The 288358-nt window shown below is 41.7% G+C and overlaps 12 protein-coding genes across 20 annotated transcripts; 7 read left to right on the forward strand and 5 right to left on the reverse strand.

Moving 5' to 3' along the window:
• Positions 1–10045: 10045 nt before the first annotated feature.
• On the reverse strand, positions 10046–38850 carry agtpbp1 (ATP/GTP binding carboxypeptidase 1). Of its 4 annotated transcripts, none has more exons than XM_041937719.1 (26): positions 38719–38850; positions 37256–37314; positions 35861–35991; positions 29797–29864; positions 29183–29246; positions 28642–28788; positions 28141–28272; positions 27883–27976; positions 27632–27669; positions 27113–27321; positions 26825–27002; positions 25552–25652; positions 24733–24849; positions 22934–23718; positions 22385–22468; positions 22042–22131; positions 21648–21796; positions 21346–21433; positions 20447–20591; positions 19933–20083; positions 19259–19439; positions 18909–19038; positions 18251–18382; positions 17202–17378; positions 15938–16089; positions 10046–12366 (listed from the first exon to the last, which is right to left on the reverse strand). In XM_041937719.1, the coding sequence occupies exons 2-26, from the start codon at positions 37285–37287 to the stop codon at positions 12189–12191; spliced, it is 3753 nt and encodes a 1250-aa protein (XP_041793653.1). In that variant the 5' UTR covers positions 37288–37314; positions 38719–38850; the 3' UTR covers positions 10046–12188. The 4 variants fall into 4 exon arrangements, 3 of the variants coding, with proteins under 3 accessions (XP_041793653.1, XP_041793652.1, XP_041793654.1); XM_041937718.1 differs by having other exon boundaries at positions 10046–12369; XM_041937720.1 differs by lacking the exons at positions 35861–35991; positions 37256–37314; positions 38719–38850 and adding an exon at positions 32210–32418 and having other exon boundaries at positions 10046–12369.
• A 218-nt stretch (positions 38851–39068) lies between these two features.
• Positions 39069–47580, forward strand: naa35 (N-alpha-acetyltransferase 35, NatC auxiliary subunit). Of its 2 annotated transcripts, none has more exons than XM_041936880.1 (23): positions 39069–39165; positions 40391–40519; positions 40629–40662; positions 40945–41059; positions 41225–41299; positions 41575–41742; positions 41888–41954; positions 42095–42138; positions 42249–42299; positions 42816–42899; positions 43431–43545; positions 43836–44014; positions 44262–44321; positions 44496–44602; positions 44781–44847; positions 45092–45190; positions 45411–45589; positions 45688–45824; positions 45944–46011; positions 46090–46230; positions 46379–46501; positions 46660–46740; positions 46944–47580. In XM_041936880.1, exons 2-23 carry the CDS (start codon positions 40399–40401, stop codon positions 47001–47003), a joined length of 2175 nt encoding a protein of 724 aa, XP_041792814.1. In that variant the 5' UTR covers positions 39069–39165; positions 40391–40398; the 3' UTR covers positions 47004–47580. The 2 variants fall into 2 exon arrangements, with proteins under 2 accessions (XP_041792814.1, XP_041792815.1); XM_041936881.1 differs by having other exon boundaries at positions 39111–39165; positions 40394–40519.
• Positions 47581–49250: 1670 nt separating this feature from the next.
• LOC121607211 (kallikrein-8-like) lies at positions 49251–50856 on the reverse strand. Its single transcript, XM_041937926.1, has 5 exons — positions 50770–50856; positions 50435–50597; positions 50023–50312; positions 49809–49945; positions 49251–49726 (listed from the first exon to the last, which is right to left on the reverse strand). The coding sequence occupies exons 1-5, from the start codon at positions 50807–50809 to the stop codon at positions 49577–49579; spliced, it is 780 nt and encodes a 259-aa protein (XP_041793860.1). The 5' UTR covers positions 50810–50856; the 3' UTR covers positions 49251–49576.
• Positions 50857–51725: 869 nt separating this feature from the next.
• golm1 (golgi membrane protein 1) lies at positions 51726–61182 on the reverse strand. The gene is made up of 11 exons (XM_041937145.1): positions 61014–61182; positions 59363–59504; positions 58006–58185; positions 57247–57301; positions 57020–57122; positions 56758–56881; positions 56457–56616; positions 56129–56356; positions 55644–55802; positions 55368–55461; positions 51726–54709 (listed from the first exon to the last, which is right to left on the reverse strand). The coding sequence occupies exons 2-10, from the start codon at positions 59489–59491 to the stop codon at positions 55370–55372; spliced, it is 1230 nt and encodes a 409-aa protein (XP_041793079.1). The 5' UTR covers positions 59492–59504; positions 61014–61182; the 3' UTR covers positions 51726–54709; positions 55368–55369.
• A 561-nt stretch (positions 61183–61743) lies between these two features.
• lmbrd2a (LMBR1 domain containing 2a) lies at positions 61744–71521 on the reverse strand. Of its 2 annotated transcripts, none has more exons than XM_041937341.1 (18): positions 71509–71521; positions 68553–68766; positions 68244–68353; positions 67777–67875; positions 67323–67490; positions 66945–67155; positions 66729–66803; positions 66490–66594; positions 66215–66398; positions 65610–65791; positions 65278–65411; positions 64971–65076; positions 64438–64535; positions 63734–63837; positions 63489–63535; positions 63241–63349; positions 62603–62696; positions 61744–62487 (listed from the first exon to the last, which is right to left on the reverse strand). In XM_041937341.1, the coding sequence occupies exons 2-18, from the start codon at positions 68724–68726 to the stop codon at positions 62424–62426; spliced, it is 2064 nt and encodes a 687-aa protein (XP_041793275.1). In that variant the 5' UTR covers positions 68727–68766; positions 71509–71521; the 3' UTR covers positions 61744–62423. The 2 variants fall into 2 exon arrangements, with proteins under 2 accessions (XP_041793275.1, XP_041793274.1); XM_041937340.1 differs by lacking the exon at positions 71509–71521 and adding an exon at positions 69434–69621.
• A 13232-nt stretch (positions 71522–84753) lies between these two features.
• On the forward strand, positions 84754–99179 carry slc1a3a (solute carrier family 1 member 3a). The gene is made up of 10 exons (XM_041936736.1): positions 84754–84882; positions 85364–85707; positions 86707–86844; positions 93195–93399; positions 93651–93693; positions 94378–94646; positions 94746–94979; positions 95080–95274; positions 96301–96435; positions 97192–99179. Exons 2-10 carry the CDS (start codon positions 85491–85493, stop codon positions 97397–97399), a joined length of 1644 nt encoding a protein of 547 aa, XP_041792670.1. The 5' UTR covers positions 84754–84882; positions 85364–85490; the 3' UTR covers positions 97400–99179.
• Positions 99180–101413: 2234 nt separating this feature from the next.
• On the forward strand, positions 101414–132130 carry nipbla (NIPBL cohesin loading factor a). 2 transcript variants are annotated; one of them, XM_041936808.1, is made up of 49 exons: positions 101414–101766; positions 103343–103414; positions 105131–105280; positions 105557–105722; positions 106797–106897; positions 107012–107123; positions 107417–107580; positions 110226–110374; positions 111273–111363; positions 111695–111916; positions 112114–112371; positions 112486–113237; positions 114990–115203; positions 115330–115506; positions 115786–115959; positions 116785–116946; positions 117080–117183; positions 117270–117356; positions 117627–117858; positions 118403–118554; positions 118666–118746; positions 118870–118970; positions 119454–119580; positions 119664–119746; positions 120289–120421; positions 121284–121427; positions 121544–121630; positions 122017–122237; positions 122390–122492; positions 122687–122785; positions 122919–123065; positions 124197–124331; positions 124475–124573; positions 124716–124769; positions 124864–124972; positions 125153–125283; positions 125545–125685; positions 125782–125875; positions 126122–126276; positions 126467–126557; positions 126831–127004; positions 127174–127364; positions 127715–127822; positions 128186–128386; positions 128944–129090; positions 129246–129628; positions 129735–129909; positions 130558–130755; positions 130847–132130. In XM_041936808.1, exons 3-49 carry the CDS (start codon positions 105217–105219, stop codon positions 131207–131209), a joined length of 7656 nt encoding a protein of 2551 aa, XP_041792742.1. In that variant the 5' UTR covers positions 101414–101766; positions 103343–103414; positions 105131–105216; the 3' UTR covers positions 131210–132130. The 2 variants fall into 2 exon arrangements, with proteins under 2 accessions (XP_041792742.1, XP_041792743.1); XM_041936809.1 differs by having other exon boundaries at positions 112486–112661.
• Positions 132131–132917: 787 nt separating this feature from the next.
• ndc80 (NDC80 kinetochore complex component) lies at positions 132918–140769 on the forward strand. The gene is made up of 17 exons (XM_041937543.1): positions 132918–132987; positions 133506–133601; positions 133979–134062; positions 135260–135386; positions 135749–135921; positions 136046–136148; positions 136297–136386; positions 136664–136757; positions 136916–137016; positions 137257–137401; positions 137966–138171; positions 138378–138527; positions 138768–138857; positions 138999–139091; positions 139357–139487; positions 139683–139785; positions 140179–140769. Exons 1-17 carry the CDS (start codon positions 132980–132982, stop codon positions 140305–140307), a joined length of 1923 nt encoding a protein of 640 aa, XP_041793477.1. The 5' UTR covers positions 132918–132979; the 3' UTR covers positions 140308–140769.
• A 19002-nt stretch (positions 140770–159771) lies between these two features.
• Positions 159772–161986, reverse strand: LOC121607140 (glial cell line-derived neurotrophic factor-like). Its single transcript, XM_041937831.1, has 2 exons — positions 161746–161986; positions 159772–160749 (listed from the first exon to the last, which is right to left on the reverse strand). Exons 1-2 carry the CDS (start codon positions 161978–161980, stop codon positions 160175–160177), a joined length of 810 nt encoding a protein of 269 aa, XP_041793765.1. The 5' UTR covers positions 161981–161986; the 3' UTR covers positions 159772–160174.
• A 7739-nt stretch (positions 161987–169725) lies between these two features.
• On the forward strand, positions 169726–192148 carry LOC121607063 (pikachurin). Its single transcript, XM_041937726.1, is given in 25 exon segments — positions 169726–169831; positions 174527–174636; positions 176712–176798; positions 177532–177558; positions 177852–177969; positions 178062–178197; positions 180545–180711; positions 183954–184066; positions 184228–184478; positions 184924–185231; positions 185346–185446; positions 185533–185633; positions 186704–186848; positions 187088–187277; positions 187661–187786; positions 188214–188457; positions 188567–188678; positions 189065–189181; positions 189372–189552; positions 189919–189942; positions 190151–190229; positions 190389–190532; positions 190914–190997; positions 191561–191664; positions 191784–192148. Coding segments are annotated over 25 exon segments (3327 nt in total). The 3' UTR covers positions 191936–192148.
• Positions 192149–205754: 13606 nt separating this feature from the next.
• On the forward strand, positions 205755–213303 carry opn4xb (opsin 4xb). Its single transcript, XM_041936785.1, has 9 exons — positions 205755–205921; positions 208393–208526; positions 208644–208847; positions 209154–209325; positions 209870–210031; positions 211185–211292; positions 211411–211582; positions 211954–212100; positions 212267–213303. Exons 1-9 carry the CDS (start codon positions 205755–205757, stop codon positions 212672–212674), a joined length of 1674 nt encoding a protein of 557 aa, XP_041792719.1. The 3' UTR covers positions 212675–213303.
• A 9345-nt stretch (positions 213304–222648) lies between these two features.
• Positions 222649–282220, forward strand: pdlim5a (PDZ and LIM domain 5a). Of its 3 annotated transcripts, XM_041937418.1 has the most exons (15): positions 222649–222759; positions 223241–223506; positions 237212–237363; positions 255141–255180; positions 259023–259048; positions 260074–260094; positions 260218–260235; positions 260683–260855; positions 261107–261143; positions 271172–271254; positions 274223–274424; positions 276453–276633; positions 278345–278465; positions 278587–278702; positions 279208–282220. In XM_041937418.1, the coding sequence occupies exons 2-15, from the start codon at positions 223408–223410 to the stop codon at positions 279295–279297; spliced, it is 1359 nt and encodes a 452-aa protein (XP_041793352.1). In that variant the 5' UTR covers positions 222649–222759; positions 223241–223407; the 3' UTR covers positions 279298–282220. The 3 variants fall into 3 exon arrangements, with proteins under 3 accessions (XP_041793352.1, XP_041793350.1, XP_041793351.1); XM_041937416.1 differs by lacking the exons at positions 259023–259048; positions 260074–260094; positions 260218–260235 and adding an exon at positions 255812–256233; XM_041937417.1 differs by lacking the exons at positions 222649–222759; positions 223241–223506; positions 259023–259048; positions 260074–260094; positions 260218–260235 and adding exons at positions 228640–228756; positions 255812–256233.
• The last annotated feature ends 6138 nt before the right edge of the window (positions 282221–288358 follow it).

Consider the following 288358-nt stretch of genomic DNA (forward strand, 5'->3'; position numbering starts at 1 on the left):
TGTTAAAAACAAAGAGGGTGCAGAATATTGACCAAGAAGCGTACAAATGTTCACAGTACAAATAATATACTGATTTGCATTACTGTAAAAATCATCGCTCCATGTCTATTGAATGGAGGGTAATAAGCAGCTGTTTGCTGACAAGTTTGACAGATAAATTACCCGTCCGCTTGTTCCACTGCCCAGAGTGGCCCAAAAAATGAGTCAATGCATATGTTAAGTAGCAGTTTCCTTTCTTTCTGAGAGTGAGATGAGAGATGATCAGTCTAATGTATTTGCATCATCATTGTATTTGCAAGTATTGAGCTGGAGCTAAGAGGTGATTAGCCAGGCTTAGCACATAATTCACATGTAATTTGTTTGTTTAATGCGCACAAAGATAAATGCAGCTACGTGCTTTAACTATTTCATGAGGGACATGAAATATGAAAATTTAGCTGCCTAAACTTCATGGCAGCTGCTTGCTTGCAAGAATTACAGTCGTTTTCATTCAACTGTAACTTCCCATAAAACCATTTTGTCCTTTTTGCATTTGTGTTTTATTAATAAGCTTTACAGGTGCTGGTAGATGATTTTTTATTTAACCTCGGAGAGAACCACGCTAACTGTTTCTCCATGCTTTCAGTCTTATGCTATACTAAGCAAATCGCCTCCTGGCTGCAGCTCTAACATTAGGTAATGCACAGACATGAGAGTGGTATCAATCTTCTCATCCCTCTCCAAAATATTAAACTAGTCCGATAATAATTTAGCACATTGGACAAATTAACAATAAATCTAACAAACCTGCTTTTTCTTTTCTCTATGCAACCAAGCCTTCAAGCTGGTGTGTGAGCGAAGTCAGTAAACCGTCATGCAGCTCTGCAGACGTTATTGTCAGGGTCATGTATTGTATTTCGTGTTCAGTGGAGCTTGTTGTATTGTACACACACTCTGATATACTGTGGCTCCTCTGAGTCTTTGCTCTTAACATACCAAAGAGCTTTGAAGCTGTTTCAGTCAGGAATTCGCTCCTCATCCCATCTATGCCTCCTGCATCGATAACAAGCAGTCAAGTAGCGGCTGCCTGCCTCAATCCTTAAATTACCTCCTAAATCTTGAAGGAGGGTCACACAACTGCTTTGTTTTTCAGCTGATGCGATTGGAAGCTACCTTGACAGTCACTCAGTCAACCCTCGGGGTCGCGCAGGAGGTCACATATTTTAGCCTTTGGAGGATTAAAGATATTTTGATTGACAGCTTGGTGGAGAAGACATAGCATTAGCAGAAATGATGTCACATGTGCACACTGTTTTAAGAGAAGCCCTGGAGGAAACCATAATTCACCCCCCCTATCTACAGCCACGTTAAATCCGAACACTTTGAAAGGGTGTTTTTGATTGATTGGACAGGTCAGGCATTAAATAAGCCTGTCTGTCACCTGTCACACACACCTGAATTCCCACGTTGCTGCTGAACTGTCGTTTCTTTCATCCGTCTCTCCTTTGATAATCATCTCTGTCAATTAAAGAGGGAGATATACGCCCATGCACACACAGACTGACTTTAAATCATTTTTATTGTTTGCACGTTTACATTCACACTAGATGCATACATGAAGGAAAGCGCCGCGGCCCTGAAAACGCATCGCATTGAAATTTAAGAAAAGATGCTTGCTTGTTAGAGTTAGTCTGCGAGTGTGGAATGAGCTTATTGTTGCCCCCTTGTGGCTTACAGGATGAAGACTGACGAGTAGTCTTCATCCTGGAAAACTGAGGTTGTGGTGCTTGCAGTTTGGCTTGTACCCTAGGTTAATGTGGCCAATGTCAGTATATGAAGTCCCATTATCTGTAGCAGAGAGAATGGAAAGGCTAGTTAGCTCTTATATTAGAAAATGGTTGGGTGCTCCCAGGTGCTTAAGCAATGTAGCTTTGTATGGGAAAGGAATGCTTCAGCTGCCAGTATCCAGTCTAACAGAGGAGTTTAAATGCACTAAGGTTAGGACAGAACTTTTATTATCTGGGAGTAAGGACATGTTAGTTAGCAATGTGGTTCCGAACCCTTCTGGGGGGAGGAAATGGAACCCAAGGGCAGCAGTGCAGGAGGCAGAGGCAGCTCTTAGGCATGCAGAAATAGTAGGAAATGTTCAATTTGGCCGGGGAGGCTTGGGGCTTGGCCCAGGCAAACCAGTGTGGAATAAAGCAGGTCTAAAGGAGAAAAGAAAGCTTGTAGTGGAACAGGTGCGTAGACAGGAGGAGTTGTTAAGAGGGGCAAAAGCAGTTGGTCAAGCCAAACAGGGACAATGGTTGAATTGGGAAGGTGTTGAGAAGAGGAAACTTAGTTGGAGGGACCTGTGGAATATGGAGGAAGGCCGTATTAAATTTCTGATAGGGGCGACATACGATGTGTTGCCAACCCCGCAGAACCTAAGTCTCTGGGTACAGGGCGATCAATCGTGCCCACTCTGCTCAGGTACAGCAAGTTTAAAGCACATTTTGTCAGGTTGTAGAATTAGCTTATCACAAGGCCGGTATACATGGCGGCATAATCAGGTGCTGAGAAGCTTAGCCACAGGCATTGAGGAGAGAAGGAAGCAGGTGAATTCTGGAAGTTCTAGAAAGGAGAGGTTAGATGTGCAGTTTGTTCGAGAGGGGGAGAAAAATAAAGCTGCTAAGTCAGGGAGAAAGCAGGTAGGTGGCTGCCTGGTAGGGGCTGATGATTGGCAAATGCAGGTCGACTTGGGAGGAAAGCTAGTTGTGCCCCAGGAAATAGTTTATAGTAATCTGAGGCCAGACATTGTCTTATGGTCCATGAGTAAAAAGAATGTGTATTTTATTGAGTTAACAGTCCCTTGGGAAAATTCAGTGGAGGCAGCTTATGAAAGGAAGAAGACTAAGTATGCAGATTTAAAGACAGAATCTGAGCAGAGGGGATGGAAGACCAGGGTCTGTCCGGTTGAAGTGGGGTGTAGAGGTTTTGTTGCAGGGTCAGCTGTTTCACTGTTGAGGGAGCTGGGAGTGCATGGGCAAAATTTAAGAAAGACAGTGAGGGAGATGTCAGATGAGGCTGCTAGGTCTAGTCAGTGGATATGGATCAGGAGAAATAATAGTAGTTGGGGGGTGAAATAGGGACAGTGAGGGAGGGGGGAGGGGGCAGAGGACATGCATGCCTAACCCGGCAAGAGAAGAGGTTAAAGTCTGAACAAGACACCTCTCCTCTGCTCTGCTTTCCCCGCCCCATCTTCTCGCGCTGCCAATAGGAAGAGAACCAGGAAGTTTAGATAAGGTGGGGGTGTGGCCAGCTAGAGTCTCTCTTTGGGACCATGCGGCCTGTTCAGGTGAGTTTGCGTGGTAAGACACAGAGTTGGCTTGTTTTTTGATCTTTTTGGTTGTTTTCCTGTTTTGTTTGCTTCTTGAAGGAAATGTTAGGGTTTGTTTTCCTGCTCTGTTTGCTTTTTGAAGGAAATGGTAGGGTTTGCTGCTTCTTGAAGGAAATGTTAGAAGAGGCTGTTAAATCTAGTCTGTGGTTTAGGCCTCCACCTTCAGCACCCTCTAAATTTTCCACCCCCTACCCGAACAAGGGTCTGTATCCAATCCCTACTTTCATCTTTTGACTCTACCTCTTTATTTTCCATCCCCTACCCGAACCAGGGTTTGTATTCCCACCCCGCTTTTTCTTGGTGCAGTTGGTGAGAGGCAGGGGTAGATGATGGTAGTGTGGCAATCAGCAGTTACATGTGGCATCTAGGCCTGTGGTAGCATTGTAGCAGCTAACAATAGCTAAAGCGGTGAGAGTACGATAGTATCTTAGCAGTTAGTATTGGTAGCTAGCAATTAACATTAACAGTATAGGTGAATCTAGCTTTATTGTCTTCTTCTGTTCCTCTTAGCAGGTAGCGGTTAGCACGTAACATTAGCTAAATGGTAGCATCGGAACTGTATTGTCTTCTTCTGTTCTTCCTAGCGGTTAGCACTAGCATTAGCAATAGTTAAATGGTAGCATCGGTACTGGCCACTACCTGGAGCATCTCTGGGTCAGTTGAACGTGGCGGTGCTGTTTGGATTGTGTAGGAGCAGTGTGAACTGGCACTAGGGGGGGGTGACTCTGGGACGCCGGAGTTCACTGCCTAACCTCCTGGAGGTGTAGTGGGACTAAGTAGGCGAAACACTGTTGAAGGGAGGTTTCCACCTGATGACCCCCTGAGACGTGTTAGGAATCACTGCTCTTTGGCAGGTATAGAGACAGATTAGAGCTCCAAGGTTCTTCACTGAGAATGAATCCTCTTTTTGAGCACAAGTATCTTGTGTTTAAATTAACTGCTAAATCTAAGCAAGCTAAGCAGCTTCCCTGAGTTGTCCTAATGGTGCAAAACGAAGCAAATGTCAATGGCGTGAGTTACTTGATGGCAACATCGTTTTTTAGTGTCGCCCGGAAACTTTTGTAACTGAGCTGTGTTTTGGTCTGTGCAACGTGAAGCTTTTTGTATTTGCTTGTGTTGTCTCTCTTTGCCCGTGTGTTTGCCTCTGCATTTGGTTTTGTTTTCTATATTTACAGTGCGCTTTGTCATGCTTCGTGTGTGTTGTCAGATTGGTGAGGATGTTTCCCTCTCATGTGTTTTCGTTTAGCGGCAGTGCATTGAGCTCTCAGGGCCACCGTAGTCCAAAAGAAAACATGTGGGTATATCGAGGGCGGGGACTGCTCCACTCATATCTATAGCAGAGGTACTTTAACTTACATATTAATTACACTCCTGAGAGAGTGTGTGTGCCAGTCTGTCTGTGTCTGTGTCTCTCTGGATCTATCATCAGCACTCACTCTCCGTTTCACCATGTTCATTAGTACCATGTGTGCTCTGCTGTCTCTACCCCGGCGTCCCATGAACCGACCGTGCTTTATGCTTTATGTTAAGTGTGTTTTGTGCATGCATGTGCAGTAAGTAACTGTGTTAACCTGAAGGTTATGGCTGTTGACCTTGCTGGCGTCCATCCATCGACGTCCCCAAGTCGCCCCGCTGTGTGGTCTGACTGGACGCTGACACAGGGCTACTAGAGCCTGCTGTCTCTTCGTCTTTCTTTTCTTTCACCGTGTCTCTCTCTCTTTGACAGGAAGCTGACACTAGAGAATGTAGCTGTCCCTTCCTTACTTCTCTCATTCTCAGCATCTTTTTCTTCCTGTTGTTTTCCACCGTCCCTTTTAGCCAACAAATTCTGCTTTGTGTGTAAATTGCATGCAGGTCTCCTGTTTGATGTCAGACTGGAAGGTTTCATTTGAAATAAATTAATCTGGGTTATGTAGAAGCGGGCTGAACTGCATTGTGTATCAGGCACTCTTGAGAAATTCCTTTTCACGCTTCCTGTCTGAACGCTTGAAAGCGAGGTGATCCTGAATGAGTCTGGATTTTATATTTCCAAGACATAAAGCCATAAAGAGCAACATGTTTTTTTCTTTTTCACAGCAGTTTATCGCTGAATCTGAATCTGATGCTCCAAACCAGTAGGGCTATTTGATGTGGAGGTGTGTGTGTGTGTGTGTGTGTCTCCAGAGTTCTGTCTATGGAGCAATATATACTTCTGTTTTTCCTGCTTTGTTGGCCAATGATAACCTGATACACCCCGGAGAGAGCTGTGGAAGTGTCAATGGGAGGAAGTGGAGGAAAAGAGGAAAAGGTTGAGACAGGAATGGAGTGGGAAGAGATGAGTAGTGCTGCATTTGGGCTGCAAGCAAAAAAATAAAAAATGAAAAAATCATATACAGATAAAATGATCAAATCAGTCTGATGTCCAGGTCCTTTGCTTGACTGTCAGAAGAAAATTATACAGGCGTCGTAGCTGCTCAGATGATGTCAGTGGGTCCGAGCCACTATCTCTGTGTCCAACCGCTGAGGACACAATGCTGCTCGTTATTCAATGCTTTTTAATTGGTTTCAAGTCTGCCTCGTTTGCATATGCATGCTAAGAGTGCATCTTATTGGAGGAGAGGTGGGAATGGAAATGGGCTGAAAAGCACCCGGAGAGAGAGGGAGAGAGGCAGAGAGTGTTGTATAAAGAACGGCTAAAAGGAGGAATGAATGAACAAACAAGTGAATAACAGACGGGATGTGAGTAAGTGCTTCTAGAAAAATCAGTCTCTCTGGTTACCACGGCAACGAGAGGTGCAAGTTGGCTCTGCTCCCTACATAACCAATTATGTCTGTGTGTGTGTGTGTGTGTGCATGTGTGTATCTACTATCTAGGGCTATTGATATGCAAAAGAGAAAAGTGGGTCCATGTGAGCCTCTGTGAAAAATGTTTGCAGGGCATTTGATTTTAACGTGGTGTGTTTGCATCTGTTATCTGTGTCAAGCTGTCTTCTGTCAGTTTATCACCAGCTGCAATTTCTGTCCTCTACATGCGCGCACACACACACACGGACGAGCAGCGAACAAAACCCCACCGTGTTGGCACTGTTGTGTTCATAGACTGTTTACAAAAAGCTGCACAGAGCACAATCAGATGTGGCTCCCTCTAGTGAGAGATGCTATCTATCAGCAGCTTTGGCATTGATTCACATGTAGCTGGATGAAGTAAAAGACTAAAAGAGAGCAGGATTGTATTGAGTCTTTTTGATCAGCCGTGTGCTGTCGAACGATTCCTCTCATGAGTGAAATCGTTCGGTTAAATGTTTAAGGGCCACTCCACCGATTTTGTTACAAACGGGGGTGTCTGGCTTGAAATGATTGGTGCATTTAGGAGGCTTGAAGGGTCTAATGAAGGACGTTGTTGAGTTGCATTAAAGGAACTGTCGTCCCTCGTCTTTTTTGGTAAAGGAGACGAAAATTCAGGATATCTCAGTGTCTGCTGTTTCGAGTTGGACGGTTCTATTTAAGAATCTCTCTCTTGTGACTCCAACATTACGGCTGTACAATACTTATTTGCAATATTGCAATACTAAACACCCTTTAACAACTATACAGGCAGAGCTATATTAAGAATAAGAGAGATAATCCTCTTTGCGTTGGTTTCCAGTTGATTTTCGAATTGATTTTCAGGTTTTATGTATTAGCACTTCATGGTCTGGCTCCAGAATACTGTACACAAGTCTGCTTTGTGTGCTTGTTACCCACATTCAACCTCAGATCCAGCTACAAACCTCACGCATTTTCCCAGTCAGGACCTCAAACTCTGCAACAGCCTCTCTGTTGAAATTCATCCGGTTACCTCTGAGACCCTTTTTATCTCTTACTAAAAACTTCATAACTTTTTTCACATATTTCCACATTGAGTAGGCTTTCTGTGCCCTGTCTCTTTGAACTCTTTTGAATTGATTGTTTTTAAAGTTGCTATTATTATTATTATCATCATTATCAGGAAAAGGCCACATATTGTAGGATTGGATAGAAAAAAAATCCAGTGGCTTGTGTGAGGCTGAAACTGTGTGCATGGGTTTGGATTTCATACCTTTAGTGGCACTATTTTAAACCCTTCAACCATCTTCAAAAGCACTTCTCTCTATCATAATGTGTTACAGCTTATACCGCTTAACTCTGTACCGAGGACTTCTGATGCTGAATTACAATGAGATCAAACACACACGCAATTTTTCCAGTCTTGTGTGCTGCTGTGACACGCAGCCTATACACACACGTCTTTGTCAGGCCGTTCTTTGTGGACTTGTACCTTTTCAGAGGAGCCATTCTGTCCCTCAGTGGGACCACCAGTGAGTTAGAGACGCAGCCAAGTCGGACACTGGCACTAATTGGCCACGCTATTAGAGGCCCGCAGAGCCACACTTAGACTACAGAAATAAGCTCGTCAGTGTGAGGATGGAGGCTGGGCACCGTGCCTGCGTGAATGCGTGAGACAGAGAGAGACGGAGGGGGAGAGATTTCTAATTAGGGGTCTCTGATGAACATGAGAAACATACAGAAGCAGTTTAAAAACCTTCCACCACCCTGCAACACACACACACACACATGCTTTCCGTCCTCTGACCAGAGCAGTTAATTGGTTGGTTGGTTGGTATTTGTGGTGGAGGTTGGAGGGTGTAGGGGTGGTCTTTTGTCTGATGCACTTCAGCTGCTCTGATTGACAGCAGGGACAGGAAGTGAGGGCGTGGGGCTTAGAGAGGAAAAGAGCTTTTCTCTCTACGCTGCCTTCCTCAGATTAACATTCTCCTCCACCTCTCCAGATTCCTCTCGTCCTCCTCTCTGCTTTTTTTCCTTCCACTCCTTTCACTCCCTCTCTCCTCTCTGCCATACTTTCCTCCTCCTCTCCATCCTTCTGTCCATTTATATCCATTTAGCATCACACAACACGTCTTTTTAAAAACATTTTTGCTGCCTTTTTGTCGCCTCGTTCATTTCCTCAGAAGCAAAGGATTAGGTTACTCGGGGCACTTTAGCAGCGGAGGAACATTGCTAAACAAATGCTTATACAACTGTGCCACTGACATGAAGTGACTGAGTATCTACTTACGCTCTATTAGCCCAGAAATAAATCAGCTCAAGCCCACCGCTGACTCCTCCTCCAGGTGTTGATAACTGGGGTGTTGCATGTTTCATAGGTTAATTGTCAGGATCATGTAGTTTTGTTCAAAACATGAAGACAGTTTTAGAGCTATTGACGGCCTCTGTGAAAAAATACAATCATTCTCCAGCCCTCAAAACTGAGTGAGAGCTGCTGCGCACTGAGAGGTTGACTGAGGACAAAGCATTACATCATCTTATGAAGCCTCTTCTTTCTAGATTTAACCGCCGCATTTGCCTGCAAACAGGACAATTATCTTTTAATAACCCTGAAAAATACACCTGCCTACAGACGACGGACAGAAAATACATACACACAATAGATAGATAGAGCGACAGATAGATAGAATTGTGTTCAACATGGATCGAGGATTAAATGGTTAAAAGAAAGAGATACAGTGGAAGATGTACAGCAAGAAAATCCTTAAATAATTGACAAGTTGCAGATCTGCTGCACAGATTCGTGAATGTGAAAGTTTTTCTCTGTGTTCTAGAGAAATGCAAACTCTACTGCTGACATCTCTAAGCACCAAATCCTTGTCTTCTGTCGGAGTAAGTGACTGCGTGCGATGAAGTATTAAAGGACTGGTTTGCATTTTTTCAAAACTCACACGCCCATACATACATTGAGCTATTTTGGTCTCTGTGATTCTTCGTCCTGTCCATATTGGCTGCAAAGAAATCAGCTTTATAAAGTGATTTCAATCTAAATGTAGCAGCTGTCAGTTACAGTGTTTTAGTGTCAAACTTCCTCTTTGTTTCCAGACACATCATTTCCTTGCTGAGCAGCCGTGGAGGGATAGCAGCACAATGACTGTGACGTTGGAAGAGACCCAGTTCATTTGTCTAACTCAAACAGCTGAAGCTTCACATTAGCTTCGGTTTTAGTGTGAAATAAATGTTTGCACAGAATGAGAACATCATTTACACTGAAAGGGCTGTGTTTCATGTGCACATGTGCATGTAAGCAGCGTGAACCTTTTCTTTGATTTGTAACCCTACCCCACCTTAAGCATACTAAACCCATAACATAAATAACTCACCCATCGTGCTGCTTATGCTTTATCTAAACATAACCATATACCCTGTGCACCAAAACTAAAAGCATTTGTAAATTATTATTTTCATGGTTCATTCGTCCCAGGTTGTTCTCAGCGGGTCACTGTAACGATTAGACAGCCTTACAATGGAGTGTATGGTACATGAAAACATGAGCTATCCTGTAAGTGAGTCCGGTTTAACACAATTATCTAAACCAACATCAACTATGAAAATAAGACCCAGTTGTTAAAAAACCCCACATTTTTCCTCCTTTATGTGTTTGGTTTGCTCTGCCAATCACAGCACTTCTCCCCATAACTCAGTTAGGATCCATTACAGTCACTTTACCAAGTTTGAGAGAAAGGTCTTCAGGAGGGCAAATGTTGAGTGAATTTAATCTTCATTCAGTCGAGTCTTAACAGAAAAAATAACGCAACCTCGCAGAGGCAGAGCGCATGATGTTTTGTACTCCAGCGTGCAGCTCAGAAAAATAAATAAAATAGAGCAGACAGTTTACCACATTCACATTTTATTTCCCATGTTCACTCTTAGCTTCAGTTTTCTGTGTTACAATCAACTTTAAATGAGTTGCTATCTCCGCTTGTTTACCTCAAAACAGACATAAAACAAAAGAAGCCCGGCATTGTGTTGATATAAACTGCTACACACAAACAGATATAACAGCACGCACAATCAGAGGGCACCATCATTCACACCCATGTCCATCACACACACACACACACACACACACACACACACACACACACACACACACACACACCCAGAACAAGGACCTCCCTGGATTTGCAAGATGTCCATGGGTAACATTTCAAAGAACGTAGAGCCAAGGGAAAGATAGAAACTGAGGGAATGAAAGAGGTTAGAGGGAAAGAGAGTGAGAAAATGACTGGGGGGAGTGAAGGAGAGTGAGAGGGGATAATCAAATTGAAAGAACAAACACACTGTAAGAGTATTAGCTGAGCTGAATAATGGAATAACTTAAAACTCTTGCATGCGCACACACACACACACACACACACACTCAAAATGCCTCATACAGTGTACATACAGGTTTGCATCCCAGAAACAACACGTAATAAATTACAAAATAAAAACAGAAAATAGCCATGCGCTAGCTGTACAAACGCAACAGAAATGTAGCTCATCTCCATAAACAAATGAAGAAATAATGCAGCACACTACTTTATACTCTCAATACAAAGCACCATCTGTTATGCATGGGTCTCTCCTAAGCAAGTCCACAAACATACACACAGGTTGGAGGAAAGGATAAAAAGGGAAAAAAAAAATCAAATTAAAATTCCAGTATAATTTCTTAAAACATCACAGCAACGCTACCATCCGCTCTGAGCTGAAGCTGAGTTCTGACAACTTCAAACTAATGAGGTGACTGAAGTTGAGGTTTGCAAACTGTGACATGTTGTAAAGTGATGTTTCACTCTCACTCACTTTGTTTTGTGTGTATAGTGTATATCCAAAGTGCAAAAGGGTTTTCTGCTCTCTGCAGCTCATGCGTCTTGTTCATTACTGCTTCGTCTAACGTTATAATACTGTCTATTATTAAAAACAATGAAAACACCAACAGTGCGTGTGGATATTTTACATTCCATCTTCACGTTTTTAACTCTGACCAAGAAACCTGTGTAAGTTGGTTTGTGGTGTGTGATTATATCTGCATTTCCCGTACTGTACAAGGTGCGTCTTGATAAAGACATGAACATTCTACATTTGAGTGATATAAATAGTTTCGCTTTTGGATAAAGCAAAGCAAACAGTGCATGATCAACCGGACCACCTGTGCTGTGGCCGATGGGGGGAGAGGAAGTGAGGTCACAACTCAAGTGTAGGTACATCTGAGAAGGTTTTTCCACATGAGACACTCTGGAAGATTAACCTGCAGATAAGCTATGATGTACAGAGCTGTTTGTCGTCCCTGCATCCCATTTAGACACCTTAGAGGAAGGAAGGAGGCAAGCAAGGAGGGCCCAAACCAACAAAAAGAGTAAAAAGTTAAAGTGCAGGGCGAGACTATAGAAAGGAAGGAAAAGGGAAATAAGAAGGCAGGTTGGCTGGATCTTTAAGCTGGTCAGTGGGGGAGATCCAGCTTCCCTAACTCACCAGGACACGGGGTCACAGGTGAGAGAGGTTTCAAAAACAGTACCTAGAGAAGCTCAATTACACTACCACAGCCTTGTCAGGTAGCTTCAGTGTAAGATCGGCTGTGAAAAATGAGCGAGCGGACGAGGGTTCAAGTTAAGGATCGGCGGTGCCTGTTGTTTGCTGCTCTGGCTAGCTATATGTGAATCTCAGAGGCTATATGGTGTCTGAGGTCAGGGGTTACAGTTCATGAAAGTTATAGTGTGACGTTGAAAGCTGACAACATTCATTGAAACCCATCCAAGTGAAAGGCAGGTGGAGTACGCACCGTTAGGAGCAACACAGTTGGGAAAAGAGCACCCGTGTGTCGGTAATGTAGCCTACTTACCATTGAAGTGACTGTATAATAGGGTCAAGTGTAAATCTAAGGTATCTATTTAACAATCAAAGTGAGAGGTGTGGGTTCTGACTAGTTTACCTTCAAATTTAGATCAGCTAGCAATCCCAGCAGCGGCTGGTTTTGAAGATGGAGATGAACTCCGCAGCGTTAGTCCCTGTTATTTGTCTCCGAGTCCGACAGGTGGTCGTGGTGATCGGGATTGTCGTGGACTTCGCCGCCGTGCTCATTTTCCGGCTCGGCGTCCTCATCGTTGCTCTCTGCGCTGTAGTCTATCGCCTCCAGAAAGGACGGCTCGTCCTCCTCCAACACATAGGTGGTGCAACTGCTGCTGGATGGCAGAAAACATATTTCTCTGTGAGGGGATGATGTGAATAAGTCCGTCACAGGGAAAACTCTGCAGCCACGTCAGCGTTTCAGGGCTTTGGAAAAGGCACACTGATGCCTTCGGGTATCAAAAATTCCATGCATTTCTGCATACCTTATTTTGAGAAACTATTCAATAAATGATAAACATTTTCTATTGCACTTCTTAAAAACACATACATATTTTCCCGCACATGCACTGTATGGCAAACAACTGTGACGTTACTGTTACTCTCCTTCACTCTGAGCTGAACTGAGAGTCACTAAGAGCTCTCTGATTTCAGAGTAAAACACCCAAGACAATGCATTTGAAATGGGTTTCATGGTCCTCGAAAATGCACTGCTGAGAAGCCCATTTCTTAAAAGCACAGAAAACAAAAAACAAACACAGTATGAGGCATTCATACAAAATGTGGGACTGGCAATAGGCCAGTTTACGTGGGTAAATGTTATCTTTGCTTTATGATGTTTAGTTGGAAAAACGGACATGGAGCCTGTGATCTTACAACTTAGCATTTCCACAATGTCTTTTCTCTTTTCAATCTGAATGCAGCTTAAGGAAGATTGCAACTGACATTCATTGCAAATTGTTGCAGATTCATTTTTTGTTAAAAGACTAATCGAGTAAAGGTTTCAGCTCAAACTGCAAACCTTTGCAACAACAGACACCAAATCTACTACAATACTACACACATTAAAATATATTTTAAAATGATAAGAGAATAGAAGCTGGAAACAAACAGTGCTTGAGTGCTCTGACTGGTGAAGGTAGTTTTTTTTTTTTCCTTTGGGTCTTAATGGTTAAATGGTTGCTGGTTCTTTGAGGTTTTAGTGGCTTTAGTGGGTTTTTAATGGTGTTAATGGTCTGAAATGTGATCCCAGGGAGACAGTCGATCAGGGGGCTCAGACAATGATCTCCCACCAAGCTCACCAGTGTGAGTGCAGGAGGGAGAGACAGAGGGAGAAACTGTGCGTCAGTATATGTACAGTAAATGTGTATGTGTGCAATAATGTGTGTGTGTGTGTGTGTGTGCCTGTGTAATGATGTGGACGGACAGAATATTGTCTAAACAGATAATGAGAGTTGTGAGTCAACCATTACAGGCCATTACAGAAAAACCAAACCCAATCTCTCATTTCTTTGGGTCACATTTTCCGTATTCACCATCTCGACACACAGTCCATCTTAATATACAGATCCATGTATGGACATTAAAAACCCCAATTACCATCATTCACATGTGGATAAGCCCCCACATCTCCAAACTCTCACGTACGTACATCTCTTTCTGTCTACCCTCACACAGAAACACACCCATGCCCGTATCCACCCATTTACTCAGTCCGAGACACCAAGTGATTTGCAGACGCCTCCCAATGGCCACAATATCATTGTTGTGATGACCTATTAAATGGTAAGTGGTACCACACCAAGCCCCATGCATAAAACCATAAACCCGGGACGGAGAGCGACCAATCCCAAAGGACGCTCGCGCAAACACACAAGCACCAGAACACTTTTGGAGTCCCTTAATGATCAGACACATAAATGATGAATGAATATATCAATATGAGAGTGGAGTAGGTTAGTAGCGGAGAGAGAGGCTGCGAGACAGAGGGAGGGAGAGAGAGGTGAGCATTAAGTGGTTTTGAGCTTAAAGCCACTCTTTCAAATGAACTGCTTTAACAAATCTGTGGCGCAGAGAAGGCTGACGTTTAAAAAAAGAAATTAAGATAACCTTGGTGGTCACAGCTTGGGTTTGGCCGAGTTTAATAATTTATTTGCGGCTTTGAACTGAGGTACAATCTAATCTGTGTGGACTTCATATTTCTGAATAGGGAATTTTAATAGAGTTGATCTGATGTACAGTAAAGCTACGTGGTCCCTTGTTAGGATGTACAAGAGCAGCGCCGGCTCATCTTTTGAAGCCATTTCTTGCTATATGGATGAAGGCTCAATAAATATTTGTGAGTCTGTATTTAAATTCTTTTAGAAATAAAACGTAATGTATCATATCTAACCCTTATGTTCTGTTTTGGGCACTACTAGTCCCTTTTTATAAGCTCAAAAAAACATACTCAACATTGGTTTATCAGCCTGATGATTCATGAGCAAGAACACTGAGTAGACGATTATGACTTTTAGACTTTTCCATTTAATGAGCTTTAATAAATTAAGAAAAAAAAACTATTTTATCAATTAATCACTGAATTGTTTAGCGAAGAAAATCGTGGAAAAAGTTTTTGGCAGTTTTCCAGAGCCCAATATGACATCTTCAAATGCCTTCTCTTATCCAAACAACAGTTTAAAACCCCAAAATATTCAATTTACAGTGAGATAAATCAGAGAAAAGCTGGAAATCCTCATATTGGAGAAGCTGCAACCAGAGAATGTTTGCCAATTTTCTGTGATAAATACCAAAACTGATTTATTTTCTGAGGAATGATTAACAGACTAATCTTTTAAGCACTAATTTGAAAAGGAAAAAAAGCTTGATTCTGCAGTTAATTAATTTTAAACACAGAGCACGCCAAACACTGGGGAAATAATAATAATGTTCCTTTGGCTGGTTTAGGACTCGTATAAACCAGAGAAACAAAAAGACCAGGTCATTAAGTTGTGAACTCCAAGACAATAAAGGATGAACGGGCTGATGAATCACTGCTGATGCTCTTGTACAAAGCAACCATGGAGGATGAAGAGGTATAGAGGAGGTGAGGACACATTGTTCTGGTTGGACGAGTGAAATCAGTGTCTTTCAGTCAGACATGTTCGCTGCTGCCGTCCCTTAAAGGCACCGGCACTTAAGGGAATGAGGACATGCTCTGACAGTGATCACTTCAACATTTTTCTTTCCTATTTTGTGCTAATATATTCCAGCTACTGCGACTGTGCAGGAAGGCGGTGTACTAGTTTGCATGTTCCACGTGCATTTAATCCACACGGTACCATCCTGCGCCATCGCCTGCTCACTGCGGCCCTGAAAAACCTCGCTGTGTAGGTGTAAATGGTTTTTATGGAGGGAGAAAAAAAGATCTTGTGGCTGTTTTACGCTCTCTTAGAGAAATAATGACACTGCTGACAATTATTCATACCCATTCCCCTCTCACTCCAGAGTTTTCATTATATTCATCACACGCTGATAGAATCTCAACGATGCTCACAGCAGCCGTGTACGAACGCAGGCCTTCATGTTTTCTTGAGGAGTGCTTCAGAGGAGATCCCGTGTGACAATCACACCGTTGAGTAGCGGTGCCGAGGGGGAACGTGTCTAGCAGTAAGGAGGGTGTTTTGTGCAGATGAAAAAAAAAGTGTGGTGGCTGCAGAAAACACTTTTAAAATCTCAGATATCTTGGGAAGGTTGAATGAAGACAATGCTGAGAAATAAAAATTCTGAAATCTGAAAAAACTAGTTTGTGACATCTGTAATGTTAGCCTGCCTTCTTCTTTCTATGAGATCACAGGCTTTAGTCCTCAACCGTGCATGGTTTGTTTGTGGGCTTCACTATCTCTACATGAACGCTTTACTAACCTGACCACTTTAGACTGCGTCCCCATGATGTCATTCTCCAAATCCAGCAGGTGTTGGTGGTTGTGGAGCCCCGTCAGCCTCTTCAGCCTCAGTAGGGCCACACAGAACTGAGCTCCCATCTCCTCCAGCTCTTTGGTGCCGATCTGAAGACCCTGCAGAGAACGTGCATATGCGAAACAAACCCATCACAATCACACAAACTGTCATGTACAGTATGTGCACAGTTCCAACATACAGCTGAATTCCAAAAATAATTTCAAAGGCCTAACAGAAATCTATTTTAAATGGCTGCTGTGGTGTTTTATAGCTGCTCTGGAGCCTGAGGATGGAGCCGTTGTCCATCTTCAAACGGCCCAATTCTCAATGCTGGAAAGCACTCGCCGAGGAAACTTTTCATGTGGAAACATGATAATATATTTCAGTTGCAGGAAGCACACATTCAGACGCATATGCACTCACACCTGCAACCCTAACAAAGTCTTCACAGCGCAGTGCCGTCATACAAGTAAATGAATACTCGCTCAGGGACAGACACGCGCACACACACAGCGCTTACCCCCGACTCAACCCAAAAACTTTCATGTTCCTTTCTCCCCAGAGCAGAGCTGGGAACATCTAAACTTGGCCACAGAAATATGCGGCCCAAGTTCAGCAGACATTAGTTCCTGCACATCTGGACAAACACTTCCACACAAACCAGTGGGGGTGTTAATCAGTGCCAAAATGGCATCTCTAGAGTGCCTCTTGATATGTAAGATGTTGACATTGGCAGAATTCACCAGGAAGGAAATCTGCTGAGATGGAGACAGAGAGAGAGAGAGAGAGACAGAGACAGAGAGAGAGAGTGAGTGCGAGTGAGAGAGAGAGAAAGAAGAAAGGGAGGCAAAGAGGTCAAAGGAAAAGAGGAGAAAAGACAGAGGTAAGGCAACGAAGTGGGGAAAAAAGGACTGCAGCACCACCTGGTGGAGATTTGGATATTTAGTGGTACCTCCCTCTCACTGACAGGGGGTGCATGCAAAAAAAAAATTGGACAATGTGATAAATCCAGATACTTTAGCCAAGCAATTAATTTTCTGCATAATTTAATTTTGTGTTAAGAGTTTGTCAGAAAAGAAAAAAGCTCTGAACAATTTCCCCTGCGTTCCCACACTGCAGCTTGTTAATTAGCATATATATGCAAACAATAAAATCTTCTGGGGTCCCTTGTTGCCAACCATGAACACAACCTCCCCGTCTTCAAACACACAAAAAAATACACTCTTACTTTATATTTGCCCTGGTCACAGCCACAGAGCGTGCTCTCCATGGTGTAGCTGCGCTGTACTCCGATCTCACGCCATACAACAACGCGGGCGGTTGACTCTTTGGAGCGCTCCACAACAAAACTACAGCTCGCCATGCTGAAGGCTGGGGCGATCTGGGACAGGATCTTAGGAAGCGCCTGGAAAAAAAAAAACAAGAAAATGTTTGAGACGTCGGAGTGTTTTTGCGTAGGTGAGTGCGTGTGAGTGCGTCGAGGGGGGCAGATGATAAAGTATACTTTACAGTAGGGACAAATAACTGTGTCCAACAAAGACGGGCTTATGTACAGAGCAGTTGCTTGGAAGCAGCAGTATTGACTATTGCAATCCAAAATGTTTGCTGTGGGCTTGTAGCCTGAAGCTACATGTCCACTAGGAAACTCTGTATTCAACTGGCTTCTTTATTAGCATTCTGCTCAGTGAGACATCGTACTGTTTCTTTCTGCGTGTGGGAATGCAGAGACAAACAGTCACCTGATCTTGACCTAACCAGAATGACTGGTGCATGGATGGATAGAATAAAATGCAAGGTGAATTAATAAAATGTGACTACGTTTGTCAGATAACAGCTGGTGTTGAACCACATTAAAATGCAAAAGATTAGGTATCATTTAAGATATAGATAAGGGACTTCAAAAGGAAAATCCATAGAAATGACAGGGGGGAAAGATAAACAGGAAGCAGGTAATTCAAAACAGGATTATGTAACAATACCTTGGGATATTTAGGAATGGGAAAGAGAGAAAGTGAACTGTAATAACTGTCAGTTTCAAACTAAACTGGCTTTTAAACTGAAAAAGTTAAAACTGAGAATTAATGCACTGGTATAAATATAAGCTGCATCTCTTTTCTGAGTCAATATTGATATAACTTTAAGGCGAATTAAGTTCAGTGCAATTATTATTCAGTGATGTGAGAACAGTAATCTGAAAGAACACAGAGAGGTAATGATGAGTGTTTGTTCATTTACTTTGGTGTGTGTGTGCGTGCATGTGTGTGTGTGTGTGTTCACCCTGTATGCAAGGTCCTCCTGTAAGTCACTGGACGTAGCGCTGATGCTGGACTGCCACACAGTCTCTTTCACGCTGCAGCCGTACATGAACACGTTCTTCTTTCTGGAATGACCATGGTAGTCGCAAAACACCTGTGTGTTGATGTGCATGCAAACGCACACGGACGCACACGCACATACAGGAAATAGAGGAAGGATTAAGAATGTGATTGCGCTGCATTTTTAATAAGACACAGTAAACATAAATTTATTTCTCTCTTTCCTTCTCCATTTAAAAAAACGTGTTTACGTAAGTGGCTATGTAACAGGACAGCGGCCTCACCTTGCTTTGTGCTGTAAAGTCATCACCCTTTGTGTAGTAAACAAATCTCCCATAAAAGCAATATCCCATTATATCTAACTTGCTGACACACAGTGTAGGACGGAGGCCAGTAGAGGCTGTTGTTTATGGCAACTGCATTCATGTGTTAGAAACTAATGTTGTGATTTGTTGATAAGAAACTCATTGGACATGCAGCCAAACAGTGTGCAGCTGAACAGTAGAAGTGGCACCACCATTAACAAAGAAGTTAGTCTTTATACTCCCTAAATAAAAGATGATGCAGCACCATGCAAAATTCCCCAAAGTTATTTAAGTCCACTTAATTAGAGGTCATACCAGTGGTGCCCTTTGTAAGTGTGCAAGGTACTGCAGCAGGCTCTTAGTGTGGTAGATCGTGGGGTGGAGCTCAGGATTGGGGTTCTGCCACTGGCGATTCAAATCCTCTCCACTCAGAGAACAACGATGACTACAGCAGAAGGGAGAACGCAGAGGAGGGGAAGGATACAGAGTGGAGGAGACGAGAGCAACAGCTAGAGAATCCTTCAAGGCAAGATTTTGTGTGTGTTAATATACATGAAGCTGTGACCAACATGCAGGCCCAGGTTCAGCAGACGTACGCCTCTTCGGTGTGTATACTTGAAAGCTGTGAATGCGCGTTCTTTTCTCTCTAGACTCATTTTACTCACTTTCCATTTATAACTCCATCAGGGTTGAGCATGGGGACTATCTTGAAGATGTAGGCCTCTCTCAGGCTGGTTGCAAGCGGGCTGGTGCCCATAAGGAACTCCAGCGTGCCCTTCATTACCCAGCTGGCGTTAGTCTCTCCAGGGTGTACTCTGGCCGACAGGAAGATCAATGGACGATTCCCTGAAGAGGGAGAGAGGGGGAGGGAGAGCATGGCACAAACGCAAAGAGAGGAAGATGGAATGAGAAAAAAAAAAGGAAAAGATTCTTCAATTTAAAGTTTTTCACAGCTGAGAAACAGCATCAGTGAACTACGGTGGACAGAAAACCTATTTGGGAAGAACTGGACAGCCTGATACTGGGGCTGTTCTCATGTAATAATATTCACTTTCATGTTCTTGAGCGTATTTGTGAGAGAGCAACATTTCCATCAGTTACTAGCAACTTTCTTAGAGGACATTTTGGAAAACTATCAAGCACGACGGATCACAAATCTTTGACAGTGGCCTGGAGAACTTTTAACTAAATTAGGACAGATTATGTGTGATCGTTTGTCTCCTTGTACATCTGTCTCTCTCATTCCAGATAGCGGACAGCTTTTCTGCTCTTCCACGATGAATGAAAATCCTGCAGCTGAGATCGTTCCACCGGCACACAGACCTACACTGATACTTACTGAACTGACAGATGTGATCATTGGCGTTGGACTCCGGCATGGCAGTGATGGTGACAAGGGGGCAGCTGTTTCCCCCCAGAGTTTCACAAAGGATGTCCTGTCTCAGGTAGATCTGAGGGGTCCTCAGAGCCTCCAGCTTGGACAGGTGCATCTGAGGGTACAATGACAGAACAACAAATTACAGTTTTTACATTTCACTTACCAACATTGTTATTTACAAGTTCTATTTAAGCCCCCACACCTCTTGGGTTCTGCACATTTTATGGTTTTAATGTTGCACTGGCTTCTTATTAGGCCATTTGAGATTAAGTGATTCATATTGGGTTTCTCTATTGTTGCTTGCCTCAAAACAATTCTGCAAAGTCACTGCAGATAAAGACATTAAAGAGGGAGGTGCAGCAGGGGTCACACTGGGGTTTGGGAGGAGAATATAGTAATAATTCCTGTGTCAGCACATACAAACACAACTAAATGCTAATGTTCTCCAGATTAAACAGTAGTAATGCAATGCTACCTTGAGAGTGGAGTATGTGTAGGGGTAATGATAGGCAAAGTAGCAGACATCATCCTTATGGCTGAAGCTTGTGCTGAAGGTCAGTGTATAATAGGATTTTCCTTTCTGACCACCAGCTGCAATGGAACTCCTCGCAAAATGATTCCTATAGAAAAGCAGGAACATTTTATGAGTAAATGTTGCACAACATAGGACCCATAACACATACACCCAATGGCCACTTTATTAGGTACTATCTATTGCAATTCAATTCAACAGCTCTGCCATAAATTCTACCCAGTTTATACTGTTCTGATTTTAGTGACATTGTGGGAAATGTGTAAATTCAATTATATGTTTATTATTGAGGTCAGAGTTGAAGGTGGGAGTTGCAATGCAGTGCATTATATTGAGAGGTGCTTCTAATATTATGCCTCCACTATGTAAATTTATGTAGATTGGTAAGGTAAAAACACCTCTATGAGAGTGTCAGCAAAAGCTGAACATTACAGGCATCATAAAAGTAGACTTCATCACAGACAGTTGCGTTAAACTGCATTAAACTGAACTGGTGTAATGGTGAGTGTATGTAACATCATACATGCACTACTTTCTGCATTTGTGGTGCAGTTTGTAGAGAAATGGTGTGTTAAAATGTTGCAGTAATAAGGACATTCATTCTAGCTCATAATAACTGTCAGTGTAGTAAGCTGTAAAGCAGTCTGGAGAATGCTTTATAGCTATATAAAATGTATACAGATATGAGACATTTAATACACTACAGTGCAGCAGGTGAAAGTATGCCAAAATATGTATGTAGTGTGAAGACTATGATCTTGCTCCATGTAACTGTACACTTTTTAAAAAGGTAGTTGTTTTTGCCTTTCCCGTCAATATATTTGCATTCCGAGTGTACCTACTTGTAGTAACAGATGTCTGTTCCTGTTCTGACCCAGCGAGGCCTGCCGCTGATCGCCTCCTGCACAGAGTACATCAGCACCTGCATGCCTGCACACACACAGACACACACAAGGTAAAAGGCACAAAAGTTAATAATGCCTGCTGTTGGATGCTAAAAAGAAACATGATGCCAGTTTGAGGTCTAATTCAAGGTAATAGTCACAAAAATTTACAGAACTTTTGTAGGTCAGAGTACTGACCTACAGAACTGTTGTAAAAACTGTTTGCTTTGTTTTTATCCTGATGCGGTCGTGTGTCTCACCGTAGTTGAACTGGCTGTTTGACTTCTCACAGTTGATGATGTTGAAGCGGTAGGTAGTTCCAACACGCATGCCGCTCACCTCAAAATAGAACCACTGGTGGTAGTGATTACTGTTGATGTCTGCATTCAGCACAAGGTCATACTCATATCTGCAGAAACACATCATAAACTGTAAATATGGACGCAAAAGTCATCAACAACACTGATGGAACACATCTTTTGCTTTTAATCTACTTTCTGTAAAGCTGAGGTAAGAAGCAGGTTGAACATAGTGAAAGCTGTCCACAGATTTAAATGTTATTAATGTGATAAAAGCTGATTTGATTAAAAGTGCACATCTCATTGTATACCTCTTACTCATTCGCCCGTAGCTGATGTGATAATAAATACTCACTTCCTAACTTGAACTGCCTTCCTGAGGTTGCCAGACTCAAACTGAGAGTTGAACTTCAGAGATTCTCCGTTGTCTTCAATCACAGGACAACTGAAACACAACAATATTTAGGAGGGACAAACAATGCTCGAGAAGTCATCATCTCTCTCAATATATGGATGATGAATTGAGCTAATCTGCTACGAGAAGGTTCCAGCTTTTAACATTAACAAAAAAAGGACAATCTGTGGCTTTTGTTACTGTGCATTTTAACAGAATCGCTGAAGCACCAGTGATGAACGTAGCTCATTTAGCCTGAGCGATGTAATGCTTTAACTTAGCGGACTGAGCAAGAGGAACTCACCTCGGAATGTCCAGGTCATAAACGACTTTATCCAGGATATCATTAGGATGAATCAACCTCTCGATGTCCTGGAATATCTTAGACCTGCAGGGTAAGGCCCACAACAAACTCGCAGTTAACACAATGGATAGCCAAACATGTTTTCCATTAAAAATTGTTTATTAATGACAACAAATGTGATAAGATATAATAAATGCCTTTTTCTGCTACCTTAACCTTCCATATAAAGCAGATTTACAAGTGGAAACCACTCTGGATTGCCATGCAAGACCTCAGAATATAACCACATGATTGTGTCTAACTTTTTCCAAATTGTGCTTCTAAATTTGACTCAACACTTTACTAAAAAATCACTTCTACTGTGATTCGTGGTTCACTATTATTCACTACTATTCTGAATCCAAAGTATTTGCTCAATCCTCTTTAAACTGGTGGGTTTTTACTCAATTCCTTTTACTTTTGTGTGCTTGTTGATATTGTGGTCCCACTTGGAAAGTACTGACATAATCACCCAGATTTTAACTCCAGATTTTCAGAAAAATGTCTCACCTCTGGACACCGTAAATTCTCTCCAGGAGGGGTTCCCTAAATGTTGGGGCTACATGGCCAAAGTAGTCTGGGTAAGCCACTTCAGCGTACTGGGGTACAGACTGTGTTCCCTTCACCATCTCCACGTAAATGTCAGGGTCATGCAGCGGGAGGAGCAGCGCCGTGTCTGGCACCTCTAGAACTGCTCCTTCTCCTCCCTCATCCTCAGTGCCCTCGGAGCCACAATCTGAACCCCAGTTACTGCCTCCTCCTCCCACACGGCGAGTAGCGATACCCCCCAAGAGCAGAGGAGACTGTATGTGTCTCGTGGCATTGACTGGGGATCCGTCCTGTTTGGCTCCCCTTCCTCCTCCCTCTTCCTCGTTCATAACTCCCTCCTCTTCCAGAGAGACACACTCCAGCACATGAGCTAGTTGCTGTTCTATCATCTGTCCTTGAGAAGGAGGCCTGGTGAGGGAGGACGACGTCGTATGCGTGTCGGGGGAAGGAATGTAGCCCTCCTCTTTTTTGTCTTGGTCCTTGGTGAGGTGGATGGTGTCCAGTTCTAGAGGAGTTAGAGGAGCAGGGGGAGTGTGAGTTGGCGCAGAAGGAGACAGCAGAGTGTTTTTTCCTTTGGTAGGAGTGCAATCCTCCTGAGAGCTCAGTACGGGGACGTGCTTCGGGGACAGGGCTTGAGCTGTGGGCACTATGATCGGCCGAGTGGATTGAGCTGAGGCCGATGAGGAGGAGAAGGATGATGATGAAGATGTGGTAGAGGCACTCTTTGAGCATTCAAAGTTATAACCCTGTAGGAACAAGATTTATTGATCAGAAAAAAATGTAACAATGTCATCCCAATTCCAAAAACGTTGGTACGCTGTGTAAAACACAAATAAACACAGAATCATCTGCAAACAAACTGTGTTTACTGACAACAGTTTAACGAAGTGTTCCTGAGCCCGTGTAGTAACATGATGCTATCACCTGTTACCAATCAACGTGCTGATATTTACAATTTATATTGATACAATTTACCTGTGATAGGTGCCAAACAGCTGGTTTTGGAGCATTACACAAATCTTTTGTTGCTCCTGCCCCAACTTGTTTGAAACATGTTGGTTAAGCATCAAATTCAGAAATTGACGAAGTTGATGAGGTAAAACGTTAAATATATTGAATATATTGTCTTTCAACTGAGTGTATGTCAAAAAGGATTAGCAACTCATCACATTCTATTTTGTTTCTGTTTTAAACAGCGTCCCAGCTTTTTTGGAATCAGAGGTTATATAATTAAGGATGTTTTATTAACACTGACAAGAGTAATAAGTTTGTCTCAGGGCTTCATCAGGCTCATAAAAATGTGCAGTGGGCCGAAAGTTTCAACAAAAGCAGGTTTTGGAGTAATTAACATACAAAAAAGTTTATAAGTCATCCAGAACAATATCAATAAACAGGAGCAACAAACACTGCAAATTATCAAACAAAATGAGAAAAAAATGGAAAAAAAAAGAAAAAAAAAATCAATTCAATGTAATTAAATGTAATAAAATGAAGAAAAAAATAGAGATCAATAATACTAGAATTTATAAAAAGAAAGACATAAAACGAAAAAGACACACAATTTCAGTTAAGAAATAGGGCAACTGATTGATTGATTGATGTCAGATGAAAAACCTGACGCCTGTTTTGCCTTATCTGACCATGTTGTAGACAAAGCACTGTATGTCTGTATTAATGTGCGAATTGAGCATGAATTTATGTAGGTTAAAATAGATGTTTTGTTTTTTTCCACCATGAAACCTCATCAATACAATACTGACCTGGAAGTCTTCGGAAAGCTCCAAGAAGAACCTCTCATAGACCCTCAACTCCTCAAAAGGACGTCCAGGGCTTTTTTTGGGATGTAGCTTGTTTAGGTCCGTCTCTATGTCGTCATTCTGATTAAAAAGACACAAAGGGAACAGCATTGATCTAAATGTTAAACTCTGTGCTATCTGGCTGCATCTAAGGCTTTTGGTCAAATCGGATGTAATCTGTGCATTATGGGATGGAGAAAACCACTAAAAGAAACTAAAACTAAAAGAACCACATCTTGTGAGACAAAAAGCAAAGTGGGAGTCTTGTACAAAGACCAACACCCACTTTTTTAGTGAAGCTGTTTCATTTTAGGGGGATTTGTGGTGCTTGGAAATTTTGAGTGCCTCTCTAGATTGCTTATTTACACTCTGTAACGGAAGAACGACGTTTGGAATAAATCAGTCCTCCTAATTGCATATCGGACATGGTTGACATGTTTGACATAGTGGGAGGAGAGTGTTTGGCACAGTCTGGTGAGTTATGACTGCCATCTGCTGGATATTTAGAGGAGTGCAACTGGACTGCATCAACAACAGCTGCACACAAAACTCTGTCCTCAAATATCAATAACGGTATGCTAATGTGATGATTCATGCACTGCAATTGTGATATCATATGTTCAGGAACTCAGACAACTGCTGCGTTTCACGAGGCTTAGAGAAGCTAAATCAAGATGTAAAAATGTTCCGGATGTCTCTACAACAACACTGTCAAACAGAAACAACATGCTAACAGTGAGTGACACTCGGTCTGTTGTCAGGTGAAATATGGCTGAGAATTACCGCAGAGAATTGATCCTTCTCATCCTCTTCATTCTCTGTATCGTTGTCTGTGTCTGCGTCCATCTCCTCGTTGTCGTCACTTTCGTCCACCACATCATCCACTGGGTGCACACACACACACACACACACACACACACACACACGCTTTTAGGTGACTGTCCACAGACATACCTTACAATTTCTTTCGCTCAAGGTGGGAGTTTTTTGAGTGGGAGAATTTTTTCCCAAAGTGTGTGTAAGGATGGCACACAACCAGTGGAGTGGTTGAACACAACTGACTTTGGTAATTGAGTCTCATTGCAATGACAGGAAGAGAGGAAATGTTGACAGAAGGATATGTGCAGCCATGATCCAGAGATGAGTGAGAGACTTCAGTAGACAGAAGAGATTTTGAGTTTGAGAAATATACTCAAACCCATCGAGCTGGTGATCTCACTGAAAAGTATGTAATAGCAGAGCTTGTTATGTTACACTGTTCTCCATGGTTGGGTTACTGACATCACTGACATGTTTTGGGGAATATAGATGAGTCATCATGACTTTAAGGCACTGACTGGGTTCTTGTTGCCACTTAGAGCTGCCAAAATGTGGTGCACGTCACTGTTTATTGAGTTCCTGTTTGCTTTTCCACTCTGCAGAGCATAAAAGGAGGAAATGAACTCAAATGAGTCAACATGTACATAATCAAGCAGATTCAAATAATCATAGTGCGACGTGAAAACTATTTTTTTTTTAGTGGACGTTTTATTTTAGATCAGATTAAGGCAAGAGCAAAGGAGCTCAAATAGTTCACTTGGCAGTCTGTGGACGCATGGAAACAAATTAGTTGAGTACAGTGCAAGTACTACTAGTGAGCAAGCAAGCACTAAGCAATGTGCACTAAGCATGTTTATTACATCTTCATTACTAATAAATGTCATGTGATAGTTTACTGAAATATGACATGAAGTGAATGAGAAAGCATTCTGAGGATGGAGTTGTGTCTTACGTACGTCTTACCCTTCTTTAAGGGCTTGTTGCAGAGCTGAGGAATCTTTCTTCCTGTAAGGCACATTGTGTGCAGCAGTGTCAAGAGTGTTGCCAGTAACCATTTAGTTGTTCCAGGGATATAATCATCATTTGTGTGCGTGTCTGTGTGGTATGTAGGCTTGAATTTGTGTTTGTCAGTACTGCATAATCCTCAATGAAACGCGTGCACACACTGTGATAAGCTGGGGCCCATTCTAGTGAAGTGTGTGTGTTTGTGAGTGTGTCCTGTGTCCTGTGTCCTCACCCCCAGGTGGCTGGCTGTACAGCTGTGCCACAGGCCCTGCAGCAGGTACGTGTGGCAGCTGGTAGTGGAAGGCTGATTTGATGGTGGGCAGAGGCAGGCGGTTCTTAGGAAAACACTTCCTCATAATGAGACTGGAAGTGTTGATCAGAGGATCCAGAGTCCGCACCGGGAGACACTCCTAACAAAAAACACACAGAGAGTCGAGAGTAGGTGAAACTGTGTGTGTGTGTGCGCGTATACAGTACATACCTGTTGCATGTTCGAACTGTATGTCTTTTTCTCACTCACAGTGGATGAGTTGTAGAGGATCCTCATGCCATCAGCTTCAATGAAAGCTTTCCTGCCAAGCTTGATGTTGGTGATGTTCCTGAGGCAGACCAGCAGCCCTTTGCGAATCAGCATGTGGCGATGCCGAGTGTCATTGCGATGCCAGTCCAGGTACAGAGCCAGCAAGACGGAGACGTGTCCGCCATCGACTGCCCGGCGGGCATTAGTTTCTGCACAGGGAAGTGGAAGAGGGAGGAGAGAAAGCACTGATAATTTGTACTTTACAACTGTGGGATGGGATGAAGGGAGGCAACGCAGAAGTAAAAAGGAAAGAAAAGCATAGAAAGAGGAATGTTGGCTGGCTGCAGGCTGAATGATCATTTACTGTGTTTGCTTCAGAGAATTAATCAAAGACAGGCAAAGGGTTAGTGACGATGGAGGTGGGAGAGACAGAAGGGAGCAATACTGCATGGACAAAAACACTAATTAAAGATGTCAACACTACCGAAGAAAGTCAATGCTACAAAGTCAATTACTCACTGGATTTAAGCAGTGCTCCCAGTGCATCCAGGGCAACTCTGTGGGTGTAGAAACAAGGCATATAGGTTACATGGTCAGCTGAACAAACATCAATATAAACTTTTTTTGTATAGCACATTTCAGACAAGAAATGCTCCTCAAACTGCTTTACACTGAATAAATGCACATACAAATAAATGCCTCTAGATGTCACTAGTTACTCGAACACAACATTCACTCTGACTCGATCAATCAATCGATCAGCCACTTACTTCAGCAGGCTGGTGTTCTTCTTGCTATATGGCGAGACGATTTTGAACATCAGTTCCACCACTCCGTTCTTGCCCAAAGAAATAGCATTCACCACTTTACGAATACAAACACATAAATGAGGACATATCAAGCAAAAGTAGAAAGAGGCATCAGAAACCACTGAATAGTTGACAGTGCCAGTATATTTCTTGGTTTGAATCAACTTGGACTCCATGAGAGAACGGCAACATTTTGAGGAGTGTGTTGAAATGACTTACAGTTACTGGAGTAAACCCTGAGAACCTGCAGGCAGGGAAGAAGCAGTTTGCTGTTCTGTAGGTTTTGTTTCATTAAGTTGACCGTGACATTCAGAGCTCCACTCAAACGCGCCCTCACTCCGAACTTTCTGTCTGAACACACAGAGGTTGAAAGGTCAGCGATTATGCAGAGAATAATCAGATTTTCAGTGTTTTCCTCCCTCTTGTTTTCTGCAAAATAATTAATAACAGTACAGTCTTAAGAGTATCCTGCACAGTAGCGCTACAGAGCACACACACATGGACACACATGCATGTACGCGAGCACAAGGGTGGTGTGAATCACCAATGGTTACAAGCTATTCCACTGATCTACAGATGGCCAAATCACAACTAAAATACATGGCATGACATTCTGGACACATGGACATATTCTGGACAAACATCAAAATGAGTTGCTCCCCTGATATGTATACTGGTGCACTGTGTGTTTGTTTGCGTTGAACTTCAAGCCTAACCAACCTTTTGGGCCAACCTTGGCCAGCAGTGAGTGAAGCTGCAGCATGAGTTCCTCACTGGGAGGCAACTCTTTACTGGCAGTGATCAGAATCTGGAATAATATCCCTGTTCCTCCTTTAGACACAAATACCCCCACCCTGCGACCTCTGCCTAAGACAGAAACAAACAGTGACACAGCATTAGATGCAATCAAATATGATTGATGATGGAATCAGGGCTAGAGGAAATCATTTCCTTAAGGTACTGTAGGCAAGAATTAATATGCAAACATTACTACACTATCAGTCCCAGCTAAATGTACAAGTTGCTGCTACTTTACAATGTGATTAAATTGACCCATGAATTGTTTATGCTTTTAAAATACGGTAAATACTTCTCACACCCATGAAAAACATTTTGGCTGTACCCCCAAATAATACACTTTCTAAATTAGAAATGTCAGTTTAATTGTCCACCAAGGCCAGCAAGAAACTAAATGTTATCGGCTCTCAAAATCAGGGCATGAACTGCTCATCGAATTAAAAAATAAATAAACTGTGCTCACCCACAGTCAGCAGCTCACTGAGAATGTACAGAATGTTCAGAGTGGTCTGGACATCCCGGGAGCTCTGTCGAAGATACACAGAACACTTGTTTAACAACACACAGGTACATATAGTGAATAAAATGTTTGCAATTACCTCGTCTTTCTCTAAGGGACAGACACTACTGATGTGCTCTGTCCTCTTTGTGCAGTTTAATCTCAAATCAAACATCTGCACCAGGCTTTCCCACAGCTGGTCATACAAATGCATGGATGCATTTCTTCAGCCTCTGCATGCAATGTTTTAAACAGCGAGCTTAATCTAGCAAAGCTCATCATGGATGTCTACTGGGTTTATGAAGAGTGTCTCAAAGGGAGGGGAAATAAACCTTCTTAAAGAAACAGTTTGACAATGTGGGAAATACAATTATTTGCTTTCTTGCTGGGAGTTAAAGGAGAAGATAGAGACCACTCTCATATCTGTGTGGTAAATGTGAAAGACTAGTAAGTGTTCGGTAGTCAAATTTAAAGGAAACCACTCTATCCATTTGTGCAAAAACATAAGTAAAAAACACAGAATAAGCTCAGTGTTCAATTTAAAGGTAATGTCCTGTTGTGTGGATGAGTGAGCTGACCTCCAGTGATGCCAGGATGACCTCCATGCCGCTGGAGCCTTTCGACATCACCTCTTTTCCGCTCTTCTCTGTGACACAGAACAAAATAAGGACGATCAGAAATGTGAAGATAAACATTTGAGAAAAACAACCGAGGGGCTTCTCATAACTGCACAGTGGAGGCTGCTGTTCCAAGTACAGCAGGTTGTCCTGTGTATGTTCGGTCGACCGTCAAAAACAAGTCACAATGTCACGGAGGATTTTCTTGGAACGTGTGAAGACAACTGTCCGGGATTATTTGTAGTTAAGATTCCGCCAATTTCATATCATGTCAAATATTACTGGCTTAGATTCTCTTTATTGGCTTAGATCCTCTTCTCACTTCTCATTTTACTTGTGTGATTTTCTTTTGTACACATTGTGTGAGCGTTGTTGGAGGGAGCCTGAGCTCAAGGATTTCAGGCCAACGACAGTTTCACTGTAAATGTTGCGCATATGACAAATAATACAGAACTTGAACTAGATTATGCACACGTGAGCATTACCTCTAAGAAACTGTCCAACAAGACAAGTCGTTTTGCTAATTGCCTTTTTTTTCCCTCTCTTTCTCCACCTCCCATCCTCTTTAAACCCCATGCTTGTCCTGTAATTTAGGAGCTGACAGATTCCAGACCTCTTTGAAGAGGCTCCCATGAGATGTCCTGTCCTGTCCTGTCCTGTCCTGTCTTGAACCAAATGCAAACTCTCCAAACACAAACACAGGACTGAGAGTACGTAATAAATACTGAAAATGACTTGAAACCAACACTTTACAGAGGAATATACATAAATAGGATTCACTAAAACAATGAATACATAAAATATTATAAAAGACGTCACTTTCATAATAACAATGCTGTCAGATTTCTTGTACAGAAGCATGTTGTGTTGGAAATGTTCACAACACAAACATCCATATCCACTTGGAGAGCTACATCACTTGGTGACAGTCTTACACAAGAGGGGTTCATGTGTCTGTCACTGATTAGGGACGCATCATAACAGCAGGCGATTATGGAAATGAAAGTGTCAAACATGCAGCTTTTATGATTGATGGTCTCTCACCAAAAAGCATGTGAAAGATAAATTATAGACCAGAAGCATAACTGATGTCTGTACTCACACGCGCTGTCCTCAGACTCACTTTTTACACATGCACAGCTGTGTGCATATCTCAGCATGTGAACACACAACACACGCGCACATGCATGCACACACATGCACTTTAGTGCCTTGGAGAGCGGTGTCCTTTTAAAACATTTCTGTCATGCCAGCCTTTTTAAAGCTCTTCAAAACAAAATGGCATTTCAACACTAATCCTCAAAAGCAAATCCACGAGGGGTTACACATAAGTAACCTGACACGCTGGATGGTTTGTTAGACAGAACCATCTGGGAAGCCGTCCATGGAAACTGTTTGGAAAAGGGCAGGCATTTTAAAAAGCTACTTGGCAGGTGATTGGATGAATCATCTGTCTATCATGGGCTAACTTCAGCCAATCAGATCAACGAACCATATGTTGTAGTAGGACTCTTGCCAAAGCCAGTTGGGACGAGGGCGAAAAAATCTTTTCCATCGAGAAAAGCCTTCAGTGGAAGTCTTTGCTCTTCTTTCAATGTAGATATACTCTCCAGTTCTGACAAAACCGATGCTATAGTGCATCTACACTAACCTAGGAGCCGCCATTGTTGTATTTGAACGAACACTCACGCTGTTGTCACATCTAACCCACGCCTGAATGTAGCTGCAGGGAGTTCCTCATAGGATGCTAATAGGTCCAAACGATTGTCGTGTGGCCACAAGCCTGGCAAGATGAATTCCTGAGTCGGGTGATCTCATGTTATCTCACGAATGCAGCTGCCTCGCAGGGTTAACAAATAACAGCAACACATACTAATAAAATAAAGTTTGCTGCATTTTTTTATCCATTTGCTGCATTTTGCAATTAGAATGATTTTATTTTGCCTGTAAAAACGTGCGTTCTAATAAGAATTAACCTTTAGGATGGCGCTCAAAGGCTAAATAGATAGCCAGCTAATCGTGATCTGCGCAACGACCTGCAGATGTTGTCCTTTAACTCAACACCCATCACTCACTGTATGTCTTTTCTAGTGACTGCAGTTATTAGTCAGCTAAGACTGACTGCTAATAGAACTGAACATAAACTGCCGAGGCTTCAGAGCGGTTGTCATAATCTCATTTCCCATACTCACCAGAGCAAAGTGTAATATTTTAAATATTTGTGCCCCTTGCCATCATAGATAAAAATATTGTCAAAATCTGTACATTGGAGGATTTTTAAGACCCTGACAGGCTACAGGTTACAAAGCTAACCTCAACCAATTAAAATACATGAAATACTTTTCGAGTACATTTGCACCATTCAGGACCCTACCTGGTTGGTCTGAGGAGACCGCGGATTGATAGTGTCTCCTGGAGTATTGGTACTCCATTTCATAACAAAGCCCTCAATGTTCACCAAAACTTCCAAAATCCCAGGTTCTCTGTCTGTGGACACTGCAGGTCTGCTGTGAACCTAAACGCTTAAGAGTCTGATACATGCAACATAAAGGGACTTTCTCTGTCCCTCTAAGGCTGGACATAAACTGCTCAACTGGTCCTCCAACTGTGCACCAGCACACTAAGCTTAGGGGCAGGACACTATAAACCTTGTAATCGGCACCTCCCCATGCACGCTACCAGAAACTAATCCACCAACTATAGGAAACTGACAACTGTATAGGATACCTCTCTTCACACGTCCTCTCCTCTTTCTCTTGCCCCCCCTTTTCTCCTACTCAGCACTGTGTGGAAAAGGAGAGCTGCCATACCATTAAATTAAAACAGCCAGTGAGTTTCTGACAGCAAGCGAGAGACATAAAAAGACAACTGCTGCCTCTAAGACTGAATTCAGTCTCCTCTAAACCAAGCCAAACTTCCTACGGTCTGTGGATCGCTTTTTATATCTTTTTTTATTTATCTTTTCATTAGATGTATGAGTTTCTGCTTACTCCACTTTCAACTGCTGGCTCTCCTCTCTCTCCATCATCCTCGTTTTTTCTCTGAGTATCTTCTGACTGCTTCTTAACCTCCAAAGACTCTGAACATGAGACAAAAGTACAGCAAAGTCCGTCCAGGGGGTGTATAGTTACTGTGAACAGGGTCACAGACCCCCTACTTCCCCCTAACCAACGTCACACTCAACACAACACACTCTACACATTTCAAGTTGAGGCTGCAGGTGGCATGTGAAAGACAGCCAAACAGTAGATGAGACTGGAACAGCTGATATATGATGATTGACGGGGTCACAGACAGAAGCCTTTCCACTGTGCCCATCAGTCATGATGGATTAACTATGAGTTTACTTTGAAGTTGGAGGAAGCAACAAATCATGGCCAGAGGAAAGATAAAATTCCAGAAAAATGAGAGGGAAGAAGTTCAAAGCAAGTTCAAAACATGCCAGCAGGCTCAAAATACTATGTAATGATTCAGCAGAATCCTTCACGCCACACTGTACCTCCACACAAAGACTAAGGCTTGACTCAAGTAACTACAAGTTGTCCAAGTTCAGAAATCCACACTGAAAATGCCACTAACTGAAACCTACTAGTTTCATAGCAACATCAATATAAGAGCTACAAACAAATATAGAGTTATATGGGTTACCATCCACATGGGGGAACAGTTTAAATCTCCAGTAATGTAGCTGGCTCCAGCAGAGGCCTGCAATGACACCATCCACTCACTGCTCCTTTCAGTCAGAAAGGAAAACCACACATTGGATCTTGATTAGGTATTAACTATTTCCATTATCAATTCATCATCAATATTTGCTTTTTATTGTTCAATTAAATGATTGATTGTAAATTGTTTAATAGTCTATGAAGAGTCCGTAAGCATGAAAAATGCAGATAACAATTTCCAAAAATTGCTTGCTTTGTACGACCGACAGTCAAAAATACAAAGATATTCAGATCACAATGATGTAAAACGGAGAAAAGCAACAAATCCTCACATTTGAGAAGTTGTAACCAGAGAATGCTTGATAAATGGAGTAACTATCAAAACTGCAGTACTTTTTGGCTGTTTAACATATGCATTCATGAACTAATTGTTCAAGCAACAGAGCAATGATGCCTGCATCAGAGATTTCCATTCATCCCAGGTCCTGAGAGAGGCAGACAGGCACCCTGCTCGCAGAGACACACTCATGTTTCAGTCTGGTCTCCACAGAGAGCCGGCACAATGCCTTCTACTGCACCTGTCAGATCTTCTTCTCCGCGCTCCTTTCCAAAGAGTAATCAGAGAGGCACTGCATCAATCCATCCACACTCTGACTACCGGTGCAGTAACCCATCTCTATTTACATAGCAACTACACTGAACACATTGTTAATACATTAATCAGCTCGACCTGACAAGCTAAAGCTTTGCATCAAGGTATTTTAAAGGGGAACTGCACAGATTTTACACATCAGAGTCTGTTTATAGGTGTTGGGGAGCACAAGTGCATATGCGAAAAAAGCTGTATTGAGCCTTTTGTGGCTCCAGAAGAAGCTGAGCAAAGTCTAATAAATGTCCTTAAGTGATGTGACTTCAGTCAGTGTTGGTTGGGGCTGAAGACTACAAGTTTGAAAATGAAATGAATGTGGGGGTGTGGAGTTAGAAAGGCATGAGCTTAGACCTGCGTGACAACTCCTCATCTCTGCTTTAGGCTAGCGGCTCAAGGCAACATTAGCCGCTACTAGAACACACCCAACACATCCCTGACTGAGCTGTTGTCCGTCAAGTTGCAGTGTGGGTAATGTCAACAGCAGGTTTTCACAAGAAAGAAAGAAGAATGTGTGCAATAAAAAGGACAATTTCTCTGTTTCTGCTGCATTTTGATACTTTTAAACTGTCGAAAAATGCTGTAGGAGTGCAATAATAAATAGGTTTAGTGCTGTCTTTTAAATGAACATGCACAACATCTTAGCCTATTGTAGGGCCCTGTGATTTCCGTGATGCAGAAGTGCAACTATATCGGCAGATTCAAGACCCAAATTCAATGAAGACTTTGTGGCTGTATGTGTGCAGTCAAATATGCTGTTGGAAAAAGATGAAAAAGCTTCATCCAATTCTGGTGAAGCATTGTAAACAGGAGGAGCGCTGCTCCAATGCAACAGTAGTCTCCTTCAGAGCCACTCATTCTGTGTGTTCAAGCTGCATATGAAGGCTGTCCTGCAGAAGATCTGTGTGATAAAAAATACTGCAATGTTGTGTTACATCATTTTCATTCATTGAATTTTGAATCTTTTGTTATTGAGTTGTTGACATTTCCATCATATGATTAGATTACTCTTTCTGATGACAAAATATGTTTAAATGACAGAATTAAGAAAACGTAGAACAGAAAATATGGAATTTGGGAGAAAAAAATGGAATCTGGAAAAAATTACATGGATTTTCCTGGTCCCAGAGATTCCACTGGGCACAGCGGCATTGTGCTCCAGTTGCGACGTAGTTTTGTTACGTCCTCCATGCGGTTTCAAACCCCACCGGGAGAGTTTCGGAAGTGTTTTGCCTGCCTCATTTTGTTGACTCAGATTTTGCTGATTTGGTCATTTTTCATTGAGACTTGCACTTCCACCGTTTTTAAGTGGGCTACATAGTTAAGATGTTTCGTTCTTTGTTTGTTTGAATTGTATTTAGTTGATATACGATAGGGAGTCTGCACAGGATGTTTATTTTGAAAATGTACCGGATTCTCTATGCCTTTCTTGTGTCGGACTTCCTGCCTGGCTCGATCTGCTCTGTGCAGGCTGTGTGTGGAACAGACACTTTTATAATAACATACTACAATGCATGAATATCATGCAGGTATGAGGCACTGTCAGCAATGCAATTTAAGGTCTCTTTACAGTGGCAAGTACCAAGAGCCACACCACTATACATGTATCAACCCTTGGTCTCTGTACATAAATACTTACAAAATTCTAGATTTTGTCTTTTCAGTTGTTTCAGTTTGAGTACAGAAGATGGCTTTTGCGTGTTTGCTCTCTCACCTTGTGTCTGTATGAGATGAAGTATCTTTGCAGTGACCTGTCTTGCCATTTCAACATCCCTCACCATGGCCTCTCCGTTCATCCTCTCCAGTTGGCCCAGGAGCATCAGCACCCTGGAGTTACTGGGAACACTGAAAACACAGACACAGACACACAAACACACAGACACACACACACACACGCACACACGCACACACACGCGTGTGCACGCACGCACGCACGCACGCACACACGCACACACACACACACACTTTTACCTTTAGGAAGACTGCATGCAACAGGATAATTTAATTTAAAAATGCATTCCTGTATGTGCGTCTGAAGAGAGGATAAATAAAGACAGACTGAAATATTTCATATTCAAGTCCATCTGGAAAGGGAAAAACTGCAGTTGCAAGCACAGAAAGTGGAAATCTGTGACAAAATTTCACTCCAAGTCTATGATTAGAAGAGAGGGATGGATCAGTTTTATAACACAAGTGAGTCAAAGTAACTGAGCACTGGGTCACACAATGTTCTTGTATGACCGCAGTGATTCAAATGAGTCTTGGGCATAACAGAGTAATAACCAACTCATATAGCACTTTCTGAACTATAGTGTAGTGCTAAAAGAGTTACAAAATTGCAATCCGTGATTAAAATACTAAGGCGGTCCCTTGGTGCTTCACTATTTCTGGGATAGTGACCCATCCCCCATTTATAACCTTAGCACAGTGGCGCTCAACTGGAAACACAAGGCTAGAGGTCAGTTGTTGGTACAGCAACGGCAAACATGGGAGACAGAATCAAAACTCTGATTGCACCCAGTGGAGCTGAGTTTCTCATATGTCCTTATAAAGACAGACAGAGACAGAGAGCCTGAGTGCTGAGACAGAGCAAGAAAAAAAATGGAAAAATGGAAAGAATGATGAAGAAAAGTTATGCAAGTACGGACAAAGGAAAACACTGCAGGAGAAGTAAAGCCTAAATAAACATTCTGCAAAAGTCAGAAAGATTAACTAGAAAATGAACAAATTAGAAATATGCAAACGTGATGAGGACAAATACACTGAAAGTTTTTCCAAGTCTGTTTCTGCTGCATTAATGATGAGTGTTGTTATTTTTAGTCATCATGACAAATGCATATGGAAGGGTTCAAGAGAGGCAAACTAATTATCTGCTGTGTTGCACAAACACACTCTTGTTCACCCATAGGCAGTGCAACAAGAAGACAAACAGCAAGGACAAACTCTGGAGCAAAGACAGTTAAAATGCAGAATAGTAAATGAGCAGGATCACTTCAGAGAGGGTAAAGGTAAGCACTCAGTGAGAGAGAGAGAGGGAATCTGTGGACAGATGATCATGACAGTGAGCAGCTTTCACACAGAAACACATGCACACATACAAGCAACTCACCCTTTCTCTGTGGCCATTTTGGGTTTGTTCATTTTTACAACATCAACATTTCATGTCGTCTGCAAGGGAAAGAAAACAGAGACCTCACTGGCAAAAAAGCATAAACATTGTGAGAAATCCTAGAAATGAGCATAATCAAACTTTGCCCCGTGTGCCAAAAGGGATCTGACTGAATTCCCTTTGAGGTGATCTCAGTCTCCAGTAAGCCCTGCAACCATGCCAAAACCACATGACGAGAAATCTACCTTGCCCATGCCTGTCACTGTGCTGATATGGCCATATGTTTTAACCCTGTAACAAACCAGTGACCTTTTCAGGGTGCACCTGCCTACCAGTGAGGGACAACCTGCAGCTGCAGATAGACAGCTCATATTGACTGTACAAGAATAGAGATACTATCAGATACACAGAATCTCCTGACTGATTTTACACAAAACAAATGGGGCTCCCATACATGCTGCACATCTTAAATGTCTTCAGACAAAAGACTTGAACACAAGGGGGGGGGGGGGGGGGTTGTTTTTTTTAAAAAAAGCAATGCTAGTGTTTAGCTGCATTAGACTGACAGACAATGGCCCAAAACTTATTTCAAAAAAGAAAAAAAAAACAACTTCATTCAGCAAAAATTCTGTCATCAATCAGTGTCTACAGAAACATCTCAGTGTATTGCATTTTCACAGGTCTCCCACGACTTTATGATGAGGACAGAGTGAATACAGGAGCATTTACGGTTTGAGATAAGATGAGTCATAAACAATGCGGTAAAATTCAAAGTGATAAGTCAATATCAGTGGTGCTAGACAGAGTGAGATTGTGCTTATAATAACAATCACATATTCAAAACAAAAACAAATAAATCACACAATGCAGCTATTAAAAAATAAGATTTTAAAGAAGCTGGCTGACCTCAGTCAGGTTTTTCCAAATCTTGCAGAGTCAGACTGTAAGAGTCCACCGCGTTTTCTTACTAGATCAGTGCAACCAGATGCACGCACCTGAGGGTCTGAGGTCATACACGCGTATGGGCTGAGGAGCATAGATTTAGCTATTGGTCAGATCATACGTTTGACAGCTGGTGCGCTGGCCTGGCCACAATAACCCCATAAGGCTGCCTTCTTCCATACACCAGAATCCACAATCCATTTACAAAACACGATATAATACTGTCACTCCCCCAGCCTGCGAGGAAATTTGGGTTGGTCATTGTCATTATGCTACTTTTAGCAATGTAAACAGCTAATGTTAGCCAACGCTATGTTACAAGATGCTAAGTCAGATAACCTAGCTGGGGCTGATGCCCGCTGCACCTGCTGAACTAGTCACTCATTAACGGCCGCCTGTCTGCGACAGCAGGCTAGCTAACAGGAATGTGCTAACAATAATGTTAAGTAAAGAGAACACAGACGATGTTAGCTAAAGCAATGTGCCTGTATAATACTAGCGACAAAGAAGATTTGACGAACCTGTATGCAACGGAACTGTTCGGGGAGGACCAATTCCAAGATAAGAGGGACTGCTACCGTGTCTCAACGCGTTGCCTGAAACGCCCTGATGATGTTGTGATGAGACGAGCCCCAACTGTCAGAGAGGCTGTCGTTGCACAACGCGAGAGTACGTCTCTCTGTGTGGTTTTAGGGAGAAGGGTACTGACTTAGAGTTATGACGAGGACGAAAGCTTCCGAATGAGCCAAGTGCATCATAACCTTCATCAAAATATAATATTAATACAGATTTATACATACACAGCATAATTTGTTTATTGTGGACTTAATCTCCGTCATGACATATAAGGACTACATTTCCCAGGTTGTCAGTGGCACATGCTGGCCTATGACGTTCAATTTATGCGCCAATCTTTACAGTCTTTGAAGAGATATTTAGTAGGTACATGGTTGATACATATTAATAAGGTATGTGTTGATTTGCAACGAAAATATGGCTTTTTGATAACATTATTTGTGTTTTGTGTACCTTGTGAAATCGAATAACCTGTTAAACTGATGATATTCCGGCTTCGTTTACAGGAAACATCCACTCTAAGCAACATTAGCTTGTTAGCACACGGTATTACAAGCTACTTTATCGTTGGTGATAGCTAGCTAACGTGCCCTATACATGTCATATCTTTTAGTACCATACAGTAACCTGTACTGCATTTAGTGTTTTTGTACGTTTTTGGTAAACAGTACAAAATAAGGTGGATTCAAATGAGCTGAAAGACTGTTACTCTAGTGTTTTGGCTTGTTTGTTCTTTACATGTAACTGTTAGCTAAGTTCTCTCTCTCTTAGTGAGATGTCTCCCAATGCCAGACTGAGGGGAATGCATAAATATCTAGTTTGACTTGTATTTATTTGCAGGTACAATCGATTTTAATTTCTTCAAATGACACCCGTGACTGGCTGCAGTTGTTTCTTCTCAGCTCAGTTACTAAATCTATCAAAATCTATCGCCGGATATCTGATAGATGTGCTGTGAACCTTATTATGTAAATGTACCTCCATAAATAGATTAAAGATGAATAAATCAGTCATACAGAGATCCCCCTTAGCCGTCACATGACATGTTCTTGGTTTTAAAGGCTGAGACTTTCCAGTGCTCTCATGGGTGCAATTTACACCTTTTTAGGCTCTAACTTAAGATTCTCGAGTCAGTTCACAGAGCATGATGTTAATCCTCTCATGTTTCCATAGATCATAATATACCATTTTTTCAGCTTTCCAACAGTAGAGGCAGTAGAGGAAGTATGAAAGTTAATGTGTAAAAGTGATGTTTTTGCATGCTGTTTAGATGCCATTGAAAAATGTCCAGTGGAGAAGGTGAAGGAATGTAGTAACTGATTGCATAAATATGAATGTAAAAACAGCCAACTGCTTAACACTTGCAATATTATGAGACCAGAAGCTCTTCAGTGGCTCAAGTCACTGTGACCTATTACTTTAGCCAATCATATAATGCTGGATTTTCACTTATGTCATAAAATGTTAAGTTGATATGATCTATTTTGCAATCAGACCAAAACCCACACTGTCATTAAATATTTTGACATTTACTGCTGGTTAACAAATGTTTGTGACTGCTGATAATTTGTAATATTCTGACCACTTTCTCTTGGTTCCCTTTGTGTTTCTCTTCAGTAGTTACCATGGTGATGAAGTCAGCAGTTGATGATGATGATGCTGGCTGGGGGCTGGGCATCCCAGAAAAGATGAAGAACAATGCCAACTGGGTTGACATTACACTTGAATTCAAGGGTGCATGTAAAGGTACAGGCTCTGCCGGTGATTGTTTGTGAGAGTCGCATGTGTTCAGCAATGAATGGACTGACGTGTTCCTCCTTTTCTGTTTCATTGTCCTCATCCCTTATTCATGCAGAGTTGAACCTTGGAGAGCTGCTTCATGACAAACTGTGAGTAAGACAAAAGGCTTTTTGCAGACTCACACTTTAAAGGGTCAGTTCGCTCAAATTACACACACAAAAAAAAATATTTCCACTAATCGCAAGGTGGTGTGAGTTAGCCTGCCAGCCAAAAAATGGATTAACACTTATTTCAAGAGTCAAGATACCTACATTACTCATTGGATCGTTCCGCAATATCATCATTAGTATTAGTCTTCAAAATCCAATGTTTGATAAATTTTTGTAAACACACATATAAAACAGACACTAAACGTTCTTCTGTGGTTGAAGGTTTGGACTGTTTGAGGCCATGTCAGCCATAGAGATGATGGATCCTAAGATGGATGCAGGAATGATTGGGAACCAAGTCAACAGGAAGGTGCTCAACTTTGAACAAGCTATAAAGGTACAGTACCACTGACACTGCTGCACAGTGAAAACAGTGAATTGTCAGGAATTGAGACAAAAAAATAATTTTCTTGATTGCATTGTCTAGTTTTATTTGTTTTTTGATATAAACATTATAATTAAGTTTTAAGTCATTTGTATTACTCTCTTCTGGTTGTTGTAGGAAGGTGCCATTAAGGTGAAAGACCTTAGTCTTCCTGAACTCATCGGGATCATAGACACATGTTTCTGCTGTTTGGTGAGTTTCACTTTCTCACACTGTACACATTGCAGGTTTTGTTTACAATATACTGTAAATCTAGAGGTTTGCATTTGACTGACCCATGTAGGGCAACTCTTGAGTAGCTCCCCTCCACACAGATGTCAGAAAGTGAGTCCAGAGTCAGTCAGTTACTGATCACTTTATCCATACTTAGATACTTTATAGCTGTTTATATACTGAATTATCACTGTGGTAAATCAATTTGGAGTGAAACCCAGTACACAAGTGTGCATGTTTGTGTGTATTCCTAGATCACATGGCTAGAGGGCCACTCCCTGGCGCAGACTGTGTTTACCTGTCTGTACGTCCATAACCCCGACCTGATTGAGGAGCCAGCCCTCAAAGCCTTTGCCCTGGGCATCCTGAAGGTGTGTGACATTGCACGAGAGAAAGTCAACAAGGCTGCTGTGTTCGAGGAGGTAAGCAACTTTCTTCTGTCTGTCTGTCTCTCTCTCTGTCTGTTTCTGTGTCTGTATGTGTGTGTGCATGTGTATGCCTGCGTATGCACGTGTGCGTCTGTGATATTATGTATTTCTATGTCTTAACGTCCATATTTGTCTCTAGGAGGATTTCCAGGCCATGACATATGGCTTCAAGATGGCCAATAATGTCACAGACCTGCGGGTGACAGGTACAAGTACTGTATTATCAAAGTTCAATAAATCTCCAGCTTCATGTTTATTGTGGATAGCTCAGGCCATTACAGATGAATAATGTTGGGGCAGAGGATAGTTGATGTCATCTCTCTCTCTCATTTGTTCTTCTTACCAGGTATGCTGAAAGATGTGGAGGATGAGTTGCAGAGGAAAGTTAAGGTATTAGTTCTTGGAAAGTTTAAGTCCAAATCTTTGAAATGTCTGTGAAATACTGCTGATACAAATGCTGAGTATTACATTGTTCATTTGTTTCTCTTCTACTGCTCCAGAGCACACGCAGTCGACAGGGTGAGCAGCGAAACCCGGAGGTTGAGCTGGAGGTACGTCAGGTCAAAACAAATTTATTTTAGTTAAAACCTTGTTTATGGAACAGCATGTACTGTGGACCAACTGAAAGCTAAACACAAGTTGTTTCTGACTCGTGGTTGCAGTTTTAACAACTGCAAGTATCAAATCAGACTGCAGAGCAGTACTCTTCTTTGATTAAGAATTATATCCTATTAAAATAACCTTGAACCCTCGTTCCCAGCCTCTGCCTGTTATAATTTGTTTTCCGTCTTTCTATCAGAGTGTGGGACTCATATGACCTTTTGAGACTCTACTCTGGAATTTCCAACTGTTACAGTAACAGCAATAATAATAACAAATGGAGGAAGAAAACGTCAGACCCAAAAATGGACTTTGTCTGGGTGGTCAAAAGTAAAAAAACCCTAAATTTCAGCCTTTGTAATGTCTTGTGCTCTGTAGAGCTTCAAAGACAAATTTGGGAATACTGGTATTAATAGCTTTGCATGTACCCGTGAGCCTGTTTTATGTTCTCATACTTTATTTTTCAGCATCAGCAGTGTTTGGCACTTTTCAACAGAATCAAATTCACACGCCTTTTACTGACTGCACTGATCACCTTTACCAAGAAAGAGGTAACACACATGCAAACAGACACAATCAGACACTGTAAATTACTCTCACATGGACTCTAAAATGTACTTCTGCCCAGCAGTAAAAAGAACTGTATTAAAGTATCTTGTGCTTTCTAAGGTCCAATGTGTAGCATTAAGAGGGATCGGTTGGCAGAAATGGAATATAATATTCATTATTATGTTTTTGTTGATGTATAATCATCTGAAAATAAGAATAGTGTTTTCATTACCTTAGAATAAGCTCTTTATATCTACAGAGGGAGCCGTGCCTCCTCCACGGAGTCCACCATGTTGCATTGCCATGTTTCTACAGTAGCCCAGAAAGGACATACACTTTGCACATTTTTCATGTTTATGGTGGCCATGGTAGGTTTTCCTACATGCTTAGAAAGCAGGGGTGAGTTGGTTGCAGTCTGCAATCTCACCACTAGATGTCACTAGATCCTGCACACTGGTCCTTAAAAGGCACCTAAATTGGTCATTTTCTTCATTTCTCTGAATGTTTTGTTTATGATCGTATCTTTTTATCAGACCAGTTCGGTGGGTGAGGCCCAGAAGCTTGTTGCTCAGGCAGCTGACCTCTTATCAGCCATTCATTCCAGTATTCAGCACGGCATCCAGTCACAGAATGACACTACTAAAGGAGGTAACACACACACACACACATTGAACATGCTTAGGATCCAGTTTGGAAATTAGTTCATGAAATATGATCACACATACCTGAAATTGTGCATACATTATAAACATTCTTGCTCTCCAGCCATCCAGTTAAGTAATAGTGCACACTAAATGTACCTCAACAAATTTCCACACACAGAGTTAAAGAAAACTTCAGTCACTCTGCTACATCTAGCCGAGACAGCCTCTTAGAGAAGATTACATTATAACTACGAAATGTGACCTGTCTTAACCTTGTTTCTGTGTACGCTGCAGACCACCCCATCATGATGGGCTTTGAGCCCCTAGTAAACCAGCGACTGCTACCACCAACCTTTCCTCGCTACGCCAAGATCATTAAAAGGGAGGACATGGTGGCCTACTTCGGCAAACTCATAGAACGCATCAAGACCGTCTGCGATGTGATCAACACCACCAACCTGCATGGCATACTGGTAAACACACATGTTCAGAAACTTTACATTCTGAACCAGTAGCCATAAATAAGCAGGTTTTGCTATTTCATTATGGTCATGCCCCCCCAAGCCCGGTGAAAAATATCATAATAGAAGTAAATGGTACATAATGTAGACTTGATGCACCAGTTTTAAGCGGTTTATCATCCTATACACACACATGCTTTCTAGAAAATACATTAGAAATTATAAAGGCATATGATTATTGTGTTTGTGCTTTTACCAGGACTTCTTCTGTGAGTTCAGTGAGCAGTCTCCCTGTGTGCTCTCCAGATCTCTTCTTCAGGTGAGTTAATCATTGCCATTTTGATTCTGAAAAGTCACCCCTTTTTCTCTGATGCCCACAGAGAGATTCCTAGACTTTATATACCTGTAACAATTAATAAATCTTTTAGATACTATCATGTAATCTCATCATTGCAAACAGTGAGAGCTAATCAGATTGTTTTCCTAAATCCAGACAACGTTCCTGATAGATAATAAGAAAGTGTTTGGGACCCACCTGATGCAGGACATGATTAAAGATGCTCTGAGATACTTCGTCAGCCCACCTGTCCTCTCCTACAAGTAAGTCTGATGTTGGTTTATTGACTAAACCATCAACATGTGAATCATTTAATGTCATTCAGTTTTTGAATTACAAAGTTGTTTAAGGGTTGATTTGGATCTTTTGTTTTTGACTTTGTGTGTAAACATAATATGCAAACTCTCTTGACTGCCTGCACATGCACCTGTCTCTCTGCAGGTGTTGTCTGTTTAACAACCACCAGGCCAAGGACTACATAGACTCCTTTGTTACACACTGCTCCAGGGTATGTTCCCTTTGCTATTCAAAATCATAGTCTATAACTCTGCTGCTTTCCTATACCTAACTCGCACAGTGGACTTCATGTGCTCATTTTACTTCAGCATTAGTCTGAAGTTATTTCAGTTCTGCTACTATTAGATTTCTTAATGTTTTAACACTGAACGTTTGGGCTAACCTTTCATCAGTGACATGAATAAGTAAGTGCTGAAACTGTGTGTTTATTTGTGTCTCATCGCTTCTCCCCGCAGCCATTCTGCAGTCTGATCCAGATCCACGGACATAACCGAGCTCGACAGAGAGACAAACTGGGTCACATTCTTGAAGAGTTTGCCACACTGCAGGATGAGGTGACCTGCAGCTGTTTCTCCTGTTCTATTCCTCCTTTTTCTTTTTGCTTCAATAAACACAACACCACTGTTTTTTTTTTTTTATTTTGCGCCACACAAGTTAGGTAGAGACACCGATAGGAAAGTTCTAGTTACATATTATTGAAACATTTGCACCTTATCTCGTTTTCATTTTATCATTTATAAACCAACTGCTGAATTCTTCTTTTGCATTCTGCAGGCGGAGAAGGTGGATGCAGCCCTGCACAGCCTGCTAATGAAACTTGAGCCTCAGCGACAGCATCTAGCATGTCTCGGCACCTGGATCCTCTACCATAACCTGAGGATCATGATCCAGTACCTGCTGAGCGGCTTTGAACTGGAGCTGTACAGCATGCACGAGTACTACTACATCTACTGGTGAGAGCAAACGCACAAACTCCCATTTTCAGGCACACACAATGAGGCGCGTTTTCCTGCGAATGAATATGTGTTTTGTTTTTTCTTCTGGGCTGCAGGTACCTGTCAGAGTTCCTGTACGCATGGCTGATGTCCACTCTGAGCAGAGCCGACTCCTCTCAGATGGCAGAGGAGCGGATTCTGGAGGAGCAGCTGAAAGGACGCAGCAGCAAAAAGACCAAGAAGAAGAAAAAAGGTACACTATCATCGGTGGCTCATATCATATTGACAAAATCTGCACAAATATGCCATTAAATGTGGAAGTGTGACCTCTCGCTAGGTGCTTGTCTCAAAGTGTTTGCGTTTCCTCTGCAGTTCGTCCTCTCAGCAAGGAAATTACCATGAGTCAAGCATACCAGAACATGTGTGCTGGCATGTACAAGGTAGGACGTCAGTACAGCTGTCTCCTTTTTTGACACACACGCTGCAGTATTGTGCATCCTCTCTGTCTCTCTCCTCAGACGATGGTAGCCTTGGATATGGACGGGAAGGTGCGGAAGCCCCAGTTTGAGTTGGACAGCGAGCAGGTTCGCTATGAGCATCGCTTCGCCCCCTTCAACAGTGTGGTCACACCCCCACCTGTGCACTACATCCAGTTCAAGGTACAGACTCTCCTCATTATTCTTGTCCTTCCTCCTCCACACTTCACACTTTTCCCTCATCATATTCCTGTCACCGCCTTTTATCTTTCCTTTTTGGAACTGACTTGCACTCCAATTTTTCTGCTCTCTCTGTCTTTGCCCTCTTCAGGAGATGTCTGATCTGAAGAAGTACAATCCTCCACCAGGCTCCGCTGACCTCTACCTGGCAGCCAGCAAACACTTCCAGCAGGCCAAGCTCATCCTAGAAAATGTGCCCAGCCCAGACCCTGAGGTCAGAAAATTGAACTATTGTAAAATAAATGCTAAATCCAATTTTATGTTAGAAAATCATCAGTCCATAACATATAAGTTAAATGATCTGTTTGCACACTAGTTTTTACCTTTTCTAGTGTTCTCAACTATCAATAACCAGTAAATGATTGATAACAGGTGAATCGTATACTGAAGGTGGCCAAGCCCAATATTGTAGTCATGAAGCTCCTGGCCGGAGGGCACAAGAAGGAGACCAAGGTAAGACGATAAAACATACTGTGGATGATCGTTTGGTTCTGTAGATACAGTTAGTACAAATGAGAACTTTTATGTAGTAAAAGTAAAAAATATAATGTGTAAAAGTTGTGCTAAAATAAGATTGTAAACCTGAAATGAGCGCTTTAAAAGTGGGGAATGCATATATGCATTAATTAATGAATGTCCCCTCTGTTAATCCCCAGGTGCTCCCAGAATTTGACTTCTCAGCTCACAAGTATTTTCCTGTGGTCAAGATTATCTGACCCTTGCTCTTCAGCGCGGGTTGACGCGAGTGTCATCATGAAGACCAGCCTGAACTGTGTGTGTGATTCACCTAACTGTAAAGTTGTGTAAAGGAGTGTTTGATACACCCCATTCTTTTTTTCACCTGAATGAAAGATGTGACACAAGAAACCAGACCAGAGATCTCACAGCTGGACCTAAATGAATGACAGTATCCACATCTGCATCTGTGTATGCTTGTTTGTGTGTGTTTGTGTGCACGTGAGAGTCCGACACAAGTGGAGGTGCTTTTGCGCAAAGAGCTGGCCGATGGAAATTTTTCTAAGCTGCCTCAAGAGCGGTCTTGTACAGCCCGATTCCAAAAAGGTTGGGATGCTGTGTAAAATGGAAATAAAAAGAAAATGCAATCATTTGCAAATGAACTGTGTTTACTGACAAAGGTTTTACAAAGTGTTCCCATGTAGCAACCAACTTTATCCAATCGTGTGTTCACAAAGTGGTGAACCTCGCTCCATCCTCACTTGTGAACCACTGAGCCTGTCCAGGATGCTCCTTTCATACCCAATCATGATACTATCACCTGTTACCAGTCAACCTGTTTACCTGTGGAATGATCCAAACAGGTGTTTTTGGAGCGTTCCACAACTTTCCCAGTCTTTTGTTGCTGCTGTCCCAACTTGTTTGAAACATGTTGGTGCATCAAATTCAGAATAAGCAGATATTTACAATCAGTGAAGCTGATGAGGTCAAACCTAATGTCTTTTTTCTGCTTTCAATTGAGTATATGTCAAAAAGGATAGCAAATTATTTATGTTAATGGTAGTCAAAGTATAGAAGAGTTTGAAAAGGGATCAACTCTGCAAAGCCATTGAAGTAATTTCTTGTTTTTCATACAATGTAAAAAGGGCTCAGTATATGTATTAAATATGGAAGCTGACATGCTGTTCTTCCTGTGAAGTAAAGCTTAAATACAGATGTCCTGAAAAAATGTTATCTTGACAGACAAATTAGACATGACACCGTTCAAAGGAATGCATGTGTGTTATTTCCATTCAACAATCTTTTATCTGTCTCAGTCCTCTGGGGTTCCACCTCTACAGTTCATCCAATTTCCATATAGATTGCAGGCTGTAAACCATCACTGTCTTTAGCTGCTCCTGTCCCAACCTGTTTGAAACGTGTTGCTGCATCAAATTCAGAATAAGCAAATAGTTATAAAAATCAATGAAGCTGATGAGGTCAAACATTAAATATGCTGTCTTTGTACTGTTTTCAGTTGATCATATGTTATAAAAGGATTAGCAAATGATCGTGCTCTGTTTTATTTATGTCTTACACAGTCCCAACTTTGAGTTGGGGTTGTAAAACAGCTGTAATGACAATGGGTGCATATCATTCAAACATAACTTAATATGCATTTATGTCGAGCCTGAAAAGACGACAGTATCTTGTCAAACTTTTAGGGTACCAGTTTTCCACTTCAGGGCTGTTTGATTTGAAGGATTGTATTGAACCGTCGGCACTGCTGCCTCAAACCAGCCCCAGCAAGTCCGGAGGACTGGACAGCTACAGCCATCACACATCTCAGATGACACAATAAAACACGTCTGTGCAGTGGGGTTAATATTCTGTCATTTGCTGAGAGGGAGCATTAAATGACAACAAATTTTGTCTAGATTTGTATATATGGAACAGGCGGGTAGATTTGCAACAGGAATTGGAGAGAAATGATCTGAAGGTCTGTGCGCTTACCAGTTACAACACACAGGTTCTTGTTTTGAAAAGCACCTGAAAAATAGTGATCACTCTCCCCTTGTTCTGTTCTCTAAATATATTTAGACATCTTAGTAAACTAAGCGACCTCATAAAGGGACTATAGACTTACATCTGCGGTTTAAATTTCTCTTTTCACAATATGTGTTTGATTCACACAATGAGGCTTTTTTGCTTTGCACTTTAAAATTGAATGCAGAAGTATTGAGACACTATTATTGTGTTGTAATAAATGTCTAAATTACCAGTGATCCAGGAGGGAAATTCAGGATTTTTGGTAACATAATCCTAAATTTAATCCTAAATAATTATTAACTTTAAACGGTGTATATCAGTGGTAGAGTACATGGAGAAAGTTGCTATGTTCTGTCTATGTTACATGACTGTGTCCATGTCTCGTTAAGTGAGAATATGACCAGAGTTTGAAGCTAGTCAAATATAATAGTAGACAGTCAAATGTACCGAAGAAAGACAACAGATAACACATGAAGAAGTCTGGGAGATCACATCTTTTTATTCATTCATTTAAATTTAAATAGAGCCCACAATCATATTTTTCAAAGAGAGCGATCTAAATAACACATTGGTCCAACATGCACTTGATTATAATTTGCTTTGCTTTCCTGAGTGAAAAAACTTTTTTTTAACTTATCCAGTGTAAAGTGCAAAACCAGTGCAACCATATTGGAACTGAATGCTTATGTTTGCATCTTTAACGTGAAATTAAGTTAACAAGGCAGGTGATTGTGATTAAAAGTGAAAAAAACATGAGATACTTAAAGTACATTTGTGATCTCTGTATTAACCTGAGGAGGTTTACTCAGGAATTTTCCTGCATGGTTTTATCAATCCACTCCCTGTAGTGACAGATATCCAGCATGACAGTCCTCTTGTCACAATCATCTACAGGGTTGTTGACAATAATCCCATATAAGAGACTGTTGTACTCCACAGCTGAGCCGGGATCGCCCTGCAGGAGAGAAAACAGAGGTGTGATCATTTCACATGCGTCGTTAGATAATAAAAAATATGAAATAAAACCATTTGCTCACAAAGCAGATGTCCACGCCGGGCTTAAAGGCACACATGGTGGTAGCTTCATCACTGTGGTATTTGCTGTCAGGTTTGTCGTTATCAGTACATGCGATAATATTTGTGCTGGCACACCCCAAGTGCCGTGGCTTTTTGCCTATTGAGAAAACAAAACAATGCATCAGAAAAGCGATTTCTTTTGTCAAAACATACATCTAGTGTCTCGTTGCTCACTTTTGATGTCGGCCTTCCTGGCTCCCCAGCCTCCAATCTCGACCTGCTGACTCGGCTCTGGTCTGGTGCACCCAACAGGAGGAAGCTTGATTTGGGGGAGTTTAGGAGACACATCCTCATTCAGTTTTATGAGCATGATGTCGTGGGACCGCTCTTCCTCATCTTTGAAGGTAAACTGTTGGGCGGTTTTAATGTCTTGCTTGTTTTCTTTGGGTGACGATTTGAAGAAAGACTTAAATTTTGAAAAAAACGACTTTTCCACGTTTAAGCCAAGCTTCAGAGTCACAAGCCTGCGAAACAAAAAAAAAATGCAAAATATTTTTTAAATGCAGTCAATGAATCAGTTTTGAATCACTCAGGTGAGAACACATCAGTACTGCATCATGTGGGAGACAGTCTGGATGTTTCTTACTGTTGCGCGCAGTGAGAAGCAGTGATGACCCAGCGGGTGTTGAGAAGTGAGCCTCCACACAAGTTGCCCCCCTGGACAGTCTCGATCTCCACATGGTACTGCCTGTCCGTGCCACAGGACTTACCCCCGATAACCCTCTTCTCAATGGCCCCTGATGCAGCACCTGAAAAATGAGTGAAAGTGACACACGTCAAGTTCAGGCTCATGAATGGAGCTGTAGCATCCTGTTAGATCTGCACTGACTTTTCTTTTCCTGGTGCTTCTATCAGACAATTACATGCAGGAATGAATACATATCTGAATGTATTTTAGTTGGAGATGGAAAAGAAACTCACCAGCGAGCACCAAAACGAGGACAACGCAGAGTGTCTTCATGGCTGCGTCTGATCTGGATCACTTCAGGTGACGGACTGCGTGATGCTTCGTCTTTTTAAGGGTAAGAATCAGATTTTGCACTTGTTTCTTATTGGCTGCCGCCATGGGCGAAGTTAATAAGTTACCTTATATGGAAATTGGTGGGTTACAGAGGTGGAAACCCAGAGAGATAAAAGATTTTTGAATGCAAACACCAGGCATGAACTCCTTCAAACTGGAAGAGCCACATCACAACACCTTTGTTTTAATAAAAATGTCTAAATTGTCTGTCAAGATAACATTTTTTCATGATATCTGTATTAAAGCTTTACTTCACAGTCAAGAACCACATGTCAGCTTCCATATTTACTACATATCTGTACTGAGCCCTTTTTACATTGTATGAAAAACAAGAAATTACTTCAGTGACTCCATGCTTTACAATTGAAATGTAAAAAGTATTTGCTGTTCATATATATATATATATTTACATGTATCCCTTTTCAAACTTCAATACTTTGACTAACATTAACATAAATATTTGTCCTTTTCGACAGAAACATAAACACCTGTTTGGATCATTCCACAGGTAAACAGGTTCTTAAAGCAGTATGATCAGGTCTGAAAGTGACACGGTGATCCTGTAGATCCTCGGTGTCGTGCCAGAATTGGTAACTCTTGGGAATATTGCTTTAACCCATGAAACAACTGACCGACAGTTGACTGGATCTGTACATGTAAAATACACGTGTGATTAAAGGCTTCATAACATAGTCACAAATGAAGATATCTATGCAAATGCTTAGCCAAATTCCATGAAGCGGTTAACAAGTCTCTTAAAGCTGTATGTGTCCAGCTGCTTTGCAGTACATTTCTAAAGCTCATCACAAATAATGGTTGGACCAAACAACAAAGCACACGTGAAACCATGTCTCGATAGTGGTAATAAAAACAAGTTTTATTCTCTATCATCATTAAAGCCTATGAATATTTAAACCTTTCACAAATTTGTTCAGCAGTTCAAAATAAAATACACATTTAAACATGAAATCAACAAAAAAGTGAATTAAATTTATAAAAATCATTTCAACGTCATTAACATTTTCTGTCCATGTTCCGAAAACAGGACGTTTTTTAATTTGTACATAGGCAGACAAAGATTTCTGACAAAACAAAGCAGTAGTTGTCCAAGCTTTGTGTTGTCAGACTACAAAACCAGCCACAAATAACAGCAACTTTGAAAATAAAATGACATAAAAAAAATGTCAGAAACAATATTTCTCCTGCAAGATCGACAAAAAGGGAAACAATCTGTCGTCAGCACTCAACACTCCTCACTCCTCCTGAAGTTAACGGATAATGCTTAGGAGGAGACATTATCTTAAATTTGAGCTGATAATATGAATTGCCACTGAAATGCTGTTTGCAATACGTTACAGACTCTTCATGGGCTCCAATATAAAAAAAACATGGACAACAGGATTTGTGGTTGAGCATTCTGTAAACCCACAAACTTACTTTAAATTCCTCCAAAGTTTCCAAGACATTAAACAACATGTTGATTTTACATGGAAACCTGTATAAAACAGTGTATTATTCCATCTTATTTTTACTTTTGGTAGAAAGCTAAAATTGTACCAAAAAAAGCAACTTTGTTTTGAATCATTCACTCAAATTATGCATGAAAAGGTTCTGATGACGATGTGTTTTTGTACCTCTAATGCGAACAACGGGGATGTTAGAGTTAGAGAAAAATACACAGAAAATGACAATGCTCCATATATGTACTGTATATACATTTTCTTTGAAGCTGATGTATGGGCTTTTTAAGTCAAAAGAGAAACTACAGGTCTTGTGCATTTTGTAATTGTAGAGACATTTAGCTAAGATTCAGCACACATTGGGAAACCTCAGGAACAGAAGCAGCTCAGCAGCTTCAGCCTTAGCTTGCACCAGTATAAAATGGACAGAAGACCTTTCAGTGATCAAACGTCAGTTGTCTCCTGCACACCTGTCTTTGTTCCAGACAGGTGCACAAGAGCTGAACTGTATATACAGTACAACACACTTTATCACCTCCTGTCATCACCCAGCTTCAGATTGGCAAATAATGGAAGATAACTTTCCACTACATGATTATGAATGTCAAACCTTTATGGAAATGATGGCAATTACAACTACAACTCACTGAGTGTTTAGTCAAAGTCACCACTTTTAAATAGAGCAGATTACCTGGAAAATAAAATAAATCATCTGTCCTGTATAAAACACAAGGCAACAAAAGATCCTGCCACAAAATTTCACTAACTTGTTATTTCCTATCTAAAATTAGTTCATGTTTGTGCTCACCCACACGATTTCCAGTCTAGTGCAGCTTTGGGTCAATGGACTCTTACATTTTAGCACAGCTACCGAATACTTCACATCTACTGGATCTGCAGGAACCCCACAGCACGACACACTGTTCCGGCTTCAAGGAAATATCCTTCACAACGTTACAGCAATTCTCAAAAATCTTCAGTTCATTCAATTCAGCAGGCCAGAGGCAGTAACCACAAAGTGATTTCACAAAACTTGGAGCAGGTCCAGTAAACATGTAAGACGGCTCTACGTCCGACCTCCACTGTGAAGCAACTAACTGACTGCAAGGGGGAACTGGTGTACACAGAATCAATAAGGCATGTGCCAAAAGAAAATAAGATGGTTGATCGGCAAATATTAACCTGGTGTTCCAAACTATCCCCTAATTATAATCTACAACTGTTTTTACGTCTTACTGATTGTAAATGTGACAGTTTATGATCTAAAATTACCGACTGATCAAAAATGTCATTTGATAATAAAGTGTGTTTAAAACCTGACTAAGTTACATCAGTATTTGATCCAGAAGATGAATTTGCCTGCTTGTTATATGGCATGTCTGTTCAGCCTACCTTACTTTGAAAATCATGTTTGGTTACCATGGGAATCAAGGAGTGTTTTGGTTTTCTTTGCCATATGACTGGGTTTAGCATAAGTGGACTCAGCAGTCTAACAAGACTCTCAGCACATTTCCTTCATTTGTTGCTGTTAGCCTACAGAAAGCCTCATTTGCATTCACTGACAGACGTTTTGGAGAGCAAACTGTCCTGTCCATCGGCCTAAAGTCAGCATCCTTTTTATGACAGGCTCTGTGCATGGGAAACTTAAGGCATTGTTTCGGATGATGTTGAATCTGTGAGAGAGAAGAGACCTGTGCTGCAGATCCCTCTGATGGGTGAGTTCTGTCATTGGGATCACTTACAGTAGATCATATTCACACCTCACAACCCTGTAAGGGTCTGCACATTATCATCACTTATATTGCACTCAAGTTCCAGTTACTACAGAGCAAACATAAACAACACATCTAATCGCATAAATAAAATCTAGCAATTTCCAGGCATATTGAGATGATCCATTTTTAAGCCAACTCGTGTAAACTGTTGAGATGAGGAGTACACAGTCACTGCAACAAAGTCACCTCAGGGCTATATGTATACAGTGAAACACATGAGAATGGAAATATGAGTACACACACTTAGCTGACAGTTGCATATTTCAGCCATTTTTTGTGGCTCTTCCACAATATTGTGCATTGGATATAGTTGTGAATATTCTTACTCTAACACAGAGAACCTGACGATCCCAACTGATGAAATATCTGAGAACATGTAATCAAATGAAATATACAAATGCAATTAAGATGACATAAGAGACATTCCAGGAAGCAAATGCTTAGGCAACCTACCCGACCGAATATCACGTCAACTCTGTCTTATAGAAATTTCCATCTGGGTTTGTTTTGTATCCTCTGTGTTTGGAGGGCTGCATTAACCTGTTCAGGTGTACAGGGGTCCTTCTTCCTAATGTGGTGTTCAGGCTCATTCTCCAACTCCAGCACTGCAAGAAAAAAAAAATCAATAGTAATATATACACAAGCATATCTGTGTTTATATTTTCTAATAATACAGCTGGGCAGTGCCTATAGCACTGACGAAAAGATCCAAAAAGCTGAATAACACTTCATTAAGACAACATAAATGCAATCAAGTTCAGTCAACTATAAAAACATTCCGAATGTCAGTAAAAGTTGCTGAATGGACAAAAAATTGAAAGTATTGACTGAAAATTGCTGTGATAGTCAAAAATGTGACTTGACAATAAATTGCTATTATTCTTCCTCATACTGTACGGCTGGTTTAGCGGCAGTTGGCTGCAGTTCAGATGAACCTGTGCTCACTGTGCAGACTCATCTTTGCACACAGCTGTTTTAAGCCCCTTAAAGTACCAGTTTGATTGAACTTGTTTGGAAGCACAGTGAAGATACTGAGACATTAGAGGAGAAAACATGGTGATTGAGGATTAAATGTTTTCAGTCTGCTGCCATGAAATAAACAATGACCGTTCTCAGAGATCAGCTTGATATTGAACTAATGTCTGAGCTACTTGTCTGACATTAAGTGATTTTTTTAGCTGTTACAATGCATGGCATGTTGAGAGAACAAGAAAGCCAGTGAATGTCAGTGAGGAAGACATCAGCGTTTGTTTCAGTGTATACCTTTAGACTTGAGCAAGTTCGGCTTGTTTGTCTGCTTCAAACTCGCCTTCATTCTCATCATCGCCATTATAGTCAGCCAGCTCCTGCTCCAAGTCTATCAGAAAGTACAGTGTGGTTATTAACATGGAGCACACACAAATCCCTTTTTAGCACAGTGCATTTATCCCTACCCCTCATTCAAATTTTTGGAGACTAAAAATGTACTCGGTCGTTGATGCTTTCTCTATATACACATACACTTACTTATTAGATCTGAATCTATGTGTACTCACATACCTATATTTTCAGGCCGTTTACTCTGCTGTTGTTTCTCCAGATCGACTCCACCCACCACTTGCTCGTCTGCATCATATTCCTCTGGCTCCTCAGTTTTCTGACCAATAGGATTCTCATCTTCCTTTCCCCGTCCAATCAGCATACCCTCCATCCCAGGGTCTGTCACCGGAGACCAAATTGTTGTTTTATTTTATAAAAAATTCACAACAGGAATGAGTAACTAGTTCACTGCTTTCGACATGGAAAACATTCTCTTAGCCTCTGTTAGCCCTCAAACCAATGGTAGCCAGTGTATTCGCTGGATGTCAGGGGGACATGGTGCTACTATGTGCCAAGTTGCCTCACTGTGTGTTGTGTCAACAAAACTGTGCAATTGAGGCAGCAGTAGAGTTGTTTTGTGCTTTTGTGCAGGCTCAAGCTATCAGATCAGTGAATGAAGCACTATATTGCAGATTGCTTCAACTACTAAAAGGTGAGGTCTCTACCTTCTGTGTGAGTGCCCTCTTCATGAGCATCCATCAGTTCCATGTCTTTCTCCTCAGTCAGATTATTCTTCACAAGTTTACTGGTCTCTGCCTCAATCTCCTCTGTCATGACAGTGCCCTCTGGTGGTAGCAAAGTGTCCTGCTTGACTGCAGCAGCTGAGGGAACAGACTGGGACTCTACTTCGGAGAGATCCTTCGCTGGCTCCAAGTCCACCTGGGCATCGGACCCTTTGAAAAAACAAGGCAGACAGCAAGGCCAATGTGAGCGTATAGAGATATACAAACACACTTAAGTAGCCTAACCCAGCAGAACATCAACAACTTTTACCTTTGTCCACGATGATGTCATTGGTCAAGAGTTCAGATGGTTCATTGTCTTTGGGCTGAGAGAGGCTTGGTGTGTGGCTTCCAACAGTTGATGACTTAGCTGCATTAGCCACCGTAATGACTGCTCCATCCTCTTTTAATGCTCCATTAACTGCATTTTCCTGCCGAGGAGTAAACATCATCATATGCCACATTACTTTATGCCATCAAAAGCTGCATGGACGACGACTGTAAAAGCAGGGAAGATCAAACTCAGTCAGTGCTATTAGCGGTTTGTTGGAAGCACATGAACGTCATCTTACCTGTGAGGAGACAGCTGGAGGAGAGACGAGCTTCTCCATTTTCTTCTGAACCTCAAGTTTAGCAGCTGCCACTCTCTCATCACACAACTCCTTCTGGGACAGGACCTGGGACTGACAATGGGTCCTACACATGTGTACAAACACACATACATGTTAACCAGAAATAACGGAAATATATTCTCTGGACTGAGGCAATTAATGATGGCAACAGAAGCTCATGTGCGTGTGATATATCTGAAGCTTACTACTTTCTTTTTCTTACATGTCATAAGTAAGTTTGTTGTTAAGGGTTTTGATGTTGCCTTGGCAACTCTGCAGCTCCTTCTGAAGCTTCCCCAGGTCATCATTTAGCTGGTTCAGCTGATCTACAGTACAGACACACACAAAAAAACATTAAGAAGAACTGAATAATATTATTTTTCCATGGAGCTCTGTGGGCTGTTAATGCAATTTTTGAGACAAAGAGGTTAAATGTCAACAGTTTGTCACCTTTGAGTTCCTGTATGGTTTTGGTACTGGAGGAAATGTTCTGCTGTAGTGCGCCCTAGAAGCAAAAACACAGCACTTCTCAATATGAGCTGTTGCTTTACAGTGCATGTTACATGTTTAAGTGACAGTTCACCCCAAAATCAAAATTAGACTTTTTTTTTCCTCTGTAGTGCATCTAGACTGTTTTGGTATGAGCTGCTGAGTCCTTCTCTCAAATACAGTGGAACTAGATGGCACTTGGCTTGTGTTGCTCAAAGTGGCAGTTGAGATCCATGAGGAAATATTTTCTTTCGACCAAAATACACCCAACAACTGTATCGCTGTGCAGAAGGAAGCGTCAGTTATGTCCTCATGGACGAGAGACTTGTGCCCATGACAGCGAGGGATGTAAACATTAACGGCGTCCTCCTCAACTGAGCTGTAACGTTAGGAAGCAGTATTGGTTACCTATAAACTAATCTCCACAAAATAGCAATGTCAGACGAGGGTTAGGGGAGTAGATGCATGCTCCCCTCTGCACAGTGATACGGTGGTCATGCCAAAACAACATAGATGGATAGACAGCACTACAGTGAAGAGGAAAAAAATCTATTTTAATTTTAGGGTGACCTGTCTCTTTAAGTGAGAACCACAACAGTAAGGAAGTCGAAGAAGTGTTTTCACTGCCCCCCAGTTCCACTGTGGTTATAGTTTACAGGCAGCAGTTTACTGTGCGGTTTGTCCCCATTGAACTCTTAACTCTCTGGTGTTAGTGTGCACCTTCTCTTGGCTGCAGGTGTTCTGAGATCCTTCCAGCTGTCTCTTGTAGAGGCTTTCTATGTGGCTTATCTGCTCCTTCTGTCTCTGGATCTCCTCCTGGAACTGATTCTTCTTCAACTCTGCTACTCCTCGCTCGGCTGCTCCACGCCGCACCTGGCCTTCCAACTCATACAGCTTAGTCTGTATCACACAAACAAAGAGGGTTAGCTCATTCAAGTGTGTCTCATAATATTGAGACAGAAGACGACACGGAATCTGACTGTGCAGTGAACACTGAAAAAACACTGAGCATTGACAGAAACTCAGATTATAATGACAAAATACAAAGCTAACTGGCTGTGTTTTGTTTTTCTTCTTAATGTCACTTAAACCCAAGACAATAAAAAACAGATCAGCACCAATGGCACAACTGTTTGTTCAAAAGAACCAAAATGTTTCATTGGCCCTTAAGTCTATTCCTGCTCCACAAAGCAAATAAGCAAGGTCCTGGGCTAAGTTGCTTGCTTATAGAAGACTTGCATTTTACTGTCTTTTAGAAAGGGAAATCACATAATTAGAGCTGGAATGATTAGTCAATCAAAAGAAAATTAATTGCCAAATATTTTGATAATGATTAGCTAGTTTCAGTCATTTTTCAAGCAAAAATGTCAAACATTTGCTGGTTCTAGCTTCCAAAATGTAAGGATGTGCTGCTTTTCTTTGTCATTCATGGTTGTTAATCAAGACCCTGTTTACACCTGGATTTAACGTGACATTAAATAGACAGAGCTAAATACAAATGTAAACGACCACCAGGACACATATTCCAATCACTCAAACCACTTGCCAAGGTGGCCTGAAACGCATGTCACCGCATGTCTTTTGAAGTGTAAACATGCCTCACCAATGCAGGGCGTCAGGTCTATTTGTTCTGGTGTCTATTTGCTGACATGGGACAGACACAGGCGTGAACAGCGATGTGTCTCGGCTGTCCGCTTGCGATGGGATCACCCAAGACGCCTGATAATGGCAGGTGCAAACAGGGTCGAAAAGTCTTTGGGTTTTGGACTTTATCTCACTTCTGCAGAAGCGAAGCTTGCATTTGCGTTGCAGATCTAACCCAACAAAGTTGCCTAATAATGACCTCTTTTTCATCATTATACAGCATGAGAACTGTAAACACATCAAGTTTAGGACAGCGCTGTAACCTAGAGGCTGACATTGCAAAAAAAAAACAAAAAAAAAAAACAGGGGGTTTGCACTGTCACTAGAAAACCACAGAAACACACACACACACACACACACATATATATATATATACACAAACACACACCCAAACACTCCCCCTCCCTAGAGAGAGAGAGAAATATTAACATACCTGTAGCTCCAGGTTGCGGGAGCTGGACACCCAGTAGTTAAAGCCCAGAACCAGGATACAGGCGATTAGAGCACCAATCATAAGAGGCGGTGATCTTCCTCCACGACGCCCGTTTCCCAGCCCACCCATAGCTGTCTACAAACTGGACACACAGACACCACAGTCAGGGTCTGCCCACTTTCCAATAATGCTATACAACACGTTTTAAACAATGTGTTTCAAAAAAGCATCTTCTGTCTGTGAGCCCTGAATTAAATGTACTATTTGAAACTGGTCAGCAGACACAATGCTAATTAAGGCTGATAACCTGGATACGGTCATTAAGGGAGTCTAGGGGTGTTTTGGTTTTTGCTGTTAGATTATTAATGTGTGAAAAACTCAATGCACTTCTGCTTGTATCAAGCTAATATCCAACCAAGCTGTGCAAAAACCCAGAAAAAAAATGTGTACAGGAAATGTTATCTGATCATACAGATGTCAGAGTATGTTTATCAATTTCATTAGAAATACTGTATACATGCAACTTTGTTTTCATGTGCAGAAATATTAAGACCACGTTTGTAAGTTGTATTGCCTTCTGCTCAACACTATGAAACAGCAGTTTGTCCCTTACAATGCTGACTCAATAAAAATGTCTGTGGGTTGCTGGGAAAGAACATTTTCCCAGAGATCCATCAGTGCAAAACACAACAGCTATTCGCCCATACCAAGATCCAAACTGGCACAGTATCATGTTGTCTGGCTGTTGCAGTGCAAGCTGTCCATGTAACTAATATGCCCAACCCTGCATTTCCGTGCTTGGATTCCTCCCATCATGCAAATGACCCAGGCAAGACCCAGGTGCAAAGAACTGTTGATTGCTAGCAAGTAACTTCGAATATTACTTAATGCAGATTTCTCAAGGACTAAAATCCAAGCAGACGCTGTGGTAGAATCATAAAACAGTGGCTACAAATCAAACACCACAACGAGATTACGTTGAATACAGCATTATCTATAATCAGTTGTGATTTACCTGAGGGGAATGAGACGTGTCGTATTAATCTGTCTTTAGCTAACTAATGATAATAATATTAATGTCGACGACTCCCAGTCAACCAGGATGGCCAGAGGGAGCAAACCTTAGCCCAAGATGACAAACAAGCACTTGCATACGACTAGAAAATCTTGGCGTCCACAACCAAAATCACAGCACAGGCCTAGCAGCAGGTTACACCTTAAACGTGCCAACTAGTAACCGGACTGAGTCTCTTCTTTCTAAGCTAACGAACTGTTAACATTGAACAGCTAGTCAAAAAGGTTAGTCGTATAATCGATCAGCTGTGTTCGGCTCAGGAATGAGCATGAACCGGTGTTAACAGTCATCACGCAGACTTTCTAGACATAACGTTATGTTACTATGTAATTTGTCAAAAACGGAAACAGCCAACCCGACAAAGAATGATCATTAACTCATTCACCATAATTAGTCGAATTTTATTATTCGAGCCCGTGCGAAAAGCAAACAGCGTTGCCACTCTACGTTGCCAGCTAACACTAGCGTCGTTAGCCACGTAACGTTAGCTTGTCGCCCACAGAATGGCTTGTCCTCACTGTCTGTTAGCTTAAGGTTAACAGCAAGCTAACGCCAGCAGCTACCCCATATACTTACCCGATAGTCTCGAAATAAATGTTGGGCCCAATATACGGAGTGATACTTGGTGATGTGTTTTACAATCTGGTCGCGTTCCTCTGGAAATTAACAGCGCATTACCGCTAGGGAGTTAGCTCGTATTCATGACTGCCAAACAGCACAGGCCCTCTGTGTTGTGAACGGGACAGTCAGGTGCCGCCTCTGGTTGCTGTAGGAAAAAATGTGTTTTGGGGTAGATATCGTTTTAGCGGTAAAATAAGTTAAACAAACATTTATCCCATACATTTAATATGCAAAGTGATTCTGTAAGGTTGATTTCAAAAGTAAAATTACATTATGGAATTTATGCTACAGTCGCTATTTTCAATTCAAAACTCGAATCATTTGATTGTTCGATCTGTCAACTATTACGGATCATATAGTTTACGAAGAACACGGGAAGGCAGCACGGGCAACCGTTCAACACATGCCAAACATTACTGATAATGGTAGGACTTTAATAATCAGATTAAAATAGAATCTAACAAATTTAACAACTTAATTTGTTAATTCAAGATTAATAAAAAAAACTGTTAAGTCATCTGTATCATAGCAAAAAAAAAATATTTGTCTTACTTGCAAGTTTTATGTACACTAGCTTTTGAAACATTTGCACCCCAACTGCTTTTTATATCATGAACATTTTATGATGCAAAAACTGAATATCTTATTATTGATTAATGAACATTGCATAAATGGGTAAAATGATTAGATTTTTAATGCATTATCGTGATACAGACACAATTACAAAACACAAACACCTGTTAGGAAACTGTCTGTAGACTACATTACATACAAACAAGTCATGTCATGCCAAACAGAAAGTATCCTGCAAGAAATAAGTTAGAGTGATGAGATTTTCACTTTGAATACATGAATTGGTTTTCATTTTGTTTTTGTTTCAGTCACAGTGAGGTATTTAATTAAAACTAAAAATATCAACGGTAAAATACTCAGATAACAATTATTTTTTCCCACACATATCATGTATGATTATCTTCAGTCACTGAAGGTCCGCCATCTCTTTCATCCTTCAATCTATGCTTGTAAAACACTATGGCTATACACTATAATATCAAAAATGCATTTGAAAAGGTTTGGCTTTGCACAGACAGGTTAAGGCTTTGGCTGAGTAACATCCCTTCACTGTTAGTGACTTCTTTCAGTGAATAATCCCGTCAAAGAAATCAGATGAGATACAGTATAAAACCCTCCACTGAGGGCTTATATTTCACTATAATCTATTTTCTGATTGTATATCCATATTTATTTCCTGAGATATTGCATAATCCTTTTCATTCAATTTCCTTCAAGAATATATTAATTTTTAGCATTTTTTCAATTTCAGCATGTTCTCGCTTTTTGCTTTGCCTTCATGTCCTCTGTCTATCACACATCGTCAAATATGCCCATCCGAGAAGGTGACAGAGACAGGTAATGTCCTCCTCTGGATCTACGGCGTCGAACACAGAGAGACAGAGTAAGAAATTAAGGAAACCTGTTTGTTGTAAGTTCTGTGATCCATATTGTTATTTATCTATTCATTTTGCAAAAAGAAACCAGCAAACCTTCTGTTTGGTGAACCTTCATCGCTGGACCTGTCATGCAGTAAGCTTCTCTGCTGTTCGTCCGTCTCTCCATCTCTTCTGGCGAATGTGATAACTGAGAAAGACACAGAGCAGGGTGTACTCAGTAAACGGAAAGCATGCAAAAATGTTCATGAATATAAGTGATCGTCATCCATGAAAGGTTAATTTGACTAGTGGAGAGAGGTGTGAATGTGTGAGGGGACAGAAATGGTACATGGGTTTTCATTATTAGTTTGCAGATTCTGCAGCAAAAACACAGAAAGATTTTTGACTATGCATGTAGGAGAACTCAGTGCCTTACACTGGAGCAAACTGAGAATACGTTGCTGTGGGAGCAGGTGGTGCATATTCCAAGTAAGCCAATCTAACTGTAGAGTCTGTAACTACCTTGAGTGGGTGGGGTGCTTTGTGGCAGGAATGCAGATGTTTAGTGAGTCAAGTGGTCAAATATCTCTAAGCACACTCATAAAACTAACACAAATTTGCATAAAATAAAATAAAATCAAGCAATGCACCCAAACACTGCTTGAAAAGCTGGTCACATCAGTTTCAGTAGCTGAGAGCGACACTGAAAAATATTTTATTCCCCGCTCCGAGGAGTTTTCTTTGATCCCTACCACTATTCTTGATCTCTGTGACAGGGCTGCTCTGGTTATCCTTCAACTCAGTGTAACCCACTCTGGTCCGCCCAGTAGCCCCATGGATTCCACACCGCTCCCTCCAGGCCTGAAACAGGAAGCAAAAAATACAATACCAGGCACACTTAACACAAACCAGTAGAACCAGTGAGCCAACGGGACTGGGAAGAGTTTCTTGGCTTCTTAGAAAATGGTTAGAGATTAATTGATGATCTGAATTTTCTAACCGATCTTTGATTTCCTCCATCCTCAGCTTTCTGTCTTCTTCTTCTTTCTACAAAAGTGAACATAATTATGACTTTCATTACAAACCTAATTTGTAGTGAGATATAAGAATTAAATAGTAAAAGTGAGCCAGTGAGAGTACCTGCTTCATGAAATAACTAACATTAAGTTTGCTAGAAATAATACAGGAGTCTGCATAATGGGGCTCATTTTTACCCAAAAGTTAGTTAATTTATGATGAAAATACCTCTTCTGATGAGCTCCCTGCCTTCATCCACCAGGTCAGAGGTCATGTCATCATCAGTAATGTACTGATGAAAGCCCAGGAGGTTCAAACAGCGAGAGCCCAGGCTACGTATAAACACACACACACAAACACACACACACACAATTACATACTGTTAAATGTGTATTTTTATGTACTACATAAGCAAGAAAATTCAACCAATAAAATGTTGTCAGGGCAGATTCCTTCCCCACAGACGTTCTGTGCAGTACTGATCTGTTATTCAACAACAGAGGGGGATTACATGGCCAGTATAGGCAAACTGGTGCATGAGTGTAATCCTACTTTCTCTTTGTGCTCCTACTTGATGCACATAAGGTAAAGGTAAAAAAGAAATGGAAAATACTATATTTTCAGAAAGTGGATACATACTAAGTGGGACATTTTACATTTGATAAATCTATCAGAACCACTCATGCACAAACTATATAACTATGACGCACTGATTCTAAAGGACCTAATCTAGTTAATCACTTAAACCGTGTTTGGTATTTCTGTACTGCAAATTCTTGTTAGTTATCGGGCTACATTTACACTGATACTGATACATCTGCAACAAGATAATATCAATCTAGCTCTAGCAAACCAACCAAAACAACACTTGAATGTAATCTTTCTATTCAGTTGATGACAGCATCTTAAATTGTTAGCAATTAATGGCTTACCTATAAAAAGTTGCAAAGCAGAGCAGCAAGACCAGCATGGGATAATAGATGTAGAAGCCATCAGATATGAAAGATAGCACACGCATAGAGCCCATGATCTGACAGAGGGACAGAAAGAGGGACATCGCTCCATTTAGTTTGAATCAAATTCATCTAACTAACTGAGTCAGTCATTAATCAGCTGGAGGAGGAGGTGAGGAGGGTGAGAGGGGTCAGAGGTGTTTTCTTTTTTTGCTGGTTTGATTGTGAGTTTGTGATAAAGTGATTCAGCCGATGGGAGGGGTATGCCGATAATCTTGGATGATTTACTGACTCTGCGCTGCAGGTCTGCGTGTGTGGCTGTCAGTGCTGCCGTACCTAACTCTTATGGACGAGGTGAGTACGATGTCAGTGACGGCTGTTTGAGCTGTCCTAGGAAACACAGTCTTTGATGGGCTTTTTTGGTGATGTGGTTTTGTGTGTGGATTAATATGTCTTTGTTAGTATGAATGTCTGCATATGTATTGGTTTGTGCATGTTTGTGTGGGACCCACAGAGGTGTAGGACGTCTGTATCCTGTCCTGATGTGAGATGGCGGAGTCCATGTGAATCAGGCCCAGAAAGTTGAGGCACAAAGGAGGAGTCAGACGACAAAACAACCTGCGAGGAAAAAAACAAAGAGGAGCAACCCGATATCACAATGCAAAGTAAGAACACCAGACTGAACTCTGCTTCCTCTTTTGAAACTGTTCCCTGTAACACAGTTTACTGCAAAAGTGAACAGGTGCTTCAGAACACGCTGCTTCTTACACCTGTGCTGTGCAATAAATATCTTGTATCGGGTCTTTATGAGGAACATACATGCCGCTGAACTGCAGGCTGTAAGCATCAGTCTGGTGATGTGGCACCAGGTAATAGTAGTTGAAAACTCGTATCCTGAACACTGTGGAGTAGACGCAGACACACAGGAAGAGGATGCTGACAAAGCACACCATCTGGTGGTGAGAAAGCAGAGAGAGGAGGCCGGTCAGCTATTTCACAGTTGGACGGACTAGATACACTAACAAATCAAACCTATAGATTTTTTGCAGGCTACGGGACTGTGTGTTTTGGTTTTTCATTTGGTGCATTCTTGCTTGATGGAGCTCTGGTTTGTTGTGCGTTTCTGCGTGCCTCGCTGAATACGTGCATACCTCGATGCAGATGTAGTTGTGTCGTTTTTCGGCCATCTGAACAAACACGGCGAAGAGGGACAGGACGGGGCTCGTGCTGAAGAAGGTGCACTCGGACCAGACGACTGCTGCTGAGAGGAGACACAGGAGGACTGCCAGCAGCCTGAAGGAACTCTGCCTGAACACACACTCCCAGTACCACTCTGAGAGGGAAGGACACACAAACACACACACAGAGACACACACAAATACTAGTATTAAGACTTTGCTTCTACGTGTATGGACTGTCTTTTCTATTTTAATACAGTGCACTAAACATTGTACTATTCTAAACAGAGTAAAGATTTGTGTTTTTGACTGAATTTCAGTGCAGGTTTTACAGAATAAGGGCCATAAGATATCATTTCTCTTTTCTTAAAAAGCTGGAGTACATCTTTCTATTGAAGCGGGCAGTTAAGGGTGTTTATCTGACAAACTGGGTCTACATTCATGACCAGACCGACTGGATTGAAAAATATCAGCATTAGGGATCCCAAGGAATCACTGCTGATAAGATATTTGACCAGAGGTAGACATTATATTTTAAAACAGTTCAGTAAAGAACAAGATTTTGACTGTGAACTCACCCGCAGTGGGAGAGTAGGTGAACCTGTGGATCCAGCTGTGACGGTGTGGCGAGGGGAAGCTGTGGACGAACTGTCGTACCGAGCTGCTCTGGCTTTTAGCCACATCTTCCAGATGAAAGGCCTCGTCTAATAAGATAGCCCACTGAACACGAGTCTGACTGTGTCTCTGCACTGCAGAGATGACCTGAAACACACACACACACATACAGGCAACACGGTCACATGTTGGCGTAGTTTCCTTCAAAATCACACTGAAAGTGAAAAATAGTCATTACTTTTTTGTGGAGATTAACGAGGCCTCTTTTGGTGGGAAGGACATTCTGTTCACCGGCAGAGTTTTCCGTGTTTTTCTCCATCTCTTCTCGGTACTCAGGGGGACACTGAAATGAGCCGGCACTCAGATGAAGACACAGAACCGAACTGTAAAAACTGTAAATGCAGCACTGAACTTTTGATGTTTTCGTAAAAAGGAAAACTTTTTTATAGCCTAATAAATTTCTCATGTACTTCTCACCTTTGTCAAAATGGTGTCCACACACTTCCTGAGACAGTGGTTGTACCTGACAGATCCATGGACACCTGCCACGTCCTCATAAAAAGAAATATTTTTTATTTTTATACATACAAATAAATGTATTTTTGAATATGCAAAGTCTGTTGTCTGCCCTCTACAGGACAAACCTTTCAGATTTAGCACCAGCTGGAATTATGAATTATAAATTTGTAAAACCTCCATAACATCTGCCAGGTTCTCCTCAGCTGCTGCCTTCTCAGTAGCCATTTTCGCCACCTTGAAGTAGGTCTTGGCCAGAAGGTAACCATGGGAAGATGAGAGCCAATAAGAACGCGGGATCTCCACCAGGCCGTAGCCTAGCAACAGCACCAAAAGGAAGAGACCCCAAGTGTTGGCAGCTGTAATGCCGATGGTCTGGAGCTCCGTCCTGCAAGTTTTACAAACACAGATAAATCAGCTCACTGACATAACACCAGCTTAGAAAACACAACTTTAGTCCACAAGTGTTGCTCAACAGACCTGTGGCATGCTTTCGTTTTTCTTTTAGCAGTGTTCAGTGTTAGTCGTATATTGTTTCCTGAACGTTTGACTTACCATGAGAGCTGCCACTGCGGGTGAGCAGCCACATAGATAAGCAGAGAGATGAAGATAAGGAGGTAGGTGCCATAATAGATGGCATTTTCAATGAGAGCCGTTTTAATCTTCCCAATTCTGGAGAAAGCTCCTGACCGTGCGTACGACTGCATGAAGGGCAGCAGCAGCCTGGATACACAACACACACACACACACACACACACACACACACACACACACACACACACACACACACACACACACACACACACACACACACACACACACACACAGCAGAGAGAGAGTCAGGATAATCAGGTTTATGAGAAAAGACTTAACATTTTGTACAGCAGCTACAGCCGAGGTTTAAATAAGTGGCTGACTGTGTGTGTGTGCGCATGTATGTGTGTGTGTGTGTGTGTGTGTGTGTGTGTGTGTGTGTGTGTGTGTGTGTGTGTATGCGGTTGGATCGTACCAAGTCAGAAACTGAGAAGTCCAGTACACCACTCTCCAGAACACTGGTAGGATGCCATCGGGGATATAACTCCATGGCTCCTCACAAGCCTTTGGTATACTGTAACACACACACACACAGAAGAATGTGAGTATACATGTACACACACAGTGTCATTAAACACAATTTGAACTGCATTGATATTCACAGCTGTTTACCACAGTGCCACAGAGATGAATATTTGGTGTTGCCAAAGCCCTACACTTTCACCCAAATAAAAAAAAAGCCAAAAACCCACCACTTCTTCAATATAAAACCGTTTATAGAAAGGCACGTTGTTGCTGAATTTCAGCGTTATTTTTCAATGCTGTCAGCACCATAAATGATATTTTATTTGAATAAAATAATTGTAAATGAATAAAAATAAAAGTATTTCGTATGAAGCACCCAGAGTAAAAGAAACCAATAATCCAAGACAATTCATTTACCTGACAGCTGGATAAGCAGAGAAGTTGTCTTCTATCTGATTAGAGCCTCTCGGTTGTGTTACAGGAGTCGAGTGGTTTGCATTGTCCAGAACACACTGCTTGTAGATGGTCTAAAAGAGGAGCAGAGAGTACACAGTCAGTCTCCATGAGCCACATGATGAAGCCTCTTCATCACTCCACATGGTGCAGGTGAGAGCAGCGTGAAGAAACACACAGCCTCCCTCAGACACAGATTATTCTCAAACACACGCAGGCTCGCATCCTGTGGATCCTGTTTTTATCCTGAGAAGCGGTGCAGTGGCTTCATACCGTGCTGACGTCGAGCGGCAGGATGAAGACGATGAGGAAGCAGAGGTACCAGGACAGCAGCGTCCCCAGCAGGACCATCCGCTGCTGCTTCCGCAGGTCTCCATAGCGCTGGAGGAGGAAGAGGGCCAAGAGGAAAACCACCACGACCACGACGGCCAGCGCAGCACCACTCATGGCGATGAACGAACAGACGTCAAGAGGTCATGATGTTGGACTGGAGGAGGTGACAGAGAGAGAGGAGATTGGACAAACAGCAGACAGACTGGATATCAGCTGTTATCTGCTGGATAAACAGGGAGAAACAGTCTGACCTGAACACCCAGGGAGAAACACATACATGATACAGCAATGAGGCGAGGAGGGAGAGAGCAGGAGCAAATGAAAGGAGGCGAGGAGAGGAAAAAATAAAGACAGATGAAGTGAGACAGTGTTAGTCCATTAAAGCAAGCCGCCTACACTTCATATTCCAGCTAATCACTCTGTAAATGATGCTGTTATGGTTTAGAAAGCTGATTACATTTGTTTTACTGTTGCTGGCTTTTCATTAACTTCATTAAAATCGGAAAATCTGAAACTCTTGTGACTTGCTTCACGTTTGTAATTCATCACAGCAAACATCAAATAAACCTTTATGTCATTTAGCTACATTATCACTATAGAGGTAATGTACGGCAATCTTTCTAAATGTGCTTTCAAAATGCGGTATTAAACAGCAATAATGTGACTGTGGCATGCAGACTGTGATCAATTACACCTCTTAACCGACATTAGTATTACTTTTCATGCGGGATTATTTAAGATTATTCTTGTCTTTACTTCCACTCGCTGACTGTTTCCATGTTTAACTCCTGGAGGAAAACAGCTGTAGGCTGTGTACAAACCGTCCTGTCCGTGCTGTTTTTGTTCATTGCTGGTCCCGCTGGTCGCTTCAGGTGGACTTGGTGTTGTTACAGAAAGAAGAGGCGAGCAGACCTTCACCTTCTCGGTCTGGTCTCTCGGGCTGGAACTCGTAACCCAGCAAACTGTCTGAATTTATTGTCACACCGTGTTCTTCAAACGTGGACCCCGACAAATGTACACAACATTTGAAACTACATTACGTAACAGCCGCACGGCGTGCTTACGCTGCAGCGCTGCGCGGAATTCTGGGTATTGTAGGCGAAACAGGAAAGCGGACCCTGGCATACCGGTAGCTCCACGAAGCAAACAACTATTGCCATATTTTGCACAGTTTAAAGGTTTGTTTGTTTTTATTAAGTGACAAAAACCACAAAAGTGCATAAGAATTAGCATCAACATACACTTAAAGTACACATTTTGCAGAATAGCCCTTTTCAGAATAATGTAGCCTGTGTTATACTGCATTTTTGGATTATTGATGCATATTAATGGATCGATAATAAACAAAAAACGTTAATTTGTTGATAATTTCTTGTAATATTAATCGAATCATTCTAAAAATTACTCATAACACTAAAACGTTCAACTGCACTTTGGTGGAGTAGAAGTATAAAGTAGCAGAAAATGAAAATACTTTTAAACTAGTACCTCAAAATTGTACTTAGGTGCAGTACTTATATATATAACATTAAATTTACTTACTTATGTATCTTCCACCACTGATATTGCACAGTACTGTGACTGCAACCTACATTTAAATACGTGGCAAAAGGTATACACACTATACCTCACATTTATTTCTCATATATATGGAAAAATATATAGAAAATATATAGAGAGAGGATACTCCACATACTGTGGGGATAATTGGTATAACCTGGAATATATACCAGACTCTGCTTGATCCACAAAACATTGCAAAAATCTTACTTTATACTCTGCGTTTTAACACAGCAGACACTTCAGAGTTGACTCATATCAAGGCTTTGAGGATGAATGTGCTGTATATACAGACTCTAAAGCACTCTGACACAGATTTGTGATTTTGGGCTTGATGAATAAAACTTACTGCACTGCATTTGTTCTCATAACAAAATTTCAGCGTTCTTTCAGCAGGGTGCTAAAGTGTTTATAGACATAAATATTGTGTTGAATGGAAGAAAATGTCAATCTACATCAGCAAATGTATTGTATTTGAGAAAATCTGCTGTTTCTAAGAAGTGGTGAAAGCATATCATGTGTAGATGATGAAAAATTAAGGTAAAGATGAAGCATGGTGCAGCTGTGAAATGAGGATGCAACTGAATACTTTCAAACACACAATAACTTTTTTTGGCAGATTAGACCTCACTGTGACATTTTATTGCAATGGTACAAAATGCTGTCTCTGTTTGTCATTTCATTCAGAATTACACACACACTAAATCAGGCTGCGACAATAATTCATCATTACTTTTTCAGATGTGCATTTCGATGTTTAATGACTGCAGAGCTGATTCACACACTTAAACATAGGTCACATATTTTACATTACATCCTGTGATGCTCTCCAAACTGGCGTTGAGTTCAGATAAAAAGATGAATTGAATTTCAAAGACCTCCAGTTATCATGAATGTTGATTGTTTTACTGTCTTCATGAATTGACCAGCAGTTAGTTGCACATGCAGCCACATGAAATGAAAAAAATGCATTTTTTTTCAGCAACGTTTCTCATTCAGCTCTACGCTTAAACACACAATATTCAGTTAATGACTGCTGGCTTAAACGGTAGATTCACTGGAGCTGTGAGGATGGTTCAATAACAATGCAGCATGACAACAGTACAATAGCTTTGATTTGCTTTAAAAGCCAATCCCAGCAATTCAGACCTTCAATATGAAACATCTAGTGAATTCAGGTACAATGTGTTAAAGCTGTACTAGCTTACATTTGCAGTCACTTTCCTGTCACTCTGAAATGTCCATTGTGTTTTAAAGCGGAGGCAACTTGAAAAGGCTAAGTGGACAACTGCACTCTAAAAAATGCCTTGGTGGTGACAGAGAGCTTTAGATTTACCTCATGGTCTAAATGACAGCCAGCCAGCAAGGCTAAAAAACATTTGAGGAAAAAATCGCAGAAAAAAGGCAGCAAAGATAGAAAAACATCCTCAGTCCATTTCAGTTGTGGAGGAACATCCACACATATGGGTCGTCAGCGTACACAGGGCCCAGTACGTTCAAGCACACAGCTCGGTGTTCCAGTAAAAAGTCCATCTGACTCAGCAGATCCAGACACAGGTGTTCGACAAGAGACAGGCAGACAGACCAGTTGTCAGCCGCTCTGGAGACACCCAGTGCATCCATCCAAACTGACCCAAAAATGTCCAGAGACTCCGGCCAGTCCTCCAGAAGATTGTCCATCGGCTCCATCTGCTTTATAAATCTGCTCAGCTCTTGTGCATCCACAGTCTACATGATGAAGCTCAATGTAGACCAGTCCCGGTGTCTGTCACACTACTCCTCTCTGTTTCTGTCGCTCGCTCGTCTAATTGCGCTGATCCAAACAGTTACAGTACAGTTAAAACCTGGCAGCATCGACAGGTGCTTAGCGAGGCCATCTGTCAGCCTACATTCTCACCTTAACCCCTGCACTGTCTCGGATTAGCGTAATAAGCCGTACAACCATTCAGACCCTACAGTGCTCTCGTTATAGCAGCATCCTCATTGATAAACCTGTTAGTACCTCATTTAATCTAGAATATACAAATACTGATGCAGTTTTTTTTACATCCAGTTCTGAATTGTGCCTTATCTTATACTCACACTCTTCACACCAAACACGCAGACAGGCTGAGAGACAGGTGCACTCATACTGGAAAATATGGTCTGAGTGTATCTGAACATCTGTGGTTTGTGAGAAGAAATGTGAAAATGAATTAAAAAATGTGTCTGTGTGAAGTCATGGGAGACATTCTGTTCTGTGAGTTCAGCAAAAATTAACCAGTGGCTTTAAAATTGTTGCTGTTAATATTAACTTGCCTGTTAGGCCAAATGTTAACTGACAGGAACTCTATATAAAGGGTATCTTATTTTACAGTTGCCACCACTAGAAGGAGGTAGTGAGTTTGTTCTGTGATTACACAGGTCAGCAGGTAAAGAGAAACCGTGGAGCAGTTTGTGAAAAGAGGAGGCAGACAGAGGATTTGTTACGAGCTAAAAATAATGCAGTCTAATCCAACAGTCCTGTAATAATTCCTACTGCCATTATGTTTCTAATAGTCAGTGTTTTTTGGTCAGTTTTAGAGCAACTTTATGATCATCTACTTTCTAAAGTTACTCATAAATTTCAATAAAATGCAACACAATTTCTTTCAGGACCAGAATTTGAAAACAGGCAAATTTGATACAATACTGCAGCAAACATGTAAACACCCTCATATCTTCCAGCTAACTAAATAACTTACAACAAATGGCACAAACAGGATGATGTGTACTGACACAGCTGCACATAATGCCAGCATGCTGCAGATGATGATGATGATTATGGTGTTGTGTTAGATTGTTTTTTCTGATTATCATACTCACAATCTAAATAGGGGTTCATGCAGTCATGCTTCTATCAAGACATGCCGTTCATTAGAGGAAAACAATAACCATACTTGAATAAAATAAAAATAATAATAATAAAAAAAACATGCCAGCGATTCATCTTAAGAAGAGTTCAGACCCTTGAGACTAAACCCAGGCTGCCATCAGGTGAGGTACTAGCTGTCTCTCCATGCTATTGTCTTCTCTTTTTTATGCTTTTGTCATTAATCACTTTAATCTTTTGTTCATAGCGAGATGGGCCTCTTTGACCAGTTGTTTATGATACAGAAAAGAACGGTGTCATATTTTAATCTTTGAGAGTCTCAAACACAGCAAAGACTCGGTCAGGTTTCTGGTCTTTCCTCTTGGCACCACAGGGTGCTGATTATTTGGGAAACTCAAACCTCGTACTGAAGCCGTGCGCTATAAGTCTTTTAATAAGACAGAGTGGAGCTCAGTGGTGAGAAATTACTTCATTCATACAAGACAAAAAAACAAACTCAATCACAGCCACTAGCAAAGACACAGGTGAACCTGATTCAGGCCATTAACACTGCACATTGAAACACAATCAGATACTGATATAGCAACCAGTCAGCATCAACCTGAACAGGGAAGAAGGTAAAGACTGAGAGGTACTCACATCTAAAAGTAGCAACACCACTGTGTAAAAATACTCTGTTTCAAGTAAAAGTATGAGTTTAAAAATAGTCATTGTGCAGATTGAGTAACTACAGGTGTAAATGTACCTGTTTAATATTAAAGTTTGAAATTGTAAACATACTATATTGGACTCCTGGAAAGCTTCATAGGGTTCATTTTAAAGATAAACAGGGATGTTGGACGAGTATGTCTGATGATACACTGGTGCATGCACTTCTGTTTTCTGTTCTGTGTGTGCACACACATGAATTCATACACATGGACAGTAGGTATGCATGTGCTTACGCATGGAAATCATGAAGATTATTTGGATTAATACTGAAGTAACGTTGTTGTTTGTTACGTACAGTATGTGCAGACAATGTGGAATTTTGACTTTGAGCATTTGCACATTCATGCATATGTAATGAATATGCAGGAATGGTTCCTGTTGTCTCCTGTCTGTGGCTCATGTAAATAAAGTAAACTGTTAGTAAACTTAAGGCTACTCAAGTGGAAACTCAAAGAAATAATTGCTTAAAAAAGAAAGGTCCATTTCAAACTCACATATATGATAATATTGGATTAAAACTATTGATGCATTCATTTGTAACCATCACTTTAACGTTGCAGCTTCTAAAAGTGTGGCTAGTTGTATCTAGCTAAATCAATAATATTACATCATGATTTATTACTTTTGATTATGTTTTAAAAAAGCAAAGTCACTAAAGTTGTCAGATAAATGCAGTCGAGTGAATGGTGCAATATACACCTGCAAAATGAAGTGGAATAGAAATGCAAAGCAACATAAAATGCAATTACTCAAGTAAAGTACCTCAGAATTGTACTGTACTGAACTGTATAGACTGTACTTGCATGTAGTTACTCTCCACCACTGTAAACTGCACACTGTAAAATGTGTGCTAACAAGTGCTCTCATCCATGAAAACTCATCGTGTGATTCAACCTTTGAGATGAATAAAAATATATACACAGTATGTTCGGTCAGCGTTTCTTTGTCTTTCGAAAGGTGTCTCATTTTGTTTTCGCCTCGATCGTGTTGTGGTGTCGAACAGAGGGGATTCCTTGTTGGTGAGCAGGGCATGTTTGTTTTCCTGTGTGACAAACTTTGCCTCTGAGCCCAGTCTGCTACTGTTACTGAGCGTCTAGACTTCCTCTATCTCTTCCGCTGCCTTTACCCGCTCTCTTCCTCCTCAGAGTTCGTTTGAGTCTTCAGTCACCCTTATCCATGTGTCTAGCATCTCTTATTCTACCCCTTCGCTCCCCGGCACTACCCTCCCTCTGCACATCCAGACGGCGAGCCGCTGGGAGCACGTCCAGCGTTATTCAGATCAGTGAGAAACGGTGTGTGAACAGCCTCGTCTCCCATCGTGCTCACTGAACAACAGCTACGAGTGCGCTGAGACCCCTGGGTTTGAAGTCTGTAACATCTGATCCATGGGAAACCCTCGTGCACAATGACACTGGTGAACAATGTGGCCCCAGTTCTGTGTGTCCCCAGAGGGCCACTGTAGACTGCAGATCTTATAACCTGTCCTGGATACATCACTCCCCTGAGAGAGGACCACTCCCATCTGAAACGACTGGCCTGGTGGAGCAGTCTGGGCCAGCTAGAGTTACACGCACTCGGTGGTGCTGAGATTGAGGGTATGGCCTGTGTGTTTTTTTGTGTGTATGAAATGTGCATGTGTGTGTATGAGAGAGGGAAAGTTAGTGTGTTTGTGATACCAGGTCTTTTGTGGTTCCTATAGGTTGCTGGTGACATCATATACTGTACAAGTACAAAAGCAGTAGGTGAGGTGAAGAAATCACCTCATTCTCTTCATTTTCTAGCAAATGAAAGCTGCCTAAATGTAATATGTAAACATGCAAATATGACTTTTTCTCTTAGGGAGGCAAAAACAAAAGTCCAAAAGCGTATTTTAATGTTTCTGCCAACATGTTTGTCATGATCTGATTTTCCGCTTTGATCCTGTCGCAGTCAGTCCCAGCAGAACATGTGATAACATTAAAGGCACATGGCTCCTGTGGTCAACAATGAGTGAACAGATCATTGCATAAGGATGAAAAAACAGTAGCCCGTTTTGTTCCACATTCCTCCAGTAATCTATTTAACAGAACTAAGACCAGACTCGCAGAAGAATTTGAGAGGCTGCGGCCTCCAACACTCACAGATTAACAGAGCTAACAAAAAGACTTGACGTGTGTTACTAGAGATGAACAAGAGCTGAAGACCAGCTCTAAATTAACTCCAGATAAGTTTGAAGATATGATATACAAGGTGGTTCAAACGTCAAAAGTCATTTGAAAACAACATAATGAATTCAAAGCAGGAATAGGATGGAGTGTTTATCAAGCTGGTCCACAATGAAGATCAGCACAGGAGGACATTTTAACAACGAGGAGGAAGGAGTAATGTTCAGAAACAAGTGGACTGAAATGCAGCACAGACACTCTTTACGAACTTTTAAAAGATTCAATGCAAACGTCAGATTCAAACGATGAATAATGGCAGAGGGAGGACTGGCAGTAAGCGGCCTCGAGGAAAGGCTGAATGATGTTAAAGATCTGCAGCGGTCTGATGCATGTCAGGAAAATGATGTAAACACTGCTTTGAAGAAGTTCAAGGACAAGTTGGTGGATTCACATGCTCCACTTAGAAAAAGGTCTGCTTCAAAGGAGAAAGGCAAAATAACCGCTTATATATCAGGGTGCCTTTGAGAAAGAATCCTTTATTTCAGGCTGAGAAATTAGGCTTCTGAGGTAAATTACAAAATAAATAATATTTTTAAACAAAAAAAGCAGCTCTAAATGATAGTAAAGAATTACAGAAGAATGACATCGCTCATTATTGTAACCACTTTCTCTATCAACAAAGTGGACAGTTTGAGATCTTGTATGCAGCTGGATGATTGAAACAGCATTACGCTGATGAAGATACTTGAGATACTTTTGCATCGTATGTACTATTCTTCTTTTGTGGCCAAAACTTCTTTAAATGCAAAAATTACACTTGTTGTCAGAATCATGCTGTTTTTATCTATTCTTGCCATTATTGATGGAAACCATCAATATAACAAGTGATTCTTTCATTTTTTGGAGACACTTTAAGATGTGTGAAAATACTCTGAATATTAAGTTCAATTACTTAGTTAAAAATGATTAAAATCACATCTACAGATGAAACAAAACCTAATGTGTCACTTATTGAGCTCTAGATGGTGGTAGATAGATTATTTCACCCTTTGGACGGAGCCAGGCTGGCATACAAACATGAGAGTTACCCTGTGCAGAAGAATGTGAAGAACATTTTCTTCTAGAGTCACACATTTAGAAAAACACATTCAAACACATTGAGCAGGGGGACTTTGCAGACATGCTGCTTTTTGTCCACAAATGGGAGGTGAGTCCTAGTGATGAACATATTTTTGTCCTCACAATGTGACTAACAAAAGTGTACACACAAACAGAGTCCAAAGGCGACACATTTTCGACCCTGCATCCATGGCAATGCGCCACATTCACCTGTTTCTCTCTTGTTTCTGCGTGTTTTACGGCGGGATCCCCGATTCTCTTTCCCTCCCTGCAGTTTACAAGATCGCCTCTGCAGCTGACCCCACCAGCCGATCCCTTGCTTTGCTCGCTGAAGACAAAGGAGGCTGTTGTCTGTTGTTGCTTGTTAGGATAGCTGTGTGACGGATGCCATGTGGGTCACTGCGGTGAGGGTGAGGAATGGTGAGGTCCCGACTTAAAGCTTTCCAGATGAGCTGAGCTTCAGTGATGGGAAAGGCTTGGCGTGGCGGTGCTGGCGTCACATACACAGTGTTCAGGGATGATTTCGCAATGTTTTTATGGAAATGGAATGGATATTGTTGGAAGAAGGAAGTTCTGTAAGAAAGATGGAAAGAAGGAATTGTTCGGCCTGAAGCCTGCGGTGCAGCATTAACATTTCCACATTAGTTATTTTCGGTGTACACAGAGACCAATGTGCACTAAGCAAATCAGATTATAGGTCGAGAAAGTGAGAGAAATAAATGAGCTACTTTCTCTTCTCTTCTCTCTTCCTTAGTTATTTACATTCAAATGATATAAACAATGTCAATAATAACTGTTACTGGTGCAGACGATGGAGCTTTGATATGTCACTAACCTCATCCTTATTGCTTTAATGTGAACAACTCTACCTCTACAAAGTTAACAATGTTAAGGTTTGACTGACATTATCAGAGAGGTGTTAATTGAACTATATGCTTGGTTTTATGGTCGTAGTCTGCAGTGGTGTTGAATTGCGCTGGCCACCAACTCCTCACTCTAATAGTAAAAGGAATATTGTTTCAATAAGGAATTATCCACTAGTAGACCGACAGATTGGTCTGGTCATGAAAACTGCAGCTCCAACAAGACACTCAGATCAGATCATTGTCTCTGAACCAAAGCCTGACTGATGAATGATTTCGTTCTGGAGCATAGACATGTGAAACGTTGCTAAAAGCAAATACTTTCTTGACATTAAATGGCTAGACCTTCTCCCAATCCAACCCCTAAATGGGATATTAAATGGAATTAATTTAAGGCTCTAGTATTGGTTTTAAAAGCACCTCCATCAAATTGTGAAAGAAATGGATTTCACCTTGTAGACCACCTGGATCTTTATTTTAACATTTTAAAAGAATTTGGAGACTCAGATCTTATTACTTAGCTTAAAAGATAGTTACGAGTGATTTCATCATTCACTGAACCTTTAGATGTATCTGCCTTAATTAGATTTGAAGGGACGCTTGGCTGTCCTTGTAATGTTGGCAAATGTAGGTGCACTTAGTGAACATATCATCATGGTAACCGTGGCAGAGCCCTCTGAACACTGTCATAGTTACTGAAACACAGCTCTCTCTACCCTTCTGGATTCAGTTGCGCCTCTTTCTACCAAAGTCAGACAATGAAGGAAGTCTACACCCTGGTTTACAGATGAATCATTTGCTACACAAGCCTGCAGGAGATTTATAGGAACATAAATGGCATGAATCAAGACAGGGAGTTTTCAGTCTTACATGGCATGAGAGTGTACTGAGCAACAAACTGTTTGCTTAATCAGTAACTATTAACTCAGTTTAGGTTTCTTTTTGACACTGCTAGCTAAATTGGCTCCAAAGCAGCTGCCTGTCATGATCACTGAGCTGTTCTTTCCAGTAAAATAGACGTCATTAGATACCAGATGACTTCCTCATCTCCAGCTACCTCTGCAGAGTCAGTCTTACAGTTTTCACATGCTGGGTGCCAGCCAGTCTCAGACACATGTTGAGACTCTTTCTAAACTGGTTTCAGCTTTGAAATCATCTACCTGTTTCCTTGACTCCTTCCAGCTAAACTCTAATCTTTAGCCATCTCTGGGACCTACAATGCTGAATATTGTTTATTTATCACTTACTTTTGGCACTGTCCCCATTGACAGTAAGACTGCTTTGCTTAAACCCCTGCTGAAGAGACCACACCTCGCTCCAGGAGTCTCGAACCTTCCGGTATTTTATTTATAGTATTAGAAAGAGTCGTGTTGCAGCAACTTTTAGCCCCCTTAATCGACAGCAGTTCTGCTTTCATTTCACTGAAACGGAACTTTCTGAAGTCGTAAATAACATTTTCCAGCTAAAAGAACACAGTGTGATTCCTGTAATAACATTACATCAGTAAAGTATCAGTATTTCCACCGCTATGCTGATGACACTTTATCCGTTCTGAAACCCTGGATGTGATTTCCTGCTCCTAAACCTAAAATGCTTGTCATTGGCCTTGCTCGATATAAACACCAGTTTGATCCAAGAACAGTCAGTAAATTAAACAGTCAAGAATCTTTGTGCAACGTTTGATCGCCCCTCTCCTTTGATCAGCATGTTAAAGAAATCACCGGTGTCAGCTGAAATTAGATCTTTTCTGTCCATGGCTGATGCAGCGAGCCTAATTCATGCCTTCGTTTTCATCCAGACTCGATTACTGGAATGTTTCACTGTGTGCTGTGTGCAAGTCCTTGTACATAAAGAATGCTGCAGTTCGACTCTCTAAAACCAGACAATTTGACATCAGAACACCGATTTAACTTCATTGGCCTCCTATCAATGTCAGCTCAGACTTTAAGGTGCTTCACATCTGACCCCAGAGTTAAAAAGAAGTCAGCTGGTTCAGTTCATGAACTGAAGAAGCATCTTGGATGAGAGGTGAAACATCTTCTAGAACCTCAAGGAAGTCCAGTTGCCTTGTAAAGCCTGTTGAAGCACTGTGACCTGGATGACTTGGAGTCTTCACAGACATATCTGACTCTGTTTTAATCTAAGATAAAAAAAAAAAAAGTGCTCATCCTTTGATACCCCAGGCCCTTGAACCCTTTACCCGGTCTCAGTCTCAGCAAATCTTTAGTGCTTCTGGTCTGCATTTGTCCTGCTGACGAGAAATCAACAAACAAATGATAAACTTTCTGATGACCACTGCATGTCTCCAGCCTTTCTGCTGTTTTTGTTTTGTTTCCCACAAGCCGCCAAGCTATGTGTGTCACTCTCACTCTTGCTGACTAGTTCTTCTTCTTCTGGTCCTCCTCCTCCTCCTCCTCCTCCTCCTCCTCCTCCTCCTCTCCTCACAGTCAGACTTCTCTGAAACTTCAGCCTCTCCCTCCATCTACATTGAATGCTATTATCAAGTTTTCTTGCTTTCTTCTGTGTAAATACTGTGCTTGCCTCTTCTGTGTCTGTCTTTTTCACAGGTCTCCACGGTGGAGATGGAGGTCAAAGGGCTCACATTCTACCCATAAACCCCATAAACCCCATAAAATTGTGATTTGTGATACTGGGCTGTAAAAATAAAACTGGCTTTACCTGACTTGCCTTGAACTAGACAGCATTGCATTGAGAGGAGTTTCTAAAGTTTAGCCAGTCCCATTTACAGACAAAGGGGGGAAGGAAAATCAAAACTCATTTTAATAACCCAGTCCAATACATCACCACCACTTATGATGACATCAATAATAAACATAAAGTTGATTAACCCCTCTGTGACAGCGCCAACAAAAAATGATCTTTTTGAATGTAGAATTTGTGGCAGATCTATTGGATTGCATTAAATTGTATACCTGTATATAAGTGGCCAGAACCAGATACATGTCAACAGGATTCTGATACTGAGGCTAGAGTATTTACCTGCTATATGATTAGTATAACATGTCATTACATCAGCAGAGGATATCAAGTATACTTAGTTAGCTTTGTCAGAATAAAAGAAGAACAGGAAGTAAAAATGGATTATTGTAAACAGACTTTACTTTAAACGGCAGAGATATTTTATGATGCCCGTGCTGCAGCACCACGCAGGATACTTAGACATGTGACCTTGAGCCGGGAGAGGTCAGGTCATGCAAGTAATGCATGACCTGACCTACAAGCTAAAAATGTTCACGCTCCTCCATAAAAGTGTGATTCAAATGTAGTCGTGATAAGAGAAGCTAACTGATATTTAAATGCTGCAGCTTGTGTTTTGTGACACAATAAGTGGTAGTGGAGTGAATGAGATTACATCTGTTATATTCTCTATGATAAGGACATCATCATTGATCAGATATAACACCAATAATGAGTTAAATCTAATTAAATACAATAACAGTCTTTTCATCAGCTTCTCTCCATCTAAATAAATAGATCTGCAGCCCTGACAAGACAGCCACTGACAATTATAGCCTGTCCAGGCACTAATGAGCCCGTGACTCAGTCCGAACTCCTCAGACTGAAGCGTTGAGAGAAGCTGTTCAATGTTTCTGAGACCCAGGGGAAGGCGGAGCTAGATTGTAACACAGTACATGTTCTCTCCCCCTGCAGCTCAGACAGTAATTGGCTGTTTGTTCAAAGCTAATGTTGGCTATCCAAGTGTCTCACAGGAGTAATGATTTCACAACTGTGTGCTTTCCTGTTGCTCCACCATTTTATGAATAATCATTACTGAAATAATTACTGAAGTATTTGTTCTCTGATTGTAAACATTTGGATCTGCACTGTGTGATCCCATAATTGTCCTTTTATGTCTCTGCCAGACAGCTACAAAGGTCAGTCCGTAAAAACAAAAAACAAAAACAGGTGTGCAATTGAAATGAAATGAAGTGTCTCCCCTTCGAGGAGTACTCCAGCTGTTAATCTAACATCTGTAAACACCTGTGAGCCAAATGCTAATGTCAACATACTAACATGTTCACAGTTTTGATGCACCATGGCCACCATCTTAATTTAGCGTGTAAGAACATTAATCGATTAACATTAACACCAATTAGCATTAAACACAAAGTACAGGTGAGGCTTGTGGGAATTTCAATAGTTTCGCAGTTATTTGGTCATTAACTGAAATTGAAATTTTAATCTCATGATGCCACTCGATAAAAAGTTAAGGGATCTCCAAAGTAGTAAAATCCACCCTGTGGGGAACATGAGTGCCAAGTTTCATGGACGTACTCTCTCTGCCACTGTGTCCTTTCCTTCACCCACACTCCCACATCCACCAGCATTTTTATGAGCCTTTACGGTCATTGCTGTTCTCCACCTGTCCACCAGATGCCCTTGGTGTTTCCTAGGATTTGCTGTTTTCCTCTGACTAGCTTCTGGCCTCCTTTTCAGTCTAGGAGCCCCCAGCCTGGATCGCCCGATTGTATATCTCCTGAACCCTGTGAGGTTTAAATGGAAAACATGAGGAGCCAACCCAATGGCCAGCAGCCATCTTTCATTTCCTTGCCATTTTCAGGGGGTATCTCTGTGCTGGTGCCACAGATCCTCTGCTGCCCAGTGTTGCTCCTGACCATAAGCCAGAACCGCTTTCAGTCTTTTGTGTTGTTCAGTCTGCCACCCCCACCAACGCCCAGCTGGATCATCAGCTGTCTGCCTGCCCTGAGCCATAGGCATTAGCCATCATTAATGACGCCTCTGCTTTCCAGTAGCCAGCCTTCTGCTGTGGTATTCAGTAGTCCCCAACCAACAGCCAGACCATCAGCGGTTGGCCTACTGCCTTTGCATGTAAGCCTATGTACCACTGCAGTGTTCCTGTCTGCCTGATTGTCTGGATTTGGGTCATTTTCCTTGATGCCTCATGTGCACCACGTGACATCATTAGGATTCATCCTGTGGTGACCATGAATGAAGTTTCACAGTAATCCATCCAAAAGATCTTTCAGTCTGGACCAAAGAGGTGGACTGATCGACTGAAACTGGCATCCCTGTAGCGGTGATGGTAAAGTAGAATAACAAATACAGTTTGTCTCATCAGTGTTATATAAAATGAGCAGACCAGCCATCTAAGTATTTAATTAATTTTTAAAGGTACTCATGAACATGAAATTCAAATCATGAACAATCAAGGCTAGGGTGGCCAGTTATAGGATTTAAAAGAAAATTTCACTGTAATTTGCCAAAATATGACCCAGTCAGTAATAGATTACAGTGTCCATCACCTTGACATTTGGTCTGTCGTGATCAAAGTGGCAAAAAAAATAAATTTTCAATGCTCAACAGGTACCTTCACTAACAACGATCCACAGACCTTTTGGACGTTTTTGTTACAAACTTCCTTTTATCAAAGCGTGGCTGCCAACTATTCATCTCTAGGGAGGACACTGCTCACAACAAGGACGTGAGTAACTGTGTCATTCTATAAAACATATTACTGCTGAATTGAATTTTTTTGGTGCTTTGAATTCCTCAAACCAAAAGAGTCTGCAGCGTTTATCTTCACAGCTCAGCAAATCCAAACTATCTGGATGGATTCTTCACATTCTGGGCAAGAGGAAAAAAATGTATTGCCTTTAAGAGTGAACTCTCCCTTACACTCATGCAAGTGCTGCCAGTTTTAACATATTCAAAACTCTATCTAGAAATCTGTTGGCAGTGTTATTCTTCTGCTTTCTATATAACAAACATGCCAGAGTCAGAGGTTATATGATTTTACTCAGGTCATATGAAGTATGAGATACAGTGTGTATGTGTGTGTGTGTGTGTATGTGTGTGTGTGTGTGTGTGTGTGTGTGTGTGTGCGTGCGTGCGTGCGTGCGTGTGTGCAGATAGATGGCTGAAACATTTCACAACATCCCTGCCAAGCACGGATTCTCTCGGTATGAGTCAGAAAGGATGAATTCAGCTCGGCCTCGCTCGCTCACTCTCTCTCTCGAACACTTTCATTTCTCAGACACATTCGCACACACATTTCCACACACGCCCTCAGCATTAAACACACAGCAAACCGTGAATTCCTGGCTGCTGCCAAACTGCACTCCAGGTCATCATGTTTGCATCATCCTCCGTGGAGCTGTCGTCCTTCCATTAAGTTTATATGACACCCAGCTGCCCCAGTAGCACAGCCGTCAGCTTACCCCCCCCAACAATCTCCAGACTGTTTACAGAGATTGTTTCTTTCATAGCCGAACGTTGCAGAGCACCAGTTGCATCACCGGCTCTTGGTAAATGTTTACCCTCTGTTTAGCTTCAAATCTAAAGATTCAGTTTTTCATGAAAGAAAGGTAGTGGACTTTGTATGGTGTGAATGTGTAAAGCATTAAAAGCAGCAAAATAAGGCAAACTGAGATTGATGAGTGTGTCTGTTGGACGTCGGCCAAAATAAATGTATGAAAGGCTAATCCGCTTCCATATTTTTGGGGTTTTTCTTGATGGATGCAAGACTTTTATTTCTCTGTTGACTCACTCGCCACAGGAATCTCCAATCAGGCTGAACTTATCAAGCGTGAAAAACCATTTGAAAGGGGGGCTGAGAGGACGGACAAAAACAAGAAGGTTCTTTCTCTTTTTCCTGCTTGGAGAGCTCATTATTCCTCAAGCTCCCCTCTGTCCGAAATGCACCCCCTTCCTCTAAATTACTTCACTTTTTTAGTTCCCGCCTCACCTCCCCACAAGCCCATACTGTGTGAGTGACTAACCCTAGTTTTTCTTCTACTATAGCGCCGCCTCCATTCTCTCACTGGCTCTTTTATTCCCTCATCCCCGTCGCCACCGCCCCCTCCTTCCCTTTCCCCTCCCCTCTCCTCTTTCCTCTCCTCTTTTTGCTGGTTGCTCACACCAACCAGCTCACAGCCAAAGAGCTCCTCTGTCCCTCTCACACTGATCGAGCTTTAAACCCGATTTTTCCCCAGAAAAAACTGAGACATTACTCCAAAGGAAGTTATTGCTCAAGTCTAAAGGTACAGAAACAACTTCTATTGTAGTACTTTTACTATTTAATATGTCCGCTACTGTATCTGTGTGCAGCTACATGCGTGTGAGCGTGATATCTGTGAATCAGTACCAGAATAACTATTAGACCCCAACTGTACACGTGTGATGTAGTTACGCGAGTGTACGTAGGAGGAAGTCTGCATGCCTTCACAGTTCTGGTTGCAAGACATGTGGTTTTCACTCATGGAGTACAGCATTCAATTGACAGAGGGAGTTTAGGTTTTATAACGCATTTTTGGGGGGTTGCATGACTGTCAATACTGTACATTTTCTACATATGCAGGTGAGTATCTGTTGAAGAGTAATACGAATACGAATAAGGCAGTAATGAAGCCACTTTGTATGCATTATATATTGCACTTTGGTAAATGATAAAGTAATGAACCTTTATTAGTGTGTGTCATTTCTCACACCACTAACTCTTTACAACATGTTCTTCGCTGTCAGCCAGGACACTTGTAACCAAAGGAGAGGTGTGACACGGAGGAAGAGGAGCAACAGGTAAGGAGTGAATCAGCAAGACCTTCACGAACTTTCCGCCACAGTTGAGAGGAGTTCAAGTTCCTGCACGTTTATGACAGAAGAACTGGAGTTTCCTGCACCAGCTATGACTCAGAGCAACGGGGAGAACCCACAGAGGACCCGCAGTGGTCTCCACCAGATCCGAGCTGGGATCCAGTCCCGATCGCTGCTGGCCAGGAAGAGAGTGCAGAACATCTCGAAGAATGACGTGAAAGGATTCTTCATCAGAAATGCCTTTGTGCTCTTTACCATCGCTGCTGTCATCATTGGTAAGTGAGAAAACACTGAACTCTATTGGTAACTTAGATGATGTTTAGGCTTTGGTCGTTCCCCTCCTCTCCATCAATCACCACTTTCCACGCCTCTGTTCAAACCTGTAAAGAAGAAGGCTCCAGATTTTCACAATCTATCAGTCTGGGGTGACTGACACCCCTGTAGCCGGACAGAAGAAGGAAAAGAATTGAAACAAACTCACCAGATGAGAGAATAGTGGGAACTCTGACAAACAGCAGAGTGGCCTTTATCTGACCCTGCAGCTGACCCTTGACTTGTTGCCATTAACCTCTGAATCGTACTCAGTTGGAAGTGAGCCAGGCCCACCCACCTCCTGCACATCTGCAGCCCTGCTAGAATTACACCATGCCACGACAAACACAGTTGATTGATTGTTAAATTCAGGCTGTTTTTCAAGCTGCTGGCTCAGCCACCTGGGTCTTTTGGTGGAGTAGCGCAACAGTGGACAAACAGCTTGTAGAGAGAATAGATTTCACTGACGCTGAATTTCTGCACACATTTTCGGCAGAAGTGACAGTCATTGCACAGTCATTGCTAGTCTGAAGAATCACAACAGCGTCTATCCCCCTCCCCTCCTGTCGAATGCAAATGTTTGTTTCTTTCATCATCAATACGAGCATTCCCGGCAATCATCATGTCATCACAATCTTTAACCTTTTGCTGTCCAGCCCCACCTCAAATACATCATTCCTGACAAAGTGTGAGTCCTACGTGTTTTATTTGTGAACTCAGGACTCATTTTCTAAGGAGGCTGCAAGGCAGTCATGTGATAAGAGATGACAAGATGTTTCCGCTCTCAGGTGCTATTTTGGGACTCTGAAAGTTGTCAGTATCATTCTGGTGATATCCATTCAGAAATATACAACATTTTGCAGTAATATGATCCAATCTGCCTACAGGTGTAAAATCTGGGACTTTCTCGATGTCTCATCTAACCCAAAAAAACTTTCCTCCACATGTGCTCTCCATTGCAGGCATAATCCTGGGCTTTTCCCTGCGGCCTTATAAAATGTCTTACCGTGACATCAAGTTCTTCTCTTTCCCCGGAGAACTGCTGATGAGAATGCTTCAGATGCTCGTGCTGCCCCTGCTGGTTTCCAGTCTCATCACAGGTATGAACATCAGGATGTGTCAGATTTCGACACAATGGTATTCTTAGCTTCTTTTTGGAATCTATTTACTGATTGCATCAATGACTTTAACAAATAGATGTGGCCATGCTGGACACACTCAGGGCTTACACACTGCACTCCAGTGGCTGTTAGCCTTACAGTGAATCTATTCAGTTGTCATCAGTTATTTTTAGTTCAAAATGTACCTCAGATATCTAAAATAAGCACAAACAGCGAAGACACTGACAGTTCAAGATTGTGTGACATTGTTTTGTTCTAAATTTATATTTAACAACTTACACAGCACTTTATTGCACCTCCTAATATCAGAAGGAACCCTAACATTTTCTTCTACCTGCTCATTTGCAGCATGTCTGTATGCCTGAGTGTTCAACATGCCTCCACAGCTGTCTTCATATTAAGCTAGACTGTGGAAATAACCCCATCCACTTTCTACTGCTGTACCCCATAATACTGTATCTCAGTCAGCCTGAAGTTAAGCTACATCTTACATGCTTTAGCTACATGTTTTGCAGGTAGATGTGTTTTCTGTGCAAAACGTTCATACCAGTGACAGTGCTGTTTGTTGTTTTGCGGCTCCACCGATCAACATGTACGTCATGAGTGGCAGAGCGAGCCAACTGTTTGTTCAGCCGACGCTGTTTGTTAGCTTTGGGCCCGGTGGTGGACGAGGTTAGGGTGATCTCATGAGCAGGAGAGAGGCAGATATGTCCTGAACTTACAGCGCAGCTCTCAATCACATGCTTGACCCGTGTTGTAACGGTCTCGAGCTTGACACAACACGAGCAAAGCAGTCCCAGCTTTATTATGCTTTAATTGAAAAAGGAATTCAGAATTCGTGGACTGGATTAGTTTGCAGTCAGTACATCTTGTACTTTCTGTGGCCCAAATGCATTTGGACCTGTATTTCTGTAAAACACAAACACATGACACCAAGGTTTTCTCTTCTAATCCAGGGATGTAGTGAGTTCATTCGTCACTGTTGACATGGTTCAGAAACTGAGTCAGACACGCTGGGATGTTTTCTCCCAAAGGCCTGTGGGTCTGTTACTGAGCAGAGCCTCTGCCTGCGGTGACAGTAAAAGTATAGACAGAGATGTGGAACATGTGAGTTTCCGAAAACACTGGTCGTCAGAGGCGACTGAGGCGACCCAAACGTCCGGTCCCCGAGCAGTGATTGACGGGGCGAGAAGCCAGCCTCCTGGCGAGATGAGAGAGACGCGTTGTCCGATAATAACCTGCTTTGTGCTGCAGCGGGGCGTAACATCAGCATCCTCTGACATCATGTCACATGGCCACAGCTACAACATGTAGAAACCAACAAAGAGTGCTGTTCTGCCGCCGAGTCATCTGTCACACTGCTCCTTTCTCATGTGTGTGTATGTGCCCTTATCCAAGTCATCAGATGTGATGTTACGTGTCATTAGACCAGAAAATTTCAATTAACATATGACTACTGCTGCCACTCGTTTGTCCCATCTTGATATTGATTATTGTCTGTTTGAGTAATGTGATTGTGCAACTTGATTTACAACATAATAACATGTCTACGCTGTGCATTTATGCAATTTATTTGTGCAACAGCAGCAGTTTGAGCTGACTTTATCTGCATCAACCATACTAATAGCACATTGTCATTCCAGACCCATAGTCAGTTTTAAAATGAAATCGGGTTTTCTGTATAGAATTGAAACTTGTGATTATCCACTGGTGCCTCCTCTTTACTGTGAAACCTGTTTGTCACAGTGTGTCATAAGTGAGGAGGTCACACCCATCATTGTTCTTCTCATTGCAAACTTGATTGGACTTCCTTACTGACGTGAAAGGATGCACATCAGATGATATTCATCTATAAATTATTACGATGTTTTAGCTCTTATTCTTTCTTCTCTTATTGCAACATTGAAATGTACAAATTCCATGTAATTTTACATTTTCTATGGAGCTCATCAGCAGTCTGTCAGACATTTAGTCGCGTAGATTGAGGTCAGAGGTCTAGGTTATTACAGTGGCTGTGAAATGTAACTGTTTCCCCAAAGCACACACACCTGCACATTGTGTGGACACACATGCCCTCACGCAGATGCTGACATGCTACAACTCAGTGTCTTAGAGGAATTTTAACTTTCAAAACAAACAGGAGAATCAATACTTTATTAGATTATTAGATTTACTCAAAACAATTTTTTGGCCAGTATGTTACACAACATCTGCAACACAGCTGGAGAACACAGTGTTTGAAAATTGTGACTCATCGTATGTTATTGAAAGTCACTTTTTGTCAGATTTCTGCTGAAACGATGACCTCAGTTGGAAACTAATTCAAGAGGCCGAATTTTACTCGAGAGGACAACATGTTCTCTTGATCTTGAAGAGCATTTCAACAGACTTCAGCCGTGCGTTTATCTATGTTTCTATTCCCACAGCGTACTGCAGGCTGGATTGACCAACTTTCCTCTCAGAACTGAGGTCCTGCAGATTAAATGTACTTGCACACATGACTTGGAGCACTGCGTTGAGATATGTCAGAGGATGAAAGCATCAGAGCTTCTATGGCTTCTTTCCTGTAAACACGTGGCCCCTGTGCAAACTGTCATGCTCCCTCAGATGAATTGTGCCTTTATGTGAAATGGGCTGTCCCAGTTGAAAGGGACTTGCCTCTGAATTTTGAGCCTGTCTAAAGGTGAGGCTTAATCGGGAATAAAGTTTGAGCAGAGTCCAGAGAGACCCTGAAAGGTAGGATCCAGGATTATGAGAATTACATGTGTTTCAGTGAGAGATTGAGAAAGTGCAGGGCCCTCATTTATCTTCATCCGTAACAACATTTCTTCCTCTCATGCATGCAAACACACTTCAGATTAACCCATGTGTTTGCTGCAAAATCCACATTGTCTGCAGGCATTTCATTAAGAGAGCTGAGAGTCCACCACAGAGTATTTATAGAGCCAAGAAGTGCTGGACAGGGAGAGGGGATGTGGGCTGTAAAAGGAGGAAAAGGAGGATGATTACGGGGGAGTTCCCTGGAAAGGGAGCATGAATGTAGGAGGGGGAGGGAGTCGAGGGGGAGGTCAGGACAAGGAGCAAAGACAGGAAAAAAATGTCAAGGAGGATGAAAACTGACAGTAAATAACTGCTCAGATTATTTGTTAGTTTGTTACATAAAAGTAACGAAATAGAAACAAAAAATAAATAAATAAATGTCAACTCATGGGTTCTAAATTTTACAGACAAGTTGTAAAAGTATGGAAGTGACTGGAATTAAAATATAAAATTGTTCCTTGCAATATTAAATTACTATAAAGTCACATGTCCAGGTGGTGCTAGTTCTAGGCTTTGGTTGAAGTCAAAAAGTCACCAGAAACTATAATTTTACTGCATGTGCATGTAAAACCTTATTCAAATATGTCAGTATCCAAAATCAAGTCAGAGACAGCACTACATTTAGAGCAGAGGTGCAGTCGAGTAGAAGTATAAAGTATTGCACGGGAAAGTGCATTAAAGCTGGACTCATGAGATGTTGCTGCTTTATTTTCCACCTCTGCACCTCAAGAATGGCACAAAAATCCTCTTCATGAGTCCAGTGAAGTGCACGTTTGAGCAGAGACTTCAGAATGTTAACCATATCCTAAAATACCATCTCATCTAAACATGAAGAGCTTGTTCTGGGCACCTGTCAAAAAACAAAACTAAACAATTTTCAATTTCTGTGCTAAAGGATCTCTCATCCCCTTAAACTTCAGACATTTTCACCACTGTGATTGAGAAGCAGCTTCACTAATCTGTATCTGTGTATTATGCTGTAACTATTTTCATTCCTGACAATTCTTGATTAATCAGTTCATTGTTTTGTTGATAAAATGTCATAAAACAATGAAAAAGTGCAGGTCACAACATCGTATAGGCCACAGTGACGTGTTCAATTTGCCTTTTTGGTCCAAGCAGCACTCCAGAATCAAAAGATATTCTGTATGGCACCATATAAGACTAATAAAAGAAACAAATCAACACATCTGACAGGCTGGAACCACTGATCAGAGCAGATTAATTTTCAGTAAAATCTATTCAGGCTGACGTGTGGAGATATTTACTGACTGCAGACTTTCGAGTAAGGTCTTGCTAAAACTTTGGAGTCAATCTTTGCCCAGCATCAGAGGATTTTAATTGCCCTCGGGACCGACCTCTTGCAGTTGCTACGTCCTGCGCCCCCCAAAGTACGTCTACTTTTGTGTTTGACGAACATTCCCCATATGACAAAGAAAGTCATTCTCCCTGCTCTCCTTCAATCTTGGTTCTTTTGAAAGGGTGGAATTGGTGAGGCTGTGTCCGTTGTTGCCTGGACAACAAGCCGGGGATCATTGTGTGCGTGCGGGGCCGACTAAGTCAACAAGTTTTCCCAGGGCTGTCAGAAAAGGAATAGGAGGAGAGCAGGAGAAGCCGGGGGGTGGTTCGGAGGAAAAGGGTGGCAATGAAAGAGGATTGCGGCAATAAGATCAGTGTGGAAGAAAAAGAGAAGAGGGAGGCCAGGAGGGGTGCGAGGGGGCACCCTGAAACAAGAGGCGGTGATGGAGGGGTGGTAGAAAGAAGGAGGTCAAGAATTCAGGAGAGGAGAATCAGGGAGCGAACGATGAGGAGGGGAGGAAGAGGATCAAAAAGAACTGGATAAAAGCCTAAGTCTTGGGCGTGTTGAGACAAGAGGAACAGAGAGGGCCAAAGCAGGGGCAGTTGGTACACCCATGCACACCCACACACACACACACACACACACACACACACACACACACACACACACACACACACACACTTTGGTATGCACAATGTCAGAGTGTCACATATAAAGGGAACACACATATCTCCCATCACACAAAGCCTGCTTTACCTTGTACAGCTCTGAATGAAGATAATGGCCATAATAGGATGTGACACTTTGAAAAGACAGCGCCACCGTCACGCCTTTTGAGGCAGCTTGTCTGTATCCAGTGGCTGCATTTCTTTTTACAACCGTTATCCCTATAAAGTCTGTTTAATGCCATTAAAGCTGTGGAGGGCGGTTTAGCTTCCGGGCACCAGCCTTTCTTCAAAATATTCCTAATAAAACCTGCAATCGATTTGTGACTTTTCACCAGGCCTGTTAAATTAATCCCATCACATAGTTTAGGTTTGGTAAATTTAATTGCATCCAACCCTCTTTACAGACATTCAGAGTTCAGCAGACATAGCAGGGAGCAAAGTATTTCTTTGTAACTTGATCATTATCTGTTTGTTCTGGATCGTGCTGCACCACATTTGTTCGATATAACGTCAGGCTGTGTTGTATTTTCACAGCTGCTTTCTGTGCATTGGCCTGAGCTTTACATGCCTCGTGTCACATACATCTTTCATCACAGAGCACAGATACATCTTTGCTGTTCAGATTTCTTCAAGAGGCTAATATTCAGTTGAGGGTCAGACTGTTAATCTGTAACTGACGTGTCTCTGCTCTTTGTGTTCACAACAAACTAACCTCACACTTGAGGACATGCAGCACTGTTGTGTGATCAAATAAAAGCCAGCGATTTGCACGATGCCAACTCTGCTTTGGGTTGAAGCCTTTGGCCCCTACAGCTGTTAGAAAATAATATCTGTGCATGAATATTCAGCTTTGCTTCCGATGTGAGCTTGTATAGTAGATGAACCCCTGGGTGCTGTTCAGCAGGTGTGGTTTTTCCACTAGTAAAGGTCACAGTCAGATTGTGTTTCTCGCTGCTCTTTGTTGTCACAGATAGTTAGGCAGATAATCCAGATGGGTGTATTCCACCTGTAATTACAGCTCACTTTCCCAGGCTAACTGCATGGGACAGAGGTTAATGACACATCTATGCATGCATGCATCTAAGTCATGGAGTGGCATGAGGGAAGATGATGTTTCTCTCCACATATGGAAACAACAACAAAGACGTTATTAACCTAATTCTGACATTATTCCACTCTATATGAAACATTGCTTCACTCTCCTGATCTTGATGCTACTATGTGTCTGCATCATTTTGATTTTCTGTTATTGTGTTGAGCAACATTTTTTAGTGCGCGTCACTGAAAACCTGTTGTGTGTACAGCAAATGAATTACTGAAACTATTCATCCATACACACTGTTCAGTGACTGGTAATCAGGCTAATTTACATGATGCCATGGAGCTGCCTATAGCACTACATGCTCAGAGTGCTGCTGCTCCCTCTACAGGGAGCCCCTGCTGTGATGTAAGAGCGCAGGTACCAGGAGATCTACTTATTTTAAAGGACAAACCCTGTAGTGCTGATATACATTAACATATATATCCTATATCCTTTTCAGGCATGGCTGCTCTGGACGGCCGTGCTTCCGGTAAAATGGGTATGAGGGCAGTGGTCTACTATACCACCACCACCGTCATTGCTGTGATCATCGGTATCATCATGGTGCTCATTATTCACCCCGGAAAAGGATCAAAGGACGAGTTCAGCAAGCCGCAGAAGATAGAGCAGGTCAGGCCCGCCGATGCCTTCCTGGACCTTATCAGGTACATACACACATTTATGCACCTTGAACACACTCTTAAAAGACTCCAGTACACTGATTCGGTCAACAAAATCAGAATTTATAATCCCTTATGTTTTGCCTTTTTTGTCCCTGTTTATTGCCCCCTAACATTCAGATACAGGTGCTAATATGTACTGCTGTTTTACACACTGCATGTAGTGCATCAGTTTTTAAATGATATGTGTTTATAATTTGATTCGTGACAAAAAATTTACCTCTTCTGTTCTCCAGAAACATGTTTCCTCCTAACCTTGTGGAGGCTTGCACCAAACAGGTAACCATCCCACCACATCCTCTTTCTGTCCTCATCCTGCAGCTACATGTAGTGTTGTATTTCTCAGTTATCTCACTTTAGCATTTTATCATCAGCACATGAGTCTATTGTTTAAAGCCGCTCCGGTGCAGGGTTTCTATGTGTTTTTGTTTATATGCTCCGCTGCTCATTAGAGATCTCTGTTACACTGGAAATTAACTTTACACTATCAGCAATTAAACCTAAATGTGCCACATATATGAAAACACATCAGATGTCATCCTCATCTGAGATCCAACATAAAGATTAGAGGAAGAGGATTTACAGTATCATTTCAGACAGGAAAGGGCACCTAACGATCCAATCGTTATCCTCCCGTGGTTACATGTGACACAGCTGAGTCATTAACGAGGGCTTCTCTCAGTGCCACTTCCACTTCCTCATTCCAACAAGTTTTAGGCAGAGGGAGGTGCTCTGCTGAGATGGTGAAAATGTTGCGTACCACATGGTAATGCAGGAACTGCAGGAGCTCAGATTTCATTAAAGCAGACATTTTTGTTCATATACAACAAGCTACATACACCTAACAGGATCTTTACTGACCCCGAGTCTCACATGTTTTTCTTGAATAAAAGTATTTATAAAATCTTGTTGCCTCAGGGATCAATCACTATTTAAATCATCCTTTTTCCTTTTGAAACCTAGTTCAAGACTCAGTACGGCAAGAGAGTAGTCCATGTGACGATGACAGTGAATGACACCATGTTCACACTCAATGACAGCAAGGAGATAACCCACGAGGAGATGATCCCAGTGCCGGGGTCGGTTAATGGAATCAATGCTCTCGGCCTGGTGGTGTTCTCCATATGCTTCGGGCTGATCATCGGGAGCATGAGGGAGCAGGGACAACCCCTCAAGGACTTCTTTGACTGTCTCAATGAAGCCATCATGAGGCTAGTCGCCATTATCATGTGGTAAGTACCAGGAGGGATGCATGGACGCACAGAGTTATTGCAGAATGAAGTGATGGACCTTTCATTTGCAAATTCACTGTAACGCTCATTGATCCTCAGGTATGCCCCTATTGGCATCTTGTTCCTGATTGCCGGTAAGATCACGGAGATGGAGGACATTTCAGTCATGGGTGGCCAGTTGGGAATGTACACAGTTACAGTAATTTGCGGGCTGCTCATCCACGCCATCGTTGTCCTGCCAACGCTCTACTTCATCATCACCAGGAAGAACCCCTTTGCTTTCATCGCTGGGCTGTTGCAGGCACTCATCACAGCCCTGGGAACATCCTCCAGGTGTGTGACTGCGTTCAAAGCTTCACAGACTGACAAGAAAGCTCAAGGTCAAGGCAACTGTCTGTCTCATCCTGTCCCTTCCCCTTCTATCCTCTCTCAGTTCTGCCACATTGCCCATCACTTTTAAATGCCTGGAGGAAAACAACAAGGTGGACAAGCGCGTGACACGCTTCGTGCTCCCTGTCGGCGCCACCATAAACATGGATGGCACCGCTCTCTATGAAGCCCTGGCAGCCATCTTTATCGCTCAGGTCAATGATTATGATCTCAACTTCGGACAAATTCTCACCATCAGGTATGTGATATACAGCACGCTTGCATTTCAACTTTTGCTTTTTGCAAATTCATTAATTATGCCATCAGCGGTGGAAGAAGTATTTAGATTATTTACCGAAGCAAAAGTAAAAGCACACAAAATAAACCACTACAAGTCCTACATTCCCAGCCTTACTTAAAGTGTGCAAGTATTATCAGCAAAATGTAAAAGTAGCAAAAGTAAAAGTATTTATCCTGCAGAAAAATGGTCCCTGTCATTATTTTGCTGTCATATATTACCACATCTTATAGCATTGCTGTCAAGTGAGAACCAGGTATCTCTAAAAACTCCACTTTTCATCAGATTGACAATGCATTTCTCCGCTCATCCAAGGGGCAATTGAATAGTTTATTTAGCTCAAGATGTGGGGGACCGTTTAATCCTTCAGTTTATCAGAAAAATACTAATGTAAAATCACCAAATTTGGAGACAAGTCGTTTTCACTGGACAGAAGGATATGGAAAATTTCCATAAAATGGAAATACTCATGTAAAGTACAAGAAAAAAAAAGTGCAGTACTTAAGAAAATGTACTTAGTTGCATTCCACCACTGATAACCACTCATCCAGTCACTTTCAGCACTATAGTTAAATCTAATTCAACATATTTTTGTACACTTTAAATGCACCCAAAAAGACTGGACTCTGTAAACATCGCATTCTCTGAGAGTTGAATCAGTTTTTGGAGGTACGAGAGAATATTTCTCTTGCATTTGTCTTTCATTATGACAAGAAATGCTACCAAATCCAAGTGATCTGTGTCCAAGCCTCATTAAACACAAGTGACAGCATTAATGGCTTTCTAACCACCAGGCTCACTATTTGACTAGGGACAGATGGGGAGTAATACATCAGCCAGGGGAACAAACTGAACTGGTATTACCAAGAAATTATCGAGAGGTCAATACTGGGACATGTCTGTCACTGTTGCACTTCAGTGAAGGATTTCTGGAAAATTCAAACAATTTTAAGACTTTTTTTTTTTTTTTGCACCTTTTCCCATCAGTATCACAGCCACAGCAGCCAGCATCGGAGCAGCTGGAATCCCTCAGGCAGGACTGGTCACCATGGTGATCGTGCTAACGTCTGTCGGCCTGCCCACTGATGACATCAGCCTTATCATTGCAGTTGATTGGTTCCTGTAAGTATCGACTACATGGCATCTTAGAAAACGATTCACTTAAAATCAATTAATAGGAATAAAGAGGCCGTAATCATGAGGAAATGAAGCAATCAAGTTCCAGCCGGGAGGGTTTTACGGGGTTAAAAAGGATCGAGTTGGTGTACTCTTGACTGGATTACAGAACAGCTTCCAGAGACACTCCCCTCACATTCCAGGTCCCTCCATCCATCTGGTTTTTATTCAGTTGGCAGTGCAACGCTCTACTTCCTCCAATCTACTGGCTGCGTTTCATGTGGTTTGCAGATTGTCTGCAGAGACTGAAACTATGCCTTCAGTTTCGTAATGAATATTTTTTATGTACACACATTTACAAACACTGCAAGTGGACTTAATGGGCAATTTCTTCAGTGGCAATGATTAATGAAATAATCCTCTTTTGTCTGTCTTGTTTTGTGTTGTCTTCTCTGGTTTTGGTTTGTGTTATCTTTTTTGTCTTCTCATTTTGTCCTCTTTTATTTATTTGTCTTGTTTTGTCACATTTTTTGTCGTCTTCTCTTGTATTGAGTTGTTTCGTTGGCTGCTTTGTCTTCTCTCTTGTTCTGTTGTCTTCTCTTGTGCTATCTTGTTCTGCTTTGTCCTTCTCTTGTTTTCTCTTGTCCTCTCTTGTTGGGTTTTGTATTCTCTTGTTTTGTCTTGTTTCATTTTGTGTTTTTTTGCCCTGCCTCCTCTCCTCTTTTCCCTCCTGTCCTCACTGCCTCCTCTGTCTTCCTTCAGGGACCGATTGCGGACCACCACCAATGTCCTTGGAGACTCCATTGGTGCAGGTATAGTGGAACATCTGTCTCGCCACGAGTTGCAGAAAAAAGACCCCGAGGTCGGCAACTCAGTGGTGGAGGAGGCGGACAGGAAGCCGTACCGGCTCATCTGCCAGGAGAACGAGTACGAGAACGAGAGGCCTCCTGACAGCGAGACGAAGATGTAGGGACCAAAGTTTTGTTAGAGCTTGCACACATTCTTAGTCAAACCATCGTGCTGCATTGAACCACATTCTTAACTAAGCTCCTCTTAATTTGAAAACCTTCCTCACACAAGATGGGAGGATTCAAATTAAATGTATCTACAGCTAGAATATATTTCAGCCAAGATGACTTCCTCTAAGGTGTGAGGTGTGGACCTTCCTGACGCACTGCGCACTTGAAATGGTTCACTGTTGCACTGTTTTTCTAAGGTGTTGTGCTGTCACGCTTCCTAAGAGTACTATATTTATCTGCCATAGGATGGCAGCTGTTTACTATTAAAAATGAACTACTCTAGAGCCTGGTGGTCCATGGCATGCATGCCATATCCAACTTCTCTCAGAACTGTGGTGACTAATTTTACCCACTAGAGGTCAGTATTGCTGTGAGTCTTAACACCACCGCTGATTAGATCCCATACTGGTACAGACTTTTTCTGGCTTTAAAATAGTTGCTGTTGTTTTGTTTGAGTGCTGTTGTGTATGGAAAAATATTAGTGAAATGGTAGCAAAAATCTGTCTGGAAACTGATGTGAAAGGTGTTGGACATCATGCACATGCACTGGGTTGACCAGGCCAACTACTTTGAGGAAAAAGGGCTGTCTATTTACAAACTTCTGTACAGAGATCAGTGGCTTTATTTTCTGTGATTTGATGTACAGATTCAACTGAACAGATGAATGATGTCATGTATTTTAAGGCACACATACTGTTGTCCCCTAAATGTCTAAACCAGGAAGTGCCGTTGTTAGATAAACAAAGCTGTCAGAGCATCTTGGCAACTATCCCTCAAACCAATCATTACAATCATTAAAACTGACAAAACAAAGTTTTAAGCCATTATATTTCAACCAAAAAAAACCCAAAAATATTGTTCAAATTTCTGTCCAATTTAATTAAACCATACCTGCCGGGGCCCAGGCAAATTGCTATCCTAGACAATAATGCAGTTCTGTTTCAAAAGGAAGATCGTAATGATTTTTTGTTCTGATTTATTCTAATGCTAATTGCGTGTCAATCCCTTACACTGACCCTCTAACACGGGCACAGAACTGAACATTATTTGGTTGAAACATGAAACATCAGTATGAAATATTTGTTTTAGTAAAATGGTAGTCAGGGATATATCATTTTAAAGTTTTGTTAGACCATACTCAAGTCTTGTAAATTCTCAATTGAGCTGTGTTTAGATAATAAAATCTAACGAGAATGTCCTTTGATTTAATGCATATTGTAAAGTCGTGGATTTCACCATCTTTTATTTTAGCTAGCTTGAATCTGTAATTGTTTTGCATTTGAGCTAGTTCAGTATAACAAATGTAGCATTTACATAGAAGTTGCTTTGTATAGAAGATTTTTCAGAATATACTGGTCTTGTATAGAGAAATGTAGATAAATCTGTACATTTATTGTAGAATCTAATTGTAAAGGGTTACTTGAGGATATTGTGTGTAAAGATGCTGTAACTCTTATCAAACCTAGAGACCAAACTAACAATCCCTTTTGTTCCTTTTACAAACGCAAAACTGGTTGATTTAAAGGACCAAATGTTTTCCTTTACACACCTGAGGAAATGGAATAGTTCCTTTGTTTACAGTTGCTGGTGTCTCTCTTGATACACATGTGAGTGCACACACACACACACACACACACACACACACACATACACAGACACACACACACACAAGTGGATAATAGTTGTACTTTTATCTTGCATGGGTTTTTTTTAATAAAAAAATGAAATCATTGTTTTGGGTATTGATCATTATCTGTGAATTCTAAACTCAGAGTCTAGAACACGTATGTGTTCATAAGTAGATGTCTTTGATTGTTTTAAATTCTCATTTAACTATTTGCACATACTTGTTTGCAGGCATTATGATACAATTTAAGTGTACAGCACCTTTTATAGAAGAACTGCAGCTCAAAGGGCTGTACCATAAAGAAACCACAGCACCAAGAGCTTCACATACAAATAAGACATAGAATGAACATTAAAGACAGGGATAGAACATCACCCCCACTGAATAATAATACTAAGATAAAGTAAAAATAGAGTACACAGAAAGCATAACATCGTGTAAAATACATTTTTAAAGAACTACAGCAGTGTATAAGTGCAAGGCAGAGCACGAAAGTTTGAGGCCCGCATCATGAAAGTCATAGAATGAAGAGCTTCCTTTTAAAAATATTTAGTGAGCTGCTTTCCCTGACATCTATATGTAATGTGTTCCAGAGCTGTGGGGTGTAATTAACAAAGGCTGCATCCCCCACTTTCTTTTGGCTGTCGCTGGGAACCTCCAATAAACCGGCAGCAGATCATTACACTGTTCTTGAAGGCAAATAGTGAACAAGGGAGTTAGCGATGTCTCTTGGTCCTAGCCCATTAAGGGCTTTGCATATAAGGAGGAGGACCTTAGAAGGAGGAGGAGGCATTAGGGAGTAGCTGCCTGGGAATTAGCCATATTCATACCCCTGAGCTGCCCAGAGGGATGTAGTGTGCAGACACTGAGCAGCTTAGTGAGTGTAGGTGGAGGCAGGTAACATTAGAGGCTGTTGGTGCTTGAGGGGAGAGCAGTTCTCATTTTCCTCCACCAACCCTGACTTTCCTTTCTGAAATCGGCCCTTCAGACCAGGAACCCGTCAGTCCAGCTCCCCTCATTCTATTGTCTCTCTGTCAAACGCAGCACTTTCTCTCAGATTGCCCGTAATATTTAACAAATGCCGATGCTGACACCTTGAGGTCAAACAGTGACTTCATTTCCTTCAAACCAGTTTGCTTTGCACTGCCTGAAAAGCAAATGCATCAAACATGCAATAATCCTGGTCAGCCAGGAGACCTCTTTAAAGATGAGCAGATCAAGCACATGTGTCATATTTTATGCAAAGTATCACGCTGCGGGCACATTGCGAGATATTGTATCATTTTATATGCTTATTGTGATAGCTACTTAGTCTCATCTAATCTTTCGATTTAATTCTAAACTTTATGCTGAAAATATATAACACCTCCAGACAAGATCTGAAAAATTGCCTTGACATAAAAATATAAACCATAAGTATCGATGTTGCAGACTATGAACCAATCCAGACAAGAAACACACGCATACACACAGTGGTGGAAAGTAACTAAGCACATTTACTCAAGAATTGTCCTCCACTTTTGAGGTCCTTCTACTTATTTTAAATTCATTTATTTCGATTTTATGTCACTTAATACTTCTACTTCACTACATTTCATGCAGTATTTTTAACTTCATTAGATTTATATAACTGCTAGTTACTAAGTAGACTGATTTTATGGACAGAACATATGATGAGCTTTTAAAACAGCCTAGTGTGTATGTGTATATGATTGAGTTACCTTCAACATAACCTGCCACAACATTATAATGCTGCTTATTATGTTAATGCATCAATAATAACCCAGTAATACAGTAAGACTCTGAAAGGGGTCATTCTGTATGAGTGCTTTTGAGGCTTTGAATATATGTCACTAATGATAAAGGATGTTCACTTGCTGTTGAATATCTTTTAAAAAGCAGCATTACTAATTTACTTCTTCCACCACAGCACCCATAGGCCTGATATAACAAACATGGTGTAATATGCTATATGGTGCTTAATTGTTTAAAAAAAGCATGTTTATCCCTAAAACAGAATGTTAGTGTATGCAAAAATAGACCATAAGAGAGGTTCAGATTGTATAGATATGTGTGGTAATTCCATGGCCTGCTTCATCACCAGAATGATAATTGGTTTACATAGCCATATACATTACATGACCATACAATCTGTTTCTTTCGCTGTGCAGTTGAAGGCTACTACAGTAGAGGACCAGAGAAGGTAAACATGTCTTACAGCGCTGTCTTGCGGCCCGAACACGAAATGTTGCATGGCATTTTGTTTGGCGCCGATGGAGGGAGTCACTCCTGAGATCTTTGGTCAGTCAGACGGCAGAACTTCCGGTCGGCATTTTGTTCTACGAGAGGAGAGCCTCTTGATGATCGCAACAATCGTCATATTTCTCATTTATTGTCGAAATTGGCTGCACTCATTGTTTACGTCGGCGCAGACCGACTGAAACTCCGAAGAACGAATGTTTCCCCATGAATGTACGTTGAAACATTCACCCTTGAGTGACGGAAGAAGAACGAATCAGTCCGACCCGGATTATTGTTGATAGCTAGCAAGCTAGCTCACCAGCTAGCTGGCAAGCCAATCGAGTTCCTTCTGGAGGAGCTGCGAGAGAGAAGAAAGGGGGAGCTAGAGATACGGACACGGACACAAACCAAGCTAAAACATTCCCCTCCCTTTGAACGCAACATCCGAAGGTAAATATAATCACTCATCTATCTTTATAAACCAAACTTTTTAAATTACGATTATTAACAATAACATTAATAAATGTTCTGCTGCACGACCACCTACGGCGTCGTTAATCGTTGACCGGGAGGTAACGGAAGCTAGCGAACTAGCCAGCCAAGCTAGCTAGGTGTGTTTTTGCTCCACCAAGGCGCACGGCCTCAACTGGATGTCATTTCGCGAGCCCGAGGATTGGGCCGATGCCACGGTATTGGAGTCTGTGCCGTTGCCTTTACATCTACTCACTTCAACCCATCGCATTTTCCCCGAGCACAGGGGAATTTCACTAACATTAATTAACCCCGAGTTGCGCTTCCTTGTATTATTTGATTTGCCGACCCTTTATTTGAACGGGGGCAGCGTTAGAAGCTAACCAACAACACTTAGAGCTAGTTAGCATAACTAGCTAGCTATTAAAACACGACTATTGTTGTTAGCGAATGTTAGGTAGATAGCGTTAGTAATCTTAGCTGCTATCTTAAGTGGTAACACTAGCTTCGCGCTTAGCTCGAAAGATCCAGGCAGTGAACTTCTTGGCAGTGAAACGTTGTTGGTTTTGTTAGCGAGCAGCGGGCTGCAGCCTGGAATTCAGCTAACTGAGATAAACAGTTGAATTGATGCTTATAACAACTATACGTTAACAGATTGTTGGATTGTCATTATTTTGTGTTATTTGACTCCTAACGCGGTGCTTTAGTGTGCTGGAGCCTTTGGCAGGGCTAATGTTGATTTTGGTTGCTACCGTGTTTTGAAATGTTTTGACTGACGACTGACTGAGCACAAGCTACGCTGCCTCAGCTGTAGTTACTTTACTCATAGAGTTTACTAGACAGGTTAATGTTGACAGTGGAATCGTAGATTCCTTTGCTTCTTGACCACAACAAATGCAGTTTGATTGCTTTCTGCAGTTAGCCAGTTTGCGGACAGCGTACTGTGGTTGTTGGCTACTGGAGGATGCAGCCCCCCACTACTGCCGCCACCATCACAGTGCATCTGTTCCTTTGTGCTGCCTCCTGCCTGTCAGTCTCACAGCTGTCAGCCAAGCCCCAGTGCGTACTGAGGAAGAGCACATAAACCGAGCATGTTAACTTTACAGCTCCCTAATGTAATGTTTACAATATCCATCTGTTGATCCTATCTTACTGGTCTGTCGTGAAGAATCTGTTTCACGTATTTATTATTTGACCGCACTGATCGGCTTGCGCTGAGGTCTGGTTGCAACATTGTGTTTACAGATTCGCGTGGCCTCAGTATCCAGCAGAAGTTGCTGAGCAAATGTTGCATTTCCTTAAAAGTCATTAAAAAAGGATTTCACATAAGGTCAGCAGTGCTGCACACTGTTGCATTCTTGGTTTGAAGATTGTGTAGCAGTGAGGACTTGGTCATTGAAAAATGGAAATGCATGTGTAACAGTGAATATTGTGATGCTCTATTTGACACTGTTTTGGGCTACTTTTTTGGTTTAACTCTTGCAGACACAACTTGTTTTTAAGGTTCTAAAGAATAAACACAGATGTGATGCAGAGCCATGTTCTCTTTCAACAGATATAAGGAGTAGGACTTTTTATCTGAAATGTCAGTGAGTCCACCCGAGACTGCACAGAGTTCTTCAAAAAGGTATTATTATACTGGTTTGAGTCATTTGTCATTTCGCTGTCTTGTCATTATTGATGATAACAGTGCCTGTTTATTCTTAATTGAAGCAGCTGTTAATAACATGTTACAGGGTGTTTGAAGCTAGTGCACGTTATCTCTTTTATTTTGATGACTGTAATATATAAACATATTCATCATAATCTGTCATGGGGAGTAAAGTAGCCCTGTACTGGCCTTTGTTTGCCTTGTTTTAGCAATCAAGGTTGTCCATGAAGTGCAATTTGTGCGTAGATATTCTGAAAACTGCCACTGGCTTTTCACTCTGCTTTTCTTTGACCTCTTGTACAGTCTTGAGAGGTCAAGGACACCTAATAAGCAAAGGGATTTAAGACAAATTAAGTGCTACATAGGGGCCTAATTTGTGCAGATCTATCATAATAAGCTGTGGGCAAAGAGCCCTATGCTTTGAAATGAATGCTAGGGAATAGACTTCTATGGTTGTAACAAAAAGATTTACATCAGTTGAGTATTCATTCAGTTTCGTAGTACTGTCCATTCAGTGTATATAATGAGTGAAATGCAGTCAGACAAGAATTGGAGAGAAAATAGAGGGATGTTGGTATATACTCACATGGTATAGTATCTACTGTATTGCCAGGGCCAATCACAATGTCAAGGCTTATTCACTTGAGGCCACAATCACTGGGGTTGTATATTTTTCAAAAAATGTATGTACTGGTGGCAGTATGATGCATGAGTCCAGACATATATTTTTCTACCAAGCCCCCTTCTTTCTTAACATTTCAAGGCAAACTTTTAAAATTTAGTAATGTTAATACTGGATTATTTTAATTACAGCAGTTTTACAATATATTTTCGACACAGAGATTGCTTTGGTTTCCACTTTTCTGGCAGCCACCCCAATGTACATATATTCCATACCTGCTATTAGGGAAATCTAAGTAATGTGACATGACATTTAAAGAACTCATAACATCCATCAGTCAGTATACAGAGGATGAACTCAATGTGTATCAAATATCACAAGCATTTAAAGATTGTATTTATGAACACACTGGACTGAGATTATTCCTTGTTGATTTGTTGCTGCTTGCAGTATGTACCACCTGTATCATATCACAGCATGATTGAGCAGCCGGATGGTCTAATAGTTAGTGACCTTGTTCTCTATAATCGTACGACCTGGATTCAGTCCACTGTGCATTTGTATCTTTTGAGCATTTCTTGAGTAAGAACATGACATTCCTGAACCTGTGTCCCTGTATCCCAAGCATTGTGCATTCTTATGGAAAAGTAACATACACAGATAATATTACACTAGATATACAAATGAAAAGGGAGAGATCCTACTTAAATATATGATAAAGATAATGGCAATTTATCTTTATTGACAAAATCTAATAAGACACATTTACCTTTATTGACAAGATCTAATAAGCCACATTTATTTGTGGCTTACAGATGATGCAGCAGGCATCAGGGATGACATAGTTGTATCCACAGCAAATGCTTATTCATTCACTGTGCATTTGAATCCACGTGCCTGAATAATATTGATGATTTTATCATTTTTAGTTTTGTGTTTATTTCTGTTTATCCTTTCTTTTGCCTGCTTCTTTTACTCAAATCTATGCTTTGTTGTACTCATTCTGTGTTTCCATCACTCATGCTGTTTTTTGTCTTTCTCTCTCTCTGACTAACCTTCCTCTCTCCTAGGTGTTAGGAGATGTGAGGACGGGTGTCGTCCAACGACCCCCTGATCTACCTGTGTATCAACACACTCCCCCACCCTCACCTTCAGCATGAATGGGGATATGCCTCATGTTCCCATCACCACTCTTGCTGGGATCGCTAGCCTAACAGACTGTGAGTGACACACAGACGTGTTCCAAACACATTGTCACAGTTCTGTCTCCTCTTCCAGTGTAAAATGCCAAGCTGAAATATTCTGTCTGAACAGATGTAAATTTGTAATTGCTATTGCATATTCTGTCTATTGCCTTATCTTTCCTCTACTTTTCTATGACCATGTGTCCTGTGTTGCTCACACTTGTTTCTCACCCTGTCTGTCTCTCTTTCTCATCTTTATTTCTTCACCTCCCCACCTCTGTCCTTTCAATCGTCTCCCTCTTTTCGTCTCAGTGTTGAACCAGCTGCCCCTCCCTTCCCCTCTCCCGGCCACCACCACTAAGAGCCTCTTATACAATGGGAGGATCGCGGAGGAAGTTACTTGCCTACTGGGCTGTCGGGATGAGAATCTGGCCTCTCAGCTAGCCCATGGCCTTAACCAGGTCTCCACAGAGCACATGTGAGTCTATACACGGAAGTGTCAATATGGCAAAAATTGTGTCTTGATCCATAACAGAGAGAAGAGCCATGAGGCAACACCTTTGCCAGAAAATGGCTGGGCTGTCAGTGTTCGAGCCTAGTTTCCAACAAAACGTAACAAAAAGTAAATCAGTAATATCAGTAAAATCAGTAAAAACCACTAACAACATAAGGGATGCCACTGTTGCCGTTTTGTTTTCCCTTTTTTCCACCAATTGAAATAAAAATAAAATACTGAGATAAAGACATGGAAGATTTAGCAATTGAGAATTATTGTTAGTGCTTTACCTGTGGGCACAGTTGCTTGTTAAAAGTCTGTTTGCTGTTTATAATTCTAATAAAAAAATCTAATTACAAAATAAATAAAATCCAGTTTGGTGTATTTATAGGAGGGATGTGCAATGAGGCTTACATTTTTATCATGTTATATGTCATTTTATATTGTGGTCTCTGTATATGTTTATTGATATAAACCCACTGCACCCCTGTAGCACTTCTGTGTAGAGTTTGTATGCTCCCCCAGTGCTTGCGTGGGTTTCCTCAGGGGGCTTCAGTTTCCCCCACCATCACATGTATCTTAGGTCAATTCTCCTGTCAGTGCCCTTGACCAGAGCACTGGCTTAGAGCAGGAGTTGGTCCCTGGATACCGCAGAGTGGCTGGGTTAAAATACGGAGAACAAATTTCTCTATATCGTATGAGTATGATTACATGTGGCAATAAAGAAATCTTCTTCTCTTCTAAATAATACCTGACAAATCAATGTAAGTCATTACATTGATGCAAACGTCCTTTAGATACAATTTACATTCTGATACGATGTGCAACCAACAAATGCATTTGCTAAACTGATAAATCTCTCAACTGTGAATTACAGGCTACGTAGTTATGAAATTATATACACAATCAAAGCTTTTTTTGAATTCGTACCCGCTTATATTTTGAACATGATTCAATATTGTCTATTTCTGCTTTTTACTGGGCTACCCTCTTGTCTTGATCTCACCATTTTATAATGTGGTGTTCACTGTGCTACCTTTTTCTGTGTGTTTTCAGAGAGCTGAAGGACAACCTGGGTAGCGATGAGCCAGAGGGAGATGCACCAGTGCTGCTGCAGACCATGCTGGCCAGGAACCCTGGCATCTTCAGGGAGAAAAGTATGAAGATCCATACCTGTTGCACATTGTGTTGTGAAAGCATACAATTGTAAAGATGAGCTTTGTGTTAATATTTATAAACAAACGATATACTGTATTTTCATTTCTGAACAGATGTAATGCAGCAGCCAATGGTACCGCCGTACAAGATCACCCAAAATTCCATGCATAGCCCTGCCCAGTCTGCAAACTTCCAGCCGGCTGCAATTTCTCCCAATCCACCAAGGTGAGCTCGGCTGCAGAATAGAGCAGATTCTAATTTATTCTTTGTAATTGTCATTTACATTTTTTCTCCGTTTTTAATCGGCATATCACAGCTGCCTCACAATATTTGCTAAAATTAACTAGTTTCATGGATGATTTTCTGCATGTATATGTAGTGTCATAGATTTATTAAAAGATAGCACAAAGACATTGTCTTCAAGTTATAATGTCATTTAGTTTACTGTTAATCATAGTACTTCCTTCACCTTCCTTGCTCATGTTCTTTCTCCTTATTCTGTCTTCCACTTTACCCAGCCGGTTTGTGTCGCCCCAGACTGGTTCCAGTAGTAGATATATGGGCCAGCAGAACAGTCCAGTACCCAGCCCCTACACTCCACAGAGCCCTGCTACTGGCTACATACAGCCCTATCCCCACCAACAACCACCCAACTATAACCAACACCAACAGATACAGCAAGGTGAGAGTGGTATATGTTGAATGTTTATGTGCATGCACGATGAAACAGAAGTCTTGGCTGAAATGTGGATTGGTGCTTCCTCGCTTTGTTTTTTGTGTGTTTTTGCCCGTGTGCGTGATGTGCATGATCTCTTTGACTCATTGAACGACATCAACACAATTTCAGACTTGCATGTGAGGTTAGCCAGCAGCATAGATGAAAGCAGCACATACGGGTACTTTGCCCTTGCGTCATGCCACCACCCCCTTTTTCGTCGAAAGCAGTCCTTCTAATTTGACTGGCGGTTAAAGCAAATTCTGAAGTCTTCACTAATTTAATAGCATAAAATAAGAACACCATATTCCTAGTTAGCTATTAGGAGCCCCATTCTATGGCCAGTCAAGCAAACAGTTATGTTGTTGCAGATCAATGGTCAGCGCCGTTATATTAAAAAAACAGGGCTTGATGATTATAGTTTTAGTCTGCCTCCATCAAAATGGACGAACCTGACATACAGTGTACGACTACTTTATTGACTCTCCAGGTGATGTACTTCCAACATTTGTCATTGTTTCTTTAGTTAAGACACTTTGTTTTTTCTGTTTTGCTTGTTTACCTCTGTTTCTATTTTGATAGCCGTGCTTACTATGACCTTTTACTTTGAGCCAAGAGAAGCAAGTTGGTTGGGAAAAAAAAACACGTTGGTTTTAGCCCCACTTCCTGCAGTAAAAACTGCTACACCATCACTAAACACTTGTCTGATTGGCTTCGATCGACAGGCACAATCGGCACAGATGTCATTTATTCAGTAACATCTCTAATTAACCGATGATGAAGGGTTTGCCACAGATGCACATGTATTGACTGGATGGACCTCACAGTTTGCCACTTTGTGGATGGCCTGAAGCCACAGATCTTTTTTTTTTTTTTACTGTCCTTTGCTCTTTAGGGAAGTAAAGAAAATTCTTAAGTGGGTTTTTTACTATTTTTTATGTGCAAAATCTGACACAGAAGCTTTTAGGAATGCTGCCACTGTGTTTTTTTTTCTCTTTCAAATTGTCGCTGGCAATTTTACAGCATTTGTTTTTAACCAAAAGGGGGCGTGGTCATTCTAGTGGCAGGAAAGTGATGTGTGCCTGCTCTCACACTTTTAGAAAATCAGAATGAAGTATACCTTAAAAGTTTAGGGTATGTTTGTGTTTTAAGTTACCTGAAAGATGTGCATGCATGTATGACCAGAGATCCCTATTTAGTAACTTTTTGTCAGAAGAGATCTGTACATTGATGAACTAATGATTTTAAGTTTTGCTTTCTGATTATGACAACACCTAGATTTTATCAGCTGCACGTTAGTTGTAATATAAAGCACATTTAAATCTGTTTGATAGCCATATAGTAAAGCTAAATCCTTGACTTGTATCTTCTGGATGCACTCTGCCTGCTGGTGTTGTACAGCTTGCTGCATGTGATTAGCAGCTGTGGTTTTATGGACAAGTTTGTGGACAAAATTCTGTCTCGATCTTGTTAAGCTGCTGTTATGTGACCTTAACGCTTCCTTTAGTTGTTTCATGGTAATATCCCTCCAGTGTTGCCTCATTGCTTTATTGCTTCAGTACAGTTTTTTTCAGACTTTTTTGTCCCATTCGATTCAGATGTTTAACCAGTGATGTGTTGAATGTTTTATGACAGTAACACCATTGACAATGACAAGATTTTTTTCTTTTGTGTTTTTATGGAAGGCTTATTTCTTGAATTCAAATATAAAACTAGTGTTCCATACTTCAAAACAGGGATGCCATAAGCAAAGAGAAAATTGTTTAATATCAAATATTTAAGCAGGTGTTCAGTAGGGTCGATATTATCAGTCAACATTAGCTTATTGTCATTGCTGTAAGTGTTGGCAGATATTTCAAAAGAAATTGGTGTCAACCTATTATCTAATATTTTTTAACTTAATTTTTATTCGTATTTTTGTAGTTATATTATTAATGTTTTGATGTACAACAATTTATTTCCAGTGAATTTCACTGTTCAAAATGTACTGTTATGTTCACTGTTACTCTCATCTTAAATAATAAGAATTTGAAAAGATCCTATGTTATGGGTTTATGTAATGGGCAGATATTTTGGCCGAAAATTAATGCCCTCCGGACATGACAACAACTGTGACAATTGTGTCTTTTACTGTTAAATGTAATTGGTTGAAATGTCGATGCTTTGCTTTAGAGTGCTGTGGTACATTAAATTGCATGCCCCCAGTTCAGTGGTAAAATATCTGACCAATATCAGGAGGAACAGGTTTATTGCAACCATGTCATGATTTACAGACACCTGCTTTGTATTAGGTTCACAGCTGACAGCCAAAATAAGTTTGCAGTTTCGATGTATTGTGGTGGAAGTTTTGGTGATTTCCCGACTAGTTTGTTGGATCTCAAGAAACCTCCCCAGCACTCCTGGAAGAACTGAAGCCACATTTAAATTTAAGTTAGTTAGACCTAAAACATTTCTAATAGAATCCTTGATTGACTAAATGCTTATTTACTTTATTTTAACAGCATTTTTTGGAAACATCCCCAGTTATAAAAGAGCATGTTATTTTTTCCTGTCATGATCAGGAGCGTTACAGTTACCTCACTAATGAATTATTCTGATTGTGTATCTGGCAGTGTCAGTGACCAGTCCCATGGTTCCAGGTGGCATACGAAATATCCATGAGGGCAAAGTATCAGGGCAGATGGCCAATGCTGCCAACCACCACTCAGACAGACACGGCACTGAGGACTACCTGAACATTGTACACCGACTGAGCAATGAGGTACGACTGACTAGACTATGTCTAGAATGATAGAAGATGTAATTTTAGTACCCAGACAAGGCAAAACTTTTCATGTACAGACAACAATATTACACTGATGCTGTTTTTAAACAGGTGTAATTTATTTGCATAAAGTTTGGAAGATTTGTAATATGAGCCAAAACAACCTTTTCCCCAAGCAGCACCACAGACGTCAGTGTACGTTAATGTTCCTCGGGTAGCGGACAGCAAACAGTCAGTATCTGCTAGTGAACATTCAGATGCTGAAGACATAGAAGACACTGTTAAAATTATTAACGTGCAGACTAACGTGTAGACTGCACAACGAGATTAGGGAGAATTCAGAAGAGAAGCAAAGTAATTCCTAAGTTCTTAGGGGTGGTTATGTAATGTTAACCAAGTTAACCATCAATTAAAGGCATTAGGTTCTGTATATATTTTTTATAACCTCAGAGATGTCTTTTGTACTGGTATTTTCAATTAGTGAGTTTCTTAATTGACACTGGTTTTGAGGTGGAATCTCACTGGCTTTTATTTGTCATTTTTTCTTACTGAGTGAGGATGCCCAGGAGTAAGTGAAAGATATTGATTGTGAAAACACTCCAATAACCACATAAGCCATGCTGCATAAAATTCTGCTGCAGTGTTTGGTATAGAATTAAATCAGCATTATGGTTATAATTGTAGGGAAGCACCTGTGTCAAATCGGTCTCCCCATTAGTTGTGTAAATATAATGGAGAGGTACCTGCACACTGGATTCAGTAACCAGATAAGCTTTATTAGCCACACAACAAAAGTTGGACTTTGTTTTAACTTTTACACCAAAGTTTTGGTTGGAAGTCCAATTTAAAGCTCATATCTGGTAGCTTACACCTGTTTTGTCTCTATGTTGTCCAGGAGGGTGACTCCAGCATGAGGAATCCTTCTTTCCCTCTGAGGTCTCCACAGTCTGGCTGCTCCCCAGCAGGGAGTGAAGGAACGCCCAAACGTAAGGACACTGGAAAAGGAAAGGAGGCACTGCAGTGTATTCACCCTGCCTATCATTTTTTTCGTTTATGGAAAAGTAGCTTCCAGCTCTGTTATACTCTGATTGATGATTTGAATTTCACAACAACAGTTTGAGGTCATTATCCCTTAATCGTGACCACAGTGATTTTCTTTTCAGTCTTGAAAATGTGTTGTACATAATTAGAGTGGAATACCTCTCGTAGACACAGTGCTGTCAGCTGTCACCACTGAGCTTTGTCTGGTTTTGTGTGCCTTCTTTTTACATGCTTTTGAAGGATACATTTCTTCTGTTTCTTGTTGCTTCCTCACAGCGGGCTCTCGTCCCCCGCTGATTCTGCAGTCACCACCTCCCTATGCACCCTCACCAAGGGAAGGAGGACCTGACCAGAAACAGCAGCTCCAGCAAAGGAAGAAAGCCCCAGTGGTGAAAGAAGAGAAAGATATGTATGACATTGTGAGCTCTCCAAACAAGGACTCTACAAAACTCACCCTTAAGCTGTTCAAGATCAAGCCAAATGAGTCCGATACCCCAGGTAAGTGAAGATCCTGGATCCCGTTATTTTTGTTATATGGATTCGTGCACCTCCAGTTTCAAACGTAGTCACTTCTTCTACACTAACAGAGGTCTGCTGCGCTCACATCAGTAGTGCAAAATGAACCATTGAAGTACATGAAACCATCAGCCCTTTGAAATTCAACCCTGTAAAAATGTTTCTTGTTAATATTTCAGGTGATGTTGTGCCAGGCATGGACCAGAACTCTGATAATATGGAGGCAGAACTGGGCTTTCAGCAGGTACCTGTTCTCCAGCAAAATCTAGGAGCCAGGCTGCAACAGCAGCAAGTCTCCCAGCAAGCAGGTGGTGCCAGTGGTCTCCAGCCTCCCAGTTCCCCATACGACGAGGCAGAACTGGATTCCCTCGCTGAAATGGAAAGGATAGAACGTGAGGCCGCTAGTGAGAAGTGCTCAAAAGAGGTGCAAGATAAAGGTGAGTAGGATATCTCTAAATATGACGATTTGAATGAAAATGTACAATAGTTGGAAATGTACAACTTTGGAGGTTTGAGTAGTTTGATTCATCTTCATGTCTGTCTCTTTACAGACAAGCCTCTGAAGAAGAGAAAACAGGACTCCTTTCCCCTGGAGCCAGGTGCAGGGGGGCCAGGCGGCCCCACGGGTGCCCCAGGCAGTGGATCAACCGGAGGTGGCAATGCTGGCAAACTGACACCGCAAGAGGCCACTGCAGCTGGGAACGGTGCCAGCCGCCCTCCCCTCATGGTGAGCATCGACCTCCAGCAGACAGGCCGAGCTGATGGCCAGCTCGACCCCTGTCTGGCTGCCCCTATTCCAGCCCTAGAGGCCCAGCGCTGGCCTGAAGAACCAGTTAGTGGGCCGGCTGCGGTGGAGGGTTCTGACACGGCATTACGGTTGAAACCAGATGGTCGACCGGAAGTGATCAAGAACAGGGTCGATAAACATGACAGCAGGCGAGAGGGTCGGGAGTCATCAAAGCACCGACATGATGAGAAGTCCTCGGACAGACGGGGAGACATGCCCAAATCATCAAACCGTGGGGAACACGGACGAGACAGGGACCGAGATTCTGATAGAGATAGGAGACATCGGAGTGAGACCGGTGGTCGAGACCGACGCTCTCCTGACTCTCGCTGCCGAAGCGACCGAGATAGGTCTGGCTACCGGGCTTCTTCTACTGGAGAGCCTGGTCGGAGCAGCAATAGGCAAGATGGTTCCAAACCGGCGTCTTCTGCTTTCGGTGCTAAACTTCCAGATTCTTTCCCTGCTCATCTCCTGGGGGGCCATAGTGGCGCACTGAAGAACTTCCAGATCCCTAAGGTGATCTGGGTTGACCCAAACCAAATATCTACCAGTCATTCAGCTGTCACTGCCTGCAATCTCACAAAACCAAATCACACCACTGCTCACTCTTGTTTACGTTTTTGTTTTCCCATTTTTAAGCCTTTTGTTTATTTCTGGGATTTGTCTTAAAATTCTGTTAACACATTAACACACACCTAACCATCTGTTAAAAGTAGAGGGAATTGTTTTGTTTGTTAAGTTTTTAGTTCTGTGTGTAATCAAAAAGAAATGCTCCACTGCTGTTTCTCAGATGTTCCACATAGCTAAATTTCCACTGACAGCACTTACTGTTGGTATCGTGCAGCCCAAAATTTGAACGCAAAAAAAAGCTAATTTTCTCTTCACAGTTAATCTTCTATTTGTTTCGTCCTTGCATGCAATATCTATTGTTAACACAGTGTTCAGAGATGCAACCCCCAGTTACATGCCACTTTACACACCACAGTAAAGTTTGCTGAGCTAATACTTTAGAATGGCAGCAGGTGTTGTGCTAGCTGCTGCTTTGTGGTAACCATATTTAGCACCAACGCAAACAAGATTACGCTGTCGGTCATAGCAATCAGAGTTGGTAGCTTATCACCACACAGCATACCTGCAATGAATGGTGTGTCTACTGGAAAAATGGCCTTTTACCAGAAAAGTCCTGGTGCTTTTAAGTTGAAGTTAGAGTAGAAATACTTAGGAGTCATCCTGGCAGGATAAAACCAGCTATGCTGCCTGTGGAGGATGGAAAATAGCTCCAACTGATTGGTTACAAGGCTACGGGCATAGGTCAGGAAGAAACCACAGTCACAGTCTTTATCATCTCTGTGTTTTGTTAAGAGAGGTCCACACTATTCTTCTTAGGAGGGCCAAGCAATGTTTTGATTGAAATGTTGATCCACACTGTATATCAGTCATTGGTAGTGTGTGGACATTTTCATGGGATGAAGTGTATGAGCAGTATATTTATGATATGAGCTGAAGTGACGACTTGATGAATAGTCAGTAAAAAGAATGGCTCACTTTATGAAGTAAAAATACTTTTGCAAACGTTTGCTTGCTGGTTAGTGAAACACTGTGCTAATAAATTTCTTCCAGCCAGCTCAGAGTGTCTGTGTATTGTGCAGCACACTTTCATAAGTAAAAATCCCAATGTGAAAACATTGTTCAGCCACTTCTCAGTCTGCACCTTTAGCAGTACAAACCTGCAGCATTGTGCTACCAGTATATGGAATGCTGTTGATCAGTCTGTCATTTTTAGCAGGTACAGATGATTAGCCACCTAGCTTAGGAAGTGCTTCTAACACAATAGTAAACCAACATGCATTGTGTTTTTAGGTGTGCACAATTTGGACTTTGCTGTGCTAATATAGCGGCACAATTGCAGTCTTTTTGTTGATGAAAAGAAATGTCCAGTACCAACCACTAGTAGCTGTAGGGAGTTGCTGTTCACTGGCACTGCAGTGCTGGCAAAGCACCATGTATTGACCATGACTTCCAAAACTTCAAACATGGAGAGAATTTTAGAAACATAGTGGAGTATTCCTTTAAGTCTTTGTTTGCAGAAGTTTACTGGAGACTAACATTAAAATCACTAATCTCATATCAATCAGTTTGATCCATTGTTTACATTTTATCTTAATTGATTTTTCTTTTCTGTAAACAAAGCTCTAAATTTGAATGTCTAACTTGATGATCTCAGTGGGATATCCTGACTCCTTGTTTTTTTTTCTTGTCTTCCCGCAGATCAAACGTGATAAGGATGGCAGTGGTCCAACTGAAAGTCAATTGTGGGGCCAACCCAAGGTTAAACTGGAGAGGCTGGGATTGGTGCAGGACTTTGAGAAGAGGCCCAAGCCTGTAGTGCTCCTGAAAAAACTCTCAGTTGACCAGATTCAGAGGATCATCCGACACAGCAAGTCTGGAAAGAACAGGCTCTCGTCAGGAAAGTCTGGCAAAAGTAAGAACAAGCTCTGGAAGTGCAAGCGGTTTTACTCATTTCATTCAACCATTTTTCCCCCACTCTCTCTGCAGTGTTTTTCCATGCACTGTTAATAACTTGAAAATGTTATTGTCAAATTTTCAGGTGGTATGGACCCGGCAGTTTTGAAGGAGCTGCCTCCAGAGCTGCTGGCAGAGATTGAGTCAACCATGCCCCTGTGTGAAAGGGTAAAGATGAACAAGAGGAAACGAAGCACTGTAAATGAGAAACCCAAATATGCTGAGGTCAGCTCGGACGAAGACTTTGATGCAAATGGAGAATGTGAGTCAAATTATTGGATTCTTGCCAGTTCGTGCTACAAGTCTTTGCACAAGGTTTGGTCATTTGATTTGAGAAATATTCTTAAAATGTAGTAAAGACATGAGCTGACAGTTGAGGCCTGTTGAGATTACTATTTGTGAACATTCCTACACAGAAGGATTTAGATTTTTAATTTGTATTTTAGGATACCAGTTTACTACGGATTAGTGTTATTCTAGTATAAAAATCAGTTTTTTTTTTAGACTTTTTGACCTAATTTTTCATGTCTAATCTCTACAGCTGCAAGGAAGCGGCATCGTCGAGACAAAGACAGGGCCTGGGACTATGAAGAAAGGGAGCGCCGTGGCTCAGGGGACCATCGGAAAAGCGGGCACCGGGACAGCCGACGAGGATCAGGGAGCCGCTACCGAGATTCCTCAGAGGATGAATCACCACCACCCAGCATGGCTGAAGGTCCGTATTCAAGTCATGTGTCTCAGCATTTAGGCCTGCAATTGACTAGCCCGACTGGCTTTTCAAATTATATATCTCTCTCTTTTGTGTGTGACAGTGATCAGGCTGCACAGTCTTTGTTTTGTCTTCACAGCTACAACCCCAATTCCAATAAAGTTGGGACATAAATAATACAGAATGTGACTTGCTAATCCATTGTGACATATACTCAGATTAGCAAAAAGACAGTGTATTAAATGTTTCACCTCATCAACTTCATTGATTTTTATAAATATTTGCTTATTCTGAATTTGATCCCTGCAACATGTTTCAAACAAGTCGGGACAGGAGGCAACAGGCTCATTGGTAACAAGTGATAGCATCATGATTGGTTGTGAAAGGCTCAGTCGTTCACAAGCATGGAAGGAGCAAGATTCACCACTTTGTGAACACATGATTGTGTAAAGGATGTGACTGCATGGACTCAGGAACACTTTGTTAAAGTGTTGTCAGTAAGCAGTTCATTAGCAAATGGTTGTGTTTTCATTTGCGTTTTACACAGCGTCCCGACTTTTTTGGAATCAGGGTTGTCTTTGATGCCACATTAGATTTTGGAGTAATATTGTTACGTACTGCGCTGACATGATATCACAAAATGAGAAAGCCTGAAAGGAAATCATCTGTATTTTATTTGTCAATACCAGATTATTGAGACAAATTCAAGAAAACAGCGACTTTCTTAAAAAAAAAACAACAGCAACAAAGAGACAGTGTTTGTTTTGTTTTCAATCTGTGTGCCAGATACCAAACAGAAAATATAATTAAGATGAAATTTCTGTCACTCAGTTGCCAGAAAAATGAAGATGAAGGAAAAGCAGAAGAAACGGAAAGCATATGAACCCAAGCTGACCCAAGAGGAGCTAATGGACTCTTCCACATTCAAGAGATTCTTGGCAAGCATTGACAACATACTGGAGAATCTGGAGGATGTGGATTTCACTGCCATGGGTAAATATCAGTGCTGACTGGCTTTGAAACTGCCACTTTGGTCCATTTTAAAAGTCTAATGTATTTATTTATTTATTTATTTAGCTATTCTGTTCTGATTTTTTGTAATTTTGAGTTTTGTGTTTTCCTACAGCAGATGATGATGAGATACCTCAGGAATTGCTGCTTGGTAAACACCAGTTGAATGAGCTGGGCAGCGAGTCCGCCAAGATAAAGGCCATGGGCATCTCCAGCAGGGTAATTTAGACTTTAGTTGGACTGTTGTGGATGTTTGATTGTGCCTCAGATATACGTCTAAATAATGGTCTCTATTGTTGTTGTAGATCCCATCAGACAAGCTGGTGAAGCTGCTGAACATACTGGAAAAGAATATCCAGGATGGGGCCAAACTCTCCACCCTGATGAACCATGTGAGCTCCCTTCCTCCCTATTTCTTTGTTAGATATTTTTTGTATTGGTATTTAACTAACCTGGTGATTTTTAGGTGATATGCTGGAAAAACCCATGCAGTATCCATGTATAGAAATCAAAAGATAGTGTTACAGGCAGCAAAAGCAGAAAAAATAATTGTTAGAATGCTACAAAATATTTGTACGCTAGAATAAAAAAAGCCCTCATGCCTCCAGACAGTGGTTTATTTCTGTAAAATGCATTTACATCCTTTTCCTTTCTAACCTCAGGACCATGATGCTGAAGATGAGGAGAAACTCTGGAGAGACCTGATAATGGAGAGAGTCACAAAGTCAGCAGACGCCTGTCTGACTGCTCTTAACATCATGACCTCAACGCACATGCCAAAGGCTGTTTACATAGAAGATGTCATAGAGCGGGTGCTTCAATACACCAAGTTTCATCTTCAGAACACTCTGTATCCACAGTATGACCCAGTGTACAGGGTGGACCCACATGGAGGTGAGGATGAATAAATGGAAGCTTTACTTAATTTGATTATTTGATTTTTAAATGAGCCTGGACCTTTTACTGTTGGGATCTGAGCGAAACCAAATCAATAAACAAGTTTTAATAAAACTAAGCTGAAAGATGGACAGAGTTGTCAGCAATTGATCTCTGATGTCTGAAATTACGGGGTTATCACTTAAAAGTACTTTTTTTTTTTTTTTTTTTTTACTTCATAGACTCTTCCTGCATGAAAGGATGTGCCTTAAGCACAAAAGGTTTGAGCTGTAGCAGAAATTACAGGTGTAATAAAGGTTCACAGTGATCAAAATTCTCTACACTTTGGGCGACGATTAATCTGTAGATTGACCTGAATGACCTCCTGATTTGCATGTAAGAAATGAGTTTATAAAGCTGATAGCTCTATTATGATGTACTACAAAGTTCCTGCAAGTCAAGGGCGCCCTTTTTCTCTCTCTCTTTTTTTTTTTTAAATAAACTGATGCAATGAATGTATGCAAAATCATGGTTCATGATCAAAAACATCTTGTCCTTTTAGGTGGCCTGTTGAGCTCCAAGGCAAAGCGTGCAAAATGCTCCACACACAAGCAACGTGTGATTATCATGTTGTACAACAAAGTGTGCGACATTGTCAGCAACATCGCTGAGCTCCTAGAGATCCAGCTGCTTACAGACACCACCATCCTCCAGGTAAAAACGAAAACTACTTAATACAATGTTAGACTGCAGTTCTGAGTTTATCAAGTAAAAGTGTTCATTGCCAACAAGGTGATGATTTGCACCATTCTCTTTTTTTTCCAGGTTTCTTCCATGGGAATCACCCCATTCTTTGTGGAGAATGTCAGTGAGCTGCAGCTGTGTGCCATTAAACTAGTTACAGCAGTAAGTATTTGTTTTTTCTCTGGCTTTATCCAGTATTCTACATTGCTGCACTACTGTACTGTGTTTTTACTGTTCTGCAGAACTGTGAGGGTAGAGACTTACTGCCTTATTAACTGTCTCCAGGTGTTCTCACGTTATGAGAAGCATCGGCAGCTGATCTTGGAAGAGATCTTTACGTCGTTGGCCAGACTACCCACCAGCAAACGCTCCCTCAGGAATTTCAGGTAATTTGTTTTATATGAGTTCAAATTGAATTGCAGGGATAAGGCAGCAAATGAGAGGCTTGATTATTGTCCAGCCATCAGTGTAGTCCAGACCTGTCTCCCATTGAAAATGTGTGCCACATTATGAAGTGCAAAATCCAACAACAGAGACCTTGGACTGTTGAGCAGCATGTATAGTTGTATATCAAGTAGAATTGGAAATAATTTCACATTCAAAAACTTCAGCAAGAAAAGGTGATGTCAGACTGTGGGGAACATGCCTCTGTCCTGTTTTTTACAACATGTTGCAGACATCAAATTCAGAATGAGTGCATATTTACAAAAAACAAGTTTACGAGTTCGAACATTAGATATTTCGTATCAGCAGGTATAGGTCAAAGATTCACATATCGTTGAATTCTGTTCTTTTGTTATGTTTTACACACAACTTACTTTAAATCAAGGTTGTCACTCATCGTCCAACCTGACCTCTTGTGTTCTTAGGCTGAACAGCTCAGACAATGATGGCGAGCCGATGTACATCCAAATGGTGACGGCTCTGGTGCTGCAGCTGATCCAGTGTGTGGTCCATCTCCCCAACGACAAGGACACTTTCGAAGAGTGTGACAAAGTAGGAGACCAAGCCGACACACAAAATCACCACTCTGACTCTGATTTAACTTAACACACAAATCCTTTTTCTCCTGATTTTAGGTGGATCAAGATGTGTTGATAACCAACTCGTATGAGACGGCGATGAGAACAGCACAAAACTTCCTCTCAGTCTTCCTCAAAAAGTAATTATCATCCATTTTAAATATTCAAAATACTTTTTGATTACATAGTTGCATTGTACTAAAGTTGTACTCTGTCACTTTAAGTATTAAATAATGTGTACTGTGCAGACTATGGTTGTAGAAAAAAGCTGAAGAACTGCCACTCTTCCTCTCTTAGTGCTACCTGTCAGGTGCATTACTGCCACTGTAATATGACATTTTTTGTCAGCAAAACCACCACCATCGTCATGATGTGGATGCTTTCCTCATGTGCATGCTGGCATTGGATGAGATACAAATAATTTAGGGAGATACCTATCAAAACATTGCTTTAAGCCTGTCAAGTAGTCAAACACTTCACTGGGTGTGGTGGATTTAGCCTGCTGACTTGTTCAGCCTTACAAATTTGGATTTTCTACTCCTTAATTTTCTGGTTCCTTCACGGCCCTTGGCCCCTGCTTATTATTGCTACCATAAATTCCTTCTCATTATGCTTTCCATTTGTCCCTGTCTCTTACCACTTTTCCTCCTCTGCCACGTTCTGCATCTTTCGCCTCCCTCAGGTGTGGCAGTAAGCAGGGAGAAGAAGATTACCGGCCACTGTTTGAGAACTTTGTCCAGGACCTGCTCTCGACAGTAAACAAACCAGAGTGGCCTGCTGCAGAGCTTCTCCTCAGTCTGCTTGGTAGACTGTTGGTTAGTATGACTCTTTCTTTAAACTGGAGATGCAACTGTTTGTGTTGAAGGATTTCCAAACAACAAAAAAAAAAAAAAACAGCTGACCAATTTTCCAGTCATGACATGGAAAATGAGAGAAAAGTAAAATGTTCTGGGAAATCTTGTGAAGTCATGGAAACTCATTTCAACATTCTCCTATTTTCCTTTCCCTGAGAATTACCTATTAGGCTCTGCAACAGAGCTTCCCAAAATGAATAACATTGCCATCTGAAGGAGATAAATTATTTTCAGGATCATATTAATGTTCAGTTCATAGTGGTTTATGGATGACAGTATTTTGAATAAACTGCTCTCAGTAATGTCATGAAAACTATGTGAACACAGCCCCAAGTTATATCACATGATAGAACAGCTCAACTGTATGTTAGTCAAACACTGACTAAATACTGGCTAATAATTACATTTTATTTACATAGTACTTGCCAAGCATGGAGCACAAAGGGCTTTCCAAATAAAATACAAAGGCAGAATACTATAAGAAAATTAAAATATTAAAATGGATAGCCATAAAATACAATGCCTGTATACTGTTTTAAAACAGACTTCCACAGAGACGAACGCATTAGTGTATGGTGCGATCCCTGTCTGTCTGAGCGGCAAGATTGTCACTGAAAATGATCTCCAGGAAAGTGTGGGAAACACTTAGATCCACTAAAGTAGAAAATAATTCATCTTGGATGCACTGATGGGATGGGTTTTTTTTTTTTTCCTCTACGGTGCAAGTGAAACTCAATCTTGGCTCAAAATGTAATTTGATCATAATGTCAACAGTGCATTTCTTGCTGACACCCCCCTCTCTGTCTGTCTCTGCTGCCACCAGGTACACCAGTTCAGTAACAAGCAGACAGAGATGGCTCTGAGAGTAGCATCTCTAGACTACCTGGGCACAGTGGCTGCTCGTCTGAGGAAGGACGCAGTCACCAGCAAGATGGACCAGAGATCTATTGATCGTATCCTGCAACAGGTAGAAGGACAACTTCACATTTTAGTTCCTCTTTTGCTTGAAGATTTGCATCCCATCCTTTTTGCTGAATTTAGTATGTGTGGCACTTTGTGTGATCTTTCTCTCTGATTATATAGTCTCCAGGTAATGATGAGACCCAGCAGCTGCAGAAAGCTCTACTGGACTACTTGGAAGAGAATGCTGAGACAGATGCCTCACTGGTGGTGGGTTTGCATTAAACTTACTCTGAAAGTAGTGACTTTAAACACTGGGGGAGCTTTAGACCTGAAATCTGCGTGCATGTCCTGGATATCACTTTGGCTTTTAGTTAACTTTAAATGGGCTATTAAGCCACAAATGGATGCACCTTCATATAGGCAACTGCCATAAGCAAGCAAAACGCTGAAAGACATCCATTAAGACTATTAGCCATAAATTCGTTCTATATTCTCATCAAATTACTCATTTTTTTAGAATGAAATGGCCACAGTAATGGTACACATGACAATACTGATTTTTAGCTTCACTTACCATGTGTTAATGAAATTATTGTCACTGATTTCTTAGTCTGAAGAAATTATCTTACAATGAGAACGTCTTTGTCCCCTAGTTTGCTAGAAAGTTCTACATTGCCCAGTGGTTCCGGGACGCCACCACAGAGGCTGAGAAGTCCATGCGAAACCAGAATCCGAAGGATGAGGACTCATCGGACGGGCCACAACATGCCAAGGAGATGGAGACGACCGGTGAAATTATGCAGCGTGCTGAGAAGCGCAAGAAGTTCCTGCGCAACATCATCAAGACCATGCCAGCTCATTTCGCCACACTGAAGTAAGGATGTTATAAACATGAACTTGCATCTCATCATTGCAATGTTTGTCTCTGTTTCTTTTTTGTTATCCAGCTGCCTGTCAGTTACAATCTCACTGTCAGTGTGTGACTGAATGACCCAATAACACTCTTCCTCTTTGCCTTTTCTCCAGAATGAACTCTGACACTGTGGACTATGATGACTCCTGCCTGATCGTGCGTTATTTGGCCTCCATGAGGCCGTTCGCCCAGAGCTTTGATATTTATTTAACACAGGTAAGATTTGAATATTCTTACCATAAATATCTTTGCTTTTGAATGAGCCACACCAGATAAATAGAATAATCTATAAATTGCTCACACAGGTGATTTCAGGGCTCACTGGTTTGTCTTTGTTTTCAGATTTGTTTAACTGAAAAAATGATCAGTTTGTGTATTCAGAGGCTGGTGTTTGTGTATTCTTTTAATAGATCTTGCGAGTTCTTGGGGAAAGTGCCATTGCTGTAAGGACTAAAGCCATGAAATGTCTGTCTGAGGTTGTGGCTGTGGACCCCAGCATACTGGCAAGGGTATGTTTTGTGTTTGCAAAGACAATTTGTACCCATGTTAAAATATGCTTTCTTACTCTGTCCTATCGTTTTCAAGTTTTCTTACCGTCCCCCCCCCCATTCTTAATACTGACACTCTTGTCCTCTTCTGCAGTCTGACATGCAGCGTGGCGTACACGGTCGTTTGATGGACAACTCCACCAGTGTGAGAGAGGCGGCTGTAGAGCTGCTGGGTAAATTTGTGCTCAGCAGACCTCAACTCACTGAGCAGTACTATGACATGCTCATAGAGAGGATACTGGTAAGTTGCCAAGTCAGACTCATTGTAGACATGTTATTGTGTGGTGAGGTCGTCCAATCCCCATATGCATTGTACACATGATTATGTACGTAGTTATTGAGTACTGGCCAGCAATGGAGCCTTATTTGCAATGATGTTATGGCATCCTGTGTCATCAAACTCTACATGTGTTGATGTGTCACTTGAATGCTCCACGAACAACCCCACACCAACCAGTTTTATGCATGTTGTGTTCATTACCTCTTACTATTTACGCCACACCAAAGGTCTGCCATTGTAATGGACATACCTTGCTTTTTCTCCATACCGGCGATATTGTGGACTATTGTGTTGAACTCGTCTTTGCACTCCATTATTGTGTAGTGGTCTTCACCATCATACTGTGCACTGACAGTTGATTGTTATGGCCCAGACCCACCTGACGTCTCCTTGCCTAATTTATCCAGTCACGGTTCATTCATTCTTCATCTTTTAAGATTGTCACAACAATATGTTTTCAGAGTTTTACATTCAAAAACCTTGAATGCCCCTTCTTTGTAAGCTGTTCACATTCAAAACCAGTGTGGAAATGAAGCTGCTACTGCATGCACCTGTTACACACATATGCAAATGGTATGAGTGGGGCCACTTCTGTTGGGGCAGGAATGCTATGTTTTTTTTGTTTGGTCTCTGACTTGACAAGGAAAAGCACTGCATGGATTGAGTTTGAAGAAAACTTGCTTGAAATTGTTCCTTTTTCTGATGTTTCAAGTTGGCATTTAGAAATAATTAAGGACCCAGTTTAACAGCAGCATACAGTCTAAGATTAACAGATCATTGTAATGGTCATTGTAATATAAGATATTGATGTATAATGCAGTTCAACACACAAGCTTTGTGCGTATTCTTTGTGTTCAGCATCTGAGAGGTGGACACATTGAAATTGTTGTGCCTGTTGTCATGGAAATGTTCAGGAAGGTTCATGAGAAGTTCACTCTTGATTACGGTGTTATACTGCCACCTTTTGCCAGAAAAATGCTATTGCACCCCATGCAGATGTTTCTTTGGAATTGAGCACATGAACCATGTTTTTGATGTAATGCTTGCAGAACATTGCAGATCCTTTATGAATTGGATTGGTTTGATATACAGGACACTGGGATCAGTGTGAGAAAACGGGTGATCAAGATCCTCAGAGACATTTGTCTGGAACAGCCAACCTTCAGTAAGATTACTGAGATGTGTGTGAGGATGATCCGCAGGGTCAACGATGAGGAGGGCATCAAGGTATGGATCAGCTGCACCTTTGTCTCTCTACACTTTGAGACACAAATATATAAATATATAATATAATATAAAACCAATAGTTTGAAAAACTTGTACAAAGTATAGATCCAAACTAGTAACACACGATCTTGTGTTCTTTATAGAAATTGGTGAATGAGACATTCCAGAAGTTGTGGTTTACTCCAACACCAGCCCATGACAAAGAGACCATGACCAGAAAGATCCTCAACATCACTGATGTGGTTAGTTTAACCTACTTACCTTTTTTTGCATCCTGCAATAAAAGTAATATCCAAAATCTGTCATTATTCTTCACCCTGTATCATTTTTTTGTAATGACCTTGGCTGGTGTATTTTAAATGTTATGCCTAATTGCTTCTTCAGGTTGCAGCGTGTCGAGACACCGGCTATGACTGGTTTGAGCAGCTTCTTCAGAATGTAAGTATTTGATTTTGTGTAGAGGCTTCACATGGCAGGGAATATGTCGACGTGTAAAACCTTTTTTAAAACGAACATTGTCTCTCTTTTCTAGCTTCTGAAGTCCGAAGAGGATGCATCGTACAAGCCAGCCAAAAAGGCCTGCGTTCAGCTAGTTGACAATCTGGTCGAGCATATCCTCAAATATGAGGAGTCTCTTGCAGGTATGCAAGTTTATCATTTGATACCAACTTTTTGGATTTTTTTTTTTAAACCACTGTCTATACCTCTTGTTGAGTTACTCAGTCCTCCTTTGTAACTTTTACATAGAATTAAAATATAAACATGTATTTATACTTGAACACAGAACTTGGTGTAACTTTGATTTTCTCTCTTTTTTGTAGAGAACAAGGGTGTAAACTCAACACGACTCGTGGCGTGTATCACCACCTTGTACTTGTTCAGCAAGATCAGGGCCCAGCTCATGGTCAAACATGCCATGACCATGCAACCTTACCTGACCACAAAGTGTAACGTAAGTTGCATTTATTAAATCCATTTTGCTGTTGCATAGACATTAAGAAAATCATCATTGTTATTATGTAATCAATGATCCTTTACACCAGCATGGAAAAATGGACGTAATAAAGAATCCAATGCCTAATCTACAGATTGGTTTGAGCAGTTAAAACACATAGTGCTTATTTGATGATTTTAAGCACCATCAGCTGTCACTGGTGGCACCTGATCTATCAGAGCTTCCTCAATCATGACTGTTGTATTGTTTCCCCTGCAGACTGCCAATGACTTCATGGTCATCTGTAATGTGGCAAAGATCTTGGAGCTTGTGGTACCTCTGATGGAGCACCCCAGTGAAACTTTCCTAGCCACCATTGAAGAAGACCTCATGAAGCTCATCATCAAATACGGAATGACGGTGCGTGGAAGTGGCTTTTTTAAAATATAGATGAAATGCAAAGTGTACTGAGTGTTGTTACAGAGATGACATGATGGTCTTCCTTCCTGTCTCCAGGTGGTCCAGCACTGTGTGAGCTGTCTTGGAGCTGTTGTCAACAAAGTCACACACAACTACAAGTTTGTCTGGGCTTGCTTCAACAAATTCTATGGTGAGATATATAGTTAGCAACTTGTCTCCACAGGGATAACAGAAGTTTGCAAGGTTGAGCTGCAAGGAAACATAACTTGTATTTCTTGTATGACTTCCCAAACAGGTCCTTAAATTTAGTGTATCCTGATATTCCTTTCAAAAAGTGGCTGTAGAGTTTGACCTAGCCACCAATGCTAGAGAAAAAACCAGAATGTAGGTCTTAAACATAACTTTAAATACTTCCTCTTTTTTTTTTTTTGTACAGGTGCACTTAACAAGCTGAAGATTCAGCATCAAGAGGATCCAAACAGCACGACGTTGGTAGCAAACAAGCCTTTCCTGCTGCGGTCGCTCTTCACAGTGGGTGCCCTGGCCCGACATTTTGATTTTGATTTGGAGGAGTTCAAGGGCACCAACAAGGTAGGATTGCAGATTATTTTTAATAATATTTATATTTTTAAATGAAAGCTATGGATTGGAGTCCAATCATTAGTTTTTGGGCTCAGCACAAAAACAGCCACTGGAAACCAAAGCTAACCTTTATTGCTACTGTTAAAAAATGGTTAACTGGACACTGTCTCATAACTGTGTGTATGTGTGTGGTATACAGGTTGTAATCAAGGAGAAAGTTCTCGAGCTGCTGCTATACTTCACCAAACATGAGGATGAGGAAGTCAAGTCCAAAGCCATCATCGGCTTAGGCAAGACCAGCATTTTTAAATAATATTATGTTTGACAAATGTAAAGGTCACCATATTTATTGTGTCAGAAAATGTTAGCCTTTGAGTGTTTCCAACGATGTGACAGCAGGGCATGTTGTGTTGCTGAGTCACTGACCTTCAATGTCAGAACGGCAAAAGTAAGACCAGGAAAACTGAACTCCTACAGATTTTCTTTCCCCAGCAGGTGGGCATGACATGGATGGAGACTATGTTGTTGACTTGTTCTTACATGTCTATGCTTCTGTTACTCAGGCTTCCTTGTGATCATGCATCCCAGCCAGATGTTTGTGCCAGAAGTGAAGTCCTTGTACAACGGCATCCTGGCTGACAACTCCTCCTCCATCAACCTCAAAATCCAGATCCTCAAGAACCTCCAGATGTACCTTCAGGAGGAGGACACGCGGATGCAGGAAGCAGATAGGGAATGTAAGCGAAGCTGTGGTTGTTGCTGTAGTTAAAACAGTTTTTTGGTTCACCACTCCAGTGTTACATCTCCTGATGGCGCACATACTTTGTTTGGCACCTTTAAGAATGCACAGTGATAGTGACAGTAATATAGTGGATGATCAACATGTTATATTTTGTGTTCCTGTAGGGAAGAAACTGTCCAAACAGGAGGATCTGAAGGAGATGGGAGACATCTCTTCAGGGATGAGCAGCTCCATTATGCAGCTTTATCTAAAACAGGTGTTGGAGGCGTTCTTCCACACCCAGTCCAGTGTACGGCACTTTGCTCTCAGCGTCATAGCGCTCACACTCAACCAGGGTCTCATCCATCCTGTACAGGTAAGTTGGAGAACCACCCCACCTCCTGTAATTGATAGATGATAGTCCGATTTTAACAACTCATTCTGGCATTGAATTAGACTCATAGATTTATGTTTTATTAATTATGTATCAATGTCAAACAATGAATTTTTCTTTTTGGCAATCATATCAACACCACAAGTGATTTTCTTACTGAAAATGTTTTGAGTGTAAGCATCTCAAAGTCTAAAAACAACCGAGAGCCATTATTTCATGTGCTGTAGTAAAGTTAAACCCTCTTTTAGTTCCTTTTAAACTTCTATTTTTTGATTAACAGAAATATAAACACATGCATCTGAACGTAACATCATTTTCATTTGTCTGTGCAGTGTGTACCCTACCTCATTGCAATGGGAACAGACCCAGAGCCCAGCATGAGGAACAAAGCTGACCAGCAGCTGGTGGAGATTGACAAGAAATACACAGGATTCATCCATGTGAGTCGATGTTGAGTGTTGTGAAGTTTCAAAATTTTAGTTCATCTTGTTAGTCAATGTCTTAAGTTAGTCCAGCCATTTGAACCTGGAGAAGGAATTCCAGTTTGTTTGACTTCAGTCAACCAGGAACATCTTAAAGGTCAAGTGTGAGAGTGATGACCATTAGACCAACACCAGGATGACGCATGTTCAGTACATCACATTCTTTTCCTGAATGTATACTTATATAGTGCTGGAGAAATACTGCAATACTGAATTTTAGTCTCATCATTTTATTGGCACATTCCCATGGCAGCAGCTGTGCCGACATTTGTCTGAAACGCTAAGTTTGTAACACTTCTCTTTCAACATATTCTCTCACAGATGAAGGCAGTTGCCGGGATGAAGATGTCGTACAATTTGCAGCAGGCCATCGATTTGTCTCGTGGGACCATCATAAGAGGTTTCAGACAGGACGAGACCCACTCCGCACTCTGCTCGCACCTCTTCACCATGATCCGGGGGAACCGACAGCACCGGAGAGCTTTCCTCATCTCACTGCTGAACCTCTTCGACGACAGTGCTGTGAGTAAACCTGCACTCATCTCTACACGTCTTTGCACTTCTCAGTGTAAAGTGGCATCTCCTCATTAGCTGCGCGCCAAGAGATCATCTCCCTCATTTTTTTACACATTTACAAGCAGTGAGTCTTAGCAAGAGGTGTCATAAAAAGTGTTTTATATGACTCTTAGGGATACAGACAAGACCAATGATTTAGATTTTTTCAGAGGAGACATTCACAAATTCATCTATCTCAGATACAGGCATGCCAGAAAGTATCATTTCAGTCTTGAGGAAAAAAGTTAATATGATCAATAAATTGTGATGCCGAACAAGAGCAGCCTGCCAAAGAGCAGTGTGCAAAATCTCCTTTTCTCAAGAGTAAAGAGACGACAAATGCTGTGGAGTTGAACAATAGTAGATGCCATTATTTTTACTGACATGCAAATTTAACAAGACTAGGTTATTTTTTTACCATGTATGAATAGTTAAAATTCTAATAAGCGAAAACTGCAGTGTGAGTTTGGACCAGGCACTGACTCTCGCTCATGCTCTTCCCCCTCTTTTCTTTCTCTCTGCAGAAGACGGAAGTGAACATGCTGCTGTTTATAGCAGACAACCTCGCTTGTTTCCCATACCAGAGCCAGGAGGAGCCTCTCTTCATCATGCACCACATAGACATCACCCTGTCTGTTTCTGGCAGCAACTTGTTGCAAACCTTCAAAGAGGTAGAATAGCATTTTTTGAAAGTAGTTTGCATGTAAAATCCTTTTTAGTCGTATGTGTCTCCTCGTTGGGGTTGAAAAAAAAATCCTGAAAAGCATACCGCAGAATTTTTTTGTATGAATTTTTATGAATTTTCTTGTTAATTTCTCCTGTCCAGCTTCTGCTAAAGGAGCCGAGGCGTAAGGAGAAGAAGGAGAAGAAAGAGAAGAAGGAGTGGAAAAACACATCAGATGGGGAGGATGAAGAGGAAAAGATGAACTGCGATTCTCCCAGGAGTGATGAGGAAGAAAACAGCAACAGTGATGACAATGATGATGAGGATGTGGTACGGCGGCCTAAAAAGGCCAGAAAACCTGTCGCAGACAGCTCAGAGTCCGAATCCGATTTGGATGATTTGAATTTGGAGGATGTGGACAAAGTAATGAGGCTCCTCCCAGACAATACCACAGGTCTCTTGGACTTTGCTAATGCTGTTCAGGGCATCCTGTTGCTGCTGGTGCTCAAACAGCATCTGAAGAACCAATACGGATTCTCTGACAGGTAAGAGCTACACAAGCTTAATGATTAGTTTGACCAATTCAGACCTTCAGGCATGCTGGGAATTCCATGACCTCTGTAACTTAAAACATTTTTTGTCTTCCAACAGTAAAATTCAGAAGTACTCTCCAACAGAGTCAGCCAAGGTGTACGATAAGGCAGTGAACAGAAAAAACAACATTCACTTCTACCCACGACAAACCATGGACTTCATCTCCAACAACATGGCTCATGCCACACTGACAAATGATGTCAAGAGGCGGATAGTCAGACAGTACCTAGATGTAAGTAATGAAGCTGTATCAGAATTTTGTTCATTGCCAGTGTTTAATGTACATCACTGATTGCTAGTTAATCTTCAAGTTTATGGATTCAATTATTTTCCATCCTCATCAGTAACTTACATTATCATTTTAAATACAAAGTGATCACCATTACTATTAACCAAGCTCCACTAGTCGCAGGAAAACTTTTCACACAATTCTCTGATCAAGTGCACCTTCAAAGCATCCTTAATTCCTACCCTCACCCAAGTAAAGAGCACATACTTGGCAGCATGGCACAGCCTTTTGTCTACATTGTTCCTGCTCAGGTTAAGACGCAGGTGCCGACCCAACTGTCTTGACAGGCAACTTCATCCGAAGGCAATGGCCTGTTCAGTTTTCCAACCAGACAGATATTTGTCTGGTTATAGCAACAGCTTTGCTTCTTTGAGCTTTAATTTCAATTAAATTTGAATGAAGAGCTTGATTTACGGTAGATCTGGAATATGTGTGCTTGTGTCTGCTGATAAATATATTTGCCCTACAAATCATTCAATAGCCATTAGTTTGTGGTTACCCCACCTCTCTTCTGTCACATTCAGTCAATGTTTAAATGATGCAGAGTGTGAAACTTGTGTCTCAAAGGTTTTTGTTTTTCATTCCACACAGTTCAAGGTTCTGATGGAACATCTTGACCCAGACGAGGAGGACGAGGAGGGAGAAGCTTCTGCCAGCGCTAACATCAGAAACAAAGCCATAAATGCCCTACTGGGAGGCTCCGGCCCCTTGTCAGGACCCAGTCCGCGCAATCAGGCAGGACCAGAGACAGATGACGACGATAGTGATGGCGACGAAAGGACCCCAGGGGTAAGATACACGATACAAAGATATCTATAAAAGACAGTATAATAATGTGGGTACAATAGGGCAACCTTTTTTTCTTCTGTCCTCTCTGCAGTCCTCTCGAAGGTCAAGGCGAGCAGGTGACTCCTCGGACCCCGGCCGTATGAGTGAGACAGTGGAGGCTATGGATGTGATCGCCCTCTGCTGCCCCAAATACAAGGACCGGCCGCAAATAGCTCGAGTGATCCAGAAGACCTCCAATGGATACAGCATCCACTGGATGGCCGGCTCCTACTCGGGGCCCTGGGCAGAGGCCAAGAAACGTGATGGCCGCAAACTGGTGCCTTGGGTGGACACTATTAAGGAGTCGGACATCATTTACAAGAAGATTGCCTTGACCAGCAACCACAAACTGAGCAACAAAGTAGTACAGACTTTACGCTCACTGTATGCAGCGCGGGAAGGAGGGGCTAGCTAATGGCCCCCGTATGGTGTTTTTTTTTCTTTTGTTTCTTTTGTTTCTTTTTTTTTGATCCCCCTGCTCCATTTCTACTTTATCAAAATCCTCTTCTTTCCTGCTCCTGCTCCTCCTCCTCAACCTGCCACCTCCAACAACACAGCCAAACTTCACTGGATTCCTACCCTCCTCTTCTCCTTCCTCATTTTTGTAAGAAAACACAAGAGAGCAAGAATATTTGACACTACATACTTTTACATGAGTTATTCTTGCAAAAATGAAAATGACACAAAACATAAGACTTATTATATTAGAGGGACTGCTCATGTTTTGTTTGTGTACAAGTGCAGAGGATAGAATCCAGAAGGCATTAAAGGAATAATTCGCCCAAATTATCCCTTAAAAAGGCTATCAGAAAAGAGACCTGGAGGGAAATGTTTGTCAACATTGTTGTGGGAGCTCCTTCGCTGTTGTGCAGCAGATTCTAGTCGCTCATTTCTACTCCCACTGTATCATAGTTTAACACGACAAAAAACTAAAATGTTTATATCTCTGAAGACAAAAAAGCTGTAAAAAAAGAATAAAACCTTAAGTGAATGTTGGAAATTAGTCTTTTTGATGTTCTTATTAAAGTGTTTTTGGAGTTTATTATACTACTAGCACCCTGATGGTTTTTCCTTTTAGCTTTTAGATATTTGAAGAAAAAGAAAAAAAGAGTTATTTTTATTTTTGTTCACTTTTATTTGTCCATGCTGTACAATGGCAGAGTCCTCTGAATATAATTTATTCTATTTCGAACTACGCATGCAGTATATGTGGCCTATTGCAGGAGGATATTTTGTAAATGTAGATTTTGTTGTATTAGGTCACCCTAGTAATAAGAGGAAAGGGGATTCATACCCTTTCGGTGGAACAAATACTGCAATAAATTTTCTACTTCTCTTTGTCACTTGTCTGCTCAAAGTCTTAATCTGATCTTTTCATTTTGCAAATAAGGACCAGTGTTGGACCTGGACACTGCTAAACTGCTAAAGCACAGACAGGCATGACAGGACCAAGGGTTTAAGATTTACATGTGAGGGAGAGATCCTACAAAATGATGCTGGACAACTGCTTCATTAGTATTTCTATGCACAGACTTCAAAAGAAACTGAAAAGAAAAGAAATTTTCCTATTTCGTAGTTTTGTTTCAATAATGTATGTATGTGTATATATATTTTTCTCAATCAAAGTTAGCTGGTTCACTGAAAACTTAACAGTATAACAATCATTAGTAGCTATTTTTCATTGGATATTTTTAGTACCAGCTTTATTAAGTCCATAAACAAAAAAACTTTTGACAAATCTGTCAGACCAACTGAGGACCAACAGTCATAGGTAGTACAAGAGAAAACATGACTGGCAGAGGACGTGTGCATTTTGAGCATTTTTTACTTTACATTACATTTAAAATATTCTGTTGGTGGACCTGAATGGGTAAAGCAATCATCCTGTTTTTCCCCCTCATAGCTTTTTAGGTCAATGAAGACAAACAAGCTAAACAAAAATATGATCATAGACTCCTCTTCCTGCACATTTTCGTTAATAATGTGTGTGTGTGTGAGAGAGAGAGACGCCGTTGAAAAGCCGTATCTGTGGAGAGCGTTAAGAAGCCTTCTTGGACCGAATGGCTTTCCGTACTCTGATGATGTCATCGCCATCCGTTATTTTGTATTGTTTTGGCGGGGTGTACAACTTCGTCCGTTTGGATGTCCGATTCACTTGCAAGCGATAACTTTGTACCTACGAAATATGGAGCGGTACGTCTGAAACTCGATAGAGAACCACGTTAAGTTATTTTGCATCACTGAAAATAATCAGCGAATAATGTTCTGACAAAATGTAGTGGTTTCGTTTAACTTGGCTAAGATATTGCCAGACAGTCGTTTTTGTTGTGACTTAACACTAGCTACAGTTAGCTAACGCTAGCAACCGTCAATTTAAACGCAGTTACCAACCACACTAATTAATTGCCTTCAACAGTACTTACGAACAACTATTTGTAATTTTAGCTAGAATATTCAGTGTTTTGAGTTCTGTCTTGTTCGGTACGTTAGGATACCAGATCAACTTACTACACCGCTAATTTGCTAAGCTTCTTTTAACGTACGACAACATTAGCTAGCAGTGCCATATCTATTGACATTAGCTAATTTCAAAATGTAGCCAACATTACCGAATTGATACGCAGAGTTATGTATTTTGGGGGATCTTGTGAAACAGTAGAATAACACTCTTAAACGGTATCTGTTTTTATTTCGTAATGCTTTGTGTCCAGTGGAAGGATGAGTCGAGCAACAGGCAGACAATCGGAGCTGCCGATGCGAGTGCAAGATAGCAACAGGATGAGCATGGTGTATACAACGCCCCAGAGGTTGGTATAAAGTTGAGTTCAGACATTATAGTATGTTCTTGAAGCTACTGCTTTCTTGTAACCTGAACTGCCTCGAATAACGTATTTTGTCCAAAAATGTTCCATTGAGCTAGCTTAATTTGAATTATACTATAGACAGAGTAAGATAATGGTTACAGTTTCATGGCATTTCCTATTTGTGTAATGACAAACTAGAACGCAAACACTGGAGCATTATTTAATTAGAGGCTGAATAGTTTTACTTCTTTGCATTTTTGGCATGTGGTGATGTGTAGACACAATTGTGAGCTTGTGAAGAATATATTAGTGGCAGCTTGTGAGTCATCAACACATGCATTTGTTCACATGCATTTGTTCACAATTTTGTTTCTTTACAGTAAACAACCTTCATTTGGAAAGCTCAACATACCCAAACCGCAGTCCGTCACCTCGGAAAGGCGGACCAGCTTCTTTGGTGCCCGGTATGTGAATAATATTTGACAAACTTGACAAAAGAGTGCATTACAATGTTTTTCACATTAAAGTTCAAAAATGCTATAAAAGACTGAGTATGCTATACAGTTGGTGAAATAAGTATTCAACACAAAATTTTTTTCCTTAAACATATTTGCTGTTTGCAAGAAATTTAGACCATTAGGCATTGGTGTTAAATTAAAGCTATACAGATAAAGACACAGCAATATTCCAGCCCATAAAAACGTTATTGGCAGTAAAGTGGAAGTATTAAACATTATAACTGAAGTTTATTTGATGATGTTATTTGATTTGGTGGAGAATCCTTTATTTGCAATAACAGCTTCAAGACACTTCCTGTATGAAGAACTTATTATTTACACTTGGCATTAACATGCATCTTGGGTGTTCTGATCACAAGTGGACAGTGCATGTGACCACATATCTTTTTGAAGTGTAAATGATAATGGATCTTTATGCATTCCTGACAAGGAAGTAACAGGAAGATGCCTCATCAATGCTCAGTACAGTGTTTGTTTTGGGGACAGTGCTTGGAAAAAATGGAGAGGCGCACTGATGTATGTGGTTTGAATGGAAGTTCAGTTTTTGTCTCATATTGCGGTCATTTGCAAGTTGCACACCCTAACAGAGTGGGTGTGGTTAAAGGACTGGCGTGTAGGATCTAGTGGCGTCAAGTGGCACCCCTCATCTCACTCCTCCCTTTCCAAGTGTGTAGGAAACCCTACAGTGTCAGCATAACACATGAAAAACATGAAAGATGGTCTCTTGAGCCAGTGTTTGGTTTGTCTGCTCTGGGCTGCTATAGAAACATGGCTGACTTCATAATTGAGGATCCGCTTCCTCTGTAGATATAAAGAGCTCAGTCTAAGATTACAAAAACAGAGCAATTCTTATTTTCAGGTGATTATACAACAACAATTTTGAATATTATATTTCTTTCTATTTCTTACACACTGGTACTTTTAAAGGTACTGAAATGAGTCAATTAGATGAGAGTTGAGTATCCTCAGAATCGTTGTAAATTGCAAACCCAACGAGTGTATTTTGCTTTTCCATTCGCATATTTCCAGAATGCAGTTATTTAGATGCAAATGAAATGGAATTGGTTTTTTTCCTTCTCAGTTAACAAGTTTGATTAGAGCTACAATGTTTAATTGATGACATGTTACTATTTTTGACTGCAGGACTAGTGGAGCCAACATGCCTCGTAACAGCACCATGTCAGGGTTTGGAGGTACTGAGAAGATCAAAGATGGGAGACCCCTGCATGATAAATCCTATGTGCAGCAGTGTATCAGACAACTGCATGAGGTAAAGACACTTTATTGAATATTCATTTTATATACACACAATGTGTTTGTCTGTTATACTATTGCTGCACCCTTTTTGTTCAATACATTAAACCCACTTTATGGGATTTGAATTTGTGCTTTATCACAGGACTTTTTGTTCTACATTTATGGCCTCACAACTGTATCATCATAATATCGTTATGTAAGATTTTTATTTTTATGTATTTTTAGCATTTGATTTGGTTGATTAAATACTATTGCTGCTGATATCTGACTGAGTGTTGAATTTAGTTGTAGGTTGACCAGAAAAGTGGTGTTGGTCAGTATGAGTGGAGATCCATAGTTCTATCCAACCTAATATTGTCCATTATATTTTTCTAGTTCCTGACTGAGCAGGGTTACCCAGGCACTTTGTCAGCCAAGACCCTCCAGTCTCCCTCGACCAAGGAGTTTGTAAAGATATTTGAGTTCATCTACTGTCAGCTAGACCCAACCTTTGAGATGCCAAACTCAAAAGTTGAGGAGGAGGTTCCAGCTATCCTGAAAGCCCTGAGGTAAAATCTTATCTTTTAGCATTTGTACATTTGTTGTGAGCCTTCATGTTGGTTCCTCTTCTGTAGTTTAACACACTTTGTTGATGCTGACTGTCTCTGTTTCTCTCGTTGTTTCTGGTTTAAGGTATCCATTTGTTCTTTCCAAGTCTTCGATGTATTCTGTTGGGGCTCCCCATACCTGGCCTCAGGCCCTCGGTGCTCTCATGTGGCTAATTGATAATGTCAAGGTAAGACGCAGGCAGTGGACTGTTTGCTGAAATGAGGTTAATTTGTGTAGGGTACAGAATGCAACAAAAACTGAAATAACCAAACAAATATATATTTTGTTTAATTAAATTAGTTAAAACCAGAGTCTGTACTTATTTTGTGTGTCAGATCAGCTGGAGTTTGAGTAAGCAGGAGCTGCTGTTCAGTGATTTCTGTGAAGACGGTGACAATATCGAGGAAGGGGCTGAGTATAACAAGGTACTCTGACTTTTTTTAAAGCACATCATGAGGCATAAACACTACACTACTAAAAAAGCATAAGTAGAAACTTGTCGAAAGAATGTATTGTAGACCTTCTTGTTACGAACAGTTTGTGTTTTCTTACTAATACAGTATATTAAAGGCCATCCAGTTGTTCTCCTTCTGTATTAGAGACAGCGTCCTCAAATACATGACATGGTTACTCTTATTTTGTCTGTCTAAATCTTAACATTTGTGTTTGCTTTGTTTTTATGATCTCTTTGACATTGTTCAGCTATTCCTGGACTACACAGCTGAGACATACTCAAAGTTCATGCAGGGTCAAGACACATTTGAGGATGAGGATGAAGCATTCTTAACTAAACTAAGTAAGCACTTTATGGAATTGGTTGTTTTATTGATAATGCATTGGTTTCTATTTATATTTGAGCATGTTAATTCAGTTGTTTAAATTTAGATATCATTTTTAATGAAAAATTGAGTCCTCTCAGGATTATTGATGTGTTGTGTCTGTTTGTCCTCACAGAGAAGCTCTACAACGTTGATGAAGTCCTGCTCTCTACGATGGAGGAGAAATACAGAATACTTAGTGATGAGGTTGAACGACTGGAGAAGGAGAGCCAGACGGTAAGAAGTCTTTTATATTAACACGTCCCCATGTGTACAGATTAGAGTAAGATTTTAAAATACTGATATTTTATCACAGTGAGGACAGTTGTCCTGCCTTAATTCCAAGTGCACTGGGTATAAATCTGATACCGTTAAAGAAAAAGGAAATAAACACAAGAAAGGAAATGGATGTATTTATGAACATTGAAGGTGCAAAAAAGAAATGAGAGAGATCATTGTCTCTTTTCTCCTGGACAGGACCGCCTAATGACCAAGAAGATGGAAAGGGTGAAGCTGCAGGCAAACCTCAACAAACTCCAGAGTTATCGAAGTACCCTGGAGTCATTTGAAGCCAGCCTGGAGAACAAAGCTTCAGAACTGAATGATGAGCTGGAGAATACTGGTAAATATGGGCAATAACATGTTCAATGTAACCATGTCAGTTCCTTGGCAGGTTGTATTGGATGCAGTGGGCAGCTAATGATAATGTCTGGATTTGAACATTCAGTCAATTCTGTACTAATTACGATGCATTAAGTGAGATTACTTTCAAGTTCTCTGTGTACATTCAGAACAAACATAAGGATTTTGGTTGTGTGTCTTGGCTGAGATCCTTTTTCAGTTTGAGTCGCTGTTTAAAGACATTTAATATTCCTGTTTTTAATTAATAAGTCACCAGAGAACATACTTAACAATGTTTTAAAACAGCCAACAGCGCAGTGTGCAAAAATGTTAGTTTCCACCAGTTGTTCTGTGCCAAAGCAAAACAAAACAGTACAGTTCTTTTGTGGTTACTTAACAGTATTTGGGTTCAAAGTAGCACATGACTACCCAGATGTTTAAATAAACTGTTGTGTTCACGAGTGATCTGGGTTGTCTACAATAGCTTTGAACGCCTCTTTCCAATCAGAAACACAGATTGGATTTGATTTAATATACATCATGTTTTTTCTTCATCTTTCTGCAGCCAGTCATCTGGAGTCTCTAAAGCATGAACGAGATGAACTGCAACACCTGCTGCAGAATCAGAAGTTTACTCCAGCTGATGTAGAGAGAATCAACAGAGAGAAGAGGGAACTCCAGCAGACCATCTCAAGTCTCAGCAAGTCTCTTGAAGATGCTGAACAGCACAAGTGGAATGAGGAGATCACTCTGGCCAAAGTAAAAGAGAAGGTACGATATGCACATTTGAGTTTGTATGCAAAGGGTACCTGGATAAAACTATGATATTTTGTGTCTGTTTTTTTGCTTCCCAGTTGTAGTCAGTAGTTGATAACTGCAGATGTTTTAATTCAATGGCACACCTTTTGACCTTTACTTTGACTTGTTTCCTTGCCCCTCCTGTGTCTGTCCTGTGCTGTTGTTTCTCTCTTTCTCAGGCGGAGTTGAAGCTGGCGGAGTATCACAAGCTGGCACGCAAACTGAAGCTGATACCACTGTCTGCAGAGAACGCTGGTGGTCACGATTTTGAGATCAGGCCTTTTGAGTTTGGACCCAGCAGCATGATTCAGCACAAAACACAGATACAAGTACTTCCAGCCAATAATCCTGTTTACACAACCATTTGGATTGGTACAAGGGCAGTCTTCCACATTCTGTATAATTCAGTGTAAACATCTTACTGTACCAATGTTTACTTATTTCCATATGCAGTCATTTGTAGCTGTGGATATGCATCTTTTGATATTATATATTATAAATTTTGTTATTGTGTGGTGATAGATTTTCGTGTTCTATGTACTTGTTCTGATCCGCGTTGTGTGTTGCAGATGCTTTTGAGAAAGCTGATCAGTGATGTAGAGGAAGAGAACAGCAGACTAGCAGACATGAAACTCAGTCTGGAGGAATCTTGTGAACAGGTAGCAAAATCATTATTATTTTGCACTATTAACTTTTTCTAGTACTGATACACAATATTACCAAAGTGCATCTGGATCATGGATTTGATCTGTCACAGTTTGAGATAATAAATATAATCATTGTGTGTGTGTGTTTTTAAGGTGAATTCTAACATCTTGGACAAGTCCAATGACATTAAGCAGCTGAGAGAGCAGATTCGCAAGCTAGATGAACTGTTGGATTGTGACATGCAGGTATGGTCCTTATAAATTAGTCTACTTTATGTTGGTAGAAATGCCATATTATTACATGCAACAGTTGGCATGCAAACATGGAGCAGATTTTGCCACATTTGGACAAGATGGCATCTGTTTAGGCAGTGTCAGTTCAGCACTAAACTATTTGTCTTAGCTGAAAAACAGCAATGGGTTAATATTTAACAAGCTGATAATGTATAGGAAGTGCACAGTTGCATCATACATGTACTAACAATAGTTTGCTGTGTGTTTGTGTCTGTAGGAGCTGGCCCGAGAGGAAGAGGACTGGGCACAAGAGATGGAGTCGGTGGACAACCATCATAAGCTTCTTCAGAAGAAGGTTAATTGTGGTTATGACGAGGCTGTGCAACAACTGAAGGCAGCGCAGCAACAGTGAGTGACTGATTCATCAACGGTATCTATGTCTTCAATTGATAGTGCTGCCTCATTTATTCACATATAAGTGTATAAAATGGGGCTTGATGTGTGAGCTTTTACATCCTCAAGGTCTCTGTTTCTATCCGTGTAAATTATGATTATATTTGTTTTACAATTAAATTGAAACACTTGTGGTCGTCTCGTCCTCAGGTACCACCTGGTGTTGCAGGAGACCAATGAGGAGAGACGAACAGTAGCCAACAACCTTGCGTCTGTATTTACCACAGCTGCCAACCACTTGTCAATTACAGAGGTAACTTTCTTACAACTCAGCAGCTGTCCCTTATACAGATAAGAATCTATATTTCAAGCATGCATTCAAGAAGAAAGAAGATGTATGTGAATTTGCAGGGTGTAAGCATCTCTGGCTTTTTACTCCAGTGCAAACATCACAGTTTATAACTGATATAATCTGAAGCGTTTCGTTGTGGTTGAGATGTGACTGTACACATTATTGACTCAGTGTCTGCAGGCTTTCCATGAAGAAAAACATTTGATTGTATGGGATAAAAGAAATTATAGCAAAATGTCAATATTTGATTAACAATGCACTATAATAACAATCTCTAATAAAGAACGCTGTTAACACCTTGTTCTTGCTAACACATTAATGTGTGATGTAACACATGTGCTTCCTTTTCAACAGAAGTGCCTGGAGAACCTGCACAGCAAAGTGCAGCATCTCCGCTCTAAGACTATAGAAGAGGATAAGGCAGCTGTACAGAAGATGCGGGAAGCTTTCAAGGGCTTCGTGTCGAAGGCCAACAGTTTATGAAGAGAGGTAGAAGGATGGATCTGCATGGGGATATAGTTTAAGAGACTGTGGAACTACAACAACGCCGCCAAACTTCACTGCATTCCTAACCTCCTCCTCTCCTTCCTCATTTCTGTAGGAAAACAGTAGCAAGAATATTTGACACCTCATACTTTTACATGAGTTATTCTTGAAAAAATGAAAATGACACAAAACATAAGACTAATTATATTAGAGGGACTGCTCATACTTTGTGTACAAGCGCATAAGATAGAATCCAGAAGGCAGTAAAGGAATAATTCGCCCAAATTATCCCTTAAAAAGGCTATCAGAAAAGAGACCTGGAGGGAAATGTTTTGTCAACATTGTTGTGGGAGCTCCTTCATTATCTCTGAAGTTAACAAAAGATGTTTAAAAAAAATCTTAAGTAAATGTTGTAAATTTGTCCTTTTGATGTTCTTATTAAAGTGTTTTTGGAGTTTATTAGAGAACTTGCACCCTAGTCGTTTTTCATTTTAGCTCTTACAGTTTAATTGACTGCATGAATTGACAAAGCACACAGAATAGGACATAAACACAGTAGTTATAACAGCTTTTTAATCAGGGGAAATGCCTGTGCGACATGCATATGTGTTACCATAATTACCTAATGATTTTTATATGAATATAGACACAGCTTATATAGATCAGAGCAGTTCAAGACCCACAGGTGGATTTAATGGAAATTTGAAATCCCAATAAAATCACATCAGCTTTACTAAAAAACAAAATACACTGCACCAGAGTGCCCTGTTTTTGCTGCAGTGTTGGTCCGGTTGTTTGGTCCACAATAAGGCTTGATTTTCACACCTGCCCGAGGTGGCCACACAACTGGGTAAACACACCAAACGGGTTAGGTCAGATTTACACATGACGGAGAGAGCCTACAAAATTATGACAGACCCCTTTATTATCATTCGTAGATACAGACTTCAATACAATAAAAAAGGGAGTAAGGTCAATATTTGTGGTTTCATATCGTTTTTTCAATAGTATCTGCATATATATGCATATATCTGTCTTTTAAAGTCAATTTCAACACACCTGACCTCATTTGGAGGTTGCTGACACAAGGACAGGTGATGTTGTCTTTGGTGTAGTACACAAAGCTACCAGTAGGTGCTGCCAAACTATTTAAATTGAAATAAGAACGAATATAGGAAACTACAAAAGCAGTGGCTCCACCAGACTGTGCCAGAGGACAAGCATTGCAATATTTGTGGAACTCAGTGGGTGAAGCCATTAACCAATTTTTCACTCTTTTCTTATTTAATTTAGATTCAAATTTTCAAATACGAGTTAAGAGATTTACATAACAATCAAAAGCATAATCTTAGACTGCTCCTCTTCCAGTTTATGGTTTGCAATATGAGAGCGCGCGTGTGTGTGTGTGTGTGAGAGAGAGAGAGAGAGAGAGACGCCGTGGAAAAGCCATATTATTTTGAGATAGCGTTAGGAAGACTTCTTGGACCAAGTGGCTCGCCGTCCGCTGGTGATGTCACCGCCAGTTTTGCGCGGTTTATAAATTAGTTCGGACATTCGATTCGTTTGTTAACTGTCACGTGAAGTACACGTTAACTATCTGCCCACGAAATATGCCAGAAAACCACTAAAAGTAGAATCACTGATAATAAGCATTAATCCACATTGTGACAAAAATATGATGATTTGGAAACTTGGTTAAGATACTGCCAGGATGTCGCCCTTAGTATGGCTTAACATTAGTCAAAGTGAGGAAACGCTAGCTACTGGTAATTGACCTACTTTACGTCAGCTGTAACGTTGCTAGCAAACAAATATCAGGTTTAGCTAAAATGCGACAAATTCAGCGTGTTGAATTTTGTGTAGTTAGATTCTGTCGTGGGATGAGTAACGTTTGCTACACTACTAGTTAACTGCCTTCTTAAAACAGAACAATGTAATTAAACGGTATCTGTATTTCGTAATGCGTTTTGTCGAGTGTAAGGACGAGTCGAGCAGCACACAATGGGAGCTGCCTATGGGAGTGCAAGACAGCAGCAGGATGAGCATGGTGTGTGCTACGCCCCAGAGTTTGGTGTCAAGTAAATTAACAAATTCAGACATTGTAGTGAGTCAGTAAAGATACTGCTTTTGTATATCATGGACTGCCTCCACTCTTGCATTAGTCAAAATTGTGGTTGATTCTAACCACACTCATATAACAACTTTCCACTTTTCTCTGTGATTTCCTCCAATAACGAGTTGTATCCACAAATTAAGCTAGTTTAGTTTGACCTACACTCTACAGAGTAAGATATTGGTTATGGTTTCATGGCACTTCCAATTTGTGTAATGGCAAACTGGGGGACACAGACATTGCAGTTAAGTGGAATGACACAGGAAAAAAGTATTGAACATGCCAGCTGACATAAATACTTGGTGGAGTATCCTTTATTTGCAATGACAGCTTCACCTTTGTAAGAAGGTTTTAATCTCTCGTGGCGTTCAGGTGCGATTTGGCCGATTCTGGAAGTACTAACCTGCCAACATGCACTAACCCAGCTGATTCTAATTAGCACCAGCAGGAGAACTAATTAGTGGATTGACTGGATTCAGCTGCTTTAGTGCTTTTTTTTGGTTTCTGTGTTCAATGCTTTTTCCTGTGTCCGTCTATTCCACAAAACGTTTTTTAATTGATTGCAATACTACTGTTTATCTGTAGTGTTATTTCAAAATGCCAATGGCTGGTCTAAATTTCACGCGAATAGCTGTATAAAAAATATGTCTAATGAAACATTTTGATTTGTTGAATATTCATTTCTCCCACTGTGCAGTGCGAGTGGAGCCAACATGCCTCACAACAGCACCATGTCAGGGTTTGGAGGAACTGAGAGGGTCAAAGATGGCAGACCCCTGCATGATAAATCCTATGTGCAGCAGTGTATCAGACAGCTGCATGAGGTAAAAACACTTCACTGAATGTTCAGTTTATATATACACAATTTTTTTTGTGTTATAGCATTGCTAGACCCTTTATGGTCAACACATTACATGAAGCGTTCCTAACTAAACTGAGTAAACACAGAATCTCTCAATGTAATGAGTTGAATAACAAATTGATTTCTACGTATATTCGAGCATTATGTTAATTCAGCTGTTTAAATGTATGTTTAATGTAAGAATGATTAAACTACTACTACTAATGATAATAATAATCCTGTTTACAAAACCATTTGAATCGGTCTAAAAGGGCAGACTTTCGTATTCTGTATAATTAAGTATAAACAAGACCAGCTTACTATCCCAGTGTTTCGTTATTTCCATATGCAGTCATTTGTAGCTTTGGACATCCATCTTTTTATGTTCCAATTGAATGTGAACTCATTGTAGGCAATTGAAAAGTAGAGTTTGTATTTGTGTGTGATGATAGATTTTGGTTTTCTTGTTGATGTTCTTGTTCTGATTAGAGCCATCAATGAATATTCTAAATTCAAATATACATTCCAATTATATAAAAAAAATGTATATTCAAATCTCACCTGTCATAATCAGGTGTGAAAATATGCTGACTCTGCACGCTGTTTTCCACGCTGCTTCTCTGATGTCTGCCCTCTCTCTCGCTCCGCTCTCAATTCTCTGAATTATTGTGCGTTTATTTCAACAAATCCAGAGTCGGTGATGATTGTTGGAACAGTGAAAGATGAACGAATAAGGTTTTGATAAGTTTTATTTTCTTTCTGTCATGAATTAAGTGTATTTTCCGATGATAAAATGACTATTTCTGTGAATGGAGTCTGGTGGCTTTGGCGAGAGTGATATAATGACTGTTTCTGGTTAAACAAAATGGATCTTGCTCTTTAACAAAAGGTCCATCTCTGTTGGGATCCTTCCCATGATGTTGTTGGACACGAGTAACAGCAGTCAGTGATAAAAAGAAACACTTTTAGTGGACGCACATTGACAGTGTGCAGCGCCCCAACGGATTACATTGCAGCCTGTTACGTGGCTCCAACACTCTCACTGAATACTGGAAAACCTAAAAAAAAATGTCTCCATTAGTCACCAAGACACAAAAACATGGGAAAATAGTGTCCATAATCAGATAATAAGTGACCAGTATTCCTCACATTTGTCCGGGACTTTGAAATCCTCCAGGAGATAATTTAAGAAACTATGAAGGTGTCATTTGTGGTTTTAATTTGTTTCCACCAGTGTGTATCTTTTGTTATTGTTGCTTAATATGTTTTTTGCAATGAATTATTCACACATTAACAAAAGCTTTGTAACAACGTTGTTGATAAGAGTAAGAAATCCGAGCACTAACTCACTCTGTGGCTGGAATCAGCACAACATTCCTGCAGCACCACCATCAGTTCAACTTTATACTTAAATTACCTATAATCAATACTTTACAGCTGGCAGAAACGCATCGTTGATGCAGTCTTTATAATATATGAGGAGACGTGTTTCACACTTTATTGTACTTCTGTAGGAGTATTTGTGTTCTACAAGTCCAATAAGCTGTGATTTTATGAATTTGACTTCAGTTAGGTATTGTTTCAGGCGAGCACTGGTTAGCAAGGAAATGACAGGCATAGTTTCCATTTGTCAGTCTCATTTATTCTATTTTTACTGAGCACATTAGAGCATTTAAGTTCCACATATCAGCCAAACCCCATAAACTGACTGGCTCATTAGAAAATGAAACCTTTATTTCAGGAGTGAATGTTTTCTGCACTTCTGGTAGGAGCATTTATTGCTAATTATTTGGCCGAAACCACTCAAAGGGTATTTCTTCATGTCATGATCACCATCACTCATTGTATCCGTTTCCAATGAACTCTGCATGCTTGGCCTTCAGTCTTAGTATTTTTTCACATTTATATCCTGTCCAGAATCTCCATCCAGATATCCTGTGGCAATCTGTATACAATTCAAACCAGTATGGTCGACTTCAGGTTTTCAAACGATGCTTTGAGAAGCTTTAAATCTTTATGTGTTCTCTGACAGTGGCCCTGGGCCAGTGTTTGTCAGACCGTCTTATGAAACTTTGGGGTTCACAGACCCAAAGGATCTTTTTCAAATGAAGATGTCTGTTTTCTGATGCAGCTGCTTTTGTTGGACATGGTGGCGTTGATTTACGGTTTCACAGAGGTGCACCTTTTTCCAATTCACTTGCGTTGTTCCACTTTAAAAGGGAGAATCCACCCTGAACTCTAACACTGTTAAAGTTGTACAGTAACTTTCACCAAAGTACCTAAAGTTCCTGTTTCTTTATTGCATGTTTTTCTAGTTCCAGATGGAAACTGTCTTGATGCATCAACATGGAGAGAAAAGTTTTTGCAGCAATATTTTGAAGTCACACCTTCAGTAAGCATCACAAGTATACTCCTGATTTGAAGCTGAGAGTTGCACTAAATTGCTTTGATTTTTCACTTAACAGCTTTATTGTTAATCAGTGTCTAATGCTTTCAACCTGGCAGATCGTTTAATGCTCCTTCCAACAGTTGAAGAGCATTCTGGGACATTCAGTAAGAAGTTTCTGTCCAAATCTGTAACAAGCTTAATAGAATAATGGCTAGTTCATACTAGCTAGTTAAATTATTAGTTGATTGATAGAAATTGTTAACTACTCAGATAATCCATGTTCCAGCCTTTCAAATAGGAGAATTTGCTGTTTTTTTGACACTGAATGTGTTTGGGTTTTGGACTGTCTGATATTTTTCGACATTTCATTGACTGAATAATCATTAAAGAAAATGATAGCTCTAAATCGCTAATCAAAATAACCATTAGATGCAACGCCTTTTTCACCAAATAATTAAGATTTCAGCATCATAGATGTTCTCTACCATTTGAGTCTTCTCTGTTTGAAAGCGCTGCAAACGAGAGTTAAGTGTCATCCTGGAATTTGGGCCGATGGTCCCACCCTAAAACTCCACATTGTGTCAATACAGTAAAGTCAAAGAACTTTTTACAAGGGGAACGTATGAAGACCGTCAGTGCTGCAAGCGTGAGAGAAATGTTTTGGCAGATGTGATGAGGAGAGATGAGGTGATTGTGAGGGGCTCCACGGAGAGAGGGAATGAAATGTGATGGATAACTTCCACCACTAGCAGAGGCAACCCCTGTGTGTGTTGGATGGGGTGGTGGAGAGCAGAGGAGGGGCTGTGCAGGAAGTTAAAGGAAAGGAGAACGGCCGGTACCATGTGTTAACAGCTACAAAGACTTAATTCAACTAAACAGGACAGACCTTGGTGTGTTTATCAGATCCCATATGGACAGGTGGCATCCATAAAGGCCATTTTACAAGACTTCAGACTGTGTGTGTGTGTCTTTGCATGTGTGAGAAAATGAATGTCATGATTTGTGTATCTTTGAACCCCCAGAGGCATGTACATGGTGGCCTAAATGTGTATGTGTGTGACTCCTCGTGCAGGAATTTGCATGCGTATTTCTGCATAAACCTGTTTGTATTTGTGTTTTTTTGCCTGTTTCCGTGCTTCTTTACATGTTATGTGGTTCTTTCTTGAGCGAGTGTTTGAGTGTGTTCTCCTGTTGCCTGTGACCCTCAGCCTGCGTGGACCCTTTTTTTTTTATCATGGATCACTGCATTCAAAGACATGCACCATGAATTCTTAATACGCTGTATGCTCCTGCTCTCACATAGGGGATGTCAGCGTGACCTGGGCCGAGGGCAAAAGCCTAACTCTTCCAGGGATTGTGTGTGTGTCTAACTCTCATGGGGCCTCTCATAAGGAGGCAGATGTAAGGAGGGAGGGTATGTGATGGTGTGGATGTGTGGCGTGCACATGAGACAGGTACTCAGGTGCCAAGGAAAAACCCAAGATGTAAAAACAAAGCGAAGGTTATCTTCCTCCCTGCTCCGTGACCTGCAGAAATGTGTGTGTTGCTACTTCCCCGTGTACCACAAGGCTTTCAGCAGCCAATCCGTCATACCAGAGACAGGCAGACACAGTAAAGCAGCGAGGTGTTAATGTGGAGTCTTATTAGGGGTTAATCTCGCTCATCCGCCACTTGAATAATCTGTTCTACAGATGTGGGAAAAGGGGGCAGCGAGAAAGAGGAAGATAAAGAGAGAAAGCGAGCTCTGTCTTACAATGCAATGCTCCACTATTTTCTTTCTCTCAGCTCCCTGTCAAAACACCATTGTGTAGCTGAAATCTGTCTTCCTTAGACCTACATTATGACTAGCTCTGGCATTTTGATTTCTGTTCCAGCGTCTAATTGTCTCCAGATTTAGAAGACAAATGAACTTCTGCTGTAGCACAGAAATGACGCAACTGCTGTAATAAGATTCAGATTTGAAAAACCTTGCTGTCTGTCTTGTTGCCCAGGAGAGATAATTGTTGACGTTTTGACTTCAGCGCAGTCATTAATAACTATAACACAACAATTACAGCATTAATAATGAATCCTTTTGTGGTTGTCAAACTTCTGGTGCAACATTTGTTCTTTCCAAATTGCTTGTTTGGGCTGAAGTGAATTGTTTTGCTCATGTTGAAGTAAATTTTGTGCAGGATTCACAGCAGTGGGGTCTTTGTTAAGGTTAGTTTTTCATTGTGTGCAGGAGAATGGGCGTCACCTGCTATAAAGATGAATATGTAGACAGACGTAGAAATGTTGCAGATCAGCGAGCTCTCAATGCAAAATGCGGAACAAGAGAGACATCAGATATGCAAGATCATGTCGGCTCTTGTTACAGCATACTGTATGTTTTTGCATATTTAAGGGAACATTTTTCTTTTTCATACCTATGCCACCTGTGCAGTGGCTTGCGGCTGGCTGGATGAACGTGTGTGTCGTCTAGGCATCTCGCCTTTTAAAAGTGTGCGTCAAGGCAATTACATAATCTCTCAGAATGTAGCAGGTTATTTTGTGTTATACCTTTTAAGATGGATTTGTGGTTTGTTCATTGTCTTTCTCAGGAAATAAAGTGCTGAGTAAAAGCTATAGCCAAAGTTTGAAAGTTTAGCTCACTGTTTCGTAGTTTGTTATGAGACTCCGTGCACATGCTCTTCTTGTTCGACTATTGCTCAGCTTTTAACACAATCAGGCCCACTAAGCAAGTTACAAACCATCTGATTTCATCCACTTACAACTGGATTCTGGACTTTCTCACCAACAGACCACATGTAGTGGTACCACAAAGTTTCTGCAGAGCCTCCCCAAGGTTGCTGCACTCTTCTTACAACAATCACAACTGCTCATTCATCCATTAAACGGGCCAGACGCCGCTGATTTTACACATGGAGATCAGTTTACTCATCATTAGTCAGCCCGCGAAATCAGTTGCATGTACTTAATTGCTCTGGAGGAGTGTTATTGTATTAAGAGAAAATAACCCTGATGATGTCATAGCCATGTCATTGGGGTTATCTCGGCTTGAGTCGAAAGACTAAATTACTAACTGGGGTGCAGGGTTTGAAAGCTGTGGGTGCTTACCAGGCAGGGAGGGCCTCATGACTTGATTCCACCGGGCACGGTTGCGTCGTGTTCTGGCTTTTATTCCGTCCTCTGCATGTCTTCATATCCCACGGGGAGTGTTTCAGAAGTGAAGTGCCTGCTGGATTTTGTTGACTTGGCTATTTTTCCTTGCTGGTTGTGTGCCTGGTGCAATCAGTCGGGTTACATTATGGGAATTGTAGGATACAGTGTTTTTGGAGGTCGACGCAAAGTGGCGACTAAAAGTCAGGTCATTTCGGTCTCTGCTGCTTTGACTTTATGGAAGTGCAGTATTAAATCATGGGGAGAACACCTTTAAAAAGATCTAGTATTCAAACAGTCCTCAGCTCAACAGTGTCGGTGTCACAAAAAAGGCGTGTGAATAAAGCCTAACTAAGCCAAGTCTAACTGTGGTAGTGCAACGTGTCTACTTCTTTCATTGCAAGTGTGTGCGTGTGACATCTTTTTCCACAGGCTCTCCTAATGCTCCTGATGGATGCATGAGGCCAGTGGTTCTCCCTTGTTATGGTTCCTTTGATGACAGTGTGTTGTGTTGACATTATGGCGGCTTCCTGTGCGACTTCAGCGTATGTTGACAGTTTCCTGTGTGTTCAGCCTCAGTGTGTGAAGTGCCGTAATCAGGGTATCTTTTGTTGAATAATAGATGCAATGATTGACCGGCTTACACACAGCAGGTTTTTCCATTTCAGCTCACTCATAATTCAGCAAAGGCATGAAACATAACAGTTTCTCAAATGTTATTCTTTTGTGTCAGCACAATTTATCCACAGGATGGAAGATCCACCACAGCCAGAAAACAACAGAGAAAGCGTGTCCCACAGTGACACCACAGTCACGTAGAGCTCCGCAAAAAATGAAGAAAAAACAGCTGGTAACCTACTTGGGCTTTACACATGATAATGTTCTTGGGATTAGAGCGTTTTGTGGTTTAACATGGATCATTGCTCAAAAGCTCATTTTAATATAAAGAGAAATTCAAATTCAACTTTACTGTCTCGAAATTACAATTTATGTCGAGGCCATGTGAAACTCAGAATGCACACATGCTTGAACGTTGGATACATAAAACATAATAAAATGATAAAACATATGGTGCAGAACATATACGACAACATTCAACTCTCCTTTTCATTGTTAACGTTAGCAACTCTAAAACTGAGAAGAGAGGAAAGCTGGTTTTTCTGTTTATCAATCAGCTATCTAAACACAACACCGGTGTTTTTTTGGAGAGACTATTAACACCTGGTGGACATGTGAGAGACAGATTAACAAAAGAACAGTGCTGAGACTGAGGTATCCTGAGTTTTAATCCCACTGGATCCTACACTTCCCATAATGCAACTCACATTTTTTGATTAGACTCTGCATGATGACACTGAGTACAACAGCTCTCCACAGTTGATCTATAATGAGTCAATTAGTGAGGTTTCAGAGGAACTGGTTGGTGGATTTGCCCTTTTTTGTAACTGCTGAAATCTTGCACGTCTTAAAAATTAAGTAAAAAGTCTTTTAGAGGGCAGGAGAATGAAAAAAGGCTGCATGAAATAAAGTTATTAGCTTGATGTTTGTCGTGCACCCAAAGTAGCCTGTGGTAGGGGTTTTGTTTTTCCCTCCAGAGTGGAGAGGGCTTGTTTTTTCAGACTGTTGCTGTTGTTCTGTGTACCTCAAAGGTTGAAGCATGGCAGAAACATTACAGAGGTCAATGTTTTATTTCCTTTGTGGTAATCTCTGTTAAAAATGTGCCCACAGTGTTGTAGGGCACTTTCCACCATATGGCATGACTTAGATGAATCAAAGGGCGAATAAACATGGCATGTCATTATCCGCCTTCTTCTTTCCACTTTTTGTTAGATCACAGTAAAAAGTAGCCTTCCTGCCTACAACAGTTAGCATCAGTCGCTGTCTGCGTGTGTGTTCATCTGTATATGATATGTCTGTGTTAAGCTTCTGCATGCTTGCAAACATATTATTCTTGCAAGTGGATTTTTTTGTCAGAGTGAGATGATGTGTGCCGGTGAATTACAGGGCAACTGAGCACGAGATATCAAATTTCCATCAGTTCTGTCTGTGCTCACTCAGGCCTGGATGGGGGTTATTAAGGCACTACGAGGGGTCATAAGAAGGTCGTTGTAGACTATGAAAGGTTATAGAGGGGTTATAAAGGGGCTGTGAGTCAGAGGTTTGAACTGTTTGCTCCCTGCTTTTGCTCTGTGAGTCATTTTCTGGCTTAGCAGGATCCATTTCAGGGTCCATTCACCTCAGGGGGGAAACAGATGTCTGTTAGAGGATCACAGGCCTCTAAATACTTGTGTAGGTATTTTGGGGATCTTACACACTAATGTTTGGATTTGGTCAGGAGCTAATAACTGAAATATTTGGTGGCAATTTTACCCGTCTGTGAATCACCATGTCGTGAGTCTGAGGCTCGCGCTCTTTGTGCGGGTCACTTTGAAGCCCTCCTCCTCTGCAACATCTCTCCTCTGCATACTGTCGAGGATAGCAAAAATAATATTTGTCATAACCAGTGAAACTTTGCTCAAATATTTAGATTTCACTGAGGTGTAAATCTGTTTTCAAACTTTCGAACAATCCCTATCTTTTTGTTTGCTTGCTGTGAATTTTCCTTAAAGGACAAAGATGTGGAAACACTCACGCAATCCTACAGAAAGGCTTGCGTACAAGGTCGGGAGGCCCGTATTATTTTAGCATCCTGATGAGAGGTAGATTTATGTATACACACATGGTTAGGTGGTATGTCAGTTTTTGGTTGTTCTTTCCATTTGGCTCAAGTTTAGAGTAAGGATGTGGTTTGTGTTGGACGATAAGGAGAAATTACTTTTCTAACTGTTTGTAGTTGTGTGTTTGTGTGTATGTTACATTGTCACTTAGATACAAAAGAAAACCTGTGTAATATGCTTTTTCCTCCTTTAGTACCAGAGTTATGTTCATGAGATTTGACGTTTTGATGCAAACACACATGCACAGTGTTGCATCTCCTTCTCAGATAAAGAATAAAGAGTGAGGTTTAGTGAAACTTTGACTTGGTTGCTGATAAATTACAATGTTTAATTAAATCCAAGAAACAAACCACATAACAAGGACACAAAAACAGTTTATATGACAGATTTACATGAAACAAAATCTCTATGTTCAATATATACACAGCATGACTGGAGAAAAGAGGACAAATAGCAAAAACCTGCACTCTTGAAGCATTTGCAAAGCACTCCAAAAGCAAGTGGTCATATTGAAGCTTTAGGTTCTGTTTTAATACAAATATGTTACCCCTAATTAAGAAACCATTTTCAGTTATACTTGGGGTTCTTTATATGCACGGTTATTAGATCAACCCCCCCCCCCAAAAAATAAATAAATAAATAAATAAATAAAAAAAAGATAAAGTCATATTTACATACCATATTCTTACAAGTTTCATTATTTTTAGTTTTAGGACTAGCGACCTCATTTGAATAGAAAATGATGGAATATTGGTATGTCTGATATTAGCTAGCATTAATGTTCGTCAAGCTATTCCCTTGAAATGAGGGATCTTTTATAAAAGGCAAACTTCAGCTGTGTCTCTGTGTTGCAACACATGCTGTTTTTCGAACCACCTGCATCATTTACATTTTGTTCACATCACAGCTTGAAATCTTCAGTTGACAGTTATCATTAGTCAGAAGGTTCAGGGAAATCTGTTTTTAACTCATGCATTCAGTGAAACCAGTACATCAAAATTAGGTGAAAATTAAATGTAATTCTTCATTAATCCCAGTAGGATTTAGTGTTGGCCATTGATTAAGGACAATTCAGCATGGTGGGTGTTTGCTTTCCCAGGGGTGGAACCCAGCTTGACCAGTCAAACCAGTGACTCACTCTGTCACCCATTCAAGGTAGACCAGTCTACTAAAGTCCAAATAATTTTCTTTAATCTTTGAATGAATGAATTCTTTTCTTTGATTTTCTTCTGTTTTCATGCTGGGCCCTTGATCTTAACTCCCAGAGTACCAATTTAAGACATTTCAGTAACTTTTGATGCTTCCTATTTATGAGGCATGACTGCAGTTACTTAGGGTGAAAGAGTCAGAGGCCCTCGCTACAGATCCATTGCATACCACTGAGGTGTTTATGGAGGAAGTGAGCGGTTCCTCCCTTTAACACCAGGGAATATGCAGACACAGACCTTACACGCACAAACGCAGGAGGCTGCAGATAGCAAGCCAAGACCTGCGTATATTCACAAGGGGTAAAAGAGAAAAGACGAAAAGAACTGATGGCTGGAAGCATTGATGGATGAAGCTAAGGGACATCAAAACGCAGGGGGACATGAGGACGAGGGAAGAGGTGGGAGGATATGTGGAGATGTAGGAGGTAGTGAAAGATACAAGGAAGATGGAGGGATAGAGAGGAGCAAGAAAAGGGAGGTCTGCTGTTTCCTCACGAGGGCAGAATGAATGGTGAGTTCATGGTCTGGTTTGCCTCCTGGGGTCTTAGACACACACACACACACACACGCACACACACACACACACACACACACACACACACATATGTGTTTACAAAGGAGATTACAGCAGTTCCACTCTGTACCTCAGAGTAGCAGAGCCATGTGTATAAATGATGAGAGGAATGTACACTAATGTATTGACAATTTAAGCTCCATTTTGTAATATTTCTAACATTATAACCTCTGAGGGAACAGCTGTAGTTCGTTGTCACGTTACTCCCAAATTCAGTTATGTTGTGTTTTATGCTATTTCATTTTTTATGTTAAGTGATCAGGGTCCTTTATGGAGAGAGCAAATAACATGATTCAAAACCTGAAGTTTTAATCATTTTGCTAAAAAAACAAATATATTATAGCTGTTCTAGCTGTTTGATGTTGTTTATTGTAATTGCTGCTTCTAGGGATTTAGTATAGGTTTTGATCCAACCACAGCAGCAAATATGCAAACAATTAGTGCAGACATTATTTGTTTTTCCCCGATTTTCTTCATCAACACTCATCAAAAACGCAGCTACACTGACATTAAGTGTTCATTAATGACCTTGGAAACAGCAGTTGACAAAAACAGCTTATTTATACTTACAACTTACTGTTTATTTGAGGGTAATTAGCTAACAGTACAGGTAACGGCTAAAACATTTTTTTCAGGTTAGCTAACAGCTCAGTTAGCAGCTAAAACGATTTCTTTAAGGCTAGCTAACAGTTCAGTTGAGGAGCTTCAACAATTTCTTTCAGGTTAGCCAACAGTATAGTTTAGCATTAAAACAGTAGCTAACATCATAACAAACAGCTCAGTTGAGAAGGTTAAACAGTTTGGTTCAGGTTAGCTAACCGCTTAGTTAGCAGCTAAAACATTTTTTTTTAGGTTAGCTAGCAGTTTAGTTTAGGTAGCTAACTATCATAGCTAACTTGCTCAAGCTATGATTAATATCCAACCTTCTCTACCACTTAAGCTACAGCCTATGCTAAAAACTTTTTCCACCACATTGTGGAGTACAACGAAGTTGTTCTAATTGAAAATGTGAATCTAAATAGATAATAACCATCTTTACAACCAGGTTAACAGTTAAAAGTATGTGAGAGGAAAAAATGGTTGGGCTACAAATTCTCAGACAAAATCTTGCCAATCCTGCTGATGAGTAAATGTCACTGAGCTGTGCACGCTATCTGTCAGTCCAATCACAAGCACGTCACCTCCTATTTTAGCCTCTACGTTAAGAGAAATATGGTTTTGCATACGTGTTTCACTGACGTAAATCCTGGCTGGTCAAACATAAAGCCTGTGTGCTCGTGTGTCTTTGGTGGTGTCATTCAGGATCACACCCCTTTCACGCAGGCCGTCACATCATCTCAGCGGTTCCCTCTTTGCTTGATGTAGTGTGTCACATTGGAGTGGACAGCTTCCACTCCAGCAGGGCTACTGTCCACACTGTCTGTGCGCTGTTTCTTATCATTTGCCCTGACAACGCAGACAGAAGTGGACAGAAAATCACGTCATCAGCCGGCCCGTCTTTCACTCTGTCCGCACATCTGCAGCTTTGCCTGTTCGGCGCGAGGGCATTCGATCAGAACAGGGTTTGCACACATGAACTCCCAAGAGCACTTGAGGGAAAACAGAACAGCAGAGGTTAAAAGTTGTGAAGGATTTGAAACAACTTCTATTTTTACATTGCTGTTAGGCTGGAGGGCACTAATATGCAGTCACACACAGCAGTTTCACATGCAGCATGCAGCTTCTAAAAAAGGTTGAAATAGCAAATTCAGAAATTAAACTCAAGCTAAAGTCAATGGCCCTCTCATCCGCCACAACACTCGTACACAGATTTACACTTGCTTTTGTGGATACAGGCACCATGATGCACCACAGGTGTGAGGCTCAGGTTGCACTTAAATATTTAATCATCTGAGCTAACACCTCTCAGGCACCAACACACAGGGGATAGTGTTACCTTTGTACCTCCTGCCATTTCCTCCTCCTCTCAAAATATTGCATCCGCCAACACGCTGTATGACGAGTTAAGTCCAAATGACTTATGTCACATGTATTAAAAATATCAAGTGATTGCATCATATTTACGAGCTGCAGAAACATCTGAAGATGCTCCTTTTCTCTCTCCTTTTTGTTATATTTCACCACGATTACTGTCTCCTGCAAGCCCACAAGAAAAATAAAACAGCTGAATAGTTCAAAACATTTCCCCGAGAAGCTGACATTTTAAAAACAGAGGGTTTTGGAAAATCGGACCACTGATGTCGTAGTGTTTTATGATGGTGTTGATTGTTCCCCCTTTCCATCTCGCTGCCCATTGGATGAATCGCTGTGTATCCTGCAGTTTGCTGTAGCGATGACTGATAACACGTGTCCATACAGTATGTGTGTGGTAATAGTGATGAGTGGGGAGCCTGAGGGTGGTGGTCCAGACTGGAGGTTTGGCGTTAGTCCAGTTGACTAGAATCAGTTGAGTGCGGTTGCAGCTCCATGTTAATCCCTCTGCTTCTGCTCTGTGTTGCAGCCAGTCCAATGACAGCAAAGCACTGTTTCTTAAAATACGGCTCAGAGCGCGGGCCTGTTTCTTGCATGAATCACAAAAATGAGTTATAGAAAATGTTTTTTTTTTCTGTTTATCATAATATAGCAGAACTTTGGCACCAGATCTTTCTCTTCCTTTTATGTTTACGTCTATGACCTTCAGGCTTTTCAAGTTTTTGAGAATTTCTGATTAAAAGGCTAAAAGCAAACTGCTTTTATCAACGTGAATGTAAGAAGATAACAGATCTCGGAGCTTCTTTTGATCTTAAAAGCAGGGTGAGACAGCATCAGTATTGTGCTGTCGTCATACGTCATCTGCGTTGTTTTCATCAGCGGCGCGTCTCCTTTCTCCTTCTGCGGTCGTCTTTAGAATTGACTCGTCATATAGCCTGAGTCATACTGACAGATTCCAGAGCAGTGGCACAAAGAGCTTCTTGTGGTTTGACAGATATCTCATGAAGACCCACGACGTGTCTCTTATGGGGCTTAACCGTGATTACATTTCGGTTATCATTTGTATCTTTTCTCACGCCGGCTGGCACAATGGTGGCAGACATGGCTCTGCCCACAATTGCTTCCTCTTGTAAACAAGCTGGTCACTGATTTGGACTGAATGATGAGAATTTGAGCTACCATGGAGAAGTGATGGAGAAACGATCGTAAACCCAGAGGCTAACACGCAAAGGAAGCTGGCTTTTATCCCGAAAGACTGAGGTTGACTTTTAACAGCAGTGTCATCAGATTGGTTTGGAAATCATGGGAGAAATGAACTTCACGTGCCCTCTTTACCCTAAATAACTACTACAAACGGCCTCTGATTGCTCAGCTGCTCTAGCAGTTACTCAAAATATCCATATCATCTAATAAACATCAATGTAAAGCTTTCATCTTGTTAGTTGTTGCTTTTATTAAGTCACATGTTAAGGTTTTTTAATGCTTAACCAAGAATTGATGGGATGTTTCATGCCTTGTTTTTAAAGGGTCACTTCACCCAAATCACAAAACAGATTTTTACAGATTTTACATATTATAAAATGGTTTTGTTGGCTCAGGTTTTGAGAGGGAGCTTTGAGATTTCTGCTTCCACACTGACACAATGGACGTGAATGAGTTGTGTTTATGGAACAGCACAAACAAAAGCAGTAGTCCCTCTGAAAACTTTAACACTGAGGTTTGTGGATTCTCCGGAGCAACCAGTACATTGCTTCTGGAAATGCTCTTTAGTGTTGAATGTTTTGCAGTTTTTCCATGCAGTGTGCACTACAAGTGAAAATTGTATTTACCTCCATAGTATTGAGATAGAATCTCATATTTGAAAACCTTGGCAAATAAGTCCACATGTAGCGGCATGGGTAGACACCAGCACGCATAACAGAGGATTTAGATTATTTTCTACTTTTTACGAACCAGCCCTTGAATTAAAGTTAATGTAGCATCAACCTGTCAACATGTACAGTTCTGCCAGTATTTAGCACCTGTTCTCAACACCATCCCTCTAACCGCTAACGCTTGTGTTGTATTACACTCCGGTGGAACATTATCCTTCATTACAAGCTGCTCTCACACCATGAACAAAAGAGCAGGAGACTCATCTGACTAATGACCCTATCCTCTGACTGTCAGTTGGCTCTAATGGTTTCCAGCTAAAGCTGATGAACTTGTTGTGTGTATTTTCCTCAGTCGGGCCAGAAATTGAATATAGAATATGTTTAATTGGTCCCACAGTAGTTGTCAGACTACAGTTTACATGAGGTCAAGCTGAACTTTGCTTGTGTTTTGTGTGCATCAGACTTTTGACTCTAATTCTTAAGTACAACTGCCTCATCTGTGGCTGGTAAACTAAAAGAATGTGTAGAAGAAAAGGAAGTAATGGCGGTGGAAAGTGTTGACTCACTCTAAACTGACCAGAAAGGAGGAAGCTGCAAAATGAAATTCAACTTGGCGCCCATTTAAATTTAAGATCCTTTGTGTTTTATGAAAATATTGATATTGTGAGAAACCGTTTTGTACTAAAATTACTGGCTGCAGATTTTTACGATCATAATGTTACCATGGTGATGTGTTCAACATTTAAGCGTCTTCATGATTTCTTAGTAGTGGCCAGAACTATAGCGCTAAACACGCCTAACAGTGAAACCCCAGCTGTCAAACTGGATTAATCAGCCGCTCTGAGCGTGACCGGCGTATCTTCTCTGGTTGCAGAATGCCTCACAGAGAATCATAACGTCATTTGCAGAGATAATGAGATGCATAAGAAAATAAGCGAGACTCGGCTCGTGCAGCTTTGCCCCGTAGTTGTTGAACCAGGCTGCACTGACTCACGGCTCAGGAGACCGGCAGAGGAAGGGCTGTGAAATGTGAGAGAGCAGGGGATGGATCAGATATCGACCACACACATTAGTTAAGCAAGACACATCCTTTCTTCTCATGTTCTCCGACTCCTACATCATTGTCTCCTCTGGATATTTGCCACCGTTTAATCACACTGTCTTTTCATGGTCCTCCCTCTCTCTTCCAACATTAGCTCTTCCATGTTGTTTTCTTTATGTTGGGAACACTCACCTCACACTCACACACACCTTCCTTTCATGCTTATAGGTATTGTGCTGTAATACTCCATTCTCTTTGTGTTTTTGTCATTTGATAACATCAGATTCTATTCATCCTTTTATATAGAACACAGGACTCAATGGAGAAACTCATCCCTAATGCACTCTTGCTCTATTGTTCCTCTTCCTTTTTTACACAAAATCTGACAGAAATACAATGATTCGTTTCAAGGTTCAGTTTTCCCCTCGACTCGTTTGATCATTGTCAAGTTTATTTTAACGCAAAATTTTGTTTGTTAGTAATTAGATACGGAGTACACTATACTGTGTAGAATGGATTTATTAACAATTAAATGAGACAGTTTAAAAGTGAATACTGTATAAAAATAAAGCTGTAGTTATGTTTTCAAAGAGAGGACATCTTGTTTCACTAACAGCAATTCATCTGAGTAGGATGTGAAATTAGCAGTGAATAATCAACTATTCTAAGAACAAAATGTTTTAGCTTTTCTCACCTCAATGGAAAAGAAACAGGAAACAATGCAGTGAAATGACACTAAAATTGCAAGACACTGAAAATGTTCAGATAGTGAGAAAAGTTTTCTTTAAAGAGAGATTGGAAAGGTGCCCTGGGAAGTTTCTGACCACTAGTAGTGCTATAGAGCAACGTTTTCAAGAGTGGACCTCAGTTTTGTTTGTATCGTGTGCACACTCAGGCACACAGGCCACTCGATGCGCCTTCCTGCCTCCAGTTCCAGATATTCTGCTCATTGACACTGTGTGTGGTTATAAGCAATGAATCGTAGCAATGTGACTTTAAAAAGCAAAGAACAACACCACAAGCTTTTTTTTTTAAATCCCCTTTGCAGATGTTTTATGAGGAAGAAAATGTATTCAACTCATTTGTTAGACCTTAAGAAACGATGTGTTTAGGTGAGAAACGCTGAATGCAACTTTAAAAAAGAAAACACCACGGCACAACCTTTAAGATACTACATGGAACAATTTCCTTTAAAGGTCTCCTGTGGAGTTTTTGACCACTGGTGCACCATGGAGCCATGTTTTTGAAAGTGAGCATGTTGAGATACATATTTCTGGAAATTTAAGATAGATATTTTTAAAAATCGGCTTTGCAAATGCTTTATGAGGAAATGCATTCAACACATTTGTTAGGATTAGAATACACACAATAAGTTTTGGTGAGAAACAGTGAATGCACACATAACTCCACAGAGCACCATTAGCATAAGTTCCTGATGTGTAAAAGATAAAAGATAAACTTATTTGATTTAAACCTTTGGCACACTCTGAGATATCACATCACAGCAATAAATAACATTATCAAAACAAAATAAATATCAATAAGTTAATAAATTCAAGATTTCTTAAATACATTTCATATGTATCGTATAACTTTTTCCATGTAACATATGTGCTATACAGTAGACAAAATGAGTCTGCTGAACCATCCGTTGTGTGTGATTGGTGTCAGTCCTTTAGGTTGTGTATCCATGGAAACATTTAGAATCACACTGAACACATTAGCAATGTAAGGTGTCAAGGAAATTGTGGATATTGTGATTGAGCTAAGGAGGAGAAGAGGAGGATCATTCTGAATCATTGCTTTGGGGTGAAACCTGTATTGATGCCACCTCCCCTCCGTGTTTACTAATGGGCTCAGGTCATATACGGCCACATATAATGCCAGAACGTTTCCTCACAGCGAAGAAAATCAGAGGAAAAGACACTCAACATCATGCTTTTAAGTGGGAGTGAATGTAAAATTACACAGCACCTGACAGCAGCTCACACTCCCTACACACAACCACATTTCCTGGCAGAGTGCTTCCTCACGGTGTGGTAGACGAGGTTGTCGTCCAAAAACGAGAGGTCATCGTCAAACGCTATTGGCCGACAGCAAGCCTGAGGGGGCGTGTCTTTGGAAGGGAGCCTCCTGTTGTGAGCGAGGTTGTAAAGGATTTTGTCGTAGTTGGTCTCGGACTTCCTGCAGGGCCCAGAGCAGTACCTGAATATCATTTCCTCGCTGGAGCGGTAGCCCAGACCGAGGTCCGAAACATTGAGGTGGATCTGTTTGAGCACGCAGCCCTGTCCTCGTCCAATACCACCTCCTCCCCTAACCTTCCTCCCTGTCTTCCCCCCTCTAGCTCCTCCTCTTCCTCCTTTACCACTCTGCTGGCTTGCCCCCTTCTTCCTCTCAGGCCTTCGTCGAGTCCTGCTGCTTAAATTTGCTTTGGACGGGGAGGAGGTGGTGGAGGAGGAGGTAGATGAGGACACGGTGGACGAGGAGGAGCGCCGTATTCTACTGATGGTCACTTTGATGAAGTCCACCACATCTTCAAACTCGTTTAGGGGGGGCTCCTCCATGGTGTCTGAAACACATTAAGAGAAATGGCACTCTTAGGGGGAGGTATCACACTGGGCAGCACATATTGTTTCACTTGAACTCATCACTCGCTGTTGGACAGATGCAGCGTTGTGTCATCAGAGCTACACATGCAAATGCAGAAATGGTACACATTGTTTTGTTTCTGCAGAGGAATTCCATCTGAACTGATTCATCCCAGTTACAAATGGATCCCATTCTTATTTATGCACCGCACAGTTGTATGAGTGGACTGGTTGCATTCAAGAAACAGCAGCAACTGCTTGCATGTGGCCTTGTGGGACATACCACTAGGGTTAAAATAATTAATCTATTAGTGGATTGAATGCATATCTACTAGCAACTATTTTAACGATTTATTAATTAAGTCATGTTTTTAGAGCAATGATTGGTTATAAACTTCTTTGTTGTAGGATTTCCTGCTTTTTTTGGACTTTGTGACAGTAAACAAGCAATGTGAAGACGTCTCCTCGGCCTTTAGGAAATTGTTGTATTTTTACGTTTATAATATAATATTTACCAAACAATGAGGAAAATAATCATATTAGTCAAGAATAAAAATAATCCTTAATGCCAGCCTACATACTTTAATTTAATTCTGTCAAAGACTAATAAACAGTTTTACACAGTGGGAAAGGGATGAAGAGAGTAAAAACACCACCAGCTCTGAATGAAGCAGGACTAAGTGCTAATAAGACATTATTGCAAATGTTTACTGGATTATGCACTCTTAAATATATCAATGTTAATAAATTGTTTGGTATTAAATGTATTTTTTCTGAGGTGAAAATATTCCAATAGAGCGGCCACTTCCACGTGTTTTCAATTTGAAGTATTTTTTTCTCTATTGGACGCGTAACAATGCCATTATTTGTTTAAGAAATCAAAAGAATTCATGACTCAGCACGCAAGCTGGGTGAAAATGACTTCTTCGGGTGATTTTTGGCACTTTGACGCTCTAAACTAAACCCCAGGCTCTTACATTTTTCTGCTCCGGCCAGCGTCTCTTCCCAGTCCACTGCGGCCGCCTCGGCGCGGCCGATGCCCGGGGAAGTGACGGACAGGCGGATCTGAACCGGCGGGAGCTCCAGGGGACTCTCGGCGGCGCGCCCTTGTCGCTTGGTGGACGTGGACTGCAGCGGGCCCCGGAGCAGAGGGCTGGCGTGCACAGCGCTCAGCAGTATCAAACAAGTGGTCAGGCTATCCCATAACTTCATTGTCCACTTCAGTCCGACAGAAGGACATGGCGCGACGCAAAATCAACAGGTATCATCTGGCAAACGCGATCAAGAGCATACTGAAGACGTTCAGCAGTTGGAGAGGAAGAGGTGCGGCGCGCTCCTCAGCTCGGGCTCCTACCACCACTGGAAATGCTGAGGATCAGTGTGTAAACTGCACGCTATCACTCACATGCCAGCTGGCTGCAGCGTGGCGCAACATCCAAAGAGACACGAAACCAAAGGCAGACGCGCAAAATGCAAAGCCAGCACTTCCCACTGAAGTTGTTTAGAAAGCGGCGGATCCAGCGACGCTCGGAAGGCAAAATGTAGTCCCAGTTTTTGTCCTTCACCAGGGTTCACACTGCAGCGACTCCTGCTCATCCCCACTCACCATCAATCCTGACTGAGCCGTGAGGAGAGGGAGAGGTCTGCTGCTGACGTCTGACGGTCCATCCTCTGTTTCTGCCTGTCTCCACCCATACGCACACTACACGCGGGGATGGAGTCCAAATTCACGACTGGACTCGAGGTCCAGAGTTGGTGCGGGTGGAGGAGCTCTGTTATGAAAGAGGCTCAGTCTGTGTGCTCAGATGGCCGAGAGGGAGAGAGGAGTTTCACACTTTCCGCTCGCAGTCCTCCAGACTCCTCATCCTGCCTTTTCATGCTTGCTTGATACTGGACGGAAACATGTTTCTAATCAGCCAGTCAAAACAGACCGAATAGATTGTGTTGCTACTTGAAATCACAATGTGCCTGAAATCAAGCTGTTATGCAGTTAATGAGCAGATGACATTTAACATCAAGGGGTTCAGAGCTGATATCCATTACAGGAACTGGATGTTTAACTTGAGGACTCCTGCCAGTAGAAAACATTATTTAGAGTTTTGCGAAAGGTGTAAAGCAAGGTGACATTTTATTACATTTCTTTTGGCACTGCAAAAATGTGCAAAAGAATATTTGAAAGACCTGTTAAGTATATACTATATGCAGGGATTGACAGTTCCTGTTTCAGTGATACATTGTTTTTTTTTAGTATAGGCTACTTTTAAATTGTGTTGGAGTACCTTGTGCATTGTGTCAAGGTTTTCTGATAGATATAGATAGATAGATAGATAGATAGATAGATAGATAGATAGATAGATACTTTATTAATCTCCAAAGAGAAAGTTACAGTTCCAGCAGCTCAAAGGGTGGAAACACAAGAGCATGCAAAATAAGAACAAGAACAACTTTCAAGTAATTTTTTTTTGCTGAATAATTCCATAATTCCATATTAAATGCTACAATGTTGCTGAGACTCGATCTTATATAATCATATGTTGTCATTTATATCTGTCCCTCCGGTAATTTAACATAACAAGGCAGAGATGTGGGCGAAACTATGTTTAATGATTGAAACCAGTGCAAAGATGAGTGAAAGTGATCCGGAGAGTTCATGTGCCTGCCGGTCAGACGCTCTCCTTCCAAGAGCAGTTATTAAAAGTTGTTTATTTCACTTTAGTGTGAGCCACAGCAAAACTAAGTGCGCTCACACAGCTGTAATGTTTTAAGAGCTTTTGTTCAGGGTAAGCAGAGCAAATAGTATGCATCTATGACAACGTATACCACATGAGTCAGAGTCCAGATGGAACAAGGTCCAGCTCAGTTATATGGAAATGGCCAAAGCAGAGACTGCCATCACTGTTTCGGATAGCAAATTTAATTCCTCAGATTTAGTCTTCTATAAATCAAGAAGTACTGTAAGAGGACAGTTCAGGTTTTTTTGTTGTTGTTGTTGTCACACACTGAATGTCTGAATGTGCAGACCTCCACTTCTCCACTTTGTGCTGTTCATTATTTTTAACAAGGAGAAGACACATTTGTTCTTAAGAAGCAGCCATATCCTTCATTTTCTCTGTTCACCGGCAGTGATTATTGTGGATAAAATGCACCACTGTTCTGTTCTGGAGCACGCAAACGTTTTCCCCCAGCAAAATCTTTCCAGGAAGAAGAGAAATGTTGCTGCTTGCTCTCCTGAATAAAGCTGTTTCCTCTAAGGTAGTTAATTCCCCATCTTTACTAGGTGCATGTGAAATACATATATCTTTATAAACATCCATGCTGGTCCATGCACCCTTGAAGTGTAGTGTTTCATAATGAATCATGTTTGTGTCAGTGCACGCACACATGTTAGCCATATTGTATTGTAATCATTTTACCATGCAAATCCACTTGAGCATCCAAATATGCTCCAGTATATATCATACAGAATACCAGTTGTCTTCCTCTTGTGTTTTTAGAAGTTAGCCTACTAATCACTCAGAAGAGGCTTCCCTTCCCACTGACTCGCTCACTTAACTGTATGGAAATACATCATCCTCAAGCAATTACAGCAAATACACCAAACAGATGTCCATTTCCCTTCTTGCAAGGCATGAGGGCTAATCAGGGGCTGATCGGCAATTGAATCTGTCAGCCGTTTTTGGGGCTCAGTTTGACTCTCATGTAACGGGCTAATTGCAAGGGTCATTTCACCCGTCATTATCGGCCAGCGTGAAACTGCAGCCCCAGACCGGCTTATGGGAGAGAGCCGCTGACAGCTGGAATGGACGTCTGATTTGGGACATGGCTGCCGGTGTAGTAATTAGCAGAAAAAAAGAATATCCTGACTCTCTGCACTGACAGGGAGATAATGTGTTGTGTAGTCCTGTTTTCTACATCTACACGTGTTCTAATCTCGTGCATCGAGGTGAGGAGAATCTGCCCTTTTTTTTGTAGCTGAGCTCGGGGTTCTACGGGTGGCAACGTTGGTCGGTCCCCCGCTTTGGTCCAGACTGAAATATCTCTGGATAGATCGCCATGACATTTAGTGCAGATATTCATGATTCCCAGAGGATGAATCCTGATGACGTTGATGATCACCTGACTTCTCCTCTAGCGCCACTGTGAGGAAGTTTTCACAGAAATATCTCAACATCTACACGATGGATTGTCCACATGAAGGACAAAATGTAGTATAAATGTTTATATTTCCCAGAGAATCTATCCTTATAACTTTGGTGATCCCCTGATTTTTCATCTAGCATCATCATCAGGTCAAAATTTAAAGGTGTCCAATATTTTGGTTTATGACCAAACACATGCAAACTGAATGACAATCCCATCAGCCTCAGCTTTATGTGTGTAATTCTACTTCACAAATGTTAGCATGTTAATGTGCTAAACTAAGATGGTAAACATATTCCTGTGTTAGCATTTAGCTCAGAGCACTGCTGTGCCTAAGTGCAGCCTCACAGAGCCTGGCTGCAGACATTCGGTCTTGTTTTATTTCCAGTCAGCTTGTGAACATCCTCAAGCAACTGGCAGGGCTCTGGCTCAGGGGCAGCGGAAACCGATCACCTTTAAGTCCTTAAAGTCAGCTTTAAGCATGGTGGGCTCAGTTCACTTTGTGAATCACTTAATCCAGGATGTGGATCAAGTTAGCATTTAGAATGGGAAGTTACCAAAAGTAAGGGAATAAGCAAAAATGTCAGCCCAGTTATTAGCAAATCAGCTGGTGTATAACCTTGACTTCCTTTGTCATGGGACATATACATTTTTGGTGAAAGTAAAAAGTATTATACATTAATGCTCACATTATTTGTACCAAATCAGCTGAGAGTCGTTCTTATCATGGTTTGAGTGCAAAAGTGAGAAGTTCCCTTGCTGATGACTTTATCACTATTTATAGATTTGAGTGTTGGATGGATCATTGTATGCTTGGTAAAAATCCCATCCTCGGGGAGCCGCAGTGGTGCTTAGAAATTAATCCACACCATATGTACGGCGGTGCTGCTGGAGCCTCGGGGTTAGGGTGATCAGGCTACTAGAGCTGCTGAGCTGAACCGCTGGGAGTCGGATCACAAATATTAAGATGGTGTCAATAACTGTTAGGATGTTTCAGCAAAAAGAGCGTTTACTCCACGCTTGTCTCCAGTTTTGTAACTGGTGTGCCATTATTGCCGGCTGGGTGGCCGTTCAAAACCAAAACGTCTAAATTCAGGTGGGGAAGATCACATCCAGTCATTTCTAATGCAGCTGAGAAACTGGGTTGAAAACATTGAGCCTCCAGATGTGCTGGCTGCTCATGCACATGTGCTTGTAGGACTTACATGCTGCCACTAGTGGACACTGTTTACCACTGATATTATCTGTGTTACACATATCTAGCATTAAAGAGCATGATAGTGGCATTCTTACTATCTTTTCTGTTTTTTCCTTTTAAATATAACAACTTACAGACTTGATGAATGAATGCAGTAATATGAAAACAAAGGAATTCATTGTTAAATATATCTTCAACATGTTCGCATGTTAAACTGATTAAAAAAAGTTTTTTGTGGTTTGAAAGGACAGAGCAACTGATGCAAATTAAGACTAAAATCAATTTGTTGTGATGTTTTTAATGATCTTTGCAGTGTGGTGAGAAAGAACAAATTAATTCTCCACCAACAAATCATGAAACATGCTTTTGACTACAGGCTGTTGATAGTGTTCATACCCGGAAACAATTTTCTAAACCACCAGTCTGCTTTATTTGCTTGTTTTTGATTGAATTGAAAAGTGGATAATTTTAGAGCTATCTTGCATTTCCCTCTTGGTTTCCAGAAGTAATGACATTAAGTTTTTGCTCCTATATAGAAACAGAGCGATGGATTGGTTATTTGTATGGCAGAGTTGTGTGAAGAGGTTTTGTATGGACCGTCGCTGCACCTGCCAATGCAGCAGTTCTTCTTTGTTTCCCCTCAGTCTCTCCATCATGTCCTGTGCATTTGCGTTTGTCCAGGAGATGGAACCAGTGAGTTCCCCATTCATGCAACACAGTGACCATCATCTCAGGCTCTGCTCATTGTCTCACTGAACCTTTTGTGAGTTAATCTTCGGTCATGTTCATCTTTAGCTGTTAGATTATCGAGTTCCCTGGAAGTTCCCCTCAGTTTGGTGCTCAGGAAGTTTTTAAAAGTTAGATCCAAAGGAGAACATCTGTTATTGTTTGCATGTCCACTAAAACTGGCCTACAACTCATTTTGGTTTATCAGTCTCTGTTAGGCTGCAGTTGATGTAGATATTTACTGTCAGTAGCTGAAATGTAGTCTTTCTGTTAGATATTTTTAAATTTTACAACCTAAAATATCACGTTTATTGGAACAGAGGGGTACTAGAAGCCTAATTTAGATGTAACATAAGCTAATATGACCCTATAACACTCCATTGAAGCCATTATTGTTGGGTTTCTCTCAGGTGTATCACAAGCTCCAGCTGCCAACCTGGGACATGGTTGAAATGTAAAAGAAGATGTTTTGTCCCTCTCTTGATAACCTTCCAGTCACATATTTCAAGTAAAAAAAATGAATTTTACATGGTAGCATAGAAAAAGATTTATCAGGATTGTGCTCAAACCAGAAGTCATTTGATGTCTGTTTGACATCGTCTGCGTCCTGTTGGAAATATTTCATTACCAGAGACGGAGAAAATGTTGCAGCGCGTGTGTCGAACAAACGAAATCAGCTCCCTTTTGTCCACACGGAGGATGTCGAGTTTCCCTGCAGCTGAGCCGAGATATCACTCACTCACTCTGACCTCTGCAGAGGTGTGCTGCTCTGGGTATTTGTGTCATATTTTGTGATTGCTTGATAATAGCAGGTGAACAAACCGGAATAATCAGATCACATTTTGCCTCTGTGACCCAGAGATCGTATCATTAGTGGCACTGAATGAATGTGGAGAAAGGTGGAGGCAGGTAGATTAGAAATGAACACGACCCTGCATCGGGGCAGTAAGGCTGATTTAATGCTGTATTTGTTCTGAAGGTCTTTGATTGTGAGTGGCATGATGTGATTTTTTTTAGCTGCATAACATGAAGTAGCACAACACCAGAAAACAGATAAAACTTGTAGTGTAGCAGAGCTTAATTCTCTTCTCCACTTCTCTTAATGTCTCTTTTTGGCACTTTTTACTTCCTGATTTTTTACTTTCTAGCATGCTAACATGTTGAAGATATACTATCCTGACACTTTATTTGCATTAATAAAGAAAATATTAACATTTTAACACACTATAATGTAGTTTTATGCAGATCTAAGGACATTTTAAGTGTCTGATGATTATACAGATATACAATTATAAATTGCCCTTTGAAGACATTTTTATATGATTATGTGTTGTATTATTGTATTGTCACTCATCACCAGCAGCATTTTCGACCAGTACATTAATAAACAGTTAAAATGATCCTTATAGCTGTTTGCAATGACTTTATACTGCGCAAAATTTAATAAATGTTTATGTACTACTCATAAATGAGATGTTTGGGTGTGAATGAGAGACAAATTTCAGCCCTATATATAAAAAGGCTGAAGCCTTTTACAGTTAAAACACAGATCCTAAATATCTGTTTTGAATTTCTGTAGCTGTGGGTCAGGGCAAAAATGTTGGATCAGAATTAGATAAAAGCATTTTCAAATTATTCTGTGTAAATTGATGGCTTGATTTTACATTCTCATTTTGTATGAGAGTAGAATATGTCTGGCTCAGGAAATTAACTCTAAGTAGATGACCAGCAGAGTGAAAATGAAAATGGCTTAACAAATCAGCCTGGTTTCTAGCTGCTGGTTTGATTTTTCTTCCACTGTAATTCCAGTGTAATATAATATAATGATTTAAGATAATTCAGGGGGTGCAAAGTTAAAAATGTGTTCCTGCAGAGGAAAAGTTGGAGGTGATTTACAGGCTACAGCACTGTTTGACGCTGATTTGTGCAGAACATGTAATGGCTGAAGCTGCATTGCTTAATAGTGGAGGCTGTGGACGACATAATGTACTTCCTCACTGTTAATAGTGCCTGGTACCACTTGTTCATTGTTCTTGCCGGTGATAAGAAAAGTGCATGTAAAGTGATTTGGCTGAGCTCTCTCTCCAATACGCACGCACGAGCGCATTGTGAATTTACACGCACGCACGCACGCACGCACCCACAGACCACTCCTCTTGCAGGTTGAGACCACATTAAAGAGCACATAATCAGCTGGGCGGTGGGCATATATTTAAGAGTGGCCCGCCGTTGCTTTGCGGGGCATTAATTAATGGATTTATTGTTTCGCCCCCTCTGCGCACAGAGACAGCCAATCACACAGACACACACACTACACTTTTATGGAGTGTCTGTTGCCTGAGCGGCTCCCCTGCTTCTGCGTCAAGACACGCTCTCCATCTGTGTCCAGTGCGCGGATTAGAGGCTTATTATCCTCTTAGCTCTAAATGGCCCCGCGTTCCTGCACTCCGCTGTCCATCTCATCTGCTGTCTGAGACGCGGGACGGAGCGTGACACGAAAGCGAGATTCATGCGTAAAAATGATCGTGCCCACCAGTCAGCCGTTCTAGTCGCTGCGCGTTACGCGCGAGCTCTCGGGGCAGCCCTCTCCATCGTCAGCCTGCGCGCCAGTTGGGACACGGCGGCTGTCTGTCCGTCCGTGAACGCGTCCAACCCACTGATCTTTTGCAGACTGTAATCTTATCAGTGTCAAACCGTAGCTGCCCTTTCCTCTCGGGCAGTCCCTGCTTGTCTTTGGATGGCGTTTGCGCCAAAATTTGGATAAAAAGATTTTTTTTTAATCAGAGAAGACTTTTATTAGCAAACGGATTGTTTACATTTACAGTTATAGGCGCGTTTGAATGTGCGATAAAATGAACATTTGACCGTTTTGAACTTTCGGACAGAACAAGACATGGAATCTACATGTAAAGAAAGGAGTCTTTTATACTTACTCCTCTTTGCTATATGCACAGCCAGCGTCTGCTTTTGTGCGAGAAGATCAAATGTTCGGAGATCTGGTAAGTTCAACCGCTGACCTTTGATAAGGTGAAATAATATCAATTTATATTGAATCATTGTGGATTTGTGTGTGCTCATCTTTTCATTTGGTTGATTGCACCAGTACTTTGTCGCGTCGCATTTGAGTTATTACAACTGTACATGAAACATAATATTGTAGCATTAATTCAGATAAAACAGATCTCAGTAATCTAAGTGCCAGCATGTAAAGTCCTTAATCTGGAGTTTATTGTGATAAAAGATAAACAAATATGAACAAATATGAGTAAAACACACCACCACCATCATGTAATTTCAATTAGACCTTATAAAAAGGGCCCCCACCCCCCTCTCTATAGGGTGCAGCAGCATAAAATTGCATTTTAATCACAATTTGTGAGCTACAAAGTGTCCACACTAACTACACTTTTATCACTTCCAGGTAAGATTTTGCCAGGACTTTCATGGGTAAGAAGGAAAAGACAGAATTGGTGATAAATGGTGTTTTTCAAAGCATTTTGTTGTGTTCTTATACCTTTTACAGAATATGCCAATATCTGTCAAAGATCGAAGGAAAGAAAGGGAAATATTCAGATTTAGAGCAGCAGCTCACCCATTAGCAGACGTGCCAATGTGCTCCTTTGGACAGAAAATCCCTGGATGTTGATTTCATCACCTCCACAGTGTCTACGCTCTCTCTCCCCCCGTCTCTATCTTTCTTTGATATCCTGCTACCCTGAACCCTTTTTCCGTCCCAGTTTCTTCCCTTTTCCTCCTCCTCCTCTCTTTCCATCACTTCCTCTTTCTCTCGCTGTCAGTCTCTCTGTCGTGGTTCTCCCTCGCTCGCTCCTTCGGACCCACAGGCCATAACAGGCCGACTATTACATCTGTCTGTCAGCACAGAAAACTCACCACAGTTGGGACTGCCAGACAGAGGGCAGCTGGAGTTCTGTCTTCATGACTGCCAGTGACATTTGTACTAGTTTTTTTTTGTTGTTGTTGTTGTTGTTTGTTTGTTTTGAGGTCTTTCAAGCCTCATTCTGATGGAGAGGGGAATGTCAACAGGGCTCGGTGTCCAGATTAATCACATCAGCCTTTACAGAACAGAGCTGCCAGTACTAGAAAGAGTTAAGTTTGAGTGACATCTCCCCCCAAGGTGGTCTCACTTTTTTCAGGGTTTTGACAGCTTTATTATGCCCAGTTATAATAAGCTACTGAATTATTTATAGAATTACCCAGTAGCTTTATTTCTTACACTTACTCTAATGTATATCTAAAGTATTAACTTGTTATGAAAATCCTGCTTTTCTAATAACCCTCTCTATCATGTCACTCGGCACAAACAACACTGTTGGGGGGAAGATAATGAAGATATAACCAATATGAGAAACAGTTTCTTTCCCCCTTCTTATTCAGTGTTTATGTGTTATTCCCTGAGCGATGCTGAAGAGCAGCACAACAGCATGTGTCTCGGCGATCATTCACTTTTGGATGACTCAGACGGGGAAAGAGCAGCGCTTCGAAACGGCTGACTCTACAAGTGGAGAGTCAGAGAAGAAGACAGAACAGGTGGTTTGCCCCTGCGAGAAGATATCTGAATTTACAATTGATCAAGTTGAGCGCAAGTATTACAAGAGCGCCTTTTACATTCATGGTCCGAGCAGTGAAATCTCTACACAAAATAGCTTTGTGCCTAAACCTGCTTGAAATCACTTGTCAACACCTGATAACAGATGAAAGGCTTCTGCGTGGCAGAGTTTGCACTAGAACTACACTGATTCTTGCAGATATGTTGGTATCAATAAGTAAAAGCAAAGATTGCATTAGATAAATACCAAAACTGTATTTGCGGTAATATAGCAACTGTTTTTATTGCATAGTTTGTTCATCAGAGAGCACTGACAAGTAATCATTATTGGATTTAAAAAAAAAATCTCATTATTGATATTGGCACTGGGCTGCACGGTGGCTCGGTGGTTAGCAGCGTCGCCTCACAGCTAGAAGATCCCCGGTTCGATCCTGCCTGGGGTCTTTCTGTGTGGAGTTTGCATGTTCTCCCTGTGCAGTGTGGGTTCTCAGGTGTGAATGAGCGTGTGGTTGTTTGTCTGTATATGTAGCCCTGTGGTAGGCTGGCGACCTGCCCAGGGTGTCCCCTGCCTTCGCCCGAGAGACGGCTGGGATCGGCTCCAGCTATAGATAATGGATGGATGGATATTGGCACTAGCCTCAAAAATCCATTATCAGTCGAGCTATTATTTGGACAATACTTCAGCCTTAGATTTGGAGAGCAATGAGTCATTTCAAAGGAAACGTCACAGAACTGTGGACTTTTGCAAGCTCACTGTGATCGTGGCAAATTGCTAATTGTGTTGGGTCAGTGTGTGTGTTGCTTGATATGTACTGTATGAGCTGCTGCTTCACTCTTTATAGAGGGAGCATGAGAGTGCTCAGTTTCGTGACATTGTGGTCTTTGCCTGCACGGTGGTCTCCATTGCGCTTTGCTGACTTGGGAAGTTTGGGTCCCATTCATGTGTGGAGTGGGTGACACCGCCAATGGACCCCAGTTGAGTGGCCTTTCAGGGCCTTGCACACAAGTGGAAGGCCCTGAAAGGCACACCAGAATTTAGCCTTACCTGCCTCCAGTTTCAGAATTCCCGTTGAGTCCAGATGACTGTTTCACTCCGGTCCCTCTGAGAATCAGTTTTTGTACCCAGGCCCACCTTACACATGAAGCACCACTGTAAGCTGCTGCACATTGATGGACATAAAGATGATGATCGAAGAAGTCCCCTCTCTGCTCTGATTCTGTGATTCTGGTTCGCTGGGCCACACCCCTGGGGAGAGCTGGACGATCGGGGAATTCAGCTGACATATTGAATCACCCGCTCGGATGGAAGAGCAGGGAGAAGGGTTTGAGAGAGCAGAGGAGACTGGAGAGGATTCAGGAGCACAGGCAGAGGAAGTGGAAGAGGGGAGGAAATGGAAAGTGGAAAAGTACAGTGCTGTAGCTACACGAGATTTCAATTTACAGAGCTCCGCTTTGCTATATCAGCTTTTGTTCGATCCCCGTCAGCCCATGTCAGGGAATTCTGTCCTTTTGTCGCTTTGACAGGGAAAGGTCACTTGTGGCTACTATTTTTTTTTTCAAACTAAATCACAACAATGTTCAGATCTGAGAAAAATTATTTCTCAACATAAGCCTTAACCGATTGTAACTGTGCACTGTGCAGAGAGCAAGAGATAATACATCTGTAAGAATTGACTCTTTGATCATATATACATACTTTCATACATAGCTGTTGTAAATGGTTATCCAGCTAAGGAGCTTTTTGATGGTCTGGATGTAAAAATCCTCCACTTTGTGTCAATGTTATGACATAAGTGTATGACTCTGAGGCCATAAGGGTCCTTGTCTGCTCGTTTCTCCATGAAAGCTTGATAATGCATATACAGTAGGTCATCAGGGGTGTTAATGATCTATACCTGGACAGCTCGATCTCTGTATGTCTTTTCTAAGAAGCCTCTCAAGTGTTTTCAGGCCACAGTTGGACACTGGAAGTGCAATCACAATCTCTTGAAGTGCCACAGAAGCACTCAGGGTCGAATAACTCTGGCCATGAAAATAATGACATTTGAAGTCAGAGTCAGTTGATATTATTATAGGCCAGCTCATTGAGCTCCAGGTCATGTAATTTCATATCATCCATTTTACACCCCTCATATAGACAGAGGTGAAACAGCGTAGGTTCTGTTTTGGTTATCGTTGGCTATTTGGAAACCCATTCCAACAGGCTTGTGTTTGATCAAAACTCATGGAATTATTCACCAGTGGTGGATAGAGTACAGAAAATCTATACTCAAATAAAGCACAATTATTCATATAAAAAATAACTCAAGTAAAAGTAAGAAAGTACCTGGTTAATAAATTAATGCAAAATAATGAAAAAACAGCACTAATGGATGAAACTTCTGAAAGTTTTAGCATTGATGTAAGCATTATGTTAGGGTAGTTCACGTCACTATCATGACATCAAAGATTAACATGACACATGACAAAATTAACATAGCTAACATTAGCAACATTTTCACACATTTGCAGGAGGTGCATTAAACACTTCATCATGTAGCAGTTGTCTATTTAGCTGGTGGTGTAGAAAGTGTGGCCAGATGTGGCTGCACACTGTAACTGCAAGCTGCCTCTTGTTCTGAGAAACAAGCTGTAAACACACACACATAGACAGAGAAACATCATCATTCCTTTTGGGGTTGAGTGTCTGGCCACCTGTTGAATCTAAGTCTAATATTTACTCTTATTTTTGCTCAGTTGTGGTTTCCACCAAGACCTAAGGGACATCTCTGGCTTCTCTGCGCTCACCAGCTATAGTCGCTAACTTTGTCAGTCTGCCGTTTGATCCGAATTGTGGGTTTTTCAGAGCTTGTTTGTTGCTGAGAAACCACGTATGCTGATGAAAGCGGTGAGAAAACGGTAGCTTTGCAGTTTGGAAAAACAAAAAAAATGAGATGAAAGATGCTCAAACACACTTCAGAGATGAGGGGGATTGAAGAAGTGGGTGGTAATTCTCTGTTGGTTTGTGCAGCACCCTTCACATGTGAACCGCTGTCATTCAAATATTGATCAATATTGCCTAACGCACAGTGACGCGTGTTCTGTTTCCGTCACTGATGATGTCTTTCTGCATGTTTGTATAAACCAGATCGTCTGAGTCCTCCGTTAGACATCCAGCTGGAAACAATCAACTGCACCGCCTTCAGTGTACGATGGAAGATGCCCAGGCGACATGTTAGCACCATCACTGGATACAAGGTAGTCACAAACTGAATTCACATTAGACAATAACACAGATGTAGCAGCGCTGTAGCTATCATTTTCATGTCAGTGTGAAGGTTAGTAAATGTGTGATGAATATTAAAAAGATGTTTACCGACTGCCAGTCGGCATCAATATAACATTCATATATTCATATTGGTCTGAAGGTAAAATGCTCCATACAGTATGTGCCCTTGGCTATTTTACCATTCGATGTGGGGTCCCCCAGGGCCCAGCTCTAGGCCCCATACTGTTTAGTCTATATATGCTGCTGCTTGGTGCCATCACACATCATGATGTTTGTGGTAGGAGGTCAGAGACGGAAATCCTCTTCGAACTGATCTCGCTGTCTCTGAAACCCAGCGAGCAGGTTAGAAATCTCGACGTTATCTTTAATCTGGCACTTCACAATCCACATTACAAGTATAACAAGGACAGCATTTTGAAGTTAAATCTATCTTGTCTCAGTCAGATGCTCAAAAACTGGTTCATGCATTTATCTCCGCTAGGCTAGATTACTGTAATGCCCTTCTTGCAGGACCTCCCAGTAAGATTGTGAGGTGACTTCAGCATCATTGAAAATGCTTGCAGTACTCACTGTGACTAGAAATAACACACACGTAAGTGTTGTTCATGCAGGTGAATGGGCATGGGATGAATCATTTTAAATGACATTTTCCTTTATATGTATTTAAATATGTATTCATGTTCTATTTGACTTTCTTCACATTTGTTGTGTGTGAATCACATTGACCTTATGTTGTATGAAATGTGCTATATAGCTAAATTTGACTTGACAGTTTATATCATTGATGACTGCAATCCAGTCAGCCTTGCATGGAAATTTTGCCAGAAGCCATTTCTGTGTGATGGCCTCCTTTGCTCGGTACCTGGCACAAATTTAAAGAAAGTCTGAGGTAACACCTGTCACACGGCCTCAGTTAAAAAGAGAAGAGAAAAAGAAAATGTTCAGCTTTACAAACAGTGGGCTAAAAAGCACGCACCTACACTTTCCTTTTAACAACTCTTTTTCAAAATGCATCGAAAGGTTGGCAAACATGGAAAAAAAAAAAAAAAACTTGTCAGATGTGTCGTAAATCAAATTTTCTCTCTTTTTTCTGAACGGATGCCCATTTCCTTCTGCGAGCTGCTGATGGTTTGTCTGCTTTTAAAGTGTCTGTCAAATTCATGTCCAGCAGGGTGGCCTTGAGGGCTAGATTGATATTTTGAAATTTCAGATCTTTTGATGGAACGCCTTCACCGCCAAATTTATGCTTTTTCAGGGGCAATATAGCTCTGAAAGATGTGGCCACTAAAAAATATTTAGTGTCTTGTCAATAGCGTTTTTTCTTCGCTCTTCACGTCTGTGCTTTGAGAACTAAAGGGATTTGCTTTTCTTGATAGGACATAATGACATAAATTTAGTGATATGCAATTTCAGGCTTGTACTTGAGGGTATTTGCGTTGTTTTTGCATGAATTAGATTGAACTCTGAATTCAGTTCTTGAGTCTTTTCTTTCTATTTTACACTTTAAAGTGTCCATTTTTGTTTGTCCTGTTGTATATTTAATTTTTTAAATATTTTATGAATGACATAAAATGCCTTACCAGAAGCCACTTTCTTTTTGTCCTTCCTTCACTCCTTCCTTCTTTCCTACTTCCTTCATCTCTTGTGTTTGTTTTGAGTCAACCATTAGCAAAGCGTGGATCAATATGACTTTGTGTGCTCTGCTTTTGACCATATGTCTGTGCTAAGAGGATTAGCCAGCTACCTAGCTTCCCCACGAGTCACAGATAAACATGAGCATTCATTTGGCCAGTCACTTTGAAAGTTCATACATACAGTAATCCTGTTTCCTCATCGTATTTCCTCCTCATTATGCCGTGTTTACGTTGATAATGTAATGAGCTGAACGGTTAAAAACGTGGTGCTTTAATCCAACACAACAAACAGGACATTTAGGAATGGCTGCCAAACCTAACACTGCCAAAATGAGTGTGATTTCCTGAAAGAATCACACACTTGATAACACTTTTTAATATCAGTATATATATGTGTGTGTGATTTTCAGGTCTTCTATACAGAGGTGAGGAATGGCCGTCCGTTGGGTGCAGCATCTTTGATGGAGGTGCCGCTCAGCTTGGACATGCTGACCACTGTGAGTACGCCGACTTATGCTCCGTTAAGTATGTCACTTTGAAACCATGCTTAGAAAAATCAGACTATTTCCATTATAAATACCACCCAACTTCCCACTTTTGACAGTGTGGGAAATCTCAGCTGTGCTAGCCAACAAAATCTCTGCAGTTCTGCTTTATTCACACACAGAATCGCATGCTTCAAAAGCAGCACTACCCTGAAAAATAAAATAAAAAAATTGTGTTAGTTTAGGAAAAGATTGCGATTTGGGTTAAAAAAAACGCCTTTCTTATTACAACGTTGACTATTGGTTACATGCAGGTCTCTTGTGTCAAAGTCCTGTGTTTGTCAAATGCACTATTTAGTTGTGTTTTAGTAGCATGCATTTAGAGAGCCCGGCTGTTTTAGGGAATTATTTAGTCATTTTTTAAAAATGAAACTATACATTTGTAATCTGTTTTTTAAGATTTACATCTTGACCAAATGGATTTGGGAGAGGAAAGGAAGTTGTTTTTGCTGTTTTTGATGGGATTTGCTGACATTAAGAAACATACAGACTAACTGAAACCTTATTTGTTTTTATATTTGGGAAATATTTGATTTGAATCCACCACCATCAAATCTTAGAAGATTTTAGAAAATCCTTTCTCACCGTGTATAGATGTGTAAAACTACTTTGCTGAAATTATGTTAGTATGTTTTGGATCTACAGCCAAACATTTATGGGTACCTCTGCTCCTTTTTCCTCACAGGGGCAATTTGACGGACAAGCAAGCTTTGTGAGTATCACAGCCTTTTTTTTCACTGAATTAGATCCCATCACTGCTTTCATATCACATTTAACATTTATAGCTGGAAATGACTTATTTTCCACTTAGATTCAGAAAGAATCCCTAATCAGTAATTTAATCTCCTCCCTGTCTTCTTCCTCTGTCTTTTCTTCTTTTTCTTTTGCCTCCTGTCTTTTTTCTCTGTCTTCTCTCCCTCTAACCATCCATGCTGATGTGCTCTTGCTCATTTTTCCATGTCTTCCTGTATCTCTGCCCCTTCTCCCCCACTTGCCGTCTTCCAGGATGTGGACATCGGTAACCTGAAGGTGAACGCCGTGTACAGAGTCAGTGTTGGAGCATATGGTTGGGCAGGGGAGGGCAGACCCAGCATGCCCAGAGACATCGCCACTGCTTCACATGGTAAGAATATGAGAGCAGTGGGAATCCACTGAGCAGCTGATGCAGCATTGTCAATATCTTTCACTCACTTCAGTTTCTTTCTGTGCCATCAGACATGTGCATGCCTCCATCACCCCCAACTCAGCCTGTTGTCATGGCTGTATCTGACACAGAGCTGGCGTTGTCATGGCAGCAAGGAGAGAGTGAGGGAAGCGCACCTGTCCTTCACTTCCTGGTGGCCTACATCAGGTCAGTCTTAATTGATTGTTCAGCTTTGCGTTTATTAAACCGGCCTTTTGAGACCTCACCAGCGCACCGACATACATTTACAGGTAAAAAATGCACATGCACACACCAGCTCATATAGACACTGGTCAGGTGAAGGGCAGCCTGAAGTATCCACGTCATGGAGGGAAACAACAGGGCTGAAGTGAAAACTGTTGTTCCGTCGCTGGCAGTGTGAGGAAAGGGAAAAGGATGGCTGCTTTTATCAGCTTCCTGTTCATTCTTTGGGCCAATCCGGGTGTAGACAACTCCGTGAGCTTTTCTATCAAGGAGGGCTTGATGGGTCCACAAATGTTTGTTGTTTGGCCAAGCAATGATCAAACCCAAATTCATTGTCATTCCAGGTTTTATAAAGATACTAGATGTGAAAAATTTGCAGGCAAATTATGTGAAGATGATGCACAAGACGAGTAGAGATTGTGGTGGAATAGTTTGAGATTAGGGGGATTCACTTCTTGCTCAGTTAGATGAGAAGATCAATGCCACTCTGCTGTCAGTGAGGTAAATATGTATCTGGAGCCACCAGCTGGACTGGAAGTAGGGGGAAAGAGCAACCTGTTTCTGTCCAAAGGTTCAAAAATCTGCCAACAGCACCTCTAAAGCTCACTAAACAAGACTTTGTTTCGTGTTAGTTTAATCTGTGCACAAACTGAAGCATTAAAGCAACAAGTTGTGGTTTTATGAGGAGTCATGTGCTGAAATTATGCTGTGGCCAGGCTTATATATTTCAGTTTGCGTATAAAATAAACAAGCTAGTCACAGTATGCTAATTTGTGAGCTTTAGGGGCGAGCCACGCCAGCCGTTTCCCCTGCATCCAGTCTTTATGCTAAGGTAAGCTAATTGACTCCCGGCTTTAGCTCCAAATTTAATTACAATGACAGCGGTGTCGATCATCTCACTCTGACTCTTAATTTGAACACAATTAGTAGATTTTCAATCAATAAAGCCATTTTAATGGAAGTTTAAGTCAAACACAGAATGCTCCAAAAACATGATGGCTAATGATTTTTTCTTTTTTGAGCAAAATATGCAGGGGTTCTTTTTTAGCATTATGATATAAAAAGCACTGCTGAAGCATCATGCTAAGAGAAAATTAGCTTTTCTTTTCAACCTTTTATCTTTGCATTTTAATGCGTGTATACAGCTGCACATTCAGCCTGCCTTATCTGACGCTGTGCCTCCACTCATCATCACATTACCATAACACAGAACGCACAGATCTTTTCAACAGTGAATTTCATGAGGCCTCTGCTGGTCTGGTCTGTAACCATTTGTGTGCGGGTCAGTTGGGACATTAGAAAGAATGAATTTCATTCTTTGTCTCAGTGTGTCCTGTCACACACACACACACACACACACACACACAAAGTACCTCACGTGTCTAGACGAGTCCTCAGGCCTTCATGTCAAGGAAGTTGAGGTCAGAAATAATTTGCCCTTCGTTCTCTGATTATTTGCGAGACCATTGGAATAAAAAAAAAAACAATAAAAATAAAAATGGTTTAAATGAAAACAAGCTTAAGAAACAAAGTCTTGTTGGTTTTCATGGTGCAACGTTAACACCCTGAGACTGAGCAAAGAGAGAGAGACAAAGAGAGAGAGACGGAGGCAGAGAAACTGTCATTTGCTGTGACAGAGTAGACATGAATCAGTGTCTGTTTTTGCATGCGGGGGCATTTTCCACACAAAAGGACCATGTCAGAGGCAAATCTTTCTCAGCTCACATCAAAAGAGGCCTTGCTGAAGAGAGACATTGAGTGGTGGTGAAGATGACCCTATTCAACAGATAGCCGTGGCTCCAGGCGCACAGATTCAGCACACAAATATGGCAGCTCCACATGGAAGCCGGAGATGATGGGCAGAAAAACTAAAGTTCAGGAGTTCATCACTCTGTTTTTTTGCTTTACTTTTTGTTTCAAACTAATGCTCCGATTAAAGCAGTAAATAAAGCTTTAAGATTTAAAGGGCCGATGAAAAGTAATGATAAAAAACAAACATCTCAATCAGTTGCTGGTTTGGATTTGTTTGAAAAGTTATCTGCAGATTTTGTGACTTTGAATTATTCAGAGCTACAGTTTCTAGTAATTGTGCTCTTTGCAATCACTTAAAGACACTTATAGGAACATACAACAGCAGGAGGAACGCAATCAAGTGAAAGATCACATCAGGAAACATCTGTCACAAAAACATGTCACATATCACAACAATCACTTTAAGATGTTCTCATAATGAATGTCTTTTTTTTTTAACATATTAAGAACGTACTGATGTATAAGAAAGCACCTAAATAAGATCCTTTCTCGTTCACAGGCCAGAAATGGACACAGAGTGGACATACATTCGTGAGCCCATTGAGTCCAACTCCATGGTTTTGAAGGGGCTATTACCGGAAACAGAGTACCAGTTTGTTGTCAGGGCGGTCAACGTGCACGGAGCGAGCCCACCCAGCCACATCAACAACCCCGTGCGCACTCTCGGTAAGACCGAACGCTGATCTCTGAGCCGACGTGCTGTGATGCGACGGCCAAGAAAGCTTAGTCTCCGCTCCCTCGTTTGTCAGGTTTCAACCGAGTTTCAAAACAGAAGTCAGCTTCAGTTTACTTTCAACAATACGCCCACACAAAACTATACAGACTGTGCTTATTTTTTGCATCACCAAAGTTTTCATCACAATAAAACATTTACCACGTTCGACCGCGCTGCATAAGCCCCAGCGTTACTGTGGAGACGGTCACATTTTTATCCCAGTGCTGTGATGCAATCATATGTTTTAGAAACTGCTTTTCGAAGGTTCTTGTGAATTCTTCCAGTTATAGTCGACGCATTATTTATAGATGCAACCAACATGTAATTAGAACTTCACTGTGCATAACGTGCTACTTTATTATCTTGACATATTTTACAGTTCTCACCTGCCGGGCGCCTGTCTACCTCTCCAAACAGAGATATGAAGCTGATCATTTTTAGTTTTGGGATGAAGAACATTTTTGCCATTACAGAAGTGTCATCACATTCAATTCCACTGGACAATTTTCATTTTCAAATTCATTTTAAATGTGCTTTTTCAAAATGTCTTGCAATTTTGTAACATTTTCTGTGTTTCTTTGGTGTTCGGGAGGCTCAGAAAACCTCAAAGCATCGTGTGAAGCTCAAGTCGATTTGCCCTTTATTTTAGGTTGTGACAGAAGAACACAGCGTACAGTCAGTTTGCCCCTCTCAGCATTTGCTTCAATGTAGGACAACACCTGGCAGTATGTCAGTGGGCTTTTCCGACTGGATGATGGAGATATAGAGCAGCAGAGTCATTTGCTTTATTATATTTGATGTAGTGGTGGGGGAGCGGGCAGTGACGGCTGATTGATATTAAAACCCACAAACACACACACATTCACACAGGTGTGCCCGGCATACATACACATACATGCAGTAACAGCAATGTTTTAATGTATCGAGGACTATGACATTCAAACAGTTTACCTACAGATTTGAGGGCGTGCTTATGTGCATATCAGGCTTTAAGAGTATGATTATATATGACTATTAAAATCAAAGGGCCACGTAGACACAATCACATTATCCAGGCTTTTTTTTTCTGACCTACAGACCCCTCTGCTGATGCATGTGGACAGGCGGCTTCTGCTTCACACGCTGCGTTAGCTGTCAAACTGCTGTAAACTGCTCTGATTGTATTAAGTGCCTGAGTCCTGCTGGGCCGCTCAGAGACAGAGCCAGAAAGACAGACATGTAGGGAGACGACGTTAGCAGGAAGTTAGGAATAATGTCGACGAGCGTTACGCGAAGCAGGATGGAATGAGCCAGTTTGACAGACGCAGAGGGACAGACGGACAGAAACGAAGAGATAGAGAAGCGTGGTTCCTTAGCAGGGGATAAAATCGGGTTACATTCGAGTCTCATCAGACAGGATTAAGGACGGGATGCCAGACCCCTTCCCTGCCCATCCACACCCCCGATGGATGCACACACACACACACACACACACACACACACACACAATGCACCGCTGATTGAGTGAACAGCGGGGGTGAGCTTTGACTGACTGACATACTTTTCTTGTCGCTCTCTCCGTGACAGTTCTTGTGTGTGTGTGTGTGTGTGTGTGTGTGTGTGTGTGTGTGTGTGTGTGTGTGTGTGTGTGTGTGTTTATGGCTGTTGGAAACAGGGTGGTATGGATTGAGGGGGATTGTTACACAACAGAAGATTAGTTTGCTGAGGGATTTTTTGGGCACCCCCCCCCTTCCTTGTATGCCAGCACTCAGATTTAATGTTATTAGGTTGTGCTAATTAGCACTTTAAATCTTGACATCCATTCAGGCTTAATAGTCAAGTTTCTGTGAGATATTTGATTAATTAGACAGTTTTCTTGTTTGTGTAAGATGTCTAATGTCAGTCCGGTGGTATAAAATATTTTTCAAATCCCTGACATGTCTCAGAGCGAGGTGAACTTCCAGTACTGTGGAGGAGAGGTTGGAAGAGCAAGGAGACAAGAGGGAGGGGATGTTGTTATGTAAGCTAAGATTAAGCCTCCTCGAGGTAGAGTGCACGGCAGGGGAGGTGTCACACTGCACATGCACAGAGCTGATTCTTCATCTTTTTCTACTTTATTTTGTCGAAAGGAATTTTTAAAACACATCATTTTTTATTTACTTTTTTAAATGTGCAACATACATGAGGTTCAAATGTAAGTTTAACACATTATATTCTATGTGCAAGGTCTAAAGGAGCAGAAAATATTCCAAGTGGTCTTTTTGAACGTATGTTTCAATGAAGGGAGTAATCACCGAATATTTATTTTAATTTATATGATCTATATTGTAAAAACTACTGACTGGCTGCTTCAGGAGTTTGGTAAAATTCATAATATCCTCGCAGTTTGCGTGCTGTATTCACTGTCTCGGTTTGTCTTTGTACATCACGAGCTTCCGTCCTGTATCGAGGAGACACGTTTCAGTACGTGCTGCAGCAGCAGCCCGGGTACAGGCTAACAGGTAGACCCGCTGGGCCAGAAGCTGTTTCCACCATCTAATGTCTGTGTCCTGTGAACATCAGTGCATCGTCAGTCAAATGTTATCACATTTCCCAGCCCATGATCATAGCCACAGCACAGCCTCCATTCTTCAGTCTCTTGAAGTCGTCTTCATATAGTTCTTCTTCATATGAATCTTGGGCACTATTGTTGTCTTTGTCGCCATTTCAATTGACTTCTTCATTTTGCTGTAAAATGTACAGTAAATCACATCGTCATACGTAAATGGCTGAACAGGTTGAACGGGTCGATAATTGCTAATTAAATTACCATGGCCACTGGAGGTTGTAATAACCTACTTGCAAAGTGAAAGTAAATTCGAATTCAAACACGTGACCACCTGTACCAGAGGCCACTCGGCCTTCAAATTGTGCAAGATCAGCCACTTTCATGTTAATCTGTGACAGATTGATATAAATCTCCGAATGTTTTGGCCGTTGCATCAGTGGAAGTAAATTTGGAACAGCATATTAGTGTATTTGCAGTGTCACTCACATCACTTCTTGTCTGTATATTTACTCACTGCTGTGAGTAAATATTCCTCACTTTGTTTGGCCCTTCAGCCATTTCAACCACTGCAGTCATTGTGTATTTTCTTTTACAACTGTCATTAAAGAATTAAGCGTTTAAAAGCAAGCGATAAAGATCCTGTATCTTTATTGGCATTTTGAACAGGTGCATCAGATGTTGGAAGTGGTGATTATGGGCGTTACATCACAGATTCAGGGATCAAAGATGAAGATGGCTTCGACATCGATGACTCTGACTATGATGTCTTCATCGAAGAGGTGGGTTTTTACTTTCCACAGGGGGACACGTAAACATTTTTCATGTATTTAATCTTGTAAATCAAATTTAACAGCTGAACACAAATATGAGGTATACTGGAGGATAATAATGTTTTTTTCTCTGTCATCACTTTTCTCTCCTCTGTTCTTCTGCTGCCCAGCTGAAGCCATTCCCAGGTGTCAATCAGCACAACAGGAAGTCCCAGCTCCGCTCACGCTCTGGTCCACCGTCTGGCCGGAACGTCGTTTACCGCATGAACACCATCGCTCCTCCTAACGTCACTACCCCTCCAGCTTCATCCACCGCCTCCTCCTCCTTCTTCCCAGACTTCACAGATCTGGTTTTCTCAACCACCTCAGAGCCCAGCACCACCACTGACGCCACAACTACTGCCCCACCTACCACCACCAGGTAAGAGGAAAACCTTCACCGATGCTTAATGTCTGTTTGAAGGAATCTGTTTTGCTGGATAAGATGTAACTGCTTCAATACAAAGTTTCTGTGGAGAGAAAAAAGGTGTCAAGAAGTTGTTTTTTATTTAATCTCAACAAAATCCTGAATCTTATTGCTGCTCCTCTTGCTCTTTGAATGCTAGATTGCCGTCTCTCGCGGCTTTCTGCTTTCTCCACAAAGTCACCTACAATTTATTTTTTTCATGCTCTTCCGCTTGATTATTTGATAAAAAAAAAAGTCTGGAGCAGTGAAATGTCACCGTTGTCGTTCTGGTTGTGATGTTCAGCATATCATTAACTGCAGCAAATGAAGACAGGCCTAACTACTGTTCTGTTGCATTCTTTCCCTTAAGAAAAAGAGAAGAACGGTATCTCTAAGGAGACAGAGAGAACTGATAATTCAGCAAATCCATTACAAAACTGCATTTAAAGTCAAACATAGTTATTAGCTAGAGCTGTGCACTGCAAAAACCTCATCTCCTCAGAAGCCTGAGCTCTGAACTTCCTTATCTCATCCGCCTTAGCATCACCGTGCCCACCACCACCACCACTCCAACCATGTCCCCCTGGAGAGGTGAGGTGCCTCGTGTGTACGACCTGACCTGCGATGATACCGTGTGCCCCCCCGACAGCTTCTGCCTCAGTGATTACGACAGCGGAGGCTCGCGCTGCCACTGCAATCTCGGGCGAAGAGGGGACACGTGCTCTGAGGGTTAGCTTTTAGCTTTTAGTGAAAGGGCCGTGATGAAGCTGCTCTCAGCTGTGTGGTTGTATGCGTGCTGTGCTTCCAACATTTTGTACCTACAAACGCTTTGTTCTTCCTCAGTGGTACAGGTGAACTTCCCCCGGTTCTATGGCCACTCTCACATGACCTTTGAACCCTTGAAGAACTCTTACCAGACATTTCAGATCACCCTGGAGTTCAAGGTAAAGCACCATGTGTTTTTTTCCCCACTGATTTTTGTCTTTCTAAAGGGTGAAAAGAGCATTGAAACAGTTTCTCTGTGGTACAGGCGGACTCCGAGGACGGCCTGTTGCTGTACTGTGGAGAGAACGAACACGGCCGTGGAGACTTTATCTCTTTGTCTCTGGTGCGAGGCAAGCTGCACTACAGGTGAAGAAGACAGTGACTCACCTATGAGTTTATCTTCTCGAAGTTTGGCTGGTGAATAAAAGCGACATGCAAAACTTTAAGACCGCCTGTGTCCTGCTGCTGTCTTTTGGAGAAAACAAAGAGTTTCATGAATGCTGCAAAACAGTTCTTCAAAAGAGGAAATTGGACAGGAAAACCAGTGTATAGGGAACGTAAACATAACAGTGGTGTGATGTATTTTATCTGCAACACTTTCTCTGCGATTTGAGGCCGGGGAATTGCCTCCCTCTTGTGAGCAGAATAACCAAAAAATATGTCCCTTGTTAATGTGCCATCCCTCCTCTCCTTCTCCTGGTAGCACAGGGGACATGGGGGTTGTTTAGTTGTATATGTTAGTCTAGTCTGCCTGACTTATTGATCCTTTATCTGACTGATGTTTGTGCAAGTGAGAATCGATGGCCTCGACCACGGCTCTGAATCAGTAGCCTAACTGTGCTGTGTATTGATAAATCCATGGCGCTGTCCCTGGTGCTGAAGTAGCAGACACATTTGTAATTGTACCTTTTCTCTCATCCACACCCTTCTGTCAGTGTCATCATAAAGCTTTAATATTCTCTAAACTCAATCCTATAGTATGTTTTAGTCTTTTTACTCTATAGTGCACCTTCATGATCAAAGTTACAACCAGCAACGTGTAGTCAAGAGTGAGAGGATCATAGAGGCACACTGCTGCCTGTAGTATTCCTATAATATGTCTATGATCACTCAGTTGTGTCTGTACGCCCACAGACCAAACCACCTCTGTAGGAAAATGTTTCAGGGGAGACATTAATAGAGGTATAGTTTTTCATTATAGGGTTGAAAATTGACGGATCTATTTTCAGTGAGGTGTTCAAACAAGCAGATATGTGAGAGTAGTATGTATGAGTAGATGGAAAAAAGGTGTCTCTAAATTCACAGAGATATGGAGGAACTGAAAGGGGGCAATTGGACTTAAATAGATTAAAGATGTGTATCATTTTTCCTTATTACAGCATTTTCTTTCGTGTCTTCGTATGTAACATCTGGATGTTTGATCTGTTGTCCTTCAGGTTTAACTGCGGCACAGGAGCAGCTCAGATAGTCAGCGAGAGTCGTATTGTTGTTGGTCAGTGGCACACAGTCACCGTCTTCAGAGACGGCATGAGTGGCTGGCTGCGTATGGATAACGACACCCCCATATCCGGGCGCTCACAGGTAACAATAACACACACAGGTGACAGGATTTTGTGCAAATACACAAAATATTGTACATATTTTCATTTAAATGTTGCTCTGGGAATCACGTCCTCTGTTTGCCAGCGTTTGTTTTAATACAACCCTATGAGACGTTGTTGACGATATTCCCTTTCAGTCTGTTCAGGTAGTGGACCGACCTCGGAGTGTTTTTACAGTAATAAAGGATCACGCACATTTTGTTCTCCTCACTCTTTCAGGGTCAGTACAGTAAGATCACTTTCCGCTCCCCGCTGTATGTGGGTGGATCCCCGAGCGCTTATTGGCTGGTCAGGGCGACGGGAGCAAATCGCGGCTTTGTCGGCTGCATTCAGAGTCTGACTGTCAACAACAAGGCCACCGACATCAGGCCCTGGCCTCTGGGCAGGGCTCTGAGTGGGGCTGACATCGGTGAGGAAGCATGCAGCATGTGTTCACTGTTATTTGGCTTTGGCTGCTGCCAGATTGTGACCATGTTACCCATAATGCAATTTTGATTAAAAAACACCAGTTGCAACCCAATACATAAAAATGCAAACAAGCATGTTAAAATAAGGGAAAAATTCGGTTATTATAAGTGGTAACCATTTTAGATACCCATGATCATAAAATAGCCTAATTTTCGGATTTTAGCCAATTTGAGGAAGCAGGCATGCTTGACAAATTACCTCACATGGGTGATTTTTCAGAACATGATTTTCTACATGTGGTAAGAGTCTAAACTGTGTAAACTAACTGTACAAATGGGTCACCCTGCTGTAATCGCCTCTCGTCTCCATCTCGCTGCTCGCCAGGTGAGTGCAGCGACAGTGTGTGCGACCTGGTCAGCTGCGCCAACGGCGGAGTCTGCTTCGCAAACCGCGCCGACGGCTACATCTGCCTCTGCCCGCTCGGCTTCCGGGGAGCACTTTGCGAGGAGAGTGAGTCAACACAATTGTCCTTTTCCTCACACCTACACAAGAAGAGCACATGCTTGTCTTTTTTTAACCAGAGGAGTTTTGTGCCGCTGTGAAAGTAGAAAGTAAATCTCTTTGTGGTTTCCTCTGACTCGATGGCTGTCATAGATTGCCACGCAGACCTTTTAAGGTAATTACTGAACACTTGAGTGAAATATGAAGGAAAGTGGTTGAGATGAGGATTATTATTTCTTATATAGAGGCAGTGGGATTGATTGCATGTCAGGCCAGCTCTCATGCAATAAAACTTTCCACTCTCTTCTCCTCCTCCCCATCTCCATTTTCCTCTCCTTCTTTTTCCTCCTCTTCACTCTTAATCATCTTAATGCCTTTTCTAAACTCCTTCCTCCGTCTTCCCTCCGGCTCTTTCCTCTTCCCGTCTTCTCTCCAGGTTTCTCACTGTCCTCGCCTCTCTTTAATGAGACAGTGTTTTCATATGCTGTCATCCCGTGGCCTCAGTCCTCTCAGAGTTATCTGTCCTTTATGGAGTTTGAGCTGACGTTTCGGCCGTCCGTGGCCGGCGGGACGCTGCTGTACAGCGATGACGCAGGCAGCGGAGACTTCTTGGCTATCAACCTGGTGGACAGATATGTAGAGTTCAGATTTGACTGTGGCTCCGGAGGAGCTACAATAAGGTACTAAAGACATGCACTCTCATCTGCTCCTCTGTCTCCTTCGATTTCTTAACGCTGTTTTATTTTCTAACTAGATGGCCTTTGTTGTATGTGCTGGTCTGTGATGCAGGAGTGAAGAGCAGATCAGTCTGGACGCGTGGCATGAGCTGAGGGTGTCCCGCACAGCGAAGAGTGGCATCCTTCAGGTGGACAGCCAGAGGCCAATGGAAGGAATCGCTGAGGTATTTCTTAAAGCTGCATTTTGTGATTTTTCTGACCACAAGGGGGCAGAAAACCTTCACAACAAGCTCAGCAACTGACGCTTTACAGACTATTCCCTTCTGCAGGCTGACAGCAGAATCAAAGCAGCATGTTTGTGCAGCATGCACTCATTTTTAGCCCTGTTTTGTCCTCTAACATTGATTTCATTTTGCTTTGTTTAACTGCAAGAGGCATTTTTTTCACCACTGACATGTGCTCCAATGTTTTCATCTATTCTGATCGACCAGGACAAGACAATGCTGTCAGATTGCTGACAAAATATGCATTTTTATGGCATAATCTATAACTAGATTCATTTATGAATAGTTGACTTGTTTAATATCTTTCTGTCATTTTTGCCCTTCAGGGAGCTTTCACTCAGATCAACTGCAGTTCACCTCTTTATATTGGCGGAGTGCCAGAATATGATAAAACGAAGAGGACAGCAGGAGTAATAAAACCTTTCACTGGAATTATTCAGAAGGTATTATCATATCCGACCGAACACCTGTGTTTAAACATTAATACAAACTCAGAGTTGTATTTGGTGTTTGACATTGTTTCATCATTGCTCATGAACTCATTTTAAATACTTCACTCTGTTGCCAAAACACATGATGCCTTTATGTCAAGCGTCCCCCTCTGTCTGTTCCTTTTTATTTTCACCTCCCCAGCTGATACTCAATGATCGCACCATCCCAATTACAACTGGCTCTGCCGGTGGAGTTAATGTGGCAAATTCAGCACATCCATGTGTGGAAAGCCCCTGTGCCAACGGAGGGACCTGCAGGCCAAAGTGGGATAGTTACGAGTGTGACTGCCCCCTAGGGTATGACGGGAGGCACTGCCAGAAAGGTCAGCCACATATAGAACTTGCTTATGTTATAGCATAGTCACTAAATATGTTTGGGGTCTCTTTCTGATGCTTTTTATGGAGCCAGTAAACACACTATACATACTGTGACAGGTACATAAAATGTGTGCAAGTGGGACACTGCAGCAGCTGAGAGCATATGAGCATTCAATTACATGACTAAGTGTAGGAGAGGAGTGTGTATTATATGGCTTAAACCATGTGGCATGAGCTTTCCTTTTCTCAGGGATTAAATGCGTTTTTTCGTGTTATTTTGTCATGTAATGTCATATAACATTATGTATTGCAAAGCCTAATCCCTTAAGCCTATCTATGTCTTCTCTGTGTTTAACGCTTTCACTGAACAGAGTGCGGGAATTACTGTTTGAACAGTAAGTTTTCTTCTATACAGCAGATATTAACAACCTGCACATCATAATAATCCTAATCTATCATTACCTTTAGAAATACTAAATACTTATTTCTTCTAATAGATTTATCCACGTGTAGTAGTCCTCCAGCTTAGTCTGAGTCAGTAGATACATGCTGATGCTGCCACCTTGTGATGATATGAAGTAAACACATGTGTTCTCTGCCCAGCTGTGACTGAAGCCATTGAGATGCCACAGTTCATTGGCAGAAGTTACCTCACATATGACAACAGAGACATCCTGAAAAGGTCAGTGGTGAAATGGGACCATAAAAACATTTATGTCGTCTTCGCGTGATGTGTTCAGTTCCACTTCCTGCTTTTGAAATGTTGTTTTGATGATGTTTGTTACTATCACAGCAAAAGCCCTTGTTTTAATCGCTCTTGCAATATGTTTTTTTTTCCCAGGGTGTCTGGGTCCAGGACCAACCTTTTCATGCGTTTCAAGAGCACAGCCAAGGATGGGCTGTTGCTTTGGCGGGGAGACAGTCCAATGAGACCCAACAGTGACTTCCTGTCTATGGGGCTTCAGGATGGTGCACTAATCTTCAGGTATTTGGTTAAAAAAACATTTTTATAAGTTTATCCAGTCATTCTTACTGAAATATTTTCAGTAAGAATGACTGCTACGAGTCCTCCTTTGCGTATGGTTGCTCTTCACCACCTTTTTAACAAGGGCGAGGGAGAAAAGGGCAGATTTCAGAAGAGAAGAAAGTTTAGTGCAACAAGAGGATGAAGATGATGGAGAGGGAAGCTGATCCCATTGAAGGGGAGGTAGAGCTAAGCAGCCAGGAGAGGCAGAACTAAAAAAAGACCTGGAGTCTGAGCATGACCTGGAAAAGAAGCAGGGTTTACGTGGGCACTACCATACAAATGTGAACCCACTGCACCCTTCAGCTAAACTCATTGTGTTTGCTTCCATATTGTTTGCAGTTATAACCTGGGCAGTGGTGCGGCTAACATTGCTGTCAACGGAACTTTTAACGATGGAAAGTGGCACCGAGTGAAAGCTGTGAGGTAAGCTCTGAAAAATTCTCTTGTTCAGTATGATAATAACAAAAAGGGGGCTCGACGCGCTGCACATGCATTTTTAAAACCTCTGCAAACCAGGCGTTTACCGCCTCTCGTCTCGTCTCTGCCTCTCGTTATCTACCAATAAAACTGTGTCATCTCAATGGCTTCAGTCACAGCTGGGCAGACAACACATGTGTTTACAGTCCGCAGTTTAGCCGACTTTTCACGTAAAACTGTATAAAACATGGAAGTAGTAGTGGTGACGTCACCCATACATTTCTGAAGGGCCACTGTGGAGCTCAGTGACAGTGACTCCGCCAAACTCCTAGTTAATCCATAAATGGGCAAAGAGGTGGAGCTTGGGTGGATCTGAGGCCGGGGATTATAGATTGTATACTTTCAAAAACCATCTTAATCTTGCTGGTTTCTGCAACACCAGATTTGAGTACTTATGGCATGCAAAAAACGTGTAATCAAGTAAAATAAAATGTGCCATGCAAAGAATTACGTAACACACTCTTTTTAGTGTTCACTAATAAATGTACCTTTATCACTCATGTCATCAGGGATGGCCAGTCAGGGAAGCTGACAGTAGATGACTATGGAGCAAAAACAGGCAGGTCACCTGGAAAGATGAGACAACTCAATATCAACGGGCCCTTATATGTTGGTAGGTGGAGCTCACACCATATTAAATCATAAATACTTGTATATGCACTGTGTAGATCAAAGAATAATTTCTTTATTCTCTCCCTCTTATGTCTGTTTTTCTACATTCTCCCCCCGAAGGTGGCATGAAAGAAATAGCTCTTCACACAAACAGACAGTACATTGGAGGCTTGGTGGGCTGCGTGTCCCACTTCACACTCTCCACTGATTATCACTTAGCGCTGGTGGAGGATGCTGCTGACGGCAAGAACATCAATACCTGCTCCAACTAGAAAATGGCTTCAATACACAAAGGTCCATTTTCAACAGGAGCGAACGCCTCGACCGGCTGACCTGCCATCATGAAACTGACTAACCGGCACCAAATGAGTGAAAACTGAAAACAATTAGATTTTGGCTTACCAATTCAGGGCTGACATGTTATAAACTCACTGAAAAACAGTTTGGACACATGGCAACAGCAAAAAAAAAAAAAAAAAAAAAAAGCCACCAGAGGATATTATGAAGCACAAGTACTCTGAAAGGAGAAAAAAACTGAGCGTTGTGGGTAATGAGGATCTTTGAAAAACCTTTTGAAGGACATTTTTTCACGGGATGATTCCAATCGCGTCTTTATGTTTTTCTACTGTAAATCCTTATTTGATTGCTCGAAGAACCAAGTGATCCGAAGGATCAAGAGTCATCACAAGTTTTTCATGAACCTGACCTAGAGCAGCTAGCAGAGATAAACTTCTTTGTAGAGGATTTTGGTTTTGGTCCTAGAGGATGTCTGTTGTTTATGTTGTGGCATTTGTATTCTTGTTCGTGATGTATTATCAGTGTGTAGACGACATTTTTGGAAAGTCTGATTGGTGTCAGTTTTTTTTAAGGTTGGTTAGTTTTGAAGGGCGAGGATGTCAGCTGCACACAGTATTTGTTCCTTTATACCTTCTTCTGTTAGTTTCCTTTAATTTGAACCCTCTGACACCAGTTACATGACAGTCTGATGCTGACACAGTGAAGCAGCCAAAATCCTGGAGAAACTGTGCGTCTGTTACTATCATTGGACATAAAGCGCAGCACTGTGGACTGAGTTGAGTTGGTTTGTAGCTTTTGTTTTCACAAATCTTTTCCCAAATTTAAGCATTTTCGGTTCAACGTAGTCAATTTCATGCTTTCCCATGCTTAAGATTTACTTTTTAGAAAGGACATTCTGCGAATGTTCAATCTATTGTCCGTTTTATGAATTATTTATGGTGAACTTAATTGTTTTTGCCCCCAAAACTGTGACACCAATGTCTAAATAAGATAGTTTGCCCATGAGAGTTTGAGCTCAGAACAAATCAAGTAATAAATGATCAGATATTTCACGAGTTTACATCCTGAACTTATTTGAAGGGAATGAAAGGCTGTCAGTGGTTGAATACGCCATTTTCAAGGGTTTCCTGTCTGAAAAGCATTTGAAATGAAGTGCATCCAGTGATATACACCGTGTGACTGTGGAGCGTGAATGAACATGAGTGACGTGATCCACCTGCAGAAACACACTGTTCAGTAGAGGAGTGGTCTGCACACACAATGAATTCCTGTGGTTTTTGTCACCTGTCACCTTTTGTCCTTTCTGGACGTCTTTTCAATCACAAGATCTGACATTACATTTCAGAACGCTGTGGCTGTTCTGAGACTTCCACGTGGCTGCTGCATTTTTCTATTGTGCTTTGAAAATAGCCCGATCAGATGATTTTTTTTGTCAACTGCAATGCAACTACCTATACAACTAGCTACAAACTACTTGCTGCACAGTGATTACTGTACACTCAAAGGCACACTGTAGGTTTGCCTTCAACAATTTGGGATTGTAAGGTGCAACAGTAGGACACTAGGTAGAATACAATGCAACATAATTCAGTGTTCTTTCAGGCGTCTGTATCTGCTTTCAAATATTTATTCTCCCATAAATCAACTTTTCTCATGTCTGTTATCCACGCCGAGTCAGCACACATTATTTGCTCTTCCGCCCTCTCCTGTGTCTTTAATTTGTGGAGCGTGAATGAACATGAGTGACGTGATCCACCGCTGGGTGATTCCATGTGTTCAGCCTCCACTGTGCAAAATGTAGCACGTATTGACTGTGCACATCTGATGGAACATGTGTGTTGCAGCTGCTAACCGTAGACTGTAGGAACATGCTGATGCAGCATCTCTGACATCAGCGTATGTGTCTGAAGATCCATTTAAAGCTTTAAGGTTCAGTTAGTGGAGCCAGATGATCCGAGGTCTGACCCGAGCGCAGCTGAAACGGGACGAGAAAGCGGGAACCACCTCGGCTGAGTGTGCACATCCCAAACATTGGCTGCTCAAGCCTTAATATCCCCCTGAATAGTATGTGTACATATACATGAGTGGCACCAGTTATTGTATGATGAGAGGCTCATTAAAACAATAAAAATAAAATAGAAATACATTAAATAAGTTAAATAACATTAGACTTCACTTGCAACAAATTTGCCACCTTTTTAATTTTTAAAATTAAAGAAGAAATGTTGACTACACTTGTAATAGGTGACAGCTGCCTGTCAAAAAACCACACTTTGCACTACATGCTAACAGAACAGCCTGCCAATTAAATAACTCGCTAACCAAGTTTGTGTCATGGCTTGTCATGAATGGTAGAGGTCTCTGTTTTATTTGGGGAATGGGCTCCGTTCAGACGCTGAAGATAACACAGTCTCATGAATCACTGTGCATTGCGGTCACTGCTTGTTATTTAATCACAGCCCCCTCACATGTCACATGGTATTTGTCGTGGAATTGACAAAACAGTCCTGGAAAAAATGCCAGACAGCAGAGGCAGCGTGCAGCAACTGAGGTTTGTTTTATAGATAAAAAGGCAGACAGAGGCCACAAAACTGCAAATCATATATCTTAAACAGCTGCTCTAAAAGACAACAGGAAAGAGGTCGACAAAGGAATGATTTTGCTGCAGTCAAATGATTAAAGGAGCAACAGCAGAAATAAAATCTGCATATTTACTCATTTACCTTAAAAGTGACAGGCAGCAATTAGAAAAGAACTTGGAAGGCTTGAAAAAAGCACTGGTTTACCTTTTTAGGCTCTGGTAAAGAGAAGATTTGGGTATCAGGTACATGAAAAAAAAAGAAAAAAAATTACTTTACCAAGCTAGCACTGATTCAGATTTAGCACTTGTAGCTGCCTGTACCGAGGAACCAGACCTGAACCACAGAAGACCAGGGAACTTCACATCATTTCCACAGCTGTCACATGGGTCCTTTTGGAGGCAACCTTCCTGTTTTGTCATTACAGTTTGAGAAATTATTGGAAAGATGCAACAAAAACTTGTGGGAAAAAAAAAATCTTTTTTTTTGTACACCACAAGACACAAACCTGCAGAAACACACTGTTCAGTAGAGGAACGTCTGCACACACAATGAATTCCTGTGGTTTTTGTCACCTTTTGCCCTTTCTGGACATCTTTTCAATCACAATGTCTGACATTACATTTCAGAACCCTGTGGCTGTTCTGTGACTTCCACGTGGCTGCTGCATTTTTCTATTGTGCTTTGAAAATAGCCCGATCAGATGATTTTTTTTGGTCAACTGCAATGCAGCTATCTATACAACTAGCTACAAACTACTTGCTGCACAGTGATTACTGTACACTCAAAGGCACACTGTAGGTTTGCCTTCAACAATTTGGGATACCTTTCTGCATCATTGTAAGCGGTGGAACACTAGGACACTAGAATACAATGCAACATAATTCAGTGTTCTTTCAGGCGTCTGTATCTGCTTTCAAATATTTATTCTCCCATAAATCAACTTTTCTCATGTCTGTTATCCAAGCCCTGACAGTTCTTACTGTGCGCTGCAGCTGCACTTTATCTTGTAATATCTCCTGATGGCTGTCAAGTTATGGCTCTGACATAAAGAAGTACATTGTCTTGCTTAAATTCAGCACACAGCTCCATCATATTACGGTAATGTAACCGTGCCGTGTCCTGTGACGTAAGCCGCTAATCGCTAACGGCTAACCTGCATCTTGTTTCTCCGTCGTGCAGCCTGAGCAGCATTTCCATGTCTTGGTGCCACATTGTCGGAGCTCAGATGACACATTGAATTGAGGACTGTTGCTCAGTGGAATTTTACATTGATTTTATTCCATTGCTCTGCTGCTGCTGTTCTGTCCCGTCACGTATTACCCAAACACGCGAAAGAATACGAGGACACACACTCACCCAATATTAGCAGCACGGCCCTGCAGGATCATCAAAGTGTGTTTGCACTCAGATGAACTGACAGCGATGATCAGTACAGAATCAAGCTGTTTCATTTACATGAAACCATTCAGTTAAATCGGGGTCACCTGTATCTTATCACAGTTTGAGGTTAGAGGGGAGAGTCTCGTTAAACCTGCCATATTTCATTCACTTGTGATTACGACCCAGAATGAAAATTAATGGCTCATAATTTGGTTTCGTCCAATCATACTGTCTGTTCCCTTTCTATTAATGCTGGTATTAGAACAGTTACCTAACCGGTACCTTAACCCTAATCCATTTCAGGACATTAATATTGATTTGAATAACATAACAAATCATATTACATACACCACGAACACAATAACCTCATCCTGCTCCAGTTACAGCTAATAGCACATTTACATGTAAAGGGCTGACTCATCCAAATCAGCGGGAAACACATTTTTACTTTGATTTAGTGTAACATCAGCGGACATGTAGACGGCTTATGTCTGGTTTATGCTTTATGTCCGTGTCTTCAGTCTGAGATTCACCACCAGCTCTTTAAATAAACACACTGAGTCCTTCAAGAGCAAGGCGATGAGAGTTCGTGAGCCTCATTATTGCAAAGAGTCTGATTAAAAACAAACTTTCTACATGAAAGAAGATTAAAACAGTTCATGCACTATAGTGCTGCACAATGCGAGGAATAACATTCAAGGTGCATCAGAGTCCAGATTCATTGCATTCTGGCATTGCTGTGAGTGTGAAACAAGTGATGAATTGCACTGGGAGAACTGGACTGACTCAGAAAATGAGCACATTTTGCATTCATTAGAAACATTAAACCAGCATGGAAATGGAGCTGCACCTTCTACTGGCTCTCACTTCTCTGTACGGGGTTATTCAGCGCGCTCGGACCGCCTCAAGCTTTGCATCTGCGACTTGGATGGAAATAAGGAAAGTCATTTGACCTTTGTCTTTGCGCACAATTCTGTTTTTATGCTCGCGTAAGCTTTTGGGAACGGTGTTACCAAATAAGGTGATGTTCTGCCGGACTTGTGTTCCTAATGTTCATCAGCCTGACAGAACACACTGTATTCAGAGGAGGACGGGAGGACGTTATTCAGTCCTGCCAAATAGGGATTAAAGTGCTAGTTGAACTGCTTCCACTGAGAAGAGCTTCAAGAGCATCTTCTTCCTTAATTGAATCTCAAATTAACTAAAAACCTTCTGTGTTTCTCACTTTCAAGAAACTTTCACAGGCTGTACTAACAAAACAACACAATTATTGCTGTAAACCTACAAGATTTGGAATAATATTGAAGGCAGAACGCTGTCAGTGCGTAGGAAATGAATTAGTTAGAATGTGCCCCATCAATGATTCAGTAATCAGCTGGAACAAAACATGACCACTCAACAATGACGAAAGAATATCAGACAGTCTCACACATGAGCCATAATGCTTCTTAAAAAGTGTTTTTTTAAGCACATACCCCTTGATAAATGATGAAAGAGTACAGTCCGTCTTCAGAGAGAAATGTAAATTTAAGCAGGTGGAAGCCAGAGAGAACATGTCATTTCACGGCGCCTGGCTCTGTTTAGATTAAAAGCACAGTCGCTTTCTTCCTCTTAGTGTCACGTTCACACCGGTTGTTCTTTTGCATGTAAAATAAATAATGCATCTATTTCACAGACACCAGAGAGGACGTGTGACACGCTGGACTGAGGGACAGAAGAGCGCTGCACTGTTTTTCCAAAGCACCGACATTAACATGCTCTCAAAGAGAGATTAAGTTCTTTTTTCGTGTCTTTATACTCGTTGAGTTATTCGACAAATCCTTTATTTTAGAAGGAAGAGATTAAACAAGGACACACAGAGACACAATCAACTCTTGTTATGACCCACTCAGAAATACTCTTGCAAATGAGACACTAATCCTTTAAGCACAAAGATTACAAATGTGCACGAACTTAGAAAAAGCGATTTTTTTTTGTGCTCTGACAACCTTTTCTGATAAGTATTACATCAGAGACTCTGGAGGTGCACTGGAATCTCATTCTGAGAGCCATCATTCATGCTGGGAAGGTGAATGAGCGCGGCTGTGCAGGGCAGACTGACTGATGTTGTCCTCTGAAGTCCAGCCCACAGTTGCGGGTCAAAAACTGAAGCTATGCCACAGCTTATGCGTGCCTCTTACTACACGAAGACTTCATTGAAAACACAAAAGAAAATAAAGAATAAATACATTTTTAAACCACTTAATCTTACTTGAATGCTACAAATTACTCCACAGGGTTTTCTCGGGTCACTTAGTGTTAGCAGTAGTGCTTGCTGGGCCAGTAATCGTCTTCTAGATGTCAGTAAGCTAAACACAGTAGCTTCTCCTCATACAGAGTATAAAACTTCTGTTCTTTGTTGCCATTGTTATAGCTGTCATAGCACTATCATTTAGTGAAAACAGCGCTATTTTGTGTGTGGATTGAATGCACAACCAGCCTGGCTGCAAAACCGCTCAAATGTGCAACGTTTCAGTTTTGTGAAAGCAAGGCTTCCACGTAAAGTAACCACTTCCTGCATATGTACAGCAACGCTATAACTCAGTCTTCACTGCATTGATTTGGTCGTTTAAAAGCCTTAATTCTCACGGTACCTGCATACCGAAAGGTGTGCTATTGTCGCTGCTATGCTGCTTTAAATGTCTCGCTGTAGTACAGTGTAGTGTACAAATTGATCACATCATTTTCATAGAAAGTGTTCCTGTGGTCATTCTCAAGCAAATTAAAATCACTAGAGGAACATTGACCTTTATTCTACCCTGAAATAGGTAACAGTTCAATATTCTTTTCAGTGTGTCATCAGAGTTTTCATTTGAAAAGCACATGCCATTGCTCAGGAAAAGTGGCGGCTGGAATTCACTTTTTTTGGTTGTGTGACTCAGCGACAGTATTTATGGCTCAGTTCTGTGTATTTCATTCTCATCATACGCCACTATTTGGAAATGTTTGCTGTTCATTCAGCCTGACGGAGCTGTTGTTGCCTGGTTTCACTGTTGGTGGGTATCTCAGTGGTGGTTTTCATGCTTTACAGATAAAGGAGGACTTTTATTTATCAAATAGTGAAAGACCTTTGCTTGTTCTATTAATAATGATATTGACTTTAATAATCTTTATTTAATCTTAACTAATTTTATATAATCTTTACTCATCTGGGGGATTTGCTTCTTGGATCACATCAGAAGTAACTATCTCCCAAACTTTATATTTATTAAGCCACTGGATTAATTCTAATGTTGATATAAGAACAATGTTTTTACATATCAAAATGAGGCAAAGTGACGAAGATGTTTTTTGTCCACCTTGGACCTAATCGATGTGTCTCTTTGTGGAGGACTAAATGCTTAATTTTTATACAGGCCTGCCAATGGTACTGATTTACTCTATAGCCTCGTCATCGATATATACATTTTATCCATCAGCCATTTCTTGTAAAGGCCATATTTTTATGTTTTATGTATTTTTAAGTGAAAAGATGAGCTCAGTAAACACCGTTTTGCTGTGTTTTCCTGCAGTGACTGTCACTGGACCAGAACATGGAGGTGTGCCTCTGGAAGCTCGGGCAGACGGCAGCAGTGATGCTCTGGGGAGCTGGCAGCTCCTCCAGACACAAGGTTTCTCGAGGCGAGTCTCAAACATTTTCCACTCGAGTTGCTAGTAACTGTTAAAATGTTAGGGAGGGACGTGATGTGCAGGTTGAGGACTCACACTCCCAAACAGCCAAGCAGAGATTTCACAGCTAAGTCCATGTTTTCTACCTTCTTCAGTCACAATGAGTTTATTTTGTTAATTTAAAAATTGTAAATGTGCCAAAAGGTCCAAATTGTACTGTTTATTTTTCAGATGTTTCCAGAGTTTATTCAGTGTAACCAGATAGAGCGCTGTATGTTAGAAATCAAGTGCTTAATCCGATTTGGCCCCAGAGAGGAGAGGAGATAACAAACTGGATCATCTGTTATTTGAATGAAGCACAGCGATCGACAGTCAGCATGAAACATCTCTGTAACTGTGCTTTTTTCAGGCCCGCTGAAGCTCGGCAGCGTGCGGTCTTCCGGGTTAATGTGATGGTTCATCACTCTGAGCAGAGGTTGGAGCAGCAGGGTGAAAAATCCAAACTAAATTTGAAGAGAGAAACGCCTGTGATGAAACATCCTTATCTTCTGCTTCTCAGAGAAACCAGGTCTCAGTCTGGCCACTGGTGCAAGCGTCTGCGTGTCCTCCGGATATGTTTTCTGATGTTCCAGGTGCTGGGCTGAACATCAAGAAAAGAAAATATTTCCTGCAGCCTGCTGGGCTGTTGGACTGATGCTGGGTATTAAAAATCTGAAACATGGAGCCTCAAAATGTTGGATATTAATAGTCTTATATCAGACTGTAGATATAACTAGCTCTGTCCCTCTTTACAAGGGACTTATATCCCTCCACCCACCATAGACATAAATTATCAATGCACCTAAGCTGACAATGCATCATACAGTCTTGTCCATGGCTTTTATGGTGTGTGTTCTGCTTTACTTAATACGTAAGAAAACTCGTGGACTTCTGCAGAGAGAGGAACTGGGGCACCTTTACAGACCTGAGCCGCTGAATGAAAGCATTTCAACAAAGTATGCTGAAAGTTTCTAAGAGTCAGGTATAAAAAGGCAGGGTTAGTCATTCTGGCTTTTATCATATTTAATACTCAACTACAGTATAATGATATTGTAACACAGGCAGGATACACTCCTGTTCCCTTATTGTGCAAGAGTCACCCACAGAAGCCCTGCAAGATAAGCTATGATGACATGTTTGCTCCTCATATTGTTTTAATGGATTGTTTCCAAGCTGTCACTCACTTTGCATCTCCTCACATTATGTATCTGTATTATGCCACATGCTTGTATCTCTGAGGGTCAAATTAATGCATCGCTTCTCGTAATAGAAAACACATCAAATTAATTGCACTCCTTTAATTTCAGTGAGGGATGGAAAGAGAGGGATGGAGAGATTTATGCATAGACGGAGTCTGACTGTGGCAGTTTGTTATTGACTGAAATTCATTCCACTCATCGAAGAGCATGTTATGACCTCCTTTTTACACATGATTTGATCCATAGCCTAGATTCTCTGAATACTGCCTGGCAGACACTAAAGAGGCTTAAGACATGCATTAAACGAGAGCTCCATACCATACCCATCATTTCCTGTTCGACTCCCAGCTGCTCCACATGCTGCTGCTCCTTCTAACACCTGCGCCTGAAACCAGAGGAGCAGGGACAACGACGCGCGTCTGCTTTTGCCACCAGTGACTACGATTTACAACCATTTCCGAGCGTCAAACTGCACGTCATTATAGAAAAACAATTGGCCACCATCCACATAGAGCACAAAACCACATGTGCACAACAGCAAGCTTAAGCTTACTGGTCCCTCACTTTGATACCTCTGCCTAAAAACCATGACAGGAATGCACAAATGATAAAGTTGAAATACAAAACCTCAGAATACTAAAACAATTTCAATGCAATTTCCAAAAAAAAAATGATCATCAGCACAAAAAAATAATAAAAAATTTTATATTTTTGCCACACAGTCCTCCAAAATCAAACCAGTTCATTTAATCCAAAGTGCTTTTGTTGCTTAACCCTAACCGCTGTCTGGACGTGAACCCTGGATTCTGTCAAACCAGCCTACTCATGAATCCAAACTACTTCTATATGAATGTAATTCTAGGAGACAGGGCCGTATTCTCCAGTTATGAAGCCCCAGTGAAAGTTCAGCAAGGAAGGCCTGTAGCTTATCTCTCAAACCATCCTGCACTCACTCCGATGATTCATGCTCACTCACTATTTCTTTGCTGTTATTGTCATGTGTTATCAGCTGTTCTCATCAGCTGGTCACATCCATCCAATAGCCCAGCTTCTTTCATGTCGCTGCCGCCTTCTTAAACATGACTCTCTCTGCCTTAGTTATTTCATGCTGCATGTGCACCCCTCCCAATCTCCCAATCACCAATCCCAATCACCCCCCAACCCCCCCGCTCAACATAGTCACTGACCACCAGCGCCACCAGTGTCTGGACTCCATGGGGGGTTTTGTCTTGCTGCTGCTCGAGTCTGAAGCGCCAAAAACCTCCTGATAAACACTTAATTATCACAAATCATCTGTCATAATAAACAGCTATCTTTACTTCATTCACTTGTCTCTCCTGACTTAAAATTGAAAGTCTGCTCACTCTTACAGATAAATGTGATCATCGGAGCATTTGCATGTGGTTACAGTAAGTCATGATCTACTTGTTACCTCTCCCAAATGTTACTTATTGCTATGCTGGATGTCTCAAAAACAGATATAGTCTGGTGGGAAGTTAGGGCATGGGCCAAGCAGCATGTTATTACTTCATGGAGCAAAAAAATCGTGCCAGTGTCCCGTGAAAGACTCCTCTAACTTGAGTTAAAAAAAAAACAAAAAAAAAAACCTCTGGCGAATGCACCCCACAGTTATAAGTACCCATGTCTTCAGAAGGATAATAACATGAGTCAGTCATCATTGCTAAGGAAGCCACTTTGGGACAGCAGACACCTGACAATCATCGGCCTGGGGCTTTATTTTTTTAATGCTGATGGAACTGCCGTACAGTATCTAAACCTTATGGAGTGAAGTATTGATCTCCAACTGACTCGTGTGCCCAAGGACGCAGCCCTGGTCACACGGCCAGCACTGCTCAATAGTAATTAGTCTCTTTCCACTGTGGGTGAAAAGTCAGCTATATCTTTTTACAGGGGATACAAGGCCAGAACTTAAGCACCAGTTCCACCAGCTGGCTCAATAGTAATTGACTCATTGACACGTGGAATACTGACCTCCAATGTCCAGGTCATGCTCTGTGAATTCCACACCACTGATGTGTTTTTCCATCTAGACAAGGTCATTTTTCAGATGGTGTGGAGGGAAACAGAGGGGAAGCTACAAATAGTTGCCTCTCTAAAGATCACAGAAACAAAATGCCCCTGAAATATAGATTAATTTAAAATAATTCTATTTCTACTTAAGTTATTAATTCTTTCTAAATATGTTCTCTGTATAATGCACATTTTATGACATGCAGTATTTAGCCAGTTGTATTAGTTAGTTTATGTAAAGCACCCTGAACTCTCATGAACATTAATTGCTAAATTGAAATCTGACTTGCGAGAATGCAAAGACATTACGGAGTGATGCAGAGTGTAGATCTGAATGTTAATTTGTTTTTTAATTTTCATTTGAAGAATTTTTCAACCTGCATGCTTACATCTGAGAGAGCTGTCATCTTGCACAGTGCGGACGAGCTGCATGTGGAGGATGACTTGCCTCTTTCATCTTTCCGTAATCCCTCTCGAATTCAGCCTTGTTGCACAGACTGTATTAACATGACGAGTGGCCCTGTAGTCACAGTCGGTGCAAAGCAAATCAACATCTGAGTTGACCTAATTTACGTAATTAAGGCTACTTCTCTTGTTAAATTGTGCATTCCTGCTATTGTGTTTTGTTTTAGCTACAGTACCCTAGATTTGTTCACAAGCTTCCTGCAGTTCATAATAAACAGTGAAGGGAATTATACACGAAATAAATGTTGCAATTGATGCAATGTTGTATATTTCCCTGCTGTGCTGACATGTTAACACAAATACAGCAACTGTGATTAGGCCATCAAGGCCGGCAGAACCCTGCAACAGTCATCCCTGAAAACATCTTCCCAGCAGGAAGTGTTGTGTGATAGAGTATACAAATACACACACACAAGTACACTGGCAGGCATACTGCACAGACATACATACAGGCACACACATGCACGTACATGTAGATTATCATATAAATTCTTATTCCAGGCAGATCAAACACTGATCCACATGCATGCACAGTGTGCAGATTAAGGCTATCCCTTGCTGTAGGGGCTTAGTTGACATCACTGTCTAAGCTCTGCATTCTTCACCTCCCTCTATTCCCTTCATCTCCTTTTACCAACATGTCCAGCACCATAAAAAGCAATGACCAGCACATGTCGCATGCTTCTGGCCCTTGTCCTGCCAGCAGTCATGAGCATTTCATTCAGAACAGGGCAGGGTTTTATCTTTTCTCCATTTGCTCCCTAAGAAAGGATCCTGATGAAATTAGTAATTGTAGATAATAAGAAATCTCACATTGTGTATCATTTAAATTGCCTTTTTTTACAATAAGTAGATGTTTTTCGTTGTTACAGTGTAAACTATTTTGCTATGAAATTATAGTCTTCACCCTGTGTTTACATGCGTTAGTCCTCACAGCCAACTTATTTTCCATATGTACATGTATTTTAAATTGGAACGTTGCACAGTCACGATATTACAGAACTGATACAAAAATACACATAGAGTGAACAAACAAGATTGTCTTGATTTGAGTTAGCTTTTTAATGCTTCTGCACCAGAGCGAAGAAAGATTTTCTTAGAGCTGGCCCTGCTGCACATGACTAACCTCTATCTACAGCTAAAGGAGGGGTACATGAAATGTTGGACAAGTGTGTGTGTGTGTGTGTGCATGTCTTGCAGAGCTGCAGTGAATCGGCCCTGTAAGTTGGAAATTGGAAGACCAATTAGTTCCCTGGCTCCACGAGTGAATCTTAAAATGTCTGTTCGTGCTGTGTCGTGCACCATGCATGAGTGCTCACACGCGTGTGAGAGGTTTCATAGACAATGACCGCTGTAATGAGCTGCAGGCTGGCCAGAATCGATAGACGTGACAGCTGACGTTCACGCATCACTGTGTGCATGGAGTACTGATGTCCGATGCATGTTTGAGCTAAAATGCCTGTTAATGCTGGTAGTGTTAGTGAGCATCATGTCTGTTATGTAAGAATCTGGAAGTTAAAGGGTTAGAGCTCAGGGCTGGGCCATATTACATGAAGGGTTGGAGTGAGAGAGAGAGAGGGGGAGAGTCGAGGAAGGCGGTGTGTTTGAGGAGGGAGAGAGAGAGAGTATGACAAGGGGGGGCAGGGTTGAGAGAGCAACACAGAGCAACATGGGACAGTGAGGGAGAGTCACATGGAAAGCGAGATGAGAGGTTAGGAGCCGCTAGTTGGCAAGATAATCAGAGACAGGCCACTGATTCAGAGCTGGGTGCACAGCTGGTGTGACGGGTGAAGAGGCTGCAGGCTAACACTGAGTGGACAGACAGTGACAATGTGCAACGAGTGTTGGATTTAACATACTGGAGAATATCATCAACTCGATAACCCAAGTTTCAAACAGGAGACATCTGGAGACTACAGGTGGAAGTTTATGAGCTGCAGACCAGAGAGGATGTTGCACCTAAAGTGCACTTGGAGCTGACTGATGTGTGGACGGCTGTGGACGTCATCTAGCATCAAATACTGCTGGGCAGAGAATTAAAAGAGGATTTTTTTTTCATATTCTGTATTTTATCACAGCTATTTTTCTGAATAATGTAACAACTTGGTAACATTTGGTATTTTGTACAGATCACACTTTTTATTCCTCCAGATTTTTTTAAACATATAGACTTGATTGGATTTGTCGAGACACCAAATTCTCTCATATTTACTTAAGTGCTATATGGATGGATTATGATGGGATGGACTGCCCTTGAAGCCAACCAGTACAGTGGGTCTTGAACAGTCTCATTGTTGCACGATCTAAAGAAGATACTGCACGTCTGCCTCCCATCCTTTGTGCAAATGATACCACCATGGAGAGCCGACACCAGCGAAACAAAGTGGATTACAAACTGGTAAACCTACAGCATCCTGCCAGGTTGGCAGTCCTGATGAGGTGTTTGAACCATGTGGTCCACTGAGAGCATGGAGCCAGAGAAAGCACACACCCAGAGCAGCTTCTTCAGCAAGGTGGATGTGCCCGACCATGCTCACTACATCGTGGCCCTATTCGTCTTCGTCATCGGGGCGCTGGGCATCACTGGCAACGCGCTGGTTATGTTCGCCTTCTACAGGTGGGTGCGAAGACTTTCTGTGAGTTAGTTTTGGCTGATTTAGTCTGAGCATTCAACAGCTAAGTATCATCCGACTGTAATGGCCCTTTCCATTTTTAATGTGGGTCTCTGTTTTTATCAGAGCCCTAAGGAGATGTTATAATGACTTAGAGATGTTATGATCTCACATAGAGATAGACAGATGGAAAGACTGCAAGAAAGACTGAGTCATAATACAACGCCTGCACAAAAATACTGTGCAGCGTGTGTGCAGGTCTGGATTCTTTTTGTCTGCTTTGGTCGTTTGAATCTATTTATATTTTTGAGGCGGCAGAAAGCTTCTCAGGAAAAACTTGAGAGGTTTTTGCGCTTTAATTTACCGCAGAGTGAGGGTCAGTATTTGTGACATCTTTTGCTCTCGCAGAGGATCAAAGAGGGTTTCCAAAAAGCTGGAGATTACCAGTAAAAGCACTGTCGCCTCTCGGTGTCCTGACCTACAGATCATCTTAGTTCCATGGCAACAAAGTAGAATGTGGTGTTCATCACTGTAGCACATCAGCCCTGTATCCTAGAGAAATGTATAAGTGCTGTATGGAAACGGCTGCAGGTTTTATTTTGGACATGAGGCTTTAACGGCTTTTCTTTGCTGCAAACATGCTTCTATGTAGCACTCCATCTGCAGTGGAGGAATAAAACTAAGCACATTTGTTCAAGTACTGTGCTTAAGGGCATTTTTTTAGATACTTGCAGGCTAATTCAATAATGCAATATACAGTATATATAAGACTCTGAAATGGACTGTATGCATAATGAGTACTTACTTTTGGTAATTGACGTACATTTTCATGCTAATACTCTGGATTTTGAATGCAGGGCGTCTACTTGTAACACATTTCTACACTGTGGTATTGATACTTTTACTTAAGTAAAAGATCGAAATACTTCTTCGACCACTATTTGTGCTTTCACCCAAATATTATTTGTATGCAGTGTGAAAATACCTGATTTCTTTTTAATTTTGGTGAATTGTGACAGTTTTTTTTTTTTTTTTTTACCATCTTAGTACCCTGTGGTTTGGGCTGTTTGTGACAGACAGTCTGATGACACTTGTAAGGAGTCATAAAATCCCTCTGAGGTAGCCGAAACAGCAACTATCTGTACTTAAAAAAAAAAAAACTGTTGCGACTCTTAAACTGTAATATTTCTTCGAGGAGTATGTGTGTTATGTGTTGTGTAATTTGCATTGACCAACATTGACCTCGTATTGTACCACTGACGTTAACTGTTTCACAGAAACTGGGTCAGAGACAGAAAGTGTGTCCGTGTGTGTGTGAGTGTGTGTGAGTGCGTGTGTGTGTGTGTGTGTGCGTGCACTGGGGATTGTCAGGAGCTTTTATATTCCATCTGTCCATCAGTGTAGATAGATTAGATGGGTTCTCCATTGTGTTGTGCCGATAATTTGTGTTTACTGAATCAGAAATGCACATGATGTTATGGGTTCCAAGAACATTCATTCACACTCGAAAACACACACACACACACACACACACACACAGAAAAAGAGAGAAAAGGGAGGGAGGCATGGGGGGTGGAGGGGTGGTGGTGTTTTGAGTGGGCTAATTGTCTTTCACCTGAGATGTCACCCGATATGATGATTTACTAGGAATTACGTGAATGCTGTGGTAATATGCACACACACACACACACACAAAGAAACAGCAACAGTGATGCAACAACAAACACACACAAATGCTCCAAAGGGAACACGAACATATTCACAATCATAAAAGACCTGATTGTTTGGTGCTGAATTAGGGAGCAGCCACTTTTAATTCAGGAGACACAGACGCAGAGCTTAATCAATAAAGAGCTGTGGAGGCGGACAGCAGGTCAATGCGCTGCTTAATCAAGCTGGTGCGACTGCAGGTTCACACAGAGTTGACCTGTTCAGCAAGGTGCTGTGTCTGATTCATGCTGACAATTCAACACTGTGTGTATGCTGAGTTCTGCATTCAAACAATATACAATTAACTGAGACATACAAGTGTAACTAAGCTCACATGACCCAATTACATTTCCTAAACATGAACATGATCATGCTATATTGTTATTGATATTTGTTGAATTATAAAACATATACTAGGGGATGCAACACTGCTTCTGATTACGGTGCAGCTTGCATGTCCTGTGTGATCATCAGTCCTGATAAGAATTTTAATAAACAGTCTAATTTTGATTAACCTCATGAGGCACACACACACACACAAATACACACATCAAACACAACACAAAGACAGCAGCGAAGTAATGGCTGAGCAGCTCTTTAACACCACAGCCAAAATCTTGATAACTAAAGGAACATGTTTATTCAATTGACAGTCTTTCCTGTACAGGATGTCACTGGCTGTACACCTATAGGAGCTCAGAGGGACCGCCACACTGACCATAAAACCTCATTCCTTTTCCCTGTGCGTGTGTGTATGTGCGTGTAGTAACAAGAAGCTTCGTAACCTGCCCAACTACTTCATCATGAACCTGGCGGTCAGCGACTTCCTCATGGCTTTCACACAGTCCCCCATCTTCTTCATCAACTGTCTCTACAAGGAATGGGTGTTTGGAGAGATGGGTAATTCCTGCTTTTTTAATACGAAGCACTCACAGTCAGTAACACATCAGATAATAATCGTTGTTGCTGCTGCTGTTGAGTCATTGGTCCATTTGTACGTGTCTCATCTCCCTGCAGGCTGTAAGATGTATGCGTTCTGCGGCGCCTTGTTCGGCATCGCCTCCATGATAAACCTGCTGGCCATCTCCATCGACCGCTACCTGGTTATCACCAAGCCCCTGCAGGCCATGCACTGGAGCTCCAAGCGAAGGACCACCTTGGCCATCCTCATGGTCTGGCTTTACTCTTTGGCTTGGAGTCTGGCTCCTCTGGTTGGCTGGAGTGAGTTTCCTCACCCTGGATGTCTTTTCTTCTTCATCCTCTTTTGCTTGCTACAGAACTGCAGCTCATTAATACTGTGCACGCCATGTGAGAGTCAAGCAGCCAAATGACCTGTTCCTGGTTCACAGCTATAGAAAACCTGATGCAGAGATTAATGTAATTTGTCTCCAGACATCCAGCTGTGATCTACTGCTCCACAGACAGGAACAAAGTCAAACAGCATGCAGAACCACTGATGTTTTACCCCATATCTTACTTGCTATGATCTAAAAAACATACTTGACGTTTGATCTGTTCTCCTTTTAGGCTCCTATATCCCAGAGGGCCTGATGACATCGTGTACGTGGGATTATGTCACATACACACTGGCCAATAGGAGCTACACGATGATGCTGTGCTGCTTTGTTTTCTTCATTCCACTCGCGATCATCTTTTACTGCTATCTCTTTATGTTTCTGGCTATACGGAAGACCAGCAGGTAACTGTCGGGTATTTTGTAGGTGAAGATACATGAAATGTGCATGAGTTTCTTTGTATATTAAAAGAAATCAGTTTTATATGATTTGCTTTCTTTTTCCCATGTTTCTCATCACCCTGTATTAAAACTTTTATTTTGTTACGTATCTCCCAGCAGTAGACTATCCCTAAATATTCATTGTTTCTACCTCAAGAAGCACTGTTTGCTGTGTAACTTTGGGTCATATTTGTACTTGCTACACACAGTAGGGAGCTGGAACAAACTGTGTCTAATAAAATGTACTATATATCTCAGGAAATGCAGATGGTCGACCTGCCTGAGGGCAGGGCTGTTTCAGACAAAAGACATTGTTCTAATGAAGCAATGGTCTGCATGTGTACAGTCATTCAGTGTTTTTTTTTAGCTTCCCCCATTTCTTTATTGAGCAGAGATTGGTTTAATTAAAAAGAAAAACATCGGCTAACCTGTCCAGTATCACATGAAAAACCTGGGATTTGTTCTAGTTCTCTCTTTAACCGCCCCGTCCGTCCCGCTCCACCCACAGGGAAGTGGAACGTCTGGGGACTCAGGTGAGGAAGTCCACCCTGATCCAGCAGAAGTCCATCAGGAGCGAGTGGAAGTTGGCAAAGATCGCCTTTGTTGTCATTGTGGTTTATGTCCTCTCCTGGTCACCGTACGCCTGCGTCACACTGATTTCCTGGGCCGGGTGAGACTTATTTCATGGATGAAAATGTTTACGCTGTAACGTGTTAGTGTGCTTATAGGGTTCTCTGAAGATGCCAATTTTAATACCCTTTATTGGTGTATGCAGCATGTAACCACTGGCTGACTTTTGACTTCAAATTAACTAACTTTCATGTCACACTGTTCACATTTTGCTTCTGTAGCTGCTGCTCGTCTACATGCACCAAGAGATACCACAGATATTCTTTATGCACGGTGCAGTGTGTACCACATGTTAACATGTTAAACATGCTGCTCAGTAAATTTTACATGGAAAACATCCTCTACGGAGCAGTTGTGGAGGCACATGTAGGTTGGTTTACAAACTGCATCCTAAACAGAAGAAAGGTTTCTGCTGTGTTACATGTACATGCAGGTTTAAAGGAACTTAATGCCAAGTTTTAAAAGGATTTCTAAACTTGATTTTCATGATTCACTGCAAACAAATGACATTCAAAACACAGTATTTTTCACAGTATTTTGCTTCAATCTTTGCATTATTACCTTGTAGGATTTCTTACAATAAGCACTCACAAACTGAACTCTAACATAAAAGTATCTAGAGATGCTCGCTTCAGTGTATTCAGGTGCATCATGTTGCACCGCATCCTACTGCGTTACAAAAGAGTGAAATATAATCACATGTCACATCAATAGTAAAATTCTAGGTGACACTGTGACTTAAAGTGTGGACAGCTGTGTTGGCAATTTGGCTAAAAATCTCCCCAAATAGCATCTAATGTGTCATTATATAATGTCGTGTCAGCGGAAGACCAAGTACCCCTGGATGAGTGACACACAACAGACGGTGAAGTTGCTCATATGTCCTCTGCTCACTCAGCCTATCACAGCATTCACTAAACCATGTCTCTCCTCTGGGACATACAGTAGGATGGGGTGTCGTTACGTAACTTTGAAATCACATCTTTTCACAGGGGGGGGAGTAGCCTTGCACACACACACATGCACACACGCGATCAGATGGACTTAACCACCCATCTGTGGCAGCTGGCACATTTTGGCTAATCCTTGACCCAATATGTCTCTTCATTATGTTACAAAATGTAGAGAAAGATGAAGGGAACTTCGGGACAGGAGCAACATGAGTAAATGTTGTTCTGTTGTTCTCATTCAAGGCATGCCAACATCCTGTCGCCGTACTCCAAGGCTGTCCCTGCAATCATAGCAAAAGCCTCCACCATCTACAATCCCTTCATCTACGCCATCATACACAACAAATACAGGTAAATTATTTAAATCACTTCCGTTCTATTTCCGTTTTGCCCTCTCTCTTTTGTCTTTGTAGAGGAAGTCATAGTTCACCATATTCTACCTGTTTTTGTCGTCTGTGAACTTCATTAGGATGACTCTGTCGGAGAAATTCCCCTGCCTGAGGTTTCTGTCTCCCGCTCCTCGAAAGGAGTGCATCTCCTCCTCCATCAGCGAGTCTTCTTTCAGGGACTCCATCATTAGCAGACAGTCCACAGCGTCAAGGACGCACTTTATTACAGCTTCCTCCACCTCCACCGACAGGGTAATTTTTATCTGTACATTGTTGCTCTAAAACGTGGCTCATATTGGCTGCATTTACTTTCATGTATTTTGATGCAATTACATTATTAACAAGTTATCATTTGTGCCATGCTTTAAAATGCATGTGCACAAAACATTGTTCCTCCAGAAATGTGCTTGGAATAGGCCGGATATATCACAATGGGCGAATGCATTACCAAAATACTCAAACAGAAATAGATGTTTAATAGTAATTTGACAACATCTCATCTTAATGTGACAGAATCTGAGGTTTTTATCACAGATTGAAACTGACGTCAATCCAATATATATGAATTATTTCCTTTCAGTTTACTTCAGTTCAGCTCACATTAGGTCTTTTCTGGCCTGCAGGCATTAAGGGATGTAGAGATGGAGCCTTTGGGCAGGAAGTCAGGCGATTCCTTCAGAAGCATGTCGTCGTACAATCAGTCTTACAGAGGAAGGTCCTATAAGAAACAACTCGAGGGGAAGACCACCAAGACCCGTCCAGCAGAGAAGGTGAGAAAAAAGTGTTAAATCACTGTTGGTGAAACTGTTCTGTTGTGTCTATGTGTGCTTGGATGTGTTTGCATCATAGTAACTTTATTTTCCTGCATGCTTTCATCTATTCATAATTTTGTTCTTGTGTATTTGTGTTTCTGTGTCTTTGTTTTCACATTGCCAGCATCCATCCGCCATGAATGAATCATCGAGCACCTGTGAGCATGAACTGGTTTCCAGCTCTCTCACCATCGCCACTCTTCCCCTGCTAGTTCTTACCAGGAGGCGCAGCCAGAGTCTGACCAATGACATTTCAGATGCAAGGCGTGAGAGAGACGGCGTCAGTGACAGGCTGAGCAGCCACAGGAGCGACTCCTTCAGTTCCCTGAATTTTGGAAAAACCCCACCCGCTGATCCCAGGTCGCCTCAGGCTGTTCCGCGCATTATCGTCATCAGTCCCACGTCTGAGAGCAGCCTCATCAACCACGACAGTGTGTGCTTAGAGGAGAGCGTTGAGGCGATGGAGAACAATGTTTTTGTCAGCCTGAACTTCTCATCAGAAGTCTTTGAGGCAGTGGAGCTGCTCTCTTGACCAGCAGGACTTTGCTGGACAATAATTACCCATGCACTCCATCCTCTCTACAGGCCCAGACTGTTTTGGATATGGACAAACGATTCGCCCGCTGAAATTAATAATTTACCATCAGTTTCTGAGCTTAATGACTTAATATTGGTTTAATTCTCAGTTCAGCTATTGAAACTAATGTCCATGATTCTCTGCTGCACACTGAACGGAGGACATTTGCGTCTGATATTCAACCACTTTAGTTAGGGGCAGTGCTCTTCTGCCTTTTAGTTAAAAGTAGACAATCTGTGTAAAAATGCTGCATGATTGACCGCAAATCAAGAAAAATCTATCAATCGTAAAGGGAAACGGGTGAAAAATGACCAAAAGAAGCATGATCTTTGTACAATCTGAGTCCTAATATCACAAAGAAACTGCTGTAACAACTCCAAGGAAGGAAAACAAAGCAGTAACTTTAGCTTGAGAGGATGTTGTTTAAGTGTATAAAGTATATATAGTCAATTCTTGTCTTGTGGTAGGAGCTCCTTTAGGCTGTGTGGACCTCTCCAGCTTCTCATAGGCAGGGAGACAACGGTGTAATGAAAAAAGAGGTGAAAGTGTCTCATAAAACAATGAACATTTTCTTTGTGGGGATTGTTAATATGTGTTGCTCATTGTGTTGCCACTGTGCTTTGTGACAAATGCCCCACTGTTCCCTTAAATGCTTCCTGTTCATATATATGAAAAAGACTTCATTGTACGCTTCTTGTTGCTTGTGAATGCTGCGGTGTTGTTGAGTGAGTGTGTGCTTCACAAGCTCATTATGGGAAGGAAGCACCTGTGAAATAGATTTATATGCACATGTGACCAAAGATGTTGACTGAAGGTTTAAGTTTTGGGGCGTGGATGATCAATTTATTGCACTTTTTCAAAATCAATCTATTCATTTTAGACAAACAACAGAATCTGTTTGTTCCTAACTGGCTAATTATTCCTATTCCTAATTACTGTAATCCTTCCAGTAAGGCTAATTTGCAGCACACAGTAGCAATTGCTGCAAGTGCAGAAGTGGCTCTAAAAAGCCAATATGGCGTCGTGGCTTGATTGAAATTTGTGATCAACACATGGTGTAATGTCTGTATCATCTGTGTTTTAACAGTTGATACTTGTGCATCTCTTGGTTTTATGACTACAAACAGTATGGAGCAACAGTGGTGAGGAAATGTTGGAGTGGCACTTTGTCGTGTTTGTTCATGTGCTGATTAAACATCGTGAATCCACCTTTTGGTACGTTTTCATGAATCTGAGGAGAGAACGCATGATTATATTGATATTTTACTGACTGGAAAACCCCTGTTTATGATAAATGAAAACATTTTAGCACATTTGATACCAACATTTCTTAAAATCTTTATTTATTTATGTTTACATGATTCATGACATGGTGATGGTAATATGGCAGTGATATGGTCATAGCACCAGAAGGTTATGCATACCAATTCTGATGTACCTCTGCTTTGCATTTTCATTTTATTGTCAAGCATAAGATCAGTATTTCAGCGTTAGAGGAGCTGATGGAGAGTGTGAAGGCAGGAAAGCATATTTTAAATTATAGTTTGAATGCACACTGAACCATAATTACTAATTGACAGTTGGTGCAGCTAATTTTAGGCTTTAACTGCCATATGGACAAGAAGAGAGGAGTAAAACACTGCCTCACACGGCTCACTGAAGGTCACTTTGATCATTGTTTTTATATTATACCATGTTAACTGCTGTGTGTTTCAAATCATGTTAAATTAGGGGCGACATAGGGAGTGTTGGTATCGTTGATGCAGGGGTTACAGTGTGACTTTTGTCATCATTAATCCTCTTCCTCCCTCAGCTTCAGCAGTATTGGATGGACCTTTTTTAGATTATATCTCACGTGCAGACTAATATGCGACTTTCCACAGATTCTCTTCGGAACTGAAAAAAGAAATGTTGGCAACATGTTTGTTACAGGCTTCCTTGTTCAGAGCAATGTGCATTTATTGAGTCTTCATGTTAAACCACGATGCATTTCTTGACGATGCTGAAATCTCTGGTCTCAGCAGACTTTTAATTGATCTGTCTAAAGCAGAACAGAGCCATACTCATCTTTTGCTGCAGGGAGAGATGGATAGTCCATTTTAGGGCACCCTTCACGTGCCCTTTTCACAGCAGACATTCTGACATTTGGTGTCATACAGCGGTTCGCACTGATGCTTCACAGTTGTTGACCTGTCCAAGGTGTACCATTCCTCTCTGGCCGACGTGCATGAGCTGGGATCAGCTCCAGCTCCCCCGTGGTCCTAAGATAAGCAGGATGGATGGAGGGATGGATGGACATTGTGGTTTTGTGAGTGTGACATATAACATGGCAGGACTTACTTCATACATAATGACAGTAAACAGCCACTAGAGGGTTGTAGTGAATCATATTTCTCTGCCATGACTTCACAAGATGTAGCACTGTCTTTCTGTCTGTCTTTCTTTCTTGCAAACAGTGGAATAATTTTAGAAAGGCAAGTAAATGACAAGAGCACTCTGTCACATTAACACACATCCATGAGGTACAAAAATACTATATGTTCTTTATTTAAGATGCACCTGTCACTCTGCACATCCAGACAACTGAATGTGACACTGACTTAGAAAATGCCATCCATTATTATCATGTTATCATACAGTATCATCATACCGACACTGCTTTTGTGAGAGCTTTGCTGCAGGGCAGGAGGCTGCATCCTATTTGGATCTGAGTTGAAAAACGTTTTGTACGTCTCATGAAAAATCCAGCTGACACTAAAGTGCAGCTGGTGTTTTTGAGAGTGAGAATAAACCATAAGAGGATGGATGCCAAAAAGGCTGCCATCAAGCAATTTAATCCTCTCAGTGCTTCTCTGTCCATGCACTCCAGCAACTTCATGATAGACATATGTGCATGGGTGTGTGTGTGTGTGTGTGTGTGTGTGTATGTGTGTGTGTGTGTGGGAGCGAGAGATTACATCACCATGCAGGGAAGCATAAGCGCGTGCAGTGAAACCAAGACTGCTCCCAACTGAAGCTGGAGATGCATAATAACCACTTAACAAGCATAACAGGCCTGTGACGTCAGTCATACCTGGCAGGAGACTCCTCTGCCTTTATGTGGACGGATGCAGCCACTTTTATTATGACGAGCTCATCATGCGGGTGATGCACCATACAGTGTCTGGCGGTGGTGGATGTTTAGAAATCAAGAAAAGGACATTTTGCATAATGTTATATCTCATTTTTGTATGACAGGGCAGAAGAAGGTTTCTTTAAAATCCACCGTAACAGGCAGTAAGTCTGACATGCAAAAAGAAATTAATTTCACCCACTCTGTGGATGAGTGTGTAATGATGTCGCTCCATTGGCCCACAAAGAGCTCAGTAAGCGTCAACGGATGTCTAATAAAGTGTCCCAGGCCACCGGAGAGGACACTGACCAAAGGCAGGAGTGAGACTCACTGAGAAACACCTGTTTAACCCACAGTGATCACTGGAACATGGTTTAGGTTAAATGATGTGGATATCAACTTTTCTCACATAATCACAAAATGCAGCATTAAAGTTTGACCCTAAATTATTGTAAGTATGCAGCTTTGTCATTTCTTTGCTGGTATTCTAATCGGTTAGTAAATGGCCATAAAAAAACAAAAGAAAATCCTGTCCCTGATGATGTCACTGGTTTCTTATTGTATATGTTTGCTGTAGAAATAATAGAAAAAGTGGAAAAGTGGTGAGGTAATGGATATGAGACATTAGGACAGATGATACATATATATATATATATATATATATATATATATATATATATATATACAGGAGTGAGGTGTAGGAAGAGTGTGCGGGGGCTGGGTAGTATTGGTGTTAGGTCTGTGCTGAAAGGAGCAGATGTTTTGATCTCCCCCTGAGACCCTGCTGATACTAAAGCTCTGCCTCTGGTCACTAATATATGGGCTGCAATGGCAAGTGTACACACACATACACACACCTGACAGCACTTGATGAAGCATAGGTTGCAGTTCAGTTGAATTAGTCGAAATTGGGTGATTTGATTTGTCGAATCAGTTCTTTAGCATCATTTCCTTCTCTTCTTCCCTTCATTCTGTGATCGCATCTCATCTGCTTCACCTCTTTTTCTTTATGTCCCATGTTTATTTCCTGCACTCAGCACATGCTGCTGTAAAGCAGAGGAAAGACACTGAAGTCTACCAGAAATCTGATGTGTGTGTGTGTGTGTGTGTGTGTGTGTGTGTGTATTTCATTGTCTTGTTGCTTGTGGGTTTATGGGTGCACATTTGCTAAAAAGGGATATGAAGCACACCATCCATGCATAATTCACTCTGCACCACAGCCTGTCTCATGACACTGAGGCTGATATAATGAGCGCTGTCTGAATGAGGCATATCTATCATGAGGAGTTATGACAAGCTGTCACGTCAGAAGACTGCAGGCAATATCACACAGAAGTGGATCTTTATATAATATAATAGTTATAATGAGCACTCGTTACAGAGGGTCGTATGGGGGACTGTGATCTGTATCAGAGGGAAAATTTATATTGATCATATGATTCAATTGATATTTCTAAACTCCATTAATCGCCATGATGCTTTGGCAGTCATCACAGACAGAAAACGGTGTACCTTACCATTTGGCGCACAGGAAATGATGCTACAAGTGAGCCAACAGATGTTGATCATACGACAATCGTGGAAAGCAACTGCCCATTTCAAATTTGGAAAAGATTGAACAACTTATTTTTTGTTTTCCGAGATGATCCTGGAGCTGTCTCACCACTGCCTGCAATTTGTGTGAATGTTTCCAGCTGCAAGTAGGAGCTCCATTTCTGTTGTGCACTGCGTTGTGGGGAAAAGAGCGTCCGTCAACACTGCGCTCAAAACCTCAGCAACAACTTGAGCTGTTCCCGAATGAGGAATGTCCTGTTAATGTCGGATCAGCGAACCTGCACGGCCGCCTAGTAAGACTTTGTTCACCATCTGTGATGTTACAATATCACATTTCCACACAGTCGGAGGAATAAAAAATGATGTGACTGACAAATGCGAGCTGACTTTGGGTCTTTTTGGCTGCTGACCCCAGTCATTGACTTCTGGGGGCCAACCCTATCGTGTCAACACGCTACAAGCTCCAAACACAGCTATACACAGTGTACTGCAGTGTGAGACTGGGACACAGGTGTAAACTTTGCCCTCAGTCTGGCGCTAAAGGAAAGCTCAGAGTTCATCCTCTGGAGAGCATGAATGTGCTCAGTAAAGTTCAGGACAATCCGCTCATTAGATCTGGATTCATCGCGTGACAATGGAAATTTATGCCTGAGGGTGGTGCTCTGCAAAAAAGGATGGGTGAGTGTTTATCGCTCTGCATCCAAATATGGGATGGAAGGAGCAATTAAGAGCAGCTGATCCCAGACGTGGTGGATGGTCTCTATAATGAAATGAGTGCACTGCATGTCTCAGCGCTACACTTGGCTTTTAAAATGCCTCTCTTTGATTGACCCCGACTTGACTCAAACATTAAGCACTTGTGTGGACGTTTGTGGTCGGTGAGTGTGTGTGAGTGTGTGTGTGTGCACGCGCACCTGTGTGTTCGTGTCTCCGTGCGGCTGAAGCCAGATTTCTCTCAGTTTATCTCTCTGAGGATGGACAATCGCTTGGGCTGAGCTATCTGTCTCCCAGCGTGCTTGTCCGTCTATCTCTGTCTGTCTGCTTGGCTGGTAAACAGGGAGGAATACTTTCCACTGTGAAAGCGAGTGGTTATAAACAGGGGCTGAGCTCAGGCAGGAGATACAGGGTTGTGACGATAAGCTCGCCTCTGGATTCCAGGCACGCTTTCAGTGATTCTGTATCTTATGACAAAATTTGAATCTCACGAAAAAGTTGTTTTGTTTGGTTCTGTCTTCAGAGGGGATCACATATATCTGTTCATTCCATTTCATGCAATAGCAGTCTATAAACAGAGAAAATCTTTTGAGTCCTGGTCTGAGTGGTGTCTCTGTATGCCTCTCTTTATAGATTTGACTGATAATTAATAAGCATTAACTTCTACTTATGGAATTCTACATCACTGGTTACTAATGAGCTAATTTTCATCCCCTTAATTAAATCCCTGGACAGGAACCTTTTTACCAACTGGGAAGGAAAAGGCTGCCGCACCACCCCTACCCCTAACTGTGCAGCATTTACAGAGATGGGTTGGGGGATTAGTTGGGCTTATATCAGTCTGGAGGGGTCAGACTGATTAGATGACTGGCAGACAGCTACTCCTCCCAACATAAACAACCTCACGCATGTTCGTCTGCCCACCTGTAGGTCAGTGTGTGCACACCTGTGAGTGAAAGTGATGTTTCCATACAGGATAATGTGTGTGATTTGTGTTGTCCTGTGACACATCGCCTCCTCACCGTAGCCTATTTAGACTGGCCCATTTCCTCCCGTAAGCGTATCAGTGTAACTGAAGCAGACGGGAAAGTATCGCACATTTCCACTCTTCCACCTTTGCTCTGTCGTTGGCAGAATCATCCTGTTTGTAACATGAAATGAGCGTTTCGGTACACAAGGAAGGTTTACAGAATAAACAAGCCTGTTTGAGGAGTTCACCACCATATTTATACTGAGTGTGTGTTTGAATGTTAGAAATCTGACTTAGAGGATTTTAAAATCATTTACAATTAATGCTATTCAGACCACAGATGCTGTCTGAAACATGGTTTATACACAAGAGACATACGTATATGTTGTGTCCCCCCAGGTTGTGTGTGTGTGTGTGTGTGTGTGTGTGAGACTGCGGGGGTGCTGTCAGGGTAGGGGGCGTGTGTCCCCCTTTTTATTCACGTGGATGATGCATTAAATGTCATTTAGAGGGGCAGATTACCATAGCTTTCAGGGGTGGAGCTTGTGTGTTTGTGAGCATCTGTGTGTGGGGCTGGGGGCTGCTAAGCTGTGATCATTAAGCATGTGGGGAGGTGAGCATATGGGGACTGGAATAGACCATTAGGCCGAACAAAGGACTGGCAGGGTGTCTGAGGTTTCGTGCTATAGCACACTCTCTATTGTTAGTGTTTGATATCATTATCCTGTGGCCCACAAAATCCCCTTTGTTCTCTTGGTTACAGTTTTTGGCCATTGGCCATTTTTGACAATACAAGCAATTGATCAACTGTCCTAAGATAGTGAAACAGATTTGTGGAGCCATGAGAGAGTCCATATTTTAGAAATCATATCTTCATGGGACCAGTAGTCCTGTCACTCTTGTCACATGGGAATGGGATACTGACACATGTGCAGTTTATTGTCATTCATCCATACACATAAAACACAGCTGAATGAAATGTTGCTCCTCCCTCCCTCAAGGTGCTGCTACACAAATAAGAATAATAATAAGAAAATAAGTAAAGTACAATAAAATAGGATAAAAATATAAAAAGGAAGTTGTAATACTATAATAATGGAGTAGACATGCTCTGTTTACATGCCCTTATCTACACCAAAATAAACATGGTGAACAATTAAGTGAAGATATGGCCAATAACCTCAGTGATGATTGTCCAAGGTACAAACAGGAGGCACAGCGGTGATGATAGACGGGTATAGAGTGCCAGTAGTACATTAAATTATGTGCATGTGTCGAGAAACAATATAATATAGACCAGAATAATAGAACACAGAATTGTACAATTTCCATTATCGTAAATGATGCCTAATCAGTGCTTCAGTGGTGAATGTCTGCAGTGCAAATAAGAGGCGCAGAGCAGATGAAGAACCAGTGAGGGTTTTTTATTCATTATTATCTGTAATATGATCAAATCAACCTTTTGCTTTTTACTTGGAAGGTTGTTTCATTTCAATCCCAATCAGTAACAGTAACCAACAAGCCCTGCATATGCTGTCTCTCTCTTTCTGTGTCTTTCTCAGCACCTTGACATCTGATTTCCTGTTGTTGTTTGTTTACCTTAGAGAACCATGACCTTAAGCATGAAACATTAAACATCGGATCTTATTTGGAAGAGAAAGAAAAGGATGTTATGGTTGTTGTGGGCGGTTGAAGCAGGATACGACATTAACTAATTAGCAGTGTGCAGCGCTCTAATGAATGTAACCACACAGACTGCTGGCATTCACCTGGTTCGTGCAGGGGGCAGGCAGGTCGGAGGAAGTCTGGGTCCCATGGTGTTCACCATCGCATCAAACAAGGCTTAGCCGGGCTCATTCACATCCGTGTATAAACATTGCTTTTAGTCCTTTTTACAACAGGAACCATGAGCGCTATAGCTTTGAATAAACACTGTACCTTTTGTAATTACATTTGCTGTAAAATTGAAGTTAGCCCTAACCCCATCAAGACCCCCTCTGCTCTGCAGGGGAAACAAGGTTAATGACTCCACCGTCTCTGCTCCTCCCAGGATTTGCTCCGCTATTGTTAAACCTGGCTGTGCTGGAGAAGTGCGCGCCGTCTGCGTTGGAGCACACTGTGGGAACGTTCATCAGCGGGCTGATGAAGAGCATCCTGTGTTTATGTGACTGACTGTGTCTAATCTGCACAGACTGTGCAGCCATCATGATGTTATCTTATTAAAACAGGCAGGTTATGTGTAATATTCAGGTCAAAGGTCAAATCTGCCTCTGCCCCCCTCTTCTCTCTCTCTTTTTTTGCTTTTATCTATCTTGATGATTGTCCAGCCCCCTTTCTCTCCTCTAGTTTCATGTCCAACTCTCTCCGTCTCTGCTTTGATATTGGTTGCCTTTTCATGGGAAATCAGTATTTTGACTGTGAACTCATCACGCTGCTGTAACTAGCACAGCAGGAAACACACTGCAGAGCTATGACTTGGCAAGAAGTACTGTGTGTGTGTGTGTGAGTGGTCAGGGCCAAGAAAGAAATGGGATGAGTGTTTAATTGAGCCACTACTATATCAGTCTAAATACAAAGTCAATATTGATCTGTCTGAGCTGGAAAAGGGGAATGGATGAAAGCCAGTGAAGAAGTGCAGAGGGAGAAGAACCGTCAGCTGCCTTGACGTAAATAATACAGAAACTCATAGATGAACAAGACAGAAAGGATGGTGCTGCCCCTTGGCTCTGCACTTTACCTCTCTGTGCCAAAATGTACAGAAATTGAAGAAGAGGTGAGTTATTTGCTTGATTGGTTGTGCTAAACTCTTTAATTTTTAAAGAGGGACAGCATATTTATGCACCTTATCCAGTATTTAAAGGTGATTAGTTCAGGAGATAGAAATGATTAGATTTTTGATGTTAATTTTAAACATTTTAAAAGAAGCAGCGAATAAATCCTTTGTGTGACATCAACTAAATATCAATCACATCCTTGCGTTGATTTTCCAAAGCGCTTCTCTTGGAACAGTCACGTGACAGGAGCTGGACGAGGTGATCCGCAGCTTGTATCCGGTCACCGTCGCCCCAGTGTATCACTTAAAGGTAACCTTTGAGAGACCTTTTGATCGAAGCCTCTGGGATGTGCTCGCGATCTGGTTACGGCTGGTTCCACCTTAAATGAAGCAGCCTGCAGCACTGAGTCCATGTTCCCAAAATATCCGGATGAAAGATAAACCGTCCCCTCTCCCCTCCCTCCCCTCCCTCCCCTTGTCATTTTCTCTGTCTGCAGTGCTCCCACACTCTTTCCTTAATCCCCCCCCTGCACCCCCCTTTCCTTCTCCCCCCTCATTTTTTTCGAGTGTTGTCTCCTCCCATCCCCTAATCTCCCCCTTCATATCATCTGCTTCATTTCTCCTCCTCTCCTGTGTTCCGCTCCCTCCACCCACGGCTGACTCCCCTCCTCTTTCTCCTCCCTCTCTCCTCCTCCCGTTCTCCCTCTCGCCTCCCTCCCCTGCTCTCTCCCCTCCTCCACCTTTCCCCTCCCCTCTGTCATTAGCTGGTATATAAGAGCATTGCATCCCTCTCCACCTCTCTCACACACACACAGTGTGTTTGCTGGGAAGGGGACAGTCCAGGGGAAACTAGGGATTACATTGTCTACCTGTCTGTGAAGGAAATATTTTTCCTCTCTGGAATTTCCATTAAAGAGGTACAGCCTTTCCATTCACATCATCATGGCACTAGATAGGAAATGTGCTGCAATTATACGAATATTAGCTGTGTAACTGTCCTCTGGTGAGGCTCTCCTGGGGGGTTTTCTAAGTGTTTAATGCTGCTGAACTGGTATTGTAAGATAGAATTATTACTTCATTTTGCATGTGTGTGTTTATATTTTCATCTGTTTATGAGTGTGCAGTCAGGTGAATGAAATTTTGCTAATTTTCTAAGTTCTCGACCATGAAATTATGTTAAATATTCACTATTTTGGTCTGTTTGCTTTAAGTGGCTGTTTTTGATAGTACAGATATTTTTCACTTCTCGTCTCCTTCCTTTGCATTGTCCCCTGGACCCCTCTTGTCCCCTGTTTTGAACATCCCCTACACTTAATTCTTCTTCCCACTTTCTTTTGTATTACGTAGCCATACGATAACAAATTGAACGTGTGCTTTTCTTTCATTATCTTCCCTCAGATCTTGGAGCAACATCTTGAAGGGAGCACCTCTGACCAACCGTTCCTCCCCATCGTCAGCACCCAGCGACATCATTACCATCACCTGATCTGCAACGTAGTCTTTTCTGGCCATCTGCGTCGTCACTTGTCAGACACATTGACACATTTGTCATCATCCAGGAGACCATGAGCAGCACCTACAGCGCCACTCTCTTAGGCCCTGCCCCCTGGGGCTTCAGGCTGCAGGGCGGGAAGGACTTCAACATGCCCCTCACCATCTCCAGGGTAAGACACACACACACACACACACACACACGTGAACACACTGTGAAAGACAGACTGTGTCTCGTGCATGTCTGTGGAGCCCTCCTCTGCTGCTCTTATTGAGGTTTCTTACATTTTTTCTCAATCAAAGGGCTTTTTTGAGGGAAGTTTTTCCCTTGTCTGAGTCAAGCGCATAAGGATAGAGGGTGTCGTATGCTGAACAGCTTGTAAAGCCCCTTCAGGTCAATTTTGATTTGTGATGTGAGGCTCTACATATTTAAGAAACACGCCTATTTTCACTCTTGCATACTTTGTAGTATTATCTATTATCCAATAAAAGCACATGTCCCTGTTTTATCTCCATGCACACATACATTCGTTCATCTCTGTGCAGCTATAGAATGGCATCCCAGCAGTGCCTTATGTCTGATAAGTGATTAAAAAGATGAAAACTGTTTTCCGCACTCACTTCCTTCCCCGCATCCACCTCTCCATCCAGCGTCTCCTTGACTCAACCCCTACCGCCACGCTTGTGATAGCTCAGCTGAATTATATGCCATCTGTCATGTATTGACCACACAGGAAACCTTTTCTCACTCTCTGTGCATTCCACTTCACTGTCTGTGGCGAAAGTGCAGCAATGAAAGGTCTGGCACGAGGATCTTGGCTTCGTTCCCTCTGCTCGAACAAGTAACTTGATGGTCCCTTGGTTTCAATGCTTTTCGGGATCTAAGCCTAACATTACCTCTTGTTGCCCTCACAGTCTCACGCGTCAAAGTTCACGCAAACGCAGTGTGTTTCCCTCACGGCTTTAACTGTGGTACGATCCTGTAACATGATAGATTCTTTACTACGTGTGCTCGAGCTTCTGTTCTGTTCTGCTTGGACAGTGCAGCTTCACTGACGCATGCACACATGCACACATGCACACATGCAGCACGTTCATGTCCACACATACACAAATCACCAACACTGGCAGCGGGCAAACTTAAGTCAACATGAGACTGATGATGAATGGCTTGCCAGGTCCTGTGCCAATCCCCCTTGGGGCCGCTTTGGGTTGCCATGTTTGTGTTATTACTCTGGATGTGATACTTTTCCCACTAACTGAAGCCATGTGAATTTTTACCACAGTTGCGTGTTCGTGTGTGTGTTTGCGTCTGGGAGTGTGTGCAAGGACTCATAATGATGGAAGCCGCTATCTGAGTAACTGAGAGAAATGACAGAGAGAAGGCAGAAATAGAAAAAGAAGGCGAGACAAGGTAATATTATACAAAAGCAATTCTATATTCACAATGACTTTTGACATGTGGATGCTGTCACATCTGAAATAACAAATTACGAGAAAAATATTCCGCTTTGCAAAAAAAAAAGTCAAAAGAAATCATGCGGATACAAAGAAATAAGAGGATAAATGGAAATAAACGGTGATGTTGATGTTGGTCAGTGATGGTTTTCTTATTCCCAGAGAAGCTGGCAGTAACTAAGCTATAATTGTCTCAACAGCTCAGTCTGACCTTTACTGCAGTATCACAATGACAGTTATATGGTTTGAGGTTTCAAGACGTTGGCAGGAGTGCGATTAAGTCCTGGTGCAGTTTTGGGTGCTGCTGATATAGTAAATGTTTGTTAGGTCTGCTTAAGAGCATGACGTGCACAGTAAGTGGATAATATGACTTTGTATGGTTTTGGCTAATTCCAGATTAGGGTCAGGTCACATTTAAATTATTTACATGAGATATCAAAGTGAAGTGAAAATCAGTCAAAGTGAAAGATACGGAAGCCCTGAAAGGCAAGGTGAAATTTGTTTGTTTTGTTTTGTTTTTTTTGTCTTTTTTTTCAGCAATGTCAGTCAAAAGTTGAATAATCTTAGATTTCTATTTTTGTGTAACAGTATAGTGGTCAGTGAGTGTCTTCTTCACCGTGTGTTAACATTGTGAACAAAAACCTGAATGAAACCAACACAGAAATGCTGCCCTCGTCATCATCGGCCCAGCTTACATCCCATCCCATTGGCCCACAGTTCTGAATACCTCACTTGCTCACACCTTGTTTTGAATGTAGAAGACTCAACATACCATTGATTGTGTGCTTTGGTTTAAAAAAAAGGCAAATTTAAAGCGTCATGTGGCAGTTTCTACAGCATTTTCTCGAAAGTTTTTTTAAATAAAGCAAGGATATTGTAAATGAGCACATCAGTGCTCTGGTGAAGGGCAGCCATTATTTACCTTCGAGAGACATGTCGATTAGCGGAGGACAGGGAGAGGAGGAGAGCGGGAGCATGTGACTGAATGAAAGGTGATACTGATATGCATGAATCAATCTGCACACTGTTTACAGAGACTGAAGGGTGGCTTTGGGGCTGATGACAGCCAGTCTGTAAGACACAAACGCACCACTTCACTCCGCAGGTAGTCTATCCAGATCTGCCCCTCTGCCCCCTCATTCTTATCATACTTCCTATTTGTTTTTCTCCCTCTCGCTCTGTATCTTCCGCTCTGTTCCGTTTATCTTTGGCTCTTGGATCTTACGTAAGACGTGACTCACCCCTCAAAAACAATACAGTTCAGTCTGGATGCAAGAATCAAACCAAACCCTAATCTTATCCGACCTATTAAATCCAGTTTATGGTGATGAAGGGCAGCGCTTCTGACCACTAATCACACACATTGCCTGCACATACGCTCACACACAATAGACACACACATACACACACACACAGACAAATTCCCCTCTGCCAACCTAACCATGGAGTTGGTTCTAAGAAGGAACCACAGAGTGGGGGTTATTAGGGAACGCAGCACCGCTGCCAAACCACACTCGCCCTGACAGCAGCTGCTGCTAAGCTCCATTCCTACGTGAATATACTGTGTGTTTCGTTCATGGCACAAGTCGTGGCGACGGTATTATCACATTGTGCTGCATCACAGGGTCGAGGGGTTCTACTGTACGTCCCGAGCTGTCTGCCCAGCCGCCGCTGCCTTTGCAAATTGTTCTCACCACTTCTTTCTCTTTGTGTTTTTACGGTGCAGTTTTATAACAGCGAGATTGACGGTGCTGCTTCTCAAAGTGCCAATGAAACGTTTTACAACGGCATTCCAGTTTGACGTAGTCCATAAAAGGAGATAGTCGGAGAAGAAAGGGAGAGATTTAAGCATAAGCTGACAGCGTGACATGCGGGGGTTGCTACATTATCCTCAGATATATTTATTGATTACCTGCTGGAACCTATCCTGCATTAATTCGGTAGGGTTTTCCCAAACAATTCTATAATCCACAGCAGCAAAAATGCATGCTGATGCTCTTATTTATAGTGGATTTCAGTAAGAACTCAGGTAAGAGTCTTCCTCAGGAACGAGTGGGTGTTGAAAGGCTTTAAGAAAGTATTGCAAGTGTAAGATTTAGCTACAGGATTGTCTTTACAAGCACTAGATTACCTTAATACCTTTAAGTGAAGCCATTTAATGGATATGCTTCTGAAATAGCCTGCAGGAGCACCCTAGTTACCGTTAATCCTCATTCAATTATTGCGAAATCCATCGCTTTGTTTTACAAATCAAAGGCTTTTCAAGAGCGAGGGCCTTCACGTGGAGAGACAGAAAATACCCGCCTGCCATTCACGGTTAAATTTACAACACAGTGAATCAATATTTAAACCTCTGCGAGGGCAGCCCATTTGCAGGATCCGCAGCTAAAATAATTTAAGGGAAGGCAGCCCGGGGGGAGCATGTGCATTAAGCTTCCGAGAATAGATGCATCGTGTCACGGGTCAGCTTCCGCGACCACGCCCTCTCATGAAAAACTGGTCTGTACCCCTGTTTTAAGAGCTAATGGGCCTAGAATTAGTGCTGACCAGAGTGCATCCTGGGCGTTTCAGAGACTCCAGGTACAAACAACATAGACCATTCAGATTTGATGTTATCAAAGGATGCAAATCCATTTATTTCTCTTGTTTAATATAAATAAATATATGTATGTTTAGATGCATTTCACTGTACTTTGCATTGTTTTCAATGCTTATTCTATTATAAAGCATCTAAATGTCATCATTGAATAAATCCTTCCTCTAGAGCTCTGTATAGAAATGCCCGTTGAGATAAAAACAGGTTTTTAGGAATTAATAATCACACATGTTGGTGTTCGAGATGACTGGACAGCTAATCTATATTAAAACCTTTTCATGGAAGAATGCGGTTCCTGGAACTGCATCAGTGGCGGTTGCCTCCAGCCTCCTGCCTCCCCGGAGGTGCTTTTCAACAGGCGATGATAACACCTGACCACAGTGATGGGTCTATTTAAAAAGACCGCACAGTTTTCTGCCTCCCTCCCTCTCCCTCGCCTCTGTTTCTCGCTCTTACGCTCACGTTGCATCACGGACCAGGTCTCAAACCTGAACTTTATGCCTCGACCTTCCACACCAGACTACCAGAGCCAGTCAACATCTCCTCCATGTGACTTAATAATACTTGAATCGATCTTCATCAAACAAGTCTCATGCTTCCTGATGGGTCTATCTTAGTGAAATAGTGCCAGAGCCAGAATCAACAGCTTATCGTTTCCTGTCCCACAAATCAGTCTGTCAGTGCTTGTGTGTGCGTGCTTGTCGGGGCAGACTTGTTGTATTTGGATAATGTAACAGACTAGACTTTTCTGCGTCCGCAGCCCTCATTTATCTTCCAGTGCTTAAAATTTGAGAGACTTGACGTTGCATTTTAAGATTTGGCGTTCAGATCTTGTGGCTTTCTGTGTTGTCGCTATTCTTTTATTTATGAGCACTTGTCGGCTTGGTTTGTGCCATTATGCCAGTGATGAATCGAGAGAAAAGAAGGGGATTATTTTTTGGAAATATTCCCATCCCTCCATGCGGCACGTTGACAGTTATGTGTTCCTACCGATGACCTCACTGAAGCATTTCTGTCTTCGCCGGTAATGGACGGGCTAATCCTTTGTAAAAAGCCCTCAATGCCACGCATGCCAATACAGGAACCGTGCTGAAATGAAAATGAAACCTTGAATGCCTCAGCAGTCAAAAACACTTACAGTTTTTCATGCTGGGTCATATTTGTTTCAGTAGTATTGAGTTAGATCTTACAGTAGTTGAGGGCCAGCTTCAATGATTCATGTTAGCTAGAGACCAAACCTTATGAAAGGTTTTAAGGACATAATGCTGAGATATAAAAGACCCTGAAAAAGACAAGAAAAAAAAACAACATACCTGCGCAATTCATCTCCTTCTTAACTGGAGCAGCACGCGATCTTGAGGATTTCAGTGTAAGTGGAATGAACAGAACACATTTGAGGCCAGAAAACTTTTATAACCCTGGCAGACAGCGCGGCCAGGTCACAACATGTGCTGCACTGAATTCACAATGACCAGACTTGAATGCTCTATTGTTTAATGCAGCTATAATGTATTTTCCACAGTAGCCGTCTCCTCTGTCTTCCTCTCGGGGTGCCGGCCTCACGGCTGGTATCATGTTTATTCATAATAGTATCGATTGACTGCGAAGACTGATAGAAATAAAACTTTATTGGCTGTGGGTAAGGAGTTCAATAGAAGGAAAAGGAATCTGTTGGTGCAACAGCCGTGGCTGCACTCTTTCCTCTTCGATTTGTAGTATTTGCTGTTGATGCTCTGTTTTGATACTGTGCAGTGGACTCCAGACCCTCTCATGCCTACTGGAAGAATAGCAGACATAATCAGTAATGGCAACATTGAAACCAGAGCGAATTTCAAGCTTTAACTAACATTTACAAATGTTTTTTTTGGTGGTTTTACTCCTGAGAATTGCAGTTTATTGTTGTTTACAGAAGATGCTCAGAAGCTGGTCAATTTAAATAAATTATAAATATCAAATAAAAAGCATGAGTTAGTTATCTCATCAACTGTCTTTCTAAGTCAGACATAACACTGCATGTGCTGCTGTGTTTGCAATGAGGTTTCTCTCTAAATATGTAATTTCACAGTATGACTGTGACCAGAAACCCCTTCATACTCTTATTAAACTTTTAAAACTTTTATTCCCAGTGTCGCTGGATGAATTTCTCACCCTCTGAGCTGCAAATCTGCTTGATTAAAAGCATACCCAGTAACAACACCCACAACATTTCTTCAGAATATAGGAAAATAATTGTTGCTCTAACTCATTTTTATGCTTTTTGGCCCGGTTTCTCTTTTCGGATGTTGACTATAGCGTCCCAATTAGGACATACCATAAACAAGCTGAACATGATATAACCTGTAACTTAAAACCGCCATTCTGGATTAATTACAGCCTCTGTAAGTGTGTGCCACCGATGACGCACAGGCTTACTGTGCCTTCATACGGGCTAGGAACAATCCAGTCTTGTGTTCACATGGCTGTGGTCCTAAACGTGTGTTCACCAGCCTGCCAATGCGAAGTCCCCCAGCACCATGACAATCACATCATTGAATCTGGCTGTGAAAGCTGGCTTGTTCGCTTCCAGTTCAGCAGAGTGCGGTCAGCTTTTACAACACGAAGTAACGTCGCGTGGATTTGTTGATGCGGATCCTGTGTGTATTTCTGTTTTTGTACTTTTACAGCACAGCCCTGTGCCACAGCTATGACCCCTCACTCCATTTCCATGCAAAGGACAAATCCAACCTTCAGCCCTTGAATAGCGTGAAGCTCATAAAAATGACATGTTTAATGATTTCCAGCAGGTTTTTGCAGGTTTGTTGTGACACAGTGTCACAGCTTATTTTGTTGGTGTGTATGCTTTTTCTTGACCTGCCTTCACTGCTGCTGCTGCTTATACAGTTGGTGATGTGTTGTGTTTCCCAAAATGACTTGTAGGCATACCCTGCTTTTCTTAACCTGAGGTTTTCACTCTTTGACACTATAAATTCTTGCAATTTGTCACCATTTCACAGATCCACACTTCCACCAGACTTTCACTCTACAGGTGGCAGTAAAACGCCCAGAAATGCAGCAACATCTCAGCAAAATCAGAGAAGAGAAACACTGCTGGGAAGTAAACATGGATGTATACAAGGCAGATTTTCTCCAAAAAACTGGCTCTGAAAAGGTTTTTTTATGAGGAAGGTAATGCAGTCAACACATTTGTTGGGCCTCCGGCAGGCACACGATGTGTTTTGGTGAGTAACGATGAATGTAAACAGAAAGTTTCTTAAGATGAAAACTCCACAGGGCACCTTTAAGCATTTTACTCTCTGCTTCGGGTTTATTGCATACATTGTATAATCTTTATTTGACAACTCATCCATGGGATTAAGAACAGACACAATACAGTGACTTTGCAGCACTCTGTTGGATCTTTATCAACCATTGCTTTGAAAACTCATATGAGAGGAATCATCTGGTTTCTACTCTTTTGTGGATATAATAATATCAGGAGAAAGCAGCTGAATCTTAATAATGCTTATCATCTTGTATCAGACGCTCGACTGGGGAGGCTGCTTGTGTGTGCAAAGCTTTATGTCTAACGTCTGCAGCGTGTGTTTGCGGCTTTTGGCTGCAGTGAGCGATCTGTGGGAGCTCAATCCGATATAGCCTTTTCTTATTAGCGTCTCTTGCATTAACATAGAAGTCAGGCGGTGGTTATTAGACACTGGTGCACACGCAGCTTCAGGGGGGGAAGAAACCTTCAGATGCTTTCATTAAATTCAAAGTATGTGTGTGCCAGCACAGGGGTGTGCATGCATGGGTACGCATGCACATGTGCAAACACACGAAATGCATATACTGTTACAGGAATGTTCAATCATTTGCAGAGATCCACTAGTGGGCGGAGGCCCTTTAAAACCCCGCTGTATAACGTTATATTGATTCCAACTCCCAGCTGGAGCGGTGCTTTTTCTATACCAGTCTGCACTGTATGCTTTTCTTCATTCTCTGCTTCATATTGTCGCATCATCCACATCATACTGATGCTGTAAACCCCTTTCAGGCTTGTCTGTTGATACAACTTCCCTGCAGTAAAGTGCATTGTGTGTTTCTATATGTCGGTCACGTAGTGGGCTTTGGATTCTTTCATCTAATCATCATTTTCAAGAAATTGACTTTTAACCCTCCTGCAATCGGTCTGCCGGCACCAGACCGCAGCCAAAGGATGGAAGTGAAATGCACTCTTTGTAGCAGCTTGAATATAGCTGTGGATTTTGTCAGATGAACATTAGACCCCCGTCCCAGGTGTTTCCATGATGCTGCTGACATAACTTCACTTCATACAGGAACATAAATTGTAAATGAAGTGCTGCCTAACGCAGTTTACTACGTGTTACTGATGGATCACACAGCTAGGTGATGTCTGCCTCTGCTTCTGTCTCCCTTTTCTCTGCTGGCTTTTTCCTTCTCTCTACCTCCCTGGTAAGTCTCACTCGCTCTTACATTTCTTCCACTCCGTCTCAAAGCCTTCAAACTCCGTCTGTGTTGTTATTTTGCTGTTTGCTTCGTTGCTAAGAGATCAGAGCACCGTAGCTGTTTATATCGATGCTGTGGTTACAAGAGCCGGCCAGTAATCAGTAATGGTTTTGATTGATTAAAATTATATTGACAGAAAAATATGAATCAAGATTTCTTTCACCATTTTTCCCTATTGAAATTTTATGTTGCCTCATGGGATTCAAATATATACGGACGTTTCTTGTCATATAGGATCCTACTCAGAGATAACCGGGTGACCGGTCCTGCTGCAACATCTAAGTGAAATAAATATTACTGAAGGCCGACATATGGAAGCAGCTTTCATAGATGTTTGAGGTACCAGAAACAATCTAGGTATTTGTGTCTTCTGCACTCAGTATTTCAATCACAGCGTGATGTGAACCATCTGCCTGTCATCTCTGTCACTCCTCGCGCTGAATGCAGCCATTGTTCAAAGCACTCAAAGTGGTCAGTGTATGTTCAAACCAGACAATGTTTCAGCACTCCAGCAAGCCTTTATTACTGTGCGTTTGAACCGGATTTTTTTTTTGTCAAAGCACTTAAATCAGACAGCGAATGTGTTGAAAGCTGACGTTGCTGGAAGCGTAATGGCAAGTTCATCTGCGAAGGCTTTAACACGCTGCATGTGTTCCTCTCATTCTTTTGAATAAGTGTCGACACGAGCATTGACCCTTTCACTTTTGAATGAATATATAATAAGGCAGGGGAAATTTTGCACAAAGGTAGCGGATGGTGAAAATAGCGAATGTCAAATATGATCAGCGTTCATAAATTGTCACATTAAGTCAAAGCTGCATAAAGCATTGATATGTTTTTGCCACTTGCTACATCCTGAAAAAACACTTTCAGTATCTCTTTAACACAGTATATAATGGTTAGCTTGTTAAAACACATCTAGCAGACACAGAGCAATGTAAGCAATCATTTAGAGCTGCAAGAGAGAGCATCAGCGTCGTTTCAGCAAGTGTTCAAAAACCCCTGCAAAGGAGGAAGTAGTGTGATGTTGCTATTCATCCACAAGGTCCACGACAAAACGCTGGACTGTATCACAGAAGACCGCTGGTCACTGACTGACAGTCAGCGCCGTTCTGTTTAACCGTGAACGCAGCCGCTCTGTAACTCCAACAACATGGTTATTATTGTGACCATGATGATGAAGATCCTCTTAACAAAGTAGTCGTTTTAAACCGAACCAAGATGTTTTTCCAACCTTAAGTGCATATTTTAATCCAAACCAGGGTCTTTCCCTGAACCTAATCAAGTTGAGCCATTGTGGTGTCTCATCATGAAACAGACTTATTTGGTTTTGGAAGTCAAAGGCAAACAGTGTTGCCCTGCCAATAGGGGAAATGCCCCATGTTTTGTGTTAAAGGGAAATTACAAATAACGTATGTTGCAATATGATTCAGAGGACTTGTTTGTTTCTGGCCTCCTGATGAATGTTGCTTTGCAGAAAACAGCGGCTTGCTGCTGGTGAATGAGAGTTGGGTGGTGGTTCTCTGTAACTGTATTTTGATGAGAAACACCTTTTACACAAGATGTAGGCATTTCATCCAACGCTGATGTAAAAATCAGATCTTAGCAGTGGACTTGGTGTCTGCTCATAATTTTCTGACAAGGATTTGAAAGCTTCTGTGGCCTCTGTTCTCATTGGTGGTTCAGACTGTGAGATCAGCGTGTCCCAGTGTGACAGGTCTTTCTGATTCTTATTCACAATTATAAAATTCCCAAACTTTTCTTGTCTGTCTCAGCTGTGTTGCTCTTGGGATGTTTGTATTGTTCGCTCATCAAAGTGCAGATTCCCAGATGGTTATTAGCAGGAGCGTAGCACAGAATTCTGGACCCTGTGCGTAGGCGTCCTTTGTGGGCCCCTCCCCAAATCTATGGCTATTCTTTCTAGGATCTTTGTGGGCCCTCCACTCATGAGAGTCCCCTTTTACCCTCCCCATCTGACGCCCGGGGTTATTAATATAAGTCATGGTCGAGTGTTAACGGACGTCTCTGCACATTTGGAGCTGAGCTCAGAGAGCGTGCTTTCTGAACCAGCATGAACATACAGACATGCACTGTGTGTGTGTGTGTGTGTGCGTGTAAGCGTGTGAGCGTATATGTGCGAGTTTCCGTCTCCAGTGGAAATGTGCGTAGTGTTAAAGCTGCTGTTTTCTGTCGTGACCGAGGCTACAGAGCCATAAATCAAATACCCTGGGAAAGTTGAAGTGCTTGGCTGGTTGCATCGATGGATTATTTCGATTTCTGTTTCTGATTTTCTCGATGATTTTTAGCTCTTTGATATGAAAATTGAAACTACTTTAGAGCTCTGAGATCTTTTTAATCATAGTGATTGAAAACAAATGTTTGCTTTAGGAAGCAGATTCCCCACCAGCACGAACAACCTTTTTAGACCGTTAAGACATGCAGATTAAATGCTTAGAAGGCGAATTAAAAATCACTTTACTCTCTGCTTGTTGTTTGAAGGTCTTGTGAGTTGGGGTGAGTGCGTCTGTATGTGGAGAGGGAGAAGCAGCCGTTGTGTGTTGTGTAGGATGCAGGAGCAGGGCATTAATTGGGGGAAAACATATAACTGAACATTTTGCGGTGAGCATTTGGTCCATGACAGTGCCAGAGTGGTTAGCATGAACACACCCACTGAAATGGGTCAAAATGCACACAGAAAAAAGGGCCCACAGATTCAAAGTGCCCACTAGCAGTTTCTTCTTCTTCTTCTTCTTCTTCTTCTTCTTCTTCTTCTTCTTCTTCTTCTTCTTCTTCTTCTTTTCTCTCCCTTCCTTTCCATCCATGCAGTTTTAATCAGTGTCAGGTCGATCGCTCATTACTCTCTTCCCCCTGCCCTCTGCTGTTGTGAGTGGTGGTGAGTGATGTTGCGTGTGTTAGGCTAATATGACTATAAAAGGTTGGGGCCGCTGAGCCTTAACACTAATCCGGGTGCAGAGCCTCTTTTATTAGCCCTGCCTGTGTCTGTCTGTCGTTGTGTGTGTGTGCATGTGAGACAAAGATAGAGGCAGAGGAAACAGACGCACAGGGGATGTAACGCACCGTCTAAACCCACATTACACTCTCATCCTTGACTGTCGTTTCTAATTCAGCAGACAGACATTTTCTTATGGAAGCACCAGATTCACTTGAAGTGATAGATGGGTAAGAGTAAGAGGCACGTCAAAGCTAGGACAGGCACAAAAGTGGTCTGTGGGCATGTGTGTGTGTTCAGTGAAGAGGTGTGTGTGTGTGTGTGGTCCTTTTTCATCTTGTCAAAAGAAACAAATGACCTCACTCCCCTTTGGACACAGCTGGACCTTCTGCGTGACCAAGAATGGTCAGAGTCACAGCTGCAGGGTGTTTTTGTTTTGTAGGGACTTTAACAATAGATAAGTCCCATTTCATTAACAGTAGAACAAACACACAAAACCTAATAGTTTATCTGTTTGCTTACGCTTTGGACATTGTATTGGGCAAATAATAATATGGTATAAAAATCTGTAATGATACTTTCTCTTTAGATACAGCGCTGTGACGTCATGGGAAAAAAGACCAGAGATCCAGGGTGAAACATCCTACGCACATTTCCAAATTTGTCACCGTCCTCCCGCAGCCTGCTGATAAGAATGGCTCTGGTTTATACATGACACATGCTGCCACAATGAATTGCCCTGACAATGAGTTAGAGACAGTAATAAAAACTCCCCATGAACAGATCTAATACAGTATTTCAGCTCAGTTTTCAGTGTCCTCGCATCAGTGAGGACATCATATATTAAAAATAATCTGTGTCACCTGCAGAAACGTCCTTGCTTCAACTTTACCAAGAAGGAAGCAGGCCTGTTTTTTCACCACAAAAATATAGAACACGTAATTACACATTTAATCTAATTGGATTTTACTCTGGTGTGGACTCAGGCCCGCTTGTGTGCCTGTTAAGTGCTTAGTTGCCTCGCAACGGTTCTCCAACACTTGTTTACAAAATATGCTGAAATAGATGGACAACAGCAGCAGTTACGGGTGTGGAAAATGTTACAGTTGTTCCTCCAGCATAATTGTAATTATATATTTAACATTGCTGTCAAGAACAGAATAAGTGCAGTAAGGCATTTGTGCATGTTGAAGCCATGTTGAGCAGCAGGGCTGGTATTAAAGACCAAGCCTGCTGTTCAACATGAGTTCTTTTGTGTGGCTTGAATCTGTTTCAAATTAACCAGCTTCCCCCAGAGTGGAAGTGCAGCAATTAAACTTTGTTTAGATGCAGATATTTAAAGCATACCTCGAAAATCATGTAAGACACTGAGGGCCAGAGACGAGAGAAATGGAGAGTGTGGATATTTTTTGATGCGTACAAACTCGGAGATGTCTGGCTTGTAATTGTTGTTTCCTCAGAGCCAATAAAGCTGGAATGTGTCTACACCATGTAGCGTCCCATTAGCTATTTGTCACCTTTTTAACTGCATTTTGTACGGCGCATAATGGCATAATTGCTTTTTACTGGGACTAGATTCACTCTACTTGATCTTTATTGTAACAGTAAAATGTGTCATGATAATTTTTTTTTTTTGCTTACAGAAACAGACATTAAAAAACGCACAGCTCGTAGTCACACTGCTGCTGTTGCTGCTCTAACCTTTAAATAATGTGCTGCATTACCAGTTTGCTGCATGTCAACTTCTATAAGTCACGAGCTTGGCTGCATACGTTTTGATCTAGTTTCATTTTCAGTATTTGTTAAACCAAACATGCTTTAAAAATGTCATTTTTTGTCCACGTAGCGCTCTGATACATTTAAGTGCTTGTATGTTGATAAAAAACTTCTTTGTCTCATGAAACAACCTACCAAAAAAAAAAAAAAAAAAAAGAATGGGCACATACAGTAACGGAGAATTTGGAGACGGAGAAGGGTTGTATTACAGCTTACATCTTTTTCCTCACTCATGCTGCGGTCGAGAGACCTTTTGAACTTTTCTCCTCTCTCTAACAAGCTGTAAGCCCAGTTTGACGGCAGCTCATAAAGAAGAAACAAAGGTAGCTCAAAGACGAAGGCTCCTGCTATTAAACAAGCATCAGTGAACGCACACTAGACCCTCCATCATGTGGTCAAGGACCAGGTCTTTCATTAGCTTTGTCCAAATGCTTCTGTAATGGAGCGGATCCATAAATCCTGTGATAAATACAGGGTGAACGTGTCCCTCCCACATCACCTTGACCCACCCTGCTGCAGGATTTTCATCCTGACCATGATGGCTGCTCTTTATGCAGATAATTGGAGCTGTTTGTGGGTTTTTGTGTCTCCGCAGCTGACGGATGGTGGGAAGGCGGCTAAAGGTGGCATCGCTGTGGGAGACATGGTTCTGTCTATCGACGGCATCACCACGGAGGGCATGAACCACCTGGAGGCCCAGAACAAGATCAAGAGCTGCACTGGAAACCTCAGCCTCACCCTGCAGAAGTAAGCCTTGAGCTCAAACTCACAGCGCATGCATGCGTGTGTGTGTGTGTGTGTGTGTGTGTGTAGCTGTAAAACCGAAACCACTTTGCAATGATTTAACGTGTGAACGTGAGCGGGGAGCCATTTATCCCCATGACAACACAGGATCCCTGTACGCTCCATTTCAAACACTCCCAAACAACCCGTCCCCTGCATCAAATTTAAAGTCCAGGCTTCCCCTTTCAACCCCAGATATCCCGCATACAGGCAGATGTTCACTGTTGTTGTAGGAGTTAATCTTAGCTCCAACACACAGCAACGCCATTAGTTCTGCCCGATCTTCCATTCCCTGAAGGAAAGACGAATAACCAAAATCACAGCGAGAGCATTACACATGTGGACCACCCCCTCTTCCCCAAGGCCTACTCCTCCCTATTTGGTGGAATCCTGTTGTACAGTAGAGATGATTTATCACATGCAGTTGTGTTACTGGGTGTGTGTGTGTGTGTGTGTGTGTGTGTGTGTGTGTGTGTTATATTGGTTCTCATGTGGTTCGGATTGTCTGGTCCTTTTGGCAGCACTTGTAGGCATGCGTGTGTTTTTATTTAAACGCGGTGAGACGTTCAGGGCTCCTACACTTGTCCTTTTGGATTGGAGCTCATGAAAGAAGCAGCAGCTTTACAGTACACAGCACATGCGCAGGTAACATGAATTGATTTAGCTATAAATGAAATTAGAATTGAAGTAATAAAACGCTCACTTTCCTTTTCTTTCTGTGAGTTTTGACGCGCCTCTTCATGTGTGTCTGGTTTTGACATCCTGTCCTCCCTCGATGACGACTTTCCATCTTTCTCTCAGGCCTCCTCTTACACGAGGCCAGTTGAGCGTGTCCTAATTTGTGTCCAAATGATGACTGAAGATGTTTGCTTTTGTACCGCGGGGCTAGTAGCAGCTCAAGGTCAGTCTGCGGCTCCCTGTGAAAGAGAGACCCACGACCAAACGTTTTTTTTATGACGAGTGAAGCAGGTCTCAGCATCACATTTGGCTAAAAGTCATCGGCGGATGATTTACCTGTCAAAGTGGGAGTTCATAGTCTGATGGATGGTTTTTGCACTGAAGGTCAAAAAGTTTTGCTGACAACAAAGTGGAAGATGTACAACCGTCGGCCCAGCACTGAAACTGAAATGGTTTTTGCAGGGAGCAGCAGTAGTCGTTTGATTCATACCATTAAGCTATTTCTATTACACAGTATGGTCTGTCTCAGCATGTTGATAAAACATCACAAAAGGTTTCTTACCGATTTACTTTAGCAGTAATTAGCTGCTGTAGACTGCGGACAGCAGCGAAACGTATTCTAGACACACAAAAAAATCTACATCAGTTCAAGTGTCCGCATATTTAGAATACTTTTACTGTGTTGCCTCGCCGTCAGACAGCCCTTTAGCCCGTTATATCCATCTACGCTCTCTTCAAAGCCACCAGACTCCTTTCACAAAAACAGTAATTTAATCTCACAGAACACGGGAGTTGCTGGTCTACCGCTGACGTTGTTAAGTTCCTCTGCGTTATTGTGTGACTTCAGTGTTTTAGCGGGTTAGTCTGGATTCACTGAAATCCCAAGATCCAAGCCCTGGCTCATGATTGATATAAAGTGGAGCAATACTTCCACATTCTGCATCTGCTTATATAGTTTGTCTCCCTAAAGCGGCAATAAAGCATGTGGATGAGACGACTAATAGATTCAACATTTCAGTGCTTCATCTGAAGTTTGGCGTGTGGTGAAAGAGGTTGATATGAGCTGCAAGTCACAAACCTGCCAAGCATATAATTCATTATTATGACTGTCGCACCATATATATTCTCTTCAAGGAATAGTTTGGGAAATATGTTTATTCGCTTTCTTGTCTGTTGAATATGAAGGGACAGTTTTGAATATGTTAAATGTCTATGTCTGTTAAATGACAGTGTGTGAGTGTCATTAACTTTTGTGAGAGTTAGTTGATGGACGATGAATGCTTTCTTTTCACACGTTCATGCACAGCACTGATTACCACCTCGTTGGCTGGACTTCATCGCTTCTATGCCAGTCGGAAATAAAGATGAATTTGATTATACTTTACATGGAAATGTGAAGCTACTGCCAGGAGGTTGTTAGATTAGCTTACCGTAAAGACTGGAAACAGGGGGAATCTGCTAGCCTGGCTCTGGCCTAAAGTTAAAAAACTACTGCACTCCAGGAAGTCACTGCACCAGGCCAAGAAATAGTCCAGGACTAAACCCCGGTAAAACCACAACATGTTGTTTTTACTCTTCATTCGCAGTGAGTTTCAGCTTGTGGTAGCATCAATATTCTCATCTAACTCCAGATAAGAAAGCAAATAAGCCCATTCTCCCAAATTGTCAAACCATTCCTTTAACGCTCATTAATCTTTTTATTGATGGTGTTTTTCTTCTGCAGTGACGACCAGAGCAAGTTCTTGTAACTGTCACAGACTTTTGTTTCCAATTACTTCATTAAGGCTTCAAATGAGCTGCCAAGTGCCAGTGTGACTGAACAAATCTCATGTAAGGGTGCCCTTGTTTGGGAGAGCAGTTAAAGGATTATTTGTTCTGCATCGCTCTGTGTCTGTGGCAGACATCAGCCCTTGAAGGGTTGATTCATGGCCTATTGGAAACACGTGGGACGGCTCGTTTCATTAAGTGGCAGTATTATATTATTAAGGCTGTGTGACCAGGCAGGCGCGTCGAGGACAGCTGGCTCCAGCCTCTGCTTCACTGGGACACTTTCACGTCCAGAAGATTGACACTAATCCCTGCGTCTTTTCCAGGTTGCATTATAATAAGAAATAAGATCAGAGCCTCTTTCTGTTTGTTGCTTGGCATTCATTGGCACTGTGAGTTAAACATACTGTATATCCAAAGAGGGTCATGTCTAGGTCAACATCTGGGATTTAATGGGTTTACATGCGTAATGGAAAGAACCAATTTAGTCCCTTGTTTCTGTTAGTTTTTATAGGCGTCACTCGCTTCTCTTTTCATTTTTCCTTCCTGCCTGCACGTTTTGGATCGGGTTTGTCACTGGGTCAGATAGCAACAGGAATGATACCAGTGAGAAGATACAGAGACATGTTAACAATGCATGTGGTGTCTGTATGTGTGTATTTTAAAAGGAGACAGGTTGTTATTCCTTTTCCAAATAAAGGGGTGGTGGGAGAGGAGATGGGCAGCAGATGTGTGAAGGACAAGAAAAGCAAAAGCTGTAAAACAAAGTTGTTCCTGCAAGAAAAATTTGAACTGACACAAAGCTGGTTGCAGTTCTTTTTGAGGATGATATGGCAGATGAGAGGAGGGCCAGATTATCCTGGCACTTGCCCACCTCTCCATCCAGCAAAAAAAAACAAAAAAACACTGGACCAGAACCAGGATTTATTAACTGAAAAGCAAAGCCAGACACTAAATGCATGAACGCAAACGCCATGGTTACCGGAGCAATCATCACACACCAACATTCATTTAGCTGTCCGTGAGACTCTCTGTATTTCTAGAGTGGAAAACATATTACAGCAAAGGAAGCAGCGCTGAAATTGATGCTAGCAGGTGCCAAAACGACGGTGTAAGTTTGTTGTTGTTGTTCCTTTCATTCCAGCTCAGATCAGCCAGTTTGGACTGATCTAAACAGTGTTAACACAGAGCATTATTATAACAAAAAATAAAAAATAAAAAATAAAAAATCACTCTGACGAGCAACAGATTAAAGATGTCTTTGATTTTCTCTCACTTTCGGAACTGGTTTCCCCCCCAAAAAAAACCTTCCATCACACAGGTTTTGCACTTGAAAATCAGATTTCACACATCAACACATCATCCTCCATCCAGGAATAATCCCCTTTAATTCTTTCTAGATTTGTTTTTTACTTACTCAAAAGCATCACTCCGCAGTTTCAGTCGTGTCTGTCTGCAGCGTGCACAAGGTAAATTCTCCATTCACACCTGCATATCAGCCTATAGGGCTGATCTATATTTGGCTGGGGCAGCAAGTGTCTAGCAATGTGTTGCGTAAATTGAATTACGTGGCTGTAAGTCTGTCACTTTATCGCAGTGTGACTGAGTGACCAAGTGAGAGATTCTGTTGGCTTTCGAAGATCAGAATCAATGTTTGATTCGGCCAACCAGCCTCTTTTTATTCACGCTACCTGTGAAATAAGTTGCACTGAGGGCAGTCAGGGCATGAACAGTACTGACGACATGCTGGTTCCTGATCTGGAGTGTTTGTTGTTTTATGTAACGTTTCAATCTTTGCCTGAGTTTTTCTTCTGTCCAGGAATGCACTCTGTATTGTTATGTTAATAATAGCCCTGAAAACACAAACTTTCTGTCAAACAGTGTTAGTGTGTGTGTTTGCAGCGCTCTCGCTAACAGAGTGAGGTTTAAAAACTGAAAGGAGCGAGACCAGGAAAGAAGGATGGATGGAAAAAGCTTAAAAGAAGTCAAATGGAAGTAACAGCATGGCAAAGAGATGAAAGAGAGGCACATAAACAACGACGGAGTCGGATTCTCCGCGGCCGAGGCTTTTTGATCAGCCGGGTTGCCATCTGCAGTTTCTGTAAACCATGGATCACCCGGCCTGATGGCACCATGCGAGAAAGTTAAAACATCACTGCTCCGTGTTTGGATTCATAGATATCCATAAAGTTTTACTGTGATCACTTAGGCACAGCTGTGGAAAAAATGCAGTCGGGTTTCTGGGAAATTCCTTTTTTTCAATGAGCGATTTTCCCGTTTTCAGTGTCGAACTGAATTCCACTTGATGAGACCTAGAAAAACAGCTAATACCTTGTTAGCTAAACAGACTTTACTGTGAACGAGATATCAGACATATGTGGAGCACATGTGTTCATAACACACACACACAACGGACACACACAAATCCTCTATCAGGAGGCTGGTTGGTTTGGTTTGAGTACATCCCAGTGAACCTCCTCAGTCGTTCTAGCAAGCACGAACAGATGAACATATTTGCAAAGTTGCAAAATGTTGATTTTGAACACATTTTCTACAATGTCTACAATAGTAACTAACTAACCTTAGCCAAAGTGCTTTTGTTGCATCAATCTAACTGAACTTAGATATGACTCTAACTGATCTACTCCCTACATTCACCCCAACCAACTCCCACATGCAGTATTATAGCACTTTTCCACAAAAACAACATAATCCAGGCACCAATTACCCTACAATTCCCTTCAAAATACTTGCAATAACAAGTCAGTAGCATATTAATGTACTTACAAGGAGACAGGGTTGCAGTAGAAGAGTTTGTCATCGAGGCGTAGACAGATCAGGATAAGGTTGGAGGTTATGGGAAGAGGAACTGATAAGATGGAGCAGAGGTGTGTTTTCTATGGACTGAGGGGGTGCGCAGTTGAAAAGGTGATGACAGAGCGGCGGGGAGAAGGAGGTGTGCGAGGAAGAGGAAAGTCGGGAGAGGAGGCAGGAAAGAGGAAAGGACAAAGAGGGGAGACTGAGAAACTGACATGAGATGAAATGCAAGAATGTGATTGGAGCTGAAGCCTGAAGTGAGAGCTGGAGGAGCGGAGCGGGGTTAAACCTGTAGAGGAGCTACAAATGAAGAAGTTTCCACGCTGATGGCTTCGTCCTGAAGCACAGAACAATCACAGCGTTCCATCACTGAAATTAGAGTCTTCAGCAGTGTAATTATTCTCTTTAGAGGTACACCAAAGCATTAAACTGTTCGTTTCAACCAATCGCCTCGTGCCTCAACAAAACCACCTTTGTATTTCACTGTTATGCTCCTCAACTGCCAGTGTCTGGCTACATGCTTAATTCCCCATAGTAAAGTCCTTTCGACGCCCATTTGACTATTTAATGGGTCTGCGTGTATGTGAGTGTTTTTCACCGGTAATGGCGCCGTCTCAAGGGTTAAAAAGGTGCAAAGTGAAACACCGCTGACCTGATGCACTCACCCGCGTGTACCTAGTCACATCACGGCATGCTGCCAGTGAATGCATGATTTGAATAAACAAGCTATCACGCTAAGAAGAAAGGTTTGAAGCAGCTTTTGTGTCGTGCTGAGTTAATTGGTTCCACTTCTCTTTTTATCAGAGTGGAGATCTCACCCTGTTGAAAGGACCTCAAACAGGATAATTACAGTGTTTGACAAGCCTATTCTTCATGACTGAGTGTCTCGATGGTGGAGTTGTCACATTTATTATAGCGGGGGTCTTATGTATTCATGTGGAAAGCCACAAGGACAGGCCATAATAAGTCATGGATAAACACAATCAGATCTTAGATCTCTTGTGCATAATGCTGAATTGAAACGCTGTCGTCTTGTTGTTTTGCTGCGGTGTCATTGATTTACGGACCCCCACCCCCCAACATGCACAAACACACACATCAATCAGAATGGAAGTTTTGCTCACCTCAGCACTCTGTATCCTGCACACACACATTCACTTTCACACCCCATACATGTGATACATACGTGCAAAGAGAGACAGAGATGTATTGGAGAAACTGGATATTTTTCACAAGAGGTACAATTAAGTTAAGGTTCCTAACAAAGACATGCACACACACACACCCACACACACCCACACACACATATGCAGCTGCTGGAGTTATTTCGAGTCTGGAAGCTGGCTCTGGATGCTCAGGCAAGGGATTGGGTGAGGGAAGTTTATGCATGGTTGGGGTATACTTTTCCGTTTTGTTTACATTGCGTTCTCTGAATAGAGACAGCGAAATCCCTGGGTTGTATGTGCAAATGCTGATGCTTGTGCACAGCCACGTGCCCAACAAACACAGGCACACACGCACACGTGTTGGTGTGTGTTTAACTCAGCCTGCTGCTGCAGAGCGCACCACTGAATGGCACTGCCACTGGCTGCTTCTAGCACAGAGGTTAATTTCATTTTCTCTTTAAAGTGTTCACGTCCGTCCTGCTGTAGATTTGTGGTTTGCAATGTGGCCATCCTAACAATGACATCTGAAAGTGTCTGTGCGCACACACACATGACTGATGACCTCTCATCGAATCAGAAATATGAGAAAGTATCGGTTACATAATCGGTCACTTGATGTATGGGGCTATGTGTCAGCTACCTGTTTGTAGGCAAGACTGATACTTTAACCAAGTGATTTATTGCCTGTTTTTAGCTCATGCTTTGAAATGAAACCCAGAACGGACAGCATGCTTACTTGGAACTGACCCGCGTGTAACAAGAACATCGTGTTTGAACGAGCTTGGCTTTGAAGCAGAGAGATAATTGGATTCCCTATTTAAAAAAGACTGGAGAAAACACGCTTTTTTAAAAATTACCTCTGTCGATGCAGCTCTCTACTTTCCATGAAGGAGCAGAGAGAGGTGTGAACAGAAAAAACATCAAGAACTCCTGCTCTAACATGACAGCCCTCAGTTTGATGGTTGTTAGCTGGAACAGTCCCACCACCTGTGTTGTAAGGTATAAAATCTTTTATTGTTTTGTTTACGCCTTTATCAGCTGCAAAATAAAAAAAATCTAAATCAAAATCGTCCATTTTCCTGGTGAGGACGGGCTCATAGCGGTACAGCAAGTATAGCATTGGCCTGATCGCTTAGAACTTGTGAGACTTGAACTCTAGCTGCAAAAATTCACAGCCTTTTGCAAATCCTCTGTACTCGTAGCCGCTCTCTGCGCAGCTGCCATTGTCACTTACTCGCCTCTGATATTTGCCAAAGATGTTCCAAAGCCAAGAGTGCTAAACTGGGCTCACCTGTCTCTGTCTTTCACTGCTCTGAAGTATTTGCCAAAGATCATCTAAAACTGATGGCCATCATCTTTGGCCAGGCTCGCCTTATTCACGCGTAAGATCATAATACCGAGAGAATGCGGCTACAGCTAGACACACCTGTCTCTGCCTGTCTCTTGCTAGTCCGTTGTTTTTGCCAAGGAAAATACAAATCCCATGAACATTAGGGGTCTGTGAAGGTAACCCGCAGATGCTCCGAGGCCAGGAACACTGTGTTAAGCTCATCTGTCTCTGTTTTCTTAATTCTTCCCCGCTATTCGCCAAACATATCTTCACGTAAGCCAAGAGCACTCATCTTCGGGCCAGCCAGCGTTGTTGAACGATACCCAAACAGGCAGCTGTAACAGTGTGAGGAATCATCCGGACTGATTAGAGGAGAAACACAAGAAGCCACATTTCACGAGCCCTGAGTAATGGCTATAAATGAGTCTCAGGGCGTAAGGCGCAGTCGGAGCAGAAACTGTGCACTCAGCAGTTTTGCTCCAAATAAAATAAACTTCTAATTATAGTAACAAATGACTCGATAATAAATTGTAATCAACGTGTTTTGAGACACAATACACACACGTCCCAGACACGATTTGCTGTCTTCTCTCGCAGTTCACACATTGGGCTTCAGCTGTGTTATCAGTTCAGATTGGCTGGCATGTGTTTGAATTCAGCCAAATGACTCGCTGGGTGTTTATTTATGCCTGATTTAATTGCATAATCGGATGACACCACGTTCAGCTCAGGCGCACAGTGTAATCCTGAGGAGCATGACTCGGCCTGAACACATCTGTGCGTCTTTTCGGGACACAAACACGTCTCTGTGTTGCTCTCTGTCGAGCGTTTACCCCGATCGCTCTCGTCCCGCCCTGACCTTTTTTCCACGATTATCCTCTTCAAGCTCATCTGTCGAAAATGCTGCGATTTTATGGTGGAAATAAAAGAAGCTGAGGCCATTCAGGTATTTGCTGAATGTCAGAGCCAGGATCATTTTATGATCACTGTCGTATCACTGTCGCCTAAGATTATAAGACATGTGACTCTCAGTGACTCCGTGGCACTCAACTTGAGAGGTGTGTGTGTGTGTGTGTGTGTGTGTGTGTGTGTGTGTGAGAGAGAGAGAGAGAGAGACAGAAAGCAAGAAGTGGCTATGGTAAACAGAAACAGAAAGCTGAGCGGAGAATCAAAATTTAGATGAAAAACAATATAAAGGAAAATAAAAAAGAAGCCAGTAAATCTGGCGTCTCTGTGAGTGAATCTCTCTGAGTGATAGTGACGCACAATAATATCCATAACCCTCTCGGCAGACCGAAGGCCAGATGTTGAATATGGAAAACACTTCCTGGTCCAGCTGTGGATCATTTTGACGGGCAGGCTGTCTCAGTGCTGAGTGCTGGGCCCAGCTGGAGCTCCGTCTCTTCAGCCTGTCCTTCTTTTCTCCCGTTTGATGTACTGTGTTGTTTCTGTTTTCGCTGCCTTACAAAAGCAACTGTGAGCTTCCAGACAGAGCGAAAGAAACTGTAAAGTGGACGGCACTAAAATTATAAGACAATAAAACTCACTCTCTCACTCGCATTACACGTTTTAGGTAGTTTTGTACCCGTCATTTTCCCACTGTTTATACTTCAGCTGGATACACACAGTGTTGATGTCGTAAGTACATAAGTGCATAATTTGAGACCATAGAGATCACTGCGTAGATCTTACAAAACACAGCAGTAAAGGCCTGTTAATCTTGAATCTCTGCTGTAATTCATCCCATTTGAGGCCCCCTAGAATTATGTGGCTGTCCTCCTCCAGTTTGGGCCCCCCTGTACCATCAGTTCCCCTTACAGAGCCCCAGCATGTACCGAGTTTGCCTCCAAGGCAGAGATTCCTCAGCTCCCTCTGCTGAGGACCCACACCCGAAACAATGCGATCTTCATCTGACTCTCACGAAGTCACACCAGGGCTTCGGTCGTGCCGGGTTTAACCTGTGATGTGTAATTTCCTAAACACAGTGTAGGAGCGACTTTGAATAAGTTTGACAGTTCTGTCATGACTTTGATAAACCCAGATTTGCTCAGGGGATCAGTCCGATGTTTCTCTGCTCCTCAGGTTTTATGGTTTTGGCCAAGATTGTCACAGTGTGTTTGTCAATCAGCTGCGGCGAGAAGGAAAGCTCAGGTTTTGTGATTTCTCTGTATGTGTGTTTGCAGTGTGGAATGTCATGTATGTCTTTTGCAAACTGGCTGGCCATGCTCCAGCTACGGTCCATGGAGTCATTAGTTTGTCCAATTACACTTTAAATCTTCTAAACGATGATGGCAATGTTCAGTGTGGGAGTTGCCATGAAGTGTTCACAGAGGTATGGCAGAGCATTTTCAGGTCATTAACCATGGTTAAAAAAAAAAAAAAAAAGCTTTAAACACGCCAGGTTATGTTGCAAGACAAATATTGTGGGAATCCACGGGTGTTTGAGTTTTGCTGTTTGCGTGTGTGACTGCTTGTTGTTCGTGTCCGTCCTGTCCCTGAGACTGTGTCTTTCTTACCGCCTCCATGTGAGCTCTTCTCTTTATACGTACAGCTTTAACTTCTTGGTCAGTCTGCTGTGAAACAAAGCTGTAAAAGTTTAAATTAGATCTCAACAGACAACACGGGACTCCAGTCCTGCCATCTACTGTTTTACTGCCCTGAGACTCCGGAGACGGTGCCGGCTCTCAGCCTCACCAACTCCTATAGACGCTCCGCTTTAACCAAACAGCTGCATTATTGTTGCACGTAAAAAGCAAACATCTGTCCTTTGCCTCTAAAAGATATATGTGCGTGAATTATGATGTTACGTAAAATTACTTTTAGGCTCTTTGGAAAACATCTAAGAAGAATTAGACGCTGTAAAAGTACCTACACTGTTCATCTGTTTTATTACCTTAAATTATGTGACATTTGCTGCACCACTGCATGTATGGTTTACAGTGTTAACTCTTCTTCTTTGGTGTCATAAAGATTTCATACATTGCGTATGAGTACACAAGATATAAGATTTTATAGCTTTTTGTCTCAAATATAGGCCTACCTCACTCCTTCTATGCACTGTTTAAAGGACTTCATGTCTTTAAACGTCCAAACCCTGTATAATATATACAGCTGCAGTATATTCCAGTTCCTGTGTCTCATATTTTTATTTTTACACCACTATCCTCGCACTTGATCTAGTTTCATCCAGTTCTTTTTGTTTTATAACCTTTATTTGGTCAAGACAAGTTAACTGGAGTGCACTTGGTCCCTCCTCTTTCTGTGGAGTGGTTGAATGTAACTAAGTACATTTACTCAAGTACTGTCTTTTCTTTTTATGCTACTTTCTACTTCTATTCCATGACATTTCAGAAAGAAATATTGTACTTTTACTCCATTAAAATGGATAACTTTAGTTGCAGGTTTCTTTGTTAGATTCATGTTAATAATACAAAATATGATAAACAAAACAAACAAAAACTATAATGGATAATTACATGTTAAGATAAGGAAAACTTTATTGATCACCTGGGGTAAATTCTCATGCTACCCAGCAGTAAATAGGAATTTAAATTAGCTGCGTGTTTATGGGCTGCAGCATTGTAGTGATGAACACATTAATGCATCAATTTACTTTTGGTACTGAAGCCACAGCTGTGAGTATTTCTTCCACCGCTGTGCAGTGGTGAGTATTAGTTATGGACGTGCTGCTCCCCCTGCTCCTGTGCTCTGTGGGGGGTTTGATGCAGCGCTGTTGACCTGCAGGCTGTTGGAGACATTGCCTCCTTTCTCCTGCCCTGGTCGGGTTTAACTTAATGTGCCTGTTTCCTCTCATGGTCTGCTTTTAAGACCCCTCGGGGTACCAGTCCACTGCTGTGTGTTTTTGTTAGAAAGTGAGCTACTATAAAAAGTGCTTGTTTGTTGCTATGTTACTACAGCAAACACGGTGGCTATACTTCATGTTTAGGCATTTTAGACTTCTTCTGTGATAACCTGCAATTCAAAAATGCACTTCTGTGTACTTGTTATCAAGTATCCTGATTACTTTTATTGATTTTCACAGCTAAAGGAAGGGAAAATGTGTCTTTATGCACACATTAGAGTAGCTATATCCATACAGGTCAAGTCTGAGTACAAACCATCAGACTAACAGAAGTGTGAGAGCCTCTTTCATGAAAACCACAGTGGATTTTTACCCTCGGGCTTTTTGTCTAGCCATATTGATCTGTGGCAGAAGATAAAGAAGCACAAACCTTACAACAAATATATAATGCTTTTTTTTGTATTTCTAACATGGCCTGCATGACGAGCGGCTTGCACACAATCATTGGAACAAAAGCTGAAAGTGGAGTTTTTCTTCCGCCCGTGACTGCGAGCCTTCAAACATACTCCAAATTTTCCCGAAGCTGATTTAATCGAGTGATGTTGTTGCAGTGAGTCCGCCCTAAATTGAACATATCTTGTTCCTTCGGTCCATCTGGTCAGTGTCAAAGCTTCTTTTAGGATCTCGTGTGAGGTCATTCTCAGCAGAAAGGCCTGGCGAAGCCTCAGAGGAGGGACGTGGTGGATAAGGAACTCACACACACACACATATATACACACACAGACCTACAGCACTTGTGATCTGTGGGTGACCCCTGTCTCCTATGGTCTTGCCCAGAGCGGGGACTGATAAAGACAGGCGGACTCAGCTTCCAGATCTATTTAAAGGCCATTTCTAGATAAACTCGCACAGTGGCCTTGAAGTAGCAGAGAAATAGCGCAGTTGTTTTTGGATTTAATCACACCAGCAAAGGAATGTTACACCCGCTTGTGAAATCAGGAGTTATAGTCTTTGTTCACTCATGATCTGTCTCTCTTTGGACCCATAACTCAATCCTAGCTACACTGACTCCCTCTGCCTCCATAACGCCACTACGCACATACAGTACACACACTTACTGTTGACACCCAAATGCTGAACCACATGTGGTAATAATTCTGCCAGTCACTCTGTTCTTACTTGGTGCCCTGGCATTCCCTCCTGGTCACGTTGGTCTGTCTGCTTCAGTTTAAGGTAAAATTACAAAAACCCTGAAACCAAACCAGCCCGCTTTCTCCAATTTTTCCCTAATAAGGCACAGAAAAAGAAATAAATAGACAAGAGTGTGTGTCCCACCTTCAGGAATGACGACTGCATACATTTCAGAGGGCTTTGTTTCAATAACCATGATCACTTTTGTTTAAAAAACAGTGACCTCACTCCCAGGAAAGGGAAACAAGGGGCATGAATGGGCAGGACGGAGGACGTAAAAGAGGAGAGACAGATAATTCAGACACAACAGAGACGAGTGGAAAGAGGTGAGAAGAGAAAAAGGAATAGAAAAATTAGGCTTTTTTAAAATTGAGACTTAATTTAGAATTAAGAATGAACTTGGATTAATTGGTTTAATATTGAGTTAAGGTGTTTTGACTTCAGTTGGATAAGATCATTCCCTCCTGCGCTTGGCAGGAATGCAACAGTGACCACAAAAACATGCAGGAGCTGCCAAAAAATGTCTCACCAAGACAAATTAGGTGCAAATCTAAGATAAGATCTCAGTTCATTAATAGCAGACTGGATCTGGGGCAAATAGGACCGCAGAAAACCGAGCCATTCGAGTCTTTCACGCATATAATAATCAGAAATGTCCGAGGTGTGCTGTTAATCTAAAAATAGACATGGACACACATACTGTCTGTCTAGGTGTGTGTGTGTGTGTGTTTGTGCATGTGTGTGTGTGTGAAGCTTATTTGTGCGTTCAGGTGCTGCAGAGTGTACAAACTGGCCCTTGTAGTCTGTGTTTTTGCGCCCCTTGCACTACATTTCCTGGACCAGCCCGTCTTGCCTGAAATCACTGTCACCACACCCTGTGTAAGACATCATAGTGTGTGCATGTGCATATGTTTATGTGGGTGTGTGTGTGTCAACCGGCCTGTGCTTGTTCACTGCTTTCAATGATTCTGTCAACTGGCAGCACACTTCATCAAAGACCTGCTTTATGCTGAAATACAATGAGTGTGTATCTGTTTAAACGAGAGTCACCGGACTGATTGAACAGAGCTTTGTGTGTGTGTGTGTGTGTGTGTGTGTGTGTGTGTGTGTGTGTGTGTCTGTGCCTGTATTTGTGTTGTATAGAGTGTTTCCACTGGTGTTACTAAGAGATCTCAGTCAGTCACCTCCACCTAAACCACTCTTGCCTCTATACCACCTCCCACCTTTTCAGACATAAAATCACACACACACACACACACACACACACGCACACACACAGGGAACAATGTATTATTGATTCAGTATGGCTGGTTGCTGGCTGGTGAAGCTGCCGGCGCGTCAGGGCACAGCCCTGGAAACATCGGTCAGTGATCTCACTCGAGTAAGAATAGACCGGAGAGATTAAACACAAATGCACAACTGAGAACACAGAACAGCCGCGAGGCCACGGATGATTTGAGAGGAGATGAAGAAGAGATGGCATCCTCCTCTTCGTGACAGATCAATTTACTGCAATGCATACACGTTGGAGAAAACCGTAAAGAGACTCGAAGCAGCATAAAGGTAAAATATGGGCGCACGTTAAGACTGAGTATGCAGTTACAAAGACAAGAAATTCATATATTTTACAGAACAGTTAAGCTCTTGTTCTCTTTAATGTTGCACATGCAGCATGTTATACAGTAACAACAGATGAGGTGATGGAGAAGCCGCACAGAACAGAAAAAACAGGGAGACGCCACAACAAAACTCAATTCAACACCACACAACACGGCCTCAAATATTAGCAGACAGTTGTATCAAAAAGTCGACAGTCAACATCATGCAGTCGACAGTATTTACTGCAGGGCTGGATTGCATTATTCTAATTTTATTGTAAGATGTCCTGCTGTTTTGTTAATTCCCTGTAAATTCCAAAAAGAGGAAAATTGTTGAAGAGAGTGGAAACAGAACAGAGAAAATGTAACAGCCCATGAAAGCATGCTGTCAGTGTTATATAAAAGCTCATGTATGTCCAAAAAATAATTAATTAGGCAAACATTAAAGATCCGAGCAAGGAAGCTCAGAAAACATACAAAATGTTTTATATGCACGCAAACCCCGATGACCAAAGAGCAAGAGAAGTGGAATACATATTACTGTAAATGCTTAACAAAATATGGAAATATGTTTAAGCACCACCACCGTAACCACGGCATGCACTCGGATGCGGTGATGCATCAAAGCAAAACCAAAATAGCTGCCGCCGCAAAAAATAGCTGGGGAAACTCACAGTTACACGAACAGACCGACGGATTTATAATACAAAACTTCCACAGACATGAAGCAGAGTAAAGGACACACAGATAGCCTGACAGTTAGCATGCAACATGCAGAGTTACGAACACAGAGAGCAAAAACACGTTTCAGAGCAGCTGCTGTGGGTGGAAGAAGCACACACACACACACACACACACACACACACACACACACACGCACATGCACAGCCCAGCAAATGTTTCCATTTGGTGTGCAGGAGGTAGACGTATGAAATGTCACTGTCACACTGTCAGTGTCTTTATTGCATCCACTTACTCTCTGACCCTCACACATTTGAGCTATGGAGAAACGTTCCTGTGGTAAAGTGCTTGATACGGCGGTGTGAGGTGCTGCTATAGGGTAAATCAGCGCCCAGCAGAAGCCCCACATCCTGCTCGCGTATTTCTATTTTTGGCCCTTTTCATTTTGCTCTTTTAACGCAAACTGTATACAACCAGTGCGGCAACACGTTTTCGAAACACTTTCTCCGAGGCTGTCGAATTTGACGCTGACAGCCACGCAACTTTCAGGAAGATCAGCCTGGATCGCTGCAACTCTCACGAGTTCTCCCAAGGTCGAGCCGAGTCCCAGGAACATAAAAGGCCTTTTAATAAAACAGCAGGTTGCTTGTTTGGAAGCCTTAAATTACCTTTGACTGTGCAAATCCCCAGAGAAGAAGGTTTGAAAGCCTCTGAGTTAAATTAAACTCTGGTTCTCATTCACTTTCTAGCAGGCATCATTTTTTTCTGCCTCTCGCCATATGTCCCCAACACACTTCCATGTTGGTGCTTCCAGTTATAGCCGCTGTGTAATCAAGGCTACAGCACCCAGGGATGACGGTGACGTGTTTGAAATACTCACTTGATACCCTGGTGTTCTCCCTCCTACTCTATGTGCCTCTCACGTGTCTGTGCCGTTGGTTGCGCGAGTCAGATCAGATCGGCTTTGATGTCCCTGAATGCTTTGGGGTTGTGCTGATGGGGGACTTGCTGGACCACAGTGTGTCCAGGGACACCCACAGGGCAGGCACCTACCTACCGTCTTAATGAGACGAAAAAGTGGTTCCTGGAATGTCTTTGACACTTTAGCAGTTGCTCAGGGAGGTGCTTTTGCTTTTGGCCGAGCCTTCGAGGCAGACATTCTGCTAAGACAGGTACAAATCCAACACGTTCTCATCCCAGGTCGTCAAATACCGACGCCGCCGCGTGCGATGCGCAAAGCCTTCCTGCCAGAAAGCCCTTCTAGCACATGATTAACCCGACGAGTACTGCTGTGAGACACTCACAGCTTGGTTAGACTTAGGCACCAAAACCATTTGGTTATGTTTTGGAAAATATGGCACACTTCAGGCTTCACTTAACACGCAGGATTTTATGTGGACTTATGTGGACAGTTGCTATATGCGTATGATATCGCCAGAGATGGGCTTATATTGGAGTTAGCTGAAAGCCCGGTGCATCTCGTACCTTGCCGAGGGGCTCGATAAAAACGTTTGTGTTTCGGACCTTCTCCCCTCATGTCTATTCATTCAGCTTTGCTTGCGCTCTTGGTCGGTTGGAGAGCTGTTGGTCAGGGTTTAGACTGTTTCCCTGTTCAGGTCAGGAGAGTTGTCGAGTAATTTTGTGGCATGACGCACTTCTCCTTCTGGTGTGAATGTCATTTAAAGATCCTCACGTCTCATGTGGAGGGAACGCGATGCTCTATCAGGAAGCTGCTGGCAAACCTGAACTACAGAGGAGTAAGAAGCAGAGAGGAAGAGGCCAAGTGTGCGAGTAGCTGTATCTGTCGACTGATGTGCTTCTTGCTACTGCGAGGCTGCTGGTGAAGGACACGAGCCTCCCTCAGGAAGTTTCTGGAAGGGTCGCTCTGAAAGGAATGCCGGGCTGCTGACATTCACACGTCTTCAGTTACCGCGCCGTTTACTTAACCTTTCATTTATGTTAACTCAATATTTTCCCCCTCATATCATGCTCAGTGTTGTGATGCACTGTTTGAGTTGCATTCATTTGATCCATGTGTTCTCTTGTTTGATGTTGTTATTGAGAGAATTCACTGTTTGGAACACTTTATATCACATGTATTAAGCGTTCCAAAGAGTTTGTATTGATCCATAACCGCTGTAAATGATTTGTTTCAGTTAATCTTGCGTCAATTCAGTGCCATCCTGTTGCAATAAAATCATCTGAAACCAGGCCGGTCAACTAAAAACACTGGAAACAGACGAAAAATACATTTTTGTATGAAGTGCTCAGCTGATGTCACTTCAGAGTAAATTTAACAGTGTGGATAGTTGCAGGCGTGTTCCTCAGATGACCTTTCCTGGAGTTCCTGGCTCTGTCTATCAAACGTCGACGGTATCAGATTGATTTGAGCCTTTCTGGACCTAAAACAGCCGCCTTCAAATGCACACGGACATTGAAAGAGACAATTTTCAGCTCTAGCAACTTAAGTTTCACACGGACTCGTTGAGCCGCTCACAGCTGATAGCAGAAACCTCTCCATGCTGTTTTCTATGCTGAGAGCTCAGGTTTGATAGGTGCATATCAATCTATTAATATCAGCAAGTACTCTTTTAAAATGCTGAGGCCGTTTAACCCACATGGTGTCGGCTAATACCAAGACATTCTCAATATATCAAAAATGAAAAATAACTCAAGCACTTTCTCTTTCCCTTCTTCCTCCCTCTCTCCAGGGCCTCCAGTGTTCCTAAACCTCCTCCTGTGGCACCGAAGGTACTGTAACACAGCATGACAGTACAGGATGTTATATGAATGCCTCTTTATAGATAGAAGAAAATCCTGAAATACTGTTTAATCGAGACAAAGCACACCAGGTGAACTGTTCTTCTGAATACATTTTAAGAAATTATACAAATTTTAAATGACAGGATAACAAACTTTTTAAATCACTTTCCAATCAAGCAGTTGTGGAGTTACAGGAAAAACAAACTTGTAATATGAAAAGTTAGTAAATGGATGACTTTTTAAGTATGAAATGCTAAAAAGAAAAAAGTAATTCACCTGGGGTACCATGTTTTATGTAATTTCCACCCCTCTGAAACGATGCCAAACACAGATTTGCTGCATGAAAACCACCGTTGTCTTGTTTTGTGTTATTTATTTTTTAGTGTAAATGACAGTTGAGTATACTGATGCTTCCTTAGCCTCTGAATATTTAGACTAAACTAATTGATTTTTTCAAGCAACTTTTGAATTGAACCAAACTTTATTGTACGTACAAATCAGAAGCTTTTACAGTGTAACGCCTGTGATCCATTGTTATAACCTGAGAGGCATCAGTATCGTGTCTGCTGTGCTGTGATTTTTTTGTTTGCACTTGCATGCTCTTCTCTCATGCCACTAGGACGACAGATCAGACATCATAAAACCAGTGGCCCTCACTCATCCACCTCCACCACCCGATCCCCACTCCTCCAGCCCCTCCACCGTCCCCTACAACAAGGCCCCCAGGCCTTACGGGGGTTGCGGAACAGAGCGCGAATACCCTCCTCCTCCCCCTTTTGCTCCCTTCATCCCATCCCCATCCTCTGCCTTCACTCCCGCCTCCTCCTACGCCAGTCCTCCTCCTCCTCCTCCACCTCCTGTCTCTTACCCATCCTCTTCCTCCTCCTCCTCCTCGCCCCCTGTCCTCGTTCCGCCCCAGCCATCAGTGTATAACACACCAATCAACCTCTACTCCACCGAGAACGCATGTGAGGTGGCCATGGGGCAGAGGCGGGGCCTATTGGAGAGTCAGGGCGGAGCCTTGCCTCTGCAGTTGAATGGGTGAGTGGCGTTCTCTCCAGCCAGTCAAATTTTATCTACCTCCAACTTTCTCCTCCTTGGTTCTGTTCCAGCTGTCAAATGTCAAATATATGATTTTTTCCCCGTCCTCACAGATTCATGCAATTTTAGAAATACTTAAAGGAACTTTGAATACCAACATGTGCAGAAGCCAGCAGCATTTGTTAGATGGTGTTTGGTAGCTTTACAAAAAAGAGGCGATAAAACTTGAATTAAACTACATCACTGTTAACTTATAAAGCGTGTCTTTAGTTTCTGTTTAAACTAGACGAGTATATAAAGTATGAAAAAAATACTCTTTCACTCTACCATGATTTATAAAGCTGGTTGTTTTTCCAAGCATATTTGAAAGTTTGTTTATTCGATGCAGACCGCTGATCAGGCTCGCCAGACTCTAACTTGGAACCTTGAAATCTTGGAAGCGGTTTTTCAAAGTTCTTCCACATCATTAAATCAGACTCACATGTCTGTTGGTGTTTTGCACAGAGAAGAAAAACACGAAAAAAACTAAACAAAACAGAGCAAATACTGTCGACTCATGGTTTGAGTTAGCAAGATAAGCTTAATTATGATGCCTCTGTTTCTGATTGTTGTTTATTATAATGTTGAAAGATGGCTACAGAAATGTCAGTTACTTTCATACAGTGTCATGTCAGAGAAGTGATATGTAAGCAAGTTAAAGTGGTTTAATGTAGCGTTTATTTACCGTAGAACTTGAGAAGAGCAGTTCTGTGCTGAAAGACGTTAAATAATTGAGAACTGATGGAAAAATAATGGAACCTAATTAAATATAAGGCTAGGATTGTAACAGTTTGCAGAAAATCTTAGAAAAGATTACAACTAAAATCACTACAGATTTTAATGGGCAAAGTAAAATAGCCTTAGCATTATGGCTGTATCGATCTCTGTACTCTGTACTGTATATCAACTCAGTATAGCAAGAAGCACTTACTGGCGTCTGTGTGTGTGTTTTGTTATCTTTTTGCTTTCATTTTTTCATGAATCATTTATGATATTCTATAAAAAGCATTCATCAAACTCTTTTTCTGTATTTTGTATTGAGGTCAGGCGTCTGCAGGCAGCATCGCCTATAAAACACTCGCAGTTATTCAAGCCAATCAGCAAGTTAGTGCAAACAACCGATCTGCTGGAAGTTTCGTTATGTTCAAGATTTACATTTTCTGTTTCAATTTTCAATTTCACGTCATGACAGCGCTGTGGTTAAGGACTGGTTAGGTTTAGGCACATACTTAAAATACCCAGTACTGTCACCATAAACATGAACAGTGGTCTGGTGCTCGGGGGTTGACTCGTCTAGCTGTCACGCCACTAACATCCCATCCTCCCTTAAATTCAGCTCACATGCATGTACATGTAATCTGAACGACGTTGTCTTGTTACCTGCTGGAGAAGTGTTGACATGATACCTATGAAACAAAGCCACAGTTTTTCTTCTGGCCTGGGTTATTAACACTTGACGATAATACTAGTACTCAGCAGTAGTCACCCAGTGCCTCTCTTTACATAATTCCCACCATCATGGCCCTCCCACCCCCCATTTTCTCTGTCTCAACCCCAGCTCCCCTCCTCAGAGTCACAGTGAGTAGAACTATGCTATGATGCTGTGACTAAGCTGCGTATATATAGCCCAGATGGGTAACTCGAGCTGTGTGGCATTCTCTTTGCTCTTGTAGCAAATCAGTCAGTAGAGGTTTCAGCCATCAATCCATGCAGATTTTCACAGAATAACGCATCCATCCATCTGCCATTTTTTCAATCATTTGTTCATTCATTCTTTTAAGTGATTCATCTCAAAACAAGGGGGCATACATGGACGTGTCTGATTTATTGCACTCAAGATTCCAAACGAGTGTACCTTTCTGTGACACTCAGCAGACACCAGTGATCTGCACAGTGTAATCTTACACCATGCAGCCGTGCACAAGCTGCTTTTCAACTGGGTACATAGCCTCCCAGATATCACAGATGACATTTAATAGCGTAGAATACTTTATGAAACGAGGGTCTGGATCTGTCTTTAGGGTTTATATGGCTTTGACTTGCTTTCTTCACATAAACAACTCAGTCCCAATGCTTCTTTTACCATTTCTATCCTCTTTGCTGATATTTCCAGTGATAGATGGTGCACAGAGGTCGACATACAGGTTCCCTCACTGATGATCAATATACATTAACAGGTAGAATGTTGCAGCCAATGTCATCAGTTATATTCTGCATTATGATGAAATGCCTGTTTTCCAGGATATATAATATTTGCTTTCCAAAATTACTTTTAACCTTGGCATGTCTGTAGAATTTGTAACAGTTAGTTACTTCCAGCATCAGTTAACCTATTTATTTCTATGCCTTCATGCCAATGACAGCCGTGATCACTTGGACTTAAGGATGAATTGATTAGATATTGATGGTCAGAGGTCAAAAATTTCACACAAATGTCTCATGGGATGATAGACGAAGAAGTGATGATCCAAAAGGTCAAAGGTCAACTTCACTATGACATCACAATGTTCTGCAAAAACACTTTTCTGACTATTCTGGCTTCTGCTGCTGAGCTGTGAGACAGCACACGTGTCCTTGCATCTTGCTTGCTTCTTTGCATGCTGTATGTGAGCTGCGTGGGTCGTTTCAGAGGGGAGTTTTGAATGACCGCTTTTGGTGTTTTTACTCTAAAATGGCAAGAATTTAGACACGAATATGTCATTGTTCTCCGTCTTTTTCTCTTCCTTTCAATTCCTTTTTCTGCTTTGCAGACTGCAGCAAATCCTCCAGTCACAAAGTTAGTCTTTGAAGCATGTCAGGTTATGAATGTCTGACTGCCTGCCTGCCTTTTAACTCATCCACCTCTTTCTGTACCTGTGTGTGTCTACTTTATCACGGCATCTGCATGCATTCGTTTCGGATTTCACTGCAGGACATGATTCCTGACCCTAATGTTTAAAAGTTCAATTAGCATCATTTCATGTTTATATTATGCATGAGGTGCAGCATGCAGCCAGTTCAAATTAATGAAAGTTTTTGTATGCGATATAAAATGCTGAGGCCACAATATATTTTTACCTCAACTGTAAATCACAAATGTTGATACTGACACACACATAAACACACACACTATGTTGTCAGACACTTCCAGTATAACTGAGAGTGCGCAGCGAGGCTCACATAGAGCTGTCAACACTCCCACACCCACATAGCTGCTGCTGTGACAGGAATGTGTTGAGAGACACTCATAAATCAGTCTATTCAGTGTGCTAGGTGAGTGCTCTGGTGGGTGGGTGTATTTATAGGTGATTTATTGACAGCAGTGCCTGAAAAGTCTTCAATGAAGCTCTGTGTGTGTATTTGTCCTAGGAGTTGATTTATTGACAGCCAATTAGTAACAGCCTGTCAGCGCTCTGCAGCACAGCAAGACTGCAGATGCACACACGTTTATTGTTCATGCATTCACACACACCACATGTCAAATCATAATTATGCTGCATGCTCATCATGCAAAAGCGCATGTTTTTCACACCATTTGGATTCAATTCTTCCATAATATTCTCCATATTGTCATATTCCAAACCGTCGAAATTATGAATGAATATACTTATGAAGCAATCCAACAGCACCACCATGTGGTTGACTCGTATGTATGTATGTGTGTTTTGCATGCATTGGGAGTTGCGTTGCATACATTTTTTCCCCCTTTCATCTATCAAAATTTGGTCTGCTTGTTAACATTCCCAATTATTAGTTTTTATAATTCAGTTAACTCTTCAAACTTGTATCTCTTCCTCTTCTTCTGCTTTACCTTCCTTTCAGTGGACCTCAAAGTATTATCAAGTAAGTCATTGAGGTTTGCTTTTTATGACTGTTCTGAATGTCTCTGTTTTACTTTTTCCTGCCTTTATTTAGTGCATTTCTGTTTTCTTCTGTCCTTTTTTCCCTCTGTCATTGGTTTTCAAGAAAACCCCCACCACCAAGGTATCAGATTGGTTCAGACCTAGACACCAGATGCATTTAACAAATTGTGGTGTGCACATTTTGGCATCTAATGCATCCTGCAGTCTAAACATCAAACACTTAATACCATTCCTCTTACTGACTTCTTGCGTGTTAAATGTCAATACATGTACTTTATATTAATCTAAACTCTTTGGTTGAAATTAACCTCCTAAACAGACTAAACATGGCTTTGTCTGACAACGCACTCTGATGAACAGAGCAATTTACAACAGTAATAGGTCTATGAGTATAAAATGTTTATAGGATCCTGCAAAATTAAAAGTTCTACATTTCACTTTAATAGGTTATAATAGCCCCAAGGAAATGAGTCAGTCAGTCTTCATCTCTGCTGCTTTGATCAATTACGACAGGAAGCATGTTAAATTAAAAGAATGCTTGCTGATGCCATTCATCCTGTCCATCCAGAGTTCCCAGGAAACACGTCGTGGACACAGACATCCACTTTTACCATGTGCCCACTCATGCTGATGCCAGCAGGAAGCGCATAACGGAGGACACAGAGGACTGGCGCCCGCGCACCGGCACCACCCAGTCCAGATCTTTTAGGATTCTGGCTCAGATCACCGGCACCGAGAATGGTACGTTACTGACCGAAGTGCACACAGTCATTGCACAGACTGTCGTCGGCACATCAGAGCACAGGGCAGCCTCCATTCAAAGAGCAAACAAACACAGTAACAGTAACCATGATGCTTGCTGCATACCGTGTCATTCATTTCTAAATCCAAAGCTCAGTAAAACACTGTTTAATTTTTAAACAATGTAAAAGGGAAAGGTCACATTATTTTCTTTAATGGACTCATTACCATTTTTATTCCTTTCCTTGTAGTTCAAGAAGAGGAAGCTGACACAGCCAAGAAGACAAAGTAAGTGCATGGCGATGGAAATGCTGATGTGGTTTTAATCGCCTATCATCAGATTTGTTTGTCGTTGTCTGAATGAATAAGTGCATTGTGTGGAGTAACAATACAAAGTCCATTAAATATAATCTTGAACCCACTCAATTGGGTGCTGAGCACATTACGGCTGCATGTACGGAGCCACAGAAAATCTGACTTCAGATATCTGTGGCACAGTTCTGGCAATTGTATTGATGCTGTGTAGTCTCTTCCTGTCTAGACAGCAGAGAAAGGACCATGTTTGAGCCATTAAATCAAATGCCAGACCTCTGTGCACCATACAGATTGTCCATTGTTAGCAGCTCCAAACGTTCAGAAAGCTGTTTTAATGAAGTTCTGCTCTCAGATTGCTGAAAGCTAATTGTAAAAGCTGTCATATCAGTAGCTGAAAGTGTTTTCATCTGTGCTTGCCAATCAAAGTGTAGCTCTATGTGATGGGTTCTGTGCTTCTAATCGTTGTGGATGTGACAGCCTTGCAGTGCTGCATGCTGTGTGATGAACCTGTGATTGTGTTGCTGGCAATCACGGCCGGACTGTGGTGTTGTTCTCGCCGTGATGTCATCCATCGGCTGTCTGTCGCTTTCGCTGGTTGTGGCTATACATGTGATCGCCGCGTGTCTGCGATCACTTGTGCTAACATGCAGACATTCCCGCTGTCTGTGGTCGTTGGTGTGTGGCTTTGTGGTTGAATTAATTCATCATTTCAGCTCATATTGACCATGATTCATGGGCTACATTTTGACCTCATAAAGATGGAGGAGTTCTCCAGATAATCCTCACAGTTCACATTCTCTATTTCTCCGTATTGATTTCTGTCATTTTCTGTTCTGATGATGGCAGCGAAACGGCTCATCTTCACCCCATCAAAGCGCTCTGTGTCATCGGCATCTTGTCTGTGCAGTTGTTACTGTATCATCAAGCTTCCCTCACTTTGGCTCACAGTGCATCTCATTGCAGATGGCTGCCTGGCTTTTCCTAAATCCCTCTTTTCTCTCTCTCTTTTGGTGTGTTTTCCTCTTCTTCTCCTCTCTTCCTTCGATGGCAGAGCGAACAAGACCACCACTCGGTTGGTGATTGGCCCTAAGTACAACGAGCTGAGAGACTGGCACCACGGAGTCTCCGCTCGCACCCTCAATGTCCAGTAGACTCTGTGTGTGTGTGTGTGTGTGCGTGTGTGTGTGTGTATGTGTGCATCAGTTTGACTTCTGTTGGTGGTTGTTTATGAATTTGCCTGTTGAAGGTTTGCAGACTGGTGGGAATAAAGGAAGTAAAGCAAAGAATGCTGGAGTGAGAGCTTGCAAAGGAAGTGCTGGAGTCTCTCTGTGTCTGTGTGTGTGTGTGTGTGTGTGTGTGTGTGTGTGTGTGTGTGTGTCTGTCTGTTTCTATGTGCCTGCATTGCGCTGGCCTCTTCAGACCTTTGATTAAGTGTTGCTTATGTGCTCAGCTACTCAACTGATTCCAATTCTAAAGGTATACTGCAGAAAAATACTCATTTATAACAGCAAGCATCCATTTGCAACTCATTATACATGAATTTGGGTTTAGTGAAAGCATTTTTATTCTTCTCCCTGTATACACAGTCAGGGTTTCATGAAAAAGGAGATATCCTCACAGTAATAAGTGTTAAAACATGAAAGTGGATGGTTAGAATGAAGTAATGAGCTAAAACATTACAGGAAATGTTCATTATGTTACCAGCTGAGCCCTTAAGTGGTTTTGTGTGGCATCATTTCCAAAGTAAAAAATATGGAGGACAAGTAGTGCAGAGTTTTTATTAAAAGTCTAAAATCCTGAAGGATCTGATCAGGCAGTCTGAACAAATTAAAATATGCAGGCGTCAGTCTGCATCTCTGCTCTATTCGCATACTCTGTATTGCATGTGCAGAATGTCCCATGGAAATGAGAAAAGGCGAGCAGCTGAGGTGGCCCGCTGAGAGTTGTGCAGACAACATTTCATGAATCATTCAGTCTGTGTTCACTCTTAAACAGGGAACAACATGATGATACACTGAAATGTCAGTTCAGAACCCTGCATCCTACTCTTGAAGTCTGCAATGCAAAACACATTTAGAAAAAGGACTGACGCTCTTGACAAATGCACCATATTACCATTGTCTGCTGCAGCACTGTAATGTAGATGGTGGCAAAGTTGTGTGTGGTTAGGAGATCACTGAAAATAGCAAATCTGGGTGTCACCCAAAGCATTCATCTTATTTGGACTGTTGTATAACTATATGTTCTGGAAGACAAACCTATTTAAAAGCTTTAATGGCTTGTTTACATGTGTTCTATCTGCTAGCACTAGAGCTATTTTGTCTGGAAGATATGGTGGCATCTGAAAAATGGGAAGAGGTTCCAACTTGTCATGCACGTATGTACAGTTTATATTAACCAATAGCTTATATGCCACACGTTTCTGCTGGGATGTAAACGTCCGGCTCAGTGCTGTCAGACATTTGTACGGTATAAGGTCTATGCAAGTAAAGGAGGCTCTTTTCAGTGAGCAGGCTGTTTAGCTTTGATGGTGTTCGAAGTGACTGTATAAAAGCTACAAACGGCTTGCAATGCAAAGGTATTTTTTTGAAGCCCTATGTAAAATATTTCTCCAGTGCCTTTACATTTGTTTCATCCCCATGTTTACTTACTGCAGATTATGTTAACTCTGATAATAGTCTCTTCTTTTGTAGATTGTAATAGTGTTGCATCTTTAGCCCAAATGTCTCTCCTGAGTTTTGAGTTTGAAAAAACAATTACTCTATATTGTAGCTAATAAAGTATAATACATTTTTTTCTGGTTTCCTTCTCTCTTTCTGACTCTGGTGTCCCTTTTCTTTCCTTCCTTTTTCCCCTTCTTCCTTAGTTCCTTCACTCTTCTCTCTTCTAGTTGTCTCACTGAATCTGAGACAAACAGTGGGGAGGTCAGGTATAAATCTAAACTTGTGACACCTTTTTATTCCCACCTGTCACGTTAAACAGTCCCATGATACAGTCGTCACTTTTAGATCCAGTCACAGAAAAGCCTTTAATTTAATAGCAGGAACTAACACATCCACTGCCTGTCTGTTGTGTAAAATGTAAGCAAGTGTTCAATAACTTGAAGTTTAATACACTGGGATTTTGCAAGCTATGACACATTTTCTGACTTTTTTCACACCTCACTGTAACAAACTTCATATTCAATGTGTTTATTTAAAAATGCACCAAACCTCGATATTATGAACTAAATGCTTTTATGCTCTACTATCTGCCAGCGACAGATCTCCAACACATCAATGCTCTGACCAAGTAGGGGTTTCACTGTTAGCCTCCAGTGATGCAGAATCTGGTCACATGATCACACACCAACCACAGCCACAGACGGCAGGCTCATCAGCCAATCAGCAACGGCCAGAGGAGGAGGCTACGATCCCCAGAAATGTCCTCACTTCCAAACCTGGCAGCTTCTTCATAGCTCAGCATCAAGAGAGCGATGCATCATCTACGGCCCCACTTCGCTTAGTTGCCTTCCCAGTGCCGTATTCAAGTTCTGTGGACATGTTCTGTCAAATACACCCAACCCATTTGTCTAGCATGAACTATCCATTAGCGCCAATGCTGGTCCCTTTAACATGCACTGGTTCAAACCCAAGCCAGATACCGCCATCTTACACCCAGAGGCCAAATGATGGTTCTCCTGACGCGGCGTTTTCGCCAGCCAGCATCCCACGCTTTCTCGGACCGAGTTCTGTTTGTAGCCACACTCCAGCTTCCTGTTTACCTGTTTTTAGTGTACTACCTGCTCAAGGGCTCTACCTGTCACATGGTAGTGACTCTTCGTTGGTTCAAAACAAAGCACCAGAGGCTTCCTCTGATCCCGTCCTTGTCCGTAGACCAGCTGCGTCAGATAGAACAGTAGCAGAGCCACCAAGCTTTCGACTTCCCGCAGCTGAAAGGTACACTGAACTTTGGATGTTTTTTGAATTTTACTGTATTACACCACAATGCATGGTCCAAAAAAGGCGTTTAACTACAATCAAAATGAGCTGTTCCTTTACTTTTTTGCCTTGGCCTAGCAATTCCCTAAAGACACCACTAGAGGACAGCACAGACCCAGAAACGTTTGAGTCCAACGGTCGTTTGACTGATCACGATGCTGATGACCACAAATTATACAGTCAAGCTGCCGAGTCATTGAAGGCAGCACAAACCCGGCTTGACCTTCCTCCTCCACACAGGTGCTGCGCAGCAGTTCTTGATGGACATGAAGTAAACTTTTCAGTGACACCTCATTAAATTGCTTCAACTATCTGTCCAATCTGCGCTGTCTGCGTGTCCTCTTTCTGTCCTCTCAGTTTCCCAGTCCCAGTCAATACTCATCTAACTCATAAATCAGCACGTCATCCTGTACTTTCCACCAAACCCGTCAGGTACAGTGTCATAAGAAGTTTTACTCAGCAAATACAAATCACTTCACTTCATTAATCACTTACATTTCTAAGCAGTTCACTTTGGTCAGTTTGGTCTTCCTGTCTCCTGCTGGTGTCCTCCTGTATGATACATTGGTGTTGTGTATTGTGTGTATTTGTAAACAGGAGAGAGCTCCTGTCAAGTCCTCTGGACTTCCTGCCCAGAGCAGCTCCCTGCCCCCCTCCCCTCACCCCCAGTGCCCCCAAACAACCTACACAACACACACACGCTGAGCACCGTAGTCCAGTGCAGGCCAGGTAAATAGACTGTGCCAGTGTGTGTGTGTGTGTGTGTGTGTGTGTGTGTGCTTCATTCTGAAAGCATCCTTTATCTCTCTCTGTGTGCCCCCCACCAACAACCTTTAGGCCTTGACTTTCTCTAAAACCCTTTTCTCTTTTTGCTGTCAATCCTTTTTATAATGTCTCACCGCTGGCATCTTGGTTGCATCACGATATCCCTTCCGCCTCCTCTCGTCCTCGCTGTGCCACCACCCTGTTAGAACAACTTATCAGAGCAGTCCTCCTGGGAAGGCAGCGTCTCGGTCCTTGTTGGACGCCCTGCTCATCACTGCAATCGCTCAAGCTCCACCGCTGCGCTTGAGGAAGAAGAAGAAGCGGCGTAGCGTCAGTGAGCTGCATCTGCCCAAGAACAAGAGGTAGACAGGACAGACCTGGACAAAGCTGCTTTTTACTGGATACATGAAAATGGTACATACACAAAAATACAGTTTTGTCCAGGTCTGAGTTCACCAATAATTTGATGTAACATGTGATGCATGCGGCTCATCAACTAATGGGTTGACAGCACAAGCAAACTAGCAAACCTACAGGGAAGACAAGTTCAGGACAGAACATGTTGTTATATATTCTATTTGTCCCAAAAAAAAACTGGACGTAGACCTATTTTTAACACATGGTGCTAAGTGTGGTGCCACTCATGCCAGTTAAAAGCCCGTGTTTGGCCAGACCATACCAGCACCAAAAGGCACCATCCATATGTCTCCGTGGAGACAACTCACACCAACTATGACATTCTGTGGCCACTGTGAAACAACTTGGCAGCACCTCACAGAGATCAGTCATTGCTTAGTGGACACAACTGTACACTCTTAAACCGTGAAGTATGAAAAGTGTGTGTGTGTGTGTGTGTGTGTGTGTGAAAGAGAGAGTTTGAGTGGGCGTCTGTATGGATGGATATCTTTGTCATTGTGTGTGTGTGTGTGCGTGTGCATGGACGGTATAGTGTGGCTGGATTGAATCACGGTGCTGAATTATGGACCATCTGTTGTGTGGTGCAGAGAGCTGCTGGACAGCAGTCAGCTATGTTAATGGACCATTTGTTAAATGTTCAAATGAAAGCAACACATTTATGAGATGCATAATACAAGTTCGCGTTGGAGCTACAGTCCACAAGGGGTTACTTTACATATGTAAACAGTTTGGGGACTGAAATTTTCCCTTTTTTTCCTCATTATCGCTTACCAGTAAACAAGAAGTCTCATAATGAGGCGCCATACAGTGCTGAAAATAGATAAGATAAACTCAGGGACAACAACAGAGATGCACAGCGAGGCCACTCACAGGGGAGCGATACGTATGTGTAAATGTCAAGGTTGAACTGTATCAATACAGACAGAGGACAGGAGAGAAAGACAGATATAAAGGAAATACATATTCTCCCCTCTCCCTCCTTCCTCCCATCCCTCTTCAATTATCCCTTCAGTTAACAAGGCTCAAATACGGCCCAGTACATCCAGATGGTCAGCACTCTACCCGGCAACTATCGAATCAAAACTGCGGGGCCTCCATTAATCAACCAATCGCGGCCTTGCTGAATACAATTAAGTTACCATGTAATTGGCCTGATTGGTGGAGAATATTAACGAGCTGTGCTGTAATTGTCTCTAATGAATGACGGACTGGAGAGCATCTTATTTCCTGCTCTACTTGTCACCTGTTGTTAGGCAATTACTGCAGCTAATGTGAATGAATGTCAGCCTGCTCGCCCAGCTAATTTGAATAGATGGCCCTTAGCCTTTAATCTGACACAGCGTAATATCTTAATAGCATGATGAGGAAGAGGTCTTTCCTGTTCTTCACAGGACGGTCCTGCTTGATAAGTCGACGCCAGATGATGCTCTTGTTTCCGTTTCAGTGTAGAGAAATGATTAATTGGCCCAAAAGCTTTAAATTTAGCTACGTTCCTATCTTTATGGTTATTTACAGCAGTGACCCCTGATTGGTCCCAGGATAAATGTGATGAGGTCACAACCTGATTAAAGGTATAAGAAATAAAAAAGTTACAGTTCTTTTTATATTTCTGACTTATTTCTTCAAAATACTGGATACCTTCACATTTTCAGGCCTCTAAAACTGATCTCTAAAAACTAAAAACAAACACTGTGTGGGGCATCCTGGTGACGTCCACAGTTAGTCTGAACAGGGACCTCTGTTGCATGTCATCCCTCCTCTCTCTTCCCTCATTTCCTTGTATTTCCTGTATAACGTCCACTATTAAAACAGCCTCTAGAAATCGTTCATTGGTTTAACTGCTCACAACTCATATCCACAGTAAAGCCAGGAGGGATTGCAAGTACTGATTTGCTTTTAAGGGGCCACAAGCTAAAAAACACTGTGAAGCACTCAGCTGTAGCATTAAACTGGTGAGAATATAGAGGAGCTGAAATCAAAGGATTCACAAAGAGAGCCGGAGAGTCAGCAGTGACTTTGAAGTTAATCCCACCTGATTAATTAGAAGAATCAGATTTCTGGGGTACTCATTTCACTTACATTTCTAAGCAGTTATAATTATAGCAGAATTGGAGCAAATTAAAGTACAAATAATGCATTACAGAACTGCAAGCAGGGGTGGAGGTGCTGTTGGTTCATGCAGAATCGCTCACAATAGTTAAAATCAGGTTGAATGAGAGTTTCAGCTACTTTGCGCCGTCAGTACAGTTTTGTCCGTGCACCGGATCCACTGGCTCCTCCTGTCAGACGCATGAGGCACAAAGTGATAAGCAGATAATGAGAACGAAGAGGGATGTTCTGCAGTCACTCTCTTTCCTTTAGAGAGTACTTAGATCAGGACTGGAGCTGGAATCAATGCTAACACAACAGTCCACTGGGTGCATTTATCACGATCCTTGTCACGGCGCTGTAGCTCGTGTGTTTACTGTTGAAGGGTGTGTGTATTAATCAGATGCCCTCTCTAACCATTTATTAATTCGGCTTAAGAGTGTTTTTGTCTTTGTTTGACAGTAACAAGTACTAAATGCTACATATAAATGTGACGAGGAATGTTATCAGCCGTCCAATTGACTCTCTCACTTTGTGTTTATGTATTCGTTTCTAAGCCTTATTTTTCATTTCTGTGATATTTTTCTTCTCACACCAAAGGGTGTCTTGGCATCAGTCTGCCACAGAGGAGGGAGACCCTCTCTTCTCCTCTCCCGTCAATGCCGTCTATGTCTTTAGGTAAATCCCAAGTCTTCTCTCCTCTCATTCCCTTGTGAGTTGTGCATTTCACCACAGTTGCATAGTTAAGCACCCGTTCAGAAAGTTTGAATCAGTGATTTTAGAGGGTCCTGGGCGGTGAACCAAGTGAATGTAGGGGCTATTTGCTGTTATGGATGTCCCAGGTGTTCAGATGAAGTGTGTGCACCAGGATATAGATCAGAGCAGAGGCACACAGAGCATCTCCTGAGGTGAACCAGCACACTGGTCCTCTATCGTTCTCTGTCTCATACACTCTGACTCCATCTCTCTCACTTCTTCTCTTTCACTCTTTCTTTCTCACTCACATAAAACATGCAGGCACAACTCTATGTAACTATGACTGCAGTTGCCATAACACTTGTCTCCCATGAGTCCCCTAACGGCCAGGCACAAGGGGAAGACAGCAGTGATCCAACTGTTGGCATGGGCTGCAACTGTGCATTATGGGTGTAAGACGTCTGGGGAGAGATTGTTGGCCCACCCAAGCTCCTCAGCTGGTGCTGATGAACACACACACACACACACGCACAGTGTTACTCATAGAGAGGCTCGTGGAGAGCAGTGAAGAGTTTGAGGCCCTGGGGTCACATATGATTGAAGAGCTGAGACATTTTGCTCCCTTCCTAGCGTGTCTTGGTGGTCTTTAAACACAAGAACACAACAAATTGAGAGCATTTTGCGCCACAAGGGAGTATTTTGCTCGTGTTTTGTCCCGCAGGAGAACGTTTTGACCCGAGAGACGGTGTGAGAATGCATTGTCCTCAATAAAAATGTGTTGCCTTAGCAGTCAAAACAATGCCACAGATATTATATGTTTACATTTCTTTAGAGACAAAATGTGCCACAGCACCGTTCGCTGAGCGTGAACTGAACACCCTTCATGGCACAGTGCTAGCCTCAGTTTATCTATTTTGTCCAGGGAGCTGAGAAATACCCCCGGACCTGTGAGGTCATTTTATCTATTTCGTCACTTGAAATATAGTTCCGGCATCTTTGATGTGATCGCCACTAAATTTTACTGCAGAGTCTCTTAAAATTACTCAGCCTCTGACCCAAATGTGATATTTAGTTTTATTTCTCGGGGCCCATGAAAATGGACTGCCAATGTTGCCGTGGGGACACATTCAGTTTGTCTCTTCGTGACCTCAATGAAGCGTACAAACACATACGTTGTGCATTCAGAGGAGACATCTGAAATCTAATTGGAGGAGGCAACAATATTTACTTGTATACAGTCGTGTATATATAGTTGTTGATGTGGTCAGACTCTTTACTGTACCATGAGGACTTTGTCTCCCCTCCATCATTAGTCCAGCTAGTCTGGCATCTGTCTGCAGTACATCTGGAATGGGCACTTCTCTTTATTACGACATGTTATATTTCACTCCACTGGAGTCAATTACACTCTGTTAAGTCATTTGAACTGATATTCTGGCACTGGTTTTGAATGGGTGTGCCGTATTATTAGTGCTGTGCAAACCTACTCGTCTCCCATCCGTCATCAGGCTGGTGGCCTGGTCTCTGTTCTGCTGAGAAAGTGGCTCACAGGCAACATTTTTGTGCGTGTACTGTAGTCACAACTAGAGAGTGCACCGTGAAGTTAAGCACTGTGCTGTTTTGGCTGGAGCTGCACGCTGTGTTTTGGTTGGTACCATATTTGTCTCTGCTCTGTCAGCAGGTAGGTGGTCTGGAATCTGTCTCACTGTATTTTGACAGGAACTTGAAAAATTAGACTGTGCTAGCATTTTTTTCCTGTCATTCCACTTCTCGATCTTTTCTAGCGGCTTTGAATACAGTGGGCTCTCCCAGATATGTTGCCGGGGATGACATTTTCCTAAATAACACATACTATACAGTGCATGCACAAACAGAAGCAGGCACATTCTGCTGTTGTGTGATCCATCACTCTGAATGAGTGGGATGCAAAACAATGTACTTTACCATTTAAGCAGTGCAAATTCCGTTTCTTTAACATTTAATGTGCATGAACAATGGTTTGCATGCATTTAATTAAAAAACATGAACTGATGTACATTTTGTCTCTCTGCACAGTGACGAGGGAGAGCAGCCAGAACTCAACAGCCATGAGTCTGCAGTTGTCAAGACTATGATCAAAGGACCTGCTGCAACCCAGGGTAAACGCTGCGGGAGTCCTGCCCACTTGTGATAGCAGCACATCTTAAATGGTTTTTCATTTACTTTTTCACACATTCACAATGAGCGCTGGTTGCTGTTATTTTTTCCACCCTGTATAAAATTAGATTTATGGACCTGGGACCAAGCCACATTCGGCATGTCTCCTATTAACTGACTGAAATAACAATTCTGCCTCTGTGAACACATATGAAACAATACGGGATATATACATAATACATGGGTTTCAGTGACAGTGATTATTAAAGGTTATTTTTTGGCATTTCATGCCTTTATTATAGTGACAGGTAGAGGCAGACAGGAAATGAGGGGAGAGAAAGGGGTTCGATATGCAAGAGAGGTCGTCAGCTGGAATCAAACCGGCGACAGTTGTGACCATGTGGCATGCACTGTAATCATTCCGCTACCAGGGCGCTCCTCAAAATACATTTTTGCTCATTGAGCCATTCATTGCTGCATAAAAACTGTGGAATGGTACATTACTGCCTCAAACTGCTGCCAAATCCAACAAAAGGATATCTGTTTGCCTGTGTGTGAGCTGCTTTTACTGTAGGCAGGTTGAGGGATTTTTTTCACTAAATTAACTAGCAGAGTAATCAGACTAAGGTGCCTGAACTGTTTTCTTAAGCATAAGTCATGGTGAGCACATGCATACCGAAAATGTCCCCTGAAAAGATTCCTAAAAATAAACTACCATTTCGGAACTGAACTAAATAAAGAATGTATTTAGATTGATTACTATATTCCTTCAGTAACTACAGTTAAAGTGTTATTTTTCTCATACAAAAAAATGTTTGGTTCCAAATCCTGGCGTGATGTAAAAATGATCTACTTCTGTTGGACTGAATATTGTTGCTGCCGGTTAGCGAGGGGAAAGAGGCTTATTTTCCATGGTTGAAGCGTGACATATGTTGTGAAATAGGTCATTGCAGACTTGCTTTTTCTTTTCTCGTCTTTTCCTGTGTGGAAGTCCCACTGAGCAGGCGAGAAGGCCTGTGGCGCCTCGCTCAGCCACACGTGCAGCAATTCGACTCTTTTAGAAAGATAATATTTACTGATTGGACCTGTCGGGAGTTACGAATAAAGTTTTAAAGGCAAGCCGCAGAGCTGCAGTACAATGCCTGCACTCCATCGGTACTCAACCCACAGATTCTGAGACCATCTTTTCTCTTCTTTCCATCTTGCATGTACTGTGAATTTTTATCTATAAAATAACTGGCCTATGCTTCAACTTTTACTCCATCCACTCAGCACAAGTCCTCTCCTCTCCCCCACTTCTCTCCCTGGTGTAACTGCCACTCAGCAAAAATCATAAATGCAGTCACTTACCTGGGGACCCAGGCTCATGAAAATATACTACTAGCCGTATATATAGCGCCGTAGCAGCAGTAAGCCACTGACCCAGTTTGAATCCTGAGCTGCAGTTAAGGAACACAGGCCTTCAGACACCGCCTCGTAGAAAATGCTCATTGTAAAACAAATTGGCATGGTATTTAAAATGTGAAAATACACACACACACAGACACACACACACACACACATGCACACACGCATGCACACACTAGTGCTGTTACCTGCGTCTTTTACTTTCCTGTTCCCCCTCATTCCTGAAGCAGCTCCACCTTCAATATACTTTATGAAGCGCACGCTGGTGTGATTAATGGCAGCTTCACTAACAGGTAGAAATGTCAAACTGTCCCAAATCATTTGACCCAAAACTGTCTTTTCCTCACTTTTAACAAATGATTCCCACTTTTTTGCAAGAAATTTTGTTTTAAGTCGTCGTGCAGTGAGGAAGCATTCACATTTTAAACATGTTAAAGCTGGGTTTTAGCCTCCATCAAGGACTGTCAGAACCAATCTTCAACTTAAACAGTATATAATCAGTGTGAAAACAATGGGACAATGTGAAAGGAGTCTCTTATAGAGAACCTGCAGATCATTAACACCTGAATCTGCTGCAGTTGGTTTTAAAGAGTGTCAGCTCATGTTCAGCTCTTTAGCTCCAAACTTTACTGCTTTGGTTCACTCTTACTGCTCTCATGTCGACATTTTCACCCATAGCAGCCAGTTATTGTCAGCGACAAAGCTCTAAAAATCCACGACCTGCTCAGCAGCTTAGACATAGTTAGCAACTACCTGGTGAACACGGTGGAGAATTTTATTAGCAAACAAACCAGAGACCAAAAACAGGGCTGACATTCATCAGTGGCCAGAAACTGACTCCAGATGAACAATAAGGTTGCTCCGGTTCTACTGGAAGCATAAATAAGCAGTGATAGGTGATAGCATGCCAGTGTTTTCACAACTTGTTTCTGTTGCCCTCAAGTGGCCAAAAAATCAGTTATTGCAAGTTTAACATCTAGTGTGTTTAAATTAATACTCTACTAGCCCAAACCTTAAATGTAAACCTTAAATCTCAAGGCCAAACAGACCCATTCAAACATGACATGTGATGGTAAAGCCAAGAACCAAGAGTAGCCCCTGCCTCACCGTGCACACACATAAAAAAACCACGTCTCCATCCACTGTGGGGTGAACAAAGGCCAAGCTACATGTTTAGCCAGGTGTCTGGGTTTTAGTTGTGGGAATGTCTTGGGGTGTATGTGTGTGTGTTCGGTCATGTGTATGCATGCACATATGCCATAGGAATGTGTCGAAGGTGAAGTTTAAGATTCTGTGAAGACTGATGTGGTGAATCCATGGTTGTGACAGCAGCAGTCAGCCAGCTGCATGCACCGCCATGACACCTGCTGGGTGCACATAAAAAGAGGGTAGAGGTCAAATAACTTACACACCTGGGACAAAAATACAGAAGCACATACACACATACACACACACCCTTTGTGATGTGCTCACTTTTTTGTTTTTGCCATTTCTTTCTTTCACCATCTCTGTTTATTTGTTTCTTAACAAATACAGATTTTCACCTCTCTTCATCTCCTACAGGCCGCGGCCCACAGGCTGGTTTGATCACCCCATCATTTGGCATGAAGGGGAATGGAAGTGCCAGTGTCCCTAGGGGTCCTGTCCCAGCCCGACCTGTACCTCAGCCCCACCCTAAAGACGAGGACACCCTGGTCCAGATGGCAGAACACATCCCAGCTGGGACTCGTACGCCCATGTGTGCCAACTGCAACATGGTCATCAGGTGAGGGACAAATGCTGTGGCTAATAAGGTCATTTATCAAATTAATTATCAGGCAAGCATCATTCTTGGTATCTTTCTGCAGTATGGAGAAATTATGAATGAAAAAATGAAGGAGGCACTCGTGACCATTTATAGTTACAGACATGCAGGTCCATCATATCATGCTTCAACCTGGCTGCACAGACATCCATTTATGCTCCAGCACATTAACATGGGAAAGGAAAATCTGTCCACTTCTCAGTTATTCAGTGTCCCAGTAAAGCACTTAAAATAATTGACTTGAAGCCATCTCGAGTAAATCATCTGTGTATGAAACTGTAGAACTGCAGAGATCTGACTGGGGTGTAGATAAGGGTAGGGGGAATTAAGTTGCACCTGCAGTGGATCAAACTGCGTGACGTTGCACTTGCACATAGACACACTGAATGCTCACACACACACATGATGGGTTGATATCAACTCTGGATTTTCAGTTTTTGAGTCTCCCATTTAGAGATGATTGGAGAATATGATTTGTAAACAGAGGCTTGATGAAGACGTATGTTTGGAGGCCTTCACTGATCTGTGTGTCTTTGCACAGGTACACATTGTACCGTGTAATGCTTGTAAAAGTTGAAATAAGTGAAAACATGTTTGTGCTGTGGTTTAAATTGAGGATTTGTTTTCTCCTTGTGTAAATCCAGCCATAGCTGCATACAGGAGCACATCACTATGGACTCTCTTCCTCCCTCCTCTTGCCCGGCGGCTGACTGACCTAACCCGCTATCTCCCAACTTGTGTCACCTTACATTACATGTCACTAAGGATAGGGTAGCTCACATGCTGCCAAGCTTGGCCCACTATCAGAACAGGCTCAGATAAGCACAGCTACTGTGTGGAGTAAATTAGTCTCTGTTGTTTTCCCACTTTACCTAATCATCAGAGTGGACAGTGCCAAGCTGCTGTCTGAGTGGAGGCACGGGATGAAGGTCACAGTAGACCTTTAGCGGCGCACTGGATTTCTAAAATGTGCTATCTCGTTTCTTTAGCAGCCTGAATGAAATGCTGCAACAATTTATCGTTTAGCTGAAATTTAGGTTGTATATAACTACCGCATGCATCCATCACCGCACACCGCTGAGGGACAGCTTCTTCCCCAGAGCTGTTAGAGCTGTCACCCCCAGCAGCCCCTCACTGCAGTGAGAGACTGTGTGAACTGTGAACACTGCACACCGCACTTTACACCTACACCTACACCTCTACCTCCACCTGCACCTTCTGTGTACTTGACTTTTATGTACACACATATACTATAATTATATACATTTTAGTATATCAGCACATTTCAGTTTCATTGGCATATCTTATTCTGTCGGAACATTTCACTGTGTATATTTTATATTTTATTCTGCTTGTATATTTTATTCTGTTTGCACATTTCACTTCCATATTTTATTGTTTATTGTTTAGTATATTTTATTGCCTAAGTATATTTTCATTCTGTTATATTTTTAATTGCTTCACGAATATTTTTTTTTTTTTTATTGCATGTTGGTTTATTTTATTTTATTGTAGTTATCTTAATTTTATTCACTCTTTCTAGCCTTATCTTTCTTACCATCTAACATGGGGGTTGCAATGAAAATTTCATTGACATGTGCAATGACAATAAAGACTCTTGAATCTTGAATCTTGAATCTTGAATTGTTCACATACTTAATTTATCATTAGATATAATTATCCAAAAAAAATCTTAATTCATTATGATCAATTTACTGTTCATTCTAAATGAATAGCACAGGAAGAACTCGATAAAATCTAAGATAAATCATTGTATTGTAATGTGGTGACTGTAGTGGGGAAGAAAGCAGGAAACACTCACATGCTGAGTCACTAAGAGACAAGTTGAATTAAGTTACTCACGTTGTCGTTCATTCATTCAGCCTTTGCCTTTTTGCCCGTCAGTGTCATTTTTGCCACTACATCAGTATTTTGCAGCTTCAGGTAAAATCGAAAGTTGATTTCCACTTATCCTTTGTTTTTTTTCAGAGGGCCATTTCTGGTAGCGATGGGGAAGTCGTGGCATAAGGAGGAATTTAACTGTGCTCACTGCCGCACGTCCCTGGCAGATACCGGCTTTGTGGAAGAACAGGGATCTGTCTACTGTGAACACTGCTATGAGGACTTCTTCGCTCCAACATGCAGCCGCTGCCAGGCCAAGATACTGGGGGTGAGTTGGCGTCAAGTGACATGGATTGGTAGGCTGTGTGTGTGTGTGTGTGTGTGTGTGTGTGTGTGTGTGTGTGTGTGTGTGTGTGTGTGTGTGTGTGTGTGTGTGTGTGTGCAACAGAATGTGCTGTAAATAACAGCTAAGATTCATTAACTTTAAGCCTTTTCTGCAATGCTAAAGATCATGAAGATGGCAGCTAAACGTCAATCACAGTGCAGGGACAGGTAAAAGCCTCGATACCAGCCTGTTTGTCTGAAGAGTTTAAGTTAGTACCTTTCCATTCCTGTACAGCTGGCCTTGACACTGTGCGGAGCTGCTGCCTTCACCACCTGCTGTTTTTGGACCAAAAGCAATAGTCCTCCTCTCTGTGGCATTCACGTAAACCTGTCACACGTCTAACTTTTGTTTTACGTTTTTTATGTGCTTCTGTTTTTTTTTCCCCCTTTCCCTATAATATGTCACTCCGTTTTTTGCTTAGGAAACAGCTTGCCACATTGCCTATACATGGCAGTCTCTATGAAAGATCGGACTCCAGCGACTAGATTCACCCTGTGCCACTGGAATTGTTAGCCTTCACCGCTCTGTGCTTTTCCACTCCGGGTGATATTTTACTTTAAATGTTAAAGCTACAGAAAAGCTGCAACAATCTATAACTCAACTGATGCGTGTGTGTATACGAGGCTTCATTACAACAGGGTCTGTTTCTCTTCATACCTGCTTCTGTAACTCCCTTCTTGCTTCAGACTCCCTTAACCTGGAAATTATCTCTCAACATGCATCACTTGTACAGCATAGCACTACATTTTTGTTTTTTGCTTTTAGAGTCAAACAGCTGCCGAGCCTGGATAAATATCAGAGTAAACTTAGATCATCTCTCCATTTTTGCAATCTGAAGTCTAAAACAAAATAATAAACGGCCACTTTTAAAACATTTGCTGTCTTTCAGCCACACAGCACCTCCAACAACAACAACCATCCAGGAAAAAAGGAGGGTAGGAAAGCTAAAGGTTTAGAGATTTTCTATGGTGACCGCCACTGAAACTCAGGAATGCAGTAAATATTCGGATGTTAGGAGAAATAGGCTTAGAGGCCTAGAGGCCGCAGGTGTAGCATGAACCCAGGGTGTCAAGAAGCTGAGATGTTTGCTCTCAGAACAGCTTTGACGTTCATCCCTCACGTGTTCTAACCTCTTTAGCCTCAATCCCTTTCAACCCTCCATTTCTCACACATCTTCAACCAGCTTACGGCTTCTTATTAACCTGTTTTCTCACTACCTCTCATCTAATCCTTCGTTTTACTCGGGCCCACCAACCTTCCATTGATTCCCTGTCCTGTCTCGTTCTCACAGTTTAAGGGTGGGAAAGAAAGCATTTTGTCTATTTTAAGCCGGGTCATGTGGCTCCACAGGGCAAAAAAAAAAAAAAAAAGGTAATATTTAAATAAGACATGAGAAAAGGCCGGACTGTAGGAAAGGCTGTGCATTCCTGACACATGGAAAACAGACACATTTATCCGTTTAAATGGGGACTGATAGTAGAAACTAATGATTTCTATTGATAAATTACCCAATAAACAAGGTAACATGGTCGCATCCCTCTAAAAGTCACTGTATCCACTTTCCAGCTACTGTGACCGACACACACACGGACCAGCAATACTAATAAACTATATGATGCCTCCAACTAACCACAATGTTTGCACTTTCCCCCAGGAGGTGATAAATGCCCTCAAACAGACGTGGCATGTCTACTGCTTTCTGTGCGCTTGCTGTCAGCAGCCAATCAGAAACAACACCTTCCACCTGGAGGATGGAGAACCGTACTGTGAACAAGGTGAGTGATGAAGGCTCTGAACAATGATCGGTGAATGATGTCCCAGCTCCCTCTTATGAACTGACTTTTATTTATGTGCAGTAACAGTAATGTATAACACGTCGCTTTGTCTGTGAAAAAGACTTCTACAGTTTGTTCGGGACCGGCTGCCATGGCTGCGAGTTCCCCGTCGAAGCCGGAGATAAGTTCCTGGAGGCCCTCGGCTACACCTGGCATGACACCTGCTTTGTCTGTGCTGTAAGTGAAGACTTCCCAGTACTTTCACAGTGTAATCAGCTGAGAGGCTTCTAGCCAGCTGACCTGCATGCCTTTGAACTGTGAGGGCAAAACAAGGCTTGTATATGAAACAGGCGCCAAAGTGCAAACTCCACATAAAAGGATCAGAGGAAGGAGTTAAACTGGGTCAGTATTGATGTGTGGTCACAATAACCCTGACTGATGGTGGCAAAATGCCTCCACCCCAAAAAAGCACCCTGAATTCAGAGTTCTAGTTCTGATGTGGCAGATATTTACGTCACATGACTTATCAGCTGTTTCTGCTCAGAGAAAAATACCTGCTGACACAAATGAATAATTACAACTTGCCCAATAGAACAAATTTTCTCTCATAAATGACCAAAGCGACTGGTTTTGTATGTTCTTTTTATTCTTCATCTTGTCTCCTGTTTGCAACGTCTACTTCCTCTACTTTGTTTATTACGGCCGTGCGTAACGTCCGTGTGTCTGTCGCGTTTTTCCTCAGGTGTGCTGCACCCCTCTGGAAGGCCAGACCTTCTTCTCCAAGAAAGACAAACCTCTTTGCAAGAAACATGCTCACACACTGAAGATATGAATCTTGGACTTTCCTTACAATTTTCTAGCCATATATAGTGTCTTGGTTGGGGGTGGGGGTGGGAAAGCCTCTTCATAGCAGTTAGGTCATACAACAATAAAACTCAAGCAATACAAGCATGGACTCTTGTTCCAGACCCATTGTTAAACATAATCTACTTCTGTCATCATATTTCCATTATAAGTAGCACTTATAGCACTATAAGTTGCACTAAAGGATCACTGTTTTTATTTACCTGTTTTTACCAAAAAAAGAAAACTCTGAAAGAAGCAGATCTGTTTTAAGTGATTTTCATCTGAATTTGATTTTCTGATGCATCCAAAAGTAGAACGGTGCAGCTGATGTGTACAATGACTATGAATCACCTACATCACCTACTTACTAATAGTTTTTATTTCTTAATTCAGAGTTTAACCTTGAGTTTCTCAGGAGCATCAAAGTGAGATCGTCACATTTCCTATTGTAAGTCAGTGTACCTGAACCTGTGAAATCACACAACAGTTGTAATAAGACCATAAAAATATATATTCATACTTCTGCTGTATGCTTACAGAGAGAGTATTAGACTGTTATCTTCTAAGCAGGGGTTTTTGTTAGTGTTCATGTTTGTGTAGCTGTATTCATATTCAGCAACCTGATCAGCAGCTATTAACACAAGCTCAAGAGAATACTAGCCATCCAATTTCCTGTGTCAGACTTTGTTTATTTGGTCGGTGTGCTCTTTGCTGTACAAACATGTCTCAACCATATCTGAAGTATGAAAATCTGTATCAAAGCATTTGTAGTGCTAGTTGTTGAGCTGGATGTCTGCAGTGATGGTGAAAGCTGTTGCCTTTGATCAGTGCTTAGAACTATTTGAACTCTTTCTGTATGTTTTACATGAATTCTGTGTATTTTATTTTATATTTGTCATGTGAACTGTTACCATTGAAAAGTAGTATGACTTTGCAACAGTGAGGCACTCGTGATCTTGAATTTATTAGAGAACAGAATTCACCCTAAATATAACTTAAATAAATAAATACACGTACAAAACAAATGTATATTATGTATAATTATGGGAGGATCCAGGGGCAGGGCGGGGCCACAGGGGCACTGACCGCAGCTGAAACCTGATTGGCCCCTGAAGTGCCCCTGTCCTGTCACTCTTCTTTTGATGCTTTACAGATGAGTAAATGTCATAAATTATAGCACCTAAAATAACTTCTTGAAAATATAGTGATGCTGCGTTTTGGTCGGGTAATAATGGGAAAGATTCCTGGATGCAGCTTGGATGTTAATGAAAATCGTAGTTATGAGCGGAGACTGGTAATTCCGCTGTGTAGTGAACGCCACATGAGACTGTACTGATGGCTGAGGGGAACAGCAGCACACAGAAGCTTCATGGTAAGTTATGATTCCCCACATTAGTTTTCGTTTCTACTCATATTAGGCGATGTGTTGGTCTTCACAGAAGGGCACTAGCTTGTCTCCAGTTACTCTGAGGGTTCAAATGACAACTCACTTGACCAACCAAGATCTGCCATTTGAAGCCCACCAACCAGAGCAGCCAGTAACAGACTGAGTTAAAAAGAACGGCCTCCTTCTCCCCTGCGTGTGAAGGTCTAGCCAATCACAGCCGATTTTACAGATGACTGACGCTTCGAATATGAAATTGAATGAAATGTTGAACATGGCGATATGCTACATCAGAGGGGTAATTTACATTTCCAGACACAAATATGGATATTACACACAATCTGAAGTGATTGACATAGTAAATGGCCTCAGTATAAAGATATATGGTCAAAATATTAATACAGATACCTTAAGTATGAATATAGATGGCCAAAATTTAGATTTTATTCAGATAAATGTAGAGATTTCTGTCGATAAATTTATAGGTGTTGCCTTTTTTTTGGAGGACACCTAAATATATCATTAGAGAAAACATGAAAATAATCAGTTTCTGTAGTAAAAAAATAAAAAATGTTGAGGCGGGAAAAAAAACCTTCAGTGTGTTCAAACTTCTATTACTCAATGCCAGCAGCACTTACAGTGATTCTGGTTCAGAGTAAAAGTTCAGAGTGTTACCTTTCAAAAGAGACCAAAACCATGCACGTACTCCAAATGGTTGAGGAGCAGCTCTCAGCTGACTGTGGGTGTCCCTTTGATAGGTGTTTTAGGCGAATTTTCACTGGACTGTTAAGGAGTTAAAATGCAATAAATATGTGAATTGTTTAGACTTTTTATTTCCTCTGCTTTTTTGAAGTACTCCATGTGTGCTGAGCATGGCTCAATTTGCAAAATATATTCAATGATATGTGTCGTCACTCAAAGTTACAGAGTCACCGGCAAACGAGGAATGACTGGTGAAACGTACATAAGGAAATCTGCACGGATGTTGGGCAGATACTCGCCCCTTGGTGTAAAATGTGGCTCCTTTATGGCTTCTGTTTTAGAAAAATCCCAGATTTGGTCCTGATTTATGTATTTCTGCTCACTATAAGCACTGCGAACTTTTATTTACTTGTGTTTCATAATGGTCTTTCTGGTCTGGCCTGCAGGAAAATAAGGTCAAAGTTTGGATACTATAATCTTTATGTAGTTATCTGTATATTTTATTTTGTTCATAGAGAAGAGAAAAGTCTTAACTGAAGATATGTATTGAATTGTTGTTTGGATAACTGGCTTTTTGCTTTTCAGGGGCGATGCAAGCAAATAATTGTTTCATGGTTTTAGTTTCTCACTTGACTGTCCACTAACCATCCACCACCATTTACCAGAACAAATGGTGACACAACTCGTCATTTCACATAATTATCATAAAAGACAGCTGGGTTGAGTACAGTGTTAAGTGGCAAACAAACATGGAAAAATACTTAATTTTCACTGACAAAATGACGATCTGACCCATCAAAACTATCCAATAAATTATATTCTTTTCCCAGAGAGAAATATCTTGTGTTTCTTTATGTTTGCTTTCTTTTCTGTGTAATGCTATCTTACCATGATAAAATTACTGTATTATTGCTTAAGAAACCACATGGCTATGCAGAAATCGGCGGTGTGAAATGCAGATTTCAACGCCCGTCTGCTGAGAAAGGTCACAGGAGCCACAGACAGACAGAAACAGAGGTGAGGTGGATAATGTGAGAAACCATGACATGGTTGAACAAGGACGGGAGTGATGCCACGACGGTACGAATCTGTGAAAACAAGAAGGTCAAACACTTTCTCATTTCATCAGTGAGGTGATAAACACTCATTTCCACATCTTCCACAAACCAAGTGTTTGCCTGCATTAACATAAACTAGTCAGAGACTCTAAGTATTACCCAAATGTTTTTTTATTTCTGGACAAAATAGCTAACCAAATGCACACCAGCATCAACACCTACACATGAACGGGGACTTGCCAGACCTTATGAAGCCTTGTGGTTGATCTAAGGGTAGAATTAGCTGTTTGAGCCTGAGGTGTTCCATCACATCCTCCTTCATGAGATGGTGGTGCAGTTGAGGAGAATCAGTCATCAGTGAAGCAGTGTAGACAAAGAGGATGTGATAAGCGGCAGTTTATGGTACATGTTCTACATTTAGCACAACAGAGTGCTGCATTTTTGTAGGCGGACCTGCACGTTAACGTTGCCCCGGTTCCCTCGTCATAAAGTCGATGATTGCAGAAAAGAAGCTCAGGGCAAACAAAGGTTTAGGATATTTGAGAGAAATGAGCTCCACTTTTATGATTTTTTGAAGTGCAAATGTCATTGCCAGACCAAATAGCTAACATTAGGCTATAAATATGTTAACACTTGTTAGCAACTGCCTCCTTTAACTGACGTGTTTTATGTCACAGAACAAAATGCTAAAATAACTTAAGATCTCATCTGTGCAACCTTTCTTGTGTAATATTCTAGATTTTTACTGTGCAGCAGCCCAAAGACACTATACTTTATTGATTATATTTTACTTGTGCAATTCAAAATCCACTGTGAAACTGAGCCAAAAAAGGCAATATTTTTATACTCTTTTATGTATGATGTTCACAGCCTCTATAGCTGATTTTAGATCTTTTTTATTGTCTATTTGTTCTCTTTTATACCTCTCCTTTTCATTCTTGCCGTCATGAGAAGTGAAATTCCCCAGCATGGGATCAATAAAGTCTGATCTTATCTCATCTTAAGCTGATGTTAGCCACTGACCTTATTTTAGGCATCTAACCAAAATCTCTTAAAAAACCCCCCGCTGACCTCAAGACAAGGGAACCAGAAGTTCAGCGATGCAAACTCATATCCGGGCTTTAGGGCTCATTCCTGCAGCGCTCCATAGTGCACGACAGTTTACATATCTGATTCAGAACTGATAGAGCTGACTGCTTGCTTAAGTATCATGACTTCGACATTTATTTGATGGGCCTTTCACGCGACACTAACTGTAAAGTCTTGTTTCCTATCAACTTGGAGCGGAAAGTTGGGAAATGCGCTTGTATTTCCGTTTTTTCTGACAACGTGTCCCCAAACTTAACTTTTTGGGAGATACTTTGAGTGGTAGCCTGTTTTTAAAAAAGCTGTGTTAGAAAAGTCCTCGAAAAAATTGTCCTCCATGTTGACAATGCTTCCATCCTAACCGGCAGACTACGCCCTCTGGCTTCCAGGTAACCAGTGAATTTATTATCATCGATGAACAGGAGTTTTTAGTCGTTTATTATTTATTGGACGCCAGTGGAAGAGTGGCTTGTGGAATGCATTTGGAGCATGGCTTCAGTCCTGCACCTCTCTCCAGCTAATGCACTCCTTTCTCACTGTGGCATTAATCACCCCTCATACAGCCGAGTGCATGTATGAGGGTTCATGTGTGAGAGACCAAAGTGTGACCCTGCGTGTGTGTGTGTGTGTGAGACTGAGGAGAGAGAGAGAGAGAGAGGGAGTGAGAGGGAGGGGAAAAAGCCACAACTCTGGCCTGGAAACAGACCGACTCGCATCTGATCCCGGACTACCGAGCGCGACCACTTCTCCTCCACGCCGAAACAACAACACCAGACCCTGAAAAAGGTGAGTGAAGCTGCAGCGGAGGCTGTCGACGCTCACCGCCGCTCTTTGCGTTTGCATTGTCCGTGTTTTGATGGCCGCTGTCGCCTCGGAAAGTTTGACAGGCGTCGCAGCTCTTTTTGTTTGCTCGGTGTTGACAGTCTGCACGTGCGATTCGCTTCTTCAACGGAGATTGCGCGAGACTTGAGCTCGAGCGTCATTTAAGAGATCGAAGTTTAAAGTGTAGGAGTAGTTTGCCCGCAGTCTGTGGGGGAAATGAACGTGCTTGTACTTTTCGTTGTATGCTACTTTATGTCCTCCTCCACGACCTTTCAGAGGGAAATAGTCCTTCACTACATTTACTTAGCTGCTGAAGTTACTTTGATTTCTCTTAATAAACACAAAGTGTGTGCACACATTATCTTGTGTGCATAAGATAAGAAATATGTTTCAGGCCCTTGAAGGTGCCATAATTTAACAATCAAAACAGTGTAAATGCATTCATTATTATATTCATATAATCTGTCATTGACCAACGACTGTGTGGACAATTCAAATTTAAAGACACAACAAAACTGACTTATATGCATTTGAAAAAACATCCAAAAAGTGAGCATTACTCTTAACAAGATTTCTTCTCCTTTAGTGTTACAGTACTTTGCGGGGACCATGGTGTCTAATTTGTTTAACTAATTAATTGTGTGACTGAGTGTGAAAGTATTTGCATGTGCTGAGGCACATATTCGTTATGTATAGCAGAAATGGTCATAGTTGTATTTATACGAGCAGTTGTTTTGGAAGACACTTGGACATAACAGCAGCTGCATCTGCAGGCATTCAGTTTATTCAGGTTAACCAGTTTTATGTTGATGAGGAAAAAGTAGATATTCCACATAATGGGTGACATCATAATAACAGCTGGATGTTTTACTGATGTGAGTGCATAGAGAAATGACAAAAAACATCCATAGCAGATGTCATTTAGACAACTTCCTGCAAAGTCCTGCAACTTTAAATTCTGATTCAACTGTTTTGCATTAGCAGTTTTTTTAAGGGAAACCTAAATCTAGTTCCTTGATTATATCTTTTCAAATGTCAAATGATTTTTTTATGACTTCTGTTTAACTATTACCGCTGACTCCCTCCTCGTATAATCCTGTATTCACACCAGTCAGGCAGCCGTCAGATGAAAGCTGAAAGCCCTCTCTCTCTGGATTCTTTGAATTTGGGAGGGTCTGCATATTGTAGTAGCAATGACCTACCTTTAATTTCTGAGACTTGGTGAAGTGAGCCCCCTTCTTCAAGGGCTCAAAAAGAAAGAAAGAAAGAAAATGAAGCTCAAAACAGCCTCCAGCACTGCATAACCTACAGCCCAGTATTCCCCATACACCCCACTTATACACACACACGCAGGCATGCACACAGCATTCAACTCTCCCCCCTCGAGTCCAGTAACCAGGTCCAGGTGTTTGTCAGTGTGGGTTATGACAAGAGTATATCTGTATGTGTGCGCACGAGCACGCATGTGTAAATGTATATCCAGATGGCATAATACTGTGGCTCCAAATCTTACCTCACCTCATCGGAGGGGTCCGGGGGCAGTAACACCAGGGACCCGCGCAGGAAAACACTCAGCAAATATGAATGAGAGAAGCAGAGGTCCAGATGTGTATGTGTGTGTATGTGTGTATACTGTTTTCCTTGTTTGTCAATCTAGTAAGTGCATGCAGTTGTTGAGGCTTCACTGGAAACGGCAATCTGATTTAGTTCAGGGATATATCACGCAAATCTTAGCAACATTCTCAATTGGCTGTGTAATTGAGTTTCACATCGCAGCTGTAAGCAGAAAACTTCCCTCGTTTTCTTTTCTCGTGTGTGTGTCTGAGAGAGAGAGAGCGGTTTAGACACTTAACAGCTTCAGACACCTCGTGATGTGAGACGAGGTGTCTGACACCGGCTGCTGGAAGTTCAGATCACACTGATGGAGCTTAGCTCGCACGCCAAGAAAAGCAAATTTGCTAAAACAAACTCAATTTCTGTCTGTCTGGAGGAAAGATGAGTGGAGCACAGAGAGGAGAAGACAGACAAAGAATATAGTCAAAGGGCACATTTCCATGCACAATGGCCCCGTGGAAGCAGATTCAGTCTGTATCAAATGTCGTGTAAAGTCTGACAGATGTATTCGGAGCAAGGTTAAGGTGAAAATGAGAAAAGAACTAGTTAACATACCTGCATTTCTACAGAATGAGATATATTTCCCTGTATGTGCACCTCAGTCGTATTCAGTGTGGTTTTTTAGAAATGTGTAGCTGTCAGAGAGTTCACAGAGGGAGCTCAATTGGATATAACAACACGGTTTGTTGAGAGATAAAACGGTGAGCGGTGTTGGCAGCTCCTGAAATGGACTTCAGTCTTTTCAGTGAGAACAAAGACTAAAAATGTTCGAAGTTGAGAAGACTTTTAAGAAATGTGTCATGTTCTTGACCTTTTTTTTTTTTCCATCTGATGCTGTTAACGGCGGCTTGCCAGATCCCCCTGCCTCTCATGCTTCTCCACTTATGTGGGGAACAGAAAAAAGCAAATGCCTTAAGCGCTTCAATCCGATTACAGTCGCCACATTATTTCTGTGCAGCGCAACGAAGCCAAAGAAGTAAGAAAGTCATCATCATCAGCAAAGATCATGAAGAGAGTGGAAACAATTCTTTAGGTGAACCCGAGGACTGTGTGCCGGTGTTGTGCTTCTCTAATATCCAATTTCCTCAAGTTAGAGATGGAGTTGATAACAATCACAAAGAGATAAGAGCCCTGAGCCTCCTGAGGCGTTCTCCTCATAGATCTCTCTTTCTTAATTACGCTGTCAGCGTGATTTATAGAAACATTCCAGCATTTATCCTTACCCTAATTCTGAAACGCCGAGCGTGTTAGGAAGCTTTCCACAGGCCTTGATTCCCTATAGCTTCGAGTTGCGTCAGCGAAACGCCTCGAACCTCTCGCTCCGTTACCTTGAAGAAATGGCATGAATGACAGGAAAAGGCATTGCTTACCTTGATCGTACGTGTCGCAGGTTTCAGGTCCAAACGGTGATAATCTCCTGCAGCTCTAACCCCTTCCCCTCCGTAACAATGATCCAGCTACAAAAAGACGTGGCTAAACATGTCCAAATGTAGATTTAGACCACTTTCTAACCTCTATTAGAGCCGAACTAACCTATGCTAAGATATGGCCAATTGCTTTCCTTTAAGACTTCACAGTAAAACTTTTGCTAAAGGACATTTTCTGTCTAAGTGCTAAACTTCTGTTACACAGCGTGTTCTCGCTCTTGTTTTCTCCTCAACGGTTCTGCTTGTGGACGGGGACCTTCTCTTAATTGGCGTAACTTTTTAGGCAGAAAACACTGCAGTTTAATACTTAGCTATGTTTTCAGACACTTTTACTTCAAAGAAAAATAGCAGCTATGATCGAAATGGACTGCTGTCTAAAATACACACTGTGACAATTTGATTTTTTAAAGCCATTTTCAACAATTGTAAGAGAAAGAAATATCATTTAATATTAAGGTACACATATTCACCATTAACTAGTTGCTTTTTGGCATGCATATTAGTAGCATACTGGCTCTTTCTCAATCATTATAAAATACCCTTTGAATAAGATATATAAATTACCCTAATCCCCAGAATAAAGCTAATTAGCCATGAACATGTGCACCTTAATGTGAATTGTGACTGATAAAGGATCATTGTAGTTATTGTGATTGTGCTGATGCCTTGTGATTGGCTGTGGATCGCTGTTGGTTGTTATTTCACGTTATAGCCTGACAGACCTTACTTATGGGATGCAAACTGTTGTTTCCAGTTGTGTCAGGAAAGCTCCTTAGCAACTGTAATTGAACAATTACGGCAGTGCTTCTCAATTATTTTCTGTTAGGCCCCCCCAGGAAGAAGAAAACATTTCATGGTAAACACACCGCTCTTTCCGCTTCTCCCACCGTAGTCACGGTCAAGCCAAGTGCTACACGTGCTTCGTCATGTTTCCTCGTCTTAGCTTTCTGGTGA

Source organism: Chelmon rostratus, chromosome 5 (genome assembly GCF_017976325.1).
Source record: "Chelmon rostratus isolate fCheRos1 chromosome 5, fCheRos1.pri, whole genome shotgun sequence".
In the NCBI taxonomy this organism is placed as follows: Eukaryota; Metazoa; Chordata; class Actinopteri; order Chaetodontiformes; family Chaetodontidae; genus Chelmon; species Chelmon rostratus.

Bases quoted from the DNA above. Each gene is read 5' to 3' on its own strand.
- naa35 (XM_041936880.1), top strand. From the start codon at position 40,399: ATGGTGATGAAGTCAGCAGTTGATGATGATGATGCTGGCTGGGGGCTG. The intron at 43,546-43,835 runs GTAACACACACA...TGTACGCTGCAG, and splicing joins GAATGACACTACTAAAGGAG to ACCACCCCATCATGATGGGC. The intron at 45,590-45,687 runs GTGAGAGCAAAC...TCTGGGCTGCAG, and splicing joins GAGTACTACTACATCTACTG to GTACCTGTCAGAGTTCCTGT.
- LOC121607211 (XM_041937926.1), bottom strand. From the start codon at position 50,809: ATGAAGACACTCTGCGTTGTCCTCGTTTTGGTGCTCGCTG. The intron at 50,598-50,769 runs GTGAGTTTCTTT...CTCATTTTTCAG, and splicing joins CCTCGTTTTGGTGCTCGCTG to GTGCTGCATCAGGGGCCATT. The intron at 49,727-49,808 runs GTGAGCAAATGG...TCTCTCCTGCAG, and splicing joins CCGGCGTGGACATCTGCTTT to GGCGATCCCGGCTCAGCTGT.
- opn4xb (XM_041936785.1), top strand. From the start codon at position 205,755: ATGTGGTCCACTGAGAGCATGGAGCCAGAGAAAGCACACACCCAGAGC. The intron at 208,527-208,643 runs GTAATTCCTGCT...ATCTCCCTGCAG, and splicing joins ATGGGTGTTTGGAGAGATGG to GCTGTAAGATGTATGCGTTC. The intron at 211,293-211,410 runs GTAAATTATTTA...GAACTTCATTAG, and splicing joins ATCATACACAACAAATACAG to GATGACTCTGTCGGAGAAAT.
- slc1a3a (XM_041936736.1), top strand. From the start codon at position 85,491: ATGACAGAAGAACTGGAGTTTCCTGCACCAGCTATGACTCAGAGCAAC. The intron at 93,694-94,377 runs GTAACCATCCCA...TTTGAAACCTAG, and splicing joins TGGAGGCTTGCACCAAACAG to TTCAAGACTCAGTACGGCAA. The intron at 95,275-96,300 runs GTATGTGATATA...TTTTCCCATCAG, and splicing joins GGACAAATTCTCACCATCAG to TATCACAGCCACAGCAGCCA.
- golm1 (XM_041937145.1), bottom strand. From the start codon at position 59,491: ATGGGTGGGCTGGGAAACGGGCGTCGTGGAGGAAGATCACCGCCTCTT. The intron at 57,123-57,246 runs GTGACAAACTGT...TCTGTACTGTAG, and splicing joins AACCATACAGGAACTCAAAG to ATCAGCTGAACCAGCTAAAT. The intron at 55,462-55,643 runs GTATGTGAGTAC...ACTTTCTGATAG, and splicing joins TAAACGGCCTGAAAATATAG to ACTTGGAGCAGGAGCTGGCT.
- ndc80 (XM_041937543.1), top strand. The intron at 136,149-136,296 runs GTAAGACGCAGG...TTTGTGTGTCAG, and splicing joins GGCTAATTGATAATGTCAAG to ATCAGCTGGAGTTTGAGTAA. The intron at 139,488-139,682 runs GTGAGTGACTGA...TCTCGTCCTCAG, and splicing joins CTGAAGGCAGCGCAGCAACA to GTACCACCTGGTGTTGCAGG.
- LOC121607140 (XM_041937831.1), bottom strand. From the start codon at position 161,980: ATGAAGTTATGGGATAGCCTGACCACTTGTTTGATACTGCTGAGCGCT. The intron at 160,750-161,745 runs GTAAGAGCCTGG...AATGTGTTTCAG, and splicing joins GCTGGCCGGAGCAGAAAAAT to ACACCATGGAGGAGCCCCCC.
- nipbla (XM_041936808.1), top strand. From the start codon at position 105,217: ATGAATGGGGATATGCCTCATGTTCCCATCACCACTCTTGCTGGGATC. The intron at 118,747-118,869 runs GTAAGTATTTGT...AACTGTCTCCAG, and splicing joins CCATTAAACTAGTTACAGCA to GTGTTCTCACGTTATGAGAA. The intron at 127,005-127,173 runs GTAAGCGAAGCT...GTGTTCCTGTAG, and splicing joins GCAGGAAGCAGATAGGGAAT to GGAAGAAACTGTCCAAACAG.
- lmbrd2a (XM_041937341.1), bottom strand. From the start codon at position 68,726: ATGAGTGGTGCTGCGCTGGCCGTCGTGGTCGTGGTGGTTTTCCTCTTG. The intron at 67,491-67,776 runs GTACGATCCAAC...TTGTGTATCCAG, and splicing joins ACTTCTCAGTTTCTGACTTG to GCTGCTGCTGCCCTTCATGC. The intron at 62,488-62,602 runs GTTTGCTGGTTT...TCGACGCCGTAG, and splicing joins GAAGGTTCACCAAACAGAAG to ATCCAGAGGAGGACATTACC.
- agtpbp1 (XM_041937718.1), bottom strand. From the start codon at position 37,287: ATGAACAAACCCAAAATGGCCACAGAGAAAGG. The intron at 27,322-27,631 runs GTGAGTAATTGA...TTCCCTGTGCAG, and splicing joins GGGAGCACTGCTTAAATCCA to AAACTAATGCCCGCCGGGCA. The intron at 16,090-17,201 runs GTAAGAGTGTAT...CGTTCTCTGCAG, and splicing joins GTGACCAGGGCAAATATAAA to GGTCTTCAGATCGGCACCAA.
- pdlim5a (XM_041937416.1), top strand. From the start codon at position 223,408: ATGAGCAGCACCTACAGCGCCACTCTCTTAGGCCCTGCCCCCTGGGGC. The intron at 261,144-271,171 runs GTAAGTGCATGG...CTCTCTGCACAG, and splicing joins GACACAGCCAAGAAGACAAA to TGACGAGGGAGAGCAGCCAG. The intron at 276,634-278,344 runs GTGAGTTGGCGT...ACTTTCCCCCAG, and splicing joins GCCAGGCCAAGATACTGGGG to GAGGTGATAAATGCCCTCAA.